The sequence below is a fragment of the Catharus ustulatus genome, chromosome 3 (assembly GCF_009819885.2).
Source record: "Catharus ustulatus isolate bCatUst1 chromosome 3, bCatUst1.pri.v2, whole genome shotgun sequence".
Taxonomy (NCBI): Eukaryota; Metazoa; Chordata; class Aves; order Passeriformes; family Turdidae; genus Catharus; species Catharus ustulatus.
This window is the reverse complement of record NC_046223.1, coordinates 64,011,702-64,300,059: the sequence shown is the minus strand read 5'-3', so window position 1 is coordinate 64,300,059 and position 288,358 is coordinate 64,011,702. Positions and strand designations below refer to the sequence as shown.

The following is a 288,358-nucleotide window of genomic DNA, read 5'->3' as shown; positions in this document are numbered from 1 at the left end:
ATTTCCTGTTCACTTGTCATCGTGAACCTGATGGGCAGTACCACCGTCAGCCAAAGTGCAAGTGAGCCAAATTCCTCGTCAGCTCTGCTTGAAATTATTCCATGCTAGGATATGACCCTCAAGTGAAAACATGTTGCAACTCTGCTTGGCTTCAATTCATGTTCCTTGGAAGTCCACAGATATGGGACAAAGCTCTTTTGGTAAGCTCTTGGGGACAGTGACTAGCAGATTGTGTGTGTTAATTATCATAAGTAAACAATAACAACAATAGGTGTCAGAAGTCAATATTTACAGTTCTTCCAATAAATTGACATGATATATCTCTGGGGCCAGAGCCAGGAAATGCTTAACTCCCTGATTATGAAAGAACTAGAATTAGGGTGCTAGCCATTTTCAAGAGATTAATTAAATACAAGGTCTGATTCTGATCTAACTCAAGTGGTTCCAGTGCAGTGGAACAGGCTTACTTCATTTGTAAGCTGTGAATGTTTGGTGGCGTATGCAGTGCCTGTAGGATTCCTTTCTGAGAAACAGTACAGATGTTGGTAGGATGCTGGCACCAGATATTACCCCAGCGGTATAAAATATTTGAAACCACTAAGTGGCTCATCTTCCTTCCGTTGGATTAAATACGGTCTAAAAAATTCTCTTCATAATTTATTTAAGATGCTACTTTTGGCCAGGCAGATAAAAAAATCTTAGCTTAATAACATATTTTGTTATGATATTGTGTTTTTTTAAGAAGTACCTTTAAGGAACATGGTACAGGGAGAATATGTTATTTGGAGATTATTTATTCTGGAATCAACCTCCCTGAACTCCTGTTAATATTTTCTAAAACATTTCTTTAGTTTCAAGCATGCAATGCTTAGCATTTTCATATGCTGCTTCCTAGCACTAGTGAAACACTGGAGTCACATTAGCTGCAGCCTTCTGCATTTCTTAGAGGTACATATTTTCAGAAGAGTTTAGCATTGGCATGATTCTGTTCCCTGTGATGTAAATGAAGATTTCCTGCAAATTTCAACAGCAGCATAGAGAGGCAAACACTGAACAAAAAGTCTCACACTTGGTGACTTGCCCCTATTGCAGCTAACTTTCAGGAAAGCCAACATCACAAGTGTATAGGCTGTTTTAAAACTACTTTTCTTCTTTCATTTGTACATAGGATCTATAAATAAATGAATGCATTTTTGTTCTAATAAGCTCTATTCATAATGACACTATACTTAAATAGCAGGAATGCATTATAGTAATATAATGAATTCTTTTCTGTGTTTTGTTTGCAAGTTGATTAAGTGCAATCACAGTGGCTTAGTTCAGAATTCTTCCTTTATGGAATACATTTAAAAATAAAACAAAACACAGTCACCCATGAAGGACTTCATAAAATGTCCAGGCTGTGAAAGGCAGTCAGCAATCTGTGCAAGTCACGTTTAAACCCTTTGTTTGACAAACTTTCCCAGAAGACTGGCAAAATGTTAAATAGCAACTGTACATGGAATTAGAAAATGAACAGAATCAGCTGACCTGAGAAAGATCTGTACTTGTAGTTCTTCCCACAGCCAACTCTATCATGCAATTTTTTTTCAGAAACATTATGCTGATAAAATCTCCCAGGCTCTGAATATTTATTGCTCCATCATTTATTGTCCTTTTTAATAAACAGGTCAGGGGAGGTATTTGTGAACATGGCATATTTTTTTCCAAAATCATCAGGCAGCCAATATTTTTCAGTACAATAGCCTACTTGTCTTGGACAACTTTTTCATTCTGAACAAGGGCATGAATGTTTCAAGATTAGCAGGACAAACAACTTATTTATGTTTATCCCTCTTTTTGTTGTACGATTTCTTTAAATACCCTTTCATTCCATTCAGATATGCTTACCTTCACGGGCTGTTGTTGATAGTCTGACTTGTGCATGAATTATTTTAGTTTTCTTAAAGAATATCAGACTGAGGGTCCCACTACAGTAGCAAGACCACCTTAATGGACAGATGCTTGCATCTCTTAGCAGGGTAATGCAGTGCAAAGACACGGATACAGTCCCTTGGGTGATATATTCAAAGCTGACTACAAGTTATCTACTTACAGCAGGCAAGAGCCTATAGGTCTTTAACTTCTATAGATATTTGAACTTCTAACCTTTAGGTATTTAAACTTCTCTATTGTTAGTTCAAACACAAGCTCTGTATTTCTATACTCAGCAAAGTCTGCTTGTTTCAAGCCTTGAAATTTCATTGACTTCTCTAAGTAAATTAGCAATATTTTTGTCCTCTTGTCATTTGCATTACTTTTGTCGGTGCTTATTGTGCCTGCCCTTCCTCTGTTCCCCATATGACACCTGTACAGCCCCTGATCCCTGGAATGCAGCAGCACCTGTGATGTGGTGGTGGAGATGAGAACTCCAGAACAGGAAACATGGCTGTGGCAGGACACTGCAAACACTCCTGGGTGCATTGGCTAATGCTGGGATGGGATGTCAGAGTAAAGCATTTAGTTATTCTTAATTACTTCCTCCTGGAACAAGGACTCAGGGACCCTTAGATGGAATGATCAGCTCTTTACTTTGCCCTGAGCACCACTGGACTTGATTCATACATGCTGTTGTGGAACAGGCATGCCATAACAGGGACCAAATTAGGCTCACATCCAACATCCTAGCAGAACCAATAAAGCCACTCAATATCTATGCCATCATGCCTAATTTCAAAAGGTAATAATGTAAAAATGTGTTTAAAAGCATGTAAGATTACAAAAAAAGGGAAACCTTCAACTTTTGAAGAGTAAAGTCTTTGCAGATGGCAAATTCAAAGATAGCTGTTCTGCTTTTGGCTGGGATAGAATTAATTTTCTTCCTAATAGCTGGTACAGTGTTGAGTTTTGGATTTAGGATGAGAATAACATTGATAACACGCTGATGTTTTAGTTGTTGCTGAGCAGTGCTTGCACAGAGTCAAGGAAATTCCAGCTTCTGATATTGACAGAGAGGAAGCTGGGAGAGGACACAACCAGGACAGCTGACCCTTACTGGCCAACAGGACAGTCCATCATTCCACATTGTCAGGCATCATGCTCAGCACATAGAGTTTAGGGGTCCTGGCCAGGGAGTGGCTGCTCCAGCTGGGCATTGATCAGCTGGTAAACAGCAACCGTGTTTTGCATCACCTGTTTTGCATATTCTTTATTAATATTGTTATTACTATTATTATCTGTTTTCTGTTGTATTAAACTGTCTTTATCTCAGGAGTTCTTTTTTCCCCAGTTCTGTCCCCCAGCCCAGTGAAAGGAGCAAGTGAATGGCTGTGTGGTGCTTAGTTTCTGGGTTATACCACAATAATTGTGTATTGGAGGCACAGAGCAAATACCTACCAGATCCTTAAAAAATCATAAAAGGACCAGAAGAAAGCAGATGTGATGACAACTGATTGAAGAACATCTCAGAGATCAGAAGACCTCTCTAAGAAAACATAATTAGATCTGGAAGGTTAAACAGAATTCACCCAAAGGCAGGAATTTTGAGAAACTTCCTGCAAAAGACATGGACATGCACAACAAATGATTTTTCAAACACGTTAGGAAGAGGCATCTTGCCAGAGAATTTGTAGAGCAAGAGTTTATTTAGTCATAAGGGCCAATTAACCTCCTCTTTTAAGAAGACAAGTGCAAAATTACATTTCCACTGCAGCACCCTGGGAATGTCACTACACTAGGATCCTTCTCTGCACAGGATGCAGCAGATGATTTGCTTCACATTGGTGCTAAAAATTATGTGAAACTGCAGGAAGACCTTGTGATAGGCACTGGCAGATAGAGTTCAACAGAGATAAATGCAAACTCCATTCCTTACACCTACTAGAATAGGTTCTGAGTTGCTGCTAACGCTGAGGAATAAAGTGTTTATCTCATAATAAATATATATGTGAAATTATCATCTTAGTGCTCAGTACTGTTCTGCTGAGGCCTTTTGCTTTGTTCTGACCTATTTTATGTCAGAAAAAATATAGAGAGGAGGAGCAAACACAATTAGCAGTGCAGAGTGGCTTCAACACAAGACCCAAATAGTCTGGAAGTACTCTCATGCCTGAGAAGGAATGAGGGATGGCCTTACAACAAATATCACAAAGGACACAGAGCTCAGGGTGATGATAGGAAAGGCTCTTCCAATGCAGGAACGGGAAGGTGTGGAGTGAAGGCAGAGCTTCCAAAACAAACAAACAAAAAAGTAATTTTGTTTCACATTCCACACAGCTGAGCTGTGGATTTCCTTGACACAGGATGCTGTGGGCAATCAAGATTTTATATAGGTTCAAAACCAATTTGACAAAGTTAAGCAAATTATCTTAGGGTTTGTTAAATGTAAAAACACAACCTTTCTTTTGAGAACAACGAATCACTGGAAGCTCGGAGAACATCAGGTGATGTACCACTGCATACTTACTTTGTTCTTATACTTTCCCATACACCGTCTACTGATGGTTGCAAAGGCAAGATCCTGGCCAAGGCAGGCCTTTGATTTGGTTTGATTTGATCCTGACTTTCTTATTGCTTTTTGAGACAGTGTGTGTGCATAGGAGATGTCCCCCTTGTGCTGCTGCTGGGAGAGCAATTTAGCTTCTGCAAGTGGTTTCCAAAGTTATCTCCCTTTAGTGTTCATACTGAAGAATTTCCTTTGCTGGTTAACAAGAGGCTGGAGCCTAAACACACATCACGATGAGGTGAAACCTCCCTCCCCGCCTCTGCACTGCTGCTGTTTGGCATGGCACACCTGTGTCAGTGCAGGAGATTTGGAAGACAAATAGCACAGGGAAAGAGCATTCATTTTTTAGTAGCTTAATACAGAAAGACCAAGATGGATTGAACTGCTTTCCAACGGTACCCTGGAGAGGTAGAAAGCTTATAGACATGGTGATGCAATGTTGATCTAGTGGTCTCTATAGTGTTAGCACAACTATTGTTTTATGACTCAAAACAGTTAGATTTTCATTAATTTATTTTTTATGTTTAAAAAGCTCCTTAGGGAGGCCTGTGAAGCAGAATACATGTGATTTTTCAGCCCGTTGTTATATCTGAGTTTCTACAGGAGACTCACTGGATTTTTCTAAAGGTTTTTTTTTACACTCAGATGAGAAAGAGACAGATTGGTTGTAATCAGTTTCTCAGCCTGCCAGCTTTCCATTCAGCCATACCAAACTGGAAACCTGGCTTTTAAAGCAAAACATCAGACCCAACCCTGATGGGTGCCAGAACCTGGCCTAGGGAAAGCATGAAGGAGGAAAGTGGTACAAGTTTGCACAGTCTGAAAGGTCAGAGAGGCAAGACACAGAGAGAGGATAGCCTTGAGTGGGGTGGTGGACAAAGCACTACCATTTACAAATGTTTCCTTTTTTGATAATTTGTAGTGAGCACTGCATAGCACACTGAGCATGCATGTTGTCAGCATGGTAGCGCTGGAACAAACAAACACAACCCAAATTACTTCATTTGCCTTGGCTCTGCCAGTGTGCGCACCCAGAGCTCTGCAAGAAGCAAAACTTTCTGCTGCATTGACAAATATCAGTTTTACTGAAGTTCCCATTCTGCAGAAAGAGTACCAGCCAAGGCTTTGGGGATAGATTTCTGTCCTCTTTTGAGGGGAGTTTGGGGACGTAACATATTGAACAGGCTTAAAAATGAAAATAAAATGTTGCAAACATTTTCCTTGACATGTTAGTGGAAATTTGCCGAGTTGGTTTTAATCTGCAAGAATTATTCTGATTTTACTGAAAGCAGGAGAAAAGTATGCTCCTGTTGTGGAGAGCTGTGACTGTTTTACAACATACCTCCAAAAGCCTATCTACTCTACTCGTTTACAGTGCAGCCCAGGTCACCTCCTACACATCATGGGAGAACAGACAAGTATTTATTCTTCTTGCAATTGCCTAAAGTAGAAGAAATGGTACAATTTTGTAAGACTTTTTTTTTTTAAAAAATACGTATCAGATCAAAAAATAGACCCAGACCTTGCTTTAAATGGATTTGTGTGTCAGCTTCTAACTTCCAGCAGCGATGTTAATGGCAAAGCAGATTAGAAAATTGAAAAAGCAGTAGGTGAACAGGAGTTCATACAAAGAAGGTTGGGAAAATATCCAAGCAAGCGGCATCAGCAAGAGAGTTTATAATTTAATTAAATTATGAAAAGAGTAATGGGTCAAGTGATGAAAGCAACAATACAGCCTTTCAAGGCAATAAGGATTAGAGAAACCATCTTCCAACTCACAAAAAATCACTCCTTCATTCCAGTAACACAAGAGCAATTGTAAATTCTGTTGATTAAGTTTGCATGCAGTGAAATACTAGTATCTAGCTCTGTTCTGCAAAGCCTAGTTTAGCAACTGCAACACAAGTGCACAGTGAATATTCGAAACAATTTTATGCCCATAGGATGCCTATGGACCACAAGTGTGAGTTGAGGTCATCATACAAAAAATAAACTATGAAAATATTAGGATTCTCCAAAAGTTTCGTTTTTCTTGATCTTTTTACAGCAGTTAGATACAGGCTGCCAAATTTAACATAGAGGCCAATAATTGCTGTATAGATACCACAGAAGCAAAACCATCCCTGATTTCTAATAGCATCTCAGACTAAGCCCATTCTGTTGCTCTTCCTTCCCTGCCTCTTACCTTATTTTCCCCCTCATGAGCAGAAGCAGCCAGTTCATGATGGTCCCATACAGTTTTAGGAGTACAATTTTTTTTGGTACTCAAAATATTTTTCCTTTTTCTGAGTTGCTTTATACCTGTTGCTTGTTTTTGCTTTATACAGCTAAATTTCTTCACATCATGACAGCTTTGGAAAAAGTATGCAAGAAGAATGCGAGTGAACTTTTAGTATACATGCAAAAGCATTGCCTGATCTGAGGTCTTAAACTGACTTAAGTGTCATAACCCTCTTCTGATGCCTTTTTAAAAAGCTGTCAGTGGTCCAGAGATTCATTGGAGTTTATAATATTATCCTGCTCACAGTAATAATACTATTACTGCAATTTATGATTGATAGAATTACTCAGATATTTAGCTAATAAGCCTTCAGTCACTTACTTTGCCTGTTAGCAAGATGGAGTTGATTGTCCAGACCACCGAGCTATTTGTGATGCTTCCTGTTTAATTTCTTCATCTCTTTGGCACCACTTGTTCAAAATCACTCATAAAACATAAGAAATTGCCAGCAGTTGGATATGGGGCAGCAATAATAATAATACCATAGAATGAGGATTTTGAGCTTGGAAACTCTATTTTTAGAAGAAAGCATCAGGATAGATCTAATTAAACTGTGCCGAAAGAGGAAAGTGTGAGAGATACTAACAGCAAATATCTTCTCCTGGACTACACTGATATGAAATCTGGGATTTAATTAAGGAAACCAACACACCATTGAATGAAGCAGATGAACCTCCAACAGAAAATGAACTGATTTTGTTTGTAACAGTTGTGGGAGATGTTTTGTCTCGTGTCTGTATGGTAAACCTGGGCCAAAAGCTTCCTTAAACCTTCTTCGGGTTTTCAGTGCTATTGCAGAGGTGCGAAAAAAGGATCTATCCCTGCACTGATCTTTCTTACAACTGCAGCCCTATAAACCTTGTCACTGTCTTCAGCAGCCCTTGATTAGTGACTACTTTAGTGGTTAGTGGTGATGAAAAGACTTGGAAGAATAGTTGTCTGACCACCTGATCAAACCATCTTAGTTAGATCTACAGCTAAAATATAATAATAATAATAATAATATAAATCAGCAGTAGTGGTTTAATTTCTATAATTAGTTTGTTACATTTCAGCTACGGTGCTAAATAGGATATTTTGATCATGTAATGCAAGAGACTGCATTATGTTCTTCAAGTCTTGCAATAAGTTGAATTGTTGAAATCCTTCACATTTTTTCCTATATCTGGACTGCAGCAGGTGATAGAGAAAGCTGCTAAGACAGAAGAACAAGACATTCCCACATGAAAAAATATGAACAAGTAGCAGAGGACTGTGTTTGATGCATGAAAGAGCTACAAATACTGAACAGATAAAGTGAGGCTTATTATCTCTCACTTCGTGCTTGAGGAGTTTGAATATGCTAAGAGACTCAAGAGTTGAAGTGCTGTAGCAGGAGTAATCTGGAGAGCAAGAAACATTGCCTAAGTGCCAGGACTGCCAGGCTGTCACATTCCTACCTGGGCTGGCTCTCAGACAGAAGTGTGGCCAGAGGTCTGCAAGTGTCTTAAATACTGTGCATACCACCAACAAACTCTGAAAATGTTAATATGCCAAGGGTTGGGATAGATTTTTTTCTTTGCTTTTTGTTGGGTTGTTGTTGTTGTTGTTGTTGTTTTCTGGGGGTTTTTTTTGGGGGGGGGTGGAGAGGGATGGTGTGCAGGGTTTTGTTGTTGTTGTTGTTTTGGGGGGGGCGGGGGGGAGGGGTATTTTGTAAATAAAATTTCAATCATTGTAGGTTTAGGGTGGCTTCTTTTGCCTGTAACTATAAAATGTCCAGGCTGGGAATATATTACTTGAGGAAAGGGGGTGGGGCAGACAATTTGTTTTTTCCTCTAAATTCTTAATCAAGTATGCTGTTACTTAATGCTAAATACTGAGCAAGGTGGGAGCCAGCATCTTCTGTAGTTTGAGAAAAAGTAACTTTTCGTATGGCAAGAGTCTCCACAACTTTCCCATGAAAGCAAGCAAGCTTCTTGCTCTGGGTAAATGGGTGCAGTTCCTCTCAAGTCAATGAAAATCTGGCTTTAAGGAATTGTATAGCAAGTGTTTCTTGTTTTGAGTCTTTTCCTTTTTTAGACCATTTGTCACTTCTGGTCAGTCAAACACTTCCAGCAAGCCAGGAACACTCTGTTACAGAGCCACTGATACAAATAGCCCTGTCCCAGCTAATGCAATATTAAATGCAAAAGAACTTTACAGTTCTGTGATATGTTTTCAAGTCTGAAAGAATCTCATTTTTGTTAAGGAACATGCCAGGAGTCTGGAAACTGCTGTCATATGAGACTTAAAAATATGTTGTACAACAAAGATCTTGACTTTTCAGAGTTTGGGATGTTTTGGAGAGTGGCCTAGTACTTGCCTGTTTTTTTGTTTTGGCATCAACTACCCTTTGTTTGGTGGGCTTTCTTTCATTTCTAAAGCTACTTCCAGTTCCATAATTTTTTCTTCAAACCTTCCCACTTTCCTAAGACCCCAAGATACATTATGTGCTCCTGACTAAATTCAGGATGTAAGTGTGGGGCCAAGCCTGTTACATGCTGCTGCAAAAAAGGTCAGCTTTTTGTCATTCACTTCTCCCCTTCCTTTTTAGTTTCTACATGAATCACTTCATTGGCAGGCTATAATTTATAGTTTCCTCCCTGTAATAGAACTGCAAATGGTTCATTTTACTGAAATAAATTATATGCAAAGAACATGTTTAAAGCTGATCAGGCTTGTGAGCCTGCTCTTGCAGCCTTAATTTGTGCCTTACACAAAAAGAAAAATAATAAATTTTTTTAAAATGGCATAAGGGAGTGTGAAAATTAAAACAGGTGAGAAGAGAGGAGGGAGATCTTATTCTTGGAAACATTTTCTTCGGAAACTTAATTAACTCTAGATGAATCCCACAAAAAAAATGAAATCATTTGCAATGTATCACTCAGTGTGTTAGCTCTGTATTTTTGGTGAAATAAAAGAGAAATAAATATATAGCCTTAAATAATAATATAATCACCCTTCTGGACATGCAATTAAAGAAGAGAAAAGAAAACCAATCAAAATACCCCAAACAAAAAGAAGTGAAGTTTATGAAATGAGAAGCACTGTGTATTGAAATTTGGGATAGGGAATAGGGAGCCAGCAGCAGTGCAGCAACTTGTCTGGGTAAAGCATGAAACCCCAAATCCAGTGAGCTGCTCTGTAATTTCAGATGCTGATCTCAGTGCCTGTAACACTAGTAATGTGTCATTTCTGGAAGCTAGGATGACACAAAACCTGTGTGGGAAGGAGGGAAAGCAGCCTGCAATGTGGGATTGTTTGCCTTTTAATGAAGGATAGCTGAGAGGCTAATTGTACCTAGGGGTTTTTTATGAATGCAGGTAACCTGATCCTGTGAAATCTATGGATGAAGTTCACCCTTCAGCTTCCTGTGAAGCTTGGCATGGGGGCTGCTATTGTGCACAGAACCATAGGAGACACCAGTGGAGGCAGAAGTCAGCCCTTGTTTGTTTTCATCAGCCAGCTCCAGAGCTGTGATTAGGCTTCTCCCCGGATCATTCATGCTTTCCATAGGAATAACCAGCATCACTGTATGATACATCTTTCTGTTCGCATACTAGCTACTGCATTACTAGAAATTCAATTCTTTTATTTTAGGTATTGCTTGGAAGCTTCAACTCAAGGAAAAGCAGCCACTGCATTCCGCTACCAAAGTGAATGTGCTGGTGTTAGATTTTACTAACTAGATTTTGCTATATTCTTCAGTACCAATGTAGCATCAGTCCTGTTAGGACAAGGATCTTGGAGATTTGTATGAGAATCATCATAGAGGGAAACACTAGGGACTACTACCAAAACAATTTGCTTCACAACATCATCTGGTTTTTTTTGGGGAAGGGTTGGGTTTTTTTTTTTCCTTTTGTTTGTTTTCTGGGTTTGTTTGTTTTTTTGGTTTTTTTGTTTGTGTCTTTTTGTTGTTGTTGTTGTTTTGTGGGGCTTTTTTGTTTGTTTTTTTGGTTTTTTTTCTTGTAACCTAACTGAATCCTTCATTAACTTTAAAATACCTTTGGCAACTCCTTCCAGGATATTTTTTTTAAAAATAGGGAGAAAAATCTAAATTGTCTTGCATGGTATGCTTTCCAAACATCAAATTAGAAAGCAGTGGGTCATTTAACAAATAACCACCTTGACAATAAGAAAGAAATTAGTGTTAATTATAAGCATTCTATACAATAATTTTCCCTGAAATAATGCTTCCAAATATCTACTGGAAATCTAGCAGCTTCTCCAGACACAATGGACTCAGTTTTCTCCCTGGTGTTCATATCCTCCTATTCAGGTTGGTGGCCATGAGATTTATGAGAACATACTCTGTCTTTTCCCATTACACCTTAGAACCGCAGCAATGGAGAATATATTCAAAAATGCACCTGCATCAGAATCTGCCTGCTTAGTTGCCAGAGTCAGAAAAACACTCCCAAGGTAGACAGACCATCAGTTAGCACAGCATGTCTTGCAGTAGCCTGCATTTGAAAGGCTCTTATTAAGCAGAGGAATCTGAAAAAGTTGACTTAAGGCTGTAGAAAATAAGAGTCTTTTTCTGCTCTTCAAGAATATTCCTGTTGGACTATAGAAGCCAAATGGTGCTTCTTGTGAGCAGTTCCCTCACAAGGGTCATCAGCCTGCTGATTTCACCTGTTTTGCCCTAGAGCATGCCAATGAAACATATAGTCTGTGCTTCTCTTTTCTGAAGAAACTCATAAAAATCCCTCCAACTAATGCTGTTTAAACATCAAAACTGGACGTTTTTTATCTGCAGTTTCTAGAATTTCCCAGTCTCAGCAACAGGCTCAACACATCTGGGTTTCCAAAGGCTGACATTGGTGTATGACATCTATAAAGCAGATTATATAATTATTGCATAAAGGAGTAACTACTATTAAACTTGGAGGGATCTTCATTCCTTCATCTCTGCAGGTAATATTAACACCGCAATGCTTTCCTTCATTTTTACTTCTGCAGCATGAATGAAGAAATTCCTGTGAATTTTTGATCTGTTTCAGAGCCACTTTAGACAGAACATCACCGTCCTGGGTGAAACTTTGGAAAGAGCCCATCAGTGGAAAAACTCCCAAGACAGCACAATATTTAGCTTAAGATCCTAGTTTCTAAATTCTTATGATTTTATAACTTCTGGTTCAGTTGCATGATATTAAAAGATTAAGTTTCATCCTTCCTTCCACTAAACAAATATAAAGTCAGGTTTCATTAGCAGTACAACCATATCCTTTGCATTTTACCAAATAACAAGTATTTTAACTCAGTCTTTAATGCACTTGCTGTTCTAACTGCTACAAACTATCTCATTCAACCAGTCAGAAATAGCATTCAAATATTGCTCTTTGCTTTCTCCAGTTAGCTCAGGAATTCTGTCTCATTGTGGTGGGATATTACGTGCTGCTACATCCACCTTTGTCACTTTTTAACAGGGCCACAGTAATAGCCAGGAACACAGGATGGAACGGACATTCCAAGTAAAGTTTGTCCCACTGCTCTCCTTGGTGCCATGTAATACAACCTCATCCGTTGACTGGTCAGGTAGGGCTCAGACCTGGACTTTGATTTTGACTTAATGTCTAGTGTGATCTTATCCTAAGAGCAAAAATTACCTGTTCCTGATAGATATCTCCAATGTTGTTTTATGTATCTAGCAAAAGTAGTTGTTTATCTGAACCTAAACCAAACCAAATTCATCCCACCACTGAAGTGGTGTCACATCCAACAGCAAAAATCTCGGGGTATTATAGGGAAACTTTCTACTGACTTCATCCTGTGCTGACCTAAGCCTTTATTTGGCAATTTTCCTGAATGATGAAAAAGGGAAAAACAGCATGTGTCTTCTCCTGGGGGACAGAAAGCATCTTGTCTGCCTCTCATTCAGGGTTTCAAACAATTATTCTCCTCTATAGCTATGCATTGTTTCTGGCAATAATTATTGATATAAAGCCAGATAAGTTTGGTGTAAATTAGCAGCACTCTGTGAAGTCACTGGAGCTGTGCCAGCATATACCAGTTGAAGGAATGGCACATAATGTGATGTTCTGGAGCCGTGCCAATATATACCAGCTAAAGGCATAGTCCATAATTCTCCACATCAGCATCCTTGTGCTGTGCTCCTTTATCAACAGCTGCTACATATTCTAAAAACAGAGAGGCCTGGCTTTCAAGGTCTGTGGAGCACAGGCAGTTTTCTCATTACAGTTCTTTTACAGGCTATTTGAAGAACAGACATCATATGTGATTAAGGTTTCCGGGCCCTTTCCCAGTGTAAATAGAAAAAAATAATTGCGTTAGATCCATGCAGTGTTTTTGCATGTCAAAGGTGTTTTGGTCCAAGTGATCTGGTATCTTTCTAAACTCAAAGATGCAGAGAGCTGCTCCCTTCAGCTCCTCATACATAGGCATTTGGTGCACAGGGGGTTCTGACCATTGTACTGTGCAGAAAAGGCACAAGCAAGTCCTATCTACATCTGAACTAGAAGGCAAGTGCTTGGGCATAGGGCATGTTTATATTTATTCAGTTATTAATATAATTTCATATGTAAATGTTTGATGAATTTGTGTATGTATTAAGATGATTTAATGTTTTTTTCTTTTCTTGCTTAAAGGTAAACCACCAAATTTTAAGCTACAGAAAGTATAATTAATAATATTTTCAGTCTGCAGTTAGGGTGTTCTGCCTTGTATTCTAACAGAGGACATGAGTTTTGCTCTGAGGTAATTACAACATAATGTTGCCACAGGTAATAAAATTCCTTTTTTTCTTTGCCTCATCTAATTTATTCTAGAGTCAACTACATAGCTAAAGTCTGTAGCTGCCACCCCCAGACTAACACTTGAGCTAGACCACCTAAAAGCACTTCTCTTGCACAAATACAAATGAGTACAATTGCTTGGGATCCATATTTCCCCCAGCAGACAATACAGCCTTTGTTCAGTTGATATGTGCTTGGGTTTTGTTGGGGTGGGCTTTTCCTCTGGAAGAGTGGTAGCAAAAGTGCAGCCTTCCCCTTTTTCCTTGGAGCCTGGGATCAGTAGACTGTTGAGTGCGATTTCTTGCCTTATCTAAACCTCTCAGTGATGGTCACTCGGGAGCAGACAGGCAATGCCACAGACGTTCCCAGACAGGAAAAAGTGGCCCCAGAGGAAAAGATTGAGCAGGTCTCTGCTTAAATGGATCTGACAGCTTTGCTTAGGGAAAGATGTTTGTCCCTGTTTATGGATGTGTCCTTTTCCCCCTTACGATTCCCAGGACCAGCATTACATTTACTGTGTGTCTGACTGTCTGGTTAGGGAGCTGGAGGTCATGTGTCCCACAGGCAGTGGGGATGGGTGAGAAATAAATCCACCAAGGCTGCTATTCACAAGGGAGTTGAGTCTTTTCCATAATATTTCCATTATCCTATTTAAAGTTTAATACCCCAATGACAGAAGTCTCTCCATTTATATCAATGGAAGTACGGTCAGTGTCTGTCCTAACCTGCACATGCATATATATCTTCACATGAAACCTCCTGAGACTGGAAGAACAAAAATGTCAAAACCATTTTACTAGTATTTAAGTTACAAAGTGAAATCAATTGGTAATCAACTTCTTGTACTGATTCTCAAATTTGTTTTTCCAAGCTGTGTTTTATATTCTTTTACTTGTCAGGTAAGATAAAGATTATTATTTCTAAGCAAAAGTATTCTATAGACTTTTTTTTTTGCTGACAGTATTTGCATTTTGAGGACATCTAGCAGAAGTAAGAGAATCTTCAGCCAGAGTTCAATTTTAGAAAGGAAATATGGTATAATGCTTGAAGATTTTGTTAATCAGTCAGATTTGTCCCGACTTTCAACTTTAGATAAGAAAATAGACCATTTTATCACAAGGTTTTAGTGTGTGTGAGGTTTAGTGCCAACCAAAAATGGCTCCCAGTATCTTAGTTATTAAAGTCGTATTTGCTGGTGATTATAGCTATTTCCTGTATAAAATGAAGTTTCCACAAATACTTAATAAGTCAAAAGAAGTCAAATAAATGACATGCCTCTGGAAATATGAAACAAATTAATATTTTTCTGAGATTTGAGTATCCCATCCACTGGGTTAAACGTACACAGGAACTTATATTTATTCTTGATAATGTCTAAAACATCCTGTGTCTAATAAAACTTCACCAAGTCATTGTTTTTATCTTCCAAGATGTTGAATCTCTCTCTGTGCTCTCTCCTCTTTGGTGTAGAGGAGCCAGACACTTTCCACCACTAGACAGAGTTAAAATATAGGCTTCTGCTGTGATCACAATATATGAACTCTAACCTCTCTTTAAAAACCCAGAGACTTTTATAATGTTTTCAGTTATTTTAGTCATTGGTTTTGCTGAAATTTTTCCTATAAACTTTGAGATATATGTACATATATATATATAATAGGTAAGTCTTTTTGATGACTAATTAATAATTTTAATCTAAATGGTTATCTAAAAATACTATATTTAATAATATTGCTCTTAAGTCAGAGAAATACAGTTATAGTAAAATTATTGATATTAAATTCAATTCACATATTGAAGGAATAATCACTTTCAAGGAAAGTGTACTTGGCCAGTCAGAGATAAAAGGAACTTCTAAAAATGACAAGACAAAACAATACAAAACACAGTAAAAAGTTGTTCAAATGCTTTTTCTTCTCTTTCCCACAATCTTGTGCTTCTGAAATAAGTGCCTGAAGGGCTTGATCCAAACCTCTTAGAAGATGAGGGGAAAATGTGCTGTGGAGCTTTTGTCTGAGCCCTGTAGGTGCTGCTGGTGGCTCCAGGCTTAGCAGCCTACCCACGATGGCTGCCCATGCAGAGTGGCCACACTTGGTGTTTGCAAGACATTGATTAACACACTGCATTGACAATCCTGTGCACTTCGTGTTCAGTTTCTTTCATCAGGACAAAAGAGGGTGTCTTTTCCCTGGCTTCAGTGAATGTGAGTAAAGTCAGATATAAGAAGAATATTTTGGAATAGCCATAGTGGCTGCCAAAGAAGGCACAAAGTCTAATAAGACACGGCACCATCGCAGTTCACAGAAGAAATAGCAGAGAATGGAAGGAAAGCTTAAAGTCCACCATCAAAAAAATAAAAGTCTAATCCTTGATGCAGACAGAAACAATTATTTGCCTGCAGCTGGAAAGAACCACAAACTTGTGAACACTGACAGCTCATGATCTATTTAGTCATTGGTGTACACACCCCACAAAATAGTGGCAGGGTGCTAATTATATTGAACCATATACTAAGGTTCTAATTCATTTTTAACTCTGGAAAACTGTCACAAAATTAATCAAAGGTAGAAACTGAAGGACTTGGTCTGTTGTAGCTTACAAGCAGGCCTCTACCACATAATTCTCTGGCCAAATGGGTTTGGGCAGCTCCAAATTAGAGATTTGCTGGTTTGTTCTCCTTAATGAAAATCTCATTAAAAATCCCAGAGATGCAAACTATCTGCAAAAGGCACCATAATCAAGGGCCTTAGTGTCCACCTGACTCATCTTTCACATCTGAAGTCTTTCTTTGGAACTCAACTAAGCCTTCAGCAAATGCTACTGTACACAGATGAGTTTGACAATTACTCCCAGGAGTGCAACTAAACTGGACATAACCTTGAAATAGGATGCTTGCCTTGAATATCAATGGAAGGAATATAAAAGTTCCTTGTCTTGCCCTCAAATTCCAACATTTTCACAGTCCCTTCCCATTTATGGTATCTTCACATCATATGTTCCACTGCTTCCTGTTGACTGCAGGAAGAAGACAATTCCAGATGGATTTCTGCACCAGGTTGCTCTCAGAGAATTCAGGGGTTGAGGGGAGCTTCTAAAGAGGAAAGGCAGGACCCACTGCTCTTTGGCTACAGATAGCTTTTCAGCTGACCTGAGTATGACTTGTCAGAAAACATTGACCTATTAATTTTTCCCTGCCATTTCTTCCAGCAGAGAATCTGAAGGTACTTTGTCATTGTCTCATGTTCTCTCCTGGTGAAGAAGAACTCCCATATTTCTAAAATGCCTTGTACAAATGCAAATATCCCTATATGCAATGATATGCTTCACCTCTGAAAATGGGAATGGGATAGCTAACTTCAGCTACTTTCCCTTCTCCTCAGTGCAAGCCTTTGGACTATTGGGAAAGTAAGATATCTTGAGGACTTCTGACATCATGACACTTAGTTTCCTTCCTCATTTTCCAGGGACTCACAAACATACCTTGCAGTTTCTGAAGAGCTTCCCTTTGGCTTCAGTGGGTATTGGATTGGGCTTGCAGGTACAACTCCTAATCTATTCTCAGTGAGGCAGTGTTTCTGGCCCCTGTAAATTGGTGATTTGGGATTCCCTGCTTTTTTTCCAAACCGAAGGTCTCCAACTAGGGCACACAAAGTGCTCGAGCCATGCCAAGAAGTCAACTAGAATAGTTTTCTTCATGAGAATTAATTACGTTAAATTGGGTGTCTTGCTCTGAGGGATTAAATCAGAGAGATGAGAATGAGAAGGAGCCTGGCTGGTTTGGCATGAGCAACAGCAAGGGCTGTGATTGTGCTGGTCTGTGAGAAACCTGGGGCTGGCGAGCACTCTTGACATGATGTCACCTTTCCTGGACTCATGAAAAGGCTGCAAGGACCTGCAGCAATCCTCCCAGAAAGGCTCGGTCTTGCTACTCCTTGGTGTAGAGTGTGTGGCTGCCTGGGCACACAGCTCATTAAGGAGATACGTGCAAAGCAAACAAACCCCACTCCAAGAGTGTTTATCTCAGGGTACAGAATGCTGCATGCCCCCGGATCAAAGCTGGTGGGAACAGATGCTGTAAGCAGAGCAGCAGCTGCACTCAGATCCTGTCCACACCCTTCCTGTTTGCAGTGGCCTACCCAGGGGCTATTATGTTCCCAACAGGGCGATGATTGCCCCTCCTTCCCACCCCTGCTGCCACTCTCCAGGGAGGCTGTACTGGCGCTCGCCTTGCTGTCTGCCTTCGGGTTCTCATTGTTTCTCTCCGAAGGTGCAGATAGTGGGCTAGACACTCCTTGGCTGGTGCTCTGATAAGGGTCTGGAAATTGTTCTCATATGTTACACAGAGGCTTGCCTGAAAGAAGGAACTCTACCCAAAATAACAAAACTGACCTCAGGGCTCATTATTTTCTTTCAAGTAAGGAGCTTGAGCCTGTCCAGACTGGAAAAAAGGAGAAGGTCAGTGTGGCCAGACTGTATTTTTTACTGACTGGAATAAGGTGGCACTGCAGGTAGTGATGTTGCCATGCTTTCTTGCAAGTGCTCTGGAGACTGCATTCCATCTCTGCATGCAAGGAAAACTCTATTTCCTCACTGTTCTGCAATGACTTGACTGTTGTCCGTGTAATTTATATCAAGTTTGGCTTAACCAAAATAACCCTAACTGTGAGCAACAGTAGTGTAATCTTTCTTCTGTAGGATGGAGAGAACTGCACTCAGAGTAAAAGGAGGTGACTGGAAAGTGTGTTCAAGAGGACGAGGGCAAGAAGGAAGCATGTTCCTTTTCATCCTGGCTGTCCAATAACCTGATCCATCCATTAGTTTATGATGGGTTCAACCTGTAAAACACAGCAGACTTGGTTCTGACTGTCACTAATGAAAATCAAGAATACTTGCCAAAGATATCACTGTGGCTAATCAATGGAACTTGGATTTTAAGATGCCTTCTGATTTGAATCTGTAGCAAAGACAGAAATCCTTTGGCAGCTTTGGTCTGGCATTGTCAAGTAGTAACACAAATATTCCTACAGATAAAATAGTTCCTATCTTGCTTCCAGTGTGAAGCCTAATTAGTTCAGAAGAGTCATCATCTTCAAAAGACCATTTAAATACACTGCTAGAAGGTACAGTATGTGGTTTATTTTTCTGCAGTGCTTGCAAGTTCAACAGCAAATCTGATACAAGTGGATATAATCTAAAGCAGTTTCTCTCAGAACAAGTAAGATCCTTCCCCTCTACTGGGCCATAGCGAGGCCACATTTGGAGTATTGGGTTAAATTCTGGTCTCCACAGCCACAAAAGAGAAGTCAACAAAGATGATTAGGGTTCTGGACCTTCTCTCTTACAAGGAGAAATGGGGGAGGGAAATGGGCTTATGTAGCCTGGAGAAGACTGAAAAGGGATCTTATCAATGCATATAAATATCTCAAAGGCAGGTGCTAGGAGGATGGTGCCAGACTCCTCAGTGGGGCACAGCAACAGGATGAGGAGTAGTGGCCACAGACTAAAACACAAGAAGTTCCACCTCAAAACATAAGGAAGAACTTTGCATTGGGGGTGGCAGAGCACTGGAACAGCCTGCCCAGGGAGGTTGTGGAGTCTCCCTCTCTTGAGAAATTCAAAACCCACCTGGACTTGCTCCTGTGTAACCTACTTTAGATAACTCGGCCTTGGAAGGGGTGTTGGACTAAATGATCTCCTTACAGCTCTAACTGTTCTGTAATCTGTGATTATATCAAAATTCTTAGATTGCCCACTAACTTAACTTCTTGAGACATCTTTGTTTGTTGACTTACTATATCATAGAGGTAGAAAGACAGCAGAAGCCACGTTGACGGCAAAAAAGTCAATTGCATTACCTCACATAAAAGAGAATTGCAGGATGCTCCAAGTGACCAAACCAATGAGTGAACAGACAAAATAAAGATAAAAGTTACAAGAGGCTGATAAGTATTAAAAATATTTTGCATTTTAGGATTTCTTTCAGAGAAGAGGAAATATGAACTACTGTTTAAAAACCTGATTTGTAAGATAACTCATTCAGAGCTACAGAATTACAGCAGAAAGTGACAGGCACTTGTGCACTCTCAGGACTGTGTTGATCCATGAGTCACCTATTCTCTTAATGGCTTGTCCAACCTCCTCTCAAAGTTCTGGTCCCTGCCCACTCTTCAATACAGGATGCTGGATCATAGAGAGAGAGCTTTTGCCATTTCCAGTGTCCCCAACACCTTTGCATCATACTTTTCCCAATTTGACTTCCATCCTTACAACCCACCATCAGACCCTCTAGATGATGCTCTTGATGGGAGTGCAAAAGGCACTGGGATCCACAGCTGTATCTGTGATGATAAAACATGCTGAGATCTGGGAATGTGTTCTCAGTTGTGAACATTTTTAACTTTCTGAAATGTCCCTGGCACAATTTAGTCATGCCAGTTAGCAATTCTCCCAAGGCATTCCAGGTCACAACTCACATGGCGCCTATTCCCAACAGGCAGCCTACCCATGGACACCCTGCTTTGGAGGTTAACAGAGTTCAGTAGCTACAGATGTGGCCAGGCAGTATCTCCAACTTTGAAGCAGACAAAGGGCTGTTTAATTTACTGATATAGATGTAGCCAATGGCTTTAAAAAAGCCTCTCAATGTTTTCCTGATTAACCTTTCCCTGAAATAATACTGCAGAGGGAAACTCCCTGCTTACAAATCCTAGATCAGGCTGTCTTTTCCTGGGTGTTTTCTCTCTATTGATTTGTTATTTTCCCTGACAGCTTATTTGTTTTCCCAGTTGTGTTTTCCTATCTGCCAATTTGTGCAAGTTGCACTGTCCTTTCCTATTTCCTCTGTCTCTGGTGTTTCCTCTCCCACCATAATTTTACACTGTGGCATCTGTGGGAGGGGCTTTCCTTTCTCCTCCGTCCGTAAGTGCTGTCTGCAGCCTTGCAAGTGGGAATGGGGAGGAAGGAAGGCAGCTCTGCCTGGTGTTTGGTGCTGGTCCCTCTCCTGTGCAGGAACTGTCCCATGCTGCTGCCACACTTAAGATGGTATGGGCTTTGATCTCTGCCTTTTTCTGGCTTTCTGTTTTTTCATCCAAAGTCTCTGTTAAGGCAAGAAGCCGGTGTCTGTCCTTCCTTGCATAGTTTGCTCCTCTGCACAGTCACAGCATTAGCAGGATAGCACAAAATATCCCCTGGGGACAAACACAACAGGTTGCCAGGATAGCATGTCCAGATTCAAGTGCCTTGAATCCCTTCCCAGTGTGGAATGAGTCCCCTGGTTTCTTTTCTCTGAGCAGTCTGAGTAAGAGGATCATTTAAGCAATAGGACTGTCATATGTAATGCAGCAGTAGCACAATGTGCCCATCTCATTTTGGTCATAGAAAATGTCCCACACAGGGACAGGTTGTCTCTCCTCTCCAGGGGAAGACATCTTTTCAACCCTAGCCTTGTCTCTGACATCTGGAACTGGACAGGATTTCCAATGCAATTCCACATTTTTTGTTTTCTGTTCGCTGACCATAGATGTCAGGGTACATACAGTTAGGGTACTGAGGACACTTTGCTAAAGTGGTAGAGGGATGTAACTCTGACCTTCAGATTACATTCAGGGGGCCAAGCACACAGTTTGTAGTTGTGTTGTCTTTTTCTTGGATCTAAGCTCCAAATAGCTAGTAACTGTGAAATACAATTCAGGGAGCTAAAAGTCACAGAAGGAAAGAAATAACACAGATATTAATGTAATTTCTGCCTTATGACTGCTGTCTCCACAGCTAGCCCAGGTCAAGAAACCAACAGGAAGTAATATGCGTTTGTAATACAGCACAATCAAGCAGTAACATCAAGATATTTTGGAAGACAAAAGGTGACCATTGTGTGCATGGCTGGAAGTGTATGCACAAGTGGCAAGTACAGGCACAAGAACACACACACACACAAACACACAGTGCAGAAGGCATGTGCTGTCAGAACACTGCAAAGTATGCCTGGAGAAAAAGTGTATTTGGGTGTGTTTTCTACCTAATGAATTCTTAAGTTGTTTTTTTATTATTATTTTCTTAAACAACATTCAGGACCCCAGCATAAACCAAGAGCTATTACATGTATGTAGCTGTGTGTTTCATCCTCCAAAAGGCTGTTCCTGGCAGAATGGCAGAGAATAGCAAAGTGTGCGAGAGCTCCATATCTTTTTCTTCTTTTTTTTTCTTAACAGTAAATATGTGTTTCTGAATTAACATACAACACTGGTGAAATTAAACTTCATCCTGGGTGATGGCTATGCTGGGACCAATCTCTCCTAGATTTCCTAAGAACCACTGCTCCTTAGTCCATAGATTACAGGTAGGTTCTGTATCCAAAGAATGAAGAGTTTGATACATTAAGCACTTGCATTTACCAAGAATCATAGTATTACTGTCATGGGAGCTGATGTTGAGAAACTCCAAGACTGAGCTGATATTTGCAGATATTTCTGTGCTGCTACTAGTTGAAATAACAAGGAAAGTGGGCTACAAGACTCTCCTCATGACAAGAGAGCTGGATGCTCCTGGAGCTCACCTTCCGCTTATCTGGATCCTTGACCCCTGCCTGCACCATTTGATCCACATGCCTGTGACTGCTGGAGATTTATCTCTTGCAGGAGGAATTTGCCTGTGCCTCATGCACCCATCTTACAGCCCACTTACAAAGTGGATTGTGGGACTAACACTTCAACACTCGCAAGTGGGAAACCTGAGAGCAGGTCATGGTCCCCATCACAGGCGAGGTGTAACAGAGTCAAGTGGGAGGTCAAGCAGAACTAACTGGGTGAGGCTCAGCATGTTTCATGACTCTTCCCAGCCACAGAGGCTCTAGGAGTTATCAGTGTAAAAGGATCACCGAAAGCATATTTAGTAGCTAAATAATTACTGATTTTCATTGAATGTGAGTAATTTTGTCTTTCTGGTCTCCTTCCCAAGTTAGACGTTTTCAAAATAATTTTATACAGGTAATGGAATACTCCTTTCCAGGGCATCCTACAGCCAGCAAGACTGCATGGGCCAGGGAAACCAGGAAGAAAAGCCTTCTCCAAAAACACTGGCAAGTTACAGAACAGGAGGGAAGGGACATACTGTAAAATTATCTGTAAAATTACTGTAAAATTAGTTGAGAGGAGACTTGTCTTCCATCCTAAGAAGAAATATGAGCTGGATGACAATTCGTTTTCCTAATACATTTAATTTTGGTCTAAAATTATTTCCCCTTCTTCCTCTCCCATTCTGGTATATTAGTATTTTTCTATATATTCTATATGTGGCAGTCCCAGCTTGGTGTTTAGGATACATTCATTTTTTGGAACTTTTTTGTTGTGCTTGAGCATATTGATTCTTCCCACTGCCCCACTACCCATTATTCCATGGTTCTAAGAAAAAACTGACAGTTTGCTTTTGGTTATGACCTTCTGGGCTTTTTATGGAGCACACTATTTCTTGAGGCTTGTGCTGGGCCAGTTGTGTCTTCCAGCCTCTTGGCTAACTGACAGCCAGTGAACAACTTTACTTAAAAATGGAGGACTTTCCTGAGGAACTTCTCTGGCAATGTCTTGAGTAGTTAACTGCTGCAGGGGAGAGAGGCAGGAGGCTGTGATCACTGCAAGCAAGCATTCGGTTTTGTCTGGTGACACATGGTTTACTAAATTAGAGGGCTCTGAATAAAATAAAAAAATATCAAAGCCATGTGTCTGCTTGTGGGTGCCACATTCTTTAGGATCACAGTGGCCTTCCTTCTGCACGAATGTCACAGAAACGGCTTGGTTTCATCCCACTTGAATGATGTGGCAATGTTGTGAAACAGGGTGGAAAAGCATCCCGAAAACCGTCAAGTGAAGAAACCGCTGGAGAGCTGGAAAGCGGCTGCAGAGACCCAAGTGCTGTCACTTTGAAAGGGTGATCGGCCTCTGCGCCTTTGAAATCATTTATCACAGAAGCCGTAACATCTGCCACCATCTTGGATTCATTCGAGAAGTGCGTCTCAGTAGCCATTTTAAATATGTTTGTTTTCAATTCAAAACACATAATTAAATACAGGCTGGGGTAGGATATATGCCTTGAGCTGCTTTCTCTCACCCTGGTTCAGAGCATGGCTTTTTCACAACTATGTGCTTTGAATTGAAAGCTTTTTTTTTAGTTTCTTAGATTTTTTGTTGTTGTTGGTTTTTTGTTTTCTTTTTTTTTTTCCCCTGCAGGGCCTGTTGTTTCTCAAGAATCAATTGAAAGTAAAGCTGCAGATTTAAAGGAGCCCATCTGATAGGAGTCTGAGCATCCTGAAGCCACAGGGGCTGCCCAGTCTCCTGATCACTGAGCAGCTCCTTCCTCCAGCATGGATGGAACTTGGCCCTCACGAACTGCAGCTGAAACCTTACTGTCAGAAGACTAAGCTGTGCCTTGTGTTTGATTTAGCCATGTCTCATTTCTTAGACAAGGGACACTCAGATGATTTGTTGTCATGGAATGAATGAGCAACCTTGTTACAAGTCTCCAGAGAGGCTACCAAAAAGGTAGCTATGTCCTTAACATACTGTCCTTAATAAACTGTTCACATCCTTTTTCCAGACTTTCTAGGAGGCACTTCAGAGGGACAGTGTGGAGACAGCACTTGGCTGTTTACATTGCCTTCAGTTCAGCTGACTTTTATCACCATCACTGACACGTTGCAAACAAGCCTGGGGAGACGACGAGCAAATGCTCAGGAATGAGCCACTCCACACAGACAGGGGATGGGTTGGACCTGCAGTTCTAACGTTATCTCCTAAAGAAACAGGAAGAAAAGCAAGTTGCTAATACAGAAATGAGTCAGAAGCATAGGTAGTGCAATTCTCTGTCCTCTCTCTCAAAGAAGAAGAGGGTTTTGTGCAAGGCTGGGACAAATCCATCTGTCTGAAAATTCAAGTCACACAGGTTTTCTGAATGACCAAGGTGCTCAGATGCTGGGGTTACATATGTGCTGGTGCACCATCCCCTTTCCTTAATTCAGGCAGGCAAAAGAGAATAAGTGGGTAGTTGGGGATTCTTAATAGAGACCTTCTCCCCACCTCTCTGCTTACCATGGTTCCTGTGCTGAGGAAAATCAGGTCTCCAAGTGGGCCAGGATGTGCAGCATGCTTTAACCACCTCATTTCAAGCTGAGATGGCTTCTGAATGATGGGTGAACTGGGGCTTTGCAATGTTTCATAGTGAGCAGGTATGTGCAGCTCAGACTAATGTAATACAGAAATAGATTATCTCAGATTTCAATGACTCCATGCTTTTAAACATGACACCTTAATCTAAAAACACAGTGCATATGAGGCAGTTTTTCTTTCCTGAAGTTGCCTGTCAACACCTGAATTCAGAACTATGCAAACAGAGAAGACCCTGTCATATGTCTGCAGTGAAATGAAGAAGCAGAGAGCTTTTGCATAATTTATGCTCTGAATTTCTATAGGAGATACCTACAATAAATACATTCCTTGGGAGATGTCAGTGTTTCAACTGAAAGAGAAAGAAAAATGGAGGAAAAAAGAGCAAATTAATGAGAACACTACTAATGATTGAGTCCCTGCAAGAGACTTCTATCTGTGGTCACAGTCTTGTACAAAGGAGATGGGATGCATCTGTGTTGAAAGTAAAAGTATCTGCTTGGTATGCACACTAGTGCATGTTTGGGAATAGAGTATAAATCTAATGTGGGGAAACTGAGAGCAGAAAAAGCAAGATACCTGCTGCTATTTGAGCTAGTGCTTCCGAAACATGAAGCCAAAGCATGCTTTTAATTTTCTACTGTACCAATCTTTTTGAAGTGTCTCATATCCATACAAGGGGGGTGTTGCTATAGATTTCAAGCAGTAGCGGATTTGCTTTCTTTTTTCTTATAAATCTGTTTCTCATGGGCTTTCTTCTTTGGGCACGCATTCCAGCACTACAGATGAGTGCTGATATTACAGGGGTGCGAATTCAGCCAGGAATGAGTAACATGCAGCCATACGCACGAAACAGAAAACATCCTCTTTGACTAGGTGATAATTAGAAAGGCTGCCACATTGCAGTGTACACAAACAAAGCACAACCCCTTTGGGAATGTGTTTTCTTTCCTCTGATTTGAATTTTTTTTTTCTTTTCTTTTCTTTTTTTTTTTTTGTGGAGGACAGTTCTTCACTTGCTCACTGACATACTTTTAAACATATCTTGTTGCAGCAGCTGCTTCCACATATAGGCATATGACCACTACCTAAATGGGTCTAGCTGGTATGTTGGAGAACAGAACTGGCGTCTGATTAGAAAGGGTTGATAACTTATCAGCGCTCTGTGCTACCAGACCAGATCCAATTAAAGGCGTCTTGGAAATAAGCTACTATCTCCTCATCTTCGGCAGAAACACAGACTGATAACCCCATAGCCACAGCTGGTAACTGACAGGCTGAGCCAACTATGAACAGATGGCTTTTTCTTCCACTAAAAGGCTCATCTTCTCCTAGTCCGCTTCTGTTATATTCAGTCCTGGGTTCGGGGGCTTTCCTCAGGATCTGACCCATCCTCTGCATTTCCTCATCATGGCCTGATTGTAACTCCATCAGCCTAGAATGACCTTCCCAGAAAAGCCATATCTCCCCAGACTGTAAAGGAATAATTTATCAGTTGCAAACAGATGCAAACATGAACTTTTTGGATAAAAGGTATGAAAGGGTTGGATATCTTACAGAGAAGGAAGGAAGGAAGGAAGGAAGCAAGGAAGGAAGGAAGGAAGGAAGGAAGGAAGGAAGGAGAAAATACTATTTTTTAATAACATCCTTCCTGTGTGCATTGTTTTTTTGAAGAGGTGTAATCACATTCAGAACCAACCTCACAGGAATGCTGATGGCGATGACCCTCTCCAACTAAGCTTGGCTACTGTTCTGGTCTACATGGAGGCAAAAATATCACAACAACACTTACTGTGTCAGGGAAATTATATGTAAATTAAGCTAAGAGACATGTGTTAATAGTTACAGTTCTTTCTGGTGGATAATTATTTCAAGTTCTGTGTGATCTTCACGAAAAGGAGTCATGTGAATTCAAAGCATAACTCATTAACTAACGTACAAAGGTTCTTACAGTGAGGAGGATATTAAGGTCAAAGTCAAAACTTGATTTCGGTTTTATGTTTTTATTAAGATTTACTAGACATTCTGTCTTGTGTTCCACAAAGAAAAGGACATAGCCTCATAAAAGTTAACAAGTCTTCTTAAGGTTGCTATTACCAGCAAGAAAAGAAATGGCAAGATATCATTTTCTTCCAAAGCACATCACTTTCAATAATGGGATGCGATTTTGTATTCAATCAAAGCAAAAAGAAAAGTTTGTTTGATGAAAAGGTTCAACAGAATTTAAATGCAAATTGTGTAAGAGAGCAAAATGTTTTCTGCCTTCCATGTACAGTGATAGCAGCAGGCTAATACTGATGTGTTTAAATGTATTCAAAACATATAATTTACATATTTCTTCAAAGTTTTAGGATATATGTGCACAGCTTTTGAAAGGGGCTTTTGAACTGAGATTTAAGTAGGACTCACAAAACCCACTCCTAAATGAGAAAAGTTGAAGAACTAAAAAGATTTGTGCACAGGTTTCCAAACTGGCTGTAAGGCTCTAAATGCCATTATATTCCAGTGCCACTGCATGTAAAAACACTCATCTAGGAAACAGGTGGCATCTTTTAAGATATATCAAGATGAAACCGAAGTCAGGTTTGCAACAGGTTTTATACTTTTTATTGTACATATATGATATATCCAACAGCATTTCATAGTTCTGCAGTGAGACACGTTTCAGCACAATCAGGTTCTGGTTCAACAAAATCTGTGATAACATACCTGAATTTTGGTATCTAGCAGAACCCACCAACACAAGTCAATCTTCATTCCCACCACACTCAGTAGGTCTCCACCACATTATCTAGAGTCAAGCTCAGGCTAAGGTGAGGTTTTCTGGGTCAGAGCCACCCTTCTTCACCCTGTATAGCTGGAGTTGGAACTACCTCCCTATGTGCCTGACCCAGCTCTGCTGGCTGATGTTGGTCCTCAGGCAAAGGGCTGGGACCTCCTTTGGCTCCCCATGGAAGGCAGTCAGGAGCACAGGGCAGCCCATGCCCTCTACACAGGCTGTCTGGGGCCATGGGGCTGAAAGTGGGGGGAGGTTGCCCTGCCCCTGACGCAGCCCCTCCAGCTCAGAGCCAGCTGCAATTGGCTTTAAAGGGCTGTAGGAGCACAGGGCTTTCCACAGATTGACAGGAACAATGGAAACGAAGCATATGGTTTCATCTGTCTCAGAACAAAATATGCAACAAAGACCTTTTTCGTCCTGAAGTTGTGTAGGTAATTCTTGGCTAATATCTGTGTGTGAAGTAGAGTTCTTCCCATAGTAATGCCTCTAAGTTCTAAGTTGCAGAGAACCCAAGAGCTTTCCAAAGTTTAAAAAATAAAATCAAACAACAAAATAGAGGCAAAGCTGTGTCACTGGGCTGAAATTCCTTTGACAGATGCAAAGTCTTGCTGACAGTTATTTTCCAGGTCTGCAGCTCAGCAGTCCTGCCCCTGAATGGTTTCCCACATGAAGTGTTTGAAGAAATGGTCGATGTGTGACTGATCTCCAAGGCCTGGTCTTCTTCAAGGATGGGGCAGGGACAGAAGGAAAGGTGGTGCTAATAACGGAATCTGAACCAAACTTTGTCACATTCTAGATGTGATTAGATCCCCTCGCTGTGACTTACTACACAACCTGAAAGTGGAAAGGGAAAACCTGGGATGAAATGCAGTCACAACTGGGGGAGTTGCTTTTTCAGCAAAGAGCAAAAGCCGAGAGAGAAATTTTAGATGCCTGAAACAACTCAGGTATCAGAGCTTCTTGTGTGTTGTGGGATAGATGTGATGCTGCAGTTAGTTCCCTCCAGTCAGACCTACCTACTCTCATTTTCCTTTATATCTTTGCAAGCTGCCGATCATATTTTAAAAATGCTTGTCTTTAATAAAGAAAGGGACAATGCTAAAGGCCATTTCTTATAAATCTGGATTATTTCAGGTGTTGTTTTCTCCTTGCATGCTTGAATGAATTAAAGCTTTAAAGCCTAATGTATGTAATAGAATTAAGAGACTTAAAATTTGAATGCTCTCTAAACTTACAGAAAATGTTTGTATATTTGCTTCTAAAAAATTTCATTGGTTCATAAATTTCACATTCTTAATATTTTTCATGGTCTAGGAAATAATTAAATTATCCTCCATTTCCCCCAAAAAAATTTTATCAAATGTCAAGACCTTGAGGCAAGGATTCCAGGATTTAACGTTATCACTACACATTTTTAGGTACACATTATCTATAAACACGCAATATTGTATACGTTGATAAAAAATAATAGGTGTGCAAGTAGAAGAGAAAGTGCAAATTTTCCTAGTCTAGAGGAAAGTCTGGCAATCTCCCACTTAACTAGGTGACACACTTCTCTCCAGCCTCAATACCTATCACACATAGCCTGGGTTTGTTCCATTTCTGGATGACGAGGTGACTACTAATTATCCCCCAGCTTAATATTTAATTGTTGAAATTTTGAGTGAGGATGTCAGCTAAGATGTAATACAGAAAAGCTGGCCACTAACACTTACCCCAGATGTTCAAGGCTTCCTAAGAAGCTTTGCAGAGTTTGAGGGAGGATTTGATCTAAACTGGATTTGAAGTCCTGTTGGTACCTGGTATCTGGTCTGGTTCCCCATGTTCAAAATAGGCCTGATACAACACAGGTCTGCTGTGCCTGGTGAGGCACCTGGCTGCCCCTGAAGTTGAAGGGTAATCCAAAAACAGCCCAGGGCCAGGGGACATCAGTTGAGCAGAGGCAGCAGCTCTGCAGTGACGGTCTTAGCATCCTGTTGTCTTTTCCAAACGTGGCTGAATAGCCATTTTAAATGCTAGCCTTTACCAGGCCTGCATTTTGCCTAAGTAATGTCCCATGGTGATTATAATGAAGAGAAAAATATCCATGGTCTGTGAAAGATTAAAGTATGGGCTCTCCCTTTTACCTCATTTTATAGCTAAAGAGGAACTATGATGAGACAGAAGTTTTACCACAATGTAAATTATTGGTTTGGATGTCCCAAAAAATGCATGCCTGGAGGCAACCAGGTGGTGACCACTGCTTTGAAAGCAGCCACAGGGGTGCTCTGTAGGGTTGAGTTCAGCAGGAATTTGGGTCAGAAGTGTGGCTGTGACAGAGAGGATCTATGGCTCAAAGTTTCCCATCCCTCTGCCACATATTGTGACTCACTGTACCGCGCAAGAGTTTGTAGGAAGGAAAAGGGTAACAAAGGGACAAAGAGAAAAATTAATCCTTTCTCCTTGATTCACATCTTCCCCAATGTCATACCTTATCCGTTTGAGAAATACATCTTTTTTATCTCCTTCCTCAAGTCTGTGGAATTTTAAAGGCTATCCAAGCACTACCTTCATATCTCCTTTTACTCTCCTATTTCCCTTCATCACAAGCACTTGCCATCAAACAAGTCTGGGCACATTTGTATTGCAGGCACTGGCAGAGGAGGACAGCTGCCCTCAGCATACCCTCATTTCCCCCCATTCTGCTCCTCACCAGGTCTTCAACCCTTGCCTGAGCCCATCTCTTTGCTGACAGCCTCACAGGGGTTTGAGTGGCTCATCCCTGACTTTGGGCCAAAATACACCAGGGACACAATGAAGGGTGCTGCTTTTTGTTTATTTTCTGTTCCACCAATAAAACAGGAAGCTTTGCAATATAGTGTTGCAGCACAGATACTTAGTTTGCAAACTCCTGCCACATGTTCATAGAGTGTCTGCCAACCAAGAGGTCCAGCCCATAAATAATTACCATACCAAAGCCTGTATGGACTTTTTAAAATATATCTGCATGCAGAATGAGGGCACTGGACCTGCAGAAAATGTTATATTGCTTCAAAAGGTGCGTTGGGCAACTTGCTTAGCTCTTTGTGTGGTGAACATCCTGTCCAGATGTCAGGAGGGCCTGGCTCAGCAACAAGCTAAGAAGGACACAGCAACATGTGACAGCAGGGTGCTGCAAAAACTCTGCTCATAAATGCACACCAAGTGGGGTTTACCCTCTTTCTCACAGCTGCCAGCTCATTTAGGTGTATGGCGTCATCCTGCTTTATTAAATCAAGGCTTCGATCTTGCTTTTGCCAAGAAGACTAGCTCAGCCCTGTTGCCTTCCTCAGACATGCTATCCAGTTGTCTTTCTGGTTACTTGACATAATCTCCTTCCCACACCCACTCTGTTTAGCAAGGAAGCTTCAATCCCATTTTTCAGGTGAATGAGGCGCAGTGTGCTGAGACACAGCACCATGCAAGGAGCTTTCTTCTGTTTCACCCTCTGTCTTCAATCTATTAGCTTGCCCTTCCTAAAAGCAGGAGAGGATGCTAAACTTCAGAGGCAGTGGGCACAGGAGGGAGCAAGTAAAGAGGAGGAAAAAAGGAAGCTCTGGCATTGATTGAATGCTGTTTGGTTGCCATGCTTTGCTGTATCTAAGCTTTTATTAAGAGGGCGAAGTTGAAGGTCCCAATCCAGGCTGTCAGAAAGGTGATGGAAAAGAGTGTGTGATAATCTACAAGGGAAAAAAAAACTCAGTCAGAAGGTCAGTGGTGAAATCACCCCAAGTGAACACATATGGTCCACTCCATATGCCCCACAATTTGTACCATAAATGAGTGCAAGAGAAATTTCACCTTATGCTGTAGTCTGGTCTACCTGTGGAGAGTATTTTCACTGCCAAGCTTGCAAAAGGCATACACAGTGAGGGTGTCAGCAGCTCCTCTGATTGCTGCTGAAAGATGAGCCACATGGCCCCACAGATGCCAAGGCTGGGGAGGAGCGAGAAGAGATGAAAGATGAAAAAGTGGGAGGGAAGATTTGCTGTGTCTGAGGAAACTAGGACTTCACTCAAATTCAGGTTTTAGCATCCCTGACCCCAAGGTGACCTGCTGACCTCTCCTCCCTGCCTGGCTCCAGCCCAGCTGTTTCTCCTGAAGGAAAGAGGCCAGACTCACCTCCTGCACTCTGCTTGACAGCGTGTCCAGGCAGACTGCTTCCTGCCAGAGTAAACACAATTACAGAGTGTCATGCATGGGGTTTGGGCCACCTAACACCAAAGAGGTCAACAGGATAGGTGCCCCAGAAAGCCCCAAAGTGACAGTGCCATCATAACAAGCAAATAATTGCACATGTGTACTATTCTAAATTTGTTGATTGCATAGGTAAGAATTGTTGGATGTTGCTTGTTCTCCACATAGATGTAAAAAACTGTAAAATAAAGGTCTGAAACAACCCATGAGTTTTGCATCCAGCTTACAAAAGATGATCACTAATCACTTTCCCAAAAAGTCAAAAGACCCTAATAAAAACAGCTGTGGCAGCATGAAGCATGAGGGCTAAACCATCATGGATTAGTAAAGAAGCAAGAGATGTATGGCTAGCTCCAGACAGAAAAATTATATGAGAGGAAGAAGCAATATTTAAAAAACAGTCGAGAAATTATCTAGTCCACAGCCAGGGCAAATCAACTACAATTATGTGTGCTTGCAATAGGAAGGAGCAGTGATTCCACTACTAAACTCCTTCCTCAGGCAAGAGATCAAAGGAAATTACACCCGTAAGAAGAATTTCTACAATGCCTCACTAATTAAACAGCAGTTGTTTCACGTAATATTGAAATCAAAAACCATGTAAACAAACCTTGAGACAGGTTGGAATATTTTCCATCCAGACACGAGCCTGAACAAACTCTATCTTTTGCTGTTCCTGACTTTTGGAGAAGTTTCAATCCAGAGATGGATGGATTCAATTTTTGTGATCTGGACTCATGTTCACTTAGTATTAACAGAAGTCAAATGTAGCAAGGAATAGAGTAGCTTGAAAGAAAATGCAGAACACAACCAATGACTGATAGAAAAATGTCAAATTAATCCAATTCAGTAAAAAAAAGTAAAAATGAGCCTGATATGTCACATAGTTACATGCACATAAGACATTCAGTAACTTTTAAGTGGTTAAGAAAAGGAATGAGCATTACAGTAACACAACAAGTAGCAGCCCCTTCCAGTATGACTGAGGAAGTTCCCAGGCTGGTGGCAAGGCAGCAGCAAAGACCAGCAGCATCCTTCTTTCACACTTCCTCTCTGAGTCAGTTTACCTCCCGGAAAGTTTACGAGTGCTGCAATGTAGGTGGTGCTGAGCTGGTCAGAAAGGCACAGAATAATAACTAGAGTTCACCACAGCTTGTTTATACCGAAGTCTATGAGCCCTGGTTTTGTAATCCCTACAAATCTCTTCCAACAGAAGTGTTTCAAAGGGGCTATCCCCACAACCACATCTGGGCTCCTAAATTTAAAAAACTGATACCTAAAACCAGGCAGCTGTGGATTGATTGGCTCTTTTCCTTTTCATTACCATTTTCTTCTCAATGATTTAAGACTTATCTGCAACACTTCTGTCCATCAGAGCTCCTTCTGGGAATACTGTGATTGTTTCTCTCCTTCATAACAGAGATCTCTCTTTTTCAAACTAGCTCCTGCATGCCAGTTTTGCTCTGACTATGCCTGCTCCAGTGAATTCAGTGAGACAAGGCAAAAGGCTTAAGCACCAGCCCATGACTACCTCTGACATTTGGCTGTCAGCAGACTCCTGGGACCAGTGCCGACGGCTGCCTCTGAGCCTGCCTGCATTGCTTGGGCATGGCTAGCAAAAGCCAAGAACCATTTTCTCACGATAGAGGTAACCTGTAACCCTGCAACCTCCCATCCCTCTCATTCACTGCCCCTTCCCCACATTCAAGAACCACGGCGCCTCATTCATGATTACATTCATGTTAACACTGGTCTGTACATATTCACACTGTATAATACCACAGTCCTCTGCTATTCCTGTTTTTCCCTTTGAATCATAACCCTGGAGCCCTGCAGCTCTGGGCAGCCAAGTTTCTTTCAGAAAGAAGATTTACAAAATGAGAATTTCCTTCTCAAGAGCTCATCTGTTTAGTCCCCACCTGCACTCCTAATCCTACCAGTGACATCAGAAGGAATGGGCAGACATTTGAATTTTCAGTAAAAGGCAAAAGTGAGTGGTCTCATATTCACTGTCTCCACCCACACCCATCTGTTTCCAGAAAAAAAAAAAAAAAAAAAAAGTTTTAAAAAGAAGATAATAAGTAGAAACAATAGCAAAAAGACCTGCACACACAAAAATATGACAGAATCTAAAAGCAAACACTTCTGAATTTCCTGTAACAACAAACTGGATTCACAGTTCAAGTACCCTTTGGATGTGGTAACCAGGAGCTGGAAGAAGCAGCCAAATGCTTAGCGCGGATGTGGCCTCTCGCCAAGGGCAGGGTAGGAGGTTCACAAGAGCCACACTTTCTCTCTCTGAGGGCAGAGTGCCAGGAAAGAACATCTCCCTCCCTGGGAGCCAGGGTGGCCACAGAGCTGGCCCAGGTTCAGAGGCAGCCTCAAAAATCCTCCCATCCTTTATGTTTCTACAGAAAAGCATATTCTTTTCCCAGCTCACCTGTGCCAAGTGCTTCCCTCTCGGGGCAGCTCAGAGCTCTGCTGCCTACCACAGACATCTGCAGAGGCCCCTCTGCAAGCAGCTACTTCCAAACAGCTTGACCCACACAGATTTTTGCTGTGCTGGAAAAGGGCATCGCACTTAACTGCAGTTTGAGAAGTCCTTGCACACACATGGACACACACACACATTCACACACGGCAGGGTTAACAGCTGTCGCCTGGGGACAAGCACATTCAACACTAGCTTAAAGTATAACTCCACTGCATCCCCTCATTTGATGAAAAAACTTAACAGTAAAATGTCTCAGGAGCAGAAGCCACAGGGCTGTTATAGCTTTAACAGACCCCGAGTGCTTATCTCAAGCTGAGAGAGTGATTTCATGGCAATAATTTGTTTAAAGTGTTGCTGATTGCTTCCTATTTCTTCCCAGCAAATGACTTTTACACCTTTCTACTGTTGCTTTTATATGAGCTGCTATGGCAATTACTCTGCGGGAGGCTGTGTAAACATCACACAGACCCTTTTATCTCTCTACCAAAGGCCATAGAAGACACTCCTGAGACCAGATAAAAAGTATTTTCATACCTTTTCTCCTTCCTTGAAAAAAAATTGTTATTAAGTTGCTAACAGAGTTTTCTCTTGCCCTTACAGAATGTGTTCAAATGTTCTTCCAACAGAGACTGCCTGATCCCTGTATGCAGTCTCTTTGGAGGGACCTTAAGTAAAATAATAAACAAAATTACTGAGAGTTCATGGGGGCAAGGAACCGCCCCTTCTCTGCTAAAAGAAGAATATCTCTGATAAAATTATTTCAAATTAAATTGACTCTTTCAGAAGAAATGCAGCTGTACAGGAAATGCTCAGAGCTAATCTTATCATCTGAGGAATCTCGTTCTGGTACCTCTGGTGCATCTTCTTGTTCTCCAGTGCTAGGTGCTATCTGTCTGTTTCTCTCATCCCTGCAAGGAACAGGTTCATGCAATGACTTTTGGAGCCTGGCCATGGCGCTTTGCATGTTTGACAGGAGCTCCAGCCCAAGGATTTCATTTGGCTCATTAAAGTTTTCTTCTCAGTCCCAGCTTCAAAGTTTCTGCATCCTCTGGTCAACAGCTCTCAAAGATACGCATCCCATCAGATCACCTGTGGAGCCTAAGCTCCATCCCCACCTCTGTCAGATTAACCAGAGCACACTACAGAGTCTGTGCCAGTTTTAGGCCTTTTTCTGCCAGTTTGAGAGGACTTAAAATAGCTGAACCAACACAGGAAGATAATATAAGTGATGGCATAAATCCTCCTGCTGCAAAGTTGGGTTGTCAACAGGTATTGATACACTTATGCTGATGATGTGAATTTCTTCTTAATCAGTGTTTTGTGTCATGTGACTATAGTGCTAGGTTTTTTCTTGTCAAGAAAATCCTTATATTATCCATGAAGAGTGAGAAAGACACCCTGATACAATTGGTAGAAAGACAATGACAGGATTAGAGCTTACAGGATGATTACCTCAATAATTCACTATTTTGGCTAGGATTGTGATGCAAGTCCCATTTTAATGATTGATTTTCAGTTGTGTGAGGGATTTGATAGTTTCACTACAACTTTTATAAGAAGAATTATTGCAGTTCTACATGCTTGCCAACATATTGTCCTCCTTTCTATGATTTTCATAGTCTAATATGATATTCCTTTTTCTGATATTCTGTGTGAAAGAGATGTTTCAAATATCTTATGGATGAAGTCCCAAAATGCAAAAGGAAAACTTTTAACACTTTTACCTGTAGACAAAATGGGGAAATCTCTGTGGTATTATCACAGCTCCTTAATCGCCATTTTCAATTTTGTGTACAGTTTGTATCATTATTCAATTTCAAAATCTCTAAACTCGTGTTTACTTTGGGACATGGTAAATTTGAAAGCAAGCTCATCAGTTTACTTCCAAAAACTTCCACTGCCATTGTCTCAGGGATGAAGACCAAATGTAAAATGTTGTGAGGAGGGGACTCTTAGTTTCATCCAGTTGTGTTCTTTACCTTTTCTGAATTATAGGCCATATTGGTCTTTCAGAGCTTTCACTGCCCTGCTGGTCCCTGTGCCCTTCATCAACCCCTACTGATAGACCATTAATAATACAGAATGGCAGCCTCTTAAATTAACCTCCCACAGTAAGATTTGGGTGGAGTTTTTTCAGTGTTTAAAATGCGTCATCAATATTATCAGAGAACAGGACTTGAGTAGATTAAACTCACATTCAAGAAAGGGAATAAAGGGTATTATGCACATCCTTACTCACACAGAGTTCTATTCTTATCTCTATTTGCACTTATGGGCTGCAGAATAACTCCTCAGCTTTAAGACAAAAGCAGGTAGTCATGGATAGGCTCTACAACATCTGTTGGAAAACATGCTGCGTGCAACATGATGTCAAACAGGGGAGCATGAGCTCGGTAGGATGTTATGAAAGGAGGTTCCTTGTTCCTTGGACTGAAAGCCCATTGCTGTCTCCAGGTGGTAAAAACATTAAAATAAGACCAACTGTGCAACTCTGCCCATTTCACACAAGCATGAATTGGTCTGGTACAAGAACTCTCTGTCAAGTAAATGAAATGAGGTAAGCAGGACTAACACAGTATTATGCTCTTGGCATAACAGTAACTTCTGTAACATTATCTAGATGACTCCATAAATCGCTCTTAAGTACTCCAAGTGTTTTTACATGCATTTTCTTCACAAACAGGCTTGGTAGCATTGTTCCTCCCGACCTTTGCACACCCTTGTACACTCCCCTTCAGGCCTCAGAAAGGAGAACTGAAACTGTGAAACAAAAGCTGAAATGTTTATGCACAGCAGTACTAATTGAAGTAAAGTCTTCTGAGATCTACTTGCTGTATACACCCAAGGGTACATGAAAATTCAATGCAATACTGCCCCCTATTAAATGAATATTCATTTGCCCAACATGGAAAATCCTGGTTGAATTCCCAAGTCTGCAAGGATACCATTTAGACCAAATGAAAAGGAAACTGCTGTACAGTATCTGTTGATCATTTACAAGACAACAGACAGCTAACTAATTAGTTCCTTAATATTATCATATTCAGTCCTAAATCCTCTCTTGGTGTGAATGGTGGCACTATTTCACCACAAAAACTTGTTTCCGATTAAAAAAATGCAGTGTTGGTGTCTAGCCAAAGTTGCTTACCAAATACAGTCCCTTCAAGCCATTCAATATACATGAGACTTTTTTTAACCTGATTAAGTGGAAGAGGAGAAGTACTCAGAAAAACTGCCGCTTTCCCAGCTACCTTTAACAATTTAAGTGCTGCATGGTATGGTTACAGAACCCTGGCAGAGGTGCAGGACCTTACCCACCCTGGGTTTAAGGGACACTAGGAAGAAGAAGCTCCCTGTGAGGGATACCCCTGGACACCTGCTCACAGGCACTGAGATGTTGGAACTCCCTGGGCACTGAAGATGGAGCGGGAGGCAGGTGGGACCTGTGTGCTCTGGACCAGGAGTGTGAGCAGTCCAGGTGTCACTGAACATCAGTGCCCATGCAGGAGGTCCCAGGGGCAGCATCTGGACAGCAGGGGCAAGGGACAAGAGGAAATGGCCTCAAGTTGTCCCAGTGGAAGTTTAGATTAAATATCAAGAAAAATTTCTTCACCAAGCATTGGAACAGGCTCCCCAGGAATGTGTTGAGTCACTAACTTTAAGGGCTGAAAGAAATCCCTGGTCCTTTTTGTTCACTGGTGTAGATGTAACCCTGGGTTTCCATGGTGACATTTCTTGAAGAACTTCACCCAAAGGGAGTGAAATAATAGATACTAAATTGTATCTTACTCTAATAGATTAATGTAATTACAGCTTACTGTAAAATAAATATCCAGATGTCAATTTTCCAGCCTTCTTTAATCACATCTGGCTAATCACAAATCTCTCCTTAAAACAGAAAAAGAAAGGAAATAAAAGAGCACACAACAAAAGAGAATTCAATTTTGTCTAACATTTCTGTTTAAGCTATTTCTATCACTTCTCTGAGATGTTGCTTGCTTGTCCGTCTCCAATCGTCCTTTCAGAAACTCTGGGAATTTCTGGGATGAAAACCCCTAACAGGTTATTGTCCCCAGGATCTCTCCACCTCTGCACTCAGACTCAGCTGCCATCTGCCTCACATCCTGAACCAGTTCAGGTTAACAGGGTTTCTGGGAGCAGCTGAAGAGGGGGTTCTCCAACTATCCTTCCTCACATCCCTGAAAGAAGTGTAGTGCCTTGTTGCTTCCAACCCAAGGATGGCCACAGAGAATGTTTGTGGGAGTTGGGCTCCTAAATCATCTCTGTGAAAGCTCAACCCCAAACCTGGAGCATGATGTGCAGCCACTAACTGCAATGTGAGGAGACTTGGATCTTTCCACTCTTAGTGGTTTGACTGTGGTTCCTTGCTAAAACAAGCTTTTTAACAAGTTTGTCTTTGGAAGCCTTTGGATTTATTATCCTTGCAATGTTTGTTCTTAGAATGGCCTATTGCAGGAAATACATAATATTTTGCATTCTTTTTGTATCTGGTAACACACAAACTTCAGGCCTGTAATTCTATTTCTTAAAGTAATTGTAAATCATTATATCTTCTTTCACACTTCTATTTCTCTGTTACTGTTCAGATAGAAATTGTTATAACCCACAGTTTGTGAGATAGATGGTGAAGTGTAGATGACAACAGCAGAGCATGCAACAGTGTTCCTCGTGCATCCTTCTAGTCTATGCTCCTCTTCCATTTGGAAAGAAGAAGCTGTTTTTTTTAATATAAGTTATTTTGTTAGCTCTGCTCAAATGATGCAGTGATTGCCTACAGTCTGTGAACTCCTCTGAGACCCCATGGACCATATAATATCAAAAGCAGTAGTTATAGAAGATATTTGCCTTATTTTCTATTTCTGCAGAAAACTACAAACCTGAGAATGGAGGAGGCAATAATTCACAATATTCTTGCTTCCTACTAGAAAGAAAAACAGTAGCAAATTCTCCAGTGTAGCAAATTCTCCAACCTAAAAGCAGCTCCTGTAACATTTTATATCACTTCCTACTAGGGTACTTTTCAGTTTACTAGCTTGAATGGAAGGCTTTTCAGTTTAACAATAGAAATTTGCCATGTAAATTTGTTTCCTATTGTGTGAGAATTTTTATAGAGTTTGTTATCACAGGACCATAGAATCATTTAATCTGGAAAACACTTATAAGATCACGAACCCAGCACTGTCATGTCCACCACTGAACTCTGAACCTAAATGCCTCCTCTACAGATCTTTTAAATACCTCCAGGGCTGGGAACTCAAAAACTTCCCTGACCAATCTGTCCAAATGCTTGAAAACCTTCTTCATTAAGAAATATTTTCTAATTTTCAATCTAAAATTTCTTGGCATAACTTGAGATGGTTTAATTTTTTACTTTTGGACTGTTACTTGGGGAAAGAGAACGCCGCCCTGAGTGTAGCCACCTTTGCCACAGAGCAGTTCTTGAGACTGCATATTTCTGGTCCTTGTAGGAAAATCTATCAGTTCTCAGTCATCTTTAGTCACCTGAATTCTCACCATATAAATGTACAGCACAGCTGTCAAAATAGGAGCATTTTCTGTATTTCTATATTTACTTTCATTCTCTTGTCCCAGTTTTCTCAGGGGTGTAATGTCATGCTATAAATTTTTATCTATTCAGTATTTTAAAGTCATCACATACTTTTAAACTGAATCACAGGTGAGTGAAAAGTATGTGTTGCACAGAATGGCCCAGTTAATGGCATTTCATGAAGGAATGATCTTTCATTTTAGTTTAGGAGAAGAAAATACCAGAAATTATTCAATCTGCATATCATTGAATACAATAGCACAATTGTTACCTTTATGTAAATGAATAAATTCCCTAATTTTATATTCAGTGCTGATACTCTGCAGGTTGGAAGTAGATATCAGTTGAGAAAAATGTTTTCTTTCAAAGGCACAAGCTCTAGAGCACTCAGACAATTTGGCAGTATGTCTGGCAGTAGATAACGTAACACCCATTGTTCTTAAACTCCTTTGAAATATGAATGAAATCCAACAAGCGTTAGCAACTCGACTGACTTCACTCATCGTGAGTGGTATCATATAACCAAGCAACAGTCAAAGTCTGAACCCCTCTACTGGAAGGAAATTCCAGCTATCTTGAGGCAATTCCATTCCTAGCAAAATACAAAGCTTCCCCAGCTGCAGCAAAGCAATGTCACAGTGAATGGTGCTACAGAGAGCAGACAAAGACACCAGATCTCAACTGAAAGAAATGAGACGGGAATAAAGAAACAAAGACCAAGTGAGGGCTTTTCTGTTATGAGGGGAAACTACACAGGTACCTTAGTTGCTGTTCCCCATGGAAAAGAAGAGGTGGGACTGAGCTGAGAGGGTTGGAAACCACATGTTAACAATAAATGGATTTTTGCCTAGAGTGTAGACAGCTTTGGCCAACATGTAACCAACACAGCGATACTTATGGCATTGTTCTGTCAGAGCAGATTGACTCTTGGCTGCTTTAAATGGCATCAGAAGCTGGAGTCTGTAGGCTTAGGGAAGCAGTAAGTTTCTGCAAAGCATCTTGTGTCCATGTTTGTTCTTTAACTCTTCAGGAATCCAGCTCAATCTATAGGAGCTTTTTTGCCTGCTTCAACATGTTCTGACATGTTCTGACTCCTACTCCTCTGGCATACTCAAGCAGGAGATCACAGTTATCACAGCAGCATGTGTCATTTTGGGATGGAATCCATCTTCACAGACTTTATTAATTAAATTATAGGCCCTCATCTGTTCAGAGTTCAATTTGCAAAACATTTTTCAAATGCAGAGACATATTACATGACTCATTCCACATGATACAGAAACTTCAGCATCCTACAGTAAAAGTTCCTCAAAGATGATCCATGACATATAGCCCAGAATATTAATTAAATATTTATAATTTGTATTTTATCACTATCTAGCTTTCTTTTTCACCTTGCCCTTTTTATTTGCCTTTATTTTTAGTAACCTAGGCCAGTAACATAATACTGGACCTTGCATGCAGAGAAGTCTTGAGCATCCCGTCCCTAAATTTGGACGGGAGCAGAACTGATTTGCAATACAGTCCAGTTATGCTGCCCTTGTGTTGTGCAGCTGGGGAAAAACAGGGAAGTTACTCTCTAGCAGGGTAAGTCTGACTGTTCATCGCTGGAGTTGACCAGTGGCATCAGTTTTTAGAGTGCAAGAGTCAGTCTCCCACAGAAAAAGATGCCTTCCAAATTTTTATATATACTAGTATGGCATTTTCAGTGGGTTAATAACAAGTTACTTCTGGCAGGACCGTCACTGTAAGCTTTCTCTGTGTTTCTGATTGCACAGCTCTGTTAATCAATTTTACACCACTAATGTTCCTGATCTACTACCCAAATGTGCCCTCAAGAGTTTCTGTGATCTGCTGTAAGCCTGATAGTATATTTTTTAAATTAGTTTGCCTTAGAGGGAAAAGATTAAGGCCCTCTAGACCCTTGACTACCTACTTTTAGGTCTTTGCCAGAAGATGTATCTCTTTTATCTCTCTTGCAGAGAAAATTTCTCTCATTTTGTGGCACTGGAGGTAATACTTCAAAGCCACCCACTATAAATTGAAGGACAGAAACTTGAATACCATTAGCTCATGGAAGTCATGTTATTGGCTCCAGGGGGGAGAACAAATTCTGATACGATCACAGCACAGCGTTTCTTTGCACTAAATCTGGGTCCACCTCAGAGAATGTTTTTTATTTACTTCCCCTGCTTTTACATTTATTTTTTTTTGGTGTAGTGTGCAACATGTTTCATATCCCAGAATGCTCAGTGCTTTATCTCTGCCTTGAATTTTCAGTTTGCATGGAGATGCAAAATACAAATGGTCACAGACAATTTCTGTGGTCAATAAGTTAGAGAGAGCTCACAATGTATTGTGGTGCTTTCTGGAACTGATTTTCTCCTCCAGGATAACCCCACTATTTTAAAGAAACATTTCACTAAAGTCACATTAGCATAAAGAGATGCAAAGGAGAAGTGAGCATTTGACTGTATTTGTGCATAAAGGTCATCATTGTCTGTTTCTCTTGCAGCTTAATACCTAAGTTCTCTGCAGAACAGCAAGTGTTTGTAATGCTTTTCATTGTACTGCTCTATTTTTTTTTTTTCATAGAGTTCTGCTAAAATTCTCTGCTGCAGTCCTATTCATGTAAATCTCCATACAGGCACTTCAGAGGAAACAATGTGCTGCACACAAATCAAAACAAAAGCACACACCAAGGACTGTTTTGTCTGTCCCCATGACTTGAAAAACAGAAGAGTTTATCTCAAATATGAAGTCGAAACTACATCTATAGTCTTAATTAAGCAACTATGCCACACTGTTTACAAATTTACCAACTGGGGAAATTGTAAACATACAACGTGGAAATAAATAAAATGCGTTTTAAACTGTATTTACAACTACCACAGAGTAAGAAAACAACATAGTTTTTGAAGGTTGAGACATAGTTCTCAACTATTTATTTCAGATTTCTATATATTTCTGGTTAAATTTTTTAAAATACAGGAATTTACCATTTGTTAATGACATCTGAATTTCATCTCTTCCACCAGAAGATTCCAGAAAATCTATTGGAAAGCTGACCCATCATGATTTAAAAACTCAAGTGACAACCAAGAGTTGTCACTCCTGGTAATGGACAGTCTATCAGGTTGAGAGAGCACCCTGCAATTATTAGTGGGAATATTATCAGTATTGCCCTGCTAACAACTTGGGACCCTGAGAAAGTGAGGCCAAAATTCTGTTTATGATGCTGGTAGAACATCCCTTTTATCTGTACCTGTTTTGTAGTTCTGTAGCCTTTCTTCCTATTCTGTCATGAGAAAATGCTCAGCTTGCAAGAATTAATAGTATTAAATATTTAGCATTTAATGAAGCTTTCCAAAAAACAGATTATATATTCCATACTCCATCTTATACTCCTTTTATATATCTATTATTATGAAGGAATTTCAGAATTCACTAATACATTTATTGTAATATATTTATTATTTCCCAGGAAAACACAGGATTTATTGCATAAATTTTGCCACACAAAACACTGGTAAGATATCAGAAAGCCTTTTGGAATTTTTTTCTCAAAACTGTCGTCTGCCAGATTGGATGAGACAGTTGAAAGGAGTAAACCTTGTTCTGCTACCCGTATGCCACAGTGACCCAAGAGTACTGCAAAAGTGACCCAAAATCCTCACTTCTGGGTTTGCCACAGGGGTAGCTGGGAGTGATTTCAGGAGGAGACTGAAGTCAAAATAGTTTTATTCAGGGCTATTATAGGCTGGGAAAAAAGTAAGTTTATAAATTAAACCAGAACACTTTACCTATTGATCTATTTACATTCAAGCTGCTTCTGGTCACATCTAAGCTGTTTCTGTTCATGAGCAGCTGTCAAGAGAAGTTATGTCCTTCTACTTTTGATGTTCAGATTGTATTTCTGCTACAAATTTAACTCTAATGTTTATGTTTAGTATCAAGAGCTTGACAAAAATCAGTATGTTCAAGAACATATGAGATTAAATGAAGTAAGAAAAACCTTTTAACCCAGGCTTAAAACTTGTTATTTATTCTCAGATAATACCTTATTTCTTTCACAGGTTTGCCTTCTATGTATACAAAATAGCTATTGCTCTTCAATACTTTTCTAATCCTACACTTCTTTGTTGTCATACAGCTTTTTATCCAGAATTAGATGAGGGTTCCTGGCATGCAGTTGCAAGGTAAGTAGAGTTGTAGATGCAGTCCATTGAGATCACAGACTCACTTAGATCAGTGATGAAAGTACAGCGTCGCTCCACAGAAAAGTCTATTCAATGAAAGTTTAAATACCAGGTTTTAGACTCAGGAAAGGATTCCAAGAGCTTTTTGAATGGTAGGCTGGACCAGCATAGGAAAGCTGGCCTGAGCTTTTGATATTTCACCCTTGATATATGAGTGTTTGGGAGCAGTATTCATTGGCAGATATTTATTAGTCAGGATTGAGTCATTCACTGCCCTACATGAGCCTAACAAATACGTAGATGAATAGGAGTTGTCTACCTTGTGCTTCTCAGGGAATAGAAACCACAGCCTATTGTCTTCTCGTTAATACTTCTATACTGCATGCTCACAAAATGAAGAAAACCTCATAAGCAAATGCCCAACCTACTTCCAAACTCTTTCAGCAGTCTCTCCCAAACACATCTCTATGCCCTCTTCTGTCCAGTGTTGCTAGAACCTGACTGGAAATTTCCCTAGAGAGAAACACAAAGCTCTATACTCTGCTTTTTAAGCTATTCTTGCTCACTCAAACCTGTCTCAAGTGTCACCAGCATTTACAGAGCTATCAGGAAAACAGCTGGGGCTGGGGCCAGCACCGTGCCATGCACGTGTGCCTCACTCTACAGGATGAGGGTACATCCTTTGCCAGCCAGCACTGGCTCAAGAGCACTTTGCTTCTCCTTTACCAATTCCCTGTCTCCAGCTCACCTACTCAGTTCCCCTCCTCATTGTGAAGTAGAAAGGAAGGAGAAAAACAGTTTACCTTTTTTCTCTCTTCATTACAGTAATGGTTAACTGTTGTTTCTGTGTTATCTGTAGTGCTCCAATGACCTACTAAGTTTTGAGCTGCAGAGGTTGCAGCAGGACAGTGTGTTAAAGACATGATGAGCAAAGGTCCTTCTCACTCTTCTCCCTGTGCCTACCAAGGCAGGAGACAGAGCAGCCTTTTTCGTTCCTTCCCAAAAGCTGTGTACTGGTGGGAGAAATGGGAGAGGGAGGGAAGATGAAATAGAAAGGAGGGAGAAGAGAGATAAATGGCAAGAGATAATATATGGAAGGGAGAGAAAGGCCTTGCATAACCTCTGGACTTGGTGCAGCCTAGTCACACTTTTTTCAGTTGCAAGCTTTGACAGCTTGCTAGACCATTCAGAAAATGCTTCCACAAGAAAGGGATTTAAACTTCAAAAAACCCTCTTATTTTTACTGTGGTTATGCCCTGACAATTTCTAGGATTTCTGACAACATGCCAGTTTCCAGGGAGACATAGAACTCCATATAAGACATTATTAAAACAAGAAGCACACATAAAAAATTAATAAAACACTTGCTGTTTTGCCTCTTGCTTCCTTTGATAAAGGAGGTCATTAGCACCTTTCAGCTGAACAGGTTCCACCCAGTTCCTGTGTACAAGAGCACACATCAGGAGCATGTCCGTGTGAGATTAATACATTCCTCAAAATTCCCGAGGGACACACAGTGCACCATTGGCTGGTACTGCAGGCCTCCAAGACTGCAGAGTGAAAGTTAATTTTACACAGTGAACAGTAAACACACAATACAATACTCTCTGTTATATCAATTAAATGGAAAAGTCTTGATCCTTTTTTTAAAAAGAGAATTCTACTCATTTCCCATCCACAAAACACTATGCCAAGAAGATCATGAGTCATGGATTAAAAGTGACCCCTTTAAAATACTTCTTCAGTGCTTATGATTTGAGGACCTGTAGCCCACAGCAAGCCACTAATATGCAGAAAAAACGCTTATACCTCCACACTTGTATGGCACAGCCTCTCAAAATCAACCTCTGTCCTTCCTCAACAGCATCTGTTTTTTGTACAGAAATAAAAGCAAATCCATGTTGGATTGTCTTTCCTATTCCTGCTCCCTCCTCATCTTTCTCATTTTTAATTATAGATTAAAACACTGAAGAAGAAAGTTTCATATTTCTTGATCCAGAGCTTTAAGCTTAAAGACAGTGAAGCAAAAGGGAAGTGAAGAAGGGAGTGGGAAGCCCCAGTGAGCACAGATCATCTTCTGCAGTCTGAGTTCTGCGAAGAAAAAAGCCAAGATGGAGCCCAAGCACACTATGGCGTGCTCTCCCTGTTTACTCTAGAATATCCCCAATTTACTGACAGCACAAAGCAGTACGGTATTGTTTATAATGTCATTTCTCAAGAATGCAATGTCCCACCCTCTCCCACTCTCAGCTTTAAACTTGTTTGATGAACACAGTTTTCCAGTAAAGACAACATGATATTTGGCCAGAGTGGTGGAATAAGAAACATGATTCTTTTCATGTTGGACACTTGTGTAATATTTCTCAACATCCAAAGCTGGGTTTATGCAGGATTACAGCAATCCTTTTATTATTCATGAAAGATGACAACATGTGGTGTGATAATGTTTAGGTTAGTCATCATGCAATTTACAATAGCTTATGTGGAGGGAAATATGAAATTTTTGTTAGTAAAATCAAGTCTTTAATTATTTTCATCTGCCCAACATTTGCTCTTTTTTTTTTTTTAATTCAAGCAGTAAATATCTTCCAAAAGATTCATAGAGCAGAAACTTGTCTTGCAGCAACAGCTAAGAAAAGTGCTTAATAATGCCCTGAGCCTGCCATGTATGACACGGCCAGGTTTATCATGCTGTGGATCTCAGATCTGCATGAGAAAAACAGATTGCACACAACCCTTTGTGGCTACTCCAGGCCGACAAAAGCTTGCATGTCCTGTGCTGGAGAGCAGCATTCCTCCAGTGGAAGAGGAAAGGAGACAAGCCTCAGCCCACCACCACCACCTCCTCACGCACATATTACAAGTACCTCCACCAGAGCAGGAGAGACATAGAGACATCCTTCCAGGGAGAGGTGAGGAAAAAACAGGGAAAACCACATGTGAGATTGCTGAGATTAACTTTTCCAAAAAGTCTCCATCCGACCCTCTGGGTACTATCAGTAATATTAATCATAGATGATCTTCCAAAGGCAACGGTGTGAGGCATGGACGGGCTTTATTGCAGTACAGTCATAAATAATTAAGTACAATGTAATAAATGAACCTGTCAAAAACGGTTGGCATAAAGTTAGACTGACTAATCTGATCTGACTGCCAAAATCAGCACACAAGCAAATCTCCATCTGTGAACTGAACGCCGAAGGTGCTCAGGGGGCCTGTTGTGCATGCCTGTCTCAGCTACCCAGAGCTAAGATGATGCTCAGAGGTACCCTGTGAGGGCAGGTGGGTGTCCCATAGGACAGAGGAGTGTGAAGGACTGTATTTAATTGCCACTGCACATCACCATGTGTCGTACATACAGCCTAGCACTGGATTTTTTATTTTGCTCTTTTCAAAATAGGATAAAACACTTCAGGGAAAACTGACCCTCCAGTAAAAGTTTTTTCTTGCATGTATGCATAACAGTTTTTACCTACATGAACTGTATTAATAAAATTTCTCAGGTTGTATGAAGATTTACTCAAAGCCAAGAAGTTAAAACGACATCCTGAACTCCAAGATTTGAGCATTTTTAAAATGTGACTTTTCTCCTCTTTTCATTGTGCTAAAAAAAAAAATAGTAAAAAGGAAATTAATCTGCAGCTGACCAAAACACACTTCAAAAAATGTACATCATAAAAAACTGGCATTTTTGGAAGATGAATCTTGGCCACACATTGCTGATGTTATTGGAGTTTTTCCTTTAAGGTCAGACATTTAATCTAAGAATTATTAACACTTAAATCATTTGCCAATTTTTTTCCTTTACTAAGCTTCTTTTTAAAATGGTTATTGGTTTGTTTCCTTTGAAATTTGTTTCAAGTGTGATTTTATTCAAATTTCAATAACAATATCCCTTTAAAAGGTCAAATACATTTTTGGGAAATGAAAAATATTTCAGAGCAGAAACCTTGCAATTTCAAATCAGTCTCAACCCTTTCTATGCTGCACTTACTTATTTATGGCTGACTGTCCATTTCATTTAAGCTAAAAAAATCAGACAGTAAGATATTTTTGCTGTGTCTGCACACATATATATATGTAAAAACATATATGCAAATTCACATATGTGTATACTATTTGTCCAAGGTCGATTTGGATAAATAAAATGTCAGAAATGCCTGAAAATGGTGATCTCTGCTGGAATAACTCTGGAGCTACAATTGGCATCAATGGTACCAGGAGTTTGCTTTCTCCATCTAATTGCAATTAACATTCTAGCAGGGCCTAGAGATATTGTTGTAATTGTAATTTATTCGACTGAGACAATGATTTCTGATAGTCTCTTCCTTCTGTTGGGGGAAACATACTCACTTTTTTTTATTTATTTATTTATTTATTTATTTATTTATTTATTTATTTGCAGTTGGATGTGTTTTTGAGAGGATCCTCCATCCCATACCAAGACCAGAGCAAAAGGCAATGAAAATCATTTCAGTGTTAGAAATTTTGTTGACACACAACCTTGTATGCATCTCTCTCTTTTACAAAAGGACAATAAAGAGGAAGGGGATGTTATCCTTGCACATACCAATACAACATATATATTTTGAAGTTGCTCGCGTGGATAAGAAAAAAATATTCCTATTTCTGCCTCCCTTTCTGCATCACATTTTGCCAACAGTTGCTTCATTTAGGTATTGTCAGGTATGATGCACAAAAAATTGCATATGCTCTGAGCGGAGCTCATGCTTGAGCCACGTTAGAGCAGAAGACTGAACGGCGGGGTGTGGGTACAGATGAGGAAGCTGTGACACTCCCCGCTACCCAAAGCTTCAAGGACATTCACGCTTGCCATCTAACCCTGGTTAGATGCAGGACCTGCAGCCCCAGAAAGACCTCTGATTTTAAGCAGGTTGTGAGACAGGTGCCAGCACCACAATTCCTGCTTTTGTCCGGCCGCTGCCGCCGGCGGTGGTGCGGTGCAGGGCAGGGCACCCCTGCGCACACACACACACACACACACAGTGAATCGCTGCTCGCTCGCCCCGGACCGCGGGCTGGCACCCACCGCATCCTCCTAATCAACCTTCCTGCAGGAGCCGCGCTGGGTACCGTGCATTCCTGCGCTGGGTACCTGCCTTAGCGGAGGCCTTTTCCTTGGAATCGCAGCCCATAGCCAGTTGGCCAGGGTGGCAAAGGAGCCGGGCTCGGCGGGGAAGTGCGGGAGGAAGGCAGCCCCGTGCGGAGAATGGCAGGAAAGCCGGCGCGCTTCCCGGAGGCTCCGTGCGCTGGAGGCAGCGGCGCCGGAGCCCGCCCGCCCCGCAGGCGCGTCCCGGGATTTCCGAGCCGCGGCCGCGGCTTCGCCAACAGCCAAATATTTCACTCCAGAGACATACTACACTTCCTGATATAGGATGCACTTGCGTGTCTCCCGGTGACCTTAAACACTAATAATGGAGTCATAATACGACCTAGACAGGCCTTGAGGGCCAGCCGGCACACGGGTGGCTGCAAGGGAGGTTCAAGGGGTGGGAGAGCTTGTCTGCTCTTTGTTCGGCAGCTTTCGTGTCGTGTTCCTTCCCTTTTGATTATGCAGAGGAAGGGATTTTAAAATACATTTGTGTTGCCCTTTTGCCAACAGCAGAAATTAATCCAATGTGCCGGGAGAGGAAAAGCTCCATGTGCTGACGGCTGGGGCTCACCAGCGTCTCCCGGTAGCTCGCATCTCTCCGCTCCTGCTCCCCAAACTGCTGCCGAGTGAGGACGAGGGCAGCACAGGGCAAACACTGGGCCCCTATGGATCCTTCTCACTTATTTCCACTCCCTGGGCAGGCAAGAAGCTGTTATGCCCATGCATTGTGGGCATTTTAAGGCTGCCTTGCTGTTCTAAGCTCAGAGAGGCGTCCAACTCCCACCCAAATCATAGGCTGAAGGAATGGTGAGGTTCTCTATGTTGTTGGGCCAGAATTTCTTCTGGTGACCACAGATTTACCTGCACTCAAAAGAGTGGAGGACTTAGCCCATTCAGTGTAAGGAAATACAGAGGCTATTACATGTTGCCTCCTGCCACATGTGGAGTTTTGTACAGCCTTGGCCCTACAGCTAAGCAAAAATAAGCAGAGAGAGGTTAATTTTGGACCATGCTGGCAATCCAGCTATCAACCATAAAATGTGCTCAGACTTGCTAAGTAATGAGTGAATTATGACTTTGTTACCGGCAAAATAGTACAGTGTCACAGTGTTAGTGATCAAATGCAAGAGAAGGAGAAACAAGAGACCACCAGGATAAGAGGCAGACTTTCTCATCAACAGAGAAAACTATTTTACTCTTTTAATAGCTCTAAAAATACTCTATTTGACCATGAACTTATGTTATTTAGATCTGTTTATTTGCAAAAGGAAGGATAACAGTCTTCAACTCTATATTACATAAGATCAGCTGACATTTGCTATGATATCATAGACCAACAAAATGAAATAACTCGCAGAGAAAATATTGACTTTCTTTCTCTGAAATTAAGCCAGCAGACAGAAGAGAGATGAATATAAAATAAGAAAAAATATTAGAGCAGACATACCCAAACTATATTTAGATACAAGTGTTGCATGTCCTAATTTAGGAAAGCTCAAGAAAAGATCTTAAGCATTATTATCATTAATATAAAAGTTGCAGAAAACAATCCTCAGCTAAGAAACAATGCATTGAGAAAATTCTAAAAAGTAATGAAAACTGAAGTGCACTACGATATCATCCTCCAACACTTTCACAGGATTCCCACTGATTTTGTCAGGAGCTATGCACACATTTTGGAGGGAGGCCTTCAGCTGCATGGAGAAACAGGAGGCTGAACCTGCACGCACGGCAATTCTTAATGCTCACTTTCACTGCACACCCCAGAAACTCAAAACACTTTAAGTCTGCTCTCAGCTAAGACACTAATCAAATAACCTCACATCTGACATGCCCTTAGAGTATCAGTCTGCCTTCAAGACTCTTTCCCAGGATCTGACTGACAAGGGCAATTAATCAGGGCTGGGTCCACTGCAGCCAACAATGTGACGTCAGTGCAAAGTTGGTGAGAAGTCCACACCAGAGCTCTTTTTTTTGCATCAACTTTGTTCTTAACATAGTGCTGTTGCTCACTTACACCTCATATTTTAAAAACAAGTACACATTTTTGAAGCTTCTGGTAGAATAAATTTCTCTACTTGACTCAATTCAGTAAACTTTTACAGAAATTTCTACAAAATCCTCTTCACTCACATTCCACTTTTTGCAAAGAGGAAAGAAGCAAACATGACTGTCTGAATATTTCTGTCACAGAGACTTTTCTAACATTTCTTCTGTACATTCAGAACAGTCTCCTGCATAAGTTTTCTAGGGTCTGATATGCTCACTTGTTTTTTTTAATTCACCATTGTGTGTATGGAAAATATTCTTCTGACTTTTTCCAAATAATTCAGTTTTAATCCAATACATCTAAAAAAAACCTCTATCTCCCCCCCGTACTAAGCTCAGAGGGGATGAAATGCTGTCTCCTATGTGCTCTAGAGTTTTAGGATGGCAGAAGCTTTAAATGTCAATCTATTTTCAATATATTTAGAAATTGATTCATTACACTACACCTTCACTACCCTCACTATCAAGTTTACGCTTGTGGTCATAAACCACATCAATCAGCCAGGTCAAGAACTGTATTGAGACCCTCATGCCTTCAGTGTCTGGCCTTTATGTAGCAAAATCAGATGCAAAAGACTTTGGATACCTTGCCACTCTTTAGAGAATCCTGGTCTTTTGTGTTATTTCTGTTTTCCTATAGCACCTTATTAAACAATTCTACTATCTCCTATTACCCCCTACTAGTTCTGTGCAAGCAAGATTGTTAGCATCCCCCTGCAACGCTCCAGGCTTCTCCACCTCTTTCCTTCTTCCTCTTGGCCTTTTGTCTGCTGTTTCTGCTGAGTATTTCTGCACAGCATTTCAGTTTCTTTAAAAGCAACCCTATTTGTGCCTCAGCTGATCTCAATTTGTGTATTACACAAGAGAGAAAAAAATATAAAACCAGTCTGAAATACCATTTGCTTTTTACTGTGTAAAATACACCATAAGTTCACCTCCTGCCATGTGCTTGTTTCCATTCTCCCCCGCATCAATTTTTCCATGGAAGCTTGCACCAGCATCGTACAGGACAGGAACGCCCCACACCTGGGCTTGCCCTGCATGAGAGGAGAAGGGCACTGCTGGGCAGGTGAGTGTGACTGGCAGACAAATGGCCCAAGGCTCTTTGGCACATGTGTTTCTCCAGCTCCAGTTGTGAGTTGACATGTTTACATTGCAAACCACTCGCAGATTGCAGTGGGTGCAAACAGGCATCTTCAATTATTTGTGTGGCCTCTTCCCCATAAATAAAATATTAAGAAAGAAAGAAAACTGTCTGCTAGACTGTTTATTGCCAGGATTTCTCCCATCTTGTGGTACTCAAGCAGAGTGACTGGGAAAACTTGACTGTTGTAGAAACAAGGAATTCTGACAAATGAGCCCAGGTGATGGTCAGGTGAAGGGCACCGTGATGATGGGATGGCTCTGCAGCAAGGTGGAGGTCAGGGCCCTGGCTGGCATGCAGGCACACTTCAGCATGTCATCCCAGACCTGCTGCCACCCCACAGCAGGGAACTGTTGGCCACATCAGTCCTGCTTGCCCTGGATACAGCTCTTTCAGCCTCCCCAGCTGCTGAGAGGGGGTCACCAGAGTTACATAACAGTGTAACTCAGTGGCATCTCTGTCACATCCAGCTCCTATGTCCCTCAGCAGGACTCCAAATCAATGCCAAGGGAGCTTCTTTTGGGCCATAATGCATGTTCCTGTGCTCAGTCAGACTTTTTTCCAACGTGGCAACATGGCACAAACAAAACCACAGATGGCAGATAAGATGTCCCATGAGAATCTCACATAGATGTAGAAGCAGCTTTGGTCTAGTTGTATTTCAAGTGGTATTTTTTTTCCTAAATAACCTATCTGAGTTATAATATAATGACCATTTTTCAAAGTGGCCTTAGGGCCTGCCTCTCTCCAGCTCTTTGTCAGGCTAATAGCTTCTCCAAGGTGGCAATTGGATTACTTCACATGTGGCTGGGCTTTTCACATCTCGACCCATAGATATCCCTCCTGTTTGGCATATGGCGATGGAGACAGGAACACCAGGTCTCAGGCCTCGTGCAGTGCTCTTCCTGAGTCCTATGGCACTGCCTGGCATACAGAAGAAAATCAGAGCTTCAGTTCATGCTGGGTATATTAGCAAAATGTGCAGTGACCAGTTTTGGCAGTACTCTTTTTGATCTTTTATAACTAATGAAAAATAAATTTATAAATAAATAAATAAAAGCAGAGAAAATACACACATTTTGGAAGACCATCTCCAGCAACAATCTGTAAACAGCATGGTTTAGCAATGCTTGGCTTTCTTTTCAACAATTTCCTAGGAGTTGTATTCATCCTGCCTTCAAGGATTGGTGCCCCTGCTTAATCAGGTTTATAATAAGCCTAATATTTAGGTTCTCAAGAACAATTTGAGATTTCCTTCCAGTGAACATTAGAAAATGATACTGTGATTAGCCATGATATCTCTCTGACTGGGACTGTTAAACAAAACAAGCAGTTGGCATGACTATTTGATTTGGGAAGAAAAAGAAGCAAGAGTAATGACAGCCAGTTTCCAGGTTTTTAATAGAGGAAATGTTTCTGATACAGAAGTCCCATCCCACATACTAAGTAACACAGGGTGTTTTTCAAACATGGAAAAGTTCAGAAAAGTTGATTAAAATTATTTCTTACAGCCCTCTATTAACCTTTTTTCTTTATGCAGCCCCTGAAAGTTAAAAGAGTTATGACATGTAAGATAACCAAAGGGTCAATCCTGCCCAAAAATATATTATTTAGCTAAGACAAGAGCAGTTTTTTGCCCAGCTTTGCCTTTGGACCATAAGGACTTTGTTAGCATAAAAAGAGACATTATTTTTCAGAGAAATATGATGTCAGTAGAGTCTTGAAGAATAAACAAAATCTTTTCCTTCATTGTGTATTAGGATCTTAGAAAAATAGTGACCTGACTTTTTTCTCACATTTTTTACCATGAGTGATGCACAAGGCAGAAAAAAATACTTCATAGAAATCAATAGATTATGAAATTTCAAGCTGAACCTAAAATACTTGGAAAAACGTTTTAGATTTAACCACTGTGACATTGAAACAAGTGGCAGAACAGAGCTCTGCGACTTTACATTTTTGTTTTCTATGATTCAGTCTAATCCCTTCCAAAAACAGAAGACTATACAAGGCATTGACTAGAGAGCTGTTTCTTTTTCTTCGAATTTCAAAGTGCTTTTTTCCCTGGTCTGAAAATGTCTTAAAAGTAAACATCTGTCTTTCATCTGCTGGATAGCAATTTAAGAACCTCTACCATTAACCCCCCAGGCACCTCTGCAGATTTGGGACTCTCGGGGTTCCTTGGCTGCAGAGTAACCCAGAGCATCTATATCTCTTTCTGTGAAGTAGAGAATACAGCATCAGGGATCCCTTTCTGCAATACAGCTGGGGCATATGGAAAAAATCATAAAAAGCTCTTAAACCAAAACATATCTTACAGTATATGTGTGTTCCCACGTGTGTTCCCAGCAGCGTCTTCAAGATAGACCTGCTTTAAAAAAAAAAAAAAAAAAAAAAAAAAAAAAAAAAAAAAAACCAAAAACAAACAAACAAACTAAAGATAAAAATTAGCACCTATTTCAACTGAACCAAAAATGTACTCTATGGCATTTTTATGCCTGAAAACACAGTCATTCTCTCTCATCTTTAGCACCCAAGTCTATCTACTGCTGTCTTCTGGAGCAGCTTTAAGAGTTCACCTCCTATCAAGCACTTGCATACATTCAAGGCACAGGTACTTGACACTCTAGAATATGTCTAATCTGTCAAATAGGAAGAAAATTCTTTGCCTCCTTTGTTTGATATGCCACCTAATATATTTCAGGAAATATGAAATCAGATTGAGCCTGAAATGCCATGTCTCACCCAGTGACTCCTAAGTGGCATTTCCCTGTGCTTGGGATAAGAGCTGGATGCCATTTCTTCATAGAAAAAACTGAGCTTTATCCCATTCCAAACTGGTTATCCAGGACTTGGAACAGGCCTCATGAAATTTAAACTGTTGTCTGCCAAATGACTGCTTAGCCACTAGAGCAGTGCTAGCCCATTCTGGCACTCCTGAGCCAGGACAGCAAGACCTCTTTGCCCAGGGAGCGAGAAAAAAAGTGATGGTGGCTGGGCTGGGGGAGACCTAGGTGCTGTGACTCACTGCTAGAACATTGTGTGTGTTGCCTCCAGCATTTAACACACAGCATAAGTAGTCAAGGGACTAATGCCTAAATATCTTTCAGCCTATTCAGTTTTGGGGTTTTTTTATGGGTATTACTGTGCCTTGCATTTTACCACAGCATCCAAGTACTGTGTTCCCATGGTCCACAAGGTAGCCTACCACTAGACCTGCTTTTAAAAAATGGGATTTCACAAGTCAACGAGGCACTTTTGAAAATGTTATCCCCAGTCGGACTAAGCTCTTCAGGTTTCCCCCCAGAGAAGCTGCTGGATCTACCAGCACAGAAGCAGTTAATTTCTATGAAGACTCTGAGAAAAAAAAAAAAACAGCCTAAGAGCAGCCCTGTGTTGGGAGGAGAGCTAGAAAACGAGGCTGTTGCTGTTGTTTTCATTGTGTGCACTCTAATCAGAGAGAGTAAGAACAATAATGCATGTAATGCTGATTTTGGACCGTTTCCATGCAGCTTTTCCCAGGCTAGGCAGCCTTGGGAACCACTGATAGTGTGGCACACCAGGGGCACAGCCTCAATCACCAAGCACAGGGCAGGGCAGCCTTTTCTGCACATAAAATATGTGAGGGATGACAAGAATCTTCCCAGCATGGGAAGTGGCAATAACAAAAAAAAAATATACAAGGGGCTGAAGCTGAAGTGCAGCATCCACTGCAGAGCATGCCTGCAGGCAACACTCAGATTTGAAAGGTAGACTGCTATTTTTCATTTCCTCCCCCGTTTTGTGCTTGTTTGTTTGTTTGTTTGTTTTCTCTTCTTTCATTAGATGCCCCCCTCCCCCTCTCAGCACCACTTTGAAGCCAAGATGAAAGAATTGCTGTGGCTGCTGGCACGGAGCACACACAGGGAGACTGACTGAAGTGTGCTTTAGTTTAAGATGGCATGGCTTTTTTTTTTTTTCCCCTAAGTAGGGGAGGGACAGGGGGAGGGGAGAAGAGGAGAAGAAAGTTATTCAGCTAAAAACAATATATTACACTTCATTGAAAAGCATATTGTACAGCTTGGATTGAAACATGGTCCTAATTTTTCAAAGCTTTGCTCTTCAAGGACAGAGGGTTTTGGGTAGCTAAGATGTGGCATCCTCCCAGACAGCAACTGCCCATATTTTATTCATAAAACCTGCCACATCAGTATATGATGAGAATTGACACAACAAGCTGTAGCTCCGTGACCTGTTTTGAATAAGTCGGTCAAATCAATGATGTTTGTCCCTTAGTAGCAGAAATTTATGTAGCCACTGAGGGGTGGAAAAAAGTCACTTGCTACCATTTTTGTTTCTAAAACAAAGAGATGCTTTTGAACAGTAACAATAAAAGGATCAACTTGTTTTCTTTTCTTTTCTCTAGCAATTGATTTCTTCTGACATCCACTTTGGGGAAAAAAAAAAAAGAAACATTTAGCAGAAGAAGGGATAGAATTTACAGACTTCTTTCTTGACACTGGAAGATGTGATTATCTGTGAGTGGCTGAAATATTCAGTTATTTGGGGAAAATCCTTGTGCCAGTGACATCAACAAGGGATTGTCAATGACTTCAGCATATCCAACAAGTTCCAGTCCCACCAAGTTCATCATGTGCTGTCCAAGCCTGCAAGGACAAGGCCCTTGAACCAACTCAGGCTTATCCCAATGATGGGAAAGTTGTACAAAGACTTCGTAAAATCCAGGGAAAGGGGAAGGTCACCATGGATGGTTGCAATATTTTCTCCTGCCTTCAGCTCCCAGCCCTTGCCCCTGTAAAAATGTCATTCACCACTTCAGAACTTCATGCTTATTTAATATCTGTTAGTCACTGTTAAACTGCCAACAGCTAGCTAAATTCACACTAATGTTCTTTTAAATACGCAGCAGTCCTACCATTTACAATCATTATGGAATTAAACTGTAGAATTAAACTCTCAGGTCAAATACCTTAACATATATCTAAAACAGCATTAATTAGCATGTCCAAGGATTTTTTGGAAGCCCTTGAAGAGAGCAATTACAGCAACTGGTGAATATTCTTTGAAGGGTGGATTGCATGCAGCTTAGCAAGTCAGAACTTCTGACTATTAATTTATTTTGAACTAATTCTGACCCTGCTTCTGTCTGCTAACTGCAAGCCAACTTTCAAAGGCCAAATATACTGGTGAAAAAAGTAAGCCAAGTTTTCTGGAGAATAGAGAGTAGCAAGCCAGCTTCTCAGAGGGATGGGGCTGGTTCAGTATCAAAGATTTATACAGAAACAAAAGAATCACAAAATAGGTGTTATCATGACCTGTCACACAGAAAAATAATTTTATAGCAATATGTTTTGTATATGGAACAATCCATGGCCCGTGTTAGGAAACAGCCCAGCCATTGTAGGAATTTCTTGTCGCAGCAGTAACAGAGGGGACTTGTTTCAAACTAAGCAGTTTCCAAGCAAGTAGCAAACAGGATTTTGGGACTGTGGCATCACAAGAGAATCATGAGGAGATCTTTAAACAATAGACAGACTACAGGACTTGAAAAGGTTTTCTGGCTCCAAGGAAGGACCAGTTTTGGCTCCAAGGAAGGACCACTTATGCCTAAACTATTCCAGGCATGTTTATGGAATCTTGTCTTTAAGATCTCAAATGATGGAGATTCCTCAGTTTCCCCAGGTAACATAATTCAGTGCGTAGCTGATTGCACATTAAAAATCATTCCTGAGATCTACCCCAATCTCCTTTATTACTGTTTTTTATGCATGCATCACATTCTTCTGGAAGGCAAAACGCATTACACTCTAACCTTTTCTTTTAGGTTGCCTTTATCCTTATCATGAATATGTCCAGTCAGGTCCCTCTTCCCTCCTAATGGCTCCAGGATGGTGAGATTAAAGCTGGAACATGCTCCATTACTTGCAGCATTTTGCCTAGCCAAATTCTAATTGTAGGACTCCTTTTTGTGAGTGCTGTGATACACTTCCTATCACTATTGTTTTAAAAGCACTGGCCCTTTCAGAAGTGCAAGCAGCAGGGGATTGGAAAAGGAAACATCCAACATTTAAATCGATTGCAGTAACTGGGTGCCAAAACATTGGGCAATGAACTTTGCATATCAGACCTCATAGATCTCTCTTAGTCTGAATCTACAGGTTAATAATAATAATAATAAATAAATAAATTTTAACTGAAGGATAAAAATAATCAAATTGAGTAATTCTGCATATGGATGTTCTCCTGGTACTATACAGAATACTGCTACAAATTAAAAATAGCAGAGTTAGGAAAAATCTAGGACCCATAAAGAATAATTTTTCAATGTGGTGATATTAACAATGTTCTCCAAAATTCTCTCTTCTCAAATCAGTGGATTTGGTGTTTCCTTGAGATAATTGCAAAGTAGTGACACAGGAAAGGGAGCGTAAATTTTAATTCTTACCTAGCATCCAAGAAGAAATGCACCACTTATTTTAACGACCAGAAAGAAGATTCAGGAAAATTTTGGAGGGCTTCAGTAAAAGTATCAATTCAATGTTGCTCAGAGACAGAAAATTCAAATTGTTAGTGCTGTGAAAAAGAGATTGGACAACTATATGAAGAATAAAAACATAAGTGATAATACTGAAAAGAAATCCAAAAGAGACATTAAACCCTTTACTTTGGGATTTAGATGGCTTTGAATATTGGTGCTAAGGAAAAAATCTGAAGAGGGGAACACAAATATGTCTGCCTGTGTAAGGCAAGGTTTTGTCACCAAGTGTCTAGTGCTGTGTTTTTAAGGTAGAATATTGAACAGCATGAGCCACATACTGGTCTGATATGAGAACTACCGTGTTCCTAAAAGGAAGAGATACTGGAATATTTCTAAAATCAGCCTCAAGGTAACATATTTTCCCTTTTCACCATCGTATTTGGAACAAAAAATATTTAGCAGGGCTGGTCACTGCTAACTTCACTCACTAACTTATTCTTTTAACCAGCTGAGATGCAACACTTTAGCACTACATTTCTGGGTTTAGATTTTAACTACAGAATCCAACTCCCACTACACCTGTGTGCTCCCCAACCATGAGAATATTTCCCTTGCCATGTCTCTGCCCCACGAGACTCTGTGTGTGGAACCCCTTGGAAAAAAAAGCAGCACCCCTGCTTTTCCCACTTCTAATGTAAGCCACTACACTGTCCCACAGTTACAGCAACCACAGTTTCCTGGATCCTTGGGTTTTGTCTAGTTTCTTTGGCCTAAAACGCCATTTGTTCTGTCAGTCAGCTGTGAGCTACATTTAGTACCCAGCAAACAGACTTTTGTCTCTGTTCCATTGTCTCTGCTCCATAACCAAGTCAGGAGCCAGACACAGCCTGCACGCTTGTTCTGCTGGGATCACTCTTATTGATGGCTACATGGTTGAGTATCTAACAGGAAAATATCAGTTGAAGATATTTTTGCATTAAATAATTAAATATTTTTCATTAAATGACACGGAGATACTGGGTTGATTTTTCAGTCCTTACAAATGCCTTTGACAGGCAGCAAGTCCGTGTGAGTTACTGAATCCTGCAGGATAGAGCAGAGACTTCTTGAAAAGTTACAGAAGAATCCTGGTATTGGTTAACAAATTCATCCTCTCCTGTGTGTGACTGGTATAATCAAGGGAAAATGTGTCATTAAATACTTGAAAGAAAAAGGGTAGGTGTGTTTTAAAGCACAAATAAATCTCTACCTTTGCAGTCTCTCAGCAGATCACAGCAGGCAGATTAAGGTTCTGTGTCAATACTGGTGGGCTGTTTGTAACAGGCTTGAAAACTTACTACCCTGACATTAGTCCCAAACTAAGGCTTATTAGCCAGACCAAAAGCAGCTGTGTTGCCATGACCCACAGCTTTTAAGGAAACAAAACAATTAGTATAGTTATAAATAACTGCTTTTGAAGAGCATAAGTCATACATTTCTGGTTTTCTTTTGTGTCCCATATAAACAAACTAGCCCTCAAAATAATTGTGTTAAGAGCAAAGACATATGAGATATATGACTATGACAAGTAATAGCCTCTTATAAAAATGTGGGAGTTTGGGGCTTTTACACTCCTAGAGTAATAAGGAAGATAGTAAGAGTTTTTTAAGGAGTGTAATGACATCTGAGAAAAAAGCTTCAACTGCCACTGACATTTGAATCTCGGTCAATTATGTGCAGACATATTTCAAAGTAATGGCTACACTATCTTCTTCTGATTCTGCCAGGAGCAGAGAGAGCTTCGAAAAGCAGGGTAGCTCAGCCTCTGGCCTCCTGAAGCCAGGGGCTTTGCCTCCAGCAGAGCAGGAACGGCAGCAAGCAGGGGCAGGAAGCAATGTGGAACTGATCAGAAGGAAAAAAAGGCAGTGCCACCAATTTGGTCAAGAGGTCAGATCCTTTCTGTCTTTCCCAACTGCTTTTACTCACTGAAACTATTTTCTTCTTGTACTTTTCTTGTGTTGTTTAGTTAAACCTGCTATGTCAGCTGAAGTCCTTATCTAGATGAAGGTTGTAACGCTTTGTCATGCTACTCTTCTTTTTCTGAAGCTCCCTCTAAAATCACTATGTTATTCTGGAGAAAGTAAGAGGTTTAATAAAAAGAATAAATATATGGAGGTAATAATATCCTATCTGAACATATACTTCCAGCAAAGGAACGCAGATTCAAAACTTAAAGGGGCTAGCAGAACTGTGGCCTCTTTTCTTGTCCTGAGTCACAGCATTGGTGTCATAGAGTTTGAATAGTGGTACTAGAGACCAGAGCAAGCCCTTTTCCAGCAGCAATTACAGCAAGGATACTGAAAGGTTTCTTGAAACTGGCATCAAAATTTCCCTACAAGTGCCCCAGCATTACTGAGAGAGGTACTGAGTAACACCAGGTTTCTAGATGATGAACAATTTTCTTTTGGCTCTTGAGGCTTGTTGACTGTGGGAATGAGAGACTTCTGAGCAAGAACTACAAGACTGCCACAGTACTTTCCAACACGACCTTGTAACAAAACTTTGGGTCTCACCTTACCTGTAGATGAAAGTGCTGCTGTGGAAGAGCCCCAGCCATAATCCAAGAAGGGAATATTGATCACATTTTTCTTTCTTCACTGGGCAGCAGCTATGGATTCCAGCATGGTGTGAGACAGGGGTGGTTTTTTTTGATTCCAGAAGGTGATGAATCCAAAGTGCAAGGCAAAATGTGAAACATTCCTGCTGTTTTAAAGCCACCAGGGCAGAGATGTTAATTTTAACAATTTTAACAATCTGTCACAGATGTCACAGATTGCTAAACTAAGGACTTGGCTATGAAGTCTATTTTTCAATTCATGGAAATAATTTAGTTATCTAGTCTAGCACTAACCAGCCTACTGCTCCTCTCTTCTGGAAAAATGCATAACAGGGGTGTAGCCTTGAATGTGGGGAGACCGAACTGAAAATTATAACAATTTCGGCTCCATCAGAGACTTCTTCTCTGAATTTGAACAGAGCATTTGGATGTGTCAGAAGGACAGGATGGCAAAATGTGGTAAATATCTTGACCCTCCAACCCAAGGCTGGTCATGAGATCAGTGACAAAAACATTTTAGGCCCAACACAATTTGCTCAAGCATGGGTTTACCCCTAGCTGCACATTCTCTTTTCAAGGCAGCTGCTAAACCCCTTGCAACCATGACTGGCAGCCCTGGGAGAACTCAGCCAGGCTGGAACCCTCCCTGCAAAGCCAGAGGTGCCTTCTTCTGCTCAAGGGGTTATAGGGATGACCCAAGGTGTTGTTACATTGATCACCCTCCAGGGCCTTTCTTGGGGAAGGTGACAGGTTCTACAGCAGTACAGGAACATCCCAACAGCAGCAGGATGGGCTGCTCTGCTTGGACCATACAATCTGTCCCTCCAATGCTCTTCCCCACATTCTTACATGGAAACATGGAAGCAATGACAGTAGGGGCAATGACAGATCCTTCTTGGATTATGTCAGTCTGACAGCAGACAAAGCTTTCTACTTTTATTATACTCTTTGCCATAATAGGTCGTGGAACACAGATGTGGAGTGGAAATCTTCATCTTGAAGTTATGATGGCTATTGCCTTGTATAAGGGAACTCTTTAACTGCCTCTGCCTTCAGCATAGACAGTCCCCACAGCAGGGGACCATCCTCCTGTGCTGATGTGCTGGTGTGTGTTTGTCTCCCTGGCATTCTTGCCGTGAGCAAGAGACATGGTGCAGCAGAGAGATTGTGGCTCAAAGGCGAAGAGATTTTCTGATTCAGTGTCTCTGTGTCTGCCTTTGTCTGTTATCACACTGTGATTGAGTTGCAGCACTGCAAAGGAGGCTGTGAGAACATCTCCATGCACTGGCCACAGCAACAGAGAGGGCCCTCCAAACAGAGCTACAGAAGTGATATGGATCAGCAAAGGAGCCCTCTGCCTTTACAAGCCCAGGCAGGCTCTGCAGCAGCTGTTATACATGCCATGCCGTGCCATTAGTCCTGCCCTTCTTGCCTTCGTGACACTACCCCAGGAAACAAAAGTTTTGTCTTTTCTTCCTAATCTGCTTTCTCACATATCACTTCATGTGGCAAGGCTTCAAGTGGCCCTCAGTTTGCTAGTGCCTGTGTTAAAATATATTTAAGAAGCCTGGTTTTCAAGGAGGAGGTTTTACAAGGCCTCTCACTAGTGGTGTTCCTTGAGGTTCAATACTGGGCCCAGTATTGTTGAATTTATTCATCAATGACTTGGATGAAGGGGCAGATGCCTTCTTAACAAGTTTGCTGGTGATGCTAAGTCGGGAGCAGTGACTGCTCCCCCAGGGGGCTGTGCAGCCCTGCAGAAGGACCACAACAGTTCGGAGAGATGAGCAGAGAGCAACTGCCTGAAATTCAGCACATGTAAATGCAGGGTCCTGCACCTTAGGATGAATAATCCTGGGCATATGTAGAGGCTGGGGGCTGATCTGCTGGAACACAGCTCTGCAGAGAAGGTCCTGGGGGACAAGAAGCATCTGTGAGTCAGCAGTATGCCCTTGAGGCCAAGAAGGCCAGTGGTATCCTGGGGTGCACTAGAACACCATTCCCAGCAGGTCAAGGGATGTGATCCTGCCCCTCTACTCAGCCCTGGAACAGGTTGTCCAGAGATGTTGTGGAGTCTCCCTCACTGGGGATATTCAGGAACTACCTGGATGCAATCCTGTGCCATGAGCTCTAGCATGACTCTGTTTGAGCAGGGAGGTTGGACCAGGTGACACAATGTGGTCCCTTTCAACCTGACCCATTTTGTGGTTCTGTGATTTGAAGACTAAACACATTAATTGCTTTTACATTTGTACTCAATGTGTCAGGAGACAGTAAAAGCCAGACTTAAGACTAGCCTGGAAACAGAGTGTATTTCATAGGACCACTTCAGCAGAGTGTAACCACCCTAAATTCCATTATGGTCACAACCTCAGAGGCATGTTTTCTGGATTCTATAATGGTCATGTAGCCAAAATATGAGTATATGGCAGAATATGAGCCTGAGGTCTCTTAATATTCACTAGATTCAGTGGCACACTGTCTACCAGAGCTGAAAGTAGAGAAAGACTGTATCTGACTCAGCTTCAGTGGTGCCTCATGCTGGGTAAGTAGTGCCAGAACATGATCACTTTCTAGGGTTAGACTGAATAATATTGCAAGAGTTTTGGTATCTGGTAGTTCTACAATCAAAAATCCATTAATTCACCTGGTTTTACATGGTGGTCCTATTGAAAAAAAAAAAAAACAACAAGTATCAAACTAACAAAAAGAAACTGCATTATAAAAACACAAACCACTTAGAAAGACTTAATTTTTTCAGTTCTCCTGTGATGAAAGGTCTGTCAGTTTGCAACCTGGCATAATTTTCCTCTTGGTAGCATTTACCCCTCCTACTTAGCTGACCTGAATTCCTCTTACTTCTTCAATGTATGTACTCTCCATTGGCTTTGTCACAGAGTCTTCACCATCTGTATCACATCAGCAGCACTATGACCGTACAAACTTGAGAAAAGGCCTTTCTTTCAGCCTATAACTGCCTTTTCCGTTGCTGGGATTGCTCTTTTAAGGCTCATTTAGGAAGACAAGAAAATAAAAGGGGAAAAAAGAAGAAGAGAATACTTGAAAGGAGGGGAGATAGGAAAGAAGAACAAAAGGGAAACAAGTCCTTAAAGTGTACCCCATGAATCATATCTTCTGAGATCTGCTTATCTGTACATGTTACTAAGGGAAATTTCTCTCAGTGAACTTTGATGTATTTAAAAGAGGGGGAAAAAAGAAAAGAGGAAAAGGAATAGAAAAAAACCCTGTGGCATAATCCCCATGAGAAGACCATGTCCAAGAGTGACATTCTTGAGGCTAATCTTCCCATATGTCCTCTCTAACAAGCACGGTAAGAAATAATTGCAACCATTCCTGCTCAAGTTGCATATGCTGGCAAAAATTATTTCACCAAAAGAGCATTCTTTTGTAGAACTCCCTGAGCGCTTGCACGAGGCTTCAAGGCTCTTTCTCTCTTTCTGTCTCTCCAACATTCTTGTTCTTGGGAGTGTGGCATTCATGTACGGTGTGGGCTGTGCTTTTGGGTATGGTGAGTAAAGGTGACTTTCGCTGTTACTGTAAATTAACCTGTCAACACCAGCCTGAGAGCCGTGGCCAATAAAAATAATGGGCTTGTGAGTGAAGAGCTGTTGACACAGCATTTCAGAAAGACAAGTTCAGCACTTGGGGCTGCAAGGGCACCAAACGTTTTTGTTTTGGTTTTCGGTTTTTGTTTAGTTTTTTTCCCCCAAGTTTGCTTGGAAAATACAGAGAAGTGAACTGCATTCAGCATCATTTCCAGACTGCTAGTATAAATAGGATGATGTGGATATCCTGAGGATTTTCACCCCTGGAGACCATCTGAGACCTGGAGACCATCGCTTGAATATCTGTATTGCATGAGAAAATCAGTAGACAGAGGGTTAAATGTGTTACTAAACATTTTCAGCTATGATGCTCCCTAAAGTGGGCTGATAATAGAAATCTGAGCCCTCAGTTTTCTCAGCCACTGCTGAATCATCACATATATTCACGCCTTCTCCTTTGGGAGAAGCACTCATATCTTCTTATAGAAAGCACTGGCATATTCCTTTTCTCTTAAAACTCCCCTTTGCTGCAGATCAGAAGTGCAGGTAGACTTGAATGTGGCAGAGCGTAAGCACTGCTTTGTTCAGAGTGGTTTTTAAGTAGCCATGGATCTTCAAAGCTGTTTGAGCTCCAGCAAGTTGAGTTACAACTACTGTGAAGTGATTTTATTAGTATTGTTTCCAGTACTCAGGAACAATTCATGCTGTGCTCCTTACCATTTTCAATTACACCAGTACATGCAGAGCTTGTCCCTCCAGCCCCATCAGGGCAGTCCCTTAACCAAAGGGACCAAGTACAAAGGAGCCTGTAAGCAAGCTGTGTGGTGGAGTGTGGGAGGGAGAGGAATAATCCCCTCTGCCCTGGTGGCTGGGACAGAAATTGCCTGTGGAGAGATTTGTCATTCAGTCATTCTTGTTGTTCTGGTGTTCCTCTGAGTCTTCCTGACACGTGGCCACAGGTCAGAGCGCTGATGTCCAGGTGCTTTAAGCTCAGTCTCTGCCTCAGCTAGAGGCTAAGTGAAATTCTGGGTGAGACAAGAAATCTAACGCAAGAGGAATGAAACCACCCAGTATCTGTGCTGTTGTGTGTTGTAGCTCTGGGTCCCCAGGCCAGGAGTGCCTCCTTCCCTCTGTTTGTGCAGTGCCTTCCTCAGGGGCAGCAATGTCCCTGAGGGCTGTGGGGGAGTCCAAAAAAACAGCCAGACAGATGCCCACATACAACTTCCATTTTTTATCTTTCAACAATAAGTGCTACTGAGCTTGGCATTATCACACTGCCCTGCCATCCTATCTGGACAACAGCTTGCTATAAGACAGTGCTCTCCTGCTTCTTTTTGTTTGCTTTGGTTTCCTTTGGTTTCCTCCACAGGAGTTTGGCAGACTCACCATCACAGGCAGAAGTACAGCTTTTTCCATAGGCCAGAAATATCCTCCACAACTCATTAAGGTTTTACAACTGTTTTACTGCAAAAGAGTTGCCCAGCACTCACGCAGAGCTCTACACCAGCGAGGTGCCATCTGTTGCAGGCAGAAGTGCAATAACATGATTTTCATCTCAAAGAACCTGCTAGCTCACCCTTCATACAGTGCTAGCCTTTTCCTCTGCTGACTTGTAGCACAGCTCTCTTAGAAAGTATTTTAAATTCAATGTTTGACTCAGAGCTATTTTGACTTTTTTTTTTTTTTTTTTAAGAAGCTTTATTTGATTTTGAAGGAGTTTAGCATGAAGAAATCTGGAAATTTAAGGCTGGATTTACCAAACTACTTTAAAAATCTTGAGAACATGTTCGCTGAGCCTATATCCTTAATCAGAGTTTGCTTGTTGCAGTATTTACCAAGGAGAAAAAAATTCAACACTCCTCCATGTGACTCTACTGCAGAGAGCAACATGCTTGAATTTGAGCGCTTTACCTCTTAGGAACTTGTCTCAACACTCAGAAAAGGTGAAAAGGTGAGCCAGAGTGCAGCTCACCCAGTATTTCTAACTGAAGCTTCATACCAAATTATAGAAAGTAATTAATAGCCCACTCAGACAAGTGCTGTAAACACCAAAATATAATATTGGGTTTCAAGGGAGGCATGTGCAACCATCTCCCTCTTCTCTGCATTGGGAAAGTTGCTAAGTTGCCCCAAGGATCGAGCCCTCCAAAATTCAATGTTTCCTTCTGAAAATGTCGAAATGAACCAGTTGGGCATTTCCAGAGCTCTGTTAGCTTTTGCTTCAGCCAAAGCAGTTGTCCTGCTTGACCCAGTGTCACAAGCCTGAACTTTTTGGGCAAGCGCTTGATTTATTGGGGGAAAGAGAACAATTGCGGAGTGCTGGTCCCTGGCAGCTCCTTCGGAGCCAGGTCGAGCAGCTGGGGAGCAGAGCCCATGCTCCATCCCGCCTGGGCACGGCGGGCAGCCTCTGACCGGCCGCAGGAGGTTAGCTACTTGTGTGGCAACATGTGGCATTTCTTTTTAATAAAAAAAGAAATCACCAAAGCAAAAACAGATGATAGAGAGTAGCCGTTGCTGTGATACTACAAATAAGTAAACAATCCTTGGGCTTTGTGCTGTTGTTATTTTTCTTTAATGAGGACTGTGGGTGGGAGGCCCTGGCGCCTCTTCAGTGCACCCAGCCTAGAAAAAGAGCTCTCTCCTACCCTGATCAACTCAACAATGCAACAGGAGTGGTACCTCCTGAGCAACTCAGCCCACAGCTGGGGAGTAGTCCTCCACTTTGAAGGTTTCTGTTGCTGACATCAGAGTAAAATATGAAAATCCTGTCTCTTCCCCTGGATCAAATTGTGCAGTTCTGCTCCCACAAGAAGCTGCTGTCAGGGACTTGGCAGGCTTCCCAAAGCTCAGCGGTTGAGTGACAAGGAACAGAGAAGGGCACTATACTGGGGTTAGTTATGACTTTTTAGCTTATTATTAGGTATTAAAAACCATGGAGAAGATGTCCTCAGAGGTGCAAATCATCTCAACTGTAAGCTGATGGCAGAGTGCATAAAATCTCATTTTGAGGACAAACCAAACTATACCACATCAGTCAAAAACCTTTTGGGCACATTTGCAAAATATTTTCCTGCACTCTTAAAATATTATATTTGTCCACTATGAGACATATTCAAAAAATATAAAGATACCAGTGGGAATGAGGTATAGGAGTTGTCCCTGGAAATATCTTCAGCCTTCAACTTCTATATTCAAGTATTCTCCTACTTCAAGAAACTTATTCTAATTTATTTTGACAAATGCAATTGCACTTACACATGGGTTTAACAATTCTCCTCTCTCTGGATCTCTATGCCTACTTTTTTGCAACAAAACTGGCCCCATTACTGGAAAAGAAAAATGAGATGGCTATTTGAGATTCCAGCTGGACACCGGATGGATTGTTCTTCTCCATGATACAAGCCCAGCCTCATGGGACCCCACAAAAAAGAGGGCAGCATTTCTTTTCCATTCCTCCTGTACACTGGGGCACTGCTACTTCTTGTGTGTCTTTCTGCATGTATTGTCCTGATGTCTTATGGATTTTTTTTAAACTGTCAATAATGCTGCTTACCCTCCTGTGATGAGAGGACAGAGAATTTTGTGCCCACTTCAGCAGAGGAACTGTGCTGTGTAAGAGCTGCTTTCCTTGTCAAGCATGAGTTTAAATGTGAACGTTTGTAGCTGTTCCTTTGGCATCCTGCATTACTCACATAGATTGCTTCCTTTTCCTGATTTCTCAATAAAACCTGTTGCTGTCACTGCCACTTATTCCTTTCCTAACAAGTAAATGTACAAAAAGTACGAGCTGTAAACATTAGTGAATGCACCTTTATGTTCCAGGGAAAAGCAAGAACAATGTGGGCTGACCAGACCAGTCGGCTGCTCCCAGTCAGCTGCTGCCAAACCAGGGGCAAGGGGAGAAAACTGAAGTGCCCACCAAATGCGTCATTCCAGGTGCCAGCTCAAAGGGCACATGGTTTCCCACAGAATTCTATTTCAAAGCCACTGTCCTGAGAGGAGTAAAGTTTCTTCTTTGGAAAACTCTGTCTCCGGTGGATTCTCAAGTGTCTACTAGAGCTGTGCTCCCTCCCCCAGCAGTGTTTCTCTCAGTTGGTGTTATGCAACAGGCTTGTGTGATTTCATGAAGCTTGCAGGAATAGCATTACCACCCTGTGGTTCCTACCAACTTTAGCTGGCCAATTGCCAGCTGGTTTGAAAATTATCAAGAGATGTGAATATGAACAAACACATGCATGCCACATTGAGGGATATGTTGGGAGCCTTATTTCCTAGAAAACTCAGCTAGTAAATAAAGCAAAATCGCAAGTGATGTTGCTGGCAGTAGCATCAGCAGCCCCCTGTCAGTACCTGTCATGGTGCTAAGGGCACCCACAGGCCTTACTGCTCCCAACCAGCCTCTCTTAGGACTACCCTGCCTTGCACACAGCCCAGGACCCCATTTCAGTTCAGCCTGGGGGGTCAGTCCCTGGCCCAGTGGTGCCACAGCAGTGCTGGCTTCCAGCCCTATCTCCTGAAATCGTTAGACCTATGCCCTAAATAGCCTGCATCCTGGATGTGCACGGCACCTTGTCTCCAGTCTTGTCTGGATGGACATTGGAGCCATGAATTAGGCTAGCTCCATCTCCTCTTGCTTCTGATGAAGCACCTGGATGGTCCCTGGCCCTGTTTTGTCACTTGCCATGCCAGTGTCTGTTGATGGGTGCTGTCACAGCCTCTAGACCTGCCCACCGTGACCGGACACTGTGGGACAGCACCCACTGGTGAAGACATGACCCACGCTGGGGTCTCCTTCCCCCCTCAGCTTCAGGAGCCAACTCTCTGCATGCTGATGTTACCCACCAAATGAAGGGGCACATGGTGGAGCTCTGAAAGTTATTGAAAGACTCACATTAATTAGGCACTATAAAACATGCCTAAGAGATATATCTCAAGACACTGAGGTGTACAGGAGTCTCATCAAGACCTTCAAGATAGTAAAATTACAATACGTGTTTTTATATAGGAGAAAAAGGAAACGTGACCATCTCTGGCCAGGAGAAAGAGCTCCATCCATTCTGTCAAAGGAGACTTCTACAGAGCCAGATGGCACCCTTACATGTCTAATGTGGAGTATTTAGCCAGTTAAAGGTAGATCTGTATATATCACCCCTTAGAAGTGTAAAACCTCATGAAGTACTCATATACAAGCTCTCAGTAGATAATTTGGGGCTTACAGATTTGAGACTAACGTCACAAGTTTTGGGTGGAGGAGATAGAGGACAAAAACGAACAATGATATCTTTGCTTGTAAAGAATTTGCCACTTGACGTGTTCAAAAAGTACACATACTTGATGTGACCTTGTACAACAAGCTGATATTCCTTGGAGCATCTTCCCTGGTGAGGAACTACTGAAACTAATTTATGTGGTGGGTCAGAGTCTTTAAGACTAAGATCTCCTATGAAAAAGGCTAAATAGTTTACAAGCAAAGTCACGACTCTATTTACACAAGTATTATCAAATTAATTCATAAACAATGACCAGTTCTAGCAGAAAAAAAATTTAAATAAAACTACAGCATTGTGGAATGTGTTAGCAAAATAATTACAATATTAAATAACTCTTACAAGGCTTAAGGTCATGTAATAATCGTTGGAAGCTAGTTCAGCTTCTCTGAAATGGAGACACTGCATGTTCCTCCTGCTGCAAGCAAGATCACAAACTCTGGAGTATTACCAAGAGTATGTTTATGGTTAACTGCCTATATGATGCTTTAGCTTGGCTATTTGGAGCCATGAAAAAAAGGAAGGAAAGCTGAAGTCTACAGCTGATAGCAAAGAAAATTAAAGGGAAAAATCACAGAACTAGTCTCAAAAGAATTGAGGATGGAAGGCAAGAGGTGGCAAAGAATGGCACGATGAAGTGTTAATTGCCAGTGAGGGAGTATTTGATGACTCAGCCCTGTTATGAAAAAATATGAAGAGGGACAAGCTGGAGCTCCAGTGGTACTGGAACTACAGTGGATACATAAGCTAGGGCTGCCACTACCCCGAGAAACCAGAGCAAGAGCTTTCACAAGGGTAACAAACATGGTATTCTTCGTATGGTCGGAAGCCAAAACATGCTTGGATCCTGCAGTGTGCTCATTCTCCAGTAAAGTGACAAACATCATATTCTACTTTGTTAAGACAAAATCAGTGAGTTAGTGTTTGGTTTGCTTAATCGTTGTGCAAACATTTGCCTGAATGTCCTCAGCTGTGCTATTGTCATATTTTACTGTCTATTCTTTGACGTTTTATAGGCACATCCTTCAACAGCCCCTTGTCCTTTGTCAAAACCCTCTGCAAGACCTATCAAAGTCACCTGTGGGCCAAGCTAGAGGGCAGCAGCTCCTTATGGCACCTTTTTTCCTGGGGACCATGGAGCTGTCAAGATCCACAAGTTCAAGCTTTTTGCCAGTCTGGCAGCACTCTGCAACATCCAGGCTTCAGCTGCAGCACATGCTTGTCAGCAGCTGCAGGATAACTCAAACATCAACATTCATACCTTTTGAGAAGAAAATGTAAAAACATGGTTAACCCCTAATCCTCCATTTATTCAGAGCTCAGAATTAAAAACACAAGAGAAAATTTCTCTCAAAAATACAGAGAAGGAGAAAGATGCTGAAATATCCTTCTGTTCTTGGGGGATTTTTTTTTACGAATAGATGGGCTCTTCAAAACTTGAGATGAATAGCAGTAAAAGAAGCGAGGAAATGACTGTCAGGTTATTTTCACAAAAACACAACCAGATTCTGCCTTTCTGCTGCCATTAGCTATAGATAATGAAGAAAATCTGTTCCTCTGCAAACCTGTGAAAAAACGTTAGAAAAAGTGTCATATTCCTTACTTGACATAATAGACTAAATAATAAAATTCAATTCAAGCATGCAGCTTGTACTTACAAGCATTTTCATCCAACCAACCAGATACTTCAGATGGATCTAGTCATTGGTTCAACTTTTCTTTTAGTGATCTCAAGCTGTCAAAGTTCAATCTCCTTCCTGCAGCAGGATTCTAATGGAGGCCCGACATTATAAAGAACAGGCAACTGAAACCAGTGCCTAAAGTGTGAGTACACTGCTCTCTTTCCTCCTGATGTAGTGTTGAATGACTAGTCTAAAGTACCTCTGGTTTATGCTGCAAAAACATTTTACCATTGCTCAGCCCAGGTCACTGCTGCATTGTGAATGTTTTTTTCTCTTTCCGGCCAGAGCAAACTAGTGACGGCTTAAACCAGCTCTCTGTCCTTAGAGTGTGGTGTGTCCTTTCAAACCAGCATGCTACGAACATTTAATTAATTTGTGAAATCTTACACTCCAGTGCATCTTCAATTGTTTTTTATCTGTTTGACTATTGTCTGTGCAGCATATAAAAACCATACCTTCCAGTATTGCTTTGAGCAACCCATAGCCTTGAGACTGGAACTCTGTAGGTGCAACTGCAGTTCCCAGTTCAGGTCTGAGACCTAGTACTAAGGAAAGAGGGAATATGATGATTGCTTTCAAATGTATGTACTCAAACACCCAGAGCAGCCAAACATGAATGCTTCAGCTTTTACACTTTTCAGGCTTAAAGACCTCAAATCAGGACAGCATCTATGGATGTATTTAATTAGAAACACATGCTAAAAACATGGACATCAATTACACTAACTTCATTGCAACTTAATTGAAAATGTGCTTAAATATTTCCTGTTTGAGGCCTAAAAAACAAGAACACAGCTCTTCAAAATATAGGACATTCATTGTGTGGAATTTTAAGGACTTTATGTGCTGCATATGCTGGCAGTATTTACCCTAAAAAAGCGGCTCCTTCTGAGGTGGAACATTTTGTGTGCTATGAGAACAAACAGCAGCACTGCAACAGCTACAGACAATGATCATATCACACCCAAATAAAACCAGTGTAGCAAAACAACCAGGGCATAATTTCTCAGTTTGACATTTAGAGGAGAAACTAAGTGTTACAAAAAGCTGCACTGAAGCTCTGTCAATGAGCACGGAGGTCTGGAACCCTCAGCTTCATGCCAAGACACTGATTCATTCCTCACTTTTGCAAGGATGAATGACCGCTTCCTTAATTAACTACCAGGAGAGCATTATTCCTTGTGCAACATTTAGCCTTCCTGCAAGGTGTTCCATGCCAAAAGACATGCTTAGCTTGCAAGAATGTCACAGTCTGGCTATCTTGGACATAGGGAAAAGGCTGCCTAGCAGTCAGAAAATGTCATAAAAAGTTTTGTCACTGTTGTTTACTCCTGTTGTTGCCTTCCACTTAGGACACTTAATCCTTTGCACTTATTTTTAAAAGCCGTTCTGTGCCATCACTTCTTCAACAGTGCTTAAAAATTGATAGTACTATGTGTTTCACAGCTATGTGCTTAGCTTCACACATAGCATCTGTCTCATTTGCTTTCAGCAGCACATGTAGCAGCTGCATGGAAACACAGCCCCATGCAAGTGAGAGGTTCCTGGAAATGCAAGGGGCACGACAGAACGAAGGACACGCGCTGCCTTCGTGCACAGAGAAGCTGCAGTACTTCAGCTGTTGCAGTATGGTAAAACCTCCAGATAGAACTCCGTTAGCCAGAGAAGTATTTTTGGCACTAGAACTCTTTCCTACATGGCTAGGACAGAATGATGTCAGTTGCCTTTATACTGCCTAGATGTACACACAGTAGATCCTGTGCTGGACCATTCAGGTTATTTCTTTAAATTCACTCTGTTAACTATCACCATATTGCAGTCAAAAAAATTACTTGTCTGAGATCTTTGGCTCAAAACAACCTGCTTGCATGATCACAATACAAATTTGTTCTGGAACATATATGCCAAACAGTGTCAGTCTAGAAATACGGGAAAAATCTGTTAACACCATATAATGTTAAGAAGAATCCCATTTCTTCTCATATTTGTCTCTTTTGGTTTTATTCTTCTATTGCTTGATGCCCACTTTGATGAGTGATATAAAAGACTTTTTAAAAGGTCATTGGCCGCAGATTAGTCCATGATGTGAATTAATTCCACTCTGTGTTCTTAAAACATCTGTCATGTCATAGTTTAGGAGGCAGCTATGCAGTAATCCTACAAAAGATTACTACATGGCTGAAATTACAATTCTACAGCACACACACACCAATAGACATAAAAGACAACTAAAAATATACTCCAGTTACATTAGTACTAATAAGACAGGAAAAGAGCTGGACCTCCATGTTGTGTGGAAGAAGCTACCACCACTTGACCACACAAAGGCAAAATATTGAACCTTTGCATCAGCCTTCAATACAAATATCGGGTGCAATCAGGCAACTAATAAAACCCACCTCAGAACTCAGTTCTCAGGCTAAGACAACAGCCTGATACTGAGTAGAGAATACATAGAGAAGTTAGTTGTTTAGTTTTGTTGTTTTCCAAATCAGCTTCCTAATTAATTTTATCCTCTGTTTTTTTAAAGAATTAGCTGAAGTTACCTTGAACATTCACAGAACTCAGATGGGAAAACACAGAATGGACATTCATGCCACCCAGTGAGGATCATCTGAAAGTCGCACATCATTAACAACCTACATTGCAGAGTCATTGTAGACAAGCATGTTCTCCAGAATGTAATTTCACCATCCCAAAATGGTTTCTGAAATGAGGCACCCATCTCTCCCATAATTACAGTGGAATCCTTGGCAACTATTTTAAACTGGACATTTTTTAACTGGACAGCATACAGTGCTCCAATATCTCACATCATGTAACCTGAATTGCCTTTATATCTCCAGGAAATGGAAAAGTTATGGGATTGTAGGGAAATCATGTAACCTTCAATGTAGGAAAACCACTAGAATGAAGAACCAAATAAACTATTTGTGAGTCACTGCTGGGAAATGAGGAAAGGCTCACAGTCAATTTGTATTTCAAACCTTCACAGAGTCCTGTGGCTGCTGGGTACAGGTTGCTGTGGGACAGGTTTTCTCTGTCCATCCTGGTATTTCACTTTGCCTCTATAGTAAGAGGCTAAGAACTATTATTTTCCACGTGCTCTAATGAGCAATTTGTGAATGGGTAGCAGTGGCAGCTGGATGTGTAGGCAGCCCTTTTGGTACCCAGGGACTCCCTGGTGCGTGCTTGAGCAGTCTCCTCTGTCGCCAGTGCCAAACATTAGAGGTTAGGAGAAGAGGGAGCAGCAACCGAGAGGACAGTGCTGGTGGTGGTGCTGTAACACCTCCTCTCGAACAGCCACACAGATCAGGCAGCCAGCTCTATTTCACCCCTGCCTGAGTTTTGGCTACAGAACTTATCTCGCTGTTTGGCTGTGTGAGAAAGAGCTCAGGCACAGCAGTGGAGGGGGCGAGGACCCTGAGAGCTGAAACAAAGGGAGTAAAAGGATGCTTCTGCCAGGGAAGAGTATCAGTGGTGTCATAGGAAAGTTTTTTATACAGCAACCATACTGTCTCCTATTCAGATCTTTCTGGAGCAGTACCTGCATTAGATGCCCATGCTTGTTCCCTTCATCTTAATGTTTTAATGTGGTACTATGTAAGCCACCTAATACTGTCATGGCTGTGTTAAAATTGCTCTGATAGTAGATAAGATTAGGGTCTGGTTTTGTTTGACACTCTTTTTTTCCAGCACTAACTTTGGAGCTTAATTCATTTTTCTGTTCCTTTTCCTGTACTTTTCAGATTCTTTTATTTTCAGTCATATTTTGGCCAGGCATGCTGCTGTGCAGTTGCAGAAGAAAACATTCCAAGTACAGCAGAAGCAACCTGCTTCTAGCATGTCTTGTGTTTTAATTTAATTTTTTAGATTTTCTGTAAACCACATAATTTTCCCACAAGGTGAAATAGATGTAATAAATTTTCAGCACTTGCCTTTATGAAGAGATTTCAATCTGCTAAATTTTGTGCAGTGTCAGGTCAAATATTCCCTAGAGAAAACAGGGTACAGATTACATTTAAAGCTATGAAAGGCACATGCTGACCTATATATATCTCCAGCATTCATTTTGAGTATACAACACCTTGAACCTCAAGGAAAAGATCACTGCAACAGATACAAGAATGTACGGGGTAGAGAGCAGTGAAATAAAGCATTCACTTTTCCAGTTTTTATGTACAGAGCCATCAGTGTTTCTCCACATGACTATAGTAAAAAGGAAGTGTTTGTACACTTACAGAAGCATAGTTATATCTCATTATACCGAAGAACAGGAAAAGTAGCTTTTTCTGTTAGCTGTGAGCTTTCTTCTACTAGAAACTGAGCTTTTCCTGTTCTTTCCCAGAAAGCGGTCAAGTTAAAAAATATATAGATGAGCAAATACAGATGCGTGAATGATTTTCTATAAAATGTCAATATAGTATATACATATATATTATATATACTTTATGTTTGAAGTTCTACTTTAGTTCATACTTTATGTATTAAGTTATACTTTATGTATGAAGTTTTGCCATCATCGGAGAGGGACTGTGTACTTTTGTATTCCAACTAAACTAAATGCTCTCTCCTGTACTTTGATGGAGAAAGCCAGAGCTTATAGAGACAATGCATGTTTATATCCCACAAGCTGTGCTTCCTGCCCACTTGAGCATCTAGAGAAAGCTTCTCATCTAAAATGACTAGATCTTATCAGTTCACTAGGCTCTCCTGTTCTTGAAAGTACTGCAGAAGGTTTTGGCTTTAAAGGGAGAATAATAATATTTTGTAAATATTTTTTCACAGTTCCAATAGGGAGGTAACAGTATGATTGGATTGTTGGCAAAGGACTTCAGAAATAAAATGCTGTAAAGATAGCCCAAAAGTGGCAAGTAAAACCAACAAAATGTGATTGACACCAGGGATACAGAACATTGCACCCGTGAGACAAAAGATCCTTTAGAAGGGTATTTTAAGCCTCTAAGGTTGATTTAACAGAGACAAGGTTTCTTGTGGCATAGAGAGCACCCTTGCTCCATGGAGGCAGCAGAAAGCAGTTGTCAGGTCCCATACAAGCTGCGGTAGGAATGAGAGAAAAATACAGAATCAATATATTTACTGAAATGCTCTCTCCTTCCACTTCTGGTCTTTAGTTAGTTTGTGAAGTTTCACCCCAAAACAAGACAATGATTTGGAAGGGCTGCACTCAGCCTGGTGTCACCAGTCCCTGCAATAAGCCCTGGGAAGCTGTCTGGAGATTGTGCTGCACTGAACAGCCTGGGAGGGGAAAGAGCTGCCTGAGCATCCCCCAGCTACACTGCTACCAGACTGCAGCTGGCCACCCATGGGGTTTCTCTTGATAAATCGTAGGCTTGGATCAAGACTAATTCATAAATATGAGCAAATTCAGTGTTCCTCTCCTAGGACTACTCCCCACATCAATTCTCACATTCCAGAACACAAAGACTTAGAAACAAAGTCCTAAGAAGATGATGGGGAATACAATCATGAACTCAGGCCAAGAAAAAAAACAAACAAATGCTCTACTGAAAAACAACAAGTAAGGTAAAAAAAGTACCACTCTCATATGTTTCTTACCTTTCTAATGCCCTTGGTAAAGACTTCTCTGACTCCCTTTTCCCTTAAGTTGAGTATTGTTGCACAGCTGTAGCAGGTTCACCACCTCTCACAGACTGTGTCATGGCAGGGCAGTAGCTCATGTTTCTCTTGGCAAGTCTGCCTCTAGTCCATCTTGCTTAGACTACTTTTGCCAGCATAACTCCTTTACTCAGTGTCCCAGCTTCCCTGAGGGGTGGAAGAGGTGAGGAAGGTGCCACTGCCGTGTGTGCCACATCCCACTGCAAGGTGCTTCTTACCATCACCCACTCATAGTTCAGGCCATTGCAACAGAGACCCCAGAAGTGGGGATCTCTGCAGCAACCTTGAGCAGAATGTCTCGGAGCACGGAAAGGAGGTCTTTACTACAAGAATACACGTCTATTAAATTCCAAGCACATGTACAACTATGAACCTCTCAAATTTGTCTTCTGAAAATGAAGCTGTTCATGACAGCACTTTATCTTTTTCATAAACAGAGGGAATAAACATCTTTTTCCAACCTAAAATCTCTGACCATGGGGTCATAGTGAAAATAACATTATAGCAATATCTAACATCTCAATATAGAGATAGATTCTGACATGTAAATCAAAACTAAAATTATCTGACGTTGTGCATCTTGGCAATGCTTTCATTCCTGGCTTGACCATAAGCTGTACCAGTACAAGGATCACAAAGCCAGAGGTGAAACTTGTGAAGGGAACCCAGTGTTCATAAAAGTCATCATTTTTGCTAAGCCCTTCACAGCATAGCTCATGGAACATGACCTAATTCCTTCATTATGGCAGCAACAATATTTTAAAGCACTTGGTAGCTTGTCATCCTGTAGAAAGGAGCACTACTTTAGTTTCCATCAGCTCTTTATGCTTCCAGAGAAAAAAGGAAAACTGTCCTTGTCTTTATTGATTAGAACTATGCAGCATCCTGAATTCAGTCATACTATGATGGAGCTCTGTTGAAGAATGTGATGAGCCACATTCTGCAGCTCTACAGACACACCTAAGCATCACTAGAAGACAGGGTGTTTCTCACCATGAGTGATACATGAAAATCTATGTCACACCGATGAGTAGATCCTGAAGCCAGGCAGCCATGCAGACCATCAGGAAACACTGTCATCGACTTCTTTATTCAAAACCTCACACTGGTGAGCTATGAGTTCCATAGGCCAGCTCCAGACAACAAGTGGTCACACTTGGTTTGCAAATCAGTGGAATAAGAAAAACATTAGCCTCCTCAGTATTCATAGCTTGTGTATTCTTTATTTTTTAATCCCAGAATTTTGAAGACAGAAACTCTGTGGGACTATCCTCATTAAACAAAACCACCAGCAGGTCTCCCCATGCAGCCAAAAGAGTGGAGTTCAGAAGAAATTCCATCCTTAATTACAGTTCTGCACATACTTATCTGTGAGACAAAGAAACAGATCTGCATTCTTCCAAAAGTATGGGTATTTCAATGCTTTGCTGCTCATGTACAAATGCAACTATAACCTTATGCTTTTATACTTCTTATCTGTTGTATCTTTTTTAGTATCCGAAGCATTGAAAATAAAATCCTTTGGTAACAATTTGTTGTCTTTATTGCAGCCAAATACTGTTTGAAATATGAGAGATCTGAAGCCCATCCAAACTTCTTTTGACAATGTTTTTCCAAGCATGGCCCAAACTTTGCCATGACTTAAGTGAATTTTAAGACATACTGGTGCTGTACAAAAAATAAGGCATCATCCAAAAGTTTGCATAATGTGACTATACATGAGGTAAATATGAAATTAGATAGTGCAGGGATTGGTAGGAAAGATATAACCGTAGCCAAAGTTTCGAGAAACTGACAGAGACCATCAGAGTTTTGCAATGGAGAATAGTCATGTGGTTTCCAGTGGTGTCAGAAATGAAAGAAATTATTATGATTTTCAGCTGTTAGTAGTGGAAGCCATTTCACGAACTTATTTCAGCCCAGGAAAGGACACAAACATGTGCCAAATTGTTCCATACAAAGCTTCCCATGTAGTCGGTACATCTATGCGTGTCTACCAGAAGCACAACGTCAGATTACCAGACAGATGGTAATTGCCTGTGCCACGGAATATCAGACTCCCTAAACGTATTGTGTGTGTTTGGCCCAGACAGCCAAAGGTGAGATTTTATTCTGAAGATTTTTCTGTCATAGATGGTAAATAAAGCCGATGACGTCCAGCTTGGAGATGGGAATGGGAGGGGTAAGCTCAAAGCAAAAAAAAAAAAAAAAATTTGTATTCAACTTCAAAGTATTAAAAAAAAATTCTCTAAATATGGGAGGGGAAAATGCTAAAGTTACATGTGAAATCAAGCCTTTGCATACAAATATGATTCTTATTAATCCATGTTGTTAATGCTTTCTTCATCTTCATTAAGTATGCCCTTATTTTCTTCCCTAAAGCTCAGTAGCACTATTACATACTGGTGTTTTCCTTGTCTTTATAGTCCCAAAATGACTCCATCTTTGCAGCAAGCCTCTCCCACTCTACATTATCCAGTGTTAGTAGCAATTCAAACAACTCCTAGACTTCAAATATTTCTGAAAAATTGGAAGAGCATTCATAGCTCCATTCTGTAGTGGGAAGAGCCGCAGCACAGAGAGATAAAATCATCTGTCCTTGGCAGGAAGCCACCTACAGAATGCTTGCTTTTTGTTCATTTTTTTCTCCTGCCTTTATAATCCAGATGCTTCTTAGATATTTTTGCTTTCTTTTTCTTGCTAGTATTCTTTTTGATTATCTTTTCTTTTTTAATCTTCACCTTGTTTATTGAGGTGCCTGTATTTTTAATTACCTCTTCCTACAGGCTATTTCGTAAGAGAAAACCTCCCCTTGGTTGCATAAAGTCCCTACTGAAACATCCAGCAGGACCAGGACTAAGCATACTTTCCTCTACTTTTGTCCCACTTTTCTCTGTCCCTTGGATCCATTTATCCCTAGTTCTTTCCATTTCGCGCTAAACTTTTAACTCTCCCCCGCATTCCTCGCTGCCGCCTTCCTATTTTCTTTCTGTCTCTCTCTCCTCTTTTCCCACCAGCTGGACATAAAGGGACCAGGATTTGAAATACAAAACAATAGCTTTTCAGATCTTGGTATGTTTCCTAAGGACTTCACAGGACTGAAGTCTATGGGAGGGGGGAGTAGCCTTTAAAAAAATAAGTAGATGTTCCTAATCATTGCCAGGAGATGCACTAAGGGGAGCCTACAAGGACTCAGTCACAAAAAGGGAGTGGTATTTTCCTTGCCATGAGCCCAGTATTGCACTAGCCAACACTGTGAGTCACGGGGGGAGCTTTGCTGGGAGAAGTCATGCAGGAAGTTCAGTCCAAGAAATCAATCTCAGAACAGTCATTGCCCTAATTCAGGGAATATCAAATATCAACACAGAGTTGCAGGAACATTGTTCAAAGTAATATTCTTATTATGTTGGAAAAGCATCAACTATGCCAAAGCAGAGCAGTCCTGCTTAACAGTATCTCTCTGGTGTCCCTCTGATGCTTATTGTGACCCAGGGTCATCTGCTCACTGCTGATTGGTGGCATACGTTCAAAAGGTCCATACATTCCTCTAAATAGTTCAACAAGTATTTCCCTAATCTCTGAGCATTTTGGAGATACCAAGTATTAGTTTAAGTCAGTTCCTTCCACATCTTTCCTGGCTCACACCTGTTGCTTTTATTTGTAACATCAGCATAGTTTATCTATTTCCACTAAAATTACCTAACAACAATCAGTTAAACAGAAACACTCCCAGGTACCTACCTCTCTGTATCCTGCAGCCTGCAGCAGTGGCACAGTTGGAAGCTTGGGAAAAAAAAAAAAAATCTTTTTCTTAGAATGCTCCCTTCCACAGAGATAGAAAAAGAAGAGGATTATAGAAAATATTGGGAGGGCTTTTAGCAAACTGGCACAAAAACTAAGAAACAAACCATGGATGTTTTCTAGTCTCAGATGTCTATAATGGATTTCAAATCAAGCATTAACCGTGGTGTATTTGTGTTGGAATAGATGTCCCACAGACATTTGAGACAGGTCCTTTGTTGCAAGAAATCCGGAAAATAAGACCCAACTTCCAAAAGACCTCTTTGATTTATATTTGTGTATCTTGCATGGAAAATGGAATAATTTGGTTCAGAGTCACCATTTGTCATTTAAAGCGTGATGTGCAAACAATTCACAGAAGAGTGACATAACGTTGACCATGGGCCAGCTTGTCACCTACTGCTTTACATAGGTACTATTCCTCACAAACCCTGCTAAAACCTCACATTAGCTGATCTGTGTGATATCATGAGAAACAGCACAACAACAGAGGGCATCTTTTCCTATGCCTCCCTAATCATGGTAAGACTTTCTGTTTCTGAAACCTATGTATGGGTTTTCATCTTGTGGCATGCAACATACAAAAATGAAGAGTGGGGAGGTTGCATGCTTGCTCATACAAAGGGAAAAATATGGAAAAAAAATCTCAGTATTGAATGTGACATTGCTGAGTTCATTGCTTATCTGACTTTAGATCTGGGGATAAGGTTTTCTTAAGTCTCTCACAGACCTGCTACAGCTTTAGGCAAAACAGCTGTTTTCTCCGTGCTTCCTATGCTCCTCCCTTAAAACGAGCTGAACAAACCTAAACGACCACGAGATGAACTGATACTACTCACAGGTGAGAGCCTACATAGCACTAGGCTATGCTATTTGACCAGCCCCCCAGCACCAGCTCCATGCCTGAGGCAAGCCCATAATCCTCACTCTGACTGTGAGGGCAGCCAAAAACAAGAGTAAGAAGTAGAGACCCTCCTCCTCCCTCATGCCCCAAGCCCCAAGGCGAGGAAAGGCACATCATTTGCAGAAGACAGCTCCAGCATTTTCCAGCAGATCCCATGTTTAAGGAACTAGCAGAGCAGAAAAGAAAGGGAAGAGAGATTACTCTGTACACAGACATCCCTCTCTTCAATGGTAATTTAAAGGAAACCACAAAAACAGTCCTTCAGTCCCATTAAAAAAAATAAAATTTAAAAAAAAATCTCAGAATCTTAAAAGAAGGACCAGCAAACAAACAAGCTGATCTGACAAAATGTAGATCATGTCCAGATCGTATGGCCCTGGACAGAAAGGAGGAAGGCATTTGAAAACCTTCTGTTTAGGGAGCCTTGTGTCCTTTTGAAATATCTCAAAGACAGCCTTGTGCAGGCTTCACAATTAGTGAGGGAAAAAGAAGATTGTGAGGGGAAAAAAAAGAAGAAAAAAAAAAAGAAGAAATTAAGGAAATGCAAGGAGAACATGAAGAGCATTTTAAGAAGTTGAAGGCAAACCCCCCACCACGGACAGTGGTCAAAAAGGGATCTAAAAATAGGCAGCATGAGACAGGGCTCTCCAAAAGAGAGCGGGAAGGACACTGTGTTCTGGAAACTAGTGTGACCAACCACAAACAAATGTGCCAAGAGTCTCGTACATTTTGTTGGCATTTTGCTCAAGGCTGGCACATAATCCATACCAGGAAAGGTATCACCAAGTAGTCAGTGCACTTCTCTGGGGCATGCTTTGTCAGTACAAACTCCTCAGAGATCAGAGGCAAATGGCTCATCAGCCCATGACAGAAAAATGATAAAACAAAGACTTTCCTGAACTCTCCGTTATCACCAGAGTAATTGATAGAAGCACATATTTATGTATTTATCTAACCCCATGAAAAGAAAGTTTGGCCTTTTTTGGTACCTACTTACAGTAAGTTTATAGTCATTTGTTCTTATGCTTATATTGGTATTTAGTTTCTTTCTAAATTAGCTTTATTTAGCTTATCTTTTCCTCTCTAGTCTTTACAGAGTAATCATATACCCCCCACCTAAGCTAATACACCAGCCTCTCCTATTTTCTTACTGTATACAAGGTCTTCTATTTAGTGATCACTCTCCTTTGACATTTCTGCATCTACTCTGGTCTAATCTAGTTTCTTTTGAAGTGGGGTAAACAGAGTGAGAATTAAACTTCAAATACTAGCTCACAAGTACCTTGCAAAATAATACCTCTTTACCTCCATTGGAGTTGCCAGACCTGATAAAATCTCTGAGTGTATGCCTTTTTCACTTCCAAATCACACTCATGTTTCTAATTTCTATTGCCTCTTACAGAGATCCAGCTTATAGCAGATGTTTCAATGACCTTCTAAATGCAGTGATTGTCTATTTGTACTATTAAATTCTGTCTCATTTCTGCTCAAGTCATCTACAAAGTGGTCTTCAAAGCCATCTTCATGCAATGGTCTGATTTTCATCTGTATTGACACATTTCTTTTTTTTACTTATCACTGGCAATTTTCATCAACTTATTCCTGTTTTTTATTCCAAACTCATGAAACAAACATTGAATGACACCACTGCCAAGACAGGGTCTCAAGATACCTCCTTGCAGCCTGACAGGTTTCTTTTCAGCACAGCATGTTGTCCCATCCCTTTTATGTGCAGGTATCTCATATTACTCTCCGTTGTCCCCAATCTGACAGCTTCTCAGCTGGTACAATACAAAATATTTCACTACAGACCAGGAATATTCAAATTGTCTGCCCAGGAAAGTGTTGGGAGTCACCAGCCCTGGTGGTATTTAGAAGATGTGTGGACATAATTTAGTGATGGACTTGGCAGCACTGGGTTAACATTGGACTCAATGATTTAAAGATCTTCTCCAACCAAAAAAATTCCATGATTTCACTATATTTTCTTTATCTAGAAAATCACTTATTTATCCCAAAGAGACATTTTGCTATGCTTTATTCAATCAAGGTAATTTTTTATCATGTTTTCTATTTATCACCATTTGTTTAATTATGCTATATGTCAGCAGTAAGCTGTGCTAAAAATCCTTTCTGCTAGTGCTAACACTTCTCCAGCTGATCTCATGGGTGAGGATTGCCCAGTGCTTTAACTGGGGTACACAGAGAGGCTTTGGAGACCACATGCTCCTCACTGTCTCTTCCAATCCAGGGAGCAGGAGACACATTCAAAGCAAACACAAGAAGGTTGCACTTCAGTCAAGCTGCAGGTGACCTCTGGAATTTCTTGTTATGAGATGTTGTGAATGGTTAAAGAGAAAAACAGGAGGGGGGGTACATGAACAAGTACATGAAAGAGGAAACAACTGAAGGACAACACTTACAGCCCTCCCCATATTTACACTTGATATGTGAGTCCGTGGGCCACAGACTGCAGGAAACATACTGGGAAGCGTGGTGAGATGGATTTTCAAACAAACCCAACAAATTGACTCCTATATTTCTGTAATCTGCTATATCTTATTTGACTGTCTTATTTCCTGAGTCTTTCCCTATTTCCTTATTTCCTGAGTCTTATTTTCACCACACTCATTCTACAATCACTACTCCCATTCTCTTTCCCACTTTTTACCTCATGGCCAATATCATCACTATTGAAAGCTGAGATAAAGTGTTTGTTTAGCGTTTGCAGGATATACAGATTATCTTTAAACTTTGTAATATCCTTAGGGCACATTAGATGAACATTCTCCCTTTTTTTGCTTTACATTTCTTACTTTACCTGCTGTCTTTTTTTTTTTTATTTCTTTTGTTAAGAACTTGACTTCTGGAAATTCTCACTTTGTCCCTATATTTTCTAAGATCCAGGATAAAGTTTATTTTGTGATAAGTCTTTTCTCCATTTTGTTTTAGCCCTCAAGTTTCATTCGTGTTTGACACAACAAGTCATTAGACCACAAATGGGCCACTTTCTGCAAGTTGTCCCTTGCCAAAGATGAAATAGGTTTTATGTCTTTCAGGTAGATTATACATGTTTTACACATAGAGATAGATATTGCACCTCTGAATTGAGTAATTCCAGCCCTCTGCTGCCTCTCAGTTCTTCGTGTTCTCTAAGCAATGAGAGTAAGGACAACAGCTCAGGAGAGAATGGAATGTAGATTTTGGCATCTGAAGCCCCTTTCAAGCACCTAAGGTACTTACCTTCAACAATTGCAGCCATCTAGTGGACAAATACCAGAAATAGTCCCTAGTCAGTACAAATGTGGTCCTTCTTTACTTACAATTGTTCACTGAGTGGACTGGAATTTGGTGTTTCATGGTTAAACAGGCAATACAATATAAATGTCTCAAAATCACTTTATCATGAGCTTGTGTTACAGAGCAGTTGTCCTGGCCACTCTGCTAAGACCCTTGGAAGGAGCACACCTTGCTACCACAGAACATGGTACTCCAGGGAATCACTTGGGCATACAGATTTATTCTCTTGCATTTCCAATACCTCAAAAAAGTTATGGCTTTACTAATGCTGCCATACACTTTCAGTGATAATGAATACATAACCAGAATGGTTTCTGCAGTGGGACACATACTGACTCACTTGGATACTTGACAAGTGAGTGTAGAGGCAGGGTTATGTCTGTCAAGGCCTTACCCTATATAACAGTGATTCCCAGCCTGTGCTACACCTGCCTGACTGATGTATTGATGACTCTGACAAGGGGAACATCAGCAGCTGCTGACTGTCCCTGGATTAAATGTTTGCCTTCACAGAAGGAAACTACATAGATAATTGCCACTTTTGCAAGCTCAGTTAGCTCAATCAGCTAGGTAATAGCAATCCAACATTTGAGCCCAGCATTTCATTTGCCTTTTGAAATGTGGGGCTTGCGGAAGGTAAATAGGTCAGCTGGCATGCATTTGATGGAGGAGAGGGTGCAAAGTTTCAGGAAAAGAAAGAAAGGACTGTAGAAATCTCTTGGCCTGTCAAGAGCCAGCGCCAAAGATAGAAATCGTTGCTACTGCTGCTCTGTAAATTATCTGTTTTAGCGTCAGTTGTGGTTTATCTATGTACTCTATGACCACAAACTACTTTGCTAAAGACTTTTTAATGCATATATGTCAGTCACAATTAGTACACCATATAAAATAATGTGCTCCCTAAAGTCTGACCCTCATTGTTTTTCCAAATGGCCATATTAATATGAGACCATAACACATAAAAATTTTTGTGTCACAAAAATGTGCACTTGGCAACATGATTATGATGATGTCCTTTCCATGCCATCAGACCCAGTCAGAGTGGATTTAAGAAGGGGAGATGCTTCCTGACCAACCTGATCTCCTTTCATGACCAGGTGTTGTGGGTTGGCGAGGTTTAGAAATTTTTCCCATTATTATGTTAAGCTAGCCGGGATGGCTCTCCTATTAGCCGTTAAGAGCTGGAGATAAAGGACTGCTGAAGCAATGATGGCCCATTAGGGAAAGGTGGAGTCCTGCTTTTGTGTTCCGCAAGTAAGAGGACACTGGGGGTAGGAGAACTACACAGCTCGCCGGCCGAACTGGAGGAGAGAGGTTCCGTTTCTCCTGTTGGGATCAGGCTTCTTGGATTTGGACTGCTAAAGCTTTCTGCTTCCTCTGAATAACTGGGAACTGGGACGCCCACGGTGAGCAGAGTTTCCTTCCTCTCACCCTTTTCTTCCACCTGGGGTGGTGAGGCCACCTGGCCCCCTCCCCTGCCCCTGCAGCAGCCGCGACTAAGAAGCCGCCCGCCCTGGTCCATCGGAGAGCCATCGGTGACTGAAAAAAAGGATTGGGACTGAATTCCGTTCTGTTCTGTCACTGTTTTTTTTTCTTTCGTATAGCTGATGCTGTTTTTGTTTGTCCTATAAATATTTCAGTAAAGAACTGTTATTCCCAACCTATACCTTTTTTGTGCCTGCGAGTTCCTGAATTCCCTCTTCCTGGTAATACTGTCCCTTTAAACCGGGACAGATCTTGGCGCCCAACGTGGGGCACGAGGTTAAGGAATAACAGTTCTTCAGTTGCCTGAAATTGTTTTTTTTTTGTGTGTGCTAGCAACATGTGGTCCAGTTTAATCTGGTTTGGGCTGCACGTGTTCATACATGTATATCTCCCATTTGCAAACCCTTACATAAGCATGGGCCCTGTAACTAAGGCTACTGTGACTGTTATCGAACTTGCTTTATGGGTTGATAAGGTGAGGAATTCATGGATTTTTAACTTCCTTTGGACGGCGGGTACATGGATTCAGGGATACCACACACTAAATGCATGTTTTTGGGATTACTTTAATAATGGCACCTACTGTGAGGGAATAACACCAGGGGAAATTTTCTCCCAACCCCTCACCCAAATTTTTGGGTCTACCCCACCAGTTTTTGAAGGGTTCAGATTTCCTCTGAATGCTAATGATATCGTACAGTGGCTGGTGTTACTGATAGGCTTGTCCTATTTAACATTAAGAGATAACGGGGGATTGAGCTGGATAACAACTCTGATACCTACTCCAGGAAATAGGGGTGCTGCCACAGAGCCTGACCCTGCCCCAGAGACTAGGGATGCGGCCACAGAGACTGACCCTGCCCCAGAGACTAGGGATGCTGCCACAGAGCCTGACCCTGCCCCAGAGACTAGGGATGCTGCCACAGAACCTGACCCTGCCCCAGAGACTAGGGATGCTGCCACAGAACCTGACCCTGCCCCAAAGACTAGGGATGCTGCCCCAGAGCCTGACCCTGCCCCACAGCCCATCTCAGAAAGAAACCAACCGGAGTGGGTGGGGCTTCTAGTGAAGCAGATGAGTGAGATGGGCCAGATGATGAAGGAGTACCTCTCCCCAGCTGGTGACAAGCCCTGCCATAAAGGGGGAGAATCCAGTGATGCTGTAGTGGAACCCATAGGTGTTACATCTGCCCAGGGTCCAGCTGAATTGCAAGGGCACTCACAGCCAGCAGCAGTCGCCCCTGTAGAAACTAGGAAGTCTAAAATGAAAGCAAGGCACCTAGACAAAGAGGACCAGAGAGGAGGGCCCTCACAACCAGCAGGGGAGCCAGAGGTTGAAATCATCACTGAGTCCCTGTCTTATGAAAATCTCCGCAATCTGCGGAAAGATATTGCACGACGGGGCCGGGAGGCTTTGACAACTTGGTTACTTCGGGTCTGGGACCTTATGGGTACAGGTGTGCACTTGGATGGTACAGAGGCAAGGAATTTGGGATCCTTGTCCCAGGACTCAGGTGTGGACCAAATATTCGTAAGGGAACCAGGCCCACTTCCCCTCTGGGAGCGGCTTTTAATGAGTGTAAGAGAGAGGTTTGTCAACAAAGAAAGAATGCAGGAGTACCATAATAGAATGCATTGGAAAACCGTTGAGGAAGGGATTCAACAGCTGAGAGAGGTGGCGGTACTGGAGGTACTCTTTGGGAGGGATGGACAGCATGACAATGACCCTGACAAGGTCAGGTGCACAGGTCACATGCTGTGGAACCTGGCAAACCGAGGGCCATCTCAATACACCACCTTCATTGCAATGATTAATGCTGATGAGCACCGAGAAACAGTGAGCTCTGTTGCTAACAAGCTTAGGGATTTTCACAGTATGATGAATGGCGTAGTGCAGGCCCAGGTTTCTTCCGTGGTCCAGGAGATGAGGGGGATGAGGGAGGAGATCAGGGAGGTGAGGGGGATGAGAGGTGACATAAGTGAGATGAGGGAGGAGATCAGGAAGATCAAGGCAGCACCAGTGCGAGCCTCATACCCCAAGGTCACAGCCCCACGCCCCCCAGCTAGTGGAAGAGGGTACCCCCCACGAGCTGACCTATGGTTTTTCCTGCGTGACCATGGGGAAGATATGGGAAAATGGGATGGGAAACCCACTTCTGTCTTGGCAGCACGGGTACGTCAACTCAGGGAGGGAAATGCTAACCGAGGGAGCTACACTAAAGTGAAGGTAGCCTCAACCTCCCATGACCAAGGTGCTGGGCATTACAGAAGGGAGGATGATCTGTCAGACCCACTTGAAGGAACCTCCACTATGTATGTTCAGGAAAGGAGTAATAGCCAGGGCTAGAGGGGCCCTGCCTCTAGCCAGGGAGAGGCACGGGATAACAGAGTCTATTGGATGGTGTGGGTCCGATGGCCTGGCACATCAGAACCACAAGAATACAGGGTATTAGTTGATACTGGTTCACAATGCACTCTAATACCATCAGAACATGTGGGGGAAGAGCGTGTTTCCATTGTTGGGGTGACGGGGGGATCACAGGAATTGTCTTTGCTGGAAGCTGAGGTGAGCCTGACAGGAGAGGGGTGGCAGAAACATCCGATTGTAACTGGCCCAGAGGCACCGCCCATTCTAGGCATAGACTTTCTCAGGAGTGGCTACTACAAAGACCCAAAGGGATACAGATGGGCTTTTGGAATAGCTGCTGTAGTGGCAGAGGGCATTAAGCAGTTGAACACCTTGCCTGGACTGTCAGAAAACCCATCTGCAGTGGGACTTCTGAAGGTGGAAGAGCAGCGAGTGCCAATTGCCACCTCAACAGTGCACCGCCGGCAGTACCGGACGAATCGAGATGCTGTGATCCCCATCCACAAGATGATCCGTGAGCTGGAGAGCCAAGGGGTGGTCAGCAAAACCCACTCACCCTTCAACAGCCCCATCTGGCCCGTGCGCAAGTCTGATGGAGAATGGAGATTGACTGTGGACTATCGTGCGTTGAACGAAGTGACTCCACCACTGAGCGCTACTGTGCCGGACATGCTGGAGCTCCAGTACGAGCTGGAGTCCAAGGCAGCAAGGTGGTATGCCACCATTGACATTGCCAACGCATTTTTCTCCATTCCCCTGGCAGCAGAGTGCAGGCCTCAGTTTGCCTTTACATGGAGGGGCGTGCAGTACACCTGGAATCGTCTGCCCCAGGGGTGGAAACACAGCCCCACCATCTGTCATGGACTGATCCAGGCTGCACTGGAACAGGGTGAGGCTCCAGAACACTTGCAATACATAGATGACATCATTGTGTGGGGGAACACGGCAGTGGAGGTATTTGAGAAAGGAGAAAAGATCATCCAGATTCTGCTGAGAGCCGGCTTTGCCATTAAAAAGAGCAAAGTCAAAGGACCTGCCCGAGAGATCCAGTTCCTGGGAGTAAAGTGGCAAGACGGACGGCGCCAGATCCCCACTGAGGTCATCAATAAGATCACCGCAATGTCTCCACCAACCAGCAAGAAGGAAACACAAGCTTTCCTAGGTGCCATAGGCTTTTGGAGAATGCACATTCCTGAGTACAGCCAGATTGTGAGCCCTCTCTACCTGGTCACCCGTAAGAAGAACGATTTCCACTGGGGTGCTGAGCAACAGCAAGCCTTTGCCCAGATCAAGCAGGAGATCGCTCATGCAGTGGCCCTTGGCCCAGTCAGGACGGGACCAGAGGTAAAGAATGTGCTTTATTCTGCAGCCGGGAACCATGGCTTGTCCTGGAGCCTTTGGCAGAAGGTGCCTGGGGAGACTCGAGGCCAACCTCTGGGATTCTGGAGCCGGAGCTACAGAGGGTCTGAAGCCAACTACACTCCCACAGAGAAGGAGATCTTGGCTGCCTATGAAGGAGTCCAAGCTGCCTCAGAGGTGATTGGGACGGAAGCACAACTCCTCCTGGCACCCCGACTACCAGTGCTGGGGTGGATGTTCAAAGGAAAGGTTCCCTCTACCCACCACGCCACCGACGCCACATGGAGCAAGTGGATTGCCCTCATCACGCAACGCGCCCGCATCGGAAACCCAAATCGCCCTGGGATTTTGGAGATAATTACGAACTGGCCAGAAGGTGAAAATTTTGGTCTCGCCGATGATGAGGAGCAAGAACAAGTGAGCCGGGCTGAGGAAGCCCCACCGTATAACCAACTGCCAGCAGATGAAACATGCTACGCTCTTTTCACCGACGGCTCCTGCCGCGTCATGGGAATGAACCGGAAGTGGAAAGCAGCCGTATGGAGCCCCACACGACAGGTTGCACAAGCTACTGAAGGAGAAGGTGGATCAAGTCAATTTGCTGAACTCAAAGCTGTTCAGCTGGCCCTGGACATTGCTGAAAGAGAGAAGTGGCCAAAGCTCTACCTTTATACTGACTCGTGGATGGTAGCCAATGCTCTGTGGGGTTGGCTGGAAAGGTGGAAAAAGGCAAACTGGCAACGTAGGGGAAAACCAATCTGGGCTGCCGACGAGTGGAAAGACATTGCCACCCGGGTAGAGAAGCTACCTGTGAAAGTTCGTCACGTGGATGCCCATGTCCCCAAGAGTCGGGCTAATGAGGAACACCAACACAACGAGCAGGTTGATCAGGCCTCAAAGATAGAGGTGTCACAAATAGACCTGGATTGGCAACACAAGGGAGAATTGTTCCTGGCTCGATGGGCCCATGACGCCTCAGGTCATCAGGGCAGAGATGCCACGTATAAGTGGGCACGAGATCGAGGGGTGGATCTAACCATGGACAGTATCTCTCAAGTCATCCATGACTGTGATACGTGCGCTGCCATCAAACAGGCCAAGCGAGTGAAGCCCCTCTGGTATGGTGGGCGTTGGTCCAAATATAAGTATGGGGAGGCCTGGCAGATTGACTACATCACACTGCCTCAAACCCACCAAGGCAAGCGCTACGTGCTGACCATGGTGGAAGCCACCACCGGATGGTTGGAGACCTACCCTGTGCCTCATGCCACTGCTCGGAACACCATCCTGGGCCTTGAGAAACAGGTCCTTTGGAGACATGGCACCCCTGAGAGAATTGAGTCAGACAACGGGACTCATTTCAAGAACAGCCTCATAAACAGCTGGGCTAGGGAACACGGCATTGAGTGGGTGTACCATATTCCCTACCATGCACCTGCAGCTGGGAAGGTTGAACGGTGCAATGGCCTGCTTAAAACCACCTTGAAGGCACTGGGTGGGGGGACTTTCAAGAACTGGGAAAGTAATCTACCAAAGGCCACATGGTTAGTGAATACCCGAGGTTCCACTAACCGAGCAGGCCCTGCCCAATCTGAGCTCTTGGGAACACCAGATGGGGATAAGGTTCCAGTGGTACACATGAGAGGTATGCTAGGGAAAACTGTTTGGGTGAACTCTGCCTCCAGCAAAGACAATCCTGTCCGTGGGGTGGTTTTTGCTCAAGGACCAGGTTGTACCTGGTGGGTGATGCAAAAGGATGGAGAAACCCGATGCATACCCCAAGGAGACCTTGTTCTAGGGTGAACTACCTATGATACTGTGTCTGTAACTGCATGTATGTATGTAATTTAAAGGTTCTAATTTAATGTAGTATGTTAGCATGGAAAAAATTTGGGGTGGATAATGTTGTGGGTTGGCGAGGTTTAGAAATTTTTCCCATTATTATGTTAAGCTAGCCGGGATGGCTCTCCTATTAGCCGTTAAGAGCTGGAGATAAAGGACTGCTGAAGCAATGATGGCCCATTAGGGAAAGGTGGAGTCCTGCTTTTGTGTTCCGCAAGTAAGAGGACACTGGGGGTAGGAGAACTACACAGCTCGCCGGCCGAACTGGAGGAGAGAGGTTCCGTTTCTCCTGTTGGGATCAGGCTTCTTGGATTTGGACTGCTAAAGCTTTCTGCTTCCTCTGAACAACTGGGAACTGGGACGCCCACGGTGAGCAGAGTTTCCTTCCTCTCACCCTTTTCTTCCACCTGGGGTGGTGAGGCCACCTGGCCCCCTCCCCTGCCCCTGCAGCAGCCGCGACTAAGAAGCCGCCCGCCCTGGTCCATCGGAGAGCCATCGGTGACTGAAAAAAAGGATTGGGACTGAATTCCGTTCTGTTCTGTCACTGTTTTTTTTTCTTTCGTATAGCTGATGCTGTTTTTGTTTGTCCTATAAATATTTCAGTAAAGAACTGTTATTCCCAACCTATACCTTTTTTGTGCCTGCGAGTTCCTGAATTCCCTCTTCCTGGTAATACTGTCCCTTTAAACCGGGACACCAGGTGACCAGGCTGGTGGATGTAGGGAAGGCTGTGGATTTTGTGTACCTGGACTTCACTTTGACAGTGTCTTCTATAGCACACTCCTGGAAAAGCTGGCAGCCCACGGCTTGGAGAGGTGCACCCTTCACCCTTGAGTAAAGAACTGTTTGGATGGCCAGGCCCAGAGAGAGGTGGTGAATGGTGCCATTTGGCAGCTGGTCACCAGCAGTGTCCCCAGGGATCAGCGTTCGGTCCAGTCCTGTTCAATATCTTTACTGATAACCTGGATGAGGGGATGGAGTCCACCATCATCAAATTTGTAGATGATGCCAGACTGGGTGGGAGTGTCAATCTGCTGGAGGATAGGAGGGCTCTGCAGAGGAACTTGGCCAGACTGGATCAACAGGCTGAGACAATGGCATGAGGTTCAACAAGACCAAGCTCCAGGTCCTGCACTTTGGCCATAACAGCCCCCAGCAGTGCTACAGGCACTGGATGGAGTGACTGGCCAGTGGCCAGGCAGAAAGGGGGTGCTGACTGATGGCAGACTGAACATGAGCCAGCAGTGTGCCCACATGGCCAAGAAGGTCAGCAGCATCCTTGCTTATATCAGGAACAGTGAGGCCGGCAGGATGGAGGAAGTGATTCTTCATACCCACTCAGCACTGTTTAGGCGGCACCTTCAGTCCTATGTCCAATTCTGGGCCTCTCAGTTTAGGAAGGATGTTGAGATGCTGGAACATGTTCAGAGAAGAGCAACAAGTCTGGTGAAGGGTCTAAAAGACAACTCCTATGAGGAGTGATTGAGGGGTCTGGGGATGTTTATCCTGGAGAAAAGAAGGCTCAGGAGAGACCTTATTGCTCCCTAAAAGTGCCTGAAAGGAGGCTGTGGCCGTGTGGGGATCAGCCACTTCTCCCAGGCAATCAGCGACAAAAGGATACAGTCTTAAGCTACATCAGAAGAGGTTTAGGTTGGACATTAGGAAGAATTTTTTCCCAGAAAAGGAGATTGGACATTGAAATGGGCTGCCCAGGAAGGTGGTGGAGTTACCACCCCTGGTAACTCAACACCTGGAGGTGTTTAAGAAAAAAGTGGTGTCACACTTGGTGCCATAGCCTAGTTGATTAAAGGTGGTATTAAGTCATAGGCTGGACTCATGATCTCAAAAGTCTTTTCCAACCTAGCTGACACTGATTCTGTGACAAGCCATCATTTAAAATGTTGACACTTTAGGGCAAAGCATGACTATTCCATTTTGTTATCTAGGAACTTACCAAAATCTTGATGATATACCACTGACACATATGTCTAAGGACCCTGAAAGAATGACTTGATGGAAGCCTAATCATTTCTTTTTTTTTTTTTTAGGTATTGCCACAAAACTTAATGGAACCCTAGCCATTTTTACCAATAATGAACCCCTATCATTATTACCAATATACAATGCAGGTACAATACAAAAACCTAGGTTTTTCACACTCCGCATGCATACTATGGGTGTTTGTCATCACTGTGATTGTATGTTTGCAGTATTCCTGGCTGTTAGGAATAAAAAATTATAAACAGCATTTTTCTAGTGACATTTAGTTATTGTGCTTCCTGGAGATCACTGTTACAAAGCTGCATACAAAGGGAAGAGATAGGAGAGGATCAGACCAGAGGAAATGCTGTGTCTTCCATTATATGTAGCAAAGTTGCTGGAGATCCTAAAGCCAAACACTATGCGGACACTACAGCTGATTCAGCACCACAATTGAGCAAACTGTTTGTAGACAACATCATAACAATTCCAGCCATTTTTCCTATTCATAATTGATGTTTAAGCTCTGTGTTGTTTCAATTTTTTTTCACTTGCAAGAAATTCACTGCAATACTTTCTTGAGGAATATGCTATTCGTTTTATACCTAAAATATAGGATATTTTTTCTACAACCAGAAACCAAAACTGTTCATCAACAGGCAGTGGAACAGAAGCAGTCATTTCTAATTGAATCTTTGAATAAAGGCAGACTTATACACACATACAAAAAAGCAGCCAATGTTTGCCTGTGTGCACGGCCTGGGGCAGCAGTTTTCAGTACTGAAACCCAATGAGATAGGACACAAGAGATAGGAAAACAGATGTGCCGTGAAGTTCCCAGCATGAGCGGAGCATCCTCAGCTTCACATTCTAGTGATCAATTCACCCCAAAGGGCTGACATCAAACTGGTGTTAGATTTATTTTACATTCCAGAACAGCAGCAATAATCCTAAATTATGCAGATGTACACCGGACTTTAGTGCCTGGCAGTCATTTGTCAGCTGCAATCTTGTTCTGCATGTACTCCGTCCCTGCAATATTTTAGCATGTTGTCTTTTGGAAGGATTAGGGTACTGGACGTCCCCTGAGAAAGCCATAGGAAATACATATCGGTCTTGTGGTTAATTTAAGAAAGCTCTTGATGTCATTATTATATAGGGGAAATGTAGTCAAACACTTACTAAGCAGCCAAAATTTAAATAAATTCCCATGTTCTTAAGTGGTCATTTGAGTGTTTGACATAAAACGTACATCTGTGTTTAAGACATGGCATACACACATGAACTTACACATCACTGTGGGTTTTAACATGCTGAAACGATTTGCAGCTCTGCTTTAAAGTTACTGGCTTCCAAAACCAATGATGATAAGTAAAGTAAGATCTGGAACAAATTAATATATTTCCCAATAACCTGCGGGTTTCTTCAGGACTGCTCATAGTCCTTAATCGGCAGCCAAGAGCTCCCCTTAACAACAAAATGTAAAAGAAGTAAAAAAGTTATGAATATTGATAAGGTGCAAAGTCAGGCCCTTAAAATTTAGGAAGCATAAAATTATGATTCTCCACACAATGTTAATTTGAGATCCTCAAATACATTTATTCTTCTACAAAGCTGATATTCAACTTTTTTCCACAGGATTTCTCTGTGGCTGGGGCAGACTGGCAAACCAGGAAGCAAAAGCAAAGTGTTGTTTTCCAAGTAGGACAGCCGGCTGTCAGCAAATGCCATGACAATGCCAGTTGCTCTGCCAGAGAAACAGAGAACTCCAGAGAAAATATAATGTCTGACCAAGGTGCTGCTGCTTGTGCAGAGGTATTTGGTGTGCAGGAAACCAGTTATATCCTCTATTTCCCAAGTTTTGGGGAGGCAGTTAGGAGCATATATAACCCAGCTGAGTGCTCAGGATAGGCAGCTTCACCCTGACTCCTTCTCTTCCCTCTAACCCCACAACTGGGTTTGTCACCCGAGTTGGGGGATAGCCTGAAGCCAGCAGCCCCTTGAAAACAGAGACTAATCAGGAACAGATGGTCAGAATTGTTCCAGGAGTGCATACATTTCCTTGGCCATCATCTTCCCAGCCCAGAGATCTGTGGGGAAGTGCCAAGTCGACTGGGCTAGTTCTGCCCCCACAACAGTGATGGGAAAGGAGCTGCTCTCAGCTGAGCACTTCCCAGGAGCAGGGGTACAGCCACAGGAAACAGGTATCCCAAGGCACAGGATCAGTAACAGCTGCAGATCCTCAAATAAAAATGAGCTACTGCAGGGAGGGAGATTTAAACCCAGAGGGGAGGTTTAGACTGTACATTAGGAAAAATTTCTTCATGGAAAGGGCTGTCAGCCACTGGAACAGGCTGCCCAGGGAAGTGTTTGATGGTTAAATACCATCCCCAGAAGTATTTAAAAGACGTGCAGATATGGCACTTGTGGACATGGTTGCGTGATGGATTTGGCAGTGCCGAGTAAATGGCTTGACTTGAAGATCTTAGAGGTTTTATTTCAAACCTAAATGATTCTATGATCCTATGAGTAGTGCCATACTGCACCCAGCATAATGAGCTCTGTTTCTTAACCTTACAATTCCTTTCCCCCTCTGTGTTTTTCTCCATGTAGCTGTTGTATACTGGCCTTTTTTATTACACCAATTTAAAATGGAGAGAAAAGGCTTTACAATTTGCACCCATTCTATTCTTCTGTTTTTCTTCTTTACAGATGAACAAAAAAAACCCCAAAAACAACAACAACAACAACAAAAAAAAACACAAAAAACCCCAAAACCAACAAAAAAAACCAAAAACCCCAACAAACAACCAACCCACACACCCAAACAAAACCCAAACAAAACAAATCAACATCAAAACCCAAACAAACAACCCACCCCGAAGCCCAGCTCTGCCATTCAGTTTGTCCAGTTTTGTATTTGGGCGGTACAATGGTTCACATTAACAGCTGTAATATTTTTATAGGAGGTAATTGGAAGTTCAGAGACACTGAGTGACTTCTCCATGCAGGAACAAACAAAAACTGATATTTCCAGCTTCCTATTCTAACAGCAAAGCTGCTTCCCCACCCTCCCTACAGTTTACCAAAAATTGTTCCTTCTCTTTGAAATATTTACTCCAAAATACCACAATGTGTCTCAGATTCCCACAGATCCCCAATCTGTCAACACAGCTTCACCCCAGTGCTGTTGGTGCAGTTGAGATTTGGATTAAGGCACCTCAAGACTGAGGCACCACCTATATGGAGCACCTAGCCACTTGCAAAGGAGACCATAGTGAGCAACAGGTGACAAACTGGCATATGGATTTGGGGACATACAAGGACTAAGCTTTAAAATTGCAATCTTGGGAGAGAAGAGTGAAAGAAAAAACTAAATTACCCCATACCTAAGATGTCAGAGTATCTCTTTCAAAGTCGGACAGAGTCTCATTCAAACAATACTGTTGCTTATGATACAAATTTTCCACAGCCTCCACATTCCTAACTACTCATCTGACTTCAGTACTTCTTAATGCAAAGCCAGATCAAGGCTTTTCAGCAGCACAGGCAAGAAGCAATTTTGGAAATGGTGGTAGAATGGGTCTAGGGCAGGCAGGACAAAAAATGAGAGGCCTTGATACACGCTGAAGAACCAGAACAGCTTCTACTGCCCTGTGAGAAGTGTAGTTCAAGTAATTTGAGTCTGCTCAGAACCTGATGCCAGGAAAGCATTTTTAAAAATCTTCCAGCTGCTAAAAAGGAAAGAGATTTCTGCCTCTTGGAAGGGTGTATTTAGAAAGGGATACACAGGGTGGTTCTCCATCTTGAAGAGGGTGTTTGCCTAAGTGGGACCGCAGAACACAGGTTTTAATGTGCAGGTTTAATTCACTGTGTTGAATTTCCTGGCCTTTTGCTGAAAGTGGCATCCAAGTGGTAGTTGTGGCACACACCATCCCAATGCAGCACTCCAGGCTTCTCAGGAGTGACACAGGGGAGGCTCAGCCACTCCAGCTTCTCACAGGGTAGGCAATGGGAGGCTCTGCCTCTTGAGGCAATGTCTCACCAGGGCCAAATCTGCAAAACCAGCAGTGTCATAGAGTGTTCCTGATCACTGCATTCTGGTCAGAACATTGGCTTTGGGCTGTTGAGGTTTTCTGTCTTTTACAACTCAAATACAATTACTTGATTCGCAACATGAAAGCTGCAAACTCAACCAACATTTGTTTGTAGTGGATATGCCTTGCCCCAATGTCCCATCACTCATGTCCTGCAAAGCATCATGCGGGGAAGCAGGAAGGAACTGAGACTTAAAGGCTGACTGCTAGACCCTCTGCTGACACCCTAAGGGAGACTGTGGTGTCTCCTGGTTGGCAGGAAAAGCAAAGTTAGTCAGTCCATTTCCTTTGTCAAATGTATTGATAGTCCTTCTGCTGCCCCAGGAAACTCAGGTGTCCAGGATCACTAGAAATTGCTCAATGAATCTTCACAGATCTGCGAACCCATGGCTGCTTCTGAATAAAGGTGCTCTTCATGCACCATGTGCATGGGGAACTTTTCCTCAAGGGGCTTGTGCAAGACTCCAAGTCCTTTGCTAATGTCACAGATTTTTCAGGAGGTTAAAAATCAGGTTTTGCATAGCACTTATAAAAGCAAATATTTATCATTCTGAGCTGAACTGACATGTAACGGTGCCTAACCCAGTTCAAGAAGGATTTTAACCTGTTGCCTGCTTAAGGTGAGACATAGGCTTAAACAGCTTGCTGAATAAAAGCCAAAAGGAAGATAGACTGAAAGATAAGGCAGACATATAGATTGCATAAAAATTTCAAGCAAAGTTTAAAAATTTTTCCCCTTTAACTCTGATGATTTATTGGTATTGCTTTCCCAGTAGAATTTCAGCATAGCTCTCATCTTTAAAACAGAAAATAATCAAAACTGAAGCAAAATTATATTTTCCCATTTAACTACCTGTTTTTAATGGGTGGAATCATGTTGAAACACAGATTTTCTCAGGCAGACTCTGAATCCTTTATTTAATTTTCCAAAACCCTTGAGCTGTTCTGAAAATGTTTTCCCTTGTAGTAATTAAATAAAAATCAATCACTTCAATATAATTTCAAATGATACATGGAGTATACAAGGGTATTGTAAACACAGCAAAACATTACAACATCTGTTACTATTAATGCTCTTTATTTTCTTTCTTACTTTACTTAATGCTTCTTATTTACTTTCTATTAATGCTCTTTACAAGTTTATCCATGGTCCCATCAAGCAAGGAAGCCCTTCTGCTGATACAGGGATCAAATGATCTGAGTTAGGCTCACCAGGGAAGAGGGAACATAAGGATTTTTGATGCATTTCAAGAGAGTATAAAGGTCTTGTTTATATTCTTCTTATCAAAGAATAAGAGTGAAGGAGCTGTGGATATGACCAAAAGGACTGACTGCCATATGAATCTCCCCATCAGCATGTTGTGATCTCCTGGATAGCCTTAACCTTGGTGGATTTAATGTGGCGCACTGAAGATTCATTGTTGATCCTCAGTGGCTTGTAAACAACATGTCCTGCATCACTCAGGTTTATCCAAAATGCCACAATCACATATATTTATCCTAGAGATAGCATTGTTCAAGTACACCCTCTATGATGATGTTTCAGACAAGAGAAGTATTTTTCCAGTGTTGAACGCCTGAAAGTGACAGGCACCAATAGGAAATCATAGTAATGGTACAAGATGAGACTGACAAGCTATTTGCATGTCAGTATACAGAAAGCAAGGCTGTAGCATGCCATGCAAACATCTGCAGGAAGGAACTGCAAGGTTTGAACCTCATGTTTCTGAAGGCTCAAATATATTTTCTGTAGCGTTGATAAAGATTAGGAGAAAAAATTGTCACTGAAATCTCCAGGAAAAATACATTCAGTACACATGCGCACAGACACACTCTTAAAATTCCCACAATCTAAATCAGTTCAGACCTATCCCAGAGGGAGCTCCTCATGCTTTCTGCCTATTTCCACCCCATTTGTTTTATGCCATCTCTTTCTAATACAACCAGGGAAACTGATCAAACACATTCTATACATACCACCCAGCCCACAGTCTCAGCATCCCAGCTGTATTCCTAACCTCACAAATCCACAGTGAAACCATCTCCAGGGTTTCAAAAGCATAGCAGCTTTCATGAAGGGAGGCAGTGGGAGCGCTCTTAATTAGCTCAGCTTCTTTGTGCATTTCTAGACATGTCTCCCTCTTTGTTCACCTTTAAGAGTTTAATGGCAGAGTAGAAATAGAAGATTTGTCCTCCATAAAGTAGCATCACATTCTTCAAGGTCTTCTTTTTTTTCCCTAGTAAAAGTTCTTACATTCAGAAAAACAGTCAACATGGGACCAAATATCTAAACAGAAAGACATGAATTTTAACCAGTCTATGCATTTAATAAGGACTAACAGAGGAAAAGCTGAAAACTTAGCCAGTTAGGTGAGCATTTAATTAACAAAAAGTCCTTCACATGTTGTCCCTACAGCACTGCAAAGGAAAATTCAAACATGAAACCATCATTAATGTAATTCAATCCTTTCTGGAAGTACAAGAAAATTAAATTCAGTCTTGATAGCTCAATTCTTTTAATATTTCCACTGGGTATATAACTTATCAACCTGACAGTCATTTCTAGAATGCAGGGAAAGCAGCAGAACTGTGAATTTTCTCACCAGTATTTTAAAGAATAAGTTTAAACAAAGAAGAGAGTTGAGACAAAGCCATGGAAAGATGGGTTCCAACTTCACTATGTCCCTGATTTCATTATTCAAGGCTTGCAACAAGAAAATCACAGGATTTCCTAAAATATTCAGCATGGGCTGAGAGGTCCTGAGATGACAATCACTCAAGAATGTGTCTAAACTACGCACAGCGAGTTTTTTTAAGGACATCCCACATACATCAAGTCAGATAATAATTTAAATCATTATTACTATTCCTCTCTGTCTACTTAAAGAAAAGTTTGAAAACTGAGATTCCCCATTAAAATCTCATGAATTCCTGTCCTAGTTTGGAGGACAGGTGTCTGCTAAGAAAGGCAGGAGCCTCTCTTTGAAATGGAGAATGTAAATCCCTCCCTCCAAATTATTATAAGTTTGAAATCAAGCGGCTTTCAGGCAAAGATATGGGAATTACGAATAACAGTTCTTTTCTAGGGAAATTAAAATAGAAATACAGTACTACAAAGAAACAAACTCCAAGCCCTGACAAAGTCAGAGTACAACCTGAAACCCCGTCAGGCAGGGTGTTGGTAGCAGTCCCATTAAATGGTGGCTGCATCCTCCTGCAGTGACAGATGTGATTCAGTTGGAGCAGTGCTCCTGTACAAGGTGCAGTTTCCCTCTGGAGGTCCAGTGGTGATGTGGAGAAATCCGGTTTCCCTCTGGAGTCCAGTGGAGAAAGGGGCTCCCTTAGTGTCCCAAAACCTCTGTCTTTATCTTGGTAAGAAATGTTGGGGTCTTCCCCCTGGCTGGAGCAACTTCCAATGGGATGAAGTAATTTTATCAGTCACACAGTGGGACTCAATGGGCCATTAGCAGAAAATTACTCTCTGGAGGAAGGATGGGTTGTGAAAAGATAAAGAACAATGCCCTGTCTGGTTTCAATGGATGGCCCATTAGCAGAATATCTGCCGTTGAGATAAGGATCACTGCCCCCACCCTCAACAGATGGTGATAGAACAGATACCTTTTATCATACCCTGCATTGTAACCCCAGACAATTCCAAAATCTGAATTAGTACATGGCTTAATAAGAGGTAGCAGTGAATTAAATTTGTATCTTCTGAGGATTGTTTTGTCTTGCATACTGTAATATTTCAATTACTAGGGGACTGAAATAAAAAAGTTAAATTCTGGATATTGTCTAACTTTTATACATTATCATGATGACTTAAAAGAAAAATGAAAACATCAATGAAATTGAGAATTTTGAAGAACCCAAAAAATGCACCTCCTCCTGAAAGCAAGGATATTACAAACATCAACTTGTCTCCAGAAGTTTATTTGTTGCTATGAGGAGGCTGTCCTTCCTACTAAGTAGGCTTTCATTAAAGTATTTTGTACAAAACCACTTCACATAAGGAAAAGTAAACTAATTCTGGTTTCAGAATAAATAAAAGAATAAATAAAGAATAGATAAAGAAAAAAAGCCCTAACTCTACCTCAGTTCTACCTCTCCTTCAAACCTTTCTGGACTAGTACTGGCAAAATATTCTGATCCATCTAACAAATATCCTCACCAATTTCTCCTCTGAAGCCCTTGCAGAGGTCTCCTGATAATTAAAGCAGTCTTTTTCTGTAAAAGATGAGGCAATGATCTTATTAAGAACTACCTACCTTTTCAGTACATGCACATGTACAAGTGCACAGTGTTCATCTTACTCCATGTGTGTCCTCTCTTTTTCAGTGTAGTCTATCTCCTTTCCCAGGGACAGCAGAGTTTAAGGGGGTGGATGTTACCTAAAATTACATCAGAAATTACATCAGCACTGCTTTAAAAACCTATACTATTAAACTACTTCAATGTCTGAAGCAACTGTACAACTCTCACTGCAAGACCTTTGGTATTTTATTTTTCTCATGTAAAATAAGGTCATAATTTTATACAAAAACTTTGAACAACAGTTACACTTCAGTGTAACTTAATTTGCATACTGTACACAATCTTACTGGTTTCTAATTCTATCATTTCAAAAGAGACATTTTGGCTATTTGGAGCTTTAGTGTCAACAACTTAACAACTACACCTTAACAACTACAAATACAAATATAGTTAATGTACAAAGTGAAGTATATATGACTTATTCACAGTCATTGAGTTGAAGGGCTCTGCTCATCCTCAAGATATCTACTTTTACAGATCAGCACCTTAATCCACATTTTTAGTTCACTATAGTAAGTATTTAGCTGTTAGAATGTTGCTGCATGGAACAGGATGAGAAAAAGTTTACAGGAATATATCCACAGTCATGTTTAGGTAACTAATCACATCTGCTCTGCCTGGATTCTGCCATTCAGGGGAACTTAACACAGTCCCAACCTCATCTCTCAATCATTCTGTTCAACAAAGGTCACAGACCTTGCATTCACCATGGAAAAAATAGACTCAATTGACTAGTTGGCCAGCTATTAATCCTTGGTTTTTTCCATGTAATATTTAACATGTTGATATATTTAACCAAAATTGAATTCATTAACACATTAGTCAATATACCAATATTGTTTCTTGATTAAGTTCTTGGGATTTTTTCCCACTCATAAAGTAGTCAAACTAAATCTCAGGGTTTTTTTCCATTACTTTATTTTCTCAGCTATTTTTTAACTATCATTTTCTGTAGGTAATTGGGTAAAAAGAAAGGCTTCTGTAATTGTTATTTTTTTACAGTTTCTTTTATGTATTCTTACTAGAGCATTTCTGCTGTTTGAAGAGCTTGTGACCATCCCTTCTATTGAAGGGCTATACTCAAAGGAAACAATGAAGGACACAATTCTACAACCACCATGCCCAGACTTCTCTTTATTTGTCTGAATAGGGCTTGGTCTGCAAGATTCTGGAGGGTAATTTTATGACTTTTTGGACATAGCCTCACTGTCCTGCCTAAGCACAGCAGATTGTGGTGCACAACTCAGTTACATCTGTGCAAGCAGACAATGGCTCTGCTCTGCTTCCAATGTAGTCACTGAGATTTTTGCCATGAACTCATATTACTGTAATTCAGATGTGCTACTGAAATAAACGTGATGTATATTTTCCGTGATATGATTACTGGATTCAGTTCTGGACAATTAAAGCCGCCTGCCCAGGGCTATCAACAGGGTAATGATTAATGTCAATAAGCAACCCTTGCTCACATCTGCTGGCTGCCTATTAAAAAACCCAAAACAAACAAACCAACATTAAAAATGGGCAGTGACATTAATTTGTTGCCTTCAGCCACGTTTAGACTAAGAATACTCAGCTGCATGGAGCTGAAGTATTGTGTCCATAAAGAAACTGGCAGAGGGAACATGTATTGTTAGGGAAGTGTCAGATATGAATGGCACTCTGGATAAGGCCCTGGTTCAAGGTGGAGAGTTCAGCTGCAGCACTCCCCATGTCACCTGTGGAAGGCCATGCAGCAGCACTCTGCCACTTCACAAGGCAGACAAACTAGATGAAAGCCTCGCAGCGCATCAAGAACAGCCAGAAAATGTAAAAGAGTTAAAAGTTTCCCTGTGAGTGTGTGCGAGCACTTGAAGGAGCAAAACACCCCCAGTGCCACCCAGGACTTTGGGGTGTGTGCGGTGGGGCCTGAGTGCCAGCCCTGCAGAGGACAGCATAAGAGCAGCTGGGCTTGGGTCCTGCTATGGAGGGAGAAATTCAGAACAGAGAAGCTCCTGGTGAATGTCTTGTGGGTCCATGGCCCACCCTGCTCTCCTTCCAGCCAGCACCTGCTGCACCCACACTGACCCTCAATGCCCCAGCAAACGTGAGAGATCTTCTCTGTTCCCATCCAGCTGGGCTTTCATCCCGTGGGTTGCATCTCTGAAACAAAGACACATCCTCACACTCCAGCTCCTCTCCTAGTTCACTCTCCCATGGTTTTAATGCCACCCTAGGGACTGGGCTAAGCAGTTCGGGGAGCAAAGACGGGCATCTCTCATGTTCCATTGTTTTGAAGCAGGAAATGTCTGCAGAAAAGCCTCTTCTCAGTGCACACAGGCTGATGACATGGGACCGGTGGGATCCCTTCTGGTCAGAATGTAACCCTCACTGGAACAATCAGCAATTTGGACATCTGAAAATTATTTTATTAAACAACAGTTGTTAATCTGTAGGAGGTCTTTTTCCACAGCCATTCTTTAAAGCCGAAACATTTCCATGTTTCCTGTAATACTTGTGCTTAGTCACACATTGACAAATACAAGGAAAAAAACTCAGATCTGTATGACAGATTTTTGGAACCACCAAAATAATCTCTTTGAATTCTGCAGCCACTTGACAGCAGGAGTCCAGGAGGAGAGTGTTGAAAGCAAAAACTTGTGTTTATTCACTGGAGTTTTTAGTGCATTTTTCTCCCAGAACAGGAGAAAACAGAACCTATCAAATTCTGCAAAAGATACATTATCAAATGAACAGTCCACAGAGCCCGTTAAACTTTTAGTGTTTCCAGGTCCACTTTTTGCTACTCATGCTGTAAGCCTGACAGAGAGAAAGGGGATTCTCCTTTATATTTCAGTGAGAATTCAACACAGTCAGCCAAAGGCTCTGCCAGAGCACAGATGCACAACATCCCACCATCTTGCAGCTCACAAATTCACATGTGCAAAAAGTGTCTGGCTGAGTCTGTTCTTCCCTGCTGTAATACACCACAAGAAAAGAGATCCCTAGGTCAAAACTGGCTAAAATTTAAACACTTGAGAAGTATTAAGTACTCTAATTAAGAGTTATTACTATTACTTTCTAAATACCTGGAGAGGAAGGATTGTGCTGGCTGGGCTCAAGGTCACTGTCACTAAGTCACAAAAGTTTTCTCCTCCACACCAGGCTGCCAGTGGGTCTCATTCAGAGTGCTGTCCATGCAAAGAGGATGTCTGGTCTTTTTTTTTTTTAATGGTCGTCCCAAAAGGCCATGACTTCAGTGGAAGTGAAAGTGAATATCCTCTCCCACATCCATCAAATCTGAAGCATGGAAGGAACAAGCACTTCATCCCCAAGCAGATTTGCAGACAAAGAGATAAGCCAGGCTGTTTCCCAAAGGACTGGTTGTAGCACAGGGCTGGGAGTGGGTGAAAGCAGCTGAGAAGGGCCATGGTCTGCAGAGGATGGCAGCTCTGTGTTCCGCTCTGCTGGCGGCATGGGCCTGAGAAACTGGGCTTTTTCCTTTGCTTTTCATGAACAGCACCTGCTGCTGGGGTCCTCCCTCCTTACACCAGGCATCCAGCCCTGAGCAGCAAGAGCAGGCTGGGCTCTCACACAGTTCTCTGCCCCTATTTGCACTTTCCTTCTCCCTCATCTCTTTCCAGGGCAAGCCCAGTCCATCACTCACCTCAGACCAGGCTGGCTGTACTGTTGAAAACTTCAAGCATGGGAGGCTTTGGGGTCTGCCTTGAGGGGAGAGCTTCAGTATGTGTCCCACAGAAGCCCAGCAGCAGCACCAGAGATCCAGAAAGGCCTGGAGCTTGGATATCTCCATGGTGTGTCCTACTAGCGTGCTAAGCAACATGTACATATCATTTATGTCCACTACGCATGACACTGCACATCCCAGAGTGGGACTGCTGTTCAGAGGCACTGCGGTCTCCCCATAACATGCCTGCATGTCCTTGGGAGCCCAACTCAATGGGACTTTCCAACCAATGCTGAGACTCAAAACTTCAGTGTTCCCTCGTGAATCTATTCCTTAGGCCAACCCATACCCAGCTGTGTAATACAAATAACATTTTTCACCAGAGAAAACATTTCTGCAACTTGGAGGTATACAGTAAATAAAAAACACATTAAAATACTTAATTTGCTTATCTCTTAGTGTCTTTGGGGTCATTTTGCTATGATGGAGTTATAGGTGCTCCTATAATGAGATTATAGAAATGAGATTCCCTGCTGATCACCTTCACAGTGCACTCTCAGGTGGCCTTCATAAATGAAATTAAAAACAAAACTCTCCAACAAATACAGACTGAGAATTGAGACTTCACAAAGTCTCAGTCACTAAAATCGCAAATAATCTCTCAAAATAAAGACAGTTTTGGTGCTAAAAACTGTGTTTTAAATTCATTGTATCCAGGCAAACACGGTACTGTCCACTAAGGAGTAAAGCCATGGAAAGAAATCTCCTGGAGAAGCAAATAACTAAATGTGCATGATGGGTGCAGCTGGGCACCACCAAGCTTTCATGGTGACCTCAGCAGGATGAGTAAGTTCATCCAGCATTTTCCATGAAACAGAGAACAATATTTTTCACTTCGTAGCTTTCTTCTGAGGGTCCCAAGAGAGCAATTCCTTTTTCCAGGCTGCTTGCAATTGCCATAGAGCTTCCCCCCAAAACCCTGTAACTCCTGCCTTATCAATACAAAAAAAGGAAGGAAACACGAAATGTACAGAGTGACACATTCAACCTTTTTTCTTCTTAACTGAAAAGGTGGGAAATCTGTGGTGGTGGTAGTAGAAAGAGGTGCAAACACATCAGTGTGGCAAGGTGAGGTGTCTTTGCAAGCCTCCTGCCTCTCACTCCTTGCCCCCCTTGCATGGGCACAACCAGCCATCAATATGGATGCAATAGCAGCAGCTGTTGCAGATTCCCTGGCTTGCCCCATTGTGTCTCCCAATGGTTCCTCTTGATGCAGACCCCTTTCATCAGCGATGCAGGGAAGATTGGATCTGAGCTGATAAACAGCTCCTTGTGGGACAAGGCACATGCGGCTGCTGCCAGTCAGTGTTGTGATGTTCCATGCCCACAGAGCTACTGCATGTATGTAAAGAGTTGCCATGCTGAGCTCCCACCATGCACAAAACTCATCTACTGAATTTTCCCTCTTTGCCTCCAGCCATCCCTGTTCTGCTTCCTGCTAAGTCAATTAATATATACCACACCAGCAGCAAAGGACCCTTGGGAAGAAGGAAACCAGGGAGTAGGCTGGTTGTTCTTGATCTAGGCATGCTCTCTGCCAATGCAGCATATTTTCTAGACTGTTTTTCACAATTTGGTTTAAATGACTCAGCTAAGGGGTTTTGTATAACTTCTGACCACAACCTAACAGTTCTCACAGGAGGTAATATTTCCTAGTGTTTGGCATGAGCTTTCCTTCTTTTCATCTAAGCACTTGTGCTCTTTCAGCAATCCTCATCCACTTCTATCCTTTCTTCATGATTACAGGCTACAACTTCGTAAGGGGGTGGATCTCTCAACTTCCACTAAGCCCTTCAACATGCAGTGCTGTACACCACATTCATTTCTGTTATGGAAGTATTTAGACAGACAGACTTTATCTAGCTGTCCTAATCTTTTCCATGAACCAGTCTTTTAAGTCCAACAGTGGGTTGAGTTATTTTATGTGAATTCCCTCCCATCTGTCAACAGTAATCTGCAACATTCTGGTCTTTGAATCACCAGATAGTCGCAGTGCTGACAAGGTGTGACCCTCTTCTTTTTCGTAAGTAATCAACTGCTCATTTGTTGCGTGTTACTAATTGAACTTAATTCTACCTCTGTTTTTTTCCTGGTTTCATTATACTCTCCATATTACAATGTTATGGTAAGCAGCACCAGAGACAATTGGATTCCTTAGTCTGTCAGCAGCAAAGGTAATTGACATAAATATTTAAAACATAGCCAACTGTGATATATGAAACAATTTAAACCCTTTCAGAAGCATCCTCTCTCTAACCTAGTCTCTTGGTAAACTGAATTTAAGTGGCTGCAAAGCAACCGAGCCAAAACATTGCCTTTCATTTCTATCAATGGGAAATATTCCCCCCTCCCCTCTGCGCTACATTCTTGCTCCTCACAGAGTAGATATTTGATTAGGTACAGATTTAAACACAAAAAGATTTTCCAAGCCTTGGATCCAGTTCCAAGCAATTACACATTGGCTGGGTGTAACTCAATGCAGGATCACCCAACTGGAGAGCAGAGCAGAGAAGGCTCTTTACAAAGGAAAAAAAAAATGTTCCACCTCACACAGAATTCTTGAAAAATGTGCTTCTCCCCAGAGATCTGGGGTTTTGTTTCATTGGAGGGCTGAATATTTTCCTGTTGCTTGTAGACTGGCAAAGAAGTAGAGGGCTCAAGATGCAGGGTGAATGAAGAGCTGTCCTGAATTGACACCAGATTTTCATGGGAACTCCTGAAGGCTGCACCTGTGCCACCTAGTAGTGCTGTCTGCTGGACACTGGATCCTTGTGTATCATGAGCTCTAGTAAACAGGATGTACTCGCCTTTCTGCTCTGTAGCAGCACTGGCAAAAAAACGTCTTTGCAGTCAGGGCAAAAATTCTCAGTCATGTGCCTTGGTCTGTCCCCAAAGTAGCCTTTCTAAGAGGGAATACAGTTCTTAAGACTGGTAGTCTTCCAGTGATACTGCAACACTGTCTCTGAGGAGCTCACCTGGAGAGAATAAGAGCTGGTCCTTTGGGTCTTAGATAATCAAGATTAAATGTGAGTTTTTTAACACTAAAACCAAGTCTAGAACAAGAAACTAACTGACTAGATGACACCAAGTGGTCACAGCAAAATTTACATTTATTATTACTGAAACATTTTGCAAAATTTTCACCCTTTGAACTGGAGTTTTGCAGCATTGCCATTTGAACAATTTTATTTATTATGTGGGAGCCTACAAGTCTGGATATTTTGAATCTAGGAAGAGCACTCAATCTGTTAAAAAGTACAAGGGAAAATTCAATGTGAATTGCTACCATACTTGAAAGCTGACTTATTGTATATTAACAAGATGCAGATTTTAAAGCACTAGTTATTCAGTTAATTTGTGGTTGATAAAGTGATTAATAACTAGACTATGTGATGATGCTAATATAGAAATCAGGGAAAATGTTCCTATCATTAAAATACCACAGGTCTTTGTATAAGGCATTACGTAGTCTTCTCAAAACTATTGAAGTATAAAATAGCAGCAGATTGGTTACACCATTACTTCAGAACAAGTGTTTACCATACCCTATGCTCCGAGGCTCATAATACCTCTCACAAAAGGTATTTGAACATGTCTTTACTGAACAACATGCTTATTGATGTAGGAAAACAGTTGGTGGCGCATTTTCTCATCCATTACAATTTTACATGTGATGTAGGGTTATATGAGCAAGTACCAAAACATGGTTTTATAAGTTAGTCTGCTGGAATATGTTCTGTTAGGATGCTTTCTTTTCTTCCTTAGATGATTCTGTGAAATATTTGCCTAGTCATTTTGCCAGCAACCATGAAACCCCAGCTAAACATCACAAGTCCAGCCAACCCAAGACTGAAAAACTGGCTACACTGAAAATTAACTCAACAGGTTCTCCCATTGTTTTTGAAGGGCTTAAATTTTTTCCAACTAAAGAGTCTTAACCTCTGCAGGCCAACATGAAAAAGGAGATGGGTGTGGTAGGAAAGCAAAACTCTCTATGCCCACAGGGAAGGAGAAGGTGAGAAACAGCTGTGTGGACAAAGGTGTGTTGTGGACGTGTGTACTTTGTACTACCCCTGACCCTAGCAATGAAATTCTGTTGTCTTTCTACACAGAGTTATCATCCCTCTAAATATTTCCTGTATTGATTCTGATACCTGCACAAAGCATGTTTTGAATTGAAAAACTGTGACTTGAACAAGAAGGCAGGGACAGCATGAAACACACAAAGGAAGGCGACCAGTGCCAACCCCTTTCTTCCTGAGCCTTCTGACTGGGCTAAATGGCCTGTCTCTGTCCCTGACATGACAGCATCTGGCTGCACCAGGAGGATTTATTCCCCTGTGCAAGCTGCTCCTCAAGTGCACAGCCATTTCACCAGCTGAGCTACAGTGGCCACTTTATAGACTTGCTATGATAAAAATACTCTGTGCCCTCCTGTTCACTAGAATGAACCCCTCTTTCTCACCTTGCTTGGGCTGTGTTTCCTAAGTTCCTCAAGTTGCTTTCTCTCATGCTCATGCCCTATCTGGCGTTGCCAGATCTTCTAAACTCTAAATAAATTTATATGCTCTATTTAGCATCAGTCCTGTAGTCTCCTTACTTCCCATTTAAGATCAATACAGAAAAAATCAATGGACTACACAACAATTCCCTCAGACACTCCTCTAGACCGTAATGCATTGCTGGCACCTTGTCTTTATAGCTGGTCAGTCATCTTTCTCTCTTTACTGCAGTGTTTTTATCTGAGGTTATTTTAATTAGAAGAAAGTTAAAATTACTTTAGAAACTCTGAAGTGAAAGAGTGGTCCTGGAAATCTAAATATGTGTTATTTGTACTATGCTATATTTTACCATCTATTTTACCAACAAATGACAGGCTGTTTTGTTAATAAGATGGACTTTGGATGATGCCATAGCCTTTCTGCAACCACAGCAAAAATCTTACTCTGTATGAAACTGTGCCCTTAGGCCCTGAGCTCTGCAGGGTACCTGGTTTCAGAAGCAGAGCATACAAGTGACACAAGTGACACACATCCATTGTTGGGTGTTAACCGAATTCAAATAGGCAGGTGCTCGGTAACTGCTTCCAGCAGGGCAATTGCTCTGCATGACAATTCCCTCTCCTAACTCTATAATAGCAATAATACTTTTCCTTGTTCTCCTAACTGTCAGGCTCCCTCTCACAGCAGGAAGGTTTGTCCCCTCTGGCCTCTGAGGAAGGGCAGCAGCAAGGAGGTTTCTGTAGCTCATCCCTCTCACCTCTCTCTTCCCTGACAGAGCCAGTGGGCTGTTGTGCCAGCTTGGAATTCCCCTATCAGGGAAGAAAAATCCCCCCTGATTGCAGGAACCCAAACATCCCACAGAGATGGATGGGTGATGGAGTTTAAGTGCCACTGCTCTGACATGTCACCTCACAAAAAAAAACTTCACGAATGCTGAAGTACCTCAGCATTCGGTTTCCAGACAGAAGAAGCTCCAAGGCTGAGGGGAACATTTTGACATATTAGGGACATAGACACCTAGTAATCCTAGGTGCACTTGGGGTTTACAGCAACTATGCTTAGGCCCAGAAGCAATTTAAAGGTAATACAGGAGACAAACTAGTAGTGCTATTGAAATATAACTTGAGAAAAAACAATTGAGCTAGTCTGCACTGGGGAGCACCTGCTGAGCCTGGAAAATCAGTATGGTGAATCTGAATAGATGTCACAGACAATCATCACAGCCCTCATGGTGGGAGCCCTGCACAGCCACTGCTAGCCCTCAGAATGTCTGAAAAATCAACCAAAGAGCTTGAGACTCTGCACACACCAAATGGGGAAGGCAGGTAAGTCTGGGTTGAGCAGACTACCAGAAGAAGGAAAGAGAGAATATGGTAAGAGAAAAAGCAGGAGCGAGGGAGGACTGGAGAAGGGCCAAGATGGTAAAGGCAGGGTGTCTCAGGCAGAGTAGGAATGAGTAGTCCAGAGGGAGCGACAGGAGCAATGTGGCCAGAGCTACTAACCAGGAGGATGAACTGAATAGCTTTTCTAAAAGCCCAGAAACAGGGAGGAGATGTGCTTGGGAAGCCAGGCAGGAGAGAAATTTAGCCTACCTAGCAGAAAATTCAGGTTATCCTCTGCTTTTGTAGGAATATCTGATAGCTGCACTTGGAGACAACTTTCACGTCTAAGCGAATAAGAGGGCAGAGCAGACACCAGCATTATAAGCCTTTCTGTCCAAGACTGAGAGAACTGGTGTCCTCAGCCTTGTTCAAGAAAGCAGAGAGACAAGAGCTTTAAGGAGGAAGTCAAGACTGTGAGAAGTACAAAGATGGGAGAAGGAGATATGAAGAGGGAGAGTCTGTCAAAAGAGACATTATGTAAAAGCCATACTGTGACTGGAAAGTCATTCCTAGAAAGTTCTGTGAGTTGCAATCCAGAAGACGTGATCAGGTGCTCCCGAAGACGGAGCTGGCAGAAAGGAAGGGAGCATGTCTCATGAAGAGCAGTGGAAAATAAAGCAGCAGTCAGAAAGAAGGCTAAGGAGAAACCCTTGCAGAAGGCTAGGGCAGCTTTCCAAGTGGGAGCAATGGCCTCAAAGAAGAGAAAGTTTCAGAGACCTAAGATTCAGCTCAGAAAATGAAGCTAAAGTCTTCAGTTTAAAAAGTATTCCATGGTCAAAGACAGTACACAAGAGTGGTTGAGCTGGGGGCTGGAGGGAGGAAATGTGAAATAGCAGCATCTGGTTTGTCCTTTACATCAGGATAAAAACACCCAGGCACCTCATAGTGTTTTGGCAGGGGAGTGTCCATTTTCTGTAATTCCAGAAGGGTTACAAAACCACAGAAAGGATAAGGTCAGGCGGGACCACTGCGTGTTGTCTATTCCAACCCCCTGGCGCAGGCAGGGTCCCCTAGGGCACATTACTTAGGATTGTGTCCAGAGAGCTTTTGAAAATATCCAGGGAAGGAGACTCCCAGGCTGAAGGCCTGAGGAAGGGCTGCCAGCCACCTCAGGCCCTGTGATGGAGCTCAAAAAGGGCAGGTCCAAAGATGGCCCCACTGCTCCTTGTAATGCTGAGCACCAGCACTCACACAGAACCGGCAAGCACCAAAAGAAAACTGCTCTCACAGTAATTTTAAGTGTGCTTTGGTAATTGTCTGCCATGAAAAAACGAAACACAAGAAAACAACCTCCCAAGCAAAGGAAAGCATTTAGCATTTTGGAAAGCCTTCAGTCTGCACCGAATTTTTTATCTCTTTTACCAGAAAGAACAGTGAACACTTTTTAAGTCACTGACAATGAACACTTTTTTTTTTTAAGTCTGACACGTCCTCAGAGCTGCAGAGCTTTCCTCTCAAACGCTGAACTATCTTTGCTGTAATACGACATAATTATATTCAACCACATGTAACAAAAAATATACACTGAATAAAATTAATTAGAAAGATGTTAAAATACTACCAAAGTAATATAATATTTTGAAGGAGAGAAAAATGTTTATCACTACAAATCAAAAATACCTTCACTAAATTATTGTCTTTTGGAAGTAAGAAGAAAATTGGAATTAGGCCCAGTTCCTGCAGAGAGAGCTTTTCAATTTCCTTCTTGAAGCAAAAGTCATATCCAGTCAACACAGGTTTTCCTGATTAGGCTCAGCAGGATCAAACATGATATTAACTAAAGAATCATGAAAATACTTGTTTAAGCACAGGCAGTAGTAAGACACAAGACTGATCACAATGGAACAGAGACAACTTCTCTCCCTTGGACAGTGGTTGACAAAAGGGAACTTCCTGTAGTTTAGATGAGCTGTTGTCCACATGGACATACATTCATGGCAGTATGTAAAACTTCCAGTTCAGGGAAAAGCAATTTCTCTTTTTCCTGATGCAAACTCCTCTGCAGTGTAAGACACTGGCTCTTGACTGAATTTATGCCTGTTTTAATTTGTGTACAAATTTTACCAGTTGAGTATTCATGTTTGCCTATGTGTTTTATTTCAGAGACTTGGAAGATGTTTCCATTAGTAATTTTTATTTGCAGAGATCATAACTTCTGAGCAGCAGATGTTTAGTTTGTCCTTTTACTTAACTAGCTTTGCAGGATCTGTAGCTTCAAAGTCCCTTCCAAGTGCCCATAAGGACTACTGTTACTGAAGAAGTTTGCTAAAATACCATGGATCTATCCAGAATATCTGGGGTTGTTTATTTCTATCACATGCACAGTCTATATAAAGGAGTATTTTTAGAGCATTAGGTGAAGTGCTTTATTATAACAGCTAGGTTTGGAGCCTGGAGATGACACACTATTTTCTTTCGTAAATAAATCTTGGATAAAACCTTAGCACTCCCTTAAAATTGGTTCCTTCATAACTCTCTGGAAAGTATGGGGGTTTTTTTAATCTTAAAGGAGCAAACAACAATAAAACTCAAATAATGAAAATTCTTCAGTTTTTGGCATCCAAAAAGCACCAAAAAAAGGTCCATTCATCATGAAAACATAAAAGAAATAAAGGAAAATGCTGTAAAAAGCTGACAAGGAGGAAGGAACCGAAAAACGTAGAAAAAAAAGAAAAAGAAAAAGATAGAAAGCTTTAGTTCAAAACCCACCAATTTTTTATTATAAAAATTCAAGGTCCCCATTTTTGACACAGGATGTGTTTATCTAGACTTGCCACAGTTACTAGTGAATTAAACCATGCTTCACCACAATGAAATTTTTTTTCAACAGAAACAAGTTTCAATGAGAAAGCTGTGATTATGTGCTCATTTTTACAAGTACTCTATTTCCATTATAATAGGATAGATTTATTCTTGATACAGATCTATAGATTTTTAATAACACTACCACTAAAATAGATTAAAGTCCATAATTCATGTTGTGCAAAAAACTGTCAGATTAGGTTCTGTATATTATTGTGAGGTAATTAAGTGGCCTGATTTTCACTGGTAAAGGAAGTGCCCTAGTTCCCTTTGACACCATTGAAGCAGTTCATTAAGATGACTGAAGTTAGAGAGTTCTTAAATCTTGGCCCATAGTCTTTGAAGAAAACAGAGAGCCAAATGCAGAGAGATGTTCAGTGAAAGTCTAAAATCTACAATGATGCCCTAATTCTCCACTGATGCATGTTTCCCCTGGTCATGTACAGCTGGGCACAGGTGTTGTAAAATATTACCTGGCAAGAAGTTTGCACAAGTCTAGAAAATCAAGACCTAGATTTTGCTGAACATATATGCTGAGTATCAGCAAAAAGCTGCCCTTACCAAGATCCTTCACACAATGACTTTAAACTCTAGCAGGCAATTACTATTTCAATTTTACTGATAGGAGCCTAAAATAGAGGCACAAAGCAAACTAGCCTAGATGGAAATACCCAGGAAAATCAACAGACTTAATATTTAGAGTAGATTAGTTAAACCACAAACAATTCTACACAGACACCCATTCAAAATTAAAGCTGCTTTTATTCTATTCAATGTTATTTTATTCTGAAAGTGAATTAATTTAAATCAAATTGCAGCCAGTTCTGTTGTGAATAGGAGCATGCAAACTGAGTTTCAATACAGTTCACAGACACTTTTAATTTACATCTTTTGTTAATTTAATTAATTGTCCTGAGTGCCTGAGCTCACAAAGGAAGTGTGCCAAGGTGCAGAGTTAAGGATGAGGCTCTCAGCTGCAGGGTTTGTCCTCTCCAGCTGCCCTTCCTTGGGGTGCTGTTCAATCACCCTCGTTATCACCAGACAGTGGGAGCCAGAGGAGGTGTTCCTGTCTGTCCTTGTCACCTACGATGTAGTGACAGCTCTCTGGGAGAGCATTTCATGCTCTGCATGGGAGGACTGGACAAGCATGCAGCACCTATTGACTAGAAACCAGGAGGAAGCACTCGACCCAGGAGGGTGCATTCATTGACCCCTGTAGGCACTGAAAGCAGAGAAGTAGTGTGACACACCACAGGAGATGCAGAGTTATGTTTTCTGTGCTCAGCCTAAAAGCTCAATAGTCAGCTTCACTACTTGACCAAGATCAGATTTGTGGAGGTGTAGCTCAGTGATAAACATTAAAAGCTGTAACTTAGGAAGGTCTGTAAAGGTCTATACCCACTGCATCTTCCTTCCTACTTTTTTCCTCCATCATCCTCAGCTTGAAATTTATTGTAGCAAGTCTTTGTGCACTTTTTATCCTTCCCAAAACTGAAGTGATCTACTGGAGTGATTGCACCCATCTCAGGGCACTGCAATTTTATTGGTATCTGTGGGGTTATTGTACTACCACAGGAATCCCCTGTGGATCAGGCTCTACTATGATTTTTCATGATCACATTTACGATGTGATCCACTGGCAAAAATCCTACAACCCAGCTAATAGTCAAATACTCCTCCACAACAAGACTTGAATGGAATGTCATTCATCCACTTCCACCTGTGTGTAGCCACTGTATAGGCAAAGCTACATTTTGAAGTTTTTGTTTTGGGTTTTTTTTGTTTGTTTGGGGTTTTTTCTTTTTTTGAGCATTATTTCCTTTAGCTGTCACACATGGTTTCCTCAACTCTCTGCTCTTTCTTCAGTCCGACCTTGGTATGAATGTGGCAGAAATCATTTTAACCATCTATTTATAACCACATCAGAGGGGGAAAAAAATCAAGAAGCCTTTTTCTCTTGTTTTCCTGGCAGTTAGGGACGAGTCTATCAAGAAAAAGAAAAAAAAAAAGAAAAAATACAGTGTCATGGTCCATAGTCCATGAATGGGAATTGCATTTCTCTCCTGTTCTTAAGAGTTTCCTAATAGTTAGAGAAAGTAACTTAAAAGTACTACAACAGCTATCCCCAAGAGGCTGCTTATTGAGTGAAGGATATGGGATGCAATTTTTTCTTCCTTAAAGAGAGTAAAGTATTAAAAAAATATTACTGCTCTAAGACTTAGAGTCTAAGTACCTACCGTGTTCAGTAAAGAAACTCGGGACAATCTTCAGTCCCCTTGAAGAAAGCTGCTGAGCAAAACTTCAGCTCCTTCAGAAGGCCATGCCCATTTTAAAAATAGTCTTTAAACCCCCTAAATATTTAATCCTAAACGGCTCACAGTGACATATAAAATCCTGAAATCTCGGGGGATAGGAAATTGCATTTTCGGGAACGGAGCAGACAAGAGTTGCTCGTCCTCGGGAGCCGGCACTCTAGACGCAGCAAGAGATGTGCTGCTTGGCTGATCTGTCAGGCCGGCTCTGGCAGCGCCCCCCCGGCTCCGCCGCTGTCGGGGGGCACGGGCGGCACCGCGCCCCGGAGCGCCGCGCTGGCCTCGTGTGACCCACCCGGCGCCGCGGCCACCGCGAGCACCGCGCTTGCCGGGAGTAAAAACAAACAAACTGAAACCCCCAACTACAAACCCACAAGAAAGCAGAAGGGAGGGCGGCAGGGAGAGGGAGCCGGCTGTCCTCCCCGCGACGCCCCCGGCCGGGACAGGGACAGGGACAGGGACAGGGAGCCTCCGCGGAGCCGCCGCCCGCCCGCCGCCGGGGCTGCCTCTCCCGGGAAAAGCTGCTCGGGGCGCTCCGGGGAGCGAGGGTCGCCACGCAGCTCTCCCTGCCGGGGTGGGTGAGGGCGGCGGCTGGCCCGGGGCCTCTAGGCTGCCGGGAAGCGGCTTTTCCTCTTTGGAGAGAAAAGCAGCGGGGAACGCAGAAAGGTGCGTTTCTCCGGGCTTCGACTGCGCGGCTGTCAGCGCTGCGTGCTGCCAGCTGAGCGGGCAATCCCGCCGCAGCAAGTGTTCCCGGGATCCTATGGGGCCACTGGGGAAAGAGACACGTGTGCCATACAGCCAGGACCGCATCACAAGAGGTTCGGCCCGTGGGTCGCGGTGCTGGTGCTGTCCCACCGAGCCCCCGCCTGTCGCAGCGCACCTGTCGCGGGGGCGAGCCCGAGACAGAGGTGCAAGGGCTTGTCTTTCTCGGTGCGACCCGGGAAAGCCCGTAATTTCTCGCCCAAGGAGCAGGTAAATCTCTCAAAAATAATTTTAAAAACCCTAATCTAGGCAAAATGAAAACAAGTTTCCCGGAGGAAGGACTTCAGCGAGGCTGTCAGGAGGATTTAGCAGGCGGATCTACGACAAACGACGCTGACATAAGCTCTGCTCGGGGAGGTAACCATAGGATAGCTCAGGTTTCTGTAGGAAAACAGCATGCGGGAGTTGTGCCCCAGGGGAAAAAAACACCATGAAGCAGCAGGAGCTGCAGAGTGAGCAGAAATTACAAATCCAGCGGCACCGACGCGTGACATGAAAGATTTCCGTGCAAAATTCCGAGACAGCTCGGAATCGCACCAACATCCCCGGGTGATTCCAGTGCTTTAGCGGGGATTCGGACACCCACGCTAGAGTCTGTGCCCCCTGCCCCCGTGTTTGCAGGCATCTCTGAGCAGCTGCAGCCCAGGCCGGGTAACACGGACTTTAACTCACCCCTACCAAACCTCGTCCCGCTCTGAAATGCGATGTCTGAGGCAGGGCAGCGTTTCCCGGCCGCTCCCGGGGTGCCTAGCACGAGGGTCCCGGACGGGAGCAGGCCCGGCTGTCTCAAATCTCCCCATGTCGTTACAGCACAGACAACTAAAGAGAATTTGGGGTGGGAGCTTTTTGTTTATTTATTGGGGTTTTAAAAATATTCTAGAAATGCCCACGTCGAGCACTGAAACTGCTGAGTCTAATCCCAGATTTCTAAAGCGTTTGTGCTTCAAATTGCAGTCGGGCGCCACAGGCTGCTCCTGCTAGTCCACTTCTCCCGAGAGATCCCAATACTTTTTTTGGGTTGTTTGTTCCTGGGGATTTTTTTCGTGGGTTTTTGGTTTGGTTTTTGTTTGACTTTTTTTTTTTTTTTTTTGGTGGGGGGGGTGGGTTGTGTTTTGGTTTGTTTTTTTGTTCAGATCCCATCAAAGGGGCCATTGTGGGGAATGCAAGTTCCCTGGAGCTGTCTTCGCCATTCCCGCGGACGCTCGCTTCTGTTGCGAGTGAGTAGCCGCGGAGCTTTTAGTAACTCTGCAAACACGGGCATGAAAAGGATGTCCCGGTAGGGCAATGAGGCATGAAATCCCGCTGTTCCTTTACATAGTAGCAACATCCACATGAAAGGGCAAACACCCGACGTGCCACCAAATATAATTGCAGAGATGGCGGATGTCGGCGTACAAAAGGGCTGGCGCCGGTTTCTCTTTCGCAATGGCCCTTTGCCGCACGCACACCCGCGAACGAACCAAACCACCTGTACCTTCCACGGGATTTAACCGAGTGGAAAACTGAGTCATTGGTACCGTCGGCTGCTAAATATAAAGCAGCCGGGGTAAACTCCGCCCGCAGGCAGAAGCGGCACCGGCAGCGAGCGGGGCCGCGCCGGGAAGGTGCCTGCTGCCTCCGGCCCGTCGAGCTCGCAGCCTGCCCCGAAAGGAAAGCCGGAGTCATGGGCCCCTCCGGCCCTTCTTTCCTCCCTCCCCCTGTCCGGAGCAGCATTGCGCTGTCGCCGCCTGGAAACCCGGAGAGGCGAGAGCGGGGCGGCCCCGGTACCACGGTGGGTACCACGCCGCGCTGGAGGGGAGACTCCTCGTCGCTCTGTCGATTTGCGGCGACACCGGCAGCTGCTGCCCGCGTCCGTCTCCGGCAGGTGCTGCTCCCCGGAGCCCAGCTCGGGCAGCCGCGGCCCCGGGCGGCCAGGCGGGGCGGCCAGAGGGCTGCCCCTGTCCCGACAGGGCACCGAGTCGCAGCAAGGGCAGCCCCCTCGCCGCTAGCCTTCGAGTGCTCCGGGCTGCTGAGGGCCAGGATAAGGCGGCGGTGTCCAAGCTGGTGCCGAACCCTCCCCGCCCCGTCCCGGCCCCTCTCGGCCAGCGTCCGACAGCACAGGCGGGAGAAAAACATTCGTAGGAAGGTGGCAAAGGGGATGGAGGGGGGAACAGGCAGACAGGGACAGTCACCACAGTTGAAAGATTTAATTTCTGCGGAGAACATACCACTCCGAACGTATTTTGTCAGGAATCTGGAATTTGAAAACACAAACAAACGGGGTGGGGAAATCCAAAACAAAAGCAAAATAAAACCCGCCTGCTACAGACCCTCCGGTAAGCTAGACGCTAAACTTCCTCCCAAGTCGTTCCCAGCAGGGATTATCGCCGCGCTTGGCTCCCGGCCCTGCAAGCGCCCGCTAGCCCTCGGCGCGCCCGTGAGCCCAGCGGGACGGGGCGGCCGGGGACGCGCGCCCGGCCGGGAGGGGTTTGTACATTCCCCGGGATTTACATAGCTCTCCAACTCGCTCTCCTGTGCCCGATAACACAGCTCGCGGCACCACGAGAGAGGAGACCGGGGCTGCTGCCACCGCCCGGGGCTGCGGAGCACTGGGCAGGGAGCTGATCCGGCTCGCGTATTACTGGCAGGGGGGAGCAAGATCTTCCCAAATGCCTGGTGAGAGTCAGCCAGCGGAGCGACTCCAGCCACCCCTCTTCGCCCGGCAGCACTGGAGGGCTGGGAGCCAGCGCTGTTCCTTCTCCTCCAGGGCGAGCCCTGAGGATGCTCGGAGCCCCGCGCCCCTCCCTCCGTGCGCGGCCCCGTGCCGGCGGCGCTCCCCGCCCGCCGTGGGCCGAGGGCGGCGGGGCCCCCGCCGGGCGGCCGCCCGCTCCTCCGCACGGCTCCGCGCCCCGGCGGTGGGCGGCCCCCGCCCGTCACCCTCGGCAGGGCGGGCCTTGCCGGGGGCGGGCCGTTGGGCTTGAGGCTGTGCCGCGGCGTGGGAAAGCGCCTCAGAGAGGGTTTGCTCTGGTGGCGGTGCGGAGGCGTGCTGTGCCGAGCCGTGCCGTGCCCGCAGCACCCCCCCCATCCCCCCCTCCCCGGATTTATTTATCTCTGCCCCCGCGCCGTGCACACGATGAAGCGACCTTGCGAGGAAACTACCTCAGACAGCGATATGGACGAGACTATAGACGTGGGGAGCGAGAACAACTACTCGGGGTGAGTGGGGCAGCCCCGGGGCCGCCGTCTCCGTCGGTGGCGCGAGCCGGGGTGCGCCCCGAGCTGGGGCAGGGCGAGGGGGAGACCCGGACACCGCCTTGGGATGGGACTGGGGGGGCGGCCCCCCAAGGACAGAGGTGTTGTGTCCCCCTCCAGGTCAGCTGGCAGCTCGCTCGGAGCCCACCAGAAATGAGCCCCGCGCTTGGACTGCCCGAGCCTCGAAATTGCGCGCAGCGCTCCAGTAGCTCTTGTGAGCCACAGGGCTGCGGTTCATTAGCTCCGCTTAATTTGCCATTTGCAATCAGACCTTTTCCAAAATCGCTCCTGATCAGGCCGAGCAACCCAAGGGAACCGGCGCCAGTGGGAAATGAGCCGTGGAAAGTTAGCAGGGATCCTCAGTAGCTGAACTTCAGCAGAGCCGCCGTGCGCGCCGAGGGCGAGCGGTGGTGTTTGCCCGGGGAGGGTCGGGCTGGGCGCGCTGCGGGGACGCCGAGGGGCTTTCGGGGCTGCTCCTGCCGATTTAGAGGTTCATACACCAGAGCTCCATCTCATCCTCATAAGTGGCTAAATGAGTATTAAAATATACGGATTTTTTTTTTCATGTGCTTATGATGAAATAAAGGCAACTTCGTACTCGTGGGTAGTATAGGTTTAAAAGCGGATTTTGAATTTTGCTCCTGCTACTGGACAATGCAGCAGGGCCAGGCTGGGCACCTGGCATCGTACTTGAGCATCTACTGACTGTGTAGCAATGGGCAGCAACGTCAAAACCCTGCAGGCCTGGCAGGGGTTGTGTCATTGGGTATGTCCACTCACCACTGCTGTTGCCATATAGAGATGGTTCATGTGGATTTGGGCCTGGTTCTTCAGCCTGTACTTGGTAGGCAGGTCTTTATATGCAAAGAAAATGAAATATGATGTGCTGAACAGTGAACTGTCTCCAGAAAAGGACTTTATTTCCAACAGAGTAATCTGTCAATTCAAAATGTATGCTGGGGCAGTCAAAACTGAAATGTGTCACTGTCTTCAAAAACACTGTGCAATGCAAGGCACATTTAAAAGCACTGAAAATGGCATGAGAGGGACTATGCATACGTAATATGGTGACCTAAGGTGTCTTCAAAGAGCGGTGTCAAGTTGTGCAGCACCTGACAAACTTTTATTGTTCCACAGGCAAAGTAATGGTTCTGTCATTAGATCAAATTCCCCAACAACAACATCTCAGATCATGGCCAGAAAGAAAAGAAGAGGGGTATGTTTAATTTAATTTTTTTTTTTTTGCATCTGACAGTTTGCATGTGTGCTGTGATTTTACCCTTCATTTTTATAAACTTAATGTGTTTTGTTTTTTTGGGAATAGATTATAGAGAAAAGGCGCCGTGATCGTATAAATAACAGTTTATCAGAGCTGAGGCGGCTTGTGCCAACTGCTTTTGAAAAACAAGTAAGCTCTTTTTTTTTTTTTAAAATAAATTCTGTATCTCATCTGGCAATGTTAGTTCTCTTGTAAATCTCATTAAAATAATACTGAATGTGTCCTGATCTGGCACAAAGCAGGCATTTCAATAAAATGCTTTGTTGTGGCAAAACTATTAGAAACATAATTCATTATAAGGCTGAAAAACATTTCCATTCTTTGGCTTGTTTTTCCCTTAAGGGTAACTGTGTTCATGTTGCCTCTGTTCTTTCGATGAATTCCAGTAGTGGTTTTGTTAAAAATGTGCTTTAGTCCATATTAAATAAAAAATAAAAATACACAAACCCAACACAGCTCCCCAAACCTGTATGTAAATTAGCCTTCTGTCTAAATCTTTAAATAGAATTTACTTTGCCGCTACTTTAGGAGACTTTTTTTTCAAATCTATGCTTTCCTTTGCAAACTAATCAGTCCAGTTTCCTGAAAAGGGAGCAGACAGTGTGGATTATTCATGTTTTAAGATGACTCTTTAGAATCAATGCATTAAGAGGTGGAATAGGCCCATGTTGTGTGAGCTAGTGAAGTCAGTGATATATTCAGACTTTCAGTGAGAAAGTATTTAGTAGGAAGTTTGGAAGGATCCAGTTAACTTTGGCTCAACTCCTTGGTCGTGAAATTACAGACCAAGAACTTTGAATACAATGTTTTGTAAAAAAAAAAAATTAAAAAGGGTATTTTGGTTTTTCCATTCAAATTATTTTTTTTCCATATCTTGAATTTCATTTTTTGGGCTTTGATTCAATATTTAACCTCGTTCCTATTTTGCTGGAAGTGTCTGAAGATCTGTGGATGTCTGCAACTGACACTATGTTTCAATAAAAATGAAAAATCTGAAAATAAATAACCTGACTTCCTTGTAATAGTAAAATTTAAAAACCCAGAAAGTAAAATTTGAGAGCAGGATTGGGAGGTGCTGAACGTAAGTGGTAACTACGTGGCAAATACCGCACCGTATTAGGCCCGTTTCGTCCCTGGCCTGAGCAAAAGATGGCTTAAAAAAATAAATTTAAAGTATTGGTTGAGAGCATCACTTGTGTCACCTGCAATGTGATTTTTAGTAACTGGTAGTTGTCACTGTGCCCTTGCGTTGGTTCTGGCAAAATAGTGACAGGGATATTTTCAGCTAGATAAACAGGGGCAAGAGACAACAGTTGTTTGTCCCATTTTATTGTTTATTTTTTGAAAACCACAAACATTATAAAACAAGTCCTACAGAGCCCTTGGAAATTACCCAGCACCATGCAGTTTTTAGCTATTAGTCACTCTCACTGAGACGTCTTGTCCTGTGTCTATGGAAAAGATGAAGTCTGAGAAAACGACAGGATGTAGTTGCATGTAAAATGGGGAATTCTGACCAAAAATTCACATGCGCATCAACCTTGGTACGAGGAAAGTGTTGAAAGCAATAAGCAGATTGAAAAAAATGCACTGCTGTAAAAATGAGCATGTGCTGTATTTGAATCAGAAAGTCCCCTCGTTTTCCTGCAATATGCCAAGGACAAAGTCATCAGTCCTTTCCCAGCTCCTTGACATTCAGCTCACTGGAGTTTCCAAGCTGGAGGTTTAGTTTCGCTTCCGCTTCCCTCCCTCCCTCCCTCCCCAAGCTACAGTGCTGCTCCTGAGTGTGGCAGAGATGAGTGCTCTGAAGCGGGGCTGTGCTGTGTGAGCTTTGCCCAGCTCGAAAATGTGCAACCTGGGTGAGGTGGCCCAGATGACAACTAAGAGAAAAAAATTGGCTTGCAGGATGCGATCCACTGATGGCTGCAGCTTGCACAGCCCTGATTTTAACTGATGGCAAGGGATGATCTCTTGTGCTGGAATAACATCAAAGGAAATGCTACCAAGCAAAACAGTTTTATTTATACATTGATATACTAATACTATCTTTTGAGTTGTATTTTGTACTTTTCCAGTGTCTCTTGTAGCTCTGTGAGGCCCTCTCAGTGTCAGAAAATATTTTTACTGACAGAGGAGTTACACTCTTACACTATTTAGTCCTTGCAAAGTAGGCCTCTCGCTAACTTAAAATATAGTGGACTGCGTGGCAGCTTTTTCAGTCAAAAAATGAGAATGGAATATTCAACAACCAAGTGACACGTTGAAAATGAACAGGCCGTGAAGAGAGGGACAGTGTTGGGTGTGTGTCCGCAGGGACACCTACCGGCAATAGCACAAAAAATAAGGGTCTTAGTCTGTGGCCACAAAGATCCCTCCTGCCAGCTCTCCACTTGTGTTTGTTGTTAAAAAGGAAATCCAGAAAGTTCCGTATTTCTGTCGTTTCATGAAGATGTCATCTCTACACTACCTTCAAGGCCAGAGCTGTGCTGAGATGTAGCCCTAATAAAGGGAAATTAAGGAGACGGTATTAGTCCTTAGACAAAGTCTGGGAAGCAGATGCTTACGAAAGAATTAAGCTGAGAATGTCCTAATGATAGGGGAAATTGAAACCATAAGGCTGAGCTCAGTGGAAAGTATATCAAATTAAAGTTTGTAGTACTTGTAAGCCTTTACTTATATGTATTTCTTATCTCAAAGGGATCTGCCAAATTAGAAAAAGCAGAAATACTGCAAATGACAGTGGATCATCTGAAGATGCTGCAGGCAACAGGAGGGAAAGGTAAGGAGCCAATGATTTTTTTTTTCTAATATTTGGGGAAATCTCATTAAAAATAGTGCTTTGAGGAGCTGTGATAGGCGTTTCCAGATTAAAGGAGTGGAAATCAATGCTAATGGCAGGATTGAACTCGTGGGAAAGAGCTACTGGGACAAAAGAAGCACTTGACCCTGGGCTTGTGTTTGCTTTCATAACACTGTGGGAGTAAAGGCTTCATTCACAGGCAGCCCAGTCAGAGATTTGTTTGGGGTTTCCAAAGAGCACTGAAATCTGCACAGGGAGACAAAACAAATACACAAACACCAAACATAAACAGGAGGTTTGTGGCAACAATTGTGTAGCAAAAAACCTGATGCTAAACCTCATTATTGAGCCGCTATACCAAAGCAAGTGAACGGAGAAGAACTTTAATTTATGTTTAAATATTCCCTTTGTTCTGGAAAGACTTTTCAGTTCCAGGTTAGAGCATCTCATTCACCATAACAAATCCCAGACTTGCTCTATGTAGCTCCAGGTATCCCATGAAGCAGACGGGCAGGCAATGCTCTCTGCACTCACATTTCTATACTGTATTTGTGTGTCAGAGGCCAGCGTGGCTCCCTGTTAATGGGTGCTGGCGTGACACAGTGGCTGCACTGGCTGACCCATTAGATCAGCCGAGCGCTGGGAGTCGAGCGTACCTCGCTTGTGCAAGCTGACAGCCCCAAGGCTGGAGGCCAGATAGTTTCAGCCACCCACGAGGTGTTCTGTGTAGTCATGATTTTGGAACTTATTTGGAGCGAAAAACTTGCTGGCATTCCGTAAGCATGGTCCCACGTCCCATGCCATCAGCCGTGACCATGCTTTGAATTGTTGTAATGGAAACCAGCTGATTCTTCACTCACCCACTGTGCCATATAGGTAAAGGCTAGAAGAGAAACTGCTGCTTTCTCTCTCTTTTTTTTTTTTAATCAAAGTTTTTAGGACATGACTGAATTAAGCTCCTCTCTGTACCTTGCAGCAATTAAAAAATTCAGCTTGGAATCAGTGTATACCTAACAACAGATGGCTATAGGCAAACATGGTAAAGGCTGGTGTTTTGTTATTTGTGAAAATTAACACCAAGCTGAAATACTTTTTTTCTAGTGTTAAGGAGTTTTTTCTAGGAGTCCATCTAAGCTTAAAATTTATGGGTAACTTGTTTAATAAGAGATGAAAGGAATTTTATTGCCCATCAGGTAACAAGACAAGGATTTGATTCCTCAGAAAATGTACAAAATTTTAAAAGAAAATTAATGTATATATGTAAAAAGTCCCTGAGAAAGCACTATAGTTGCTAAAGCTCCGCTCTTGAAAGTTATGAAACGCCAGAATTGATCATGGCTGTGCAGTTTGTATTCAGGTCATTCGGATCCTCTGTGTGTCAGAGTGATGGTGCCTGCTTTGAGTGTGTGGTTGCATGCTGTTGTTGCACAAGCTCTGTCTCCCTGGGCGCATGGAGCACACAGTGCTCGGCTGCTGAGGGAAGTGGTGGCTGTTTCGCTTCATCCTCCCCACGCGATGTGCAGCTCAGCTATCCCAGCCTGACCCCCACGTCACGCTGCCACCCCTCCAATGTTTGCACTGGCAGCGGGACAGCCAGGAGGTGAACCCAAATGGAGACCTAATTTATCAGGAAGCTTCCTTCCCCTGCTTCCCCACCCAAAAAAAGTATGCAGGGGATTTTTTTATAAATGGGTCAGGTCAGGTGGCTGAGTGGGGCAAGGGATGAAATGCCTGGGATGGGAGCTGTGGGACAGAGAGAGATGTTAGTGGAGCCCAGCCTCTGGCTGCAGCTGGACAAGCTGGATGCTGTTAGGAGTCCCAGGTCTTGCAGTCTGCTTTCTTCCTTGGTTGGTCTCTGCTGCCATGTCTCTCCTGCCCCAGCTGACACCGGCACAGCTGTGGCAGTGCGGGGAAGGATGAAGTGTTGTGGTGCGGGGAGAGGCAATGCAGGCGTATTTCTGCAACTGCCTTTCACACCATGATCCACAGTGGGTGGCCCATCACAGTGATACCCCATTGCTTCACAAATACTGCAACTTTATCTGCTCCTTCTGTCCTAGAGATAAGAGTAATCTCACTGCACAGATTAAGAAACTGTAAGAAAAAAGAGGTTTGAGAATTAGTACTGGGCAAAGTTTAAGCCTGCATTTCCTGCTCACTTAACATTTTACTTTGCAATCTAACTTACAGTTTTAAATGTAATTTCTTAAAGTATTTTTAAAGTAGATGTTGATTGTATTTGCAAGTATAGTTACTCCCACTTTGTAATTAATCTTGTGAGACAGAGGGGTTTTTTTGTATCAGCAAAAAAAAGATTTTCATCATTTTTACAAGGGGCAAAAATTTATTACTGCAGAAAGGAGATTTCTCCTTTCTCTGTGGGTCCTGATACTCACATGCTTCCCTGCATTGAGGACTGTCCTCTTCTTCACACAGAAAGGAGGACATCCGTGATGGGGAATGGATGGGGCTTGGCAAGTCAGGATGGGGTTGGCCGCTGCTCAGCACACTGATCCCAAGGTGGGCACAGCAGAAAAAAAAGTGACATGGCTTCTGTCCCTTCTCTGCTTTTCAGAGCTGCCTGGGCAGGCAGGCAAATGACTCTGAGGTCCTGTGCAGGTTCTGTATTTCCGCTGCCCTGACGCAGGTGTGGACAGTGGTCTCCTGTTCACATTGAGTTATTACTTTGGCCTAAGGCCAGGGCTTTTTGCTGATGGTGCAAGCAAGCACCAAGTGGAGGAGTGATTTGTCAACAGTGAGTTGCTTGCAGAGAACTCAGTGAGGTTTTATTGCAGCTTCACTACAAATTTAATCTTGAGTTAGTGACACCTGGGTCAGTGCATGGGTTCATGTAGCTCAAGTGACCTGTGGACTGTGTGCAACACAGGTGGGTTACCAGGACAGATGAGGTGAAACCAAGAGTTCCTGTTCACTACAAAACACTGGCATGTGCACATGGGGGAGGATGTCCTTGGGTAGGAAAAGAAATGGGAAACAACATTTTAAAGTCTCTTTCAGAAGGGGGAAGCCAGTGAAGGGGAAACTGGGAAAAGATAACCATCAAAATATAATGGAGCCTGGGAGTCCCAGCTCTCATCTACCCTCTGTTTTCATGTCTCGGCCACCATAGGAGACTGAAAGGGAGCCAGGATCACCAGGGCTTTGGGATAGCTTGTCACAGAGCCAGCAGCTCAGACTCAGGGGAAGCTGGTGACAACCACATCCCCCATATCTCTTCCAGTCTGGAGGGAGGGAGGCCGGGAAGCCCTGGCTTGAGCCGAGTGCTCTCAGGACTCCCAGGCTGGCTGACTCGTGGCCAGAGCTGGGAAGTGGTTTTGGCTGTGCGTCAGCCCCTCTGAAGCTGCTGGAGGTCCTGGAGCCTCCGGCACAGAAGCAGTCCCCACGCCAGGCTGACTGGCACCCGAGAAGGTGCCCTGCTATCTCACCACTGCCGGCACGCCTGGCCTTTCTTTCACGGGAGTTCACTCAAACCTTTGGTCACAGTGGACGTGGCAGGAAGAAAGCTGTGAGAAGTCAGTGCTTGCAGACAGGAGTCCTCAACTCCTCACGCTTGTTAATCTGCTGGCCGAGCCAGAGTTTCTCCCAGGTTCAGATGGGCAAGTAGGCCTGCAGCAAAAGCGCCATCGTGTTTTGGCAAGATGGAGCGTGTAATGGGCAGGGGATTTGGAGCAACATCGATAAATGTGCCCGAGTTAATTCTACAATGTGGGCATCCAGCGGCGGAAACGCTTCTTTCTAGCTTGGAAATTGATCCAAGTGAAAAAAACCATCTAAAGTGCTAGCATTTTTCAGAAAGGCAGAAATTATTTCATGACAGAGTACAAGGCATTGCTGCCACATTCCACCGTAAGAGGGGCACTTGATCTTTATATACTGACACACATCACAGTCGTGCATACTTAAAAATTTTCATTGAAAGTGAGAGGAAAAACACCATGCTAACTTGGGAGTGGATGGGATAATATTCCCCCGAGGAGACAGCATTTAAACTAAAATAGGAAAATTCCAAAAGCTAGAATAGGTTTTTGTTGTTGAAGAGCTGCAACTTAAACACAAGATTTTATGCTCAACCCTTTTAGAAAGGGAATATCTTTTCATGTGCATTTAATAAGACTTTTATTTTTTCAAATGCTTTCTTGTCCCAAGCCTGTGGAGCTCCAGTTGCTGTTTGTTGAAATACCTCATGGGCCATATGACTGTCAGTCTTCCATCTCCAAATTAGCAATGGCATTACATAAAACGTTTTCTCAGTAAAGCTTTTTATTGTGTGTGTGCAGAGTCATCACAAGATGTTTTTTGTTTGTAGTTAAGCAACATCGTATGTCATATTGTCTTAATGACTCTGTGAAGTAGATGGGACCCCAGCAGCAGCTACAAGAACTCACCATGTCAAGAAATAGTTTGAAAGCATTAGGATGAATGCCAGTGTAGGGAAGAAAAGGCAGGGTAGTACATGCAAGCTCTCTGATCTCCAGCCTGTTTCTTTGTGTGGATAAGCATCTCATTCACACATACAGGATCAACACTGTACTGCAGCAGCTTGCTGAGGAATTTCAGGAGAGGCATCGTGTACCTTTTAAAATGTCTTACAGTCTTACTTCTTTTCATTTGTATATTGTCTGTGTAAACAACTGCAGCCTATTACATTGCAGGTATGGTGTCAGAGATCATTTGCAGACCAGAGAACAAATTTCTCCTGTTGCTCATCTTAACCCATGAATGGCAAATGCGGTGACTGAGCCAGGACTGGGTTGGCCAGCTCCATATTCAGCAAATATTTTGCCCTCCCCTTGCAGGTTATTTTGACGCTCATTCCCTGGCCATGGATTTCATGAGCATCGGCTTCCGGGAGTGCTTGACAGAAGTGGCGAGGTACCTGACTTCGGTGGAAGGTCTCGACACATCCGACCCGCTGCGCGTCAGACTCGTGTCTCACCTGAGCACCTGTGCCTCTCAGAGGGAAGCTGCTGCCATGACCTCGTCCATGGCCCACCACCACCACGCCTTGCACCCTCACCACTGGGCAGCCGCCTTCCACCACCTGCCGGCCGCCCTGCTGCAGCCGAACGGACTCCACGCCTCGGACGCCGCGCCGTGCAGACTCTCCTCGGACGTGCCTCCGCACGGCTCCGCGCTGCTCACCGCCACCTTCGCCCACGCCGATGCCGCCCTCAGAGTCCCCTCCGCCGGCAGCATCGCTCCCTGTGTCCCTCCTCTCTCCACCTCCCTCTTGTCCCTGTCGGCCACCGTTCACGCCGCGGCAGCAGCGGCCACGGCTGCAGCGCAGAGCTTCCCGCTGTCCTTCACCGGCACCTTCCCCATGCTCCCCCCCAGCGCGGCCGCCGCCGCCGTGGCTGCGGCCACCGCCATCACCCCTCCGCTGGCCGTGTCAGCCGCCAGCCCGCAGCAGGCTGGCGCCGCGGGCGGCACCAAGCCCTACCGACCCTGGGGGACTGAAGTTGGAGCCTTTTAGAGTAAGTCTCCCCCCGCACACACCTCTTCCCCCTCCAGCCCCCTGCTGTCCCTCTCGGCGTGCATGTGCTCACAGCCACGAGCCCACATCCCCACAGCCGCACCGGGACCCGGTGCGCCTCACTGCAGGAGCCGGAGAGGACCTGGGGAGACACCTTCTTCTTCTTCTTCTTCTTCTTCTCCGTCTGTCTTGCTGGAGGCGCCTTGAGGGAGCACCAATGGCTTTCATAACAGTGCGATCATATCGTCACATAGAGGTTTCCTGCAAAATACGTAGAAATACGTAGATATTAGAACTAATAGATCTCCAGCTATGCATCCTTGTTTGGCAGAGAGGTGAGGGTTTGCATCTACCAGGTCTCCCCAGGCTAGAAAAGGAGTTCCAGTTTCATAAGTGCCTGACATTGAAAAAATAATAAATAAATATATATATGTGTGTGTGTTCTGCTAAAACAAATAACATTGCACAGGTATGGAAATGGTATGGGAGAGAGGCGGAATTCTGCATTCAACTTCAGAACTAGGATACTTTTCCAAGGCAGAGCGTGCTCTTGAAGGGGAGAGGTTTTTTTTAGCCAAAAGATTGCTGAGGAAGAATGTTTAGTTTGACAGGCCTAGTTCTCGCTTCCTTAGTTCACTTTCTTTGTACAGACTTGCCAAATTGTGACGTCTAGCATAGCACTGGCAAAAGCAATTATCTTATCAGTGCCGGGATTAATGTACATTTCAGCACTGCCTGTGAGCCCTGAGGCACCCATTTTTATGGTTTAAACATGGTGCTAGCTCCTATCTGCACAAACAGTGAATTTGTCATGCACCCAGAAGTAACCACCTATTTAAAGTGTGCACACTTGGATACAGTTGATTCATGCCAATACAAGAGACTCAGTGTTTTAAGAGTTCAACTTAAATTATTTAGCTCTATTTGGACATTCACTTTTAGCCGATTCAGTGCAAGATCCCTCTCCTTTTCACTATCAACTTCTGGGAGAATGATCACTCTGGGTATGAATGAAGTTGTGGTAGGGACGATTTTTAAATTGGCTGTTAACAAGCCAACATTGTAATGTGGGTTTGATTCCAAACCAAAATGAATGTATTAATGGGACGTGAGTAAATTATTTTGTTAATACCCAGATAACTAGTGCTGCATCAAATGATTTGCTTTCATTTTTTATTACAGTGACTTAAAATAACCTAAGTATTTTAATACAACCAGTCAAGAACTAGAGATTTTATGTAAAAACAAAAAAAGAAAATAAAAATAAAACACAGCATGTATTATTATGCACTTGATTTCTCTGCTGTGTGGAGAAAGCAATAAGCATTGAAAATGTTAAACATTATGCAAAATATACTTTAAAATATTTGTTTTAAAAATACTGTACCTAGTTGGTCTTTTATGCATTACTTTGTTAACCTTTTTTCTATGCAAAAGTCTTTACATATCACTAATTAAATGAAGTCCTTTTTGACTGCGTTTTATGGATGATTTGTTGCAGTATTTGTTTGCTTTTAGGGAATACTTGTGGACTCAGATTTGTTTTCTGCCCCTGGTAACTATCCTGTTGGCTACTCTGTACTCTTCTGTTCCCCTTGCTCAACCAGGAAGCCCATCTTGTCCAGCATGCTCTGGAACAGGCAGAGAAAGAATAGCAAAGCAGCAGTGTTTTTCAAGCTTGCAAACTGCCTCTGCATTGATGGTATGCTTAATGATACAAGCGTATCTGTTCATCCTGGAGAGCCCCAAAAATCATTGAGGTTTCTAGGTTCAGCTTTCCGATAGGTTCAGAAGGTGAAAATGTTAATGCAATGACATCATTAATCTGTAAATATATGGAATGAGAGGAGGCAATTTTTACGTCAAGTTCTGGTCTTCTAATTTGACAGTTCTCACTGAGGCAAGGGTTTGTTATTGCTTCATCAAACCTTCTAAGCCCCTCTGTGGAAATTGTGGAAAGCTATGTTTATAAGGATGAGGACAAAGTTGTACATGTCTGAATGCTGAAATAACAGCTGGCAAGACTGAGGCACAGAAAAATGGGATCACACTACAGCCAGACAGACACTTCACCCATCATCAAAAGTCTCAGCAGCCTCAGCTTGGTGGCTCACTCCCCATCATCCTTTCTCCCACATACAATACCTGGAACCCATCCCTGCCTCAATCAGCTGGTCTCCAGCACTTAAGTGAGATGGGGTTGTCATTCACCTGAAAAAATGTACAAAAGAGAAGGAAGAAGTCTTGCAGCTGTTAATCAACCTTGATATTCTTTGAAGTAGTGTTGTTTGTGGGGGAATATGACATTTTTTTGTTAAGGGCAGAAAATGCTGTACTGCTGTTCTGGCATATTCAGCAGCATACAGATGAGGTATCATTCACTTTTAAATGTGTATTTTCAAGGAAAAAAGAGGACATTAATGGCTGGTAGATAAAAAGTGGGGTTTATTTGCATGAAAGAGCAGGTTGCACCCCTGCTTCACTGTAAACTGTTAACTATTAACCTGCCCTCAAAGAGCCTGGTAGGAGGTCTCCCAGGCATGTATCATCTTAAAAATAGGTACCCACTGACTTGGTTCTGCCAAAAGTCTTCAATCTAATTGATGTGCCTCGAAACGTCATTTGTTTCCTGAAATGCAATATTCTGCCTCCTTCTAAAGGAATGGCAGTTTGATAAAACACTGATTAGATACACACCAGGGATAGATTTGTGCAACCTGTTTGTGCTTATCCTATTGTCACTTTCAAAAAACAGGCCAGATCCATGAGTTGCTGATGACTCCTCTGTTGCTTGTTATGTTGGCTTTTGGTTTGGTTTGGTTCGGTTTGAATCAAATCACCTAGAGGACATGAGGAGCTCTTCCTTCATGCCTGCTTATTCCTAGGCTGTTGAGGATGTTACATCTCTGAGAGAGGATGAAGATTTTCCAAGAAAGAAATTAATGATGAAGACACATATTTCGCATGTGCTGTTGGAAAGACATCAGAGGGTAATAGCTTCTGGTGGCTTTGATTGTAGCTGTGCTAACGAGTCAGAGCTGAAGGTGTCCAAGCAGTTTGTTTTTTAAAACAGAGCAAGGGAAAGCTGTTTCCATAACCGAGATGCAAAAGTTAGGACTTGCGGCTGTGTGCGTGCAACTTTACTTCAGCCCTTTTCTATCTTTATTGTGCATTCAATGATGAATAGACCTGGATGAAGAATAAAGTTAGTAATTTATATAATTTAAGAGTAGATCATGGCACATACCACAAGAACACAAGTCAGGCTGCTTGTTCAACAGTTAGCAGTTGGCTTTGACTAACTTTTCAATGGGTGGGTTTACAACTTTAAATTCCAGTTATCAAGAGGATCAAAGCAGGTTATGCAATTTCTTAGAATGTTTTTCTTAAAAGGAAAAAACTAAAAACCAATTCTGTCACTCAGCATTAGCAGGCTCAAAACCTTAGCCCTCAGCAATGCAAATAAAAAGCACTTAGGCTGCTGAGAGATTATTACCCTAGAGAGGAGACAGGCAATTGAGAGGCGGTGCTGCCTGTCCTTCCTTTGCTGTGATTGCAAGTGGAGGAAATCCGGCATTATGTATTGCCTAGAAGAAAAACCGGCTACTGTGGCTGAGGGCTGAATGCATATATTCAAAATAGAATAATTGTCTCCTAGCTGTGACTACCTCTGCCTGAAAAACTGCCAGGAGGTGCCAGCTCGTGCTGCTGCCTCCTTAGTGTGAACCTTCAAAATGTTTGTAGCTATTTTGGAAGATGGTACTTCAATCAGGATGTCATGAGATAAGCCTGGGACATGGATTTTGGCAAATTCTTAGGGCCATTGTAAACGAGAAATCTCTTCTTTACAACAGGAAAAGGTCACAAGCATCTTTTAGTCAAAAGATACAAGATCAGAAAATACATGTGAAATGGACTTTTACCAACTCTGTAGTCACCAGCCTCCTAGTCATCTGCTTCTGTAGGCACAGATAGCCTGAGATCATACAACTGAGCAGCTGAGGGATTGAACTGGTAGTTTTGTTCAACTTCAAGAAAAGATGAATGAATTGGCATAGAATTGTTTGTATCGTATCCAAGCTTCATTTGTGTGAGGTCACTGCATGAACCTGAGTTAATTTTACTCAACACTGAACTTTCTAGTCGTGTTATGTTTCTCTTCTTCATCATTTTACACAGCAAATACTTGGACACTAGTGTGTAAAAGTTTCAAAGGAATGAGTGCAGCAGCACGTCTGATCATAACCAGAAATTATAATCAGAGGAGCACCAGGGAGGTGCTAGAAATGCTGAGATCTCCAATAAAGGGTAAACCAAACCTCTCCTAATTTATAAATGAAATAACCTTTTGACAGATAATTTGCACAAAATACGCGGGGTTTCTTTTTTGGGAGAAGGTGTGTTTGGTTTTAATTTGTTTTTTTATCTTGGTAATTGCTGCTACTGGAAGTTGTAAAGTGCTTTGAATGTGCAAACACAATCACTTAATCATCATTCGGTTGTCTAAATGTTTGCCATGTCCTAAGTTGGGCACCAGCTATCACTTTGGAGGGGGTAGGTCTCCCTTGTGTCCTGTGTCACCTCTGCCAGTCCTGTGCAGATGGCTGGGAAACCAAGTTGCTTAAGAGGCATGATATATGTATAGCCGGGCAACTGAATTTCTCCCTATCTTGCATCATCTTTGGAGATACAAGATTTCAAGCTTAATAATATTTTCACATATGACCTATTTTTTTTTTCAAAAAATCAGACTACTCACCAGAAGAAACAATAGAATAGTGTCAAAATCATCTGGTGATAAGGCTTTATCATCTATCACTCCCTTAAAACTAGGACCAGTCAGCACCTGAATCAACACTAATTTTAGAAATTCTCTTAATGCCCTGACTTCAGTAGTGGTGGTGTTTATGAGATGATGTCAGTATAATTTGTTTTTAAAGGGATATTTTTCTGCATTCATGGTGGCAATATAAATCTAGGACACATGAATTAGTGTTTTACCCTAGATACTCAAATACCAGAAGCAAAAGGAAGTGATTATGGGAAATAAAATGAAATATGTCTGGTTGAATTACTTTCAAGGTCTGAAGAGGCCGACTCCTTTTTTTACAGATATACAACTGCCAATATTGAATTCAAGCAAAGCTAAATGTTTTAGACAATGTTTGAACAGTGCTACTACTTACTCTACAGGAAAGTCCTTGTCAGTTAGTGACTGAATTTGCTTTCCACTCAGTTCATTTTCAGGATTTTTTTCTCTTCTATAAAGAAAGTTTTCAGCATGAAAAAATACCTTGGTGCAATACTGAAATTGTGGTTCCTAGGAAATTTCAAACACTGCCTATGTGAACTGCAAGACCTCCACACCCACTCTAGGAAACAATGATTCAATGGAAGATGTAAAGAAAACTGTTTTACCTGTAAAGAATACTCATAGATATTACTATGTGGTAAGTGAAAATCTATCAATCTATCAATCTACAAGGCAGTATATAAACCCAAGGAGACAAAATTGTAGTCGTGTAAAGGCTTACACTTTCCCCCCCTTACTTTTGATTTAACGCAGAACTCTCTAATTTTTTCATATCTCAGAGAGAAAAGTAACTTTAATTTTCTTGAGAAAAAGGACTCTCTCAAGGAGTTTAAAACAAAAGTTAGACATTTAAGATACACTTTCACAACTTGATTAACAAGACGAGGTCTGTCGTGTGTGGATTGTTCACATAGCTCTTAATGTCATTTGCCAGCACAACCCTTGGCTTTATTGTACAAGCCCTAAAATAAAGTAACATTGTTTTTCTCCCCACCCCCTCTCCCTCTGTTGCTTTCTAAATGTATTTTGATGGAGAAGAAGGAAGTTTATTTTTCTTGGCCTTTCTGGGGTTTGTTTTTCTGAAGAGGCACCAGGGTGGTAAGGGGGAGCAGCAGTGGGGACGCTGGCTCCTTGGGCACCAAGAGTATCTCCTTCCTTCTGGGCAGGCAAAGCTGCTTCCTCTCGTTTTCGCTCCCCTGCCCTCTTTTTAGGCAGCTGTCCCACTGGTTGTCGCCCTCCCTCCTTTCACAGCAGAAAGGGGAGGCAACCTTAGCAAAAGGTCCTTGCCAGGCAGCCACCCCAGCAGGGGCTGATGGTGATGACCAGCTGCCAGGACCAGCTGCGTTTTCATGAGGCTGTTTCCGTCCCTCTTACCACACTTTTTCATTTTGTCAGTCATAAAAGCTGAAGTGAATGTTTTCAGAGAATTATCTCAGACCTTCAGCCGCAATCTACTGTGACCAATGTCTGTCTGCTTTCCTCCTCATGTTAACAAGAATCTGATACCTGCCCATCTACAATGACTTTGACCCTTCCATTTATTATTGCAGTTAGTGAATAAAAATGCTCCAAGCAGGAATCTCAAAACAAAACAAATAAAACCATTTCTTGATACTGCTGAAAACTGACCTTCATGTGCCACCCTGTCCTCCTTCAAGGCCTGCTAAACTGACAAGAAAGATTCCCATTAGTAAATCACTATTGGATCATTAAACCTTTTTAAGGCAGTATGTGCCTTACCAAGAGAATGAGGATTACGACACAGCAGTGGCTGCTGCCCACCGACAATCATGGGAACCGACCTCAGTAATAAATCCATTAATTATCTGGCTCACTTTGACCGGTTCTCACGCCAGAGCCGCTCCTTTGATGTGACTGTCAAAACCCAAGGATGCCCAATAGCAGTAGCCACCAGCAAAACAAAAGAGAAGTAATAATTCAATATAAATATGTAAGACCTGCTTCCCCATATGCCCAGCTTTTGCAGTGGAGTGTTTCTGTGCGTGTGGTTCAAACTGGAGGCAAAAATAAAGGGAAATAAAGTTCTTTTTCTCCTGTGTATAACTTTTAAAGTGAAGAAGAACTAGGCATGTTAGAGATAGTTTTTAGCTATTGTTGACATGCGTGACTTTTTTCAGTCCCTGTTGCTTTTCAAAATCAGTGTTACAGGTCATCACCAATATGACTTAGGACTTGTCCTTCAAAGGAACTAAGGATGTACTTCTGAGGGAAACAGAGGAACTATTCCTCTTCAGTGTGATTATTTGTATAAACAAAATTCTTTAAGCCCCTTGCAGGACCAAAACTTTAGAGGATGCATTTTTGTCTGATTTTTAAAAGTTTTAGGTGTCAAGCTACTTTGGGGTGTTTAAATACATCAGAAATACAACTTGTTTGTTTGTTCACTTCTTTGCTACTCACCTGTAAAATGGGAATAGTGTTAATTAATTCTTGTCCTTGATCTTGTCTAATTAGACCTCAGACCCCAAGGGAAAGATTAGCTCCTAACTCGTCATCATCCTGGGAGCACTCATAACTCAGGTTTCTATCCTTTATCATAAGCCTTTGGTTAAGAGAAGATAGTAGCTCTCCTGGAGCCCAGATGCTACCCAGGGAGGCGAATTTCTGATGGCATAATGGTTGACATGGAAGAAACACCCCTTTTAATGTATGACCAGAAGAGGACTCATTCAATTACATTTAATCCTTTGGCTTTTTACTTTTAAAGGAGAATCAGCAAACTAATAAACAGTAAGTACAAGAGATTTTAAGATATACCTGGTTTATCTTTAAGATACCTGGATCTTGCCCTCATTCACAGCAGAACACCATCCACCCACCACTCTTTTCTCACCAAAGACTCACTTGGGGGGATCATGATGGTAAACCCAAGAGACGCCTCTTCAGAACTGGGTTTGGCATGTACACAGAGGCTCCCTGTGAGCCTTGTAGCAGGCAGGGGAGTCATGGTGATAGAAGCTCAGGAGCTCATATTCTTCTCATGTGCTTCGCACTCCTCTTCAGCCTGGTTTCTTGAGGGAAGATGAGTGCAGTGTGGTAGGAGGGATGAAAGCCCTTGCAGGCTCCAGCAAGGAACTCCATTTTGATTGAACCAAGGCCACAGTCCCAATAAATCTGAAACTGAGATATGGTTTGGAGTGGAGAAGAGAACAAACTGCAAAACTCCATCCTGATCGAATTAGGCAGGTGGTGTCTTATCTGAGCAGACAGGAAGATCATTCCTTTTTTTTTCATTTCTTTTGCTGGATCTCTTGTGCAGAGCTGAACTTACACAATACCAATTGCACCAGTTATGGAACACAGAGTTGTAATTTCTGTTACAAAATTCCTTGCAAAGGATGCAGGGGCAGTTTGGGTGCACAGCCAAGAAGGCACCCTGCTGTGGCCACCCTCCATCAGCTCTGCTGCCTTGTCCTTGTCTGGGTTGCTGCTATTCCCTGCTACATGCAGCAGACAGCACCACCAGCCAAAGCATGTGTTGTAATACCAGTTTATAGTCTGTTATTATTTTCCTGCTTTGGGGGTGGGGGGGAACTGGCACCTCCCAGCTCTGTTTTCCTGCTAGTAAGACAAAAATTAGGCACATCATTATAGCGTTGTCAATATAGTCTACTAAAGTGTGATTAATTAAAAGAGCACATGGGAAACAAAGCATGGAAAGGCAGAAGGTAATGATTGACTGTAGCCACAAGGCAGTATTAAAAGGATCTAGAAAGCAGATTTACAGCATGCAAGAGAAAAAGTTCAGACTTTTAAAAGGATCAGAGCTTTCATAATTTCATGATCAGAGTACTTCTTAATAGGACATGGCAACTGCTTCTGTTGGACTTGCTGGAAAATGGTCCTTGGACAGTATTATCTAGATCTGTGAGTGGTCATTAAATCTGTATTGGACTTTCAATAACATTACCTTAAATAAACTGCCTTGGTTTGCAAAACATAATTTCTCTTAAAACACAATTCAGAGTAAAAATTCCAACTGTAGCTGTCAAGGAACAGTCCTAGGAGGCTATGCAGTGAAGTTGTCATATATTTTATCTTATTGCCCAGAAGGTGTTTCATAGTGAATTTGTAGCTTGGGAAGAGATTTACAGTTATGTTTTATGACATCAATATTATATAGAAAGAATATTGGAAAAGATAATAGGATGGCGGGAAAAGCCTGGAAAAAGGATTGTGAGCCTGAAAGAATCTTTTGGGTTTGTTTTTCTTCCACCCCACCAGTTTAGTAAACACTTTGCTTTGTTTATGTTAATTGACTGTCATGGTGACAGCACTAATGTCATAGCACAGACTGCTCCCATGGCTCACCAGCCTTGTGAATCCATGCAGAAGGGAAGGGAATTAAACCAGACCTTACCTTGTGTCCTTGGGCAGCTGATGCCCCAGCATCCTCACCTGGGATGCAGAAATTGTGGTTCCCATCTTCACCTTGGCACAAACTTTCTGCATGACCTTCAGTGCAAAACCTACAGGTGAAAAGCAGAGGTGCTGCTGACCCCTAACAGAGTGGCTGGGAGGGTGAGCATGTTCAGAGACACATAGTTCTTTGTCAGCCTGGTAATGGTATGTGTCATCATTGCATTAATGCCACAGACAGGATGAGGGGATAGAGTCCGAGTCACACTCCTGATAATACTTTGTGACTTTTTATTTTTTTTTAAGGTTATATTAAGTCCATTTAAAGACAGCTTGTAAAGTTTCCATGTACATCATTCAACTCAGAAACTAGGCAGTGATTTGCCTTAATAAAAGCTTCATTTGTACATGAAATTTGCCTTATGAGCAAATACAAATCCTTCATTACTCTCTAGCTCATTGGGGTGAAACGAACACAACGTTAACTTACGGAATTGAGTGTGGAACCTCCAGAGGAGGGGCTGCTCTGGGAACCGCGGGCGGATGGTGGCAGACACAGGACCGGGATGCCATCTCGTGGCGTGTTCCAGCAGTATTTATATCAATAGGCAAAGGCTCCTTGCCTATTGCAGAGGATACCACGGAGTTGCACTTGTTTATGTCCACAGCAAAACAAACAAAAAGGCGATAAACGGCCAAGAGAACGTCCTGGGAGCAAAATAATTCTAATGACTGCATGACTCTATGTCCTTCAGACAGAAGTGAAATGTGAGGGCAAGTAGAATATATACCTAAAAGTGGGAACTTTCATTTTCCAAAGAATTGCTAGTTGTAAAAGTCATGCAAAATTTTATGTTCACTCACAGTCAAGATACTTAATATAAGATGGAAAAATTTACAAAGTGCGACTAATGTAGGACTATGACTTAAAGGAGATAGAAAAGTTGACTCAGCTGCTGGTTTAAGTTGATCTACAGTTAAGATATTGTCTTCCTTATCATTCTTATTTCTTCTGCAGTTCATTCCCATAAATCTTTGCTGTGACATGGAAAGCACTTGGTGATACTTTTGAGGAAGAACAGAAATGAAAGTGAAAATACTTGTGAGCCAGTATCTCAAAACCTATCACAGTGAGAAGCAAATTCAGCTGCTTTGAAAATGTGTTATTAATAATCTTATATTTGTTTGCAGTACCTCTGCTCTAGCCAGATCACTTTTGTGATGTGCTTTTGATTGCACTGCCAGTCCTCTGTAAAACAGCCCACCTTTTCTGGGGCTTCAGCATGCCAGCATCATGAGTTACCTTTTATGTAAAACAAAAATATCAGCAAAAGCGCTAGGAAGGATGCTTCTTCTACTGGTTAAAAACAAATACCCAGTTCCTTCCCTCCATCATATCCTTCCCTCCAGCACTAAGGTCTGGGAACAAAGAATCAGAAACTGCTGTAACACTCTTTAACACATGCTCAAGGTGAACATTGTTCTGGGCTCTTTTCATCCCAGGCCATGACACGTTTAGTCACAGTGGGTCCTGAAGTGTAAGGACACCAGCCAAGAGGACTGGTGCCTACTCCTTGTTGGGTGGAAATTTGCTGTCTGTGCAAGGGCAAGTTTCAAGTCTGGCATTGGACTGAAAATGGATTTGGAAGCCCATTGGATAGCTTCTCCAGAGATTATGCAGCAAAACAAAGTTTGGAAACTACTCTTTCTTTGTGTGCAAGAGTTATTCTGGGGGGTTTTACATGTTTCTAAAATCTTACATGAGATTATTTTTTCGCAGATGACTCTAAAGCTGGACTTACAGTGCTGAGAGTGTGCAAATGTCCTACTGCAAAATGAGTTAAAACAAAAGGAAATGCGTTTTTTGTTCCTATTCTGTAAAACCATATATATGCCTTTTCTGGGAAGGTAGTCAACACCTGAAATTCATTTTAGCTGCTTCTAAAATTGTCCATCATTTTCTGACATAGGAAGCAGCAATTTCTTCCACCAACTTGGTAAGGCATTTCATTGAGATCAAAGAGGGAGAGAACAATCTCAGAGCCCTACACAGTTCTTATTAACAGGTAAACTGTTAATTATAGGAGAAAGTGCAGGATGAAATACTATAATTGTGACTTGCAGGATCTTAGGAGATCCACTGAGCCATTCTCCTTGCCCAGTCTGAGAGAGTTGATAAAAATGCAATAATTCCTTGGGTGGCAACCTGTGGATCTGGTATTTAACTATAATTTGTTGGCACTTTTTCTTTATGTCTAAAGGGTGACAACAGCCCCTTTGACTGTTACCTTAGAGCAAAGGTAATCCCTTCCCTTTGCACCTCCTTGAAGCTTCTTTGTCATAAAAAATGTAGTGGAGGACCTTTCCCATGAGAAACCCCTATCTGCAGTGGAGGGCAGCCTAGGCTCTGGCACACCCTAGGAAAGGCAAACAATGCCATTATTTCCAGTGATGCTTTTGCATCAGGCACCACCAAGGAGAGCCTGGCTCTAGCCTCCTGGCAGCTCCCTTCAGGTACTTGTAGACATTGATGAGGTCTCCTCTGAACAAACCCAGGCTGAACAAACCTATCCTTTCCTCATAGGAGAGAGATGCTCCAGCCCCTATGGGTTCCTGCTGCCATGTCAAAGATTAGCATTAAGTGAGCATTCACCTGGGGGGACGTGTGGGAACACCCTAAGCTGTTAGAGCAGACAAAGAAAAAGGAAATTACAGTAATTTCACGAATACAAGCCACACGGACTATAAGCCGCATTTCCGGTGCGTCGACAACGTTGATGTCTTTGTCAATAAAAAAGCCGTACCAGAATATTAGCTGCACTTTCATTCGTAGCAAGGATCCGTGTGCAACTTTCACAAATTTGCCAATTAGTAACAGAATTGTGGCATAGCGGGGTTTACTGGCTCGGGGCGGGGCCAGGCAGGCTCGGCCCGCTCATGGTTGCTGACGGGGCCGGGTGGCCCAGCTCAGCGCCACGGCTCGGCGGGGCCGCTCGGGGCCGGCCGGGTGGTGTTGCCGCTGCCGCCGCCAGGCTCGCTCACCCGCCCTCCCCTCTGTACCGCCACCGCCGCGTTTGCTCACCCTGGCCGGCTCTGCAGGCCCCCGCGCCACCAGGCTCCCCCACACTGCTAGCCCCGGTTCTCCCAGGCTCCCCCGCGCTGCAGGCTCGGGCTCTGCTGCCTGCCCCCTGCACCGCTGGCCCCGCCTCTGCCAGGCTTTCCCACCTCTGTCGGGGCCGGCCGGGCTCCAGCTTGGCTTGGGGCTGCCGCGGGCTCTCACTTCCGTGTTGGCAGCTTTTAGAGTATTGTTCATATATTAGCCGCCCCGGAGTACCAGCCGCACTTCCAGGTTTCCACCAAAATTTTGGTGAAAATGGTGCGGCTTGTATTTGTGAAATTACTGTATGTTATTTCTAGTTGCATGTGGCCCTCTAGGCAGGCCTCTGCTGACTTACAGAATCCCTATGGGTGGGCATGGGATGTCTATAGCCAGTGTTGTGACGGGAAGATTTCCAGCCAGACATTACCCCTGGACAGGCTTCCCCTGCCTACCAGCACAGGGCATTGAGACCTTTTGCGCTCCCTTCCTGCACAATTCCTCCAAGCTGTTGGGTGCATCCTACAACTCTGCCGCCTAGGGATTGCACAGCAGCCAGCCGATGGTCCCAGAATTGTAAGAGCAGAAGGAGAGTGCCGGAGAGAATACTAAAATAAAATAGAATACAAGAATACGAAAACAAAATAGAAATCCAGGAGCGGAAAGAAAGTTAAAAAGCTTTTTCCCTGACCGGGAATCGAACCCGGGCCGCGGCGGTGAGAGCGCCGAATCCTAACCACTAGACCACCAGGGAGCCTTGAAAGTGTGTTGCCACTTCTTTGTAAAGAACTAATGACAGACCATCTCCTTCTCCGACTGCTTTGCGCAGCTGCTTTCTCCTTGTGCTCGTACGTTCCAGGCAGTACCAAGTCCTGGAAGCAGCTACGGGTGTAGAGGGACGTTCTATTCCACCCCACGGAAGAGAATAGCGGCAGCGGGGTGGGGAGGAGAGGGGGCCGCCCAGGCGAGGCTGCTGAAGGGCCCTCGCCGTGGGCGGGAGGCGGGATGGTGGTGGAGGATCGGGCGGGACGGAGCCTCGGGCGGGAAGGAGCGGCCAGCCTGGCGGTGCCGCAGCGGGAGCGGCGGTGGCTCCCTCAGCGCCACAGGCAAGAGCTGCGCGGCCGCGGCAGGGCCGGGGGCTCGCAGGAGGCCGGCGGGCGGTGCCGGCTCTCCCTCGCTTCTTCCGCCAGCGCTCCTCCCACCGCCCCCAGCAGGCGCGGGCTCGGCGCGGTTGTTTTCTCTCATTTCGCGCTGCCCTTACATACCGGCCGTGACACCATCGTCTCCGTACGGGGTGTCGCTGTCACGGCTGCAGGCGGGGCCTCGTCAGCCGAGCGCTCTGCACCGCACATCCCGGCCGGCGGCTGCCGGGAGGGGAGAGCGGAACGTGGCGCTTCCCTCCGCCCGCCTTGGTCGCTCCCCGAGCAGGCTGTGGGAACAGCCCAGCTTGTCCGGGTTCCGGTGCTGGGCCTGCGGGGGAGAGCGGCTCCAAAGGCCTGCGGTGGGAGCCAGTGGCTCCACAGAGGGGATCGAGGTCGGTGTTCGCTTGCCTTGTACTGCCGCGGCCTCCGCACACGATAGATAGTAATTTGTGACCTTGCTTTTTTTTTAAATAAGGGTTGTGTGAGCGGAGTGAAAACGACCAGTGCTGTGTAAAAGCTCTTTCCTCTGGCATGTTGTTTTCATGAACATAGAAGATCTGGGAGCTGTATTAGTAAAAATAATATTCCCTATTTAGGCAGTATCCAGCAATACAGGAGGATTGGCCCTGCACAAGCATACTTCTTTGGTTCTCAAGCCCTTTGCCTCTAAAATGCAAAAACCTGTCTGTGTTAAGATAGATAAGCTTCAGACTGTGTGCTTGTGGACTGTGTAAATATGCATTAGCTGATCTTTGAAAGCTTTAGAGTCTGAAAACAAACTTAAGGGGATAATTCTCTTCTGGGAGGAATGAAGGAGGTTGAAACTGTTTGGTTTCCATCTCATACACATCCCTGTTCAGCCAATGGTTCATTTCATCACAAAACATTTACTTTAGCACTCTTGAACGAAATGTGTGTCTTGATTGTGATGGAGCTTTCTTTGGTCTAAATTCAGCAATTTTACTGTGCAGTGAGGGAGACAACAAAATACGAGGTTAAAATCAGGCCCTCTTAGATATGATCAAAATTCTTATACATGCAGGAACAGTTTTTCACATGTGTAGGATTGACGGCATCCCCTTTGGTAAGACCAAGGCATTTCAGGCCTTGAGGAGCCAAAGCTGTGTAGGGGGCAGGCTGAGGTATCACTGTGGCCTGAGGCCAGTGCAAAGAGGTGGGTGAGCTTAGGTGACAGATCTCAGCTGTCTCAGCAGGTAATCTGTGCCCAGGAGAGAGAAGTGGGACTGCAGAGTTTCCTCCAGGGTGGAACCTGCAAGGAACACCAGCCAGATATGGAGGTGGTTATACTGCAGAAACTGAGCTAGCCTTAAGAGTTCGTATACTCCACTAGGTCCACAGTGTTGTGTTTAAAAGCATAGGCTTCTCCACTCTGGGTGCTTCTCAGGTGGGTTTTGGAGGGGTATGACTTCTGTGGCTGTGATGTTAGCAGCACTGGAGACAGCTGGGTTAGAACTAGGCTAGGCCCACAGCAGCTGCGCTGGTAGGATTGGAGATGTGTGTTACAGAATGGTCATTGCCACCCGTAAGAGTGTCTCTGTTGTGTGACACCACATAGGAAGGCAGGTGTGAGCCCCTTGTTTCTTAAGCTGCCTCAGTGATGGAGACAAAATAGTCGCCCTGACAATTTCAGAAAAGTAGCTGAGCCTATGAAAAATATGATCTTATGCTGCTGTCAAGATGAGCAAATGTGTTTTGTCAATGCTCTAGGAAGCTGTTATATGTAGAAACAAATCAATCCTGCTCTGTTGTGCACTTTCCAAATTAGTAATATATCTTACTAAATTTTTCTTCAGCAGTGAAAGGGTTGTTGATTACAGCCATAGGAACAGTGAAAACGAAAGTATGTACGAGAGAAATTTACTGAAACAGGAAATATTTTTCTTGATGTTGTCCTCAGAGGTGAGGGCTGACCACTAGACCACCAGGAAAATAGCTTTTAGAGTCATATGCTGCCTAGTTATTTTTAGAAATGGCTTTCTTTACTGTACAAGTCATGTGCACAGACAAAAGATTGTGCCTCTCCTCTGGCTTCCTGTATCCGATAGAGAAGTGCATCAGTGAAACTGCCAGCGATTCAGCCTCCTGCCAGCACAGAGGCAGACAGTGCCTGTGCCTGCATCCCTCAGATGGTAGCTGGAGAAGAATGATCTTCCCAAAAGCACCAGGAAAGGAATTTCAGAGGCCGATGTTTCTTTTCCCTTAATGCTGTGTGCCTGTGAAACAGAATGAGTAGCATTCAGTGTTAGAGGTACTGTGTCACAGCTGTCACTGGTAGGTAAGGCTGAATTTTGGAACCTGAAAAATCTGAGCGATTCCTTTAAATGCAAGCTGTACAGCAGCATGCAATTAACTTGTCTGTTCCATATGAATACATTACATATTATTATTACTATAATTTGACACACTGATTGATAGGTGACAGTAGGCTTGTGATGTAAAAATTAGTAGGAATAACATAGAAGTAATGTGCTAAGATATGGAAGGTATATAATTTGAGTATGTATCTACTATATAATGGTAAGTACAAATTTTCTTTAGTACCTGGGGTATATGCTTCAGCTCTAGTGAAAACCCTCAATCTGCACAGAAGCTGCATTTATCAGTTCTCTCCTCAACTGTGTGTTTCATGTGGAAAGTCTTGGTATCAGATTTTCTTCTCTAAGTTCACCTGACTTGTAATTGTACATCATCCTAGTTTTAAGGAAGTGGAAAGGAAAGAGGAGGAAGAGATGATACACAGTCTTTGGCTATTTTATGTTTCATTTCCATGTGTGGTCAGATTGGTGACCTAGCTGTTGGATTATAACAATTTTCTGGGGGAAAAACACTATTGTAGTTTGTACTTACTATATATCTGTTTTAACCGCAGTAGTGTTTTGATGGAAATAATGTGAGAAAAACCTGAAGAGACGTTGTCCAAAGGCGGCAGCTGTGGTGGTACTCCCAGCCCAGTGCGGTGACTGTCTCCCTGTGCCTGCACTGTGGCACTCGCGGCGCCAGGGGACGCGACGAGGGGAGGACAGGCAGCGCCGCGGCTCGGGGAGTCCCTGTCCTGGGGGATGTTTTAATGGTCCTGAAGATCGAGAGGGGCAGCAACCAGCAATATTTATAAACACTTTCACCCGTTCTTGTATTCTTTTTCTTCAGCTTCCGTTCTTCCCCTGGCACTGCATTTGACTTAGAAAAGCCTGGGTCAGCTTCTTTTCCCTTTTAGCCCGTGTTAAAATGCCTGTGACTCTGGGATTTGGGATAAAGCATCACAGTCAGGTGCTTCATCCAGGACCCACTGAGCTACCTTAGTTGAAACAAATAGGACTTTCTTGTCATCTCCTCTTGTATCTCAGCAAATTCCATTTCTTTTTATAGTCTTTCTTTGGCTGAGAAGTTTGAAAGCTACTTCTGGTTTGCTCTTCTAGACAGAGAAATTGGTGCACAGACTCAGTTATTAGGGGAGAGCTTCTTATAAAAGTTTCAAGCTATAGTCTATTCCTCATTTTTGTAAATCTTGTGGAAAATTTCAATACCTCAGTCACACTGAGTTATATCTAGACAATCAATTCAAAGTTAAAGGGTGAGTTGGGGACACTCTGAAAATTCATCATTACATAAACTGAAGAAACCAGGCTAAGAATAGCCCTGAGTGCAGTAGGATCAAGCAGAGCCTCAATTATGTATGCATAAAAGTCTGTCTGTATGAAACCTATTTTGTGACTGCTTCATGGTGAATAAGGAGTAATAGGCAAAACCAGAAGGGTTGATAATGAAAAAAAAAGAAAGATTAGTGTCACCTTTATTTTTATATCTCTTCAAAACTGGACTGTTTTAGTAGTCAAGGTTGTCAGTGTAATTCTTTTAAATAAATGAGCTATAAGTCAGAGATTACAGATATGAAAAAAGAAACAAAACCTACATGAATTACACAAGCAATACAGTGGTTTTTTCTGCTATTAGTGTAAGCTGATCTGAATGCAGGCCATAAACATATTGTATCTCTAGCATTTTTTTCTCTTTAATGTAACTCTGTTAATGTACACTGAAACAGAAGATCAAAACCCATTCAAATGTAGTATTTCAGTGTTCCAAATGTGTTGAATCTTTCATGTGTGGTTATACATGTGAGTTTGTGTGAGAAATCTTTTTCTAAAGTAAAAATTCACAATTTGGAAGTGATGAAAATAGCAAACTTACAATTTGTCTCCATCAAAATTATGCAAACAGTGATAAAACAAATTTTTCCAATCCTGAAGTCAACAAGCAACATGAATTAAAGATTTTTTTAAGTAAAGATATTCAAAGAACTGATACCACAAAGACAATGAATCAAATCATGTTAGAGCATCCGTATTCAAATGAATTGGCAAGGAACGTATTGCCATGGGAAAGAGCAAACCATTCAGACTGTCTGCTTTATTTTATACTGTAGAGAGACTAAAACTAAATTTTATTTCAAAGGTGATGTGTATGTGCCCAATCTACCTATTATCTGCCTACCTCATGTTCATCGTTACAACAGAAAGGCAGGCATTACTTAGTACTTCAGACTCAGTAAAATCAAAGGGTGTATGATGTCCCATTCACACAAGTGCTTCCAATGACACGAAGTCTGTGGGTTGAGCCACAGGCAATAACCTACAGTGCCATAAACCAGAACTTGTACAATGCTTCTGTCCCAGTCCTAGCCTGATTATCCTGCTGCTCTGACAGAAATGTGAATGATTTCTCCCCCATTCCAGCAGTCTAGAATATATATTTCATATGCCTGGGGCAACATAAGTACTGTAGAAATGTGTAGTTTCTTTGCTGTATGGAGTTTATGTATTGTCTTCATAGAGCTTTCATAGAGCACTGTACAATAGAGGTGATTGTGCTTGGAATGAGGATGGACAGTGAACTGGTACCTCAGGATAGGGATAGCTTTTCTGGAGCTAAAATAAGGTGTTAGTCACTGCCATTGTTGTGCAAGTGCAGCTAAGAGATAAATAGGGTTTCTACCACTTTGATGGATAGGGCTTCATAACTTCTGCAATTTGGCAAAGGAGATTGAGTAAACAGTACTACTATTCTTCCTCTTTTTTCTCTATTTTTGTTATCTTAGCACTGCTGGAAGAGTTACTGAGAGCAGGGCCCCTTTCTTCTGTGTGGTGGTAGAGAACCCTTGTGCCAGTGAAATCTTTGAGATCTTAACTGAAGTAACTTTGGGTTTGTCCATCTTTTCCTGGGCAATAATAAGATGTAGTAACTGCAGTGTGTTATCAGAACATACCCTTTAAGCCGTAGACTACGTTTTAAAGAAAATCTGTCTATTGTAAAAAAAAAAAAAATCAGATGGAAACTTCAATTTTAGCTGAAAGTGCAGCAGCAAATTTAGTGGAGGAGTTGAAACAGTTGTTGTTCCAGTAGTGACACTGAGTGGTAGCAAGCATATGGTACAAGAAGGGTAATGGCAATGGTGGGAAATAGCTGTGTCTGTACCGGAGATGCATTTGGTCCTAAAAATGATGCGTTTTTGAAATTAATCTTCCAAGAAGCTGTAAACTAGTAAAAATACTATTCTTGAGACTCCAGTGTGCAATTTGTTATTTTGACACACTCCTTAAGCGTCTCTCTTTGTGTCACCTTTTCATTCATGCAGGTATCTGCCTGACTCCAGGCTTGAGTTTTTGTCTTGCAGAATTTGGAATTTAATGATGTTACAATGCCTGAAAGACTGAAATCAGTCTTTCAGAGCTGATTACTAGCCTAAGGAACAACAACAAAAAAAAGCTGTATCTTGTTTAGGCTAGCCACAAACGTCTGGAAGGGTTACCTGGAATTATCTCGGGTAAGGGAATGGAGTTTCTGGTAAATACAGTGAGTGTTGTTTTCTGGGGATTGGGTTAAGAAGCCTACTGGCGGACAGTGTAGAAACAGCAGATGAGGTTTCTATGCTTTTCAGTTTCCTACGGATCTAAGAGCTTTGGTTAACCTCAATTTCGAAAACTGGTTGTTTTGTTTTTAGCACTGCCCTTGAGAAAACTCCCCTCCAGAGGAGGACCCCGGCGCTTGGGCTTTATGACTCGTAGGACTTCTGGCTCCGCCGACCGACCCCCTCGCCCAGGACAGGGCTTGAAGCCCGTGAAGCAGCCCGGGAGCGCGGCCCCCGCCCCCAGACCCCCGCGATCCGGGCGGGGCCGAGGGGAGGCGGGGCGGCCGGGCCGGGCGGGGCGGAGCGGAGCGGAGCGGCGGGGCCGGCGCCGCTGTGGCCGAGCGGGGAGCGGCGGAGGCGGTGACCCTCCCGCAGAGCGCTCGGGGCGCAGCGCCGGGCCGGGCTGGGCCCGCCATGCCGCCCGCCCGCAGGTCTGTCTGTGCGCGCCGGGCCGCGGGGCGGGCGGGCCGCGGCCTTGTGCCCTGGCCGAGGGACGCGGAGCCCGGCGGGGCGGGGACGGGGCCGGCGCTGTGGTGGCCGAGGAGCTCTTTGCCGCTCGCTGGGGCGCGGAGCCAGCCCGGCGGCGCAGCCCGGGGGCGCGGTGTGTCCGTGCGGGCGCGGCCGGGGGCGCGGGCGGCTGCCGGGACCTGCCCGCCCGCCCCAGGGCTGCTCCTGGGCACCCGCGCTGTGCTCTGCTGCTGCCGCCGCTACCCAGCCGTTGCAGCCGAGATGGCTTTCACAGCTTCCAATCTCATTTATTTCCTCCCTCTCAGGGTCTCGGGTGAATTACTGGAATGTTCCAGGCTCTCTTTCTCTATATTAATTTGTATATCCTGAGATTGTCGTGATTGCGAAGTGCTGCCGGGTTCTGAAGGTGTGTCAATAATTGATTTTTCTCTCTTTAATCAGTGTAATGGACTCTCCTCTCTGTCCTTCATCATACACTGTTTCAGAGTTGGTTTGGGGGTGGAGTGACATACTTGTATCTTGGATGATGTGTGTGCAATACTGTGGTGCTAAAGGATACCGTAACTGTTCATCCCCTAGGTGATGAAATGAGATGATGAGCGCTTCGATTCAGTAGCAGGCTTTTAGCATGTGTTTACTTTACATGCTACCATTATTGTTCTCCCATTAGGTAGTCATACATTTCTTGTATTAATGCACAGTCGTGGACTTTTAAGATGGGTAGGTGCCCATTAATCGATTATGGTTTGTTTCAAATGCTATGACCCAATCTAAGGGCCTGTGTTTGTGTGATACTTAAAATGTGTGTTGATGAACTCTGCCAGCATACTGTATCAGCCAGTGTTTACACAGTATGGAAATAACAATTTCCTGATATTGTTCCATCTGATACTTATGTGTACACACACAAGACTTTCAGAAAATTAATGAGAAGATAATAGAAAATGCCAAGAATATATGTAAAAGTCTGCATGAATATATACTTTCTGAATGAAAATTACTTTATCAGGAATATGAATCTTTAAATGTAAGTCTTGATAAAAGGTATGTAAATTGCAGTGCATTTTAGACTGCCTTCTCTTTCATCCTTTTATTACCTGGAAAATGTCTATAAATACACACAAAATATTCTAAGGACCTAAGCAATTGAGTAATGTTGATCCTTTGAAGAGTTGTATTGAACTAGATGCTTGTAGCCAGAATGCTTTCTGATGGCTTTTCCTGTTTGGTTTTTTTTTTTTTTTTTAGTAGTGGATCAAAATCTTAGGCTTGGAGGGAAATTCTGTGCCTTTTTTTGGTATTTTTTCCTTTTTGCATATTATTTTATAGAAAGTAAACATTTCTGGAAGACCTGATTTGTCCGAGTTGGTTATGAGGCAGGCAGTCTCTGCGTATTTTTCCTTGGCTTTGCCCAGTGCCCTGTTCTCACTGCAGCAGTAGCCACACTCCCATTTGGATATGTCACATCTGCTGCTGAAATGACAAGTGATTCCCTTTGGAGATGAAGTGAGTTAGAATTGATTGGAGCAGTCCTTGTCTTACGAGGAATATGACTTTGTTGCTGTGTGTATCCGTGATTTTGAAAGAGAAGGTTGAAATTGGTTGGAAGCTGGGTCTAGTAGATGTTTGGCTTCCTTATGGTCCTGACTTCAGGGGACAGCTTGCAAGTCTCTTTTAAGTGTTAAGGGATAAGCCCCTCTATTCAAACAGTAATGAATTCACTTGAGAGTGATTTGGATTGGAGGATAACATATCTTCAGAAAGGTAGTTTAAAAAATTGTGGGAGTCCTGTGGCTAGTTGCTGCATCCAGAGTGAGTCCCTACAGTCACTCATTTGGGTGGCTGTTTCAAAGGTGAGAACATAGTGTGAGCCTCTGCAGCAAGATCTGACACAAGAAATTGCTGTTCTAGGCAGCTGGAGCTGCTCACAAACAGTAATTATGGAAATGAAGGACAAAGGGACTCAATTTCCCTTTGCTACCCATTAGGTGTGGAAGGAAAGCTGAAACATAACCAATGCTGCTGAGAAAGTGATAAAGCTCTCTGTCCAGCACCTGGCTTGTGCCCTCTGCCTCTCAGCGGGTGCCCAGTTGAGCAGCAGGCAGTCATGGTCCTCGGGTCATCTGGCAGAAGAAATTCTGTGTCATCACCCAAAAAGCAGCTGACTGACAAACCTCTTCGTCATCATGATCAATAAGCCAAAAAGGTCAAAGGCTTTATAGGTGAAACTCCTGTTTTTGTGAGGTATCCACCTGCTGGTGGAGTTACTGATGGTGTGGGTGGCTGCCTGCCACAAAGTTGGTGGCTTCTCACTCCCTCTTGTGACCAATCTGCATTGTCACGGGAAGAAAGTGTCCATGTCATGTTGCTGCCATGTCTGCTCTGAGTTTGTCCTGGGGGTTAAGATTGTTTTCCCAAAAAGAGGAAATGTAATGCTACATTTGATGAGTGAAGTCAGCATTAAGAGCACTCACTCAAGTGACCTTCTTTGACTAGGAAGGAAAGTAAAGTAGGAGAAACAAACAGTCAGTTCTTTTTTCATTGTCCTCCATTTTTTTTCTTTTTAAAATCTTATTCACTTGTCATTTTTCCCTAGCCACATTTATGAAACGATGATTTAGTGACAAAATTCACAACAGGCTAGAGGAACTACATTTTCCTCCCCAAACAAAATGTTTCATATTGATATATTAAACACTTACAGAGGAGTATTTTTTTTTCTTCCCCATTTTCTTTGCAAATCCTTTAATTGTAGGTTGGAAAGCTGTATGTCTTTGTTCCTGGTCACAATGTCTTGTGGGCATGAGTAGTTGTGCTGATGCTGGAGGTTGTCTGTTGGGAGCTGTTTGTTCAGTTTTGGGGTGGGCAGCCCTCTGCAGCCTTGCATGGGATCGTGGCTGTGTTATCTGCAGTCTGCCCAGCTTGCCTGCAAGGGCAGAGTGTAGGGAGGCTTTGGGGGTCTAGTGGTGCTTCCCAGTGGGTTGCAGTGCAGAAGGTCCTACTAAGTGCCCACAACCAGGTGCAGTGGTTTGCTCTTGCACCTGTGCTGCTCCCAGCCTCTGACCAAGCTTGGAGAAAGAGTACCAGCTCCGTACCATATAGCGCCCTCCTGACCTCTCTGTACTTGAGAATTATTGACGTGTCATGGAAGCACAGTTCATCCTTTAGGAAGACTTACAGATTAGACTTGAATTTTTTTATGTGTAGAGTACTCATCATAATCTCAGTAAGTCTTTCTGATTGTTATTTATCATAAGAGATGAACTGTGCTTTCAGTTCGTGTCTCAAATTCTTGATGCTGTGTGGTCCAGTGCCCCTGTTAGAGCTTGGTGAAGCTATTCCCTGCTCAGTTATTCTGTGCCCTGTGGTACTCCTGAGCTGTAATTAAGTATGCTATGTGTAGATCCCACCAAAGTGCCATTTCTTCCCTGTTGATGCTTTTCTTATGGCTTCTCTGTATGTTTTGCAGGGTCATTTTTCAGCATTATTCTTGAAATGTGGGTTGTATGACTACCCATGTTTAAGTAGTGGTGATATCAAACTGATTTGCAGGAACAGAAAACATGCAAGCTTAGCAGGGAAATTGTACCTGTTTATACAGGCAAGATACGTTTTTGCCTTTTGGTTACAATGTCAAAATAGTATGGTTTATGTTTCATTTTGTGTTCACTTTAGGATTTAAAAGCTTTTTTTAGTTTGAGAAAGGAAATTTTCTTACTGTACTCTCACCCAATAGTGACTGGTTTTGAGATTTTCTCATAGTGTTTCTGAAGAGGGCCATTTCCTCAAAATCTAAGACACTGCAGGCAAGGATTGGTTCCAGAGCACCAGGTGGGGGAAATCACAGCTTTGTTTTAGAAAAGTTCACAGTGAGAGCTATTGCTTCCTTGAACTCAGCCTTATCTTAAGAAAAGGTAATGTATTCCCTGACTCTTTTTTTTAAAGTAAATTTAACCTTTTCTACCAGTGCACTCTCTGTGTGCTACTCTAGTCTATTTTCTTCTTCTTTCTGCCCCATCTGTCTTATTTTTTAGTTTGTTTTCTTTTTAAGTATTCTAAGGTGATGCAGCGGATAGGAAAGAAGTATGAATATTCACAAAGCATTACTGCCACCTTGATTCAGAGGGGAAGAGGTGTGGATGGCTTTCTGCCAGATCAGGTGATGCTGTGATGGCAAAAAAACCCTCGGTCTGCCTAGGCTGTTACTTTGGAGGAGATGCTGCGTGGAACAACCCGATGTTGTCAGTGGCTTGGCACTGCTTCTGTGCTGTGTCAGTAGGCTTTTGCTGTAGTTAACTGTCTCATGGTTAAGTAGTGCCCCAGTCTGGTGGCAAGGGCTTTATTTTACTCTCAGCTTAAGAGGTACCATTTTTAGAATGCTTTTAAAGCGTCTGTACTGATGCCAAAGACCTGAGTACTTGTGATAAAGCTGGGTTTAATCTGCATGCAGTTTTTGGTAGCTGCAGCAAACTCAGAAAAACTCTGTAGGCCAGAGAGTGTCTTGAGTTCTTTATACTTTCTCACAGAGGTTCAGATAATTCAGGGAAGCATTGAAGTGTATAATAATTCTACACATGAAGATTTTTTGCATGATATGTAGAATGTATATTAAAAAGAAGTTCTCTTACTTAAACAGTGTTTGGCATTTTGTACTCCCTTTTTCCATCCTGGTTGCTGATCAAGCCTTTTGCAGTGAAGCTGCTAAAGACTCCTAAAGGTATGAGCTGTGGTAATCCATGACATAAAATCTGGTCTGTACCTTCTGTCCCAGCTCCAAAAACTCCTGAAATGCATATATTGTCTGGTAGCTGTGTGGTATAAGTGGTGATACCTTGGTGACAATAGGTGAAGAACTAAGAGATGAAACTTTTACTTTGTTATGGAACAGTGTGCTGAAATGTGGCCAAGTATGTGGTGACAGATTGATTTTGCCTGCTGTGAGCCAGTCACTTGTGCAGATCTGGCCCAAATGATTAACAGCTGATGAATATGAAAGTCCTCTTGCCACCCAAATATGTATGGTCAGGTCACAAGCAGCCTGGGTCATCATCAGGCCAGTTAGGAAACAAATTGAGAACCACAAAGGAATGATAAGGGTGGCTTTCTGCCAGTGCCATGGGTTGTTCTCCAGTTCTTTTATTTGGTATTCACTGAAGAAATTTCATTTGATTTACAGGTAATTTGTTTTTTGGTTTTGTTCTGTGGTATTGGGTTTTTTTCAGTATATGGTACTGGGTGGTGTTGGTTAGGTGTACCTTTTAGTTACAGTTGAATAGAGGATAGCATCACACCACTGTGCAGACGCTAGGTAAGAACTTCCTGTGATATCTGCATTTGTGTCCTGCTACAGTCATACTTACAGGATGGGAAGGAAAATCTCCTTTGGGTTTGTGCTGATGTGGTTGCTCACATCACACCACATCAACTGTCCATTTGTTTCCTTCTATCAGGAATGCTACATTCCGTAAAAAGGGTCTCTGCTGCTATAATGGATCTCTCAGTGAACAAATTTTTAAGTGGGTTGTTTGTTTTGAAAATTGGATTCTGTTTGTAGTGCATCATTTCTGTTAGTACAAATAACACTTTGGTTGTCATGAAAAGAGATTAAGGAGATGAAGATTCGTTTTCTCTCGCACTGTTGACACTGTGCACCTGACCCTATTGTGTGAGAAGTAAGTTTCAGTGTTTTGTCCACTAATTGTGTTCTTTTCTAGGCCCTGCTCTGATAGTTCCCAGTCCCAGGCTGAGCCTGGCAGATAATAGGCAGGTTTTAGGGGTAGAGGACCAGAGGCTGATCTTGAAACCAAAACAGTACACCAAAACCAAGAAATAATGAATCTTCTACAGGGAGGTTGGAAAGAGCAAGGAACCCTGGGAATGAATCAGACCCTATGCACTGGCATGTGTTGGAGGATTCTCCTGTCCTCCATGGGTGGTGAACTGTGGGGATAACACTGCATCCAGGAGAGCAGTTCCTAGCCCTTCTGCTCAGCTATGAGCACAATTCAAGTTAAGAGAAGAGCAAGGCAGGCACATTCATTTCTTTGTTCTCCTCCAGGGAAGGAGATGTAGACTCAGACCTGACAAAGCAGAGTGATGCTGCTTCTTGCAAAATTAGGACTTTGTTCCATTAGGAGTGAGCCATGAAGGGTGCTGTGAGTAGTGTGTGCAAATGCAAGTGGAAAGCCAAGGAGGTTTGCAAAAGGAATGGTGGTACAGCTGAAGGAGCCACTTGTAGCACCAAAGCTGATTTTTAAGGTGCTTCTGGTGAGATGTTTTTGTTTTTACTTTGTAACTGTCATGTGCTCATTTTGTTGTGAACCAGTGCAGAGTTTGGGATGTAAAGGCTTCAAGTTAGAAAATGCATTTCTGGGGAAAAACTGTCATCCCTTAGTAAATGGTAACAGTCTTTCAAAAGTCTCTCCTCTGATTGTGTTTTTTTGTTGCTGCTGGGTTGTTTTTTTTTTTTCCATTTTTTTGTTTGCTTTGGTTTGTATGGTTTTGGGGTTTTTTTAATCTAGAAGCTTTGTAAGGAGTCAGACTTCCATGGATGTCACTGGAATCAGGACTTTACTCAGTACTACTCAGTACTGAGTACAGTTTTCAAATTTTAACTGCTTTGCTGTCAGCATTATATTGCAATTAAAGTAAAATGTTCTACAGTATTGTGTTTTACGTCTGTTGTATGTTGATTTCTTCTGCATGCCACATGCTGTTTTGTGTGAATTCTGTGATGAAAGACTGTGAATGATTTTTCTCACTGAAGGGCTCAAGGGTGACAGAATCCCATGTTATTAATTGGAATTTACTTCATCTGGCTTTGAAACATATTCTGTTTCTTATCACTTATTTTTTGCTCCTTTTTACTTCCCTGAGTCCAGCATGTAGATGTCTCAAAAAAGCAATTTTGAGCTGTGGAAGCTAGACCTGCTCATGAGGTCACCCCAGCCCTATTTTGGGATTGGATGTATGAGTTTTAATCCTAGGCCCTGTCATAATTATTGGCAAGAACATGAGTAGGTTTGTGGTTAAACTTGATAACCTTAAAGGTCTTTTTCAACCTTGATGATCCTTGATTCTGTGAATCTAGCTCTGAGGTAATACCCTTTTCACCGGTAATGCATCTGTCCTTTTTAACTACAAATGACTAATGCACTGTGATGGTGTAGGTGCAAACTGCTTTTTGTATTTTTTTTTAAGTGTAGGTCTCTACCCAGTTTTAACAGATTTTCAAAGACAAATTTTAAGTTTTAACACCAAAAATGGAAGGACTACGGCCGTTCAAAAATAGGTGCTTTAACATGGAGAAAAGCAAGGCCAAGTCCAAAACTTGTTATTTCGTTAACTGCTTTGGCTGACTTCAACTTGAGAAGGGCCAAGCAATTACATTGGTGTACCTGTAAACCAGAGAATATAAAGTTTTGTTTGAAACATTAGCAGCTATGTCAGGTATAACCTGTGGTGAACAGAAATTTATCAGCTTTCATCTTTGGGCCCCAGTTGTGCACATATGTGCTTACGTGTTACAAACATATACAGATATGTGGAGTAGTCCCTCTGAATGCACTTGGTACAGGAGTAGAGAGATCAGAGTCTCTGTTGTGGCACCTGGTTGATGTGACTGAGATGGATGGCTTTTGGTAAAATGCAGCACTGGGGTGACTGAAGCTGTCATTTTTCTGGCTTTGTTGTATTTGGTTTTCTCCCTCTCAGCAAAATGTGGTATCTGGCTTCAGAATGCTGAGTTACTTTGTACTATCAGTGTAAAATGTTTGAATTTTAGTTTCAAAGTTAGTCTGTTTTGTTCAACAGGAGAACCTCAGTTCTGTAATAGTGTTTAAAACACTTGAGTAATCTGAAAGTAAAATATATACCGCTACTGCTTTGCCAGAAAACTTCTACACATCTGTTTTTTATGCAAGAGTACTCAAGCTTAATTCAGGTGTATTTTTAACTTTTTTGTTATTTAGTTAAGCCATGAACCGTCTCACTGAATGCATGCTGAATTGAGCAAAAGCCCAATGAGGTATGCTAAAGGAAGGATGGCATATAACAGTTCTGCATGAATCATAACATTGTTCTATCTTCTCTGCATACATAGACATAGGTAACTTTACTTACCTGAATAATTTTGAGTTGGCTGTGCACAGATGGTTAGAACACAGGAAAAATAGGAGGAACTTCTCTGTTTCTGCTTTTGAAGTAGCAAGTCACTGTCTAGTTAGTAGGTAGGTGTGACTGTACTCTGGTGTGTAGCAAGGGGAGTTCCGTTTGAGAGGGGAGTTTTTGCAGTTCATGTAGTGCAAGGTGACTCGGTACAAGGTCAGCAACTGTGTGTAGTGTTTACAGGAATCTGGAGGTGGGGGAAGGAAAAAGGTAAGAAAAGTTTTCAGGATATTTCAGAAGGGCAAAGCAACTAAATAATGTTCTGTTACACAATGCCTAAAGGGATTTTGCAAGGAAGAAAGAAATAATTAGAAACATTGGTGCTTTTTTAAAAACAGTCTATGCAGTCTGAAGAGAGTTCGGTTTGTTGTTGATCGCTGTAATTTTGATGCACCTTACACTGCCAGCATTGGAGCACCTATGAGGCTGCATAGGTGTAATGCAAGGTTGTACTCAACAGACTGCAATAAATTTTGCAGGTTAAGCAATTGAAAAGTAAACAGTGAAGGTTTCCAGTGTTAATTTTGTGCATTACAAATGTACAGGATTTTGTATTACAATTAAACTGTTCAGTGTTACTTAATATACAGTGTAAGCATGTGACACAGTTCAGGTTGCTATGGAAACTTGGCATTTTGGTTCTGTTAACAGTGCTTCAGATAGGAAAACATTTGCATTGCATTACTACTAGACTCCTTTCTGCCCCCATTCCTCAGTTTCTTTGCTTCTCAGTCGGGAGGTAGATGATGGAGAGGAAGCAATGACCTGGAATTTGCATGAATCAAGGTCACTTGTAAAAAGAGGTGTTGAGCTGAAACATAAAAATTATAATTTTGCCTTCAAGTAAGTCTTGTGTCTAGTTCCTTTTTTGAAGTAATGAATTATCTTTCACAATGTAGTGTCTCTGGGTTGATTTGAGGTTCTTTTTCTAAACACCTGAAAATGATGGGTACTTTTTAAAGAGAAGTTTCCAGTAATTTTCACAGCATGATTATGTATATTGCTGAAAATGTGCCTGACGTAAAAAAAACCTGATTATTTCTAGTGCTTTCTGTGAGACTGATGGATTTGTTCATCAGGGGTTTCTTGTTGCCTGGTCTTGTCCTGTAAAGCATTAAGTGCATGTTAATCAATTCTCATTGAGTACAATGGGAATATTTAATATAAGCCTTTGGGACCTAAACTAATTAATAATTATAAACAGAAGGTGATTTATGTGTGCCTGTGATTGACAATATAGATATTTGTGCCAAGCATCAAACCACATCTTTATGATTTAAGTGTCTTCAAACACCAGTCTCTGCTCTACCTCAGCTTTATTTACATTTTATATAAATGAATTTCTGGTGTTGGTGAGAAAAGAGCTGAGAAGAAAGCAAGTTTGCTGTGAAGCTGAGGTCATATGCTTGTCTTTTGTATCTGTTTGTCACCCCGTGAATGCTGGCACTCATCTTTCCATGTGTGTGCTCACATATGCCCACAGAACAAAGTTGCTGCTCAGGGAGTCACACTGGTGGTTTTCTGCCCAAGCTCTCTGCCACAGGTCTTTCTGATGTGAGGGTGTGCTTGTAATTCAGCTGCGTGCAGCAAAGCTTGCTGGAAGGGGGTGTGAGCTGGCACGGTGAGATATAAACTAAAATGCAGATACAGAGTCACTTCTACTGAGTCTGCTGCGAGTCATTGGTTTGGTAATTTTGGGTGGAGAAGTGTTACCAAGCAGCTGAAGTGGGCAAAAGGGAGGAAGGCAAAGGGCAATAATACTTGAAACTGACAGCTGCTTGCTCCATGGACAGATTCTAACAGCCCGAGACATGGGAAAGCCCAAATTCTTTGGCTTGGCACTTTGACTGGTCATGATCCCCTTAATCACCAAAGGATATTTGCAGTTCAGCTGTCTGCTGCAATGCTGCAGATCCCAGTTGTGGCCTGTGTAAGCTAATTCATAGAAGCAACTCTAGAGTGTGGCCAGGCCAGAAATGTGACACTGTGGATCCAGTGGCCTTTAGCAGCATTCTGAGTATGGGAAGAAGAGAATCTAAGGAGGACTTCATCATGGCCCTTATAAGCCCAGTAGAGAGCCTGTAATTGATTGAGTGTGGGTGGGATATGGTTGCTTGTACGCATCTTTCTTGACCTTATCAAAACAGATGTACAAGACTTTCTTTGAAATACTAAACAGTTCGTGAGGGTAGTTATGAGCAAGGAACATGATAGTGTTAACTGACAAAGGAGCAAGGTAGTGCTAAGGAGATTGTCTAAATGCTAGTTGAGGTGTTGAATGTTCATCAGTTTTTTGTATTTTAGAAAACTGCAAGCACTTGGTGTTTTGTGTATATGCCTACATGCTTCAGGCAGAGGTAAGGGAGCAGTGATATCCATCTTACCCTCTCTGGGTATGGTCAACCTCATCCTTCTATGGTTCATACAATCACAGAGTCATTAAGGTTGGAAAAGACCTCTGAGATAATAAAATCCAATTTTTATCTGATTCCATATTGTGAAGTGCCGTGTCTGCTCATTTTTTGAACACTTCCAGGAACAGTGACTCCCCCTCTTCTTTGGGGAGTACAGTCCAATCCATAACTGCTATTCTAGTTAGTAAATATTTCCAAATATCTACCCCAAACCTCCCCTGGCACAGTTTAAGTCCTTCCCTTGTGTCCTGTTATTTGTTGCCTGGGAGAGGAGGTTGACTGCCACCTCCTCACCTCTTTCTTTCCAGTAGTTGTTGAGGGCAACATTGTGTATACTTGTACAAGGTGTGTGAAAAGCTGTGAGGTCAGAGGGCTTGAACTTCATGCTTACTTGAATTGGGGCAGATTGAAGCAGGAGATACAGTAAGATGAAGGCATTAATTATTTTAGAACATCTGCAGCAGTATTCTTGTTGACCTAAAAATGAAAATCTTCCCAGATGGCCTGATTTCCAACAGCACTGCACTTTTACATTTGGAATAACATAGCACTCTGCCTCTTAATAGTTTATGCTGTGTTTTGTAACCAGTTTCTGTCTAGTGATTGAAGTTGAGTTAAGCAGTAAAATGCATTGTTCTGTATGGAAAATGCATCTGGTGATGCACAACTGCCAATGAGGGAGGATTAAATCTCGATGTTTTTGTCTCGTGACAACCTGACTGGTGATGTGGAATTTCTGGTAGCACATTTGTTTCCTCTTACTCTGTGTGAAACATGACAACCTGAGTTAGTGGTTTAAAGCCTCTTCCCGAGTAAGGCAGGAGTAATTCGTCTGGAGAGTTCTTTGGAGTTGAATCAAGTTTTGTTATTGTTCTGTTTCTGAATCAGAAATGTTTCTGCTACATTGGTTGTCATTTATTTTATTTGAACTTTGTTCATGTGAACAGACGGTTGGAAATTCAGTGGAGGCACTGAAGGTGATCTAAACTTACCCTGTTCTTACTTCATTAGTAGGGAATAAAAAAGCTGAAACTTTTAGTTTACTACACCACTGTAAGGGAGATAATAACCTCCTAAACATTGTACCCTGTTCCTGAAGAGCGAGGGTGTTTGTTTTCTTTGCCTGTCTTATCTCCAGATCTTATCTTCCTTGTCCTTGAGAGCCCACAGCATGCAAATAGCCATATTGAATCTCTTTGTTTCTCTCTATTTGGAGACACAGAAATTGTGACTGTTCTGTGTTTAATATGAAGTCTAGAAATTGCTTCTGCTTACACACTTATTTTTCTGTCTCTTAATTTTTGTATTTATATTTTTTGTGGATTTAAAGAGTGTACCTTTGTCCCAAGAAACGCGGCAGGCATAATACTTCACAGATGAAAGGCATAAAGAAGGTTTATTCATGAAAGCAAAGGTAGAGTAGCTCTCCTGGGTTAGTTTACCACCCTCCAGTTCTGTATAATGGACTGGAACTTCTTTATAGAGTTTATTAATGTTTTAGAATTAATAGTACACTATATAATATAGCTATAATGTAACTGTGTAATTGTTTTAAAATAATTCCATATTTCAGATGACTTTAGAGTAAACAATTTTTTGTACGTTCTGTTTAATGTAGTAAGTCTGTGCTGTGTTTTACTTCCTTGTGCTAGGTACTTTTCTGAAAGCTACCAATCTCACTTTTTCTTAGGTCATCCTGCCTAAAGAACAGACTAAAAAAGTTGTAGCTTACTCTCCTCTTTGCTGACTGTGTATTTCTGTTATGTTTCGTCTTGAGATGCTGTAGCATTTATACAGAAAAAGTAAAATAAACTAGCAGAACCTAAAAGCAGTAGAACTCAGCCTGGTTAATCCAGTCAGTGAGACATTGATGAAATGCTGCAAAGTTTAGCATTTCTCATAAAGTGCAAATGTGCATTCACTTTCCTGGTTTTAAAAATGGGAGGTCTGTGGGAAATGAATGCAAGAGTTAGTGTTTTGGTTTGTGAAGCTTAATGATAAGCATTTATATGACCAGTAGCAAATTGAAACGTCTTCTCTTCCCTGTTAAACTGCTTTTGTCACTTTATGTTTAAGGATGGTGTGTGTTTTTATTTATTTGCATCTGCACAGTGCTCTGGTAACTGCTTTGGGCTCATCAGAGGCACAACTAGCAAACCCCAAGGGATCAATTTCAGATCTATTACACTGAAACTCCTTCCCTTCTATCTGTGATTTGTTCTACAATTTCTTACTCTTCCAACTTGAGAGATATTTTTAATATTGCTCTGGAAATGCTACAAACTCACCTTTGGTTTTTTTTTGGTCTTAGTACTGGCTTATTAGTGTAACCCTTGTCATCTCTCATGCTGCATCTTTTAGGGGTCAGAATTGGTATATGTACCCAGAAGACTTGTTATTCATGAGAACACACTCTGTTTGCAGAGTTGCAGACCTAAGCCAGGTCATTAGTAATGCTTTGTGTCTGGATATGACCAGTTTTGAATGCTGGTATTAACAGCAGGTGATAGGGAGCATGCAGTGCTGTGAACAGATGTGTGTGGTCTTTGTAGTCTCAGGGGCAGAGGTATGATAGAGAAACAAAAATTAAAAAATTACTGTTGTGTAGGACGCTGTACCAGAGAGCAAATGAGAGCTACGTGGTGTGTCTGAGCAGCTTCCTGTTCGCTCAGCACAGTGGGGTCTCCCTTGCTCGGGCCATGTCTGCTTGGCTGTCTCACTGGGTGTCTTGTGCCTTCATCTGTTCTGCCTGCCTAACTGGAAAACTTGTGTGCACACCTCTTGTCTTCCCTGCTTTGTTGTTCACAGTGTGGTTGTTGACACTGTTTCTTGCATTATGAGACTCCTGGTAAGGTATGGAATACATTACTCTTGACTTGGTTTTTCTAAACTCAGTTAATTGCTTTTTTTACATACTTGCTCCTTGCTGAAGGAGTCTGAGTGAGACTGGATCCTCAGAGGATGTTAGTTTGGCTTTTTATTTTCTTTTGTGGATCTGAGCTGTGATTCTTATGTATATGCCCGCAGAACCAGATAAAATTGAGACTGTGCTATTGGTTTCCAAAATTAGTCAGTTTAAATTTCACAGAAAGTAATAACTATCTCCTTGTCAAGGTAATCTTGTGTGTTCTCATTGCTGCTGGTTATTGAGGCTGGATTAAAGCTACTGAGAGAGTACTTGCACACATTGCTCTTCTGCTCTCATTTGAGCATGTAGAGGTAATTCTTACAGTTCAGCTCCCCATTTGCAAAGCAGGGAATTACATAATTTTCCTACCTCATGAGAGGTTGAGAGATACTGAGTCTACAGGATCATGTAAAATTTGTCTAGAGACTTGCATGATCTTGAATGTTTCTTTTTCTTTGTATGTTTTTCCAGGACTTGCAGTGGGCACAGATGGCCAGTGAAAAGCTATCAAGTCCACTGAATGTTCTAAAAATAATCAGATGCTTCATTGGCTTCTGCATTGTTGTTGGATGTACTGTTGTTCATGTGCACGGTTTTGGAAAGTAATGCCCACAGCTGAAGGATTGCTTGTTGATGCTTTAGAGCCAGCAGGCAGGATTTCTGGGTGCTTACCCCTGAGCACAGCAAGCAGGACTTTTTCTTGTTTCATGAACATGTGAACTACTTAAACTGCAGGTAGCAAGGTACATTATTCTTCATGTGTGAGAAGGGAAGGAAAAGGGAGAAAAAAATTTTGAAAAATTGGTCAATTTGTTAAAGTCTTTAAAGGGTACTCTATTCACACACTAATTTATTTTTAATCTTCCATTGCCTTTGTTTATCCTTGCACTTTGGGGATCTACTGCTGATACTTTGAATGTACCAGTGCAGGAGGCTGTTGTCCTGCAATGCCAGGTTGCAGGGAGGATAGCAGGACCTGGAAACAAGTTCTGGAGGTCTTGAGAGTGTGGTATCAGTTGAAGTGATGTAGGTATCCGTGGTCAGGAGTTCAGTCTGTTCCTATGATTAAAACTTTTTATTTTGTGGCCTTGCTGGATCATTCCCATTCTAATTACAAATTTTCAGCAACATCCCCAGAACTCCCTGGCACCAAGTCCAGACAGACAAAGCAAGTATCCAGAAATGAGTAAATGTAAATTAAAACATCCAGAGCAGTAAGACTAAAATAAGAAAGAACAGTGTATGTTCATGTATTTTGTTCTTTTCTTTATATAATTATCAGGGTCTGACACTGGCTAAATTTGGAGAGTGGCAAATTTTCAACAGGCTCTTAACTGAAATGCATTGTTTGGTTTGCTTTGAAAATGGCTAATTAAAGAGTTAGCATTGCTGTAGACATGTAATACAAGCTTTTCACAGTCTACTTCTGTTTCAGTGTGTAGAAAAAGTTAAACTGAGCCTGAAATTTATATAAAATTAGCTTTGTCATCATTTGAGTTTGGACTGGACTCATGGTATATGACTAAGTTGTCTGTTTCTTAGCATATAAATATCACCCACATTTTTAATAGTCTGCTGATTCAGTATTCATTTGTACCAGAAAGGAGCTGCTAGGAAACCAAGATTCATTTTAATCATATAGACTTAATAACATCTTAAGCATAAGGAATACCTTGGGATTTTTTTCCTGTAAAATATCAAAGAACAGATAGGGGAGAGGTGTGGAGTAGGTTTGCCTTTTTTGATGTGACTTGAAATTGTCAGTGACATCCTACAAAGTAAGTGTGGCTATAGTGTTGTTACTGCTTAAAAACTAAAATTGAAAATAACCTCTCAGAAATACAAATACTAGTTTTCTGTAGCAATTAGGGTAGACTGTGCTATGTTCCTGCTTGCTGTCAGGTTTTCTATTTTTTTTCCTTTGAGGCGACTAATAGAAAATTTCTAACCACACAAGTAAACCCAGAGCTTAAAAAATTAGCATTCCTAATCAGTTTGCTATTTCTAGTACTATCTTTTCAAAGTATAATTTTCAGAGTTTAGTATGCCTTGTTTCTTCTAAGAAGGGACTCTAAGTAAGTTGTAGGGTGAGATCTAACATTAGGTTATGCTATTATTTACAGTAATTTCACGAATACAAGCCGCACGGAGTATAAGCCGCACTCCCGGTGTGTCGACAACGTTGATGTCTTTGTCAATAAAAAAGCCGCACCCGAATATTAACCGCACTTTCGTTCGTAGCGAGGATCCGTGTGCAACTTTCACAAATTTGCCAGTTAGTAACAGAATCGCAGCATAGCGGGGTTTACTGGCTCGGGGCGGGGCCAGGCAGGCTCGGCCCGCTCATGGTTGCCAACAGGACCGGGTGGTCCAGCTCGGCGCCACGGCTCGGCGGGACCGCTCGGGGCCGGCCAGGCGGTGCTGCCGCTGCCAGGCTCGCTCGCTGCCGCCGCCGTGTTTACTCACCCTGACCGGCACTACAGGCCCTCGCACCACCGGGCTCCCCCACGCTGCTAGTCCCAGTTCTGCTGGGCTCCCCCGCACCGCTGGCCCCGCCTCTGCCAGGCTTTCCCACCTCTGCCAGGGCTGGCCGGGTTCCAGCTTGGCTTGGGACTGCCGTGGGCTCTCACTTCCGTGTTGGCAGCTTTTAGAATATTGTTAATATATTAGCCGCCCCGGAGTACTAGCCGCACTTCCGGGTTTCCACCAAAATTTTGGTGAAAATGGTGTGGCTTGTATTCGTGAAATTATTGTACTTTAAATTTACTTTAATTGGTGACTGGATATTATATTACTGTATGTTTTTATTAGTGAAAGAAGAAAAATTGCCTGAATGCCTTTGCTGTGTCTTGTCTGTGGATAACATTCCAATTTTCTGAGTGCCCATCTGTTATGAATGTTAATTATTTAATTTTTTTTTAAATTCTTGATTTATTCCTCCTCACCGTGTAAAAGGACTTGGAGTTGCATTTATTTGATATGAGAAGAACAAGCTCCATACCCATGTTGGCATTGCTGGCTTTGTTTAGCACTGATGGGAGCAAACAGCATCCCTCACGCTTGGGGAGCTGAGCAGTGCCTGGCTGGTTTGGTGCTGGCACCTCCTGCAGCATCTGTGATTAGGTCCAGGCCTAACCTCCTCTCTCCTTTTTTATGCCTCTTTTTGCTGAAGCAGGGGGTGGCTGCTCTGGCACTGGGCCTGACAGGGCTGTGGGCAGGCAGAGGTTTCTCCTCCTGGCTCCCTGGTTAACAGTGCTCTCTTGGAGCTGGGCAGATACTTCCCTGCCTGAGGATGTTAGATCATGGGAGAGGAAGGGAATGAATGGAAAGAGCATACCACTGACTTTTGCACGGGATTAGGCAGTGAGGACAGATCTCTCTTGCCTCTGTTCATCAAAACTGATCTTATTTCAGGGAGGAAACAAGATTCCCTCTTCTTATTTCCATGGGTCGTGCTGACCTTGTGATTGTGGGATTAATTAATACTATTGCTTTCAATTAATACTGTATTGATACTTTAGGGTTACTTGATAGTTCTTTGTGTCGTTGTGAGACTCAGATCTGGCCTGTCGATGCCCTCATGCCACATCACAATGTAGTGAAGACAAAGCAGGTGAGGGGGGAAAAGTGATTCCCCTTTTTTTGAACTCTTTTTGTAATTCACTGTAGAGGTTGTAGTTGTACACTTTGGAAGACTTACTGTAACTCTAAAGGCAGAGCTAATGAAGTCACCCTTTCTGATCCTCTGAAGTTCTAAGAACCTGTCCCAACAGAGAAGATAGAGATGCATCAGAGTTCTCAAGAAGTATGTAGTATCTTCATACAGACTGATCATCTGAACTGGCCAGTTGGTTCTGATTCTGCTGCTATGTTTCTGTCATGTAGATTTCTGTGTCTATCTGAGGGCTGCATCATATGTTACCTTGCACAGGTAAAATAGTATTCTCTTCATAAAACTAAAGATGTCAGATATTTACTCTTTAAAGAGTACCCATTACTGCAAGACTACCTTACGTGTGAAAATGAGAGCAACTTGATTCCCTCTGATGCACTGGATATATTCAAAACTACTGAGTTAGAAAAAGTGCATTTAGAAACAATAGGCTTCATATGCTGTGGACTAATCATTCGTCAACAAGGAGAGAAAATTGTAGCTGGTATTTCTAGCAGAGTCTAGCATGATTTGTTCTTGGGCTTTTCAAGTAGATTAGTCTGTCTTTGCTGCATCATCTCTTTTGTTGACATCTGGCAGTTTGTAGCTTGTGATCTTTTAATGCAGGGAAAAATAGTGGAAACTGATTAGGTCCCAGAGGATTTTCTCTTTCTTTTGCTATGAATCATAATTTATGTGGCTTCCATTTCTTTGTTATACAGCCCATTAGGCTCAAATCTTTAGTGGTAACTTCTGGTTTGAGTTTATTCTGAAATACTGGTAAAAAACTCCTAACTTATTTTGTGCATGTGCACAACCCATCAGAGTAGGTTAAGTGTATGTTGAGGAGAGGAAAATGGTAAAACATCTTGCCAGGGATCTTGGACAGCAGTTTATGTGGCATGTTATTAATTACAGTAATTATAAAGCAGTTTGGAAATTCTCAGCTCTTGTGTGCTGAGTGCCTTGGTATAGCATTCTGCCAAGAGGTGGTGATTTTCATGTCAAAAAACCAGTGTTACTGGTCTCCCCCTTTTTCTTTTTTAATTTTGTTTTTTCCCACACTTCTCATATAATCTAGATAACCTTCCCAAGTCCTATCTATTTCAAGGTGATCACATTTCATCTGGAGAGCCAGAGGTCCATCTTGTTTCTCCCTGTATATTTCTTTGAACTTGTATATTAGTCACAACATTCAAACCTTGTATAGAATGTAGATCACTCTTTTTTCCTTTACATGATTTAAGAACTTTCAGATCTCTCACAATCTTGTAGTATTTTTAGTAATTTAAAGTTTTAATTCAAAGTGAGTATTCTGTGTCTTACTGGTTATTGTTTGTACTGTATATTTCCAAAACTTACCTTGATCCGCCTAAGAAATGCATGAGACCTGGAAGATGTTTTGGTATGCACTTGAAAGTAGTTTAATCTTTCCAGAGTTTTAAAACTTGATGCTGCTCTTACCTGCTTTACGGAATGTCTCTTCCACTGCTGAGAAGCTCACCTGAGTGCATTTATGGGTTTGTCTCATTGTATACTAAATGGATACTGCCTGGTAAACATTGGTTAAAGTTTAATTTCATTTGTCACTGGGTCAGTTGTATTTCCACAACCTGTTGGGTTTTGTAGGTGTTGTTGGCATGTTGATTTATGAACTTCCTGTTTTTAACTGTTATATACAGGAGACTCTGCCTGGATATGAGGTACTGAAGGGAAAAAGAGCATCACGCTTGGCTACTCACCTTGCCCATTTCACTGTAAATAATGGAGACCAAGGAAGAGAAGAAGGAACGGCGACAAGGCTATTTTGCTCGGTAAGCTTACAGGGCTTATTTCAATGTTGATTAAAATACAGAACTCTTATTCTGCCTTTTTGACAAGGTTTTATGATTTTTCAGGTATGTGTAAAAATTGAACCCATGCTGCAGTATGTATGCACAAAGTGCTTTTGTAGTTGTATCCCTGATGTTTAAGTGGTGATTTCTTCATTTTGAGTAGTAGAGGAAACTTGAATTATAATTCTGATTTGTGATATTAAACTATTATTGGGCATTAAGTTGCAAATTGCACTGCATTTGAGCTTCCAGCATCAAGTTCCTGGACAGTGTTGATCAAAACAAGCATATCTGAAACGTATGTGTGTTTAAACCTGAAGTTAGAGTAAGACTAGCTAAGAAATGGTAAGATGGCTAAATCATATCATCTCTGTAAATAAAAGCCATGCTTTTTCAGTCAATCATTTTTGTTATTTGGAATTCATGATTGGTGGTTTTTAAGAAATAAGTGCTGTTGTTTTCCTAATAACTTGTCTTTGTTAATTTAACAAGTCTCTAATCATCTCTGAGCTCTGATGTACATGAAGAACCAAAGCTCACTTACTCTTGGGAGGGGGTAGGAAATAAGTTTAAAAAACATCTTTGCCTCAAGGATGTTTTCTGTTCTGTTGAAGAGGAGAATTGTATCAGACATCTAGAGAATGCCTGTCAAAACATTTAGAAGTAGTGTGAAGAAGAGTTGCTGCTTTTTTATTGCTATCCAGGTTCTATGTAATGGTGGCTAAACACTAGAGGAAGTTTCGGTCATGTGTTAATGTCTGGTGACTTGCTTTCCATTTGGAGAGATGCAGTTGATGTTGGCAGAATGTTGCAGTTTGGGATTCTGAGAAGGGGAAGTGGATAATGGCACCTAAAACAGAGGAGGCATTATGAAGGACAAAGCAGAAGTAGATAAAGGGATAACTAAGGAACTAAGTAACAAGGAACTAAGGAATAAGTAATTTTGTGTTAGAGAAGACTCAGGCTTTGAGACTGATGTCTGAGTAAGATGCTTCAGTATTGAGAATGTTTTGTGTTCTTTCTAAGTGCTGTCTGCTAAACAAGTGGAAAGCCTTCAGAGGCTTTCAGGCAAGTCCTTGACAATTGTATATGAGTCTGCTCTCCTCTGTCATCTTGTGAGTGTTCTCTTAAAAATTCACGGGGGCAGCATGTCTTGTATGGGTGTAGGACACTGAGCAAGGTTCAAAAAGATGTGAAATCAATTTGTAGTATTAGCACTTAGCTGCTGTGTAACTTTGGGGAGGTTACCTGTCTCTTTCCCTCCCAGCTTGCATATTTTTTCTTTATATAGGTTGCAGGCCCTTAAGTCCCCACTCTAAGCAACTTGTGGATGACTTACAAGAATGTCCTTGCAGACCCTCAGGTCGTGTGTTAATATAAGGTGAAGTCTGTCAGTAAGTGTCATGCCCAGCTTCCCTTCCTGCACAGTGTCTGTGTGTGCAGTCAGGGACAGAAAAAGAGCTCAGTTTACATTTAGCATACTAAGTGTAACACACTTCCTGCCACAGGGTCTTGCAGATGAATGGTTTAAATGCTTTGCACAATGACTCAAATAAATGTGATACAGGTACCTGAAAATAATAGGCAGATTATATAATCTTCAGTACCAAGACAGTTCCAATAATGTCTCTGGTGTTTTTTTAAACTGTTTAAAATTTTGACTTTATGTCAAAGGCCAGATTTTGACTTGACACAGAAGTTACCCAATTAGGTGCCTCTTACTGGTACACAGGTAATTTAATCAGGTGCATGCTTTGGTGTTGCTATCAGCTGGGATTGAGAAGAATGCCTTTTGCTTATACCCTGGTTGTAAAGGGGAAAATATTTATATTCAGTGCTGGTGGAATAAAATATTTAATATAGTCCACTAAGTACCTATAAATGAAAATACACACATTTTAATAGAAAAATCTCTTTTATGTGAGGGGAAAGGTATTATGCTAGCAAGGTCAAAAACATTAACTGAAAAATGGGAAATGATGCTTTTTCTCTTAAGGTCCTGCTAACAGAGACCCAAGTCCTCTGTTGGCAGAGCCAGGGAACATGTTAATATGAGCAGTAGGACAAACAGCTGCCTCGCTGCCCTGCCAGCATCCCAAAGTGTCTGACATCCCATCAGAAGGTGGCTTTTGGCCTTCAGGATAGTGTAATCTTGGTGCCTTCTGGGCAGCTTTTGGTAGGGGTGGTGCTCAGTGTCTGAGTGGTTATGCTTGCAATTCTTGGAAGGGTTAGCTTGAGAATCCCAAAATATGTGTTGGCAAACCAGCTCCTGAATTGCAAGATCAAGATGAACATGAAATTGTCTCCATCTCTGTCTCCCAAATTTAACATTGTTTACACATTTATCCTTTAAAATATTTAAAATCGCTCTGTAGAAGAGATCCACTCAGCCATCATATTTTTCCACTACAGATAGTTATGGTCCTAGTGCCTCAGTTTTCCCAGGTGTCTCCCCCTCCCTGTGGTAAATGAAGCTGAAATGAAACTTTCCCCATCCATTTTTGCTTCATATCAAATGCAATTTTACCCACTGTATTTTGTGATAAAGGGCTTATTTTTACCTTGGTTGTGAGGAAAGGAAAAAAGTGATTTTTTTTTCAAACAAAATAGACATTTCTTTGAAAAGTTTTGAAGAATGATTTAGATTCCTTGTGTAGATAAAATGTTATGCTTGTAGGAGTTCAACAGGCAAGAAATGAAAGTGTAAGAGTAACATGACCATAAATTTCTCTTACACAATAGGTCCTTATTTAACTGTTACTACTACTTAAAGACTATTCTGTGTAGTTAAGTTTTCTTGCCTTATTTTCCCAACCATGTTTTTAGGCTTTTTCTGTTGTCTTCTGCTTCACTGGCTCACGAATGGACCAATATCTGTGCTGGTATTCAGCAAATCCAAAAATAGATGACACAGTGTAGTGGCACATCTATGTATATTGACTCTACTGTGACATTTGGTGCTTTTTATTGTGGTTATGTGCCCATGAACCCAGATAACAATGTCCCATTTCCCTCTGCCTGTGCCCCTTCTCATAGAATGTAGGGCATCTCTGTTTTGCCTTGCCCATTGTGTAGGCTTGAGTTCAGGGGTACGTCACCTCATGAAATGCGTAGCCATTAAAATTTTAACTGAATTTAGAAAGAAACTACCAAAATGAGTGTTGTGTATCACATGGAAAGAATTGCCTTGGATATAAACTGGTAGTCTGGAAGGCTGAATGTACAGCTTGAGAGTGGAATTTGTTCGGATGTGCTGTTGTGTGCTACTGGATATATTTTGCATGTGCTATTATGTGATACTGGATGTCTTTGGACAAGCAGTTAAAGAATACGAGAAATCATAAGGGAAGAGTTTGAATAGTTTTTTGAAAGAATGAGAAAAGGGACTCTTTCAGGTTCATTTTCTGGGTCTCAACATTCATCACAAGTTACTGAGCATTTTCTGTGCTTTATGCAATCCTTTGTCAAGTAGCTGTCTACAACTGTCTTAGGGAAAAGAACTGAGTATGCTTTATGTGAAAAAAATGATGCTTTTCAACAAGTTGACCAGAATACTTACATTACTTTTATTAATCATTAGGTCTTCAGCTTGTGGTGACCTTAATCTGAACAATCTGTATGGAGATGAACTGTAAAAACCATAGTTATGTTGAATGATTTCTTAATAGTTTCCAGGGGGATTGTGAATTTTAGTTTCCAGTTTGTTTTTGGCTACCACTGAGAGCTGGATTTCTGATGCCAAAAATTATGCAAATGTATTAGGGAAAATATTCTCACTGGGATTTGGGTGCTTTTATGTTTATTGAATTTACATTGGTCTTTCTACCATCGTTCTGTTGAGAAAAGTACGTAAATATCTAGGATATGCTCCAAAGGCCATCCCAGTAGGCAGAGATTCCCTTTATCTCCAGGTTCTTAGTACTTTTTCAGAACCTGAAACCAGTTATGTAACTTGATGCTCACCTCGTGTTTCCTTATAATGTCAGTATCTGGGGGAAATAAAGGAATTCACAGCATATTGTAAGTTCTTTTAGGTTCTTGGCTTAGATACCTAAATTTACATCCATACAGATGAAGATTTATACATTAAACCCAAGATTTAAAGAAGATAAATGTATACTGCAGTTGTTGTTTACTTGTTACCAGCTCCAATTTGCTGCTTTTCTCCCTTCTAATTATTTTTAATACTTAAAAATAAATAAAACCATACAACAAATGGTGTACAGCTTTTCAGTCACATAGTTGTTTATGACCTAACCTTAGCTTTCTCTTTAAGTATTCGCAACAATTCCAACAGTAGGAATCATTGATACATGGCTCTTGTGCTGTAAACAGCTAGGGTCTGGAAAGCTTAGCTGGAGAAGCCATTATATATGTACTTGTCATGTTGTTATGGATTTTCTCTGATCCTTGCTCTTGGCAGCTGTTGGAGACAGGATGTTGGCTTGCACAGACCCTTGGTCTGACATGCTGTGGTCATGCCCTTGGTCAGTCTTTTGTATATCGCAAGCTATCAGATTTGTAAGCATCTCATTTGGACTTTCCCTGTCTTCTGTTTTATTCCCATATTCAGTAATTGTGCACTTGATATTTTTTATTCCTGTGGCTGTTAAGACACAGTAAGATGATGAAATAAAAACACAAAGAGCACAGAGGGACTGTGTGGAAAAAGGGCATCGGTGGTGGCTAGGACAGAGGAAAACCTAGATAAGAAATATACGCACAAAGATACTTCCTTGAGGGCATCTCATGTGTGAGATGTTTTCATGAGTTTCTCTGTTACATGTGGTTCTTGCTGATCAAACTCATTGTTATATCCATGTAACTGACTTCAAGTGTTGGGTGCTCCTCAGCTTGCTATTTCTTCAGCAGTTACCTCCTTGCAATTGTTCTAATTCTGCTGAGCCAACATGTTGGTGTTTATTCAAGTCTCCTGTAGCACCCATAATTTATTTTTTGCTTTTAGGAGGAAAGTTTTCCACACATTGTTTTTAAAACAAACCGTCATGGAGGTTTATCTTGGGTGTGAAGAACAGTCAAGCCAAGATCCTGGAGATGCTTAAATATTTTTTAAATGACTCTAGGAAATAATACATCATTTCAGTTCATCTGTACAATGAAGATATCTTAACTCTGCTTCCAGATATATAAACATTACCTCATAATCCTGTTAGTGAAACTGAATAACAGTATTGAATTTTATTCACATTGTTTCAGTCAATATCATGTATGCCTGAGGCATTCTATTTTGTAAGAAAAGGCTGAATATATCAGTACTTGAGATTTATGGGGTTTGTTATTTGCTCTGTTATTTAGGGGGTGTGTGTTTGCAGGATAGTTGATTTGCTATGGTGGATAACTGAAAAAAAACGTTTCTGGAACATACAGTGTTATGATTTACCTTCCAGATACTTATGCTTGAGGTGTTTCAATGTTCTTAGCAGACTTTCTGTCTTCTGTGATGCAGGTCAGTATTTTAGCTGCCCTTTGCAACTGTCACAGTGTAAGATGTTGAGAAATGTCTAGAATTTCACAGACAGCATCACTTGGACCTGTTGGGTGGAGCTTAGGGAGGTTGTTCAGGTCCTTCAGATGCTTGAGAGATGCTATTCGTTTCTTACAAATTTTTTATATATATGTAAAGTTTTCTTTATAGGTGTAAATCTCGAGAATGAGAGTTGGGAGGGAAATTGAACCTGCTTTTTCTGATGTGTTGCCTAGGAAAAGTTGAACAGGTGTTTATCTTGGGAACTCTTTCCTCATCTCACATTGGAGTTGCTTTCTGGATTCCAAGGTTTCTGTGTTAGGAGTCTTGTAATTCTGTGGTGCGGGACAGAATTCAGCAAAAGAGCATGAATCACCATTTTCTGTCTAAATCACAGAATTATTCCCAATGTGAATGCTTCCTCTGGAAAACATAGTGGTTTCTGCAGTCTTCGTTCTTTCCAGTGCTTTTATCCTCAAGAGTAGTGGAGTCATTTAGGGTTGAAGATGATTTTTGTTACTAGTAACAGAATTAGTGAAAGTATTTCATGGGGCTCTGAGGCTTTCCTCAGGCTTCTTTAAAACTTTCTGGTACCAGAAATGCTGTTTTTGGAGACACAAAGCTTGTGTATGACAGGAAGCATGGTTAACCTCCTCACCCAGTCGCTTGCCCCTGCATGTGAAATGAGACTTGGGTAACAGTGTGGCCTGTGTATGAAGAGGCTTTTGTTTAGGACAGTGAAGAAAGGTGGAGTTTTGTGATGTTCTTGATTTCTTTAAAAGCAGTGTGGGAGACTAAGCGGAGAAAAGAGTTCGGTTAATCTTCAAATGTACTGTGTCATACCATTGACTTCACATTTTTTCACCATACAAGATTCTTGTAAGGTTGGATTGTTAGACAGAGGCATGCAATGACCCTAAGTTTGCTTTTCCCAAAGGGACCTTTGGGTGTGTCTTACCAACCTTTAAAAATAAACTTATTTCGCCTTTTTTTTGGAACATAAATAGTTTCATGATGGGCCTCTTGATGTGGACATCTGTGCAGTTTTGATAAGAGTTGCCATGAACATAGTTGCGATGTAATTTGTCGTCTTCACTTCCCTTCCCTGCAGCCTACAGCTGGGAATGCCAGGCACTGAGGGGTGTACTGGACGTTCCTGGTGACTCATGGCATTAAACTTTTTGCTCTTGGAGGGATTTAAAGGCATATCTTAAAGAGGATAAAATTTGTAGGCTTCAGATGGTGGCTTTCTGGATAGGTGAGATACAATAAGAAGTCTCTATCTGATTTAATTACATTTTTAAATTGCACTGTTTCTGTATCTGCAGATACAGTCTTGTCCTTTCAGCCTCCCAGAAGTGTGCTCTCTTCTGTTCTCAGGTGCTTTATATGTCTACTGTATAAAACTCTGCTTAACCCCAGTGAGCTGTTTTAAAATTAAGTCTAGCTTAAACACTGGTGGAAATGTAGCATTGTCAAAAGTGTGGTTACATGGTCGATTTTAAAGTGATGTTGTGTAAGATGATACTGAAAGGAGGTGGTCACACTCAGCCTTCTGATTTTGCCGTGTCTCTCATGGATGACAGAGCTGTCATCACTGAGCTGCTCCAGCATGAAGGTGCCTTCTAGAAGCAGTCCCCTAAAGAGATGCCTAATGGTACTGACTTTTTAGTGGTGCTGTTAATCATTTTCTGCTCATGCTCTGAGAAGCAGCAATTGTCTTACTTCCTCATGGCAGCAGTCCTGGTCAGCTCTCCTGTGCTTTGTACCATGGGTGGTAGGGGCTGGGTTGTACAGTATTTTGAGGAGGAGAGCAGTTGGCATTGTGAGCTATATTAGAGTTTCCTGGATTGAAGAAAACACAGGTTGATATGAAGCTAGACATGCACCCTCAGAGAAGGTGTTTCTGGCTCACAAATAAAATTGCCTGCCTTTGTATCTGCTGTCATTCGAGGCTTTTGCCTGTGTGGTTTTGGCATATGCCATGCTACATTGTATAGTCTATTTCTGGTAAGGGTGCTGCATGTTTAAGGGGAAAGGTATGAATGGTACCTGCAGGAATAGGCTTTTGGAAAGGGGCAGTTTCCCCTCCTCTGTCTGAGAGATTGCTAACTAAGGGAATTCTGTTGGTAACAGGAAATACTGTGAATCCTCTGTGTGTACCCTGGATATCTGTCTGCTTGCAATGTATCTGAACTACTATTTACATGTTTTGGAGTTTTTGCTGCATGCTTCTAGGCACTGGGCTCCCCACTCTTGCCAGCCCAAGGAAATGAAGCTTTTTGCCTCTGCTCTGGGGCTTTGGACAGGGTAAGAGGCTACATGGATATTCCTGGTGGCCTCAGGTTCCCCATGGTAAACTCTCATGCCCTCAGTGTTAATCCAGCTTCCAGACTGTGTTTGGAAGGGATTTTTTCCACCCCACCCTGCGCCTGCCAATCTGATTATGTGGAGGTGAGTTGTAAGTGTAGGTTTTTGGTGTTTTTTTTCTGTCCCACTCTGTAGTCTGAGCAAGGAATGTTTCCTAGGATCGTCTGATATTTGAAGATGTGTGTTAGCTATGCTTTAACTCTCTTATGCTGTTCTACTGAGATCTGTGGGATTCTTCCTGTTGATTTATGTGAGAGAAAAGCCCAAGGAGGGCAGCAGGAATGGTTAAGAATTTGGGGAGGAGGGAGATAATTGTCCTTATGCTGGAAAACCTTTGTAATGTAAATGAGCCATAAATCAGCTCTCTGGGTGTCTTAAAACAGCATTTTCCTGTGAGACAGCAGTTTCTAGCACAGAGAACTTGTCTTGTATAAGACTTAATATACTGCTCATAACTTCAGGCTTTTGCTACTGTTTTTCTGGTCTGGCTATTTTTATTTCAGTAGGTATAAGCTTAACAGCTAACCAATCACTGCTAAGTTTAGCTTAAATTACATTATGGTTTTGGCATAACAGAGCATTTCTGTAATGGATTTTTACTTTTAGTAATGCTTTTATAAATAAATGGCTCGTAGGTGTTAATCACATGTTTTAGTCAGACAGTCTTTAAAAGTCAAATCTTCTCAAGCAGAAGATTTATCTATATGTTCACTGTTAGTGAACTAAATGTTAAAAAAATGCTGCTGCTCTTTCCACCTGGACCACAGCAGGTGCTGCATGTAGCGGTTTTGCTTGCCTGAGGCTAAGAAGGATTTTTTGTTGTTATGGAGATCTTCCATGTTATGAATGCTGCCAAAACTTTTTTTTCCTCTTTTTCTTTTTTTTTTTTTTTTTTGGCAATCCAAAACTACAGCATATGACTCTGGTCCCATGGACGGATGCATTTGAGCAATTTTAAGCATGTAAAGAACCATACTGTTAGGTGTTACAGAGCAGTGAAAGCTGCTTGTAGGAGCTGAGCTGTCCAGGCACGAGTGCTGGAAGCATGTCCAAAGCTGCAGGGAGAAGTGCCAGAGTGCTAGAGGGGAGGCCAGCAATTCCCTACCCACCTGCCATAGCAGGGGTAGGACCCAGCATGCCAGGAAGCTTTCCTTCCCAGCCCAGAAGGGAATGGACTGGTGGGCATAGTGGCAGGCAGCAGCACAGAATGTCACAGAGCACCTCCCTTACCTGGCTTGGGCTGGCTGGATTTGGTAGGAGGTCATTGTCCTTGGCTGAAGATAGCTCCTGACCTGCTTGTCCTCACCAACCTCCTGCTCTGCATCTGCAGAGCACTCAGCCTCCTGGCTGTGCTGCAGCCTGGGTGCTGCTGCAAGGAGTGAGGCCGCTTGCTGTTAAGCAGAGAAGCTGCCTTACAGGATTAAATTCAGGAGCACTGGAGCTTCCTGATTTCTTCAGCTTATTATTGTAATTCAGTTACTGCCTCCAGTGCAATGAGACCTCATGGACTTGCAGAGTCCAGAGAACATGGAGATAGAGCAAAGCCTCTTGTATCTTTCTGTTTACCCATCATGCTGACAGTGGGCAAGATTTACTTTCTGCTTTTTCATTTTCCCTGAAGTAATTGCTTCCTCACGAGCCATATATGTTTTGACTGCAGGTTAAAAGTTTCAGCTGAAGTGAAAATAAAAAATGCAAACTATTCTTCAGGCAAAAATAAATGCATAAATACTATAACATTTTATATAAAACCCACAGAGAAGTTTTAAGGTGTAGCAATTAATACACGTTGTATCTGAGTGTAATTGAGGACCTGTTACACTACTGTAATGGTATGGCTGCTGGAAAATACCAGGACATGTTACATTCTCACTTTAAGGTATATGCATGTTAGAAGTTGCACTTGTACATGCCTGCCATGTCACTGTCCCACACAAGCTCTCCCTGTCTTGTCATCTTTATAGATGTGGTTAATGGTCTTTTCACTACTGTATTAAAAAGTGAGAATCATGATCAGTCTACACCCATACAGGTGTCTGCATTATCTTCTATACAAAATAATACTGTTGTCTTTGGGGTTGTTCTCAATTCTTGCATTTTGTTTCCCTATGTTAATTAAATATTAATTTTAAAGGACCTTCCTCTTTTTTTATGAAATTTGAGTTTTATGAAGAGTGTTCACTTGAGGCAGGGAGTGAGGAGTTTATAAAAGTTGTGGAGAAACTTGTATGTCATCCAGCTTTATAGCTTTATGAGCTTATTGTCTTCATCAAAATAAAAAAGTTTGACCATGGTGTGGCTTTTTCTGTGCAGCTTCTCTGTAACATCCTCCTTTGCTGTGTAACTGCAGTTCCCTTTTTCTTGCAGTTTTGCTCAGCTGATGAGGAGGGGAGTGGTGATGAGGGGCTGGCATTAAGCAGGAGGGAGAACAGCTGGGAAGCCAGCATTGTCTGGAGGTGGCAGGGCAGCGCCATCCCTTCCTTGCCTGGGCTTCAGTGCAGGGAAAATGCCTTGTTGAGCCACTTTGGGAAGAATTCCTGGCACGTGTAGGAGCTGTTTGGGGTGGTGAATGAACACCACAGTAGGAGAGAGTATCTGGCATTGTCAGCAGAAGAAAGCAGGAGGAGCACGATGGGAGTATGTTAAGAATCAAGTTGATATTTGTGACAAAACAGTTCTGTGGTGCTGCTCTATTTGAATAGGCCTATTAAGTGAATTTCTGGCAAAGTCAATGGAATCATCCAAAGAGAAAGATTTTTTTCATTTTGCTTTCTGCCTAAGGCCATTCTTTGAGGGTTTGCAGTATAAAAAGTTATAAAAGAGAGAATCAAAGAGATGTCTAAAGCAAGCAAAATAGCTTTCCAGAATCCTTTTCCTATGGAAAAGATTTTATTAAATTGTTGCTATAGCAGTGGAGTGCTGAATACATCGTAACTTCTTTTGCACATAAAAGCAAAAGATGAGAATACTTTTGCCTTTGAAAATGGAAAGTTTGTTAGTGTGTGGGAGCATTGTCTTAAATGTAGGAAAATAACAACTTTCTGGCAGCTCAAAACCCCCTTGAGTTTTACTCAGGGAAACAGGGATTACTCTCACCCCCTAAATAAATATAAACGATGTTAGATGGGATATCTAAAATTCCCTGATCTAAATCAGGAAACTAGGGAGAGGAGACTTACATATTTTACTTACTCTAAGAACCCATTTTATCAGAAAATGTAGTGTCTTTAAAATTCTAGAACAACTTTACTAAAAATCTTTCCCTCCACATTACATATGATGAAACAGATGTAGTGATTTGCTTTTTAAGCTAATGGCATTATTGGGAAGAAAAGAGACATACCCTGAAATGTCAGTACAGCACTTCACTCTCTGGAGCATGCCAGCTTTCCTGAGCAGTGCTGCTGGCTGACCATCTGTGAAGCCTGGTGCTGGTACTTGTTGTCAATCAGTAACAGGAGTTCCAATAAAAGTGGAAATTTCCAGCTTGGACCTGTGCTGCTACTATCAGAGCTCTCAAGAGTTGTTTTTTGTCCTTTGGAATGACCAGGTTATGGACACTTTTGGGTGTCTGCAATCACCATACTGGAACCACATGGTTGTCCTTGATAAGTTTTTTAGAAATTTTTTTTTTGTATTTTTTTCCTTTCTGTGGTTAGTTCTTTAGATGTCTGGCAAAATACGTGTTCTCTCCCCTACATATGCCTTAATAGTCTGTTATAATAGTAAACATACAGCCTTGTGGCTTGCTTGTTTCCAAAACATGACATGTGCCAACCTGAAATGGCTGGTTTTCCATGGCATGTGCTTCCTTGTGGGGTGGATGCTGTCCACTTTTAGTAAGATTTCTGGGGGTGGATTTGTATTTGTTTCTATGCTGAAGTGAAAGTAGCCACACTGGGGAGATCTGGGTAAAGTGTTATGGTCTGGCAAGCAGTCTGACTTCCTTTGGCTTTGCAAGCAGCAATGATTTATTTTGTCTGAGATCTGCTTATTCTTCAGGTTCCATCAGATGGGATGAGAGCACAGCCATGCCTGGAGCTGGCTGAGTCATTCTGACACTGAGCTGGGTGAAGGGAAGAGGGGTGATCCGAGCAGAGGGTAGAGAATGGCTGATTGAGATCAGACTAGTGAGTGACTAAGGGAGATTTTTGCTGTAAGATTTCTGTAGGTAGGTGTGGGGTTTTTTTACATGAATTTATTTGACTCTTCCAGAAGGGTGGAGAAAGGCATGGAGAGTAGAAGGAAACTAGTATATATTGTAATCAGTGCAGAGATTTAAATTAAGATTAAAATTATTAATTCTGAAGTAAATAATTGGGGTGCATATCCTTTTTATATAAAGGAATCTTTATGGGAACAAAACAGTTAAAGGTGTTTGAAGTATTTTAAAGGGGTTTTTTCTAATCTTTTTTTATAGATGCATAAATATATTTTTTAAAATTATGTTTTAGGGACGTGATCTCTTTGTGCTCTGCAGGATGTTAAGATGATTGTATGCCGGATATCAAGGCACATTTTAGAGGATGCACATTGTGGAAGATTTCCAGAAAGGAAAACTTCAGTTTGTCAGCTGAAAGATAAAAATATTTATTCTCCCTTCCCCTTATTTTGATTATATTTCTGGAGGACCACTTTATTAGATACTTTTGTTTCTAAAGTAAGAGTTGTACATGGTGTATGATCTTTATTAATCTAATACATAATAAAAAAACATGCTTTATTATGGCAGGAGTTTTTTAGAACATCCTGTCAAAAGGACCTAGTGCTCTTTGACTATGATATTATGTGTTGAATGAGGTTCTATTTAATTGTCTGTTAAACACCTCTATTGAATAAATGTTAAGTAAAACAAAATGAAATTTCTAGGAAAAAAATTACTGTCAGATTTCCATGACTTTATTGTCTCAGTGGTAGAGTTGTTTCACTGGTTGCTTGTAGTTTCTAGTGGAAGCTGAGCAGATAACATCACCTCTTTTTTCTCTGAGCTGTTTTCTTTTTACTCTAACCACCTACCTTGTAAGTGTAATGGGAAATTCAGGCTGTTTTAGTCTAAAAACTAGTTATTTGCATTTCATAGGCAGTCAAATAGAGTTGGGTCTGGAAGATGAAGTAGGCCATTTCTTGGAATCTTTCCTAGTTCTTTTTCTGTAAGTCAGTGCCCAAGGTATTAAACAGCCAGTTGTAAATTAATTTAAGTAAGCACTGCCTACTCTGAGACTGTGTCCATTTCAGATTATTAGTCTTTATTATATTAAATGATCTTTGTACTGCAGCAAGTTTTGCTTTTGCTGGTAAACTTTGTATTTGGACAAACTTAGAAAATGCCTTACTGGTTTTGCTCAGAAAGCATTTGAGGCATAAACTCAGAAGAAATGTTTTGCCTGTCAGAATCAATTAGCTTGAGAAATTTTATCTGGTGTCCAAATGAAATGACATATGTGTAAGACTTTCTTCATAAATAGGAGTGTTTTTACAGATAAGATGCTTGTTTATCCTGCCCTCCCTGTTTCTTTCTTTTTCTTTCTTTACCAGCAGCTTTCTTAGTGAAACACAACATATCCATCAACTAATACTGAAAACTAAGCTTTTTCTGCAGCAACACTATGAATTCACTTTATGCATCTTGTTTTGCCTGAAAGGTTTAATAGTTTTGTTTTTCGGTTTTGTTTTGTTCAACTCCCTTTTACTTTCATAATTATTAGGACAAAACTGAATTTTGGATTTGTTCACATCCCCTTAAAAACTGAACAAACCCACTCAAAATCTTCCAAAGTATTTGAAAAAAGAAATAATTGAACAAATTGTGTTCTTAAAACCATTGTCCTTAGCACTCATGTCATGAAGGCTCGGAAATAGCTGCGAACTGGGAGAAAGTAGATTAGACTTTCAGCCCCCACCTTCTTTAGGAGGTGACAGGTTTGAAATCTGAGCAGGAGAAGGACTGGCAGGTTGTGTGGGATATACAGGCCAGCATGAGAGAAGAGTAGGTGGAGGCTGGGGATGGAGTTAAAGATGCAGTAAACCCTCCAGCTGTGCTCTTCAGAGCCCAATCTCTGCTGCACTGTATCAGTGTGCATTAATAATGAATTGCCTTGTGTGAATACAGGCTTTGCTTTACTAGGAGGATGCATAACGTTAAAATGCATAGGTTTGAGGCTGCTGTTACGCCTTTAAATGCTGTTGAAGACTTGTTTTGGTTCCTTGGGATATTACAGGCAAGGCTTTTCAGGAGTGGTGAATTAGACGGATTTGGGTGATTTTACCAGGCTTTAGAAGCCTCTGGAAGAAGCATCTTACAAGCAGAGATCATAACCCTAGAGTTGCAGTTACTCTGAGTCCTGTCTGGAATGTCATGGATATTTGGTCTTAATTTAGTCTTTTTTCCTAGTGCCAAGTTACCACTTTTGAAGTTAGATGGTCATGGCCTTGAAACAGAGCAGTGGGCAGGAGGAGTAAGCCTGGCACCATCTGGAAATCTGATACCTGCCATGGGGATGGAATAGAAATTATGGAGTGCCCAGATTCTTGATGATACTTCTGAAGGATGCTGGTGGCACTGTCCATTCAAAGAAGCAGCAGCTGTGTGCTGGGGATGCTGTACCTTGTGTGATGAGTCCCCAGTGTGCTGCAGTGATGGGAATGCAGCAAGGGTAAACACTCAGGACAAGAACCAGTCAGTCGCATTTCAGTGAGTTGGTTCAGTCTCTCCTTTCTGCTTTCCTTTTTTCTATCACTAACGGACCCGTTCTGTTTTAGCTCTTTATTCTAAAAGTTGCCAGGGGCACCTTTGAAAACTCCAGTTCAAATGAGAATGAGACAGAAGCTGTTAGTATTGTCACAAGGACTGCTGACCTCTAGAGAGGTTTTTCTCTTTGTTCTTCTTTTTCTTCCCTGCCAAAAAGAGTTCTATGTTTCCATTTGTTGGCTCTTTTGTTGTTTTGAGATGCTACATTCATACTACAGAAAGCTTACCTAACAGAGTTTGTGATCAAAACAAATCGACTGTGAATCTGAAGACTGAAGTCTTTGATGCAGTGTGAGTAGAAATGGGGTACCAGTGGATGCTTGCTAGTTCTCATCTACGGAAGAAGGCGATTTGGGTATCCTGTCATATGCACACACGGAGGAAGGTCATTGAGTCACTAGAGTCAAAAGTCAGGAATGTGGCTCATTTAGAAGTCTGGAATCAGGTATAACCGTAGTAGGAATATGCCATTTCAGCATAGAGGGCTGTTTTGCCAGGATTTACACCAGAGCTAAATATATACATTGTGCATGCAAAGTGTTTGTAATGTTTGTGATTGCTACAGCAGCCTTTCATAAGGGCTGTGGCTTATTAGTTCAAAATAAGCCTCCTTTGCATATGCAAATTTTCATTAGTCTAGTTTAACACTTATTTGAAACACTTCATTTGTTATATAGATGTAGTCACTTTTATCTTTTATAAATCTCTGTATAGTGTTTTTATATGTAGTCAGGACTGAATCCATAAATTTCATATACAGTCACTGTCTCTTTCTAGCCGGAGCATGAGCTACTACTACTACTAGTTATCTTACAGATCTGTCTTATAGGGGTTGAATGAATGGGGAACCACAGCGTCCCCACTGAGTTGGCTGCAGGATGTGAATCTTCCTATTTTGGAACGCACTAAGAAATATCCATACATACATGTGTATTAGACACAGTTTGTAAGACAGTATTTTAAGTGTTTCACTGGAAGGTGTGGGTCACATGTAGTCTGAGAAACTGACCCTTCTCAGTCTAAATGTTCTTAACTTGGAACTGGTTTTAATATTCTGTTTTTTAAGCAAGGTGTGTAGCCTGAAATGTCTTTCTAAAATTTGCACTTGCTCTATGTGTTTATTTTTATGTTGTAGTCTAAAAGAATACATGAAAAAATATAAACATAAAAGGCAGAAGAAAGAATCTCTGTAATTCCTGCATTATATGAATAACTTAATACATTAAGTTTTCACTTATTTAAGCTACTGCTGTGAGTTCATGTAACCTTTACCCATTTGTGGTGACTCACTGGTTGTCCGTATTTTCAATGTATAATTCTTCCTGTGCACAAAACAAAGTTTTTGGCATCAACAAGATAATTACACAACTCACTCTCTTAGGTACCTTGTAACCAAGAAGTTAATGTACTGAAGAGAAGCACCGTTAGATAGATCAGTTTTTCGTTTTGTATGATATGAGTCAGTGATTAACTGGGAACTATTTTAGTGACAGTGACCCTCAACCCATAAAGTCAGTCTTCACTCTCACTAAGAAAACTCAGTGCTATAGATGGTGATTTAGCAGAAAATACTGTGTTAGGATTCCTGAAGCATCTTTCTCACTTGAACTGTGCTTTAAGGAGTCTTCTAAAAAGAAAATACTCTTGTTACTATAGTGATAAGTTGGAAGATTTATAAGCAGCTCATTAAGATTTCTCTCAGAAGAAATCTAGGCAGCTGGAAAATGTTCTGGCACAAGCAGTTTGTGGCCACATTGATCATGTTGCAGAAGGAGCTCCTGGTTGACACTTGGAATACCAGCTAGTGTGGGTTGTGCCCGAACAGCTGTGAAGTAGCATGAGTGGCCTCTAGGAGATAACCTTGGACAAAATGGAAAAAGGTAACAAGTTTATTTGAGAACAGATGGTTTTATAAAGCAGGAGCTGTGGAGTGTGGAATTGTTGTTAGCTGTTGTGTTATATAATAGTACATTGTGAGCTGACATTTTATTTTATGCCAAGCTTGGTCTTGAAAACACAAATTCAGTATCTTGATTTTACATTTAGATGTATGGTCTTTTTAAATGCCCCCAGCTTTTCAATGGTATGTTGTTTTTTTGGTTTTTTTCCTCTGTTCCTTCTCCTCAGTAAACAACAGTAAAAACTTTACTACCTTTTTTGTTATTCTTGAGAAGGTATCCTTGAGATTATGATATAATGGAAGAAAGATTATCTTAGTTACCAAGTTACTGATGCCAAGTGTGTGATTTTTAAAGGGTTGTAAGGAATTCTGATATTAAATTCATTTTTAAAAAGATCAGTTTAGACAGTGAGTTAACTTGTCTCTAAAGGTTGCCTAAATCTTAATGTGGGTTTCTTTTCTTTATGCACAGTTTGAAAAAGAAAAGGCAAGTCAAACAAAGCACTGAGACTGTCTCTGCCAATTCCCCTGGATCTCCTGTTTCCAAAACACCTTCTGAGAAAGATGCTGAAAGTAAAGTTATTTTGGAGCAAATCAGTTCCTCTGAAGACAACTGTAAATTTCCTGGGGAAAAGGAAACTGCTCCAGACAAGGAAAAGAAAAAGAAAAAGTACAATCAACTGAAAGACATCAGACGCACAGAACTTAAAAGATACTATAGTACCGGTAAGTTATGTTAATGCTGTAGTATTTTAAAATGTGTTTGTTCTGATAGCTTGCTAATGTGTTTTTCTCATATTCTGTAGACCTTTCTTAAAAGGATAATTAACTTTGGATATCCTTCCTATAAAAGCAAATAGAATTACATAGTTCAAAATATCTGCTACTAACTTAAACCTTGCATTCTCACAAAAATACCAATATCTTAGTTCTAAAACTCAATGCTATTATAGGCAGCAGTTAGTTTATTATTGCATTTTATTTTAGTTATTTTTGTTATTTGTCATCAATGTGTTATGGGGTTTAGTTTTTTGGCAGGGCTATTTCTTTCATAAATTGATGTATACTGTTTAAGGCTTCAGTCTAAATTGATATTCATGTTTGTGGAAGTGTGAGGAAGTAAGTAAATTAAGTACGTGTATTTAAACAAGATGTCAAAGAGCTTGTGTGATGGGTTTTTTCCCCCTCACCCCTCCCAGATGTCCAAGTAACTCAAATTCCATTTTAGTTTTTTTTGCAAGAACTTCAGAAAAAAATTAATTGTAAATTAATACATGAGAGGAGTCACATACACATCTGTTTGCAGTTCTGGATTGTAATTTGTTAGATACTCTTAATTGATTTTAGATACCATTTATGAAATACTTTTCATTCCAGATTTTGTCTTGGTATTTTGTTGGAATGAGTTCTTAGATTTGGAGAATTCTGGTTCCATCTTGTAAGGAATCCTTTCCCAAAAAGAAGGAATAGAACAGAATTGTAGCAATCTTCAAAGCAGACTTCTTTACTGCTCACACAGTGTGTGCATAGATGGCTGACTCCTAAGGAGGAGTCCTCTTTGGGATAAAAAAAGAAATCTATAGTGAAAATGTTGTACGTAGAGTGGCCATGCAGACTAGCCCACAGCCAAAGAACGCCTTTTATGAGGCAGTATAGGCCTTGCCATAAAGAAGATAAACCCTGCAGTAATGCTTCCTGTCAAGTTCGAGGGTTTACAGTGATTTATTGATCAGGCTGTAACTTTTGGCAGATTTGAATGTGATGAGATCAATAATTTGAAAACTAAAAGAACACTTCCTTCTCTCTGTCTGAAGTTTTCACCACACTGTTCTGGAAATATAATCTGTAAAAGGAAGATTGGAGAATTGTTAATGAACAAACCTGTAAATTATTTCTGCTTTGGTAGTATGCTGATACAAAAAAAACCAAACACACCAAAATATAAAGTTCTGCTGCATTCCTAGTAAAGTGCTTCTGCTGAGAAGTACTTGTTGGTTTGTACCTAGAGGAATTTAAGAGATTTGTGAGGTAGCTGAATTTGTTTCTCAAGTTTTTAATGAGTTAAACTTAAAAATTCTGCAACTGTTGGCACTTGGGGTGGCAAGATGGGGGCAATGGCATCACTCCCTGTCACTGAAGAATGTGGCAGTGCTAGTTAAGGAGAAAGTAAAGATTTCTTTGTCTTTGAGTTGTCTTTGACTTGTAATCTAACAGTCAGAATAAATTCAGGTTTTACCTATGTATGTTTCATAAGTGTTCAACAGTTTCGTGTGTACTGGGATGACTTGAAATGCTACTGATCATCATATAGGTGTGCAAAGTTTCTGGGTTCTGCAGAAATGCAGAATTTCTGTTGAGAAATAATTTAATGCTGCTGTTGAGCTGCGCACAGACCCAACTGGCAAAACCCAGAGAGATAAAAACCACCTCCTTGTTTAAATGCCTTCTTTCGATTGTTCCTAAAGGCTTTTACCCAACTGGAGCATCAAATTGCAGTAGTGAAAGTTTAAATAGAGGCAGAAAAGAGTTGATTGTGTCTTTTCAGTAGAACTGTTAGTTGCCATGGCACTGGACTGCATGGCTTATACTGCCTTCACCCACCACAGCTATAGTTCACAGGGTTACCTCCTTCACTGTTTGTTACTGCTGCTCTCCAGAAAGCTGCCACCTTTTGCAACACCTGAGTACTTTCTGAGAGCTGTCTGTACAACCACAACCATCTGAAAGAGCTGGACTTGTTTAAATAGTTTGCCTTTTACCTGCATATGGCATGGCAGAGGATAAACCCATCTGTCTTGCTGAGCAAAGTTCTGCCAGGTGTACATTCAGCGATTCTCTGCTGGAAGATGTGTCAGCTGCAGTGGTGGGAAGGGAAGGTACTGCCAAATCTGTAACGACTTTATATTTTCATTGTTGATATGCTTTTATATGAAAGTGCCTGAGAGGGATTATCCATGCATATATGTGTGTCTTAATTACAGTAATTTCACGATTACAAGCCACACAGTTTTGACTAAAATTTTGCTCCCACCCTGGAAATGCGGCTTACACTCAGGGGCGGTGAATAATTTTCTGACATTTCCAATCCCGGAAGTGCAAATCGAGGTGCCGAGTCAAGCACCTGCCAGTAAAACCCGACTTTACCCCATTGTTACACATTGGTTACTCTGTTTTGCGGCGGGTGGAGCCGGGCTCCATGCCAGCAGCACTGGAGGGGAGGCGGGGGAGCTCCCTCCTTCAGGCAGCGCAGCCTGGGGGAGAGGCCGGGGGAACTCCCTCCTGCTGGCCCTGCGGCTCGGGGGGAGGCGGGAGGCTCCAGTCCCCTCCTGCCGCGGCTGTGGGTGCCAGCGGGCTCCATCCCCCGCCTCCCACCACCACCACAGTTGCTGGCGGGCTCCGTGCCCCCCTACCACCGCGGCGCCGGGCTGGGGCGAGCGAGTCCAGCGGCGATCAACCCCGAGCGGCCCCACCGAGTGGCAGCGCCGAGCTGGGCCACCTGGCCCTGTCGGCAGCCCCGAGCCCTCACGACCAGAGCTGAGCCAGTAAACCCCGCCATGCTGCGATTCTGTTACTCTTTGGCAATTTTGTTGCACACAGGTCCTCCCTGCGAACGACAGAGCGGCTTATAATTGAGTGCGGCTTGTGTATGGACAAAGAACGAAATGTTTGCCAACACCCGGAGATGCGGCTTATGTCAGTGCAGCTTGTAATTGTTAAATTGCTGTATTTACTGTTGGGGATACATATACCTAATTTCCCTCTCCCCGTTATCCTGTCTTTTTTTCCCCTCTGACTTCTCCCATTATTGATGTTTCTGAAGTGCTCTGACTAAAAACTAAAAAACATGCGCTTTCTCTCTACTAATCATTTTTCTATTTATGTTTTTTGAAGGGCTTGGGAGTTTTGTTGTCTGTTTCTGCCCAACTATCTCGCTTTGACTAATGTCTAGAACATGGCAGAGGGGCTGGAGCTAGATGATCTTTAAGGTCCCTTTCAACTCAAACAGTTCTATAATTCTAATTTTATTAAAATATGACACAGTAATTACTTATTTTTTCCCCAAAAAAAGCTTTCTGCACTTTATCAAAATGTTTAAATTTATTAAATGTAGCAACAGCCTTGTGTATTCCCATGATACACCCAAGCTTTGTGGCTTAATTGGGGTTCTGTCATTAGATGATTTGAATCCAGAGGAGTTGTGTCTGTCAGTCTAACAGAATGAAGACCACTGTCCTCTGAATAATCTCATGCTAAATCCTTCCTTATTTATTGTTCTAAAAGATGGGGGAAGGAACATCTCATTATATTTTTTTCTTGAACACCACATCCCTTCATTAGAGGCTTGTGAATGTGTTTGCCTTTTTGAATTTGTAAATGCAGTGACATCCTGACTCCCACTTTGAATACTGTGCTTTTTAATAGATTCCTCCAGGCACCAATTTTGTCAGGAAGGATTTTGTTGACTCAATAATTTCTTCTTCTCCTGCAGAAGGACTAACACAGCATCTGAAGGCTGTGCAGAACTGGAGGTGGTTATCCCTGCCAAGCTTTGTATAAAAGAGAGTGGTTAAAAGACTTGGGTTATTTGAGGAAGGTGGAGGCACAGGGGTGCCGCGAGGAGCTCCTCTCCTGCATCCAGGTGTGGCGTTGTTTTCATACTGGCAGCCGGTGGGTGGCACCGCCGAGCCGCGGAGGAGGAAGAGGAGGAGGCGGTGCGACTGGGGCATCCTCTAGGAACGCATCCTCCCGCATCCCTCTCCCAGCCAAAACTGTTCAGTACAGCATATCGGCTTGCACTGCAGTGACACCCTTACAGATAACCTGAAGTTGTACAGGAGGGATCGTTTTTCTTGAGGCACTACTAAGTGGCTGAATAGCTCCTACTGCCAGAAAGTTTCTCCAGTATGGCCTCATAGCTTCCTTTCCTCTTAGCACTTGCACTGTTCTTCAGTGCAAGTTCCATAAAAATTTGCAGCATTCAGTCTCCAACTCTCATCCTATAAGACACTGCCTTGCAGATACAGCCCTCGTTATCTTGCCTTGGAACAACAGAGATGCTAATACTGCTTGTTGTTTTTTCCTGAAGATTGATGGAAATGGCACTCCTTTCATTATATTTTTGCCATATCTTCTGGCTTATGTGGTAATCTGCTTTTTAACTTTGTCTTATTTTTTCTGCTGTTGTTGCTGCAGTAAACAGCTTTCAGATTTCTGAGGATATGTCTGTCTGGCACAGTACATTGATTGTGTAGGTGCTCTGGCTGCTGTACTCACTGCAAAGGATGCTCTCCCAGCTGACCCCCTTTTGCAGCTTGGCTGCTTGATTCTGACATGCTCTCTCTGGGAAGCTTGTATTTATTGAAAGATGTTGATTTGACTCTTGTGAGATTAGGAAAGCACATTTCCTGTCAGGAGTTGCTAAACTGGTTGGAGAAATTTGTGTTGTGCCAGTGAAAACACTGAAGCAGGTAAAAGTGTGAGCTTCTGAAAACAAGCAGTGTAACAGTGGTCAAAAACAACACTAAATTTCATCCATATATTTATTCCAGCATGATATAATGTGTCTTTCTATCAGATATGCATAATATTCCTGGATTCCACTGATTTTGCTTGAAAATCTAAGCAGGCAACATATGTGAGGAATTGATCTCCATTAAAGAAAATGTCATAAAGAAAAGTTTGGTTTAGGTGGCTTGTTCCATACCACAGAGTTACTTTTGTCAACAAAACAAAATCCAGTTGACTAGCTTATCATTCTGCTCTGTAATAATAAAGCCATCCTTTTGCATTCACTGTGTAGCGCTCAATTTCTGCAGGAGCGGGAGGTGAGAGTAACAAAACCCCCTCTTATTTGTAGCTCTGATTTACATCAAAACAAGCAGGACTCCTAAATACCATGAGAAGGAAAGTGGTATATGCCCATTTAATGAGATAGTGTATCACATATTGAGCAGGAGGTGCCAGAGTATCTCCCTAGGGCAGAAAGCAGATGCCTTCTTTTTGACTTGTCCTCCCTGCCACTCCCTGCAGGGAGTGTTACAGGAGCAGTCCAGCATGTGTACAGTTACCAAGCCTCTGATGTTCTGGGTAGATGACCAAGAGCGAGTTCTAGTAAGTAAAGCATAGAGGGCATAGCAATATTCATTACTCATTACGTGATGAGATTGACCCTGACTGACACAGAAACAGCAGAGGCAGCTCCCATGATACCAGAAGTAGTGCTTTGTTTCAAAGATCTAAGTTGCTTGCAATGCAGTGAACATTTATAGAGAATTTAAATGTAATGAAATGGTGGGACACTTGCTGAACACACATGGAATAACAGGTCGTCTGCTAAGTAGGCTTAATCTGAAGTGGACCTTTTAAGACAATATTGAGTAAAACATGGAAACTTCCTTCTGCTTTTGAGTCCTGGTTTTGTCTTTTGTATTACCTGGTACAGAACAGTAAGATGCAGTTGAGGACCTAATTAAGGTGCTACTCATGAAAAGAGAAGAAAGAGTTTTTTTAAAAAAGAGAAAATCCGTGTAAATTTTTGCTTGTAGCTAGCTAACTGTAATCAGCCCTAATCTCTGGGGGCTTGATTTGGTCAGCCTTATTCGTGTAGCAAAGTGCTTTCTATTCTAAGTAATCCAAGTGATTTACAAAGTGGGCTACTCAGTGTTGTATGAAGTTGCTTAATGCAACAGTAAGAACAAGATCTAAATTTTCCCAGGTTCTGAGACCTTGCCTTAGTGTCTGTGCTTCAGCCCATAAATGACTGTGGATATAAGGAGGAATGAAAATGGAAATAATATGTTTCTTTCAGAATGAAGATCTCAAATAAAATTGAAGCAGCATAGGAAGAAGTCAATTTGTTTATAGTTGCCTGTGTAGGATACCAAGGGGGTTGGAATAACTTGCATATGAGGGTAAACTGAAGGTAGTGACTGGGCAGTGGCTGATTGGGAAGCTTCAGGGAGCTGGTTTATTAGCATTTTTTATAGAAACCATGTGGAAAGAAAAAAGTGGACAGAAAGGCAGCTGTTTTCAGGTGACTTGTTTTGGAATGAGGACAAATGGTCTTATCCCACTGTATCAGTGTTAAAACCACCAGGTTATATTCAAGCTGTGCTGTTAACAGATGTTTGCTGGAAACAGTTGCACAGAGAAAGAATGCCTTGTCCATAGGCAGGAGAATTTAATCTGAGTAGCAAGTACCAGTAATAATGTTGTTAGCATTTAAGTTCTGAGAATTTGCGTGGGAATGTCTTAACACTGGGTAAGCTCCCCATGTGTGGTGTCCTTTTCAAGTTCTCATCTTGGTGGATAAGCTTTTGTTTGTTGTTAAACTAAATAAAAGATGCAAATAGTTGAAACTTGATGTTTTGTATGTAATAGGTATTGCCCATCAACACAACCGTGGCATTATTAGCACCATGCTCAAAGCAAATGAGCTAATCCCCGTGGCACACATGGCAACCTCATCTTGAGACAAAAGATGGAGCTGTTTGTAAGTCTGCATTTTAGAAGGAAATGAAGCTATATGGGTATATGAAACCAACTTGTAAACTCACCTCTAGTCAGTAATCTAATGTATGTTTCAAGTAGGAAGCAAGGGAATTGGATGGGAAAGTAAAGGACAGAACATGAAAACTGTCCAGGAACATAAAAATTTCTTACCTGCATTAAGAACTAAAGAGAAACTAAAAATAATTTTAGCTCAATATATGTTACTAACAGTTGAATTTTCAGTTATTTTTTTCACATAGGAGTCCTGAGAGTTTATTGATGAATTTGTGATAACTGATGTGATTTTTTTTCTGTGAGCCTTTAAAAAAGGTTGGTACAAGTTTTTGATATTCCTTCCTTAATTTTCAAATATTCAATCAAGGCGAATTGCGTTTGTAAGCATTACATTGCTGATGTCATGTACTAGTATTTTGTGAGACCCTTGGGTTTATATTCTAGACTGTCTTAAATTTAAAATTTGAATGGTAGATCCCTCTGGTAGGATGACCAAGTGTGTTTAGTTCTGAAGGGGTCAGAATCTTTCTGGTGATTTAACACTTTATAGGTGAGGGGGTAAAGCACCCACCACAAGTTACCAGTGCTGAGTTACAGTAATTTCACGATTATAAGATGCACTGACTATAAGCCGAATCTCTGGGTGTTGGCACCTTTTCATTCTTTGTCCATACACAAGCCGCACCTGGTTACAAGCTGCACGTTACAATACAGGGTGTGATAAAAGGTATCTCTTCTATCACCATCTGTTGAGGATGGGGGCAGTGATCCTTATCTCCATGGCAGATATTCTGCTACTGGGCCATCCATTGAAACCAGGCAGGGCATTGTTCTTTATCTTTTCACAACCCATCCTTCCTCCAGCGAGTCATTTTCTGCTAATGGCCCATTGAGTCCCACTGTGGGACTGATAAAATTACTTCATCCCATTGGAAGTTGCTCCAGCCAGGGGGAAGAGCCCAACATTTCTTACCAAGATAAAAACAGAGGTTTTGGGACACTAAGGGAGCCCCTTTCTCCACTGCACTCCAGAGGAAAACCGGATTTCTCCACATCACCACTGGACCTCCGGAGGGAAACTGCACCTTCTGCAGGAGCACTGCTTCAACTGAATCACATCTGTCACTGCAGGAGGATGCAGCCACCATTTAATGGGACTGCTACCAACACCCTGCCTGACAGGGTGTCAGGTTGTACTCTGACTTTGCCAGGGTTTGGAGTTTGTTTCTTTGTAGTACTGTATTTCTATTTTAATTTCCCTAGTAAAGAACTGTTATTCCTAATTCCCATATCTTTGCCTGAGAGTCCCTTGATTTCAAAATTGTAATAATTTGGAGGGAGGGGGTTTACATTCTCCATTTCAAAGAGGAGCTCCGGCCTTTCTCAGCAGACACCTGTCCTCCAAACTAAAACAGCAACTTTTCATTCTTTGTCCATATATAAGCCGCACCTGATTATAAGCCACACTTCGGGTTCGGACCAAAATTTTAGTCAAAATGGTGTGGCTTATAATGGTGAAATTACTGTACATGGATTGAGTGGTAACTTGAGTACAGGCATATTACATGTTTTAAAGGTAGATTGCAGACCAAAGCTTTCCAGGATGAATGGCCTGTTAACTATGAAAAATACTTGGGGCACTTGATGTGCCTATTTACCTGACCATAAACTTGGAAAACATCATTTTGGAGGCAAAAACATAATACAGGTACTTGAAAGTTTAATGCAAGTGAGTAAAAGGAGTTACGTTGTGACTGTGTGACTGCTGCTGAACTGTGGCTACTGTCCAAGCCTAGTGGTGTGTGTGATTCCAGGGTGAAGAAGTGCTAGAGGGGCAGTAGGATCCCACAAAGGCCACACCTGGATGTCTGGGGAAGATTATGAACGCAGTGAATTTTGTGAAAGCGTCCACACTCCTGTCCTCTTTTGAACTGCTCATAGTTCATGCATTTAGAATGATCTACCATATGCTTATCTTGCCTCTCCTGGGCCGTGCAGGTTTCTGTAGTATCTTTAGGTGAAGAGTGCACAGGTTTGCTACCCTTTTCTTGAAGAGCAATCTTGCTTCTGCTGGCTTTGTTGGGTGGCCATAGGTTCTTGTATAAATAACTGAACAGTCAGTCCCTACTCACCATCTGCAAGACTCCTGTGATTTTTCTTATGCATTTCTTTGTTATTTTCTGTCTGGTTGGTTGGGTTTTTGTTTGTTCTTTTCTCTCTATAAAATATTCCTCTTCCACTGTTTCCAGGCTGAAGATCTTCAGTATTCTTTACATGTAAGCTGTTTCATGGCTTTGCTTGTCCTTGTTAGACTTCTCTGGACCTCCAGGACCCAGGATGCTGGAACAGGGGATGTTTTTGCTCTTAATTCAGATTCTCTGACTTGGGTTACTGTGAGTTCTATGTAGCACAGCTCAGGGAAGAAGGAAAATGTTTGGTGACTAGAGGGAGTTGTGAGAGACTACTTTGGTCATAATTCTTCTTGAGGGAGAAAAAACCCGAGAACCGTATCCTTAATTAATTGTAATAGTAATTGAAATATCATAGCAAAGAGCTTTGACAGGCTCAACAGACCAGGACATGGAGAGAAAGAAGTGGAGATTAGAAATCAGGGATATCTTTTTAACAGTGGCATAAATTATTGAGGCAGAAAATTAAAAAGTGGTGTTTCTGTCATGGGGGGAAAAATACCAGGATTTGCTATTTTACAAAGTTGTGTTCCACTATAGCAATTACTCAAAGTAAGATTTAAGGCAGTGACATCTTGTGATACATTCTGGAAAGGTCAGACTAGGGAATGACAGGCTGATGTTTGGTTAGCTAAAACTGATCTCACTGCTGAAAGAGCCAGGTGTGTTTCCAGGGGCTGTCTGTGTTCCCAAGGCCTGAATTTTCAGAAAGAGTGAGTGCTTATGCTCTTAATTATATTTAAACTCAGATGCACTGAACATCTCTGAAAAGTGGTCCCAGAGGAAGAGAGGAAGGCTGTGGAGCAATTGGTCCTATAGCCCATGGTGAGACTGTGACAGGTGTGCATGTGCAGGAGTTGAAAAAGAAGCGTGTCAGGAGAATTATTTAAAAGAGTTGTCATATTTCTGCCAGGGATAATGAAGGGAAATACGTCTTTGTGGTTAGCAAATTCATCACTTCCAGGATCCACTGGCTCATCATGCCTAGGGTAGTCTTGATTTTCTAGGTTGTGCCAGCTGCCTGCTGAGTCTTGTGCTTGCTGAGCACGGGTGCCCTGTGAAGTTAGTCTCGAGTACCTGCAGGGTATGTGCAGCTCTTCGGTGGCGTATCCTGCGCTAGGATAAAGAGTTGGACTCTCACAGGTCTTTCTCTTCCATGTTTCCTGGGAGGGCTATCAACCAGGCAGATTGGATCCTTTGCCTTTTCCCTGACCCAGGCTTCCAAACCTGTACCCTGCAGTCCTCTGCAGCACCCAGGTGTATTAGTTCTCTCCCCTTCCTAGTGACTCACCATAGCTCTCTTGGGATTTTCTGCCCTCAGGGAACAGGTAGAATATTCTCATTCTAGTTTCAGACATTCTTCTCTAAGACCAGGGATATTCATAAGCCAAGTATGTAAGGAGCACAATATAGTGCATTTGAAATCATACTACAGATCTCTTGGTCTCCAAGGAGAGGCATGAGGTAGTCATTTTTAACCTGCATAACTCAGGCCTGGTATCCTCAAGGCAGCCCTTTAATTCCTCTTCATCTTCTCTTCTTTCAATTTCTCTTCTTCAAATTCTCATACTGTGCTTGAAAAACATTGTTGAAAGTTAATATAAATGCTCTGAAAAGCAGCACTCCCTTCAAGTGCATTTAAACAATAATACAAAGTTAAACCAGATCTTTTTGATCGTGTAATGCCCTCACTCTCAGCTTTCTCTACTGACATTTCCCAATATCTTCTCAGTATGTTGTGATGCTCTGTTGCAACTTGTTGGGTCACGCTTGGGATCAGTAGCTTGTATAAACTGAGTTGCTCTTTTCTGTGACTTCTGAGGATCTGTGTGATGAAGTGATGACAGTGAGCAGCACATCAGATGCTGATGCCATCTCCAGACACAAAAACATGGGCATGTGTCCTGTATCTTTAGAATCTTCGTGATTTTCCTCTCTATTTTCAACCTATGACCTTGTAAACACCAATAGACAGGACAATGCAGTACTTGATTTCTCCTGACTGACTTACATGGCATAGCCTTCCCAGGCAAGCTGTGGTATGTTCAAGTAGCAAAATAGTGAAGAAATTTTATGGTGATACTTTAGTGAAAGATGTGTTTAGATGCTGACATATTCCTGAACAGGATTTGCAAGTAATGCTGTCAGACCACGAAGGAGCTAAAGCTACTTCTTGGAGATGAAGTAAATAAAGAAGAAATTTAAGTTCCTTAAATATTTGCAGATTTTCATGTGGAAGCTGCAATATGTGAATATTGCATGAATATCAGTAGTCCAGTTTTTATTGAAGTGTACCTAAAAATACCTAATAGCAGAAGGAGTTGCTACTTTTTTAATCAGTTCTTTGAACTGATTGTCATTTTTCATTGAGGCTCTGTATTTTCTGGCAATCTCTTTATTCCTTTGAAAGAATTGCTTGGAAAATAATTAGCAGACAGTCAGTTTTTATTGAGAATGTTGTTCAAGGTATAGATATTTCAGAATCATGTGTCTGGATTTGTACTGATCAGGGAATTGCTGTTTTCCTATGTCAGGAGAAGTCTCACTAATGAAGAAGCACAAGCGGGGTTATGATAGATGACAGCTGCCCTTTTGTTTCAAGATACTTCAGCAGTGGCAAAGAAGGAAGCCAACTGATATGATTCAGTGGAGTAAAAATAGGCAGAAGTAAAAGTGAGGGCTTGTCAGGAGACTCTGGGGAAAGTGGGAAGCAGAAAAGAAAAATAGATATCTGAGAAAAAAGTGTAGGGATTTTTTATTTCTCTTTTAACATGGTAGCAGTACACTATCCAAATCTGATTAGGGCATGTTTTTAACTTGCTGGCTTTCTTCAGGAGATAGGTCTGATCAGATGGCCAAAAAAGCCTTTTTATATGCCCCCTAACTGCTGCAGCTGCAACTGGCTAAAGGAGGGAATGGGGCTGGGGTGTCTTTCTCAGAGGCTGTTGCAGCTGAAACATCAGAGTGGATGGAAGGTGTCCCAAACCAGGAATCTGGTCTCTGTGGTAGTGGGGTTCACCCACGCTTGATAGGAGCTGAAAGAAAGACTTTTATATAAAACTAGTAATTTTAATGTGAATACTGTTCAGTTCATCACTTTGATAGTCATGAGAAAAGCCAGAAAGACGCTTTAAATCACAATAACATAATCCAGTGCGCAACTTTGCACATAGCAGAATCATTGAAAGTTATTAAAATGTCAGGGTAGAAAGTAGGAATGGAAAAAATTGTTCAGATAAACTGATTTGTCTTCCCCCTCTATCATCCTAAGTTTGTATTTCATATTAGAATCACTTAAGTGATATTTACTGTACTGCATCTCTGTCACCATAATTGGTATCAGACCTTATTCACTGATAAGGAAATTACCCCCGGAACCCTTGTTTGCTTAATTTCTTATCAGTACCCTGATTAGGTTACTCGGAGGGATAACTGTTCTCCCCTTAATTTATTATGTTTCTGATTCTTTTAAGCTACCTCTAGGTTTTCACTCCTTTGTCATGGTGCTTGGCAAGACTTACGGTAATATAATTTTATTGCTTTTAACAAATCTGTAATAGAGATGTGGGACTGGAATGTCCTGAAACAGCAGTGATGTACTGAGCAACGTGGAGAAATGATTAGTGTATGATGTGGAAAAATGACTAATACAGGTTTAAGGAAACCCTCTTTCTGTCACCAGCACAGATTATTGGGTTTTTTCATAGCTTAAAATTTCTGTTTGGTTTTACTTCCTCCATCTCAAAAGGATGTGGTAGGAGAAGAAAAGGTAACAAGAAGGCCAACCTGTGTGATCAGAAAAATAGTCGAATCCAAAGTATCGCAGTATTAGTCAATTGGAAAAAGTGAAATAACTAAGAAAGGAATGCTGGAAATCTGTGACATCATGAATGGTATGCAGAAAGTGAAAAATTACTATTTATTTGTTCACCCTTAAAATAGCATTAATTAGGAAGTTCAGTGAAATTAAGTATGAAGTACAAGAAGGGAAACATTGCTTTATGAGCATCATTTCAGTGTGGCATTCATTGTCATAGAACCGATGTGGAGCTCTTGAAAGAACAGAGCAGTACAGTGAATGCTTGTGTGGGCAGCCCAGGAGACTCCTGATGCTCCTTGATCTATTCTATCTTCTTACAGAGCTATTTACACAATTGCAGAGGTGTAATTCTCCTATCATGCGTCAAGGTCTTTTGAGTGATAAACTGATTGACCTCTTTATCATACTCCTTCAATAGTTGGTTTCCAAATTACTCTTAGGTAATTCTTTTTTGTAAGGTTTCCTGTAACACTGCTAAATGAAATGTCAAGAGTCTGCTAGGAAGCTGACATAAAAATATACCATTAAGGGCAGAAAAATTCCCATTCTAGACCTGCCTGTTTTCAGTACGCCTGTATTTTTTTCTTACGTGTTCTCACTTGGCATTCTTCTACTCACTGCTTATTATCTTACTATTTTTACATAATTCTTAATTTACAAGTTTCCCAAAACCACAGAGAGGTTCAGTCCACCCACTCTGCCCTTTGCCTAAAAATGCAGTGTGATCAAATTTGCATTAGCACCTAGTCACTTCTCATGGATGTGCAATCCCGTCTCCAGTGTACATGCAGTGCCGGAAAATTTGGGAGGCAAAATCATGAGCCATTTCACCACTAAGCAAATGTTCAAGTTCAAAAAGTAGCCAAAGGCAATTGTTTAAAGCCTGTGGAGCTCTTCATGTAGTTCTGATTGAAAGAAATGTGGTTCCTGAGGCTTCCATCATGCCTGCATGTGCTCTGGGTGTGTTTGTGGCTATACTAGAGCTGTCTGCCCTCAGATCATGTAAGAAAATGTTGGGCTTCCTGGAGGAGAAATAAGGGAAGATAAAGGGAACTGAAGAGGCAGTATATTGTGGTGTGCTGCTTTGCCAGGCTTTCCAGTCACTCTGCTGTAAACAGTTCATGGCCTTGGCCTCACCACATGCAGTATATGGGCTTAGCAGTACCTGTCAGGTTTAGTGGATTCATTGCAATTTTTTCTTCTGAAGGTCTGAAATTTTTATTTATGATTTTAAATCTTTATACTCACAATTAAAAACATAGACTAGTTAAGAATTCACACTATTCAAATAATTAGGATGTGATTTTGAATTGCCCAAACCTGTGTAGTAGTTAGGCATAATGTATGGACAGTGCTCTCAACCCTTTGTTCCTGGGATAGAAAAAAAAGGGGCAGTAGGGGATAGAAGAAAAAGGTATCCAAACACAGAATGTCAGATTTTGGTTTTAGGACACAAATTCACAGACTGTGACTGCTTCTTTTAGCCTGTAGCTAAACAGACTACACAACATGTATTCTTGCACACAGTGTGAAAGTGTCTAATTGTTCGACTTATTTAGGATTTATTAACATTTATTGACAAAAAAAGCACAGTATTTTGTTGAATCTAAACTCAGCTTGTCTTTTAAACTTCTCTTTTTCTTGTCCTGCGGTTAGAGGTTTTCAACTATGTGTACATATTTAGTTCACTCTTCTCTATTGTACCATGCTTGTGTTCAGAACCTTACTAAACAAACCAGGTTCACTGTCCTGTCAACCAAGAACTAGAGTGTATTATATGTCTCCTGTGAATGCAGTATTTCAGGTTATAACATTTTCCTGGACAGTATTTTTTAATCTCCAAACTTAGCAGGCAATGCAGTTAGGAGGGCCTGGAAAATACTGCTGTTTCACAGAGGGGGAGAGAGGTGTCCTGCCTCCCAGGCAGGCAGCTGCAGGGGAGAAAGCTGTCTGTGTTGCTGTTTTGTGGTCATTTTGTGCCACAGTGGCATAGTGGTTGCTGTTGTGGTCAGCTCTCCATTTTCAAACACAAAACTTTGGAACAAAAAATGCTTAGCTAATAGCAAATACTATAAGCTCTTCAGCGAAATTGCTTTTATTGCATATTGTTATTTCTCCCGTCTACACCCAGGCTTTTTCTCATTCAGCAGGTGCAAAATCTCTTTCTCTCTGTCTACATCTCTCTGGCCTACTTTATTTTTATTCCCACCCCTCCAAGGTCATACTGGTGCAGAGATTATTGCTCTCAACTGTGTCCTACCTCGTGTACTGTTTCAGACATAAACAAGGGTAAAATATCTGAAAACTTGTTTACCTTTTACAGCTTAGACTAAGTAATTTACTAGAAGGTGAAGTCTACCTTTCTTGTCTTCAGGGAGAAATCACAAAAAGTTCAGGTAGTTTTAATTATGTGGTATGACAATTGTGAAAATGCAAATGGTCAGAAAAACACAGTAAGAAAGCTTATTTAAAAAGTTTCGGTGTGGGTGTCCAGTCTCAGAGATTAAGTGTCTGATATAATTGAGTCATGCTGTGTTTCAAAATGCTATCAGGGAAAAGCCAGCGTCGTCCTGATCTTCCCCTTCCTCCCACTGTCCTTCATGCCATGTACACTGTGTGCATGTACTGAAACTGTCTGTGTTTGGTTTCTGCGTGCTTTCTGCCTCTGTTGCCGTATCTGTCATGTCCCTAACCAATGCACTTCTCATGACTGCATCCCTGCCAGGTGGTGGGTGGGATATGCCAGCAATAACACCTGGATGCATGTCCAGGGCTCCTGTGTGTCTCACCTGACTGAATGAGCAGCACACTGAAGCAGCCCCACAGCATTCATCTTGCTGTGGACATGGGCCAGCAGAAGGTTCAGGTGTAGCACACTGGGCCCCTCCTTGTTTCTTGTGTACATTACAGTGCGGCAGGTGAGTCCTCACCCTTCCTTTTACTATCTGCCTCTTGCTCTCTGGAAATAGCAAAGGTTGCAGCAAAGACTGCAAGTCAGAAGCCCTGCGCTACCATTCCCAGTCCTTTCCTCCCTGATCTTCCAGAGCTGCCAGTTTGGACCACAGGAAGAGTCCTCCCAGGACAGCGTGTCCGTGCTCTTGGTCCTGGCTGCTGGTTTTGCTGGGTCCAGCCTTACATTGTCTTCTTGCATCTCCCCATTTCTTCCGGGCTGCAACATCCTGCTGGAGGCAGTGGGACCTTCCTAAGGGCTTGGGGGCAATCAGGCAGGGAGAGCCATGAATTGCCTCCTGGCGCCCCGTCCCCACTCCTGGAGCTGGGGCTGCATGCTGCCCTCGCTCCCCCCAGGTAGGCTGCACTGGGCTCTGGGTTTGGAGGGGAGCCCCGTGAGACTGGGGCTGGCTGGGGAGCTCCATCCTCCCTGAGGTTTTGCTTACCTACTGGTGTTGCAAGAATTGGGAATCTCTACCCTGCTGTGGTAGAGAGCTCTGGTGCTGACAGCTTGCAAGTGCCTTTTGGGTCCTGCAAGGGTTTCTGCAGCTGCAGTGGGTTCTGTGTATTGCTGCTGATAGACAAAGTCTTCTGCACAAATTTTCTGCTTTCTCATGCTTGACTGTATGCATGCATGCTTTGCAAGACTCTTGGCACACTTTTTCCTTCAGAGATAAAGTAGTGTTGAAATACAATGTACTGGTGGTGAAGTGGTGATTAACCAGTATTTGTTGTGGTTGTACCAAGGCAGTATATGTGTATATTCACCTGGCAGTACAAAGTACTTGTATGCAAAAGCTGAATTGTGTAGGAATCACGGAAGAAACCATGGGAGCAGTTGTGTATTGCTATGGTATCATATACCACATATCATATCATATACTCTTGCAGAGTTTCTGAACGGTTATTAAACCTGCTGTACTTGAAGTTTTCTTGCCTTACAATTCAATCTTAAGACCTAATAGGCATTTTAATGTGTCCTCTTGTTCTTCTTCACAGCTGCAATTTGCACATACTGTAGATCTGTTTCAAAACATGCTGAAAGGTAAACATCTTGACAGTCAATTACTTGGATTTTTTTTGCTCTTTAGATGACAATCAAAACAAAAACAATGAAAAGAAAGAGAAGAAAATGGTTTCTCAGAAGCCTCATGGTACCATAGAATATACAGTAAGTACTGGTGTGTGGTGTGTTCATGCCTGCTTTTTGAAAGTGGAGTTGTTGAGGTTGAGGGGGAGGCAGTGGCACAAAACTGTAAGCACTAATTCTTTCTCAGTTTGCACCTATCTCCATAGCTAGGGTCACATTCTGAATCTCTGTTCAACCCAGGATCTCTGCCTCTTGCAGCTGCCAGTTCCATTTTTACTTCTGCATTATGGCTCTCTAATAGAGCAATGGTTTTGTTATTCTGAAAAATACTTCCATTCTTCAGTGTTGATTAAGTCATCTTGTGCTTGATGAGATCTGTTTCTCTAAGCTAGAGCAGGACAGCAGTGTGCTAGCTCTGCCCCAAATGTCTATGTGAGCCCTCAGGTCCCTAAGTGCATTCCACTCTCTACCATAGCCTCTGTGGAAGGTGGTGTCCCAGCTGGGAACTGCACAAATGCCTGACATTCTGTGGCTGCTGGAGGTGTAGTGAACTTTGTGGTGTATGACCTTCTCCCCCTTGCCAAACCAGTTCTAAATACAGTTGTGCTTCTTTAAAGTTTTAAGAGAAAAGGAGAGGGACATCTGTAACATCTCTCCATTTTATCTACTGTATAGTGTGAAAGAATATTTCTGTCCTTTTTTTTGACAGGGGTTTATCACCTATTTATCAGCTATTAAATAGATGGGGTTTTGAGGTCATCAAGTCTGTCCCTGTAAACAATCTGTTAGATGGATTTAGTTCATGTGTGGTGCTGTGTTCAGTATGGTATCTTAGTCATCAACTCTTTTTTTCAGGCTGGAAATCAGGACACCATAAACAGCATAGCATTAAAGTTCAATGTCACCCCAAACAAGCTTGTGGAGCTCAATAAGCTTTTCACACAGACAATTGTGCCAGGCCAGGTAAATTTTTCATTTATTTGGGTTTTTTTAAATACATAATTATTTGCTATGTATGTAGAAGTTTTTTACTACTTAAGTGTATCTTTTATGTGCTTGGATACAAGGATAATGGACAGTAATTTAAAGCCCTCACTCAAAATGAAACTCAATAGATTATTACTTAGAATTAGAGTGAGGGGGAAGCTTTGTAATTGCCATATCTGACTTGTTATTTATGTACTGTCACTAAAGCTTAAAGATGACTCTGAAGCTTAAGAAGATAATACAGCTGTTGCAAGGGAGTTGGACTATTGGGAAGTCTGGATAAATGCAATCATAATGCATTAAAGAATTATAGTTAGAGACAGAATTTGAAATGGCTTTGTGCTGTTATGTTGGGTATTAGTCAGTCTCCTGTAAGATGAGAAATAAATGGAGAGAGACATTTTAGGAGAGTCCAGTACTGGAGATGCAAGTGTGGAGATTAACAATTTATTCATTAAGAGCAAATCTCTACTTCTGCTTGACAGCCATAACGAGGTTGAAATGTCTTGGTTTGCAGATAGAGTAACTGAGGCACAGAGAGATGGTGACTTGCTTAAGAATACCCAGCAGACAAAAGCTGGAATAAGGAAATTAGTTTCATTTTTCTGAGTGTTTTTAAGGTGCACATTGCAGATATGAGTGATCAGTATTGTGTTGCCTTTCTAACAGAACATAGTTAAAACCTTTTAAAGCTTTTGCCTCATTGTTTTGAAATACCTGTTTGTATTTAGATTCTCTTTGTGCCAGACACAAGTGCTGGGAGACTGTCTTCTAGTCCTGGTGCTCCTGTTTCTCCTTCATCATCAGATGCTGAATATGATAAACTCCCTGTAAGTCAAACATGGTTCACTGGTCTTAAACTCTCAACACATTTTCTAATTCTGAAGCTGAAAATCAATATGTAAATAGCAATTTCTTTTGAGTTTATAGGCCTTGTGTGTAGTGTTGTGCATTAAATTAGTTTGCTGTACTACAAAATTTACTATTGTCTTAAAAATATTCCAAATTAAGGAAATGCTGAGTGTGGAAACCTGTTGCAAGTTCAGTTGGGCCCTATGTCTATCAAAACTACTAAAAATAGTGTAGTGCATAATCTTTAAAGAATAGAATGCTGAATATGAGCAATTATTTACTCTTTCCTACTGGAAATTCTTTTGCTGCTCTGCAGTCCAGAGCCTTGATCCTGCATCGGCATTCTGGAACAGGGAAGGCTGTTAGTTTAGTTTGAGCAGTCAGTTTCTTTCTAGTTAAACAAATGGTAGTGGTATCCATATACAGACTTGTCTTTAGACAAGACTGCTGGATTTAATCTTTGTGAAAGACCTCGACATAGCTGATCTTCTATTTTATTTAGAAGGGCGATTTGCTGTGATGGTTTTTAGATAGTACCTTTAGGCAGTTTAGCTGCCTTTAACATCTTTAACATCTGCTGAGGTTAATTTCAAATACATCACTAATCAAAAGTGGAGAGAAGCTTGGAGTGAATAATTGTGTTTAACCTTAGCCCTATGTCATCTGCATGGGGAATCATACCAGTGCCCTGTGATCAGAGGTCTTCAGTGTAAATGATGTGTTAGGGCAGGCCCTCTCCCTGGTGAGAGTGTATAATTGGATTTTGATGAGCTGACCTTCCTTGGTGTTTTTTAATTTCTTGCCCGTTATTTGTATGGAGTTTCTTGTAAGGTTACAAGGATTAGTGGTTTTTTTTAAATACAGGATACTGAGGGAAGTGTGTATATATACCTACATACGACCATTGCTTTTCTTCCTTATGCAAACAGAAAATAATTGTTTGAACCCAGCCTTTTCAAAAGGTTTTCAAAAATCCAGAAGTATATGATTCTGGTCCTGTTGCTCTGCACTGAACTTTTTATTTTCTAAGGATGCTGATTTGGCAAGAAAGGCTTTCAGACCTGTGGAGAGAGTCCTGTCCTCTACTTCGGAAGAGGATGAGCCTGTGGTTGTCAAATTTTTAAAAATGAATTGCCGTTATTTCACAGATGGTAAGGTAGGTGGAACCTGATTTTTGGGCATTGTTTGAAATTCTCTTCGGATAAGTGAGAGATGAATACTTGGGCAGTCAAATGTGCTTCATGTTTTTAAAGAATGTAAAAGTTATGTTTGCTTTATCTATTACTGCTGTGGTTTTGGTAATATAATGTATAATTTTTTCTTGTGTGTTGCTAGACACACAGAGAGAACTGCACTTCAGAATTATGACATGTCAGGATTAGTTGTCCAGGTCCATCAAATTGAGCAACAGCTTTATAAAATGAGTGCATGCCAATCTATTTCATTTATGACTTGAAGATAAACTTTAACTGTTTCCAGAGCAGTGTTTCCAAATGTCTATGTTGCTTCTGCACTTGCTAATGAATGTTGTGCAAGTCTAATAAAAAGATAAATATTGCATTATACAATCTTTACTTTCTGTTTCTTGTTACATTAGCCAGGACTACAATCCTAAACTACAGCAAGTGTTTTAGAAGCAAAGGCACAATGTTTGGATTGTATTTTAGCCCTTTTCTCAAGGTTGCAAGACACTGTCTTCCTAAACTGCCTACTTTAATATGTCTGTCCTTGTTGACTCTGGTTTCAGTTAGCTGTCTGCGTGTTGGGGTTTTCAAGTTCTCTGGAATTTATTAACCCTGGAGATGCTAATCATTGTAGTTGCAACATTTTTTTTCCCTTAGTCTTGACTTGTAAGATGGATGTGTTTACACCTATAGTTTCTGGTTTCTTTTTGCATTGAGTGGATGTAGACTGTATTTAACAACTCTGCAATTTTACAGTCTGCTATTTTGTAGAATGTGATAGAGGATTACTTGATGTCTCGCATGTAAATTAGGGCAGTACTATGTGATGCTTGTTAGGTGCAGAGGATACAGATTGCCAATTTTATGGCTGCAGAATGGAAAAGGTAATTTTCAGTCAGAGCAATCAAAAATGAGGCGGCCTCTTTGCCAGTGTAGCTGAAATCCCTTGGTGCCTGGCATCCTGCAGTGGCTGGATGGGAAGTACAGCCTACTGATGTATTAACTTCCAGCTTCTGGGAAAGCCTCTGCACTTTGATTCTGTCATCCAAACACAAACCAAGCTTGAGGAATGAGTCATACATGAGAAACAAATGGGAAATAGGAACAGACTTTGCTTTATGAAGGAGCAGGCATTCATGTGCTCATTTGCCAGTGCCAAGCCATCAGCTTGATATCTTGCTGCTTTAAGAAAAAGCCCCACAAACCAAGCCTCTGGTCTTTTACCTGCCTATTTATGAGCCTTCGTGGCTTGCCTTGCAGATGACCTTGTATAATTAGTAGTATCTGCAGTGTGGGTCATTCCAGTTGATTTCTGTCTCCCATTGTCAGATGTCATGATTTGCACACAGCTTCTGAGTTGGTCTGGTGAATCTTGTAGTTCATCTGGAGGAGAAGGTGCAGAAGCAAGACAGTGGAAATCTTCTTTTTAAACCTTAAGAAATGGTCATGGATTAATGCTGAATAATTGCTGATACAGCACCCTTTTATCAAATGCATTGCTAGAGCACGTTTTGAAGAATTAAATGAGTCCTCTGCAGCTGTGCCGAATATGCTTGAACCAATCGTAGGAGCTGTTTCTAGATTGGGTAGAAGCTATCTCAGCTTGCTGTATGGAGAAGGTTTTTGCATGTACCTCTGGGAAACTAGATTAAGGAGACCTCTTATGTTAGCTTGGCATAGTAACCTGGACATTTCCATGAGTAAAATTACATGTAGGTGTGTTGGTTGCATGTAAAATTCATGGATCAAATGAAAGTAGCTGCATCCAGAATAAAATGCTTTATCCTTTTTAAAAAAAAAAATTGATAATTGAGTACCAATCACATTTTTAGCAGTCAGTGGTGAAAGTTGAATAGTTCAGATGTTCTTCCTGATCATCCAGGAACTTGGATGTTACTAAGAATTTTTTTTTTCTTTCCTTACAATGTCTGACTTGACGCAATTGGAAAGCAAAGTATTTTGCTAGCAAACACTGCATAATGCAGTATAAAGAGACAGGAAAGTGGTTTTGTTTTTTAGGATAGTAACCTAAAATCCAATACCCAATGATAAGTGCATGTGATGTACTGACTCTTTCTTCTCCTGTTTTAGGGCGTCGTTGGAGGAGTCATGATAGTAACTCCAAACAATATCATGTTTGACCCTCATAAGTCTGATCCTCTGGTAATTGAGAATGGCTGTGAAGAATATGGACTCATCTGCCCCATGGAGGAGGTTGTCTCAATAGCTCTCTACAATGACATCTCTCACATGAAGATTAAAGATGCATTGCCATCGTAAGGAGTGTTCTTCCCTGAGCTTACATTTGCAGATTTTCAGTAAGGGTCATGGAAAAGGGGTAGGGGAAGGGGGAATGGAGGGGAAAGAGTTTTAGTGCAGCAAAACGCCAGCAAAGGAATGATTGTTCTTTAGAACAACAACTTTCTCTTTAGAACACTAAAGTGGCATTAAACACAAATGGGTCACAAATGTGAGAACCAAAGTGCAAAGGAGATCAGTACAAACCAGTAATTAATAAAAGTGTTTGTAATATGCCATGACTGGGCATGACCTGTCTCTAAGGCTCTTTCAGTGGATGTGAAAAGGTTTAGATTTTGACCATTACTGTGTTACCAGGACTGTTCTCAGAGGAGTATTTGAAAGTTTTGAAGATAACAGCATCTTAGCTTCCATCTTCAGGACTTACAGAAACACCAGACTCAGAAATAGTTAAAATCTATGATGAACAGACTTTCTAGGGTGGGCTACTTTCATTTATGCACAGATCAGGCACTGCTTATTCTAAGCAGGGTTTTGTTCTTACAGGCAATACTTCTTTGAACAGTGAAATTCATTGAATTCCCTCCCTTTTCTCATTTCAAGAAAAACTTTCCAAATACTTGCTACACTCATTACTCTGGGGTTTTAATAACTTCTCAGAAATTTTAGGTGATGAGGATCTTGTATTCTCATTTTCCTCAGACTTTTAGCAGTAATGAAGAGCTCAAGTTTCATGGTGATACATTTATTCAGCATTTTTCATTTTGAAATGTTTTATGATTGTTCTGCTTTAAAAAGAAATATTTGAGGAAGTCTGCATTCAACCAGTATGTTTAAATAATGGAGACAAATAAAAGGAGAAAGCTACTAACTCTGTTGCCTGTTACTGTTGCATAGTAAACATGTTCAAACAGGATACACCTTATCTCCATTTTTTCTCAAAAATACATTTGTACTGAGTAGGGAAGCATGGTAGGTTGTAGATGTTGACACATTGTTAGGTGTGGGAAATATTACAATATTACAATATTAAAATGATGTGTATTAAATTCCAGCAGCTAAATACATGTCCTGTGTTTTTTGGTTATGGAACTTCTGATGACTTGTACATTCTTATTACATATGTAACATCTCTTCACCCATGTGACATATTCTGCCAAGTGGTTTACTTATTTTATTTTGGTATTATACTTTCGGCATTTTTCTCCATTGTCTTTAAAGTCCCTTATTTCCAGTACTGCATGTCTATTTTGGAGAAGGTTATTTTTTGTTGAGTTTCATGGTTTATGTTAAGTTGATATTTAGTTTTTTTAGTTTTTCTTTTCTGTTTCCATTTTGCTTTTAACATCGTACGTACATCCATCATTTCCCCTGACAGTGACATACCAAAGGATCTTTGTCCTCTGTACAGGCCAGGAGAATGGGAAGACCTGTCCTCTGAGAAAGATATCAATCCTTTCAGCAAATTCAAATCCCTTAGCAAGGAAAAGAGGCAGCAGAATGGGGATGCATCTGTTGCTCTGGGTGCCAAACAGATAAAGCCTTCAGATAAGGAAAAGTCTGCTGATTTTGAACTTCTTCAGTCATCGGAGAGTACGGGCTCAATCAAATCAAAGTCTCTGGAGTTTCCCAACAACATCACTGCCACTGAACATTTGGAAAAGTTTGATGCAGATGCATGTACCAAGGACCCTTCTAGGGAAAAAATTGCTTCAGATTCCAAAACCAAAGAAAAATCCCTTCTAGGAGAAGGAGAGGATGACTTCACTGAGCTGGAAAAGACATCATCTCATATGGATAGAGGGTTGGACAGGAAAATCTCAGTAATGGAAGGCTTGCTGGCTGACCCCAGGGACTTGGGGAGAACTAAGCAGCAGGTAACCAAACCTACTACAGAAGTCCAGGAACACTTGACAGTTGATTCCTTGGAAAAAAAGGACAGTGTTGAACCTAAAGCTGACTTAGACTTAGAGCTGTGTGAAAAGCAAGATGTTATTCCAGAAGTAAACAAATGTGTCAGTACCCCGACAGGTAAGGTGGAGACTGAATTGGACACTAAGAAAGACCTAGAGAAAGATAAACTTATTGAATTTTACCTCAATAAAGATGGAAATGGGTCTCAGTCATCTGAAGACTTACACAAGGCTGAAATCCAGAAAGGTGAAAACAATAAAGCAATTGGCATAGACCTTACACTTAGCTGTTCAAAGTCCCAAGCTAATGAATTCCATACAATTAAAAGTATGGAGCTTGATTCCTGCTGTGTTGAAAGGAAAACACCTCCATTAGAAATCAGCTCAGCAGCAGCAGAGAAAAAGGATCTGAAAGAGTCTGTGGACTCTTCCTTAGTACCAACTGTAGCCAAGACCTGTCAAGAAACACAGTTAGACAATCAATCAGAAATCAGACTGTGGCTGCTGCAGAAAATTCAAGTACCAATTGAAGGTAGGTCCCTGGTTATCCTTGTTTCCTCTGAGACTTGGACAGCATTATGATGGTAACCTTTGAATTGACAGCCTTCTCTTAATTTCTTCTTTCTGTAATACCTGGTCTCTTTTTTTGCTTTTTGTGTATTTCAATTTTATATTACCTGCTATCTTCAAATTCTCTAAGCTTGTAGTTTGATAAGTAGCTTGTGTGCTCTTTCCACATTCAGTGATCACTGCTTATATAATCTTTACTTCTGTTTGCTGGCTTTAAGAAGGATAGTGAAATGTCATCCAGTTTCAGTATTGGCAGGGACACTTCATGGCCTTGGAATTGTCACCCCTTGTTGGTAACCATTGTTGCCTCACTGAAGTCTGTCAGTTTTGTTTCTGATGGTATCCAAGGTAGTAGAGCTGTGAAGGGGGGCACCAAAGTATTCTTGACAGTATTTGCGTGTGTCTAGTGTCTCTCATGCTATGGAAACCCTTAAAGAAGTGATAAATAGGAATACATGTATAGTTGTACTAAGTGATCGCTTTTCTCCTGATTAGTCATTGCATTATCAGAAATAATTCAAGCTGTTGCAGGAAAGCACATACCAGAATGAAATCTCTGTTCAGAGCATGTACACACATTACCATTTCTGTGGCAGCCCAATGCCTCTAAGCACTCATCTGTCCTGGAGTGTTGATGCTCCTCTCTGGGTAATTCAGTGAACCAGTAGACATACCCTTGATTCACATTGAGGGGTAGTGAATGATAAAAGTGCAAGTCTTTAATTTTAAGAATGAATTATTAAAGTGCAAGTCTTTAATTTTAAGAACAGTTTTTCTTAAAATGATATTTCCTTTTTTTTCATAAGGGTTTCTATCTTGCTGGTGGTATTTGGCTATATGTGTACACCTAAAGCAAGGAAGGCAACTTCAGCATGACTGAGTTTGATAAGCAGGGTTTTTTTGTCACACTGCTTTTAGGCTTGGCCCTGTCTTGTGCAGATAAAAGGTGCTTGTATTGCTGTGTGACCAACTGAGTTGAGAAACTGACTGGGCTTTTTTATGTGTGTGTGTGCGTGCAGGATTGCCCTTCAGCCTGGATGGGTCGCCTGGACCCTAACACGTCCCCTTTATTTGCCTGCTTCGTGTTGCAGGCAGCACCCAGCCCTGGTCATCTTAGCTATTTCTTTACAGGGCTGATCTGTACATAGCTGTACAGCTGAGGGGGTTACAGACTGTGACAAAATGGCCTCAGTTTAGGATGAATGTAGTTTTACTAAACCAGTTGTGAAGTCAAGTATAATTCTGTGTATGGTGCCTCTGAGTATTCCTTTGCACAAGATTATTAATCTTTGTCACAGTGTTTTATCAGCTGCAGTATTTGTACTTTCCTGTAAGCAGACCATTTCTCTTGTGTCTTGTTCAGATATGCTTCCTTCAAAAGAGGAGAAGAGCAAGACTCCTCCAATGTTTCTGTGCATTAAAGTAGGCAAGCCCATGAGAAAGTCCTTTGTGTCTCAGAGCATGACCATATCTCAACAGTACAGTAAAAAGATAAAGCAACCAGAGTACTGGTTTGCTGTTCCTCGGGAAAGGTAAGCTGCACTCCTGTTAGCACAAAAATGTCTGGCTGTTACTTTTTAAATATGTAGTGTTCTCCAGAGCTGAATCTTACATTACCTACATGGTCCAAGGTGTGAAATGCAGCAGGGATGCTGAGGGGTGTTCTCATTTCATTCTGTGCCAGCGACATAAAGCAGTATTTGTTGCTGGTCTAATATGGTTTTTAGTGGGAAGGAAAAAGGTGCCACTTGAAGATGGAAAGAAGTGTATATGTGCTGCTAACATATGATAAAAGAACTTGGGGTTTATTGGGGTTTCAGCTGTAGTCCAGGAAATGAGGGAAAGGGGAGCAGTGACTGGAGGGGCATGGAATCCACTGAGGTGTCAGTGCTAAAAAAATAGTTATTTCATGTGAGCAAAGGGCATCATGTGGGAAAAGGGAGACACTCCTAACTAAACAGATGTAAGGATTTCTGTCTTTTGTCCCATTAAAAATAGTCCTTTTGCAGTAAAATTGAGGAACATAAATGTTTTCCTGTAGGTGTATATTAATGCATAAATAGTACTTTAGAAAAAAGCAAACCAACAAACTAGAGAAGTGGAGGTCTATGATTTTCCACATAAATCACCCAAGAATTTTCATGGCTGTGAAGAATCAAATATGTGATCTTTTTTTTGACAGAAGACAACTAGAGCAGTTCTGTGATCTGTTGATGAACCAAAATCAGTGATTCTGGTAAATTAGATGCCAGGAAGGAGGAATCTGAACTTATGATCCATCGCAGAGGCATCTTCTTTCAGATGCAGTCAACTTTAAGAAAACATTTTATTTAGTAATTTTAATTTCAAATAAGTAGAATGTGTGTTGATTTAAGATTTATATTTTTTGTGGTTTGAAAATGAGCATTTTGATTGTCTGTAGTAGTGTGGAAGTTGCTGTCCTGGAACTCTAACTAGAGGAGAGGGAGAGGTTTAATCCAGCTGGAATGTGGTCCTTGTGAGAGTAGCTGTATAGCTTTTGATTTGCTTGCTATCTGTGCATCCCAGTCCTTGACTCCTCAGGGATTGCAAAAGGGTGGGTTCAGAAAATTCTAGGTTGAACTTTGAGTAAATAGTTCAAGGAGTTGGAGTGATGCTGTAATACAACACAAGGTCCGTTAGTGCTCTGGGGATAGTGCAACTAACAGTGAATAAAGCTGCTGGGCTGAATGAGGTCATCTCTAATCACTGCTCTTTGCAACAGCTAAATCTATTGAGCTTCTAACCACAGACTTGGAAAATAGTCTTTCTACTTGTCCTTTTATAAGCAGAAGCTTTCTTGATGGTGAGCAGACCTAATCCATATAAACTGAAGTGTTGACAACTGTTTTGTACTTCAGTTTTTATAACGAGAAGAAAGTAACTTCCGCAGAGAGCTGCTGCAGCAGCCCCTGGCCATGCTGGCTGACAAACCAGATCTTTGATGTCAGGACTGCTGTTTGGATCTTGATCAAAAGTAGTGGTGAATAACTGGTTGTAAGTTTGGGTCTTTTTGGTGCTATTCATGCCTGTTTTAACACCCCAGAATTGCATGAGAGATCAAATAGAACTTGGAGCAGAAATTAAATGCAAGACCTGCTCCTTTGTATTAATCCCAGGCATGTCTTTGCCTCTGGAACAAGATGGTGTTTTCTTCAAGCTCTTGGATGCTTTCCCAAAGCAAAACACAACGCTTCCTACCTTCTGGGGATATTTTTGCATCAGTATTGTGTAGAATATAAACATAAGTGTTGCATCTTGAGAGTGCCATGAAGAGCAGGTTGTTTGGGATAGCTTTGCCATGTATTTTAGACTAAATGTGAGATATTTTACTAAGTTTAAAATTACTTGGAATGCAGTTTGTATTCATATGTGAAAATATCACTCTCATCTTGTTGGCCACAAAGTAACATAAATAAAACATTTTCTCCAGTCCAGTCACAGTAGCTTGTGCAGAGTCTTAGTGTTTTGTAGTAATTAAAAATAAATAAATAAAAATAACTGTTGGAGTGAGATTTAAAAAATTTTGTCTGCATGTCTATATTTAGTGTAAGTTAAATCTTCCTCTGATTTGCTTTTTGTTTCATTTTTTCTATGGTGATAGTGCTTGCTGTAAAAACAGCTTCTGTCACCAGTGGTGAAAATGGCTCCAATTTCAGCCTGGTCCTATAGCCCACAGCTCCCAGCAGAGCTGCTCTTCCATGTGCAGGCTGCTGCTACTTTCTGGGCCCAATATTTTTACATTTATTTTTTTGTTGGAAGCCTCTGCAAACTTTATTACTGATATTCTTTATAAAGGCACTAAATCTTCTGTCTCATTTGTCTTTTGTGCCTGCTGAAGGTGTCGTCTCTCCATGCATGACTTTCCAGGTGCCGTGTGTGTCCTGGCACACGTTGCCCCTTGACCAGCAAGGCGTGGCCGAGTTAATCAGTGACTGCTTTGTGCTGCCTGCTTGGTCACAGAGTGCTCACCTCAGCATGCAGAGGGGATGCTGGGCATCTTGAGTTGCCTTATATACAGATTACTCAGTCTAGGGCAGCTTCTTGCCAGGTTCAGCAGAGGGGCATCCATGCTTTTGGACACGAATAGAGATTGATTATTTTGCTGGGAAGTTTTGCAATGGGTATAGCTTACAGTATTAGAGGGTAAGTCTGTGAGTGCTCTTACTACGTGGATTTATATTTAAATGGTATGTAGGTTTCCCATCCTAGAGGATTTTGAGTAGGAGTAGCTCAGTAATTAGGTCACACATTTCCTCAAGACCTTGTACAGGTGCCTTCCATTGAGACAGAGATCGTAATGCAGAATTTCTTTGTTTGTAAGTAATAACAATGACTAATTCCTCAGTCAAGAAATAAATCTCTTATTTTCCACAGTGTAAATTTTACAAACAGGCTTGTTTTATGAATGTATAATTTGCACTGAAGTTGATGTAAAAGACACTGCACTGAGAGGGCATCTACTTTTTTGCAAGATTTGTAATCCTTTTGAATTAGCCTTTTATAAGGAGACTACTCCTAGACTCCTGATAAGATATCAACTGTACAGAGGAAATTTATGAAAACCTGTTTGTATCTATACCTTAATGTCTTATAATGAGGGCTCATAGAAGTCTCTTTAAGCTCATAAAAGCATATGAGGGCTTACAATAGCTCAACCCTCAAGATCTGTGAAGAATCATCATTTAGTGAAGCACATTTATAACAAAGTCATAGGATCCCTCTGGATTAGTCTCCTTCTCTGGGCCGGGAGTGACAGTTGGACTTAGAGCCTTTTGAATATTTTCTTTCTGAAGTTACTAACTTCTGGTTTCTAAAGTACTGTGTTTTATTGATTCCTCTCTTTTAGTGCATGATACACTCACAAGCATGTGATCAACAAAACAGCGGTTGAGTTCTAGGATAGATTTTCTCACAACTGTCAAGTTGGCTGTAAGAAAGTTCCTCAAGAAATGTTTTTCAATTTAAAAATTGGCTCAATTATTTTCAATTTGGTAGCTTGGAAATACCACTGTAGCATAATGTTAGAATTTTATTAGCAGAGCCTTTCTTTTCAGAATGTCATCACCTCTGTAATCACCTATTTCTATTTTATGCTGCTGCTTCTTAAATCTGGACTGTCTGGATTTATTTTTCAACTGTCCATTGCAGAGGAAAACTTAGTTATGTACTGCTTAAATAAACTGAGCAAGTACATGAGGCCTGACAGGAAACATTCTGACTGTATTGAGGAAGTTGGTTGATGTTATTACAAAGCTGCTTTCTATCATCTTTTGAAAGGTTGTGTTCACCGAGAGTGTTCCTTAATAATTGGAAAGACAAATGCTGCAGCCATTGTCAGAAAAATCGAGGAAGTATCTGTGGGAGCACAGGGCAATCAGTTTTACCTCAGTCCCTGGGAAGCAAGGGAATTTCCAAGCACACAGAGGGAAAGAAGTGATCAGGATCAGTTGTCATATATGTACCAAGAACAGATCACTTTTCTACTGACCAAATGACTTTTCTGTTTGAGATTGCTAGCACCCTGAGCAAGGAGAGAGCAAGGGATTGTTGTTTTACCATCACATTACTAAGGCTTTCAGCACAATCTTCCATAGTATTCTTGTAGCCAAATTGGAAAGATTTGACCCGGGCAGATAGGCTACAGGTGGTTGTAAAATTGACTGGACCATTGGGCTCAAAGGGTTGGTAGTTGGTCTGAGTGGCAGCAAGGTACAAGTGGTATTCTTGGGGATTGATACTGCTTAATGCCTTCACTGGTGACATGGACACTGGGAGAGAACACACCTTTGTTGTTTTGGGGAATGACACAAAATTTAGATAGTGCTCGTAACTGGAGGGCAGGGCTACTGTTCAGAGGGGCCTCAACACAACAGGCTGACAGAAATGTCAGGAAGTTCAGAAAAGGCAAGTGCAAAAGTTCTGCACCTGGGATGGAGCAGTTGCTGCAGCAGTAGGTGGGGACAGGCAGCCTGGGGAGTAGCTCTGCCTAAAAGGAATTGGGGAAATTGAGAGCAAACACAACATGTCAGTGGTGTGTCCTTGCAGTAAGGAAGTTTTGACTTCTTGCTCACTCAAGTAAGGAAGTACAGCCAAACAACTTGGATGGTCATTATTCTTCTCTTCCTTTTAGACACTTGGTTAAAAAATGGAGGGAAGGGTAAAAGAAACAGAAAATGTAGGGTGGCACCAGACCCTTTTCAGATCTTATGCTGCATGCTTCAGAGGAAATGGTGATAAAAGAAAAAACCTCAGGAGACTGGCTATGCATGGAGAACTAGTAGAATCACCACTGGAGGTTTTCCAGCTGAAATGTACAAGAATGTGCACCCTCCACCGACTTGGAACTTAGCTCTGCTATAAGCAGGAGTTGGCCTAGATGATTTCCAGAGGTGGCCTAAAATATAAATAAATTCTGTGATTCTGAGGTATGAGTGTGCTGCTCTCCTTCATCCATCTGCATAAATGTGCTTTCAAACTGATCTTAGCCAGACAGGAGAAGCCACTACTTTTATTGTCCTTTATTAGGGATTTATAGGAATTAAGTAGTTAGCTTTCTAGAGTAAGACTACTGTATGGAAGATGCACAGTGCTTAAGTCAATTGTCTCTTTCAGTTAAAGCTCAAATTAATTAGCAAAGAGCTAATCAGGTTGCTTTTTCTGAAATCTGTGAACAGTGCTAATTCACTCCTTTTTCATTATTTCCATGATGAAGCAAAATAAATCCTTTATTCTTTTTGTAGACTCGTTTGAAAAAATTTGAAATTGCATGTGTTTGTTTTAACTTAATACATAAATTCCTTCTTCAGAAACTGTTTCGTGGTTTGTTATGGATGTTGTCAAGGAATAGCTTTTTAAAGACAGTGGCTGGGAGCTGACTACATTTATGGAAGAGCATGTGCTCTGGTACTATATCATTAGCAAAGCTGTCAGTAACAGCTTATTTTCATAATGCTAAGAGAATGAAGATTGTTTCATGGTTAGCCTCTGTAACTTTTAAAGGACAGCTAAAACTGTAGTGTAGACTTCACTGGTGATCTCATTGCTTGTTTCATACTGGAGGTCAAACTAAATGGGTAAAATGAATGTTTGGCAAAGTTAACTTCTTTGAGTATGACCTAATATCAATCAATTTGACTTCTTAATATGAATTGTGTGGGACTGGACAAGCCACACTGCTTTACCGTGCCTTGGCTTTGCATATAGCAAAGAGAGGAGAAAAATAAATTGTGGGGAGTGAAAGCAGAGAAACCTTGAAGTGGTTCAGGCTATCAGGTGGAGGGAACTGTTTCCTTGTGTGGTATGAGAGGGTGGAGGTACACAGGTATCCTGTTTGTGTAGCTGTCCCTGCTACATGTCAGTGCTACGTGACAGTGTTGGGTTCATGGACCACTGAACGATGATTGTCTCTTCCTTTTCTCTTCACAGGGTGGATCACTTGTACACGTTTTTTGTTCAGTGGTCACCAGAAATATATGGGAAAGATGCCAAAGAGCAAGGTTTTGTTGTGGTAGAAAAGGAGGAGCTTGATATGATTGACAACTTCTTTAGTGAGCCCACTACTAAAAGCTGGGAGGTGAGTGATTTCTGGCTTTACATGAAGCATGTGCGTATCAAGTGTGCGTCCTCTGCTAAGAATCTCAGCAGCTGTTCTTTTGAGGATTTTTATGGTGTTTTTTATAACAGTTGCTGCTTATATAGAGGACTCCATAAGGCTTTTATCTGTCTCACAAATGTATTCATATTCCTTCAGTTTTCATTTTTTCTGTACCTAGAAAGAGCAGGTAAACAACTGGGAGTTCTCTGGTGTGCAACCAGCAGAAGTTGTGTAAATATTTTGACCATGTAGTATTAGTCTTTTGCAAAGCTATAAAGGTGTATGTGGTCAGCATTGCTAAATTCCTAATGTATTTCGTTATGTATTTAAAATAAAATCTTCAAAATTTATATATGCATGTAAACATCAACCCAGACTCCTGTGTGCTGGTTAAAATGGATTGCTGTGTGGTGATATGCCAGAACCTTGCTTCTCTGGTCCATACAGCAGTACTGCTTGAATATTGGGTGTAAGTGGGATAAATTTATCATTGGACTTTGGCTTTTTCATGTGTGGTCTTCTGCAATCTGTTTTAACCACTTGGCATGCCTGTGCTTGTTATCTCTTTCTTCTGCATACAAAACCTAGTTTCTAAGGGAAATAAACTTGCATACATTTTTAAAAATCGTATTTTATTTGCACATATTTTTAAAAATCAATGTTCAAACACTTTCTGTGCTAAGGATATGAGATAAATGAAACAGACATGTAAATTCCAAAGCGGGAAATGTCTTCATGGTGATTTTAAAAGTTACCTGATTATTCATCTTAAACATAAACTTGTTTTCTTGACATTCTACTACCTTTTTTCCCTTTTTGTGAGCATTTTTGTCTTCACAATATGTTCTGTTGAAAAATTGAGCTTAAAAGTGGGACTTGTTATTTGAAACATAGCAGCATCTATTCCCAAGGAGCTAATATTTTTACAGTTTTGTAGCTTCTCAATTTGGTGCTTTGTGAGCTGAAAGATAGATTAAAAAAAAAAGCCTTCCTTGTCTTGCTTAGAGCTGAATGCAGCCATACATTGCTGTAGATTTTGCTGTTCAGTTATTTGTATGCCATTTTCATAAAACCACAATGAAGGAGAGTCAGTGATCTGAAAACAGATGTTAGAGAGATCTGGCCACACTGGCAGCTTGCCTCTCATTGTTTTATTTAGATATTTATTGAAAGGAGGAAAAACTATAAACAGATTTTAAAGGTGTGTCTCTTTTATTTTTAATATATTCCAGCTTCACCAATTTATAGTAAGTCTGCCAGGAAATCTCAATTGAATGAAGTCCAAATTTGGGCATGATGACTGTGAAAGTTTCACTCTCCCTTGCGGGGAAACAGAAACTCCCAATTGTAGAGAAGCATATAAGCAATTTTACTAACAGCATACCATGGCCAGTAGCTGTCTGTCACTCTTGTGGCTGAGAACTCTTGCCTCTAGTGCAGGGGTAGAGCAGTGGGTACTGAAAACAAACTGCTAGATGATGAAACAGAAAATGCCTTTGAATATTCGAATTATTTACTGTGCCAGACCAGACCAGGAGGAACCTTTTGTGGAGGTATGTTGAACTGTTTCCTGTTTGTGGATCTGATGACAGAACTTCTGTTCTAGTAATAAACATGCTCTGTACTCAGGTGGGGAGCATTTCCACCTCAGCAAACTGCCTTTCTCAGTCCTATAAGATCTTTCAAAGATTTTGTAGGTCTGGTTTCTGTAGTGATCAATTCTTTTCATCCATTTCTGCTTTTGTGTGGGCTGTAAATACCTGATCTTGCAGATCACTCTTTTTGCAGTTGTTGACTGAACTCACTCACATGTGCAGTTCAGAGACTGGATAAATATGTGTGCGGAGAAGAGGGGGACTTGTCTGTCTCTGGAGCCAATTTGCAATTTACAATTGTGTTAGTAGGTTTTTTCTGGTTACCTAAGTAGGTTTGGTTGTATTTTGCTGCAAATATCTCTTGGTTGATTTGCTGTTGGCTGATACTTTCCCCCCACTCATGGAGACTATTCCTAAAAGAAAGTCCTCTAAAGGGGAGTTGTGAACTTTTGATTTTAGGTCTAAAAGGTGTTAATTAAAATATGTATATACACAATAATGGTCTGGGAGATGAGGGAAAGCAAACTACTCAGAAGGTGAAAAAAGAACAATGATGCAAATAGAAATATTGTTTTCTTTGAACAGTTTGATGTGGGAAGTTTTTTTATTTTTAATTATCCTAATTTTGTTGTGCAAACCTTTCCTGAAATTGACCATATGAAAAATTTTCCAGCATGGGATTATCTGCAGTGTCAGAAGCAGAGGCTGGAGGGACAGAATGAAGCTGTAGAACTCTTGCAATATCATGGGCAGGAATATCTGGAACTGCTCAGGTGTGCAGCGACACATAGCAGTGTTAGTTCTGAAGGCTGTATTTGGCCTTGTGATCCTGCCTTCCTCTCTTTTCCTGACCCTGCACTGGAAGTGCCCTGCTGAGCTCCAAGCATCTGTGGGAGAGCGTGGGCTGGACTAAGTGCATGCAGCAGATGTGTAGCTCCCATCCCACTGGAAATGCCTAGTATGACTGAGGGTATTGGGGCTGTGTGAGTTTCTCACCAGCCCTGGTCGTCATGCAAAACTTCTGTGCTTTGTTGTGTGGTTAAATCCACACCTGGAGTCAGTCTAGTGCATTTGCTTTCTCGCCTGAGGGGCAGGTGTGTGTAGAACCTTCAGGCATCTCTTCCCAATTGTCTCGACTCTTGACAGCTTCTGCAAGTTCCAGCAGTGATCGTGAAGGCGTGGAGGAATTATGCAAAACTTGATCCGTGTGTAACATGAAAGCCATTTGGAAGCTTTATTGGCAGCAAGGTGCATAGCAGAGCACAGTGGGCTCTGCAGCTGCATCCTGGGATTCCTGCTCCAAGACAAGACCGTTGTGTTGATACACGCTTGGAAGGAAAAGACGGTTTAATGTTTCCTGTTTGTTTTACAGCTAGGCCTCGTTGCTTCCCCTTTTCTTTCTCATCAGCTCCATTTCTGTTTGCTATTGCTTCCCGTGTGCCATGGTGACACTGAACCCCAGCTAAAGATTTTCCCCATTTGCTTAAGCGTACCTGTGCTTGATAAAATCATCCCATGTGGTGTTTTCTCTCCAAACAGTGTGACAGCTGAAGAGTAAGTTTTAAATTAATTGGCTTCAACAGAGGATTGATGGTGTAAGAGCTCTGCTTTAGGCTGGACACTTGTTCTCTTGCCACAGATCATTACTGTAGAAGAAGCTAAACGACGAAAGAGCGTTTGCAGTTACTATGAAGAAGAAGAAGATGATGATACTTTACCTATCCTAAAGCATCACAGCGCTCTCCTGGAGAACATGCACATAGAGCAGGTATGGCTGGAAAACCCTCAGGTCTCCTTCTTAGATGTGGTGCTGTCTCTGTCAAGTGTAAGAAGGAGAATAGGCCGGGGCACTGCCTGTGTTCCTTGTGTAACCATTTCCCTCATTCCCTGCTCCCTGCCCAGCTTGCCCGGCGCTTACCCGCGCGGGTGCAGGGCTACCCATGGCGCCTGGCATACAGCACTCTGGAGCACGGGACCAGCCTGAAGACTCTGTACCGCAAATCGGCTTCCCTCGACAGTCCAGTTCTCCTTGTCATCAAGGATATGGACAACCAGGTAAGGAGCGCTCGTTCTGCGGGGGTGAGCAGAAAGGGCAGCATTTTGAAAAGTGATCACTATGAAATTCTAGTTACAGTATGAAGTGCTGTCACACCAAAATAAGACATTGGTGTATTCTTTAATTTTTCTACTGCCTAAACTAGAGTCACCACAGGAAAGTACTTCACTAATAAAAGCTTTAGAATTGCAGTGAGTGTGGTATTGCCTTTGGAAATACCTTTCTTAGGTATCTCAGTTAAGGAGATGTCACAAGCAATGCCTCTCTGGAGGTCTCATTTTTCAGTAGCTGCTAGAGTCAGCAGTGCCGCTGCCATTATTGCCATCTGGCTTTTAACTTGCAGGATACAGAACATGTGGAAGAATCCTTGCACATCTGATCCTCATCTCTAGTTGATTCTTCCAACATGAAAATGAGCTCAGTTGTTCTTAGAAAGTAGTTTGAAATACTTGGGGTTTTTTCTCTTGAATTCTGCACTTCCCACAAAAGTAGTGTAATCATTTTATTCTGACAGATATTTGGAGCATATGCTACGCATCCCTTCAGGTTTAGTGACCACTACTATGGCACTGGTGAAACATTCCTCTACACATTCAGTCCACATTTCAAGGTAAGTGGGCGTCTACTTTCTGAAACAAGATTTTTGGGTTCTACTTCTGAAACATGTATAAGGTTTTTATGAAGATAGCATGTTTGACTGTAGAAGATGTGCCGTATGTTGGTGGATGCAGTTAATCATTCATTGTTTCAATGCAACACTTTAAGCAAAAGTGTCTGTAATTATCTGAAGAGAGGACAGTCTGTAAGGGTGAGGAGAGGGTTTTAAGTGAATTGAAGGGGGAAGCAGAAAAGAGTTAAGGAGTGGATGTCATAGACTCAGCTTGGAAGGCAATGACATAAAGAATAGGGTACAATTTCATTCTTAGGAACACAGTGACAGCAAAACAGAGATGAGCGCTACTGAAATACCCCTTGGCTCATGGCTCATGCCCTTTTTCTGTATTGAACACATTCTTCCTTTTTAAGAGGGTACCACTTGATTTAGAGAGGGAAGCAGAATTTAAAAGAAGGATTAAGGTGCTTTATTCATGGTTTGAAATATGTATTGATCCTTTACTTTCTACTTTACCTTTTCCCCTTCTAAGAAAAAGATAAAAGATAACGACACCTTTTAGCTGCTAAGAGTAGGTACCAGCAGGTACTCAGTAGTTTGAGATTACAAGAATCCTCACAGTCCAAATACGTTAATGTTTTTTCCCCTCCTTAGGTATTTAAATGGAGTGGAGAAAACACCTACTTCATCAATGGAGACACTACCTCTCTGGAGCTTGGAGGTGGAGGGTGAGTGTTTGGTTTTCAAATCATATAGTCATCTTTTTTTTTTCAATGGAAATAGGGACAATGGTAGGTGCAAGAAAAACTTACCAGTAAAGTGGCTGAACTTACTTTTAGTAAGCTGTTCAGCAGAGATACCTCAGTAACCTGATTTCTGTTACAGACTGAGAACGATTTTGTTTGCTTAAAGTATCTAATGTTAGGCAGGTAGGGTTTGTTGCAGAGTTGGGGTTGTTTTTAGCCAGGAAAAAACGGATGTTTTGGGTAGATACATCACTCATTGCTGAAGCGGTTTGTCACTGGAAGATAATCCCTAATGGCAATTTTGCCATCAGTTTCTAGGGTGGTTTATCACATGGTCCTTACTAAGTTGTTGTTTTTCTGTTGATGCACAGAGCAAGGATATGGACAGATGGACAGGGCATAATCAGGTTGTGAGTTTCAAAGGTCAGTAGGTACAAAATCAAGGGCTAAGGATGTACAACCAACATCCTACTTGGAGTGGATAACCAGAAGGTGCTCTGTGCACATCCAGACAGCCAGGGAAGGAATTCCAAGGTTATGCCCTGGTGTAGCCACAGCTGACAGTGTGAGCAGCTGGGCGGCCCAGGGCTGTGGGCACTCGCAGGGTCCTGCATGCTGCCCCTCTCGCTGCCACAAACAAAAGCAAGGCAACTGCTCCATGACCTTCTTGGTGAGTGCTTTGTCAAGACTGAGCTCTTCACATTTGGCCTCAGAGTCACATAGCTTCCTCTGCATCGCTTCTTTGATTGTTTATACAGCTTTCAGTGCTTCTGCTGTTCCACGTAACACCAAATCTGTTGTGTATTTCCTTTCTAGTGGCCGGTTTGGTTTATGGTTAGATGCAGATTTGTATCATGGGCGAAGCAACTCCTGCAGCACCTTCAATAATGACATCTTAACTAAGAAAGAAGATTTCATAATACAAGATGTAGAAGTATGGACATTTGAGTGAAACACTGACTGCCTTAAGGACTGGATCCATTAGGCACTTAAAAGCTCTCCAGAAGGTGCAGGCTGCCTCACAATGTTACACGCTTTTTCCTCGAGTTTGTACCAGAGCATGACTACGCAAAAAAACCAACCAAACAACCCAAGAATCAAAGAATTGGTTTTGAGAGGCAGTAAGAGACAGAGCAGTAAGAGATCACTCTGAAGTGTTTTTTACTTCCTCTTCAGTACTCTTCCATTGAAGATACAATGCTTATGAAAACGTTCACGATGTATAAGTTGAAAACTTTTTATGTAACTGTGAAAAAGATCCTGTGGAAGAACTATAACTGTCTAGTACATTCCATGTATATTTATGTTCAACATGCAAATGCTGACCAAAAATAAAAGGTTACTTTACCAAAATCTACAGAATACTGTTTGCCATGGAAAAGAATCAGAAATAGGTGTACACAGCACTTAAGGGAACATGTTTTTAAAATTATTTATTGTTACTGTATAGTAGACTTTTTTGTAAATGAATTAGCTATGAGTTTTTTTGTTTAATGTTTCAAATTTCATTTTGATAATTGCTGTTGAGGTAGGTTTCTTATGCATTGGCATTTATTCTGAATCAATTTATTTGATTTCTGAAGTTAATTTTTATATTTTTATTTTATAAATGAGATTTTGTTTTCATTATACCCTAATTGAGGGTTTTTTTGCTGGCAGAAACACTTGAGTGCATAATTCTGTTTCATTTTCTTTTCCTGAAATGAGGGAGAAGGTGGATAGTGCTTTTTCTTAACTCTGCTGTCACATTCCTGTTAATAGATAACTACTTTGGCAGTGTATGGAGACATTGAGCAACTGCCCCCTGGTGTAGAGTTTATCAGTTCTGTTGCCGTTCACAGAATTGGGATAGCATGCTCTGAGCACTTGCCCGAGTATTATTTGTCTGTTTATGAAGGACATTTCTAAGAGAACTGGTTTTCTGTATCACCACCAAATTATTCAAAATAAGCCACCCACTGTGCTTTTACGAGCATTTCTTCACAAATTAAAGAATATGTTAAGGAGAAAATAGAATTGAGATTTAGAGAGTAAAGTTCTTTTCCTAACAGGCCAGGCCACATTAGTGTAAAACTTGTTTTCCTAATGATTACATATATAATTTGCTTTAAAAAAATAGTTCAAGCAGCAGTCTGGTTTAGGATTTGACAGGCAACTAAATATTATTCTTAGTTTTTAATGAAATTATTAGATACTTCCCGCTCCCCCCCACCCAAAGCTGAAAAGACTCTATATTACAAAATTTGTAAAATTTATTTTACGAATAAAATATATTACAAAATTATAAAACATTTGGTAGATGGGGAGAATGTGAGAGAGGACTGGCAGTCTTCATTGTTTGCTAAGGAGTTCTGCTTTGCCATTAAGCTATGGTTTTGTTTACACAATCCAGGCCTAACTATTAGGTTGCTGTCCTGCCCTTAGACTTGAATGTTTCATTGTTCTGAGAAAGGCAGGTTTTAGAGACAGTAGTGTGCATTAAAAACAGTACAATCTAATGTTGGAATATTATTAACTGAGTAATACAACTCAATTTAGTTACTGCTTTTTCTTTTTTGAATAGATTAAAGACTTTTAAAAAGCCAATTGCTTTTCTTTCAAAAGCATTTCTAAGTCTTAATCCTGCACAGAAGTTTCACAGTCTGAGAAAACAATGCTATACACAGTAAGCCTGTAACACGCTGCACATGAGCTTTCACACTTCCTTTCTTTGTGGTCTACTATAGCCATAAATAAAGTTCTCATTGGTAATGCTTTAAAATATTTTGGAAGTTGTTAACAGCATAATGCTTTGAAGATACCCAGAATATCTAACACTCTTTGCTCTTTTAAATGGTGGCAGAAGACCACTTCATAGTTAAAAAAACCCAACTAAACAAACACCCAACAACAAATCCCCAGAACAAACCAAATGAAACCAAGTTCAACATTTTGCATACATTTCATTATTGCTACCTACAACTTACTCCATTATATTATCCTTGTCAAAGCATATCTAAAGGCTGTGGTCTATATTCAAAACAGTGTTGTTCAATCAAAATTCTGTGACCCTTGAAAATATGAATATTGAATATATGTAATGCAGTGCTATCACAATATTTTCAATAAAGGAATTTATGCATTCAGAAACTTGTTGCAGATGCTTTGTCTTTTATTCACAAACTTTAGAACATTTTAAAGATGAAAGGATGCAGCTTAAGTTCCAGGTTATGCTAATAAATACCTGTGCCACCTCCTAAAAGAAGAATTTCAGCAATACTATATTATACAAACACAGAAAAGGAGGTTGGAGATTTTGGTGGGGTTGGTTTTGGGATTTCGGTTTTTTGTGTATGTAGTCTGGTGTGTCCTTAAAGAGAACCGTGTTTTGAATTCACTCTAAGGAAGACTGTGACAAAGGGCTAAGAAATGCCAGGGAACAGCAATTTACCTGGTAGTTCTTGCTGCTACTCTCAGCTGCAGTGAATGACATGTATTCCCTTATCTTTTTTGACCAACATTTTCCTGAAGTCAAAAGTCCATGTGCATCAGTTTTGTATGCACCCTTTTCGTATTTCCAAAATGTTGACATATATTTTTATATCCAGTCAAGCAAAGCAAAGATGTCTTAAAAGTATCTGGTTCTTGGGCTTTATTTGTTTTCTTTGTATACAGCAGTGGCATTAAAAGAAAACAAATTACGATTACATATGAAACTGAACAAGTGTGCTATCCATGAGCCTTGCTCTGAGCGAAATGGCAGTAACAACTTACCTTAAGTAACTGGAAAATAATGGTCACTAGTCATTTTTCTTTCAGGGACAGCAAGATCCTGTTCTTGCAACATCAAATATGTGTTCCTTCAGTAGTACTTGGATACAGATTTTTGATTCAGCACCGTGTTCAAATACACACTCTCAAATCAGGCTTGTCAGTACCCAGGTAATTGCAGATGCTTTATTTGGTGCCAGTTAAAGTGTGGGTTTTGAGTTGGATGTTTTGCACAAAGGCTGGCTTTAGAGCAAAGGAAAGTCTAGTTATGTTTAGAACAATTCTCATTTGTAAACTGTAAAGATTTGATTTGCCTGTTTGTAACAGAGAAAAGGAGCAGGTTAGGTCATTGCAAAGGTACTGCCTAGCACTTTGCACATCTGGCACATCTGGCAAGTGGGCTACTTCAGGTAGCATAGCCAACCACGTCCTGTTTGTACAGGCACAGCTTGCTTTAAAAATAATTTAAAATCTCAGTCTAAATTCTTAATCCCATTACCTTTCAAAACACTGTCACCTATGGGACAAGCACTCTGTGCCTTTTGACCTGCATGAAGAATACATTTAAGATGCAGGGTCAATGATTCTGCAGCTCTAGTTTAATGAACAGTGAAAATGATTTTAAATACAAACTATTAAGAAAACATTTTTTTAGTACTTGAAGGCTAACTCCCTCTTACCAATACCCTCTGTTAGTTTCAGAAGTGGCTGATAGGAGGAGGGTGGTGAGGCACTGCAAAGGATTGCCTGGAGAAATTGTGGATGCCCCATTGCTGGCAGTGCTCAAGGCCAGGCTGGATGGAGCTTTAAGCAGCCTGGCCTAGTGGAAGGTGTTCCTGCCCATGGCAGCGGGGGTTGTTGGAACGAGGTATCTTTAAGGTTCCTTCCGACCGAAACCTTTCTGTGATTCTATGAAATACCTTATTTTGGCTGCGAATTTGTGTAGGTGTCATGAGCAAGCAACAATTTCAGGGCTGTCAGCTTATGCAGTCAGAACTAATATTAGATTATAGCCTTCACTGCTAGGAGTGTAGAAGAAAACATGTAGACTCAGTTGGAAAAATCTCTGGAATTATTTTAGCGACCCTGAACAGACTGCCACAGTGCTGAGACGGCGGTTTAAGATTATTTGTGCACCCATAAAAACCCAAGTAACTTGAACTATAGGGGCAAAATGTCTAAATTTCTCGAATATTTTTCTTGGTTTGTATTAATCAAGGAGTTGCTGGACATGACTTTCTGGTAAAAAACGAGAAAGATCCAGCATCATAAGCACTTATTATCGGTCTATCTGCCCTCTTTACTGCGCCTTTTCGCCTTTTTTTTTTTTTCTCCGCCCGCGGCAATTCGACTATTAATGAATTCAGCATGCATTATTCAGCATGCATTCACGTGTTTCTATTCCTCTCATAGTTCTTTATCTTTTCTTTTACTTTTTTTTTTACTTTTTTTTTTTTTTTTGGCGGTGGGGAGGGAACTTTATGGCGAGCCCGGCTCCCGGGGCTGGGCGCTCCTCCCCGGCGGGCGGGGCGCCGGCAGCGGGAGGGGCCGGGAACGGGAACGGAGCGGGAGCGGAGACATGGCCGGGCCTGAGGCCGCGGGTGCCACCGCCGCTGAGGGGAGCGAAGGCGGGAATGGCGGCCGCGATGGCTACGACGGGAAGTGCGTGTTCTGCAGGATCGCCCGCGGCGAGGAGCCGGGCACGGCGCTGCTCCCCTGCGAGGTGGGTGAGGGCCGCCGCTCTCCTTCCCCCCTCCCTCACGGCCGGCCCGGGGGTCGCGGCTGGGGCTGGGCGGGGGGCGGCGGCTCCTGCACGGACGGAGCGGGGGAGGTCGCTCGGACGGAGAGCACCGTGCCTCCCGTAAAGGCCGGCACAGCGCCGGAAGCCTCCGAGCTGGCGCCGAGGAAGCCTGGCTGCCGAAGGTCAGCAGCGGACGCGCACCGTGCCTCCAAAAAAACCCTCAGCTTTTGTTGCCGGTCGCCTCAACTATGACATTTGGTGTCGCGTCCATGTGGGGAATATGGACATCGTTACCTGCTTTGTGCCAATATCCTCGTCCTGATCCGCTTTAAAACGTTCGCATCCTTTTTTAGGATGAAGACCTTGTTTGCTTTAGAGATATAAAACCCGGTGCCCCCCACCACTACCTGGTGGTGCCCGTGAAACACATGGGAAACTGCAAAACACTGAAGACAGAACACATACCGCTAGGTAAGGCTGCGAGTGCTTAACCTAAAGGAAAGTCGTTTTTCACAGCCTGAAAATAGGGGTTTATCAAGGAAATTACAACTTTTGGCACCATTTGTAAACATGGGAATAGCTGATGTGATTGAGTGTAGATAGGGACTTACTCTTTCTGGGAACTTCTGTGTGCTGGTCTAGAATGGCACTTTTTTTTGTGCAGTTCTGGAAAAACATTGCAGTTTTCATGAAATATAGATGCCTCTGCACTTTGTTGGAAGTACAGCTTTATTTTTAAAGCATTTATGTGCTGCTTCATTGCATTTTCTTAGATATGCATATGCAATTCTAAAAGCTTACAGAAGCATTTTATAAAGTGTTTACTTCCGGGTAAGTACTACATTATTTGTCAGGAAAAAAGGGAGTGGCAGATGAAAAAGGGAAATGGTGTTTCAATTAACTTCAAAAAATGTTGAAAACATAAAATTTTGAAATGTTGACGCCATTATTTATTGTTGCTAGGCTTATTTTGGTTTTTTTCCTCTTAAGAAGACATTGTCCTGGAATTTGTTTCACAAGATATGGCTAGCTAAGTGTGTTGAGTAACAGAAGAAATTGCAGCCACGAAGAAGTTCCACCGTAGGGAAATTTATAGGTGATTCAAGAAAAGAGTTATAGTTGCATTTTGCAAATCTTGCATCGCTGTTTTTCTCTTGTAAACATAGGGTGGTTTTCTCTAGAAAAAAACTTACGTATGTGTTTGGCTTCAAGGCAACTCCTCTGACTTCTGCCTTGAGTTTTTGTATTGGGATTACTGCATTGTTCGGTGATAATGGAACTGTGTGCTAGTAGTAAGAAATACTGACAATTTTATATTAATTTAAATTTATGCACCATCTCTGAAATGTGCTCCAGGCTTTACAGGACCTGGAGATCAAAGTCCTGTAGCTGTGTAGAGATATAACAGTGGAATTAGTGTAAAGTCATCATTCTGACCAATCAGTACTTGTTGGGTTTTTTAATAAGGGGGTGGTGATAGCATGGCTTTGGCCAAAGTTCTTATAATAATGTCACACTGGAAAGCATGGCAGGTGTGGAAATTGGTATCAGTGTTAATTTTCAAGTAAATAATTGCACACAAGTAGTTACAGTGTTTATATTTTGAAAAACCCATCTCTTGAACTCAATGTAGATTAGTCTGTTTAAGTTAATATTCTTAAGAATACCTTTTTAAAATGAAATTTATTTGTGTTTTAATAGTGAAGAGAATGATGGAAGTTGGAAAAGCTGTTCTCCAGAAGAATAATTTTAATGACTTGAATGATGTAAGGTATGTAATAGGAGCCTTTCATCTTTCTATTGAGTGTGTTTTTTACTTTTCAGAATACTCCTTTAGAGATGGTGGCAGAACCTGCACTGTGATTTATGGGAGAAATCAGGTCTACATTTCACTTATTTCATGAATTCTCAATTAAAATTGGCTGGCATTGAGTATAAACTTTTATTTTTTTCTGATAAAGTTCTGGCACAAATTGGGTCCTAACTCTGAGATTCTTTCTTGAACACATCTTGGAGTAGGGAGGGCACTTCAAATAACTTACCAAAGAAGCTGTTCTTTAATTATGTGCTGCAAATATGTTCTAAATCCAAGATGCCAGAAAAGATGTAAACTTTGACCTGTTGAAGAAGGGCACTACACTGTGTTTCAGTCATAACCGAATTCACTGGATTTTTGGTGCTGGACACTTCAGTTTAAGGCCCTTGATAGCTGAAATAAACTGTAACATTATTTAAGAAAGAGAAATAGGGAGCTGGCTCTTCATGATTAAAATTGACAGTTGGCTTTCCAGCTGAAAACTAGATAGGATACATTTAAGATACTTTTTCTTTTAACTCCTTCTTTTAAAAATGTGTCATAAATACAGAGATGTGAAGGAGGAGATTGATGAACTTTTGAAGAGCTTTTTTGTGGTGTAATGAAAGGGCGTGTTTTTGTTCTTGCTTCTATGTACAACTAAAATGCAATAAGTTGTTAGTTCTGTGGATTGTGTTAAATAACCTGTGATGTTCTGCTTCTTCCTGAATGAACATCACCACTTTCTTGTACTTCTTTTCCTTTTCTGAAGAATGGGTTTTCACTGGCCTCCGTTCTGCTCGATAGCCCATTTGCACCTTCATGTCCTGGCCCCAGCCAGTCAGCTGGGGTTCTTTTCCAGGCTCTACTACAGAATCAATTCCTACTGGTTTATCACGGTAAGTGTAATGCAGGTGAGCTGTAGGTTCTCAGTTGTGAGCTGAAAATGCCATGTCTTTCTAACCTTTTTACTGTGTCCAGAAGTTCTCTGACCAATTATTTTTGTTGTTGCTTTAATTCTCAGTTAAGTGTATTTTGCATTGACTAAGAAAAAATAAAAGTAAAAACCTTAATGTTTATGCTTATTAAGGGGAATGCAGTGCTAGTAACTAACAGCAAACAGTACAATAGTTCTGGATCTTGCCTGAAGCTCAGGCTCTGTGTTGTGCTTCTGTGGACGCTTTGTATATATTTGGGTTTTAATATAAAAGGCTGTATTCAAATGTGGTGGACTGTTTTGCACATAACCTGGTTGATCCTGTGTAAACATATCCACCTAATGACTGCATTTACCACTTCGTGTGTTTTTTCTCATCTTGTCATCTTTAGACTAAACCTAGTGCCTGCTTTACAGAAACATTGTTTGTACCGATTTATGTCAGTAGAGATTAGCAATGAGACTGAACAGACACTGACTAAAGCACTTTGAAAATCTCTCTGTAGAGATCTAAACCTCACTCTCGCTGCTTTGATACAGCAAAGCACCTGTCCTTGCAAGGTAGCTGCAGCATCCTGGTATCCATTGCACATCCCCAAATCAAAGTTGCTGAAAGAAGTCTGTCTCATCTAAAGAATATTAACAGCTTCTTACTTAAACAGAAGAAACACGGCTTCTTCACAGTGGGACCTTGCTGAACTCACTCCTAGCTCAAAAAAAGCAGATGTGTCTACTGTGTTATTGAGCATCTTGCAAATATTTGTCCCTCAAATACATATAGCTGTGTAGTTTTACTGCTTATTATCTTGGATTAGTTCAGGCAGATCTGTACTGGTTATCCAGTATTGATGCACTTTCCTATTTCGCACTGCTCTCAGGTTGGAAAATGTTCTTGGGGTGGTGGTGGTGGTTTTGTTTGTTTTTTTGTTTTTAATTATAGTGTCTTGAATGTGGTACTTATTTAAGAATGCAAAACAGGATTCAAACCCTATAATTTTCAGTTGCTGCATGCCTTATGTAGCTTTATTTGTAAATAAACTGCAGTTATTTCTGAAGTCCTGTTGAGTTGCTCCTACCTGAAGTAGCTGATGGCATTTTATTGTCAGCATTTAAAATATGCCAAACTTGAGCTTTTCAACTTATAATGTACAGTAGTTTCACGAATACAAGCCGCACGGATTATAAGCCGCACTTCCGGTGCCTCGACAATGTTGCTGTCTTTGTCAATAGATAAGCCGTACCCTGAATATTAGCCGCACTTTCGTTCGTCGCGAGAATCCGTGCGCAGCTTTCACAAATTGGCCAATTAGTAACAGGATCGCGGCATAGCGGGGTTTACTGGCTCGGGGCGGGGCCAGGAAGGCTCGGCCCGCTCATGGTTGCCGACGGGGCCGGGTGGCCCAGCTCAGCGCCACGGCTCGGCGGGGCTGCCGCCGCCGCCGCCGGGCTCGCTGGCCCCCCTCTCCCGTCGGCACCGCCCCGCTGCCGCGTTCGCTAGCCCTGCCGGTGGGCTGCCGCCGCCAGGCTCGCCGGCCGCCCCCTCCCGTCTGCACCGCCGCCGCGTTTCCTCGCCCTGGCCGGCACTGTAGGCCCCCGCACCGCCGGGCTCCCCCACGCTGCTGGCCCCGATTCTGCTGGGCTTCCCCCGCTGCCAGGCAGCCCCACCCGCCGGCCTTCCTGCTTCTGCCATGCTCCCCTACACTGCTAGCCCCAGTTCTCCCGGGCTCCCCCGCCCTGCTGGCCCAGGCTCTGCCGCCCCCCTGCCCCGCCCTGCTGGCTCAGGCTCTGCCGCCCGCCCCCCACACCGCTGGCCCCGCCTCTGCCAGGCTTTCCCGCCTCTGCCGGGGCCGGCCGGGCTCCAGCTTGGCTTGGGGCTGCCGCAGGCTCTCACTTCCGTGTTGGCAGCTTTTAGAATTTTGTTAATGTATTAGCCGCCCCGGAATATTGGCCGCACTTCCGGGTTTCCACCAAAATTTTGGTCAAATTGGTGCGGCTTGTATTCGTGAAATTACTGTAGTTCCTTTGGAAATCTTAATAAAGCTTCAAGCACCAGATCAAATTAAAAGAAGGATTCAGTAGGACTGGCAAAAAAAGCAAAGGTTGACAGTAAATGTATGTTTCAGAAGTGCCCCTGTTAGCCTCCACGTGTCCAATCTGGCCTGCTTGTTGGTAGACTTCCTCCTGCCCTGAGCCTTCCTGAGGGCTCTGTGAGCTGGTGCTGTTACATGCACAAAATACAGCTGTTCCAGTTCCGCCCCTGACGCATAAATGGCCACATGTTATGACTAGAGTGTGTGTTGGTGCAGTGACGTGACCAAAGGATGAGGTAGTAGCTTGTGGCAGGAGCCACAAACATGAATGCCCTCAGCAGCGTTCATGTTGGTGATGCAGCTGGGTTGGTGATGAGAGGGCACAGCACACTGTTCTGGAGTGGTTCACAGAGAATCCCAGGTCTCACCACTTGGTTGTTCTGAGCACTGCTGTGGTCTCTGAAGACTCTTCTGAGGTCTCTGAAGTCACAGTGCTTTTAACAGATCTGCTGTTTATTTGCTCAAATCTCCTCTGACCTCTGTAGGTTATGTTTCCTCTTTGAATCACCTCATAAGTGTTTGGTGGAAACTGTGAGTCTGCTGTTGAAAGGAATTGTTGTATTCTGCTTCTCCTGTCCACTTTATTTGTAAAAGTGAAAAGCAAATGCTCTGTTAGTGTCACTGTTTTAAAAATGGAATTTTCAGTAAACTGAAGGCCCAGGGTGTAGTTAATGTATTGCTTTCTCTCTTTCACAGGCTGAACAACTGATCGAGAGATTGCAAACTGAAAATGCTGCCAGCTGAAAGCTTGTGTTGTCAGCCAGTTTGGTCTTTGAGCTCTGATTTAAGGTTGCACAGTTTGATGTTGCCAATAATATCCCAGGATAAAAAAAGCTTTAGTTCCTTATGAGGAAGTACACACAATTTGTAGATGCTAACCTAATTCTTCCATTTGGATATGTCAGTCTGTATACTTCCCTGGCAATAGGGTGATGTATTTTAGTTACAATTTTATATTTGTTTAGATACATACATAATACACACACACACACATGCACACAGACAGAGAACTCTTCCTATTAAAGGGCAAAGTTTAGCAGCAGAATGTATTGCAACCAAGGCAATGAGTTACAACAGCATATGAATAGTACCAAAGAGAGTATTTCTTGTGGAGTCAAGCTGTCATTTTCAAGGTGCATTTTTCTCGGATTGTAGATAACATTTCAAACAATTTTTCCCATCTGCATTTGTATGGTATGTTACTTATGCCTGGTGAGTAGGTACATTGCTGGAAGTACAGTACTGACTTTCTAAATCACTCCAATGTTACCTGACTTGTTTGCATCACAGTGACACATTAAACATTAATACAATATGTGCCCAAAATGCTGTATAATATAGAATATAGTTTATGTGTAAATAGACCTAAAGGTTTTTTTCCCTCTTATGGGCAAAATGTTTGAAATTAGTTACTGTATGTTTACAAAGAATGTGAAGATTCCAGAAGAATGGATTTAGTATACTGCTCTTCTGCATGGCAGTAGATAAAAAAGTCCAGATTTTCTGGTCTTATTCTCACTGGAAGTCCCTTGCAGATTACTAATGCCTTGGCCAAATTTGGGTTCTAAATGAGGTCATAATAGAAGGCGGTCTGAAATGCAGTGTGTGTGTGGCAGACTTACATAAGAACAATGTGATTTGACTTTGGGATAGCAGGGACTCAGCCCAAAATTGGAACATGCCAAGTTGCTTAAGGAACCTGCTGAACATTTGCCTTTGCTGCATGACTCTAATCAGGAATGCTAGCACTTGTTTTTCAGAACCATAATAAGGCAGCCTGGCAAGTTAAAACTCCAGAACACATGGAGTGGATTTTCTTTGTTCACAGAGCTTGTCTTGGTGCCGAACTAACCAAGTGTCCTTGCCTGATGCATTCAGATGCAGCTGAGGTGAGAACATCTGTTGCACCTGAACATAATATTCTGTGTTTTCCATGGATCCAGCACCTGTTGCCTTAGTGACACGTGTTGTAATATTCTTACAGTACTTCAGAGTCTGCACCCTTCTGAAGAACTGCATTTTCCACTTGGCAGAGTTTATACCTCTCTGTAAGATCTTCTTCCTAATGTCTTGTTGTTCTTACTAGTGGGCACTCGCATGTCATTTGCAGCCCTTTAGGGTTTTGTTATATTTGGTAAGAAAAGTGTGACTTAAAGCCACCAAACTTTGACTGTGCAATGGATAAAGATGTTTGAGCTGGCTCCTAACTTAGTGAAATACCTGAACATTAAGGACTTTTAAGAGTTAATCCCATGTATGTGTTCTGATCTGTAATTAATTTATGTAACTGTACTGAACTGTGACATGTAATATAATATTTAAGATATCATATTTAAGATATGAACTGTTGTCAAAAAGGATTAATAAATGCTGATCTTGGGATGATTTTCCAGTGCAGTGGAATAGTTGACTGTAGGGGTTGACCCTAGATAGCCCTTTGGTCACTCTTCATCTCTTAACCTAGTGGGGTGAAAGAACAAAATGAAAAAAACTCATGGGTTGAGATAATTTAATATGTGAAGGAAAGAGGAAGAAAAAAGCAAAGGTAATCAATCACTCATGACTTCCCACAGGCAGGCCAGTAGCAATGGCCCCCACTCCCCCCAGAAGAAGCCCTCTCTTCAGCTTTTATTCCAGACATTATATGTCATGGAACATCCCTGCTGGCCAGTCTGTGTCAGGTGTGCAGGCTGTGCTCTCTCCAAGCTTTTTCCCCATTGCAGAGGCAGAGCAGGAGAAAGAAGGCCCTGACATTGTGCACACACTGCTCAGCAATGACCAGAACTCCTGTGTTATCAACACTTCCAGTCACACCCAAAACCTGGATGCTGTGAAGGAAGTTACCGCTATCCCAGCAAAATTGTATGTTGCCAAATGTATATGAAAGCACAAAGGCCAACTTCTATATCTTGGCTTTGGAGAAGGGCCCCACTAATGACAAGATTGGATAGGTAAAAATCCAGGTACTAGGGTTTTGCTGATGAAAAAGATGGGGAAATCCCGTGTTCCCTGACAGCAACAGGACAGGCCTCAAAACAGCTGAAACAGCAAAGCATTAAACAGAGGCACACTAATTACTGAGAGGAATGCTCAGCCCCTCATTAGTGTTCTTCAGCACAGAACTGGGGTGTGTTTTCCTTCTGCATTGACAAGCATTCTCAGACTCTGAAGATAATTTTTTTAATTAGGTGAAGAAATACTTTCTGAAAAGCCTAACCTAATACTCCCACTACGTTTCTGAATTACTGGCTAGCCCCTGGAAGAGACAGTGGGCAAACCCTATTAACTTTGTCCCTGTCTTCTACAGAAGCTTTTAGTAATTCTAAAACTTCAGAAATCATCTGTAGAGCTTTCTAAGGAGCAAAGATCAATAAGGAGCATAAACTCAGAGGCTCTTACTCTCCAAGAGCCTGGGGAAGCAAAGGAAAGTTGCTTAGCCACTGCTGCTGGCTCTGTTCTTTGATCCAGTATTAGCAGTTTTGAGAAAAGCTGCTTTTTTGACCTCATGTTTAGGAATGACAAAGCTTTATTTGTACTGTTTTGCTCAATTGTTTTATATAAACTCCCAACCTAACACGAACCCAAGAGAATAATGCTTTTATGCTGAAAGGCTGAAACAGATACACATAAAATGCTGTTAAAAATAAAAAGAAACTGTGCTTAAATTCTTAATAACATGTCAGACTATTCCAAAATCTTTTTAAGTGTGAATTGTAAATAAAGGTAGGAGAATGGGAGCAAAGCAGTGATAACTGTATTTGAAATTTGAGAAACTTATAAACAATAAAATGCTGCATAAAAACTTGTCATTTCAAACTAATGTGCAACATTTATTGAAATGGTGACAGTGCCTTCAGTGTTTGACAAAACAAACCACAGATAATCTCTATATGATAATACAGTCCAAAACAGATGCAGAGTTTACAGGCTTCAAGTGGAAGGAGAGGAAAGACCACTGAAGTAATCTGTCACAAAGTGAAGTTTAGGAGAGATTTAAACAACTGAAAGGTGCTTAGTAGGGCAAGAATACTTTTTAAAAGGTTGGGGTTTACTTACTATTCCAAATAATCTGCAATACTAAAACCCCTCACATGCTACGATTTTTGCAAAAATAATTTAATAAATTCTGTTCCATTTACGCTAATGGGAGCCTGCTGAAAAAAGAAGTTGCATATTGAAAAGTTTAAATTCCTATTTCATCTGTTGATAGTAATCTAATCACAGATGAATCATAACTTTGTAAAAACTTGTAGCTAAACTCAGTCGTGTATTAGATAGGATGCATTCATGACTATAGAGGCTTCAGGAGTAATTTTTTATTCTAGACTGTACCAGTGGGCAAGCTGACCAGTTCTATTATCTATCTTTTAGTCTTTTTTTTTTTTTTTTAATACTGGCTATTGCTGGAAGCACAAGACTGGATTTGTCACCCTCTGTGCTGAGCCAGTTTGGCAGCTCGGTGTTTATAATCATTGCATGGGCACACAGACAGATTTCAGTCACGCTTTCCAGAATGTTCATCTAAAGCTGGCTGGTTGGAAACATGGCTCTGTAACTGTTTAAAAAAATCCCTCTATAAATAATAGTTTTGTTATATAGTAATCCTTGGTTCTATTAAAAATATAACAATACAGCAAGCTTTTTTAGTTGCTTACAAAGTAGGTGGTAAGACCATGTCAATAAGTGTTTGTTCTGCTTCTGTTTTGATCAGAGGTGTACTTAAAGCACTTGCAGATGCACTCAAGCATCTACCAGTTAGTGGCAGTGACAGCCTGGATTGCTGATATTTAACTATTTGAGTCAGCTTTAATTAAAATCTAGTAAATTTATGTGAGCTGGACTTGCATGTTATGGTGCTTAGGCTGCATACTGCCTCACGTGTGTCTTGCAATGAATTATTTGTACAGTGTCCAGCAATGTATTATTTTTCCTGATAGTGCCATCCCATTAGTCAGCTGGTGACACTTGAAGTGCCCAATGCTGCTTCCTGCAAGTTAGGAACTGACACTACAGCAGAACTGACTGGATTTCAGAATTATTAGAATTAAACAAAACTCATTCCAAATCTGCTCTATAAAAAGCTCAATTTGTGTTGAAATCTGAATGCATGTAAAGACTTCCTCTAACACTTAGCTGACATACCGTGAGGTGTGCTTATGTCATTTGGCAAGAAATGCTTTTCCAAAAAGAACACAGCATTTTAAATATGTTAAGATCACAAACTACGTCATTTTTTTCAGCTGCAAGATGTAGATCTGTTTAGAAAGAAGCAGTAGGTTTGAAACCTAAGGAACATACCAATGTTCCCCAGATATACTTATTTCAGCACATTAATTTATTCCTTTTTTTCTCTCTTTTCATTGTCCTTTCACCAGAAAAAAAAGGAAACGGGGTAATAATGAAATCCTCCCCATTGTATGAAAATATCAAAACAAAACCCCATTCTTTTTGGCTTTTGCAATAGAAGGTCTTTTATATAAATAGCATAAGATTACACATCACTTTTATCAAGTTCCTAATTTATATTAAATTTTAGTATCCTTTTGATGCAAGACAGTATCTTACTTTAAAGACTCATCAAGTAGTGTGGTTATCACACAAGTTTCCATTCACACTGCTACAAAATTGAACTTTAGATTTCTAATTATACAGCTTTATTGATGGGAGCTATTGTAATATAGCTCTTGATTATTCTTCATAGCACTATTACAACTATTTTATATAACCAATCCTTTATTTTTCTTTCTGAAGAGCTCACAACTGTGCTCTGAAAGCAGGTAAATGAGGTATGGGACTGTGCTGCTATTCTTTCATTTATGCATTTGGTACTTCTGTATCTCTACTCTCCTCTTGTAAAAAACAGTGTTACATTTTGGTGAAAGAAGATCCTTTTTTTTTTTCCTTATGAATGCACAGGTGCCCCAGTACAAAGTTTCTGTTCACTTTTGCATCTTTACATTGTGGTGCCATACCTTCTGTGAAGGGGTACAGCTGAATTCACCAAAAAGGCTGCAGAGCTTTGTGGACTTCTTCTGAAGCTTTAGAAGAACAGAAAAGGTAGGAATGGTGTGAGATAGAAAACAAAAAGAAAAAGAAATACAGAAGGTTTGGAGAAGATACAAGATTAGACTATTAAATACCAGAACTAGTGCAACTGTCCAAAATCCAAGCAAGATACAACCAATTTAGGTACCACTAAGTATCCTTGCTGTGATATTTTTGTAAGTTTGGGAATTTCCATCTACTTCATGAAAATAACTTCCATGTATTCAGTTTAACCATGTGAGATTGAACCTATGCTTTTGCTATATACCAGGCTCTTTGTTTGAAGTAGTATATGAATTCCCACAGGAGTTTTCAATTCCACGTTTTACACATCCCATTTTCCCACACAGTATTTCACAACCTGCAGGAATCAGTATTGTAGGATAGGAAGTTAATAATTTATACTTTCAGTAACCTAAAAGCAATAGGCCAGCAGAGTTGTTTGAAGAACTCTCATATACTTGGTAGCAGATGATAATAAGGACAATCCAATGTCAGCGTGATGGAGTAGCTCATAATCTGTGATTTCTGTCCAAATCTCTACCATTTTTACAAAAATAACCTTTATCCTTCTTGCTCATTTTCTCTCCTGCTTGTGTTCCAGTAGGTAGCTGAGCTGAAATTCTGTAAGCAAAACCTGTGAAGATGGTATCTAGATTTTCCAAATGGAACCATGCAGCAAAGTTCATCCCAGGACAAAGCCTTATTGTAGTAAAGTGATGACCACATCATCATCTTTTCCTTGCCAAAGCATTTCACCTTCAAAATGGACCAGACCGTGTTTTCTGGCTCTTAACAAGATTCCCACTACCTTATTGGAAATAGTCACATATGTTTCAAACAGCTGCCCGAATGTCACACTAACATGTCCATCTTCTCCCACCTCTCCAGTTCTTCTGATGATCATGCACAGCTCTTCTACTTCCCTACCCACGTGTGAGTGAGCATCTTTCCCTCTCTGCTCGGTCCGAGACCCTTCAGGGGGTCTCCCGTAGGTAGGGTCTCCTCTGTGAGTATGCGCAGGTTTAGACGCAAGCCTGTCGTCACTGCTGAAGGGATTCTTCCTCTGGTACTCAATGTGATCCTCTGCCCACGTCTGCCAGCTCTTCCTCAGGTCACCCACTGCACTGGTAGCTTTAGCATCTTGTCCTTTATCTCCTTCCATTTCTGAAAAGGTTTTAAGGCACTCAGGCAGGAAACGAATCAGTGACTGGCTGTAACTGTGGCTCCTGTGTGCGCTGTCAGCTGTGAAGGAAAAACAACATATCAGCTTGATATTTTTTGGAAGAGTTTTGCCCGAGTGAGACGCAAGGCTGCTGAAAAAGAGGTTAAATACCTGAAGGTTTTAAGTCCGCTCATACTTCTACAGCAGTGAAGAAAGTAAGAGTGATTCAGGTGAAATTCAGAAGTAATTTAGGAACACAGGGCAGTATATTATGCTCACACGGTGCTCCACCGGTCCCGCAGTTACCGAACAAACCCCGCAGCCTCCGTACAACACACAGCGCAGTACTCACTCTTCTCGCAGTGACGCCTGTCCAAGCAGTTTATCCCGGCAGCCCCGCTGAGTTCCCAAGGAATCCGATGCAGCGCTGGCTGAGCTGCGGGCAGAGCAGAGCATTCCCGAGCGGCAGCAGCGGACACCAACCCGCGCGCGGGGGTGGGAGCCGCTCTCCTGCCCGGACCCTGACTAAAGGTGGACAAGGGCACGCCGTGCCCACAAGCTTCCCTCGGACTGCGGAAGTTCTTACACACAGAAAATATTATCTGGAGCCGAAACGCCGAAACATGGTGGCAGCAGGGGGATTGTCCTCATCAGGCACTGCAAGGAGAAGTAAAAATCCAGTTAGCCAGCGCGTCTCTGCCTGCAACACCCTATTTAGTGCAGGAGACAAGGGCAGAATAGATTGTTCTCCCTTAAAAGGCCGTGGTGCCGCACGGCCATGTCTGCCGCCACAGCAGAGCCGCAAGCGCCGCGCCGCTCCCGGGACGCGGGGTGCGCACCACCCGGGGCATTCCCTGCGCCTGGAGTACGGACTGTCTGCGCAGGACGTGGGCATCCTGGTGAATTAGGGACGGACTTTCATATCTACAGAGATCTGAATGTGCCACAGTCGTGTCTTCGCTGGGTCGTATCGTTCACCTGTTGAAATATGTAAGCCGGAGTTTCCAGGTAGTGCATAAGTAGAGCTGACACTTTTATCGACATTTGAGGTTAAAACACAGGACTAGTGCTGGATTTTGTATCGGGAAAATAGACAGAAATGCAAATCCTGAACAGTTTAACAGCTGAATTACAGATTGGGTATTTCTGTATTTTGAAACGATTGTTGTTTTAAAGATAAGATTTCATGGGCATTTGCCCACATACGTATGTTGGTGCTGTTGCACATGAACCCATGAGCAGGGACAGGATTCCCTAAATTCCCCAGCAGAACCTCCAGGTCAGTCAAAATACACTTGTGTTGCCTCACGGTCTAGAAGAGTGCATAAGGTGAGCGTAGAGTGGCAACACGATCACCAGAGAAAGAAATTGGCAATAATAACAGCACACATGAAACAGTGGGTTTTCATGTATGGGCTCTCACTTTTAAATTGAAACTCGTGATTGTTGGTTTTTGGTTTTTGGTTTTTTGGGGATTTTTTGGGTTTTTTGGGTTTTTTTTGTGAGAGGAAGGTGGTTAATTTCAGCTCCCTGGACAAGTTTCAAGTTGAGTAATTACACTTCGTGAATATAAAATTCCCCTGAAGGGTAAGAAGTGTAAATTTTTCTTCCTTTCCCTCCCAAGAAGAGTTATGTAATGTTTTTAAGATGACTCCCCACATCCACAGTAACAAACTGCTTGATTCTCCTCAGTGGCATTACAGGAATGTATGTTCTGTTTCCAAACACAGCATCTGAAAAGCATTTTGTTTTTATGTCAGAATCAAATACTCCGTAAATCTTACTTAATAATGTACATTCACTTTCAAACTAAGTAGAGCAACATGTATACACTGCCAGCGATTTTGCACGGTCAAAGTCAAAAGCAAGAAAAAAAATCCCAGGGCTTTTGTTAAAGTCTTCTGTAGAAAATAGTATCAGTGAAAAAACAGGTATTCACCTTGTGAGAACAGACAGCAATGCCCCGAAGGTAAAGCAGTGCAGATAAAGTAAGCAAAAGCCAGTTTCAAAGAGATTAAGCTTAAAAACAATACCAACAACCCCTTCTGAGGAGTTTCTAAAATGGAACCAATACCATTAAGAAACTTAAAGCAAGACAGATTGGAAAAATAAAAGCAGACTTCTTCCACTAAAGCTCTCTCAGCAATTCCAAGATTTTCTAAGCAACCTCAGGCTCTCAGGGTTTGTCAGCAGTTCAGCAATTTGCTGGGTCTCAGCTCTCAACTACTGAGATGAACGAGGTGCACCCACATCGACCTCTTTTCTTTCTCTTCTAGGAAAGCTCACGTTTAGGTGCCAGGTAGCTTTAGATTGCTTTCTTGACAATCATCAGGGCTAAAGCTCCACAGTAACCTCAGTTTTGATTACTGCAGGAAGGGATAACTGGAGAAGCTGCAGGATGAGATTATGGAGATGCATAAAGAAGGTGCCCTGTGCAGAGCTCACAGGTCATGAGCAAAATTTTAGCCATCTAGGGAAAAAAAAACCCAAAACTGTCCAAAATCAGCACATAAAACACAGAATGTGAGTTCAGTGCTGAGCTGGCCTGGTGCTAACAAACAACTCAACAAAATCTGGATAGGACGAACCTTTCAGATCAACGCAACAGAGAGACCAGTGACTACGGGACTACAATCACCAAGACTAGATATTAAAATAAAACACAATCCGCAGGACAAACCCCTTTTTGCCCCTCTGCTAGCCCGTCACACCTGTGCCCTTTTCCTGGGAATGTTTCTCTACCTGCTGCGACACCCACGCCGCCGGCGCTGACCTCCTTCCCACGGAAAAAGGAACGCGACTCCTTTGGCATCTGTTAATACTTAATGTTATTTAATGCTCCAGATCCTTAAATGTGGCGGGAGAGGCCGCATGACAGTGAAACACCCCCGAGCGAGCGTGTCCCCAGTGTACGCGGAGTTATTTATAAACCATACGCAGGCACTGCTGCACTGACACGTGGCGTGCGTGATAAAGCACACCTAAAATACAAGTGCAAGGAGGATGCGGAGTCGAAATGAGCGGTAGCTCCCGCAGAGCCCGCGCAGCGCCCAGTCCCGCAGCTGGGCCCGCGGGGGTCTCTCCGCCACACGCCCCTCCCGGGCTCCTCCCGCCGCTCCCGCCCTGCCCTGCCCTGCCCTGCCGGCGGCGCATGCGGGAGGCGGGGATGGCCGGCATGGCGCTGGCGGCCCCGGCGCTACGGCGCTATTTGCTGCTGCTGGCGCAGGAGCACCTCGAGTTCCGCCTGCCGGTGAGCGCTGCGCGGGAGCGGGGCTGGCACTGGGAGCGGGGCTGGCACTGGGAGCGGGGCCGGGTGAGGCGCTGCCCTCCCCTCGCGGCCCCTCCGGGGCGCTGCCGCACAGCGCGGCCCCCCGGCTGTGCCGGGGCAGCCGGACCCGGCGGGGTCCCCTCTCTCCGGGAGAGCCGGGGTCGGAGCGCCCAGCGCCCCTTCCCTCGCCGCGTCCCGTGGGAGGGGACCCCGACGCGTGCGGCTGCTTCCCCGCCCTGCCCCAGGCGCATGGAGAGCCTGTGCGCTGTGGCTTTGAGGCAGCGCTTTCCTTCCGCTCGCTTTTCCACAGCCTCTGGCGCTAGGAGAGGTTGCCAGCAGAGTGCCCGGGGCTCCGCGTGAGAAGCGGAAGCTGGGGTTGCAAGAAGGCGTTCAGGTTTTTGGCGTTGGTGACTTTCAAAGTTTGTTTGAGTTATACGTCAGCTCCCGCCGGGTGCAGGAGTGGCAGTGCTGGCCTGGGCCCAGCCAGGGCCTCTCCACGGGCTGCCCGCAGCTGGGGCAGTCACCGGCCCTGCAGGGCTCACGGAAAGAGACTGCATGTGCCGCTCAGTGCCGGGGTGTTTCACAGCGTCGTGTTCCCTCCTCCAATCGACGACGATGTTGCATGTTACAAAATGTTTAATGTGTCTTGAATCGTTTATTTTCCTTGTTTTCGTTGAGGTTTTCTTCTGTGTGTTGCTTTTTCCTGTTTGCTTCGAACTGGAGCCTGAGTTCCGTTTATGATCAACCCGATTTTTCTTTAGGCAGGGTCATCCGATGAAGTAAAAAGAAGATGATACTTAGGTTACATAAAAAGTTTTTATCACCAAGATTTTGGTGACACTTGGTTGATATAGCTGCTGAAGAAAGCAGAGCCATTTCTCTTTTATTTTGGTGACTGCTTAGCTTATTTGGTTTTGTGATGAGCTATGTTAGGGACATGATTTATCAAAATCTTAATTGAACAAGCAAGGACAGGATTTTTTGGCCAGGTGATCTGCTGATGCTGGCCCTGGGTCAGTGTTACTAGTGAAACATCACTTTTATGTGAACTAGTCAGAAAAATATTTTAAGAAGAGAGTGGATAATATTGTAAGAGGAATATTGTTGTGAGAATGTAGGATTGAGCAGTAAAAATTCTGATGAAGGAGAATAAGCAAAATGGTGGGGTTTGATTACTGAAAATTTCCTGACACTTGCCAATGAATTTTGAGAAAACTGTTTTTATAGCTGGGAAATCTTAATTTCAGTTCATGAGCAGTACATACAATCTGAATTTGCTTGTGACCTTCTGCCCTATCCACCATCTGCATTAGAATTTGTGTTATGCAATTTCTTTTTCTAAAACCTGACCTTTATTTTTTCACCTTAGGAAATAACATCATTGCTCTCCCTTTATGGTGGACAATTCTGTGGCGAGCAGGAAATTCGTGTAAATGTAAGTGAGGACCAAATATTTTACTTGAGTGTCTATGTGATATGCAAGTATGTTCTTTACAGTATTTTTGTTAATTGTAGGCAGCTGTATAAATATTGAAGTTTCTTAGGAAAATCGGGAATCTTCCCAAAACTGAGGACTTCTCAGTTTCAGTAAAGACTCAGAACTGAAAAAAAGATGCACAAAATGCACTTCAAGTTGTCTTCATTTACCAGCATGAAAAGAAGCAGTGCCATCTGCTGGGAGCTTCTCCTTGCTTTTTAGCATAGTTAATTAAACCCTGAAATCACTCAGCAGCAGTTTGGAGTTGGTGTTTGCCTTTAAATCAGTGAGACAGAGGAGGAGTGCAGTTAGGAAGCCATATGATTCTGGTCTCAGTGCTTGGTCAGAGAATGTTATTAGGGTTTAGTTACTGCTTGTGTGTAACAAGGTCTTTAGTGGATGAATAATCAAGCTAACAACATTTTACCATGTCAGTTATGTTGGAAAAATCAAACACATAACAGAATTTCTCAGACATTCAAGCTGAATAAGCAGTTTTGTCTCAAATTAATTATTTTATCCCTACATTCTCTGTGTGATTAAAGGTAACAGATGTATTTTTATTTTAATCTTCAGTATGTATGTTCTGTTTTTATGGAACAGAATTGTGTAGTTGTGTAATTCATGTGACATCTTCCAGTTAAGTGTTTGCTTCACTTACCTTCTCTTGATTGCAGTCTCCCTTTTGGATTCTCAATATTCCTTCAGAAGAGATGGCAAGGGGACTGATGAAGCGGACAGTATGTGCAAAGTAAGAGATGAAAAATCTTGTAAATAATAACATATGCGGTGGAATTTAGTTCTACTATGGCAAATATAATTTTTGTATGGAGTAATAAAATAAAGAGTCTCTGATTCCTTCTATAATTGAGAAGGTGTTACTGGAGCCTGTAGGACTAATTATGTAGCATGCCTATCTGTCCTCTTACTCAGTGTAGGATCAATTTAGAGTCTCAAAATATTTTTTTTTCACTCCAGAGACAGTACTTGTAGTGTCACTTATGTTTTATGTGCCTTGTATAATGTTGAGTTAGTGGCCTTTTCTAAAATACCTATGGAATTGAAAGATAAAACCAGTGACATGTGAAAACTGACAATCATGTTTGGAACGGAAAGGTTGTGTCACCCTTCCTCAGTGCTGGCATCTGAGCCTTCAGCCCCAGTTGCTGCAGCAGAGGTCCCTTCTAGGAGATTCAACAGCACAGGAGTATGCTGGAGAGTGATTGTTCCAGCTGTTTCTTTTCAGAGGTATCTGAATAACATGAATAATATCCAGTGAGGCATGTGAGAGAGGCCTTGAGGTATGGCTCAGGATGAGAAGCAGCATAGGTGTGTTATGCCTCTCTGACCATACTAAATTTGTGGTGTCTGTGCTGTGTTCTTCAGAGCTTGGGCCCCTCTGCAGAGTATTGCACAGTCCCTGTTGGGTGCTTGTTGTTTCAGGTATTCTGTTTTGCCTACAATGACTTGGCTCTCACTCTTGCCTAAAGAATGGAGTGCTGCACTTCAAAAAGCAGCTGCAGGCAGCTAGGGGAGTAAAATGTGGCAAAAGAGCTTGCAGATGTTCTGCACACCATGCACTGTCAGCTAATATATGCTAATTCTACGTACAAAGCATGACTAGCCCATGACTTGTTTTTCTGTCCTGCTACTGGTTGTGGGGAGATGTGTTAGTTGTAGAGTAAGATCACTGGGGTACCTCCGTTGCACTGCTAAACAATATGAAAAGCTCTGAAGCTTTTGGTACATGTTACCAAACAAGAAAAGCACCAGTGAAATATCAACCTAGGATTAAAAATACTTGTTATAAACAAAAGTTAAAATATTTGTCAATAATTAAATGCCACACTTTAGTATTCCATGAAGTAAAGCCTAAATGCATTGTCCGAGTAGCTTAAAAGGAATAGGTATCTGTAAGGCATTTTCCCTGCTCTGCGTGACTGCACTCTCAAAAGCTCTGTAATTTCAGGTCCATATTTGAACTGTGGGGCCATGGAAGATCTGCAGGGGAGCTCTATGCATCTTTGAAGAACTATCCAACAGACAAGATGGTATACATATAAAGAATCTGGATAATATGGTTCCTTAAGCCTACTGAATAGCACTGCATCTTTACTAATTAACGTGTCTTTGCCCTTTTTTTTCAGCTTCCATATCTACAGTCAGACTCCACTTACAAAGTACATATTCATACATTTAATAAAACTCTGACACAAGCACAGAAAATACAGAAGATTGATGTAAGTAGGCTGTTAAGAAATCTTTGTTTAGTTTAATCTATTCATGTTGTTCTTATTCCCTGCAATCAAATTAACATTCTCCCAAAATTCACAGCTTCCCCCCCCCATTATAAACTGCCTGTTAAAGACAGTTACAAAGCCAAACAAATATTACTACTGATATCTGCCCAGTGTGGTGGGGAAGCTGAGGCTTATTGGTGAAAACTGTAAGATTCAAACAGCAAGAGTCGGGTGCTAGATTTTTGGAAAATCTGTTACTTGATCTCCTTATTAGGCTTTTATTGTTGCAGAATGTGGAACAAGTGACTTCAGCTGCAAGCTATGGTTTGTGTGCTGTCATCATGTTCTTGTCTGTGTTTGTACTCTCCTCCTAACTATATCAGTTTCCTTTAGGAGATTTTCCCAAATTACTGTTTATTTCTACTTTTCCGCATTATATTTTGGCACCTATTTATTCAGTTTACTTCATTTACAGAGTCTGAAATTATCTGTATTAGTAGTAGCTATTTCTCCCTGTTTGTTCAGTTTTTACGTACAGTAATTTCACGATTACAAGCTGCACCGTTTTGACCAAAATTTTGCTTCCACACTGGAAATGCGGCTAATACTCAGGAGCAGCCAATATGTGAATAATTTTCTGACATTTCCAACCCCGGAAGTGCAAACCGAGTCGGTGCAAACTGCCAAGTCGAGCACCTGCCAGTAAAACCCGGCATTTACGCGGTTGTTACAAATTGGTTACTGTGTTGCACGGCGGGTGGAGCCAGGCTCCCTGCAGGTGGCAGGGGGCTCCCGTCCCTGCGTGCCGCGGGAGCGGGGGGGCTCTATCCCTGCCTCCCACCACCGCCGTGGGTGCCGGCGGGCTCTGTGCCCCCTTGCCACCGCGGCATAGCGCCGGGGCGAGCGAGCCCAGCGGTGGCGGCAGCCGGCCCCAAGCGGCCCCGCTGAGCGGCAGTGCTGAGCTGGGCCACCTGCCCCCGTCGGCAGTCCCGAGCCCTCACAACCCAAGCCGAGCCAGTAAACCCCGCCCTGCCACGGTTCTGTTACTATTTGGTAACTTTGTTGCACGCGGGTCCTCCCTGCGAACGACAGAGCGGCTTATAATTGAGTGTGGCTTGTGTATGGACAAAGAACGAAATGTTTGCCAACACCCAGAGATGCAGCTTATGTCAGTGCGGCTTGTAATCGTGAAATTACTGTACATGAAATAATGGTAAGTTTGTAAACTGCTGTAGCTGCACGTCACTGAAATTTCACATCCCATTGTTCTCCATCAGTGTTCTTTCTATAACTTGAAAATTGCATAATTGATAAGCACAGTTAATCTCTGAAGTTGAGTTCTGTTCAGTTAATAAAAAGTGTTATGGTTCCCAATTTCAAATCATTAATAATTTGAGCTATTTTTGTTTAGAAGAAATGCATTTCAAAAATCCAGTAAAAATTGGATGAACTTTTTAATACTAATATACCATTTCTCACAAGTGAAATTGTGAGGGTTTTGCTATATTTTGTTTGTTTGGGTTTGTTTCTTTTTTTCTTGAGGGGGGAGACAGTATCGATTTTTAAAAATTTGACCCTGTTTTTGTTTGTTTTTCTTTATTGTCTAGGCCCTTGAATTTCTGCCATTCAAAGGAAAAGTGAATTTAAAGAATCCAGAGCACATCTTTTGGATTTTGGAAGATTATGGAATGAACCCAAATGACGTTCCAGAAGAGCCCATTCATCTGTATTTTGGTAGATGGGTGCGTGAGCATGTTTGCTTCAGTTCTTACAAGCTTGTATTTTCAGGAGAGTGTACTTCAGTTTAAATGTAAAAAGTGCTTTGACTTTTAATAGAAGCAGAAAATACCATTGTCTGAATTTGTCATTGCATAATACTGTGAAGCAAGTCTTGAGAGTCTGTGACTAGGAAAAAGTACCTGTACTGAACAATTCAGCAGTGGAAAAAAATGAAGTTGTATCTGGAAACACACCTTTGTCTTGCCATCTACTGAGAGAACTCAACACAAGCAGTGTGACTGCACAGCTGGGGTGGTGTGTTACGTTTTTTTGGACCTGGCTGCAGCTGAAAGCACCTGTTTCAAACACAGAAAGATGTACAGAACTGTAGCTGGCTTGTGGCCCTGCTGACTGGCATCAGCCTCACTGGAGCATTTTGTAGGTGCTTCAAGTGATCCTGGCAGGCACCTCCATGGAAGGGTGCAGACTGATCCCTGAGGCTTTGAACATTAGTGAGTCCAGCCTACAGAGAGGTACCTGCCCAAGGGAACACCAACAGTGCAGAAGGAGCCAAGTACAGAAACTGTCTGGAGCCTGTCATCTGTGGTCTTCACTACAAATGTTCTTGCCTGTTGGCCATATGCACTCTATACCTGCTGCATTATTAGGGTATCCTAAGGAAATTTGATCTGGTCTTTTATGTTTGTGTGAGGAAAAAGTGGCTTTTTAAAGGATATCTCCCAGAATGACACTAGCCACTGATGGAAATAAGTGCTTGCAGTGTCCTGGGTCAAGGGCAGCTGGAAGGAGAACCACTGCAGAGATTCTGTAGCTGTAGTCATGGTGCAGTGAAGTTAGAGATTCAAGTGATCTGTTAGGGCAATCTGTGAATAATCTCCATGCCTGTGGTTAATGTGTGAGCACCCTGGGTTGTGGCAATGCAGCAAAACATTGCAGCTGTTGTCCCATCTGCTCTGAATTCCTGAGGTGTTTAAAAATGAGTAAACCAACCTGAAAAAATAGGCAGATGTATTTTGTTAGCCATTAAGACTGATGCTGAGCAGAGGTGGGGGGGATAGTGTTGGATAGTGTTTGAATGTGTTTTGTTCCAGATTGCCTTGGTCTTCTTCAAGATACTTTGGAAGTCTGATGTAAAAATGCTAGCATTTGTCCTTTGTTTGCTTTTCCCTTAAATTCTTACCTGTCAACACTATCCTAAATTTAGATTTTGAGTGGGACAGAAATGCCAGTGAAGAAAGAAATTCTCTATGACCTTAAGTGTCCGTGTGTGTGCACACATGTGTTAACGTGCATTTCTAATCCTCGTATTTTTTAAATCCTTTTAACACTGAATTGCCAGGAATTGTTTTTCTGATGCTTAGAATGATAGCAGTTAGTCTAATTGTAATTTCTTAAGAATTTTCTGTCTAAAATGTTTGTATATTTTTAACCACTGTCTTGAAGAATTTGCCCACGTGTTGAACCAAGATATCTGTTGCTTGGAAAAAAGTCTGTCATATTTTCAGACATCAGAAAACAAGGTGATGTGTTATGAAGTTCCCCAGTTTTGGATGGTGTCACTTAAGCAAGTTTGTTAGTGTGTCTGTTTATATCTTGTATTCCAGGACTTGACAGAGGTTTTAAATGTTTCAACAGATTGCAGATGGCCAAAGAGAACTCATCGAATCCTACAGTGTAAAGAAGAGACACTTTATTGGAAACACGAGCATGGATGCCTGCCTCTCTTTCATCATGGCTAACCATGGGAGAGTAAAACCCAATGACATTGTATATGATCCCTTTGTTGGAACAGGTATATATATATTTTATCAGCTAGTGGGAAAAACTGCAAGACTGTGTTAGTGCTTGCACCACTCTTTTACCTGGTGTCATGACTTCTGGTGCCCAACTGATACTTGTGATGATACCAAAGGCAAAATGGTGTTTATAAAATTAATGGTTTGTTAACCATTAATGGAATTTTGGGGAAAGGAGACCAACTTCCAAAAATGTAAACAGTTTATTTTGCACTTCTAGAAAGTCTGTCTTCACTGTTGTGTTTCATGCCGCATGGCCTAAACACCAGTCCATAGGGGTCATGGACTGCTTAACACCAAAGAGACCAAGAATTGGAATTTGGCTAAGCACTTCCCGTAGTGACTTTCAGGACATTACAAAGAGCAGCATTTTAGAGCTGGCTCTTCAGGGGAATGCTGGGGGCACTTCTGGTCATACAGCATAACATAGCAGTAGTGAGGTCATAGCAGCATTCTCAGGAATGCTCTGTTGTGCCATTACAGCCTGTCTGCAGGATAATATTGCACACACGAGGTACCCTTCCCCAGCTGAACTTATCTTTGCCAGGAGGGGGAGCTTTTATTCCGTATATTGCTGTGCATGGCATAGAAATACTTTTTGCCTCAGGGAAACTCAGCTGTATGTGAAATAGCTGGTCTGTTGTGTCAGCTCGTGCCATATAATTATGGCAGAGTGTATTGTGTTAAGCTACCTATAGTAGTTTCTTCAAAAATGTAGCAAAGGCTGCACTTCTGACCTAGAATCCTAGAATAGAATCGTAGAGTATCCTGAGTTGGAAAGAACCCATGGGGATCATCAGAGTCCACCTCCTGGCCCTGCACAGGACACCCCAAGAGTCCCACCATGTGCCTGAGAGCATTTTCCAAATGTTTCTTGAGCTCTGTCAGGCTTGGTGCTGTGACCACTTCCCTGGGAATCTGTGCCAGTGTCCAACCATCCTGTGAGTGAAGAACTTTTTTTTAATATCTAGCCTAAAACTCCCCAGACATAGCTTCAGGCCATTCCCTTGGGTCTTGTCACTGTCACCACAGATAAGAAATCAGTGCCTGTCCCTCCTTTTCCCCTCACTGTAAGTCACAGGAAGCTGTAGACTGGAATCTCTCCTCTTCACCAGGCTGAACAGACTTAAGTATCCTTCAGCTGCTCCCCATATGGCTTCCCCTCAAGGCCCTTCACCATCTTTGTTTCTCTCCTTGGACATTCTTTAATAGTTTAGTACCTTTTTTACATTGCGGCTCCCAAAACTGCCCCCAGGACTGGAGGTGAGGCTGCCCCAGAGCAGAACAGAGCAGGACAATCCCCTCCCTTGCTTGGCTGGTGATGCTGTGCCTGATGCCCCCCAGGACAAAGGTGGCCCTCCTGGCTACCAGGGCACTGCTGAGTCATGCTCAAGTTGCTAAACTTTAATCGAGGTGACCACATGTGAAATGCATAGATTTTAAAATACTTACATTAATAGGGAAATGAAGAAAAATCTCTGCAGAGAACTTAGAGATTACACTAGTAGGGTCACTAGTAGCATAAATTCTTATTAGCATGTGTCTTCTCTGTGCCATAGAAAAAAAGCATGGATATAATATTTTCAGAAATAGAAGGGTTTAGTGAACTCTTTTTTTGTCTTAAATTTTGTTCATAAAGGACCTGTTTTTTTCATGCATAATGATACCTTACACTTTACGAATTTTTCACCTCTTTCTTGTGCTTGTCCTTTGAAAGGTTCAGGAAATTCCTCTGCTTACCTCTTAGCAGTTGGTTTAATTTTGGTGTCTATGGCTTTTTGTCTTATTATAAAACCTGCTAACTTAAATCACAAAATAAACTCTCTGAGACCATTCTTTCTCTTGGGAATAAAAATTGAAAAAAAAATAAAAAGGAGGGGTAAAGAGAGAAGAAAAATCGTATTAAAATTATGAAGCTATAGAAATGAAAGATAAATGTTGTTTGAGTACAATAGGTAACATATTCAAAGTTCTCTCCAGGTTACCTAGTAGTTTGAATTACAATTTAAATTTATTTTTTCCCTTAGATATTTATAATACAAAGGCTAGAGATTAAAGGGGACACTGGAGATAGTGGGTGGCATGCCATTTGTCAGTAGAGTGTATTTCTGACCAAATAACAGTGGTTTTTGCACTTACTTCTATTGAGTAAACCCCAGGAATTTCAGTTGTCTCTTGAGGACCTTCAGAAGATTTTCAGGCTTGTCAGTACAAGAGTGCCCTGTCACTGCAGTTTCTGGGAAGTGGTTTGGAATTGAGAGTGATGCAGTGATTTTGAGCTGATGGGTTTGGAAAAATATATATTCAGAATCTGAGGAGCATTTTGAAGAACTGCTGTTCAGATTTCTTTATTGGTGCAACTTTGTTACCTGGCTGTTTTTCTGCCTGGTTTTTTGCACTGAAAAAGTGAATAGTACCAAACCAGGATGGCCTTGCAAAATGATTCTTGCTTGTTGCAAACAGATTGTTTTTTGCTGCATAAACCAAATCACAAGTCTTTCACATTAGTATAAGAATGGACAGTTGGCATTTTTCCTTGGAATATAAAGTGCTCTTTGACCAAGCTGGCTTTTAGAGGACTTGATTCCCTTTTTTATTGTTGAGCAGAATTGGAATGGCCAAGAGTGTGTTTTTAACTTCCATCTGTGCTTAGATATTCTTTCCTCAGTGGTGGACAGAAGGAATCCTAGAAGCTTCTAGAAGAATAAATCAAGTCTTTTAGCTGAATATTTTGTGCTTCCTCCTAGACAGTCAGTTCAGGTTATCTCAGTAATCTTGTTGATTGTTCTTTTGGAAGATACTTGTGGTACTGCATAGTTGCAAATGACAAGATGTTTTTCTTTGACATCCTGGAGGACCAGACCTTAACTATGCTGAAGAGGTGGAGGAATAGTGTGTGGTAGAAAGGCATGAAGCTCTGTGCCATCATCATTCTGCTGCAAGTCACCAGGGACAGATTGATTCCCTGATTAAACCTTTTTATGTCTATTTAATATACTGAAAGGGCTGGCCATGTAGGAGTATGTAAGTATCCATGCACCTTCTGCATGAACACAATTGAGTACAAGCTGAGATTTATTAAAAGCTGTGAATTCATGATTTCCAAGCTTTTCTTTTTGCCTGTGATTAAAATATTCTTAGATGGGCAAAGGACTCTCTTCTTACTTTTTTTGTAGGACTAGGTGGTATGCCATACTTGGGGTCAGGGCTAGCTAAATTTGTCTTGACCCTCTGGATGTACTGCCCATCTGTTCTGAGGGATTGCAGCCAAGAAGGGAAATGGGTGATTCCTTTGGGGTGAGTAACCTTGTTTTTCCCTGATCAATTTCACAACAAAAAGCAGAGGAATTTTAAAAGTATTTTTTGTTCTCGCTCACCTTTGGTTTTGGTAGAGTTCGTTACCATGTGGTGTGGAAGTTTTCTGATTCACACAGGACACATTAGGGATTTGCTGATGTTCAGGGGGTGGCTCTGGACAGTGCAGCCACCTGAGATCCTTCTTTCCATGCTCCTTGTGAATGGGAGAGCTGGTGTCACCCTCTCAGCCAGTTTGTGCATTGTTAGCCCTTCATCCTGCAGCAGTCATCCCCTTTATTTAGCAGGACTGTTGACATCAATGAGGTTCTTAGCCTTGTTCTCAGTTGCTGTTCTGTTCTAAACCATTGTTGTAGCCACAGACCTCTTTATTAATAGAGTTGATCTCACAGGTGTCTGTTCATCTCCTGCAGTCTGTCTGTTGTTTCATTGGAAGCTGTTAAAGAGTTAATGTAATTTATTCTTTTCTATGGGCTGTTCAGCTGATGTCAGTTTCAGGGGAAAATCACACTTTTTTTTGGTAGGGTGTTCTTTTCTTTTTTAATTAGGAAGGTGGGTCACTATAGCGGTAATTGTAAAAAATTGTTTTATTACAGAATAAGTACATTGGTAAAACTAGTGACAAAATAGGCAGCCTACTCACTGACAAATGCATTTGTATGTAGTTTTCACACTTGAAAATGGTTGTAAAAACCTACTTGATATTTATGTTTCTATTGGAAATATTTACATTTTTAAACTTCTCAACCATTGTTTCTTACAACATAGGAATGACCACCTTATAGAAGTTTAATTTTTAGACACCACTAAAGAAACTGACTGTGAGAACAGACACAGTAGAACTGTCATTTGTTTGGTGATGGTTTTTCCAATAATTTCACAACAGTTTGAAATTCAGCTGCTTGCAAAGTAGAATCAAAAGTTTTGGTTCATGTAATGATTAAAGACTCTTATTGCTTAAAATACAGAAAGCTACTAACAGAACTTCTGAACAATCTCCAGTGATGAGGATTGACACAGGGCATAGCGAGATAAGGAAAATCATGTAGAGCAGACAAAAGACTCAGTGTTATTATGTCTGATTATAATTACATAGTGATTCTAACTGGTTGATAGTTCTATTTCTTTTTTTAGTATTTGCTTTGTTTTTTTTTTTCTTTTCCTTGGGGTCTAGTGTGGTGCTGATGTAGGCTCCTGAAGTTCCTGAGGAAAAAATCCTAACACAAGGTGACATTTATGACAGAAGTTTATTGCTTTCCTCTTTTTCTCCCCTGTGTAGGTGGCCTTCTAATCTCCTCAGCACATTTTGGGGCATATGTGTGTGGTACTGATATAGATTACAACACAATCCATGGATTAGGTATGTTGCATATTTTGAAGCCACTGAAATCTTACTCTCTGGAATATAAGAATACTGATGGTAGCAGATGATACTTAGTGGATTTTAAAGCAGCATTAATCTTCGTAGGATTTATTTGGTCATGCTTAGTTTTATTAACCAATTTACATGTGTGCAATTTACATGTATTTTTAAGCAGGAAATATTTTTGCAAAAAAATAATGAAGACCAAAACAAAGTTCCAAATAATAATTACCACAACTGTGTTGTCTTTTAACCTATGATGTGGGAAGCTCCTCAAGACCCAACCCAGGAACCTTGATCTCATTCTTACTTATCTGCAAATATGCAAATTGTATTTGACTTAGTGGACAGGGTTGTGGCTGGTGGATGGAGAGAACATCTTGCACACCAACGTTTTTGTAAACGTGTTCTTTGACACTCTGTGCAAGTGGTGCAGCAGAACTTTTCTCGTGTATTTTTTATTTTTTTTACTACTTGTGAAGTTTATTGCAAGTACTTTTGACAGGTTTTTTTGGTGACATTTGATTAGTTTGCTGTAATTTAAATGCTGGAGTACATGAAATCTTTTCTTATATAATTGTTTCTTGTTGAGTATGCTTTCTTTTTTTTTCCCTTTCCATTCCCCTTCCCCTCCCAGGCAAGGCAAGCCGAAAGAACCAGAAATGGAGAGGGCCAGATGAGAATATCAGAGCTAATCTCAGACAGTATGGTTTAGAGAAATACTACCTCGATGCACTCGTTGCTGATTCTTCAAGACCAATATGGAGAAAAGGAATGTTGTTTGATGCAATCATTACAGACCGTAAGTGCCCAATAACAGTGACTAAAACATTATTGCATATGTACATTGATTAAATGTCTGGATGAGTGCTCAGGTCTGCATCTTCCATGTTTCCAAAGATGGTTGTTGGGAGCAACACTATGGAAATTGGATCTGCATTTGATGTCTCTGCATTTATTTTAAGCATAATTATTAAATGTGTAACAAAGCTGGCAGCGACACTTTCTTCTGTGGAGAGAATGTTATGTTCACCAGCAGAAATCAATATAGCTGAAAATCATCCTTTGAAGAAATCTCCTTCAGTAGAAGTATAACATGATTGGTGTACAGAAACTTCATATCAGAATGGTCTGTATTGCTGTTGGCAGCACACTGGAGTCTGCCGTGCACCTCTGAGTTTCTGGAGACTTGTGTTAAGTGCTTAATGTAATGCTTCCAAAGAGAAATTTTAATGTGTTTCCAATACACTTAGCTACTGGAAGCAGGAGCAGTTTGAAAGGATCCTCTGCTCTTTTAAAAACCTATTTGCTAAACACTATGTCCTCTATGAGAGGGAAAAGAAAGCAAGGGGATAAATGAAAGACCTTGATACAGCACTTACTGGTCTCAGGTGCTGGCTTTTACAATGACACATTCATATGAATTAGGAATAGAAAGTCTGACTTTTCTTTGTAGGTTGCTTGCTTATTCTTACTAGGCCTGTCTGGCAACAAGACAGTTTAGAATATTAATATGGACTTAGAACTGAGTGTGAAACCATTTATAAAAAAACTTCTACATGGTGCTTCCATGATGCTGGAACAAGTCTCACAAACTCAGATTTTTTGAACACGAAGTAGGTATGTTATACTATTAGAAATGTGCAAAAAAGTGTAAGAAGAACCAGAGAAAGTTCTTTCTCACATAGGAGAATTACCGTTTGTGTAATGTGGTGAAAAGAAATTCTGATATACTTAACTTCATTTTGAAAAAGGTTAATTAAGTGCTATAGGGGACATATTTGTCAAACAAAAAAAGGATGGGATTATTTATCACATGTTGGAAATCTAAGGAATATCTTTTAACAAACAACACAGCATTAGCATTGTCCTTTGTCATGTAGCAAGCACGTAGGCTGCGAGAAGCTCTTACAACTGAAGGGGTTTATTGAAACAGTTTTAAAATAACTTTTTGGAGCAAGAAACTTTCAACAGATCTTGAAGAAATTTCACTTACTGACTTTTACTTCATAAAAGCTTTCAATTTTTTTTAAGCTTGTATAAGCCACACTTTTTGCACTGTTGTGTATGTATGGTGTAATTGTATGTTATTTGGACAAAGGGTGAGGTTCTCATCTCTGCATTTTGCTTTTGCTTTGTCTAGCACCATATGGTATCAGAGAAGCTCCTCGCAGAATGGGATCACAAAAGGAAACAGTTAAGTCTGTTGAAAGAAGGTAGGGAAGATGCCTTGTCTGTTGCAGAATATAAATGTCTTAATGGAAACCCAGTTTCAGTTTTAGAATATTTATGACTTCTTGGTTGACTGTCAGAAGTTTAAAAAGGGTAGAAATTATAATTAAAGAAGAAAAACCCTTTTTGTTCTGTTTGCAAAACCACTGTCACTATGTTTCAGGTTCCTGAAACCTTCTTGGTTTTGTTCTTCCTCCTTATCCTTTGTGTGTGTTCATATTTTCACTTCAGTGAACCACCATTAGCATGTGTTTCCTGTTCTCAGAAAGCGTTCTTTGATCCCTGTAGGCTGCAAAATCACTCTAAAATGGAATACCTGCAGTTACACTTCTAACTTCTTTCTTTTGCATTTTCCACTGCCCCTTTCTTTTCAGGGATATTGCATGGCGTCTCTGCTGCCTGACCCTCCATCCCTTCTGACTTTAACTCCTTTAGAAAGATGCTGTGCAAAATAATTATTGCCAACATACCTGCGGTTCTTTAGACTCATCTTTAATACATGTGGAAGTCAAAGAGACAGTTGGGAGGAGCTTGAAAGTTGTATTCCTCACAGTAGAAATTGTATTCCTGAGTTGTCTTAGGTAGCTTTGCAAAGCTCAGAAAGTGCTTTTGTGACTTAGTGTATTTATTTTTAATTACTATTATTAAAAATTTAGGTTTTACCCATGCTCTTGTTTGCTTAAACTTGTACATTTTTTGTTCAGCACAGAAAATCACTTCTTCGTTTCATCCAGTTACCATCTGAGTGACATCTTTTTTGACCTCTTGAAGTTTGGGGCAGAGTATCTGGTGATGGGAGGAAGATTGGTATACTGGCTGCCCATATACAGGCCTGAGTATGTGCTGTTGATTTCTTCTGTGTTGTGTGTCACAATGGATACTGCAGTCTCACTGTGCTTTCTTTTGGGACAGAGTACAGCTGGAGCTTCCATAGTACCAGCACTTAAGAGTAGTGCTCAGACTTTGTATTTTAAAACTTTGTATAAGGGAAACCACATTTTGTAACAGAGCTTTTGAATTGAGGTGATTTCTGACTGTTACCAAGCAGAAAATGCCTTTGCATGTCATTGTAAATGCATATGCAGTGGGTTGAGATTTAAGCTTAAAAAGTTAGACTTTCAAGGTGCAGATAGATTTCTAAGACAGTAGAAGCAAGGCCAGTATTCGTATGTGTTTCTGCTAGAGTGGTTGATAGAGGTGTGTAAAAATCACCCTTGGTTCTTTGGGGTTTGGCACTACTGACTTAGCTTTCTTCTGAGAGAAATAAGTCAGGTGACCAAGAGATGGCAGTGAGAGGTAGGAAATATCCAAGAGCAGCCCTGTTAAGGACGAGAGAGGCCAGCAGAGACTGCAGGATCCTGTCTGCTCAGTAGTGCAGCCTGGGATCAGAACTGAGTGTGTAAGGAAAAACAGCTGTGTGCATGCCTTATTTCAGCATCTCTTAGATTAGCTTTGAGAGGGTTTTTTGTTTTGTTTTTGTAAAAATTTTTGACTGTAAAATGAGGAGTTGATATACAGTAGCTCTGCTAAGTAGGTGGTGTCTTCCAGATACAGATGTGCTCTGAAGGTAGTTTCTACAGTGTCACACATTTCTGTGTACAGTCAAACTATAACGTTATATAAAGTGGTTGTTGTCCCTGGTTTCACCATAGAAATGGCTTGTGATAGTCCTATATATCTCATGCTGTTTTGCAAATTTGGAAATCAAAAGGAACCATTTCTGTTACATGCTTCTGTAAAATAAGAATACACTTAGGAGTTTACATTTTTTAGTAAATTATAAAATTGGTATTGTAGGCCTTTTTTCTCATAAGACAATTCACAGACAAAGCAATTAATGTCATTCATAGTATTATAGCTAATTTTCATGTCAATAAAATCTCTTTGGAATTACTGAATTAATTTTGTTCATCAAGATAGCAGTGTTTTTCTTCCTGCTCATTGAACTTTGGTAAAAGCATGCTTTACACAGCAGTGTAAAGTGTTTCTCTTCAGATAACTTGGGAATTGCATATTTGGGATGAACTTTAGTTGCTGTTTTGGGAAGGTCTAGTTGAGTTGCCTTTTAAAAAGTGAGCTCGTACATCCTACTATTACTTGAAATACTAAAGTTGCTAGAATTAACATAGAATAGTAGAATAGTCACTAGCATTTATTTTCAGCTGTAATAATGTACATGGGGCATTAAAACAATTAAGTGAGGAGAAGATACTTTCTACTACCATGTTACATTATCAAATATCCCTTGGCAGCATCTACCTTGAGTTTTGTTTTTTGAGATCTTTGTATATTAACTTAAAGCCAAAACTGTATTGAATTGGATGTCTGTTAAAATCATTGCTTCTGCATTTCTTACTTGATGTGTTTCTGAGTTTTACCTGAAAGAATGTAGAAATACATTCATTAATGCTAACAGAAAAGGCTTTTTAACAAAGTGATAGTGATCTCTCCCTCTTCGAGATAGCATCTCACTCCAGAGTTTACTCTTTCAATCAGACATTGAAATCATTGTTGAGTCCAAATTCTTCTAATTCCATTAAAGTTAGCCTTCTGCAGGAAGGTACAATGTTGTACCAGGGTGCCTACCTTTGTAAAAGAAAGTTTGGTGGTACTGGATGCATCAAAAGTCTTGTGTAATAGAAAAAGCAGTCAAGAATTAATTTCATTCTCCTTTGCCAAAAGTATGTTCTGATTTCACCTTGCAGAAGCAGATACTTGTTTCTGCACAAGAAATGACCAAAAGATAGTTTTGTGGTCTGGAAATTTTGGAGGAAAGCAAAGAGACAGTATTGTTTGGGTTTCTTTCTTATTTGCAGATCTGTATTTGATATTGAGTTACTTGTTTAACTGCTCTGTTATCTTAAGAAACACCAGGTTTTCCGCCAGCACCTAGATGGATCCTAGTTTAATCCAGACCAAGACCTTTACTTTCATTCGGAAAATCCACCTCTTTACAGGAAAAATGTAAAACTCCTCCTTTGTAACTTTTAAATTCAAGTCATAGGTATTAAGTTGTTCGGTTCTGTGTTCCAATGTCTGACTTCTGTTAACCCCCAAACACTGGAGAATCATAGGAGAAGATGTTTTTTATAAAATCATACCTAAGAATAGCAGAACCCATTTTCTCTGTTATTTTTTAGTAACTATTATGTGAATATATATTACAAAATCTAGAAATAAATGACTGATCTGTTTGAGTATGTAGGAAGGATATCTCATCTCATATTTATCATACTAGCTGGGTTAATACTTCTTACTTCTGTAGTCCTATGCAAAACTCTTAAATCTTTAAATTTCTCTTGCAGCATTTGGAGAAATAGAAGGATTTAAAGCAATTTAGATAAAGCACTTTCTGTATAGAAAATAGTGTGCTTATGAGGTGGGGCATTTAAAACACTGTAACTCTTCTATAAATAGTATCATCTAATGTTGAATGATGATTTTTTTTTTTTGGCCATTAGAAAAAGTAATTATAATGAGATAAATTTGTAATACCAGATTTTGAAGTTCAGGAATATTACTGTCTAATAAGAACTGTCTTAATAAGATTTGAAATTGAAGTGCAATGATCTGTTAGGGAGCCAGAGTAAAGTCTCTTATTCCTGCAACTTTTTATGTGTTGACTGTGGAAATCATAGCTCTGACTGGATAAGTTATTCCTGGTTGGCTGAGATATTTTCTACTTAAAATTATACAGGCGGCCCTTGTGTACATACATTAACATCATTTAAATACATGCAGAAAATAGGGTGAGTGTCTCTTTACTGTGAGGTTTTAATTTATTTTACACACTGCATGAGAAGATGATTGGAATATATGATGTCAAAAGTCTGGAGCAGCAATATCTGAATTTATTTAACCAGGTCAAAGTGCATAACAACTTTCAACTGTGAACCTTTTTTTGAAGAGTCTGTAAGAATTTTGTTTCATGTGCAGGTCTTCCACTTCATGAGCCTACAGCACTAAGAATGATTATTTCTTCCAGATACACAGAAGACATCATTCCCCGCCATCCATGCCTGAAACTTATTAGCAACTGTGAGCAGATGCTTTCCAGCCACACATCAAGGCGCCTCATAACCATGGAAAAGGTGAAAGAATTCAAGGTAAGCTTGAATTCTTGATCATATTGTGTAAAATAGTAGCTGTTGTGTTCGTGACAAGTTCGTGCTATTCAGCATTTGATCCTTGTTTCTGTCACACTTTGGTTTTTATGATCAGAGTTGGAGCTTTCGTAAAATTGAGCAGTGATTTAAGGGACTGTTCTGGTTTTGGTTTATTTCTTTTTATTCTCAATTTTTGGAAAACTCTTCATCCTGAAAAAGTCCCTTGATAGTGTGAAAAAGATCTTCGAACTTAATTATTTGTGAATCCCATCCACAGAGCCTTTGCCTTAATGCCCGAGTTTCCATTGATTTCAAAGTGTATCTTGATGCCCAAGTAAATACTAAATATCTTTGTGGGTCTTGCAGTACAGGTAAACCTTATTTAATTCTGTTACTTCATCTTTAGAGTGGTACATTTTAGCTTTTGGAATAATATTGAAGTTGTGACAAGTACAGCAAAGCACACTGGCTCTTCTTTCTGTTTTTGTTTTATGACACAATAAGTGTCTCTCCCGAGGCACTGGGACCAGGGAATATTTCCATTCCTGCTAGTTATCTCATTTAATACCATTAAGAGACACTAAAAAACATGTGAGGCAAATTCTTAATGAAAATGAGCTCGGTGAGCAAGTGTTTTTAGTACATTCCTTGTCAGCTGGAAGAGCTGTTACAGATGCCAGGAGATGTAGTCAGACTGCTGTATCTGTGTGGTGCTTGCACTAATAACACAGCAGGGCTTCAGTGCTGCGCTCATAACGCTTGTGGTGACTGCAGTTCTCAAGCAGCACCTGAACTTTTATAAACACACTGTGTGGAGTTCAGCCTCAGAGCTGCCAACTTCACCAGTAGCAAACCAGGAGGGTAGATGATGAAAGTTTTTGACATGTGCGTCTCAGGGTGTTTAGGGAGGTTTTTGACAGCAGTTTTATTGCTAACAGTGCTGTAGGGTAACATATTCTAACCTAAAAATATATCAACCCTTCTGCAAATAGACTTGCGTAATTTGTTACTCTCCTTGTGCATCACCTGCTCTTCAGTTCATGGTTTGGCAGGTTCATGCGTGGAAATGCTTAGCTCTGAGCACCTGAGACTAGTTGTCAGGCTTGGTGCTTAGATAAGACTGTGCAAGTGCTTACATTCAGTATTCCAGATGTCTGCTGGATAATTTAAAGATGCCAGAACCCATGTGTGGTTTCTAATGATGCAAAACTTGTCTAGAGAGCAAAATGTGTGTTGAATCCTTAGCTACTGCCTGCTTAGTTTAGGACCTTGTTGCAGTGTCTAAGATCTCCCTGCCCCAGCATCCCTTACTTGGAATGTGTTTTATCCTGTATTAATGTTCTGAGCAACCTTTGAATTGGATGCTTCTGACTCACCAGATATGACCATAAAATTCAATAGTTGTCTGCTTTTCTTTTTCCTAACTGAAAGAGTGAATTTTTATGGATATGCCAAACATTTATTTCCAGACAGTTCCTGTCTGTTTTACTAAACTGGTTTGTAATGACTCCCTCAATTGTCTTTTAATTCAGCTTAGTGCAGCACTTGCAAATGGCTGAGAAATGTTACAAGTCATGTTAATGTTACTATGCAGTTCTTCGGTTTCCCCAGTGTTTGCTGCCAATAAGGAATTGCAGATTTCACAGCAAATTTTGATTTCACTGGTAGCGCTTTAAATAAACTCTTAACTGGAGACGAATTCAGTCAGTTGCTGAAATTGGTGGTGCAATTTGATTAGAATTGTCTGTAATAAAAAGGAGACCAAAGTGAAGGCAAAAAGTGAGTATGTCTAGGTGAAGTATTAATCTATCGTAAGAAATCATAAACATGAAGATCGTATGTTGAATTAAAAACCTCACAAATGGTATATAACTCAGTGTCTTGTAAGCATCCAGTCTGTTCTTTTTAAGTTTACAGTGAAATTGTGCCAACTGGAAAAGGTTTCTTCCTGAACTCGGTGTTGATATGAATAGGCTTTTCCAGCATGTGCACAATATGAGCAGAGGAGTTGTTTGGTTTTTTTTAATTACTGTTTCAGGGAACTTTTCCATTGTTCCTCCCAGCACAGCATTCACCCCAAAATCCATACTCCCCTCCTGCCTCCCCGACAAGTACATCTGCAGACTGTCTCCCCAAAACTCAGGGCAGGGGCAACTCAGCCTCAGCCCAGAGCCCTATGTTTCTCCCTCCCTGTGAGGCATCTCACTTTTAAAATGCCAAGAGAGTTGCCTAGAAATTATGTAGTAAGATGTAACAGAAAACTTGACTGAAGGACTAACTCTGAGTGTATAATTGTCCAGGAAGGGACTATGAAGCACCAGGCACACAAACCCACCCTGCTGAATGGGACAAGTATTTCCATGTCGCATGGTCACTCTGGAGTTGTTACTGCTGTAGAATTTTTCCTACTGAATTCAGCAGTGTCTGTTCCTGGGTATATGACCCTAGTGTCCCTGATTTGGCAACTGCTCCTTTTTGTTTATAGCTGTATAACATTAGTACAAGTGGTTTCTATAGCTACTGTCCAGCACCAGATGTAGAGTGGTAGGAAGCAGTGATAAGGCTAGGAAGACTTTTTTTAAAACTAAAAGTGGATAATTACCTTGAAGCTGAACTGGGGCATGCTAGATGAATAAAAATCTTTAGAATATCACTTAATATTTGCCAAGATTTAAAGAAAACCAACATTTTCTTGTTATCATTCAGCATCCGTTCTCTTCCACCTCTCCATTATTTGAGATCTCTAGAACCTATTTTAGTGTTGTCCTAATAAATCGTTAAGGTTTTTTTATGAGTTATTTTCTCTGTAGAGTTAAATGAAGCCTATCCTTGGTGTTCTGATTGTACCCATCCAGCTCCTTGGTACGAAATACTGTAAGTTAGAATTTGTTTGGAAGTCCTTAGTCTCTGAATTTCAGTTTCTTTGATCAGTCCTCACACTGCTTATAAAACTCCTTTGACTAGTAAATCTCAACAGTGACTGGTATTTCCAAGTAGTTCAGGATTTGTTATTTTCTTTTCCCTTTTTTAAGGATCAATTCCCTTGTTGGTATTTAGGACTTTTTGTTTTTTAAGCCATTGCCATCTTTATTAGACAGTCATACCTGACCAGGTGAGAGGTAGGGAATGGAACCTGTTAAACTGGAATAATTGTGATGTGGGCCAGGAACTTCCTTTGTAATCTCTCCTAAGAAATCCAAGCCTGACTGCAGATCTCTCATTTACTGAGCAGTGTTTGCAGAACTCCTGTTGAGGCTTGGATTTTTGAGGTGGGATTCTGCTGTGGAGTGGTGCACCAAGCCTCTTTCCATCTGGTGCATGCAGATGTCCCTATTACACCTGTGTTTTACTTGAAATTTGTTCTTCTATGCAGCACATCCTCTCTTTGCCCTAACCACCTTGGAGGTAGAGGACAGGGTGGTTTCCTCCATCATCCCTTCCCCCTAAATCAGCATTTTGTTTCCAATGGAATCAAAATGAATGTTGCACACATGCGTGACCTCTTAGAGATTGTGGGGATTATTTTTATGTTAAAGTATCTTTGATCTATATATTGTTATCCTTCAGGGTCAAATATCCCATCCATTTCTCAAAATAAGTGAATTACATAGCATCCCACTGATTAAAAAATTCATGTTTATGGTGAAGAAGGATTTCTGACATGGAATTTCAAGAGAAGGAAAAGCGCTCTTTTCCAAAGAGTGGCTGGAGAAGTGGGTACAGGCTGGCTGTGAGAAGAGTATGTCTTAAAACCTTCTTGTTTCCTGTCTATCCATAGCAATTTTGTAAATGTTGGGATTTTTTTTTCACAATCATACCTATTGTTTATCAGCCTGAGAATAGTCATGGAGGTGGCAGTCTCTCACACGTGACAAAAAGACAGTAGATAATACTGTGCCTGCGTTGGGTTTCCTGAAGTCAGTTTCTTCTGCCGTTTTCCAGCAGTGCAGCATTTAAATAGAGCTGTTGCTACTGGTATACATGCTTTACATAATAGATATCTACTGAACGTTTTACAATTTAATTTAAACTGGTGCCACATTCCTGATGTCTGCTGGTGTAGCAGGTGAGACCTACTTCAAAGTAATATCTCATTGTGTCCAGAAGAGGGCCCTTCTACATGCACACAAGCATTTTGTTTTTTGAAAAACCTTTCCTTTCACTCCTTCAGAATGCTCATTAAGATATCTGAAGCTAGGAGAGGTGTTGATCTGGGTAGGTGAAAACCTGGAAAGGCTGCAAAGGAGCTGAAGGGAGAGATTGTCCACTAGGATTCTGTTCATCCTTGCATTGTAATACTTTTGTAGTATGAAAATATTGACTAAAATCTACTTCCATGTTCCTAGTAATGCTAAAACATTCCACAGTAACTTTATTTTCAAATATGAACAAATGACTATTGTTATAAGATAATGAACCAATGTCTGTGTTACTGCATTGGTTAAAAAAAACTGAGAAGAAACACATGGTCGAATAGAGGCTTGGTTCTGTTGTGTGCTTGTTTTTATTTTCTCCTTGTGCTGTTCAGTTGTTCTGTGTGAGGCTGCTTGTCACTGTTCCTTCCTGCTTTTGAGCATAATAATGAACTGACATCACCCAGAAGCATAAAACTGTTTTTAGAAGTTGCCATCAGTTTTCTTTAACACTCAGATTAAAGTTTGATGTAATGTTTATTTTACAGCATTGCTAATGTTAGCTGACAAGTATCTTAATTGTATATAGCCACAGTGCATGATGAACTAAACCTTTGTATATACAGTGGGCCAATTTTCTAAACTGTGTTCTTGGCTGGTGTCAAATAGGTATTATGTGTAGGGATTTACTGTGTCAGCTTCAACTTTCAGAAATACATGAATGCTGAACAGAAAAAAATTTCTCTGAATGTGCTTCAGTAACTGTAGGAACTCATTTTAGCCATTTGTGTTCCTCTTCTGTTTGTGCCTGCCTTCCACAGACCTCTGACTGACTGAATTGTCCTGACAATATTTTTTTCTGGGAAGTAACCTGTGTGGCACATGGTACCTCTGCTCATTTGGTCATGTGAGAGTGGGATTCTAGTGATGTCAGCTGAGATATTTTCAGTGACTTAAGTATGTGCTGTTGAACTGTAAAACAAAAACCTAACTACCTAACCCTTGCATGTAATAGTTTGAAAAAGTCTGGAGGCAAAGTGGTGGCAGTACGTGCTGAACATGCTACCCTCAAGTCTAATATTTGTCTTTTGATGCCACGCAGGATCAAGATGAGAACTCTTACCTGTTGGATGGTCAGTATATGCCATACAGGGGACACAATTCTTTCCGTGAGAAGTATTTCAGTGGTGTGACAAAGAGAATTGCCAAGGAAGAAAAGGACAATCAGAAGTAAAATATTATATAAACAGATTTAAAAATGAGAAAAGAATGAAGCCCATGTTTCTTTGTAAGGACATCTGGATATGAATATTCATTTGGATGCTTCAGAAAAATAAATACTGCTTTTCATTTTAAAGCAAGATGAAGCCCACAATCCAGGTTGGGAGCAGTTCTTTTTAATTAGCTTTGTTTATGGCAGATTTTATTGTACAAGTTTTTTGAGTCTTATTTAATTTATATTTGTACTTTCAAGTACTAATGATGATTGACTAAAACCATTATTATTGTTCTTTCACCATCAACGTTTACAAGAAAGTAGTAGTATTATTTGGCTTCTTAAACTGTGAACATCTGGCTCTTCTAAAAACACATGGTGGTGATCAAGGGTTGCTGATTAAGAAGATAATTTTCATTTGTTTTGGTTTTTTTTTGTAAATGGTGTACAATAAACCAAGGTTGGCGTGAGGTTTTTTTAATTGTTGCCTGCAGTAATTGCTCATGTGAATTCCACTTGTTCTGGCTGAGGTCACAAGTGTTTGAAACAAACAACAAACGCAAAGAAACAACTGGGCTCGTGCACATTGTGCAAAACGAAAAGCCTCTGTGACCTGACAAACTCTGGAGAGCTTATTAAGCCCTGTGAAGCCTGTCCACATCTGAAGCTCATCTGTACCTTGGATTTGCTTTTACATTCCTAAACCTTGACTCTTGGTCAAGCCAACTGTCTGCAATTTTTGGTTCAGAAATCGATAGTTAAACCAGTTACAACAACAGCATAAAATCAGTAATGGTTCCCTAATGGTATTAAGCCTAATCAAATCTTTGAAACCAAAGCTATATTTGTTAAAGGGCAAACTTTGCTGAATCCACACCACGTCCATCATGAAAATACCTCATTTGAAAACCACTAAACCCATTAATTCAGGATGTTAATGGCTCTTCTCATTTTGGTGGTCAAATATGGTCACATATTCCTCTTGGTCTGCATTCACCAAGCAGGGCCTTGGTAAATGCATCTGTGCTTCATCCAGAAGAACCCTGCTTCTCAATTTGCTCCAGGTCGCTGACTGTGGTCATGTTAATGTCTGTGTAGATCATAATTTTTAAGTGCCTCTCCAAGGAAGGCACAGGTCATTGTGTGCATCTGATTGAGTTCATTAACTGAATTTGCTCTTCTGTGTATTGTGGTCCTCAGCTGCAGCAGGAAAGCTTACAAACTCTATGACAACTTAGTTTGGCCTTCTGGCTCTAATCTGTGGTGTGTTAAAAAGTTCTCAAATTGTGATTTATTTTCTGTATTTCCATTATAAATCACTTTGTTTTGACACTTAATGTCAGCCGTATAATAGTTGTTCTGGACTCAACTTGGAGCAAGATCAAAGCTCAGAAAATTTTTCAAAAGCAGAATTTGAATTGATCGTTTTCAAATATTACGTCAAAAACACTGCTTCTGAAAACCTGTCTGCATTTCACCATTACAATTTGGCATTCAGCTTTTATTACTTAACAAATTAAAATTAATTTCCATTCTTCATAGGCAAGGAATTTTTCTAGATGTGTTTATTATACATTTATAACTCAATTTTTGTGAAAGTTACCTTACACATGATCTGAGTGGTTATACAAGAGGTGAGGTAGTGGCACGTTTGGCTCTGCCTATTCAATGAAAATGATTTAGTTTATTTCTCCTTTGCCTTGTCCAACTTCTAGTCCCTTCAGCAGAGGTGGTGTGGCTTTAGTTTAGCAGTCCATCTATACTAGCTCTGTCATTACTGAAGGATATCATTTTGAACAGAAACTGTCAGTGTATTTGGGGTACTGCATCAACACTGGCTAATCAGAAATCTTTTAGAATTGAAATCAGATGTTCAGTCTCTGCTGATCCCCAACTTTAAAGCTCTCCTTTGGAAATGTTCCTCGTCTTTAAATTTCTCCTTGCTTAGTCTGTATGCTCCAGCCTATTGTGCGTGCAGACTTCCAGAGCACAGGCGTTTATAGATCTAGAGCTGTGACACAGTCCTGGCGCTTTCCCTAGCACAGGGCTGCTGGGCAGCTGAGTTATCCTTTCGGCAGGATTTGGCCATCGGTGGCCGCGGCTTCTGGCACTTGCCTTCGCTCTGGTTCCATTCAGTCTCTTTCCGTGAGGTTCCAGCTTCCTGTCCCTGGCGGGGAGTGTCAGTTCATGAGCCCGCGCTGAACTCATGCCGTTGTCATTCTCTCCTTTGGGGTGGTTTGTGCCATTTTCCAGTTTTTAAAAATAAATGTTATTTTTGGAGTGCTTTGTTGTGCTGCGGCAAATTGGATGGAGGGAGGAGCTGAAAACGGCTGCGAGGTTGTGCGGACAGAATGTATCTCTTGCTATTGAGAGCAATTTGTTGAGGCAACAGAGGGAAAGAACCCCCTCTTTTTACAGAATCCCTTTGCCTGGTGTTGGTGTTCTGGCTGCAAGCCTACCACGTGTCCATGGAAAGGCAAAGGGGAAAAGTAGTGAAAATAGATTTTCTGTGTGTTTACTGTGTACCCTACCTGCCATTTCTCTCGAATACTTTCTTTAATTAGTGGCCAAGTTGACCAAGTTTACCAGAAGGTCAAGGTTTGATGATGTCTTACAGATAATGGAGGAACACTTTTGTTCAAATAGGAGAGGGACTGAAGAAGAAAACAACCTCTTCCAAGGAAAAGGCTGAAATACAAGTTCAACACTCATTAAACATCAGAGAACCCACATGGAAACAAGACCTCTACAAAAGCTCCAACCAATTTTTTTGTTTCTGCTACTACAACCAGTGCTGGCTCTGCTGCTTCTTGATCTTCTCATTAGAACAAAGAGACACAAGTAAAAGCATACAAAAAAGCTTTTTTAGTAGGAACACAAGGGTCTTGGCTGAACTTCCCCCTTCTACTCAAGCTATGAGGCAAACTTGCAGAAACTCAGACTCAGTAGTTTCTCCTTATCACTGAGAGGAGTCAAGCAGGTGTGTCAGCTTGGTGAACTTCCCAAAGACAGTGCAACTCTCCCTGTAAACCATCCTAAGAAACTGGTGTCTGTTAATGGGGTGACATCTGGGTCCATTCCAGTAGAGAGGCAATGTCCCCTCACTGGACATGGGCTTTCCAGTAGCAACTCTTGGTGGTTGGTTTTGGTGGACTCTTTATTACTTTCTGCCTGTTCTAGAGGCCTGAAAGGCTGTGGTGGAAGTCCTTAACAGTTCAGTGTCTCTTTCCATTAGACAAGCCCTCAGCGTTGTGACTTAACAACGTCATGTGTGTTCATACACGCCACAGCTGCCAGAAGGCAAATTTTTGTGACTTCTCAGTCAAGGCTCACCTGCCCAAAATTATTGAAAAATGGTGCTAGGAAGATAAACCACGGGCCTTCAGGCTGCTTTGATATTGGTTAAATGTAGAAATGTTGCAGGAAGGAAATCCCTTAATAATTCTGAATCTTTGCTTTCCTTCTATCTCTGCTTTTTTCTTCTTAATGTTTTTTTCCAGTGTCTCCAGGACAACTCCACAGCTTCAAGGCCATCAGCCAGAGAAGGGTATCACAGAGTGGTGACCCTGTGATTTTGCACTGTCCTCTGGCCACAGGTTTTTCAGAGACAAAAATGTTCAGTTAGAGCAGGCAAGAGGGGATGATACACAGTTGGTTGCAGGTTTCCCCGTTGGACAAGAAAAGCTCTGGGGTTAGTTGGCAGGAGGTTCAGCTGCTGGCTCAGCTCCCATCACCACCATGTTTCTCTTTTCTGACTCTCCACCCCTTCATAGAAGCTGGGAAGAAAAATTTAATGTGTTGTTCTTTCTTTGCTATTTAGTTTGGTTTGCAGTTTAAACTGAGGTCCAGTGTTAAACAGGGCTGGCTTTTCAGTCTGGAAACTTCTTCCTAAAAAAATTGTGGATACTCAGGAGAATGATGAAACCAGTATCCCTCTCTTTCTTTTTTGTTTGATATTTGAAAAAAAAAAATCCACCCTGTTTCTTTAACCTTACTCTCTCCTGTAATTGATTTTTGTAATCATGTAATTTAAAAATGAAAAATACCTCTTACCTGCCCCTGTGCTACCCTTTTAATATATTTTTCTGATGTTCTCTTACAAGCTTAGTGGGCTGTAAAAATCTGTGTTTATGTATGTATCCTCACAGCTGTTTTCATTATAGTTCTCTGTCCTGTACACCGTATTTTGTATTTTGTACTGCCTCTCACCAGTTCCAGCTTTCCTGAGCCTGTGGGTGGGGAGGACGTCACTCCAACAAGATGAAAGCTCTCTGTTAGCTAAAACACCTCATCAGACCTTAGGTCCTGGTGAATGGACATTCTGCCTGACTGCACTGAGAGCACTGGACCTCGAGACAGGTTTGCCAAGTAAGATCTTTTATAACTCTTGTAGGTTGCATAAAGTGAGGTGGGCAGCTGAAAGGTAAAGTCCATTGATGGGAGGGAAATCTCGGTGTCTTTGCTGCTGCTCTTGGGATATTGGCTGACTGTGCACTCAGGGAGGTGCCCAAGAGGTGCTTCAGATTCTGCTGAAAACCCACAGCAAACCGAAGCACAGGGGATTCTACTGAGTGTGTCAGGTTTGACAAGGAACACTTTGAGTAGCAAAGTAGGATCGAGATATTTTGCTTCATTTAAAACTCCTCAAAAGTTTTTTTTTTTTTAAATTCAGTTTTTAGTGCTGGAAAAAGATGATTTGTACAATGATGTGTTAATGATCATCTGAGATTCTAATCCAAATTTTTGTTGCCTTATATAAAAGAGGTAAAAATAAAAAAATCTAAGCATGTTCAAAACAGCATAGTATCACTGTAGTAAATTCTTTCCAAAAGGAAATGTTATTGGAAGGTTTTTTCCAATGAAAATGCTACTTGATGTATAAATTGTGTTTTAAAATTTGCTCTTCGGGGATTCGTTCTAATAAATATTTCATTAATAAAGTGCTAAATAACAGGTTGTGTTGTTGTATGTAATAGGATAAGTAGTTAATTATATCAAATGTATAACTTCTAAAAGTCTCATCTCTATAAGGAGGTAGCACTGGCAAAGTAGTCATAGTTAATCGCAATATTTCTTTCTCTGGAGTCTGTCCCAGAAGATGGAATGTCTCTGGCCGATGTCTAGGGATGGATGTTCAGTGCCATGAGTGGACAGCCCAGAATGTCTTTGCTTAATGTGAAAGGTTTCCACTTAACACTGAGAATTATGCTGTGTATTTTGGAGGCAAAACTAACCCTTGTTCTATCTTTTCTCCTATTGATGTAGCACCAGGGGAAACACAAGTGGGTAACTGCAGTACAAAATAAAGTCAGTTATGAAAGTTCTTAACAACTAATAGCCAAGGTTCCTTAAATACTATGATTTTTGGCTACACATGAAACATAGCTATGTGGAGAAAATCCTTTGAGTAGTTGGATCTATTACAGAATCATAGAATATACTGCATTGGAAGGGACCCATCAGGATCATCAAGTGCACCTCCTGGCCCTGCACAGAACATCCCCAGGAAATCACACCATGTGCCTGAGACCACTGTCCAGATGTTCTTGAACTGTCAGGCTTGGAGCTGTGATCACTTCCCTGGGGGAGCCTGTTCCAGTGCCCAGCCACCCTCTGGGTGAAGAACCTTTCCCTGGTGTGCTGCCTACAGCTTCTCCACCTCAACTTCATGCCTTTTCCTTGAGTCCTGTCACTGCTCACCAGAGAGAAGCAATCCTCCCTGAGTGCACAATCAGCCAATATCCCAAGAGCAGCAGCAAAGACACCGAGATTTCCCTCCCATCAATGGACTTTACCTCTTCCCCTCACAAGGATGTTGAAGACCACAATGGAGTCTCCCCTCACTGATCTCCAGTCTGAAAAGACCCAAGTGACTTCAGGTGCTCCTCTTAAGTCTTCCCTTCCAGACCCTTCACCTTCCTCATGGTCCTTCTTTGGACGCTCTAATAGCTTAACATCTCTGTTATATTGTGGCACCCCAAACTGCATACAGGGTTCAAGGTGAGGCCATCCCAGTGCAGAGCTGAGCTGGACAATCCCCTCCCTTGCCTGACTGTGATGCTGTGCCTGATGCACCCAGGACCTGGCCCTCCTGGCTGCCAGGGCACTGCTGACTAATGTTCAACTCTCTTTTGACCAGGACCCCATGTTCCCTTTCCACAACACTGCTTTCCAGCATCTCATTCCCCAGCCCAGTTCCCCAGTTCTAGCTCCTTACCTTTACATATAGCCAGTGTTTTTCACTGAGTTTTCATGGTTGTTTTCTTTGTGTGAATGTATGTGATGGGTAGAATGATGCCTCTATGGTCACAATTCATACTGTTATAAATCAGGTTTGTTTTGAGGCAGTTGGTTTAAAGTTTTGAGATCCGAGTTTAGGAGTGCTGGGCAGGTGCAGTGGGTTTATTGCAATAACACTGTGACAGAGACTAGGATAATCATAATTACCAGCAGCACCATAGGATATAGGCTTCTGTCCTCGAGGGAACCTTATGTCTTATTAATAAACAGACCCATAGCAATTTAGAAATATTTTGAGAAGTTCCTACTTTCTCTTCAAAATGCATATGTAGCAGAGAGTACTTGTGCACCCTTGTTCGAGCCTCATTCTTTAACACAACACTCCCTGCATTAATGAAATGACATGGGAAAAGGAGCTGCTTTGCTTAAGCAGTATTTTTAAAAGTTGGCATTTGCAAAATGTCATGTTTTAGTCTCCACAGCTTGGAACAGGAGCTGTCACAGGAGTTTGTGTGCACCTCTGGTCCTGTCCTTGCTGAGGAGCTGGTCCCAGGCAGTGTGGGCCTGCTAGTGCTGGCTGGTTGAACACACACACCAGGCACCACCTGTGCTTGTGCTGCCTTCCTGTTGTGGTGTTCCCATTGACAAGCTGCAGGCTGTACTCGTTAAACTACTGCTGTTTGCTACAGGGAATGACCTGCCAAAAATCTGCACAGCCTTGTGCCACTGGGGCTAGGGGAGCTGGCCCTCCCTGCTCATCCCCAGCTGCCCTGCCTCTTTAAAAGGAAAGAAATTAGTTCTATAATAATCATAGAATGGCATTTTTAGCCTTATGTAGAAATGTCAAGGAAGACAAAGATAAGGATTATTTCTTAATTAAATATGGATTTTATTTTGGTTTTTGTTTTTACTCTAAAAGCAAACCAAAACAAGTTTGCGCCAAGAGCTGTTATAGCCCACCCCCTTCCTATTTTTTTTAATTGTATTTTTATATGCCTGGCAGAATTAATGATGAAAATCTTTCCAGCTGTGACTTTGCCAGAATCCCTTTCTGAAGCTCCTACTAATTTGGATTAAAACTGGATGGATGAAAGCCTCAAACAGCAAATCCTGGCAGTAGATTTGCTGAGGCCCCACAGCATATACTTCTCCAACTGTTCTTATCTTCTGAGGGGAAAAAAAAAAGTAAACATAATTTTGTAGTTACACAGTATTCTCCCTGCTTTTCTCCTCTCTGGGCTGGGACACAGGGTCCCACCACCCCAGCAGCCTGCTGCGGCTCCCCTTTGCAGGACAGACCCCTGGCTTTTGCAGGGAGAGGTTTTAATTGCAGAATGGGTTTTTTTTAAACACTATCTTGTACCAGCTATACTAAATACTAACAGCCAGCCTGGGTTTTAGAGAGAGTTGCTGCCCTGGGATGTTATAGTTCAGAAGGGAAACAGTGGGTGTGCAAGCCTGTCATTACAAGGATGTGAAGCCACCGAGCTTCCTGAGTCTCAGCTGCTGGGTGTTCACCTCACTTGCTTAATTCTAGCAGCATTGGCGCCATGTTGTCTTACTGTCCAGGCTTCCTGGAGCCAGCAGCTGCAAGCTTTCCTACTGCCACAGACAATTAAATTAATTTCTTTAAATTGGACAAATCGATCTCTGGCGAGTGGCCCGTGTTCCTGCTCTTCTTCCCTCTCGCCAGGAGAGTCTTCTGGAAACTTGTAGCTTACTAAGCCCTCTGAGTTCCTCTCTTCATGACCATGCTGAGGCCAAGAAAAAGCAGTGCTGTGAACATGGGCAGTGCTGTGGGATGATGACAGCCTCTTCCCATGGCCTTGCCCTCTTCACCAACAGAGCCCCTCCAGGTGTGAGGCTGCAGCTCACAAAGGCACTCGAAAGCTACTTGTGAGCACATTGTCTTAGGTCCCAGTGCTTCCTGGAGGGGATGGCAGGAGCTCCTTGCTGCAAATGCTCCAAGCACCTTGCTGACCTGCCTGGAGCACCTCCTGCATGGAGAAGGAACATAAACTTTACCAGTTATATTTATGGCATAGTCTGTTAATCAGTAGGAACCACAGCAACTTTCCCCACTTGCAATTTCTGGCAAATCTGAAGATTGTGAAGGAGATGGCAACTTGTAAAGTATTATGGGAGACAGTGTAAGCACAGCAGCATCTCCTGTCTCCAGGTTGTGCCTGCTGGCATGGAAAGACATGCAGCCCCTCTGTTCTGTGGGAGACCTACCCTTTCTACTAATTTCCAGTGGGCCAAGGGGTTTTTTATGGCGTGTGCTCCTTGTCCCTATTAGCTGCTATTTTGCTCCATCACTGTTCAGCAAGGATGAGCTTGAGAGGCTGTCTCCAGCTCCTTTGAGCTTTTCTTTCCTTCTCAGGATGTGTTGAGGTAGGCATGAGTGTAGTCTCAAGGCACCTAATCTTTCATGTCAGTGCCATATCTCAAGCAGATGTGTTAGTCTCCTAGTCAGTGGAGAGGGGTAAGTCCAGAGCATTTGTCTATCTGCTCTTCTGGAGCTCTTGCATATGCACAACTCAGACCTGCTCATTTAGGAGCTACTCTAGTTGGTTATGTGTTTTTTTAAATGAACTTCTTTGTTTACAGTGAGGCCAGTTAATTCACCTTCATTTAATGCATATAAGCCCCTGCTTCTCTTATGCTGGATGAGAATATTTATGAAATAGTTTTGCCCTCTTCATTTTCATCTACTTTACCCATCCAAAAATGAATCATTTTGGTTTTGATATAGAAAAAAAACCAGTCATTCATGAAACACCCAGGAGAGCAAACACCCAAAGATCAAAATCTCTCTTGCTCTCTTGGCAGTCACAGAATTTCTTTCCTTTTGTCCGTCTTATCAGGTTTGTGGCTTATGATCTCTATGAGCTGTTGTCTACTTCTCCTTTTATCATGGGTTATCTAAATATTTGTGCAGCTAATTTTATTTCCCCTTTCACTAGATTGTTACTTTGTATGTATGATGCTTTGGGGAGCTGATGGGTAAGATATGAATCCTGCTTGGGAGTACTGGATTACATTTAATGAAAAGTTCTATAAATGAGTTATTGCTCCACAGCAAGTCCTCAGTCTGCGGTTTCAATAGCATGGATGCTAATGTGACAGTGCAGTGCTGCTGAAAGGAGTGGGGTTTATGCCTTTTCCCTATTCCTATTCCTAACTTTTCTCACCCTCTGCTCAGCAGTTACCCACTCTTACACTGGCCGTGACTCTTGCTGAAGCATTTCTTGTGCCAGTTCAGCATACTAAGCCAGCATAAAACTGATTATTTTGCTGAAACAGATTACCTCAAGGGAATGAATTTCCACCTTCAGAGGTGAGCTCTTGGATCAACTTGTTGTGGTCATGAAGCTGTGGTCGCTGTCACAGCACTCCTAGACCTCAGGCTGACTGTGGAGGCTGTGAAGCTCTTTGCTGAACTGCCCAAGGACCTCCTGGCAGAAGGAAAGCAAATGATGGTCTTTTGGGTGACAGAAACCATGGCTTTACGACCACCATGAGCTAATACAACAGCTCACCTCAGAAGAAGGAAATTCAGACCATGCCTTTGAGAAAAGGGAAGATACACTAAAGTGAGAAAGGATGCCTTTGGGAGTTGTTTATTCACTTGAGACTTAATGCTTTATTACATTTTTCACTTAACTGAAGGGCTATGTTTTGAGTGCTGAAAGCTTTCTTTCCTTCTTGTGATCCAGGGGCAAGGTGTGCCAAAGTTAACAGAGGAACCATGAGGATAAGTGGTGGAGCTACTAATGGTCCATGTGATTTACCACCTCAGAGGGGCATAAAGAGATTTGCAACCTTGCAACATTTGCACTCTCTCTTCAGATTTAGGAGGGTTTTAAGGTATGGAGAAGCCCAACCACAGTGTGTGCCACAGAGCAAAAATTGTCCTTTTTTGGTGTGTGATTGTGGATACTTATTTATTCAGTGCTCTCTTTTTTAAAACCTCCTAATTACTACTTCTCTTTTCCTTTCAAAAATTCTCTCTCCAAGGTGATTTGGCTTATAATAGTTTCTAACATTGTGAAGATGGCCCTTTTGGAACACAGTATGTTTCTGCTTTGGTCTTTGGCATATTTGCAATTGCATCTCAGTGACTACTGATTTTTACTGAGAAATCAGTCCTTTCCTCTCAGTCTGTCAGCTGAGGGGTGTCCTGGGATTCCTTTCATTTGGATGCTGCAAGGTATCAACCCAAGCATTTCAAGAGCATGCCTGGGTAGCTGGCTTGAGGATGTGCTGGACTGTTGATTTTTTTTCTCTCTATGGTTTGGTGAGACAGTCCTTGCCTGTGTGGGTCAGGTGTGAGTAGCAGGACATAGGCCAGACTGAAGGTGTGAGATCACTGTTTGGTTAATCCCATCCTGCATAATATGAGGGAGCAGCAGTGTTGTGTAGTTACCAAGCAAACAGCAGCACACAGACGAGTTTTGGGAGGTGTTTGGACTGAGGTACCATGTGGGGATATTTGCACCATATGTGCTGAGATGGTGAAGTGGTACAAGAGTGACAGAGCAGCAGCTGTGACTGCAGCAGGTAACCTAGAGTTATATCCTGCTGGAAACAGGAAGGTGGTTTCTGTGCATGAAATGCAAGAACACATTCATCTCTGGGCTAGGGAACCTCTTCCTGTGTGGAACATCTGCCTTCAGGAAGGCAGGGTTAAAACTCTTTGTGATGGCCCTTCCTTCTGCAAATTTTATGGGAACCCAGAACTCCTTATCTTACAATTTTTCCAAATACAGAGCTTACAAAGTTGCTTTATGTATTTATGTAAACCTCAAGTTCTCAAGCTCTCAAGATAAGAAGGAAAAATAGTGATTTGTTCAAGCAGGTCTAGAGGAAACCACAAAGATGATCAGAGGGCTGGAACACCTCTCCCAGGATGACAAACTGAGAGTTGAGGTTGTTCTTGTCCTCAGGAGAAGAGGAATCTCCAGAGAGACCTTCTGCCAGCCTTACAGTACTTAAAGGGGAACTATATTTATCAGGGAGTGTAGGGATAGGACAAGGGATAACAGTTTTAAACTGAAAGAGGGTAGGTTTCGATTAGATATTGGGGAAAAATTCTTCCCTACAAGGTTGTTGAGTCACTGGGTCAGCTTTCCCAGAGAAGCTATGGATGCCCTGTCCATGAAAGTTGAAGGGCAGACTGGATGCAACCTGAGCTCTGAGCAACCTGGTCTAGTGGAACGTGTCCCTGCCTATGATAAGGGAGTTGGAATTAAATGATCTTTAAGGCCCCTTCCAAGCCAACTTTTGTTCCTATAGTTCCATAATTTGACTACCTTGCATTCTTTAATGCTTTTGTCCTCATAAGATCCTTATGAAATAGACATTATTCCCATTTTAGAAATGTGACTTGCCCACGGCCATACATGATATCACGGTGGAGTGGGAAAACGAACATCTCCCAAGTCTCAGGCTAGCTCCCAAACCACTTCACTGGCTTTTCTACCAGGGCTGATCACAACCAGCTCACAAATCTGTACATCCATTGGGATTTTTTTCTATGCTAGGAGATCAGGGAAGCAAAATATTCTGGATCTGTAAATCTCACCTGGATTTATCTGTGAAAACAGTAGTTTCATAGGTTCTGTTGTAACATTTAATATTTTAGTGGTTGTAGGCACTATTTATGTTAATTTGCTTTCTAACTGGAAAGAACCAATGATCCATAGGATTGTACAAAAATACATGAAAGAAAGAATGATTTTAAAATTAGTGGGAAAATTCACGGTGAAATATAAAGTACATAATTGTCCTCCATATTATGAATGTTCTCTTGACCAAAACTTCCTGGTACCATCAGAAACAATGCAAGTGAATTTGTCAATTACTGTTAAATTTTTCTGGACAATTAGTACAATCTTCAAGTAAAACTTCAAAGGTTGTATTCTGCACTATTGGTTTCATTCACTCTGGCTTGTCAGCTGTAAGAAGGCTACTCTTTATTTTATACTAAACTACAGCAAACAGATCAAGACCTAGGAAACTGAGAAAATCAATCCTTTATTGTAGCAGTTATCTTCAAAGCTTGTCTGAAAGATTTCTTCCACAAAAGCCCCATCTGTGTTAGGATTTCCAAAGTAAAAAATTAATATCTGTGATTGCTAACATCAAGAAAGACTAATTTATCTATGGAGTATTGCTAGTCTTTGAGCATGGATGGTGCTGGGACTATAACACACTCATAGATTTTCATTAAAACTGGAATTTTTGCTTGTCCTCCACATCTAAACCAAGTGTCTGCCTTATTTAAATCAGCATTGGACTGAGATACTCAGTATGAGAGACCCAAGAATAACATTTAATTTTTAAGAAAGATTTCTGCTATTAATGGCAAATCTTCATGGGAATCATATGAGAGTGGATATGTCATTTAAAACTTACTGTTCTTCCATGTCACCTTCAGGCACTTTTGCCAGATCTGAAATCTATAGCAGTGTTGACACTATTCTCTCTCTCCAGAGAGAATAGACCATTCAATCCTCCTCCATCACTCAGCAGAGCTATGACAAGGTGAAGAGAAAAACATCACAACATTTCAGACGGGCTGTCTTAGCCTTCTTCACAGGATGCTACACATCAGCACAAAGAAGAGGATGGTGTGGTAAGGTACCTCCAGCACATGCCTAGAAGATTATTTTCAAAGTTTTATGTTTGTTCTTCTAGAATTGAATTCCCATTCTATGATGATGGATATTTTCAGTCCTAAAGGTAAGAAACCAGAATATCAGATTACTAGCTACCAGATATGGATAACTGATCGTGTTGGCTGTTCCAGCAGCCTGTGATTTTATGTCTGTGCTTAACTCTGCCTTTCCAGCCTTTACTGCTACAGATGGATACTGGACTGCTGTTCCTAAATGAAGCTGGAATAATAGACTCTAGAGATGGAAAAATACCTAATGGTCCATTTCCCTATAGCTGCCAAATAGACTTTATTAAAAAAAACACAGGCAAATGTCTTCCATGGCAATATTTTACCATGAAATATTACACTCTCTTTATAGTCTGGGTGGAGAAAAGGAGACTTAACAGCTCCTTGGCTTAAGGTTTTGACAGTCTGTAAGCTTGGTACCCAAGAGTCTTCTGGTACCATTCACCTTCTGCTTTGCAGATTTGGAGCACCGGGAAATCAGATAGGGCAGTTTGTAAAGTGTCCAACTAATCTGCTGTGCTAATAGAAAAGTTCTGAAAAAGGAGGTACAGAACATTTCTTGAATCACCAAGGTGAAGCACCCATTCCCACACGTTGCTTTATTTATAGCAAAGCACAAGGACTGTAACTTTGCAGGAGTCCCTGCCTCAGCTGTAGGATATGTTTGCAGTTATAATGGCTGGGTGTGCTTCACTTGTATTCACATCTGCTCTAAGTGGGGTGAAGGCAGTGCCCTTCTTCAAAATGATCCCCACCTGCTGACTGTCCTATTGCACACATAACTGCACTGTAGATTTTGAGTTTCCTCAGAACTGATCTCAATATGTGACTCTATAAAACAGGAGTTTCAGCATTCAAAGACATGCATGTTTGTGTGCTTTTGTAAATCTGGACTCTACAGTAGTACCTAAAATGCCTTAAGGTTATTGAACCTTAAGAAAAAAATGCCCTGCAGACAGTGTAATGGTTTAATTGGGATTCAGTTGCTTGTGCTCTTTCAGGCTTTTAAAGAAAAATATCAACGAATGAACTGTAAAGCCAGATGTATATCTCCAGAGACTTAAATTGTCCAGTTTCCAGTGACACGCCTTAATTCTCCTCCCACTTAGTAATTTTACATTGGCACAAGTTCTTCAGACAAGAAAGGGCAACTGACCCCTCCAAAACTACTCTTCTTACATTAAGTTGGAAAGTATGAGATCTCACAAAATATGTAATCTCATTAGTTACAAGTGTATCTGCATTAATGTCTTGGAGGTGAGCCAGAGGAAGACTTCAGTCTATGCAGTTTTGCACATGCTTAGGTGCTTGGCCAGGTTTAGGAATTATTATAGGTACAGAATTACTAATGACCAAGCTTTTCCACTCCTTTCCCCATTCCTCCTCCTCTCCTTTCCCCACATTGTTACTTAGATTTCAGTTAGTTCAGGTGCTCTCTGTTACTTTAATGTTTGCCTGAAAAAAATACCAAACCACAACAAAACCCAGCCCTCAAAAGCCCCACACCAAAGTCTGGGTTTTGGTTCCTAATGTCTTTATTTCAGACAGTCCTTTTGAGAAGGGGGTCCTGCTGCAGATGGCTTTGAGGCAATGCACCAGCAGCCACTGTCAGGTTTCCTCTGAGTACTGCCCAGATGGGCAGTCAGAGGGGAAGGGGATCTGTGCCCAGGTGCCTCAGGCCACCACAGACCTCCATTCTCCCAAAGTCCCCTTCTCCCCCCTGCAATGGGAAGTCAGCTGCTTTATTTTGTGCTGTTCATAGCTCTTCTGTCAAAGCAGGACATTGTGCCTTGTGGTGCAGGGCTTGGAAGGACCAAAGTGGGCACGTCCTTGTCTCTAAACCTGTCTGCTTTGTGTCAGTAGAACTACTCACCCCTTAGCAGGTGCAGAGCAGCTGGTCTCTTGGGCTGGCCACTGGTACCCTGGGCTCTCCTGGTGGTAACAGTTCTGGGAACACACTGTGCTTATCCAGTCAAGCAAATGGTCAGGGCCTCTATGCAGAATGTGCAACACAGCAATAAGGTGGGGTAGGGATTTAAACGCAAAGGAAATAGCATTTATATATATGAATTGGAAAGGAGTTTGAAATGCCAAGATCTCATTCTAGTTTCTTTGTGGGTTCATCTTCCTCTTTGCTGTTCATTTCTTATGACAGAAGGAAGTTTATTGAGACCTTTCATTTTACTGACTCCAGCCCCAGAAGCAGAAACTCAGGATGAGGTAGGATCTATGCCAGCCTCAGTTTCCTTTCTTTTCTCCAACAGTTGTCATCTGATTATTAATAGCCTTGAAATGCATACTATAAGATATATATTGGAGAAACAGATACAAATATGGTTTCTACTGAAATGATCAAGTTATATATATTTATTATGGAAACCACGATCTTGCCTGTTATCATTGGTTCAAAATATGACTAATTGTTTGGAGAGACCAGAAGTTTAGTTGGATGGCTGGCTAAATACTGTAAGTTGTTTAAGAGTGAAGCAGTTGATTCTGATGATAAAATATGCTCAAATATTATTACAGTTGTGTGTTTGCATGAAAACCGAGGGGAAAGGTTTGGGGGGGCTGTTTCTTTTTTTGGCTGAGTTCTTGGTTTTCTTGGCCAAAAAATTGTTCCATGTCAATCTGATTTGCAAAGAAATTGTTCAATAGAGACCTGTAACAGTTTACTAGAGCTGTTGGGTTATTTTTGAACTCAGTGATGTTTTGTTAGAGACAGAGGACAGAAATTGCTTTTATTCAAGGGTCTAACTAATAGCATGAACCTAAACTTGCTATTAATTCCACTTGCAAGAGAAGAAATTGGGAAACCACAAAATAGAAGGTCATTCATATACATTCAGCTCCATTTCTGTTGCAACAAGAATCTTGGGAGTGGTTTATCTGTCTGTTTCAAGGTTATATTCTTCCCTTCTTAATACAACTTTGAAAATCATATGGCAGAGAACAGGGGGATTTGTAAGATTATATGTCTTTGAATATTTTGAATAAGGGTATATTTCTCAACCTTTCTTTATTGAAGAATGATATAGTCTTATAAAATCGATGAAATTCTCTGTTTCCCTCTGCTTTGTTTGATAAAAGGGTCAGTAATAAGTAAGAAAATCTTTGGGAGTTGAGTTAATCACTTTGCAAAATCCTAGCTTAATCTTGTAATCAGACAATTTGCTTATATGTGTTGATAATAAAAATGTCTTTATGCCAACCAACAAGTCCTGCGCTGAGTGACTGGCTCCCACCGTTTTCTCCAGCAGGTAGTGATTCTCAGCAAAGCCCTTTAGAAACTGTGGGTTTGCTTGAAATAAGGTGTTTCAGTCACCTCATGGTGTTGTAGAAACCCTGGTGCTCTGTGGACCTTCAGCTGAGAAGCAGAGATAAAAGTGAGCAGAGCTCTGGCCTCTCACTTTTCTTGGTTTTCTCTTCTTCATAAAGTTTCTGCTTTTCAGCATAATCTGGACAAAGTGGGGATGGATTTGTGTTGCTTCTTTACCAGGAATTGGGAATCAAGTCCATTGTTTCCCAAAGAAAGAGAGGAGAACAATTCTAGAGCAGGAGAACAGTCTCCTTTCCTGTATTTTGCTTGGGAAGACGATGTGCCTGAGCCTTGGAAAAAGGATGGAGAATCTTGAAGGAGAGTGTTGAGAAGCATTTAGCATGCTACTGTCCTCAGGCCATAGGACTGGCTGCAAAAATTGAAGAAATGCAGATTAACTTGTTCTACATACCAAAGATTTTCAGGCTGCCTATAGTAGAAATCCAAGGTGCTTTTTCAGCTGATGGCAGTAATACCATTCACATAGATCCTAGAGCAAACTAGAAATCAGAGTTTCTAGAACTGTGTTCAGAGATCATGTGTTAGTTATCTTCCGCAGACACAGGCTTTATCCAGTCTTTAGCTGCCTCAATGAAATTATCTACTTTCTGTGACTCTTCCTATTGAAAAATAAGTCTAAGTTGTTGCCTCTTGTGTGCTGTAGACCTAGAAGAAAACTGTAGCTTTGAATGTGCATTTCTACCTATGTCCTGAACATAAGAAGAGCCAAATCCAAATCTGCAAATGAAGCTTACTGCTGGCTCAGTGTCTGAGTGGGGTTAAAAAGGAGGCATTACAGTAACCTACTATTTGGAATCTGGCACTCTGAGTATACTCATCATTTCTTAATCTGGTTATAATTTGCATCTTGAGCAATCGTATTGCATTCTGCATTTGCATTTGTGTTTTCTTTTTCTATTGTTAAACCTGTTTTCATCTTACACATTTGCCATTCTTCTGCAGCCCATAGCCAGTGACAGATGACAAGGTTCAAATGCAGAAGGTCAATTAGATCATCCAGTGTCCATCTCTGCCAGCACAGGATTATTGTTTTTGTGGTCTATGTGCTATTGTTCTGTCCAGCCAATTGCTTAAATAGGTCCTGTGTATTCAACAAAGTTTTGCCACCAATAATACCCCACATACCCTTAATTGTAACAAGGGAGTAGTCTGGGGTACTGTTGAGAGGTAGGAGGTGGTCTCCTTTGGTCAGAAAAATTGTCTATTTTTTAATTCTTTTTACTCAGACCAGTTTGGGTACATTGTTCTGAAGCACATTCCATTAACTGGTTAGTCAAACTACATCAGCAGCACTGAGTCCTGCTTATCTCAATCCTTGCAGTCTAGAATACTCAATTAGGAAAACAAGGTGTCTATTGGCATTCATCCTCATTAACTCAAAGGTTGTTTTGTTTGTTTCATGCCTGCATGTTTACAGTCATTCTGGGCAACAAGGTTTGCAGTTTGCTTCCCTGTGGTTTCAAATTGCAGTGGTTTATCTAGCGATCCTGTTACTAATTGGCACATTTGTGAAAGTTGCACACGGATCCTCGCTACGAACGAAAGTGCGGCTAATAAGCCGTTGCGGCTTATGTATGGACGAGGACGTAAACATTGCCAACACCCTGGAAATGCGTCTTATAATCCGTGCGGCTTGTAATCGTGAAATTACGGTACTTGCCTGCAGAAGGAAAGGTTCACTATCAGTCCCAGTGAGAGAAATCTGCTGGATCTGAGAGTGGGAGTGATGCCATATTGAAAATGAGTTAGTGTACATCTATCTTAAATTTTTGAAAATCCTTAATACAAGTCTAAAGCATATATAATTCATCCCTGTTTCAAAATGTTGGGGTTTCTTTTGGTTTTGGTTTGTTTTTGGTTTTTTAAAATGAGGTTAGGCTGTCAAGATTATTCTTAATTGGACAATAAGAAGTATATTTTAATTATTTTAAAGCAGTTTCTCTAGTGCCTGAAGGTCTGCATACCAACCAAAATCAGTGGAGATGTTGCCTGCAAGCAGTTTACAGCTGTCATAATTATACTATTACCTAAATAGATTCTGCTCATTCAGAAGCATTTTACTATTAGCTGTATAAAATCGTATAGATATTCTTTGGGATAGTTGTTTCTTGGATATATCAGCTGGTTTCACATTAATATTACTCTTATACACTTAATAAATGGGCATAAAGAGAAGGTAGATTTCTGAGAGAATTCTGATACAAAAGAAATATACAGCTCCACTCTTCTTCCCCAGGAGAGCAGAGTCCTCATTCACAAGGTAGCAAACATAAGGGAAGAGATCAAGAATCTGTCTGTCAGTTTTCCATGCCTAACAGGAGTGAGAAAATCCTGATGAAGAGCTGGCTATGAAACTTCCTCATAAAGCTTTTACAAAGTTTATCTAGATTTGCGTGTTTCCTGTGTGTAGCACAGGCAGCTGTGGGATTGGTGTGTTCGTGTCAGATGGGTGGCTCTTTCAGGGCGCCTAAGTCCTGATTTCTAGGAACACTTGAAAGGCCATGCTGCCCACCTCAGCTTCTGTCTGTTGTCATGCTTATGGCAGCTGCAGCCAGTCTTTTCAGAGCCCCGCTTATCTCTTGCAGAGCAAGTTCTCAAATGGATCACATCTTCCCCCAGCACAGCTGTTTGCTGGCCTCATACTTATCCTCAGACTGGGCCTTGCTCCTTGCACAGCTGCTGGGGAGGGTGGGGTGAGCCTGCTTTGATGTGAGTGCTTGTGCAGCAGTCAGCACCACATCCTTGCTACAGACCAGGCAGCATGGGGATTTGAAGCAGGGTTTCCTTCTCTGTTAAGAGTGATCTATCTAGTGAGATACTGGATGCAATGGAAGATGAAGAAAAAAGCAAAGTATCTTTCTGTGACAAAGGCTTAATGGGCTTGAACTCTTTTCCTTTGGGGGTGATTCAGACTGAGCAGAGAGATATTTTGACTGTGGTCCCATTCTATTCTTCTGTGGTTTCTCCACGGCAGTGTGAACAACTTCATACTCAGTGTGCTGGTTTCTAGGAATACTCTTCTAAGGCACCTACTTCTCCCTGGGAATTGTATCTTGACTGTCTAATTCTTGGCTGAAGAGTCTGCTAGGCAACAGGAAATCTGTAAATTAAAACATTGCAACATCTAAGTCCCTGGCTGTACCCCAACTTTGCTGGAGGACCAGTTTTCATCTGTTTGCCTATGAAAAAATATACTCAGATGTATATA

General features: G+C 41.7%; 4 protein-coding genes, 1 long non-coding RNA gene and 1 other non-coding gene across 12 annotated transcripts; 4 read left to right on the top strand and 2 right to left on the bottom strand.

The window, feature by feature from the left end:
- Positions 1-119,993: 119,993 nt before the first annotated feature.
- On the top strand, positions 119,994-132,701 carry HEY2 (hes related family bHLH transcription factor with YRPW motif 2). Of its 2 annotated transcripts, none has more exons than XM_033056169.2 (5): positions 119,994-120,189; positions 122,787-122,865; positions 122,974-123,057; positions 125,626-125,707; positions 130,546-132,701. In XM_033056169.2, the coding sequence occupies exons 2-5, from the start codon at positions 122,842-122,844 to the stop codon at positions 131,220-131,222; spliced, it is 867 nt and encodes a 288-aa protein (XP_032912060.1). In that variant the 5' UTR covers positions 119,994-120,189; positions 122,787-122,841; the 3' UTR covers positions 131,223-132,701. The 2 variants fall into 2 exon arrangements, with proteins under 2 accessions (XP_032912060.1, XP_032912059.1); XM_033056168.2 differs by lacking the exon at positions 119,994-120,189 and adding an exon at positions 121,448-121,613.
- An 11,493-nt stretch (positions 132,702-144,194) lies between these two features.
- Positions 144,195-144,266, bottom strand: TRNAE-CUC. The gene has a single exon. It is a non-coding gene; the product is annotated as a tRNA-Glu (tRNA).
- A 621-nt stretch (positions 144,267-144,887) lies between these two features.
- Positions 144,888-227,599, top strand: NCOA7 (nuclear receptor coactivator 7). Of its 5 annotated transcripts, none has more exons than XM_033054562.2 (16): positions 144,888-145,046; positions 169,871-170,002; positions 186,999-187,252; positions 204,082-204,161; positions 204,936-205,043; positions 205,799-205,897; positions 206,950-207,075; positions 209,195-209,379; positions 210,741-211,807; positions 213,209-213,377; positions 219,292-219,439; positions 222,695-222,823; positions 222,958-223,110; positions 223,626-223,721; positions 224,379-224,452; positions 225,287-227,599. In XM_033054562.2, the coding sequence occupies exons 2-16, from the start codon at positions 169,953-169,955 to the stop codon at positions 225,420-225,422; spliced, it is 2,874 nt and encodes a 957-aa protein (XP_032910453.1). In that variant the 5' UTR covers positions 144,888-145,046; positions 169,871-169,952; the 3' UTR covers positions 225,423-227,599. The 5 variants fall into 5 exon arrangements, with proteins under 5 accessions (XP_032910453.1, XP_032910454.1, XP_032910451.1 ...); XM_033054563.1 differs by lacking the exon at positions 144,888-145,046 and adding an exon at positions 150,929-151,011 and having other exon boundaries at positions 210,774-211,807; XM_033054560.1 differs by lacking the exon at positions 144,888-145,046 and adding an exon at positions 150,929-151,011.
- Positions 227,600-229,756: 2,157 nt separating this feature from the next.
- HINT3 (histidine triad nucleotide binding protein 3) lies at positions 229,757-237,170 on the top strand. The gene is made up of 5 exons (XM_033053780.2): positions 229,757-229,943; positions 230,315-230,432; positions 231,663-231,732; positions 232,529-232,655; positions 235,480-237,170. Exons 1-5 carry the CDS (start codon positions 229,800-229,802, stop codon positions 235,525-235,527), a joined length of 507 nt encoding a protein of 168 aa, XP_032909671.1. The 5' UTR covers positions 229,757-229,799; the 3' UTR covers positions 235,528-237,170.
- A 2,314-nt stretch (positions 237,171-239,484) lies between these two features.
- Positions 239,485-242,435, bottom strand: LOC116993360. Its single transcript, XR_004417281.2, has 2 exons — positions 242,346-242,435; positions 239,485-242,073 (listed from the first exon to the last, which is right to left on the bottom strand). It is a non-coding gene; the product is annotated as an uncharacterized LOC116993360 (long non-coding RNA).
- A 476-nt stretch (positions 242,436-242,911) lies between these two features.
- On the top strand, positions 242,912-269,360 carry TRMT11 (tRNA methyltransferase 11 homolog). 2 transcript variants are annotated; one of them, XM_033053779.1, is made up of 13 exons: positions 242,912-242,983; positions 246,631-246,696; positions 247,416-247,489; positions 248,708-248,789; positions 248,886-248,978; positions 250,586-250,720; positions 252,354-252,510; positions 257,109-257,189; positions 257,830-257,994; positions 259,336-259,408; positions 260,129-260,260; positions 263,410-263,530; positions 268,766-269,360. In XM_033053779.1, exons 3-13 carry the CDS (start codon positions 247,452-247,454, stop codon positions 268,895-268,897), a joined length of 1,209 nt encoding a protein of 402 aa, XP_032909670.1. In that variant the 5' UTR covers positions 242,912-242,983; positions 246,631-246,696; positions 247,416-247,451; the 3' UTR covers positions 268,898-269,360. The 2 variants fall into 2 exon arrangements, with proteins under 2 accessions (XP_032909670.1, XP_032909669.1); XM_033053778.1 differs by lacking the exon at positions 242,912-242,983 and adding an exon at positions 245,135-245,243.
- Positions 269,361-288,358: the final 18,998 nt, after the last annotated feature.

What these genes read in the sequence shown, in the direction of transcription:
- NCOA7 (XM_033054562.2), top strand. Translation starts at nt 169,953, where the DNA reads ATGGAGACCAAGGAAGAGAAGAAGGAACGGCGACAAGGCTATTTTGCT. An exon ending in ATGGTACCATAGAATATACA is followed by an intron (nt 204,162 to 204,935) that starts GTAAGTACTGGT and finishes TCTTTTTTTCAG; the next exon opens with GCTGGAAATCAGGACACCAT. An exon ending in GTTATTTCACAGATGGTAAG is followed by an intron (nt 207,076 to 209,194) that starts GTAGGTGGAACC and finishes CTCCTGTTTTAG; the next exon opens with GGCGTCGTTGGAGGAGTCAT.
- HEY2 (XM_033056168.2), top strand. Translation starts at nt 121,531, where the DNA reads ATGAAGCGACCTTGCGAGGAAACTACCTCAGACAGCGATATGGACGAG. An exon ending in CCAGAAAGAAAAGAAGAGGG is followed by an intron (nt 122,866 to 122,973) that starts GTATGTTTAATT and finishes TTTTGGGAATAG; the next exon opens with ATTATAGAGAAAAGGCGCCG. An exon ending in GCAGGCAACAGGAGGGAAAG is followed by an intron (nt 125,708 to 130,545) that starts GTAAGGAGCCAA and finishes CTCCCCTTGCAG; the next exon opens with GTTATTTTGACGCTCATTCC.
- HINT3 (XM_033053780.2), top strand. Translation starts at nt 229,800, where the DNA reads ATGGCCGGGCCTGAGGCCGCGGGTGCCACCGCCGCTGAGGGGAGCGAA. An exon ending in AATGACTTGAATGATGTAAG is followed by an intron (nt 231,733 to 232,528) that starts GTATGTAATAGG and finishes CCTTTTCTGAAG; the next exon opens with AATGGGTTTTCACTGGCCTC. An exon ending in ATTCCTACTGGTTTATCACG is followed by an intron (nt 232,656 to 235,479) that starts GTAAGTGTAATG and finishes TCTCTTTCACAG; the next exon opens with GCTGAACAACTGATCGAGAG.
- TRMT11 (XM_033053778.1), top strand. Translation starts at nt 245,145, where the DNA reads ATGCGGGAGGCGGGGATGGCCGGCATGGCGCTGGCGGCCCCGGCGCTA. An exon ending in ACCTCGAGTTCCGCCTGCCG is followed by an intron (nt 245,244 to 246,630) that starts GTGAGCGCTGCG and finishes TTTTCACCTTAG; the next exon opens with GAAATAACATCATTGCTCTC. An exon ending in AAGCGGACAGTATGTGCAAA is followed by an intron (nt 247,490 to 248,707) that starts GTAAGAGATGAA and finishes CTGTAATTTCAG; the next exon opens with GTCCATATTTGAACTGTGGG.